At 41.2% G+C, this 288,358-nt stretch overlaps 5 protein-coding genes, 1 long non-coding RNA gene and 2 other non-coding genes across 8 annotated transcripts; 5 read left to right on the forward strand and 3 right to left on the reverse strand.

Moving 5' to 3' along the window:
* Nucleotides 1-3,308: 3,308 nt before the first annotated feature.
* On the forward strand, nucleotides 3,309-235,957 carry LOC117484524 (CD5 antigen-like). The gene is made up of 6 exons (XM_034132956.1): nucleotides 3,309-3,646; nucleotides 199,523-199,555; nucleotides 202,225-202,515; nucleotides 204,027-204,347; nucleotides 204,432-204,728; nucleotides 235,926-235,957. Exons 1-6 carry the CDS (start codon nucleotides 3,355-3,357, stop codon nucleotides 235,940-235,942), a joined length of 1,251 nt encoding a protein of 416 aa, XP_033988847.1. The 5' UTR covers nucleotides 3,309-3,354; the 3' UTR covers nucleotides 235,943-235,957.
* LOC117484526 lies at nucleotides 57,974-58,825 on the forward strand. The gene is made up of 3 exons (XR_004556142.1): nucleotides 57,974-58,030; nucleotides 58,502-58,621; nucleotides 58,754-58,825. It is a non-coding gene; the product is annotated as an uncharacterized LOC117484526 (long non-coding RNA).
* Nucleotides 68,550-85,619, forward strand: LOC117484523 (zinc finger protein 583-like). The gene is made up of 2 exons (XM_034132955.1): nucleotides 68,550-68,812; nucleotides 84,173-85,619. Exons 1-2 carry the CDS (start codon nucleotides 68,551-68,553, stop codon nucleotides 85,366-85,368), a joined length of 1,458 nt encoding a protein of 485 aa, XP_033988846.1. The 5' UTR covers nucleotide 68,550; the 3' UTR covers nucleotides 85,369-85,619.
* On the forward strand, nucleotides 70,316-72,477 carry LOC117484525. Its single transcript, XM_034132958.1, has 3 exons — nucleotides 70,316-70,347; nucleotides 70,529-71,289; nucleotides 71,471-72,477. The coding sequence occupies exons 2-3, from the start codon at nucleotides 70,774-70,776 to the stop codon at nucleotides 71,942-71,944; spliced, it is 990 nt and encodes a 329-aa protein (XP_033988849.1). The 5' UTR covers nucleotides 70,316-70,347; nucleotides 70,529-70,773; the 3' UTR covers nucleotides 71,945-72,477.
* Nucleotides 212,988-217,323, reverse strand: LOC117484522. The gene is made up of 2 exons (XM_034132954.1): nucleotides 213,688-217,323; nucleotides 212,988-213,430 (listed from the first exon to the last, which is right to left on the reverse strand). The coding sequence occupies exon 1, from the start codon at nucleotides 216,528-216,530 to the stop codon at nucleotides 214,029-214,031; it is 2,502 nt and encodes an 833-aa protein (XP_033988845.1). The 5' UTR covers nucleotides 216,531-217,323; the 3' UTR covers nucleotides 212,988-213,430; nucleotides 213,688-214,028.
* A 29,978-nt stretch (nucleotides 235,958-265,935) lies between the features above and the next one.
* trnan-auu lies at nucleotides 265,936-266,009 on the forward strand. Its single transcript has one exon. It is a non-coding gene; the product is annotated as a tRNA-Asn (tRNA).
* A 1,354-nt stretch (nucleotides 266,010-267,363) lies between these two features.
* On the reverse strand, nucleotides 267,364-277,771 carry LOC117484529 (NLR family CARD domain-containing protein 3-like). Its single transcript, XM_034132961.1, has 10 exons — nucleotides 277,758-277,771; nucleotides 277,279-277,434; nucleotides 276,395-276,499; nucleotides 275,495-275,599; nucleotides 274,911-274,954; nucleotides 272,951-274,733; nucleotides 270,214-270,390; nucleotides 269,645-269,818; nucleotides 269,084-269,252; nucleotides 267,364-267,504 (listed from the first exon to the last, which is right to left on the reverse strand). The coding sequence occupies exons 2-10, from the start codon at nucleotides 277,401-277,403 to the stop codon at nucleotides 267,364-267,366; spliced, it is 2,823 nt and encodes a 940-aa protein (XP_033988852.1). The 5' UTR covers nucleotides 277,404-277,434; nucleotides 277,758-277,771.
* Nucleotides 277,772-279,080: 1,309 nt separating this feature from the next.
* trnat-cgu lies at nucleotides 279,081-279,153 on the reverse strand. The gene has a single exon. It is a non-coding gene; the product is annotated as a tRNA-Thr (tRNA).
* Between the last annotated feature and the right edge of the window lie 9,205 nt (nucleotides 279,154-288,358).

Raw genomic sequence — 288,358 nt, forward strand, 5'->3', positions numbered from 1 at the left:
TAGTGGAGAATTTAGAAAAAGAGATAACAGACTTTGGAAAGTGTCTCACAAGCTGATCCGCAGAATAATGCCAGCCTAAAAGAAAAAAGACAGGAGCTTAACTCCTTTATGCACAGCAAGAGCCAAAGGAGCTTTAGTCCGAGCCCGTTTCACCAAACTCCAGGACATAGACGCACCCACTGCCTCTCTTTTTCAGTTTGGAAAAATCAGTGGTAAAGAGAAAACAGATGTTGTGTCTGCGGCTTCCTGAGGGAAAGGTGACCACAGAGCCGGCTGAGATGAGGAAGCATGCAGTGGATTTCTACACGGATTTGTTAAGGGCTGATGAATGTGATGTGGATTCTGCCTGCAGAGCTTCTGCAGGGACCTTCCTCAGCTGAGCTCAGAGGGACAGAACACGCTCAGCTCTGAGCTGACTCATGACGAACTAACTGCTGCGGTGTCTCAGATGGCCGTCAGGAAAGGCTCCTGGAATAGATGGATTATCATCAGACTTTTTTAAGCATTTTTTGGAGTCTTATGGGACAGGACATTTTGGATGTTTTTAAAGAATGTTTTGAAAAGGGGATGCTCCCAGCTTCCTCCAGGCGTGCAGTTCTCTCTCTGCTTCCTAAAAAAGGAGATTTGACCTCTTTAAAAAACTGGAGACCAGTGGCTCTTTTATGTACGGACTACAAAATCCTCTCAAAGGTTTTATCAAACAGACTAAAACTGTTTATTGGTCAATTAATTGTTGTGGATCAATCATACTGTGTGCCAGATAGGTCTATGCTTGATAGTTTGTTTTTAATGAGGGATGTGTTTGACATATGTAAAGTGTATAATATCAATGCTGGCATCATATCTATTGACCAAGAGAAGGCTTTTGATCGTGTCGATCACAATTTTCTCTTTACCACACTGCAGGCTTTTGGTGTTGGGGAGGGGTTCCTGTCCTGGGTAAGGATTCTGTATCACGAAGCGTTTTGTGTAATAAAAGTGGGGGGAGGGTTGAGTGTTCCTGTGCCGGTTGGGAGGGGGATCAGGCAGGGCTGTCCTATCTCAGGTCAGCTTTACAGTATTGCCATTGAGCCTCTTCTCTGCAGGTTGAGGAGCCGACTGAGGGGTCTCTGTCTACCAGAGATGTCTCACAGCCCTCCTGTTGTGTGTCAGCATATGCAGACGATATAGATATAATTATCCAGGACCACACAGATGTACAGGAACTGAAAGAAAAGCCTTGCCCTTTACGAAAAAGCATCTTCAGCAAGGGTCAACTGGGGAAAGAGCGAGGCTGTTTTAGTGGGCCAGTGGAGAGTAGGGGACATTCCTAGTCTTCCTGGCGGCATTCAGGTGGGGTAGACGAGGGATTTAAAGTCTCCTAGGGGTGCAGTTAGAGGACTGACGAATTTCAAAAACAGAACTGGGAGGGAGTGCTTGACAAGGTGGAAGCTAAGTTGTCTAAATGGAAATGGTTGCTACCTCAGCTGTCATACAGGGGAAGAGCTCTGATTGTGAATAATCTCGTTGCCTCTTCTCTTTGGCACAAGCTCATAGTGTTGGGCACCACCACCAGGGCTGGTGAAAGAACTACAGCGGTGCCTTGTAAACTTTTTCTGGTCTGGACAAACACTGGCTGAAGGCTCTTCGGCCCTGTATCTCCCTGTGGCAGGAGGGAGGGCAGGGACTGATAGACATTCAGTCCAGAACAGCTGCTTTCAGACTGCAGACTGCTCAGAGACTGCTGTACGGCAGCGGGCAGCGCTGGTTGGATCCTGCTCGGCTACTCCCTTAGGAAGGCTGGAAGGCTTGGGATGGATTAAACACCTGTTCCTAATCAGGACGACTGAAGCTGACCTGACGGGACTTACATCCCTTCTACAGATCAGTTATTAACGCCTGGCAGACACTAAAGGTCACACGGACCCAGGATCAGAGACCGGGAATGTGGTTGTTCGAGGAGCCACTTCAAAAGAATGACCCTCTTCCCAACTGCAACCTTTCCTCTGTAGCTTTGGGAACAAAGTTTGTTGAGGCTGGCATCACTAAGCTGGGTCATCTAACAAGAACATCAGTTGAAACTCTTTGTAACACCATAAAACATCAGGTCTTCCAGAGTGCTACAGAGGATCGTTGAAGACATCATGCAGTCCCTGTCGCCGCCAGAGAGGGCATTCATTGAGGATCCTGTTAGATTGGAAACTTGGAAAGAGGAAAATGACTATGAGTTTCCCTCACTCACCGTTAGTCCTGCTGTCGGAGAGTGGCAAGAGGAGCGTGGAAAACTTCTCTCGCTAAAAACTCCAATTCTGGGCAGTTTCAGTTCCTGTGGGAAAAAAGCAGCTGTACCAGTGCTGTGTCAAGACTCTTAACATCCGTCTTCTGGCTGAGGTCAAGGAGTCAAGGTGGAACGAGTTTTTTCCCTTCAGACTTTACCCCTAAAGGCAGGTGGAGGGTCCTGTATAAGCGTCCTGTTGAAAACGGATGGCTGACCTCCAGTGGAGGATTATACATGGAGCTTTAGCTACAAACAGACACCGAGCTCACCTTGATCCAAGTGCTGGGGAGGGAGTGCCCTTTTTGCCAGCAGAGTGAAACAGTTGAGCACCTGGTAGTTTCTTGCCACGCGGCTAGCAGGCTTATTTGGGCTACTGAAAGGAGGGGTGGGAAGGGTCTAGGGGAAGTGTTTTCACTTCCACTCTTTGTATATGGGCCTAAATATGTGGCAAAGAAAAGGAGTAACTCTCACTCTGATTAATGCTATCTTTGCAACTGCTAAGCTAGCAATTTGGAGGACCAGGAAGAACCAGATGCTAGGGCAGGGCTGGACAGATGTTGTTCAGAGTGTGAAGGGTTTGGTGGCTGCTCGGCTAAAAATAGAACATGCCTTTTACGGTGTGACTAACAACCTGCCTGCTTTCAGGACTCTTTGGGGGGTCAATCACATTTTATGTACGGCAAGGGAAGATGGTACACTGGAGCTGAATTTTTAAAAAAAATGTGGTTTTCTATGTGTGAGCTATGATATGAAGATTTAAAAAAAAAAAAAAAAAAAAAAAAAAAAAAGTGTCAGAATGTGATGATTTTGGTAAGGGTTTATTTAAAATGACTTAAATAAAGGTTTTTATTAAAGTCAAAAGTCCTCTCTTCTCTCTCCCTCTCTCTCTCTCTCTTCTTCTCTACTCTCTGCTCTCTCTCTCTCTCCTCTACTCTCTCTATCTCTCTCTCTCTCTCTCTCTCTCTCTCTCCTCCTTCTCTCTGCTCCTCTCTCTCTTCTCTCTCTCTCTCTCTCTCTCTCTCTCTCTCTCTCTCTCTCTCTCTCTCTCTCTCTCTCCAGATAAGCTGTTTCAGCCCAACATCTCTGTGTCCTCCTCCATGTACGGGGTCTCCGGGGCCCAGCAGCAGGGGTTCCAGGTGTTCAGAGGCTCCACCTTCACCATCAGTTGCTCCATCCAGCCTCAGTACCCAGGAGGCTCCTTCCTGCTCAGCTACACCTCCATCAACTCAGCAAACAACTACACCCAGCCAGCTGTCAATCACTCTGCCCACTTCCTGTTCCCAGCTGCAGAGCCCGCCCACCAGGGAAGCTACAGCTGTGTTTATCACGTCTCTGCTTTTTCTCAGGACTTCTCCTCTGAGAGCCGTCTGCTCTCCGTCACCGTCACAGGTGAGCTGTTAGAGTTTACTGTAGGACAGAGCGTGATGCTCCCCAGGAGAACGCTGGTGAGGACTGAGTGTTTTACTGTGAGCCCTGAAGCAGTCACACCCTTACATCACATGTAGCTTTCCAGAGCAACGTACAATAAGTGCAATGAACCGTGAAGACATGAATCCAGAACAGACATTCTCCAGTCAGCTGTAGTTTACATTGGAGTATTGCCATGAGTACTGAGTGTTTAACAGATACAGCTAGCAGCTTCTCCCTACAGTCCTACTGTCTGGTATGAACAGGGAAAAGGGTTGGGGTTGAATGAAGATCTTAAGAAGATGTAGTTTATTGTAATATAACTGTAGAGAGGAGTCTCCATGCTGAAGTGGGTTCAGGTCTCTGTGTGTTTGCTGACTCTTGATGTGATGCTGTCCATGTGTTCGATCAGATCCAGAACCTTTTATCATCCGAGCCGTCGTCCTGCCGCTGATTCAGCTGCTGGTGACCATCGGCCTTTACTTCTACTGTAAGGTACGGAAACATGTTGTTGTTGTTCCACTGACTGAATGATAAGGTACGGAAACATGTTGTTGTTCCACCACTGACTGAATGAAACAGTGTGTGTTATTGAACAGGAGTGATGCAGGAAGTCTCACTGTGTGTTGTCATGTCTCTCAAGGCTACCAGGGGGCAGAGGCCGAGCCGACAGGAGGACATCGAGCTGGATTACCTGGGTGTTCCTGCTGAAGAGGAAGGAGCTCAGGGAGCAGAGTAGTAGCTCCAAGGAGCTCCTCTCACACACATGGGTTTATCAGCTCTTAACCTGTTAAGCCCCGAGCCTGTTTTTCAGGTCTCAGGCTCGAAAATGACATTCCCAGAACAAATGACCATATATTCCCTTCTAAAAGGGTTAAATGAATAATCTTTTTTCTCAAAGTAATGATAAACCTGCGAGTTGGATGTAGAAAAGTCAGAATCAATATAGATGTTTTTTATTTTAAAGAAAATCCAGATTTTACATAGTAAAAAACTGTAAATTATTGTGTCCGTCCAACAATTATTTTTTACAGATAGTGAAAACTACCCTTGGATGATGGTAAGGTAGACTAAAAGCTTTAGGAATCCAAAGTACAACATATAATAAGTACCCTGTATCAAGATTGATGCAAAACAAGTGACATTTGACCTTTTAGAGAGGTTTAGCCAAAAACACTCCACCTCTGAGGTGATTTGGGTGGAAATGTTTTTTTTTCATATCTCTGGAACCCATTGGTCGATTTTGATGGTTGACACCTCTTTCTGACCGTTAGAGCCAATATAATCGAAGGGGGAGTCCCCCACACACACTCATTGTGAAACAAAAAGGTGGGGGCTTTGCGCATGTAATTTTGCATTAGAGTGAAGCTACACTCTAGCTCTGACATCTAGAAACGGAATAGCATGGATTATCCGTTGTATTGCTCATGGATTTTTAGAAATCATTTCAAAGGGACACAGACACATTGGATTAACCTATGGATTAACTTCAGCAGCGTTTTTATCGTTTTAATGCCATTAAAGACCACTTTGGAGAGACTACAGAGCCAAGGTAAGAATGTTAGCATTTTTAGCTACCTAGCGTCACCTGTTTTGATGTCTGTTTTTGTTTATAACGTCGCAAATTCGTATAATTCAGTGATAATGAGGGTACCCTTCGATTCTGTGTCACCTCACGATGTGAATCGATGTCATGGATGTGGAGAAAAGATAAATAATAAGGTTTTGTGAGTGATATTCGGTGCAGTAATCTGTTAGCATTTTTCGCTCGTTGCTAATTCATAGGCTCAGTGTTAGCATTGTGGGTTTTCTTTTGAAAAAAAAAAAAATGATCAGTTAGATGAGTTTCTTCCCGTTACATGGATATAAAACATTCATAGTTTATTAAATGAACATGCCCTCAGACACAGTTTCCTGCAAGATGTTGTGGCAGTGCCCCGGTACCGGGGTCTCTCGGGTTTAACAGGTTAATAGCTTTTAACCAACGTTAGAAAAGTATAGCTTTTACTCTGAAAGTCATCAGCAATGTGTGAGTGCCTCATGTTTCCTGACTTCCTGTCAGCTCCAAGCCCATTGGTTCCCACTGAAGATGAAGATCTTTAAAACACATCACAAGTTTGTTTTATTTAGAAAAGTCAATGCAATCTGTGCAGTTTGAAACCACAGACACACCAACCCAGGCCACTCAGGAACAAAGTTGGCCAATTAATGCCATATATTAATGTTCAAATATCCTCTAGAAACAGTGTTACAATACCCAGTGTTTGAATCTAATGTAGTGATTCCTGAGATAACAGGAGGAACGCGTTACAGCGCCACCTAGTGTTGGATGTGTAGACCTCGCGCACAACAAGTTTTTTTATATATTCAATCAACAAATAAGAAAAAGTAAAGTTTTTAAAATGTTACTTTTTTCTCAACAATTCATCTGATCAGCGAGATAGGATATTTGATCCCCTTGTGGTTCACATGGGTCATTTCAGCAGCAGGACCAGATTTAGCTGAACAATATACAAATAGGAATTGAACAAAAGTAAATAGTCCATACACTCTTATTTCAGAAAAATTCAGCTTGATTTTGGTCTGAAAAGATTGTTTGTAAAAAAAAAAAAAGCTTTTTTAGAGAAATCCGATTATATTTGTAATTTTCCAAAATGTATAAGATTTTAACTTTTCTTTAACCTGTTAAGCCCGAGAGACCCCGGTACCGGGGGCACTGCCGCAACATCTTGCAGGAAACAGTGTCTGAGGGCATGTTCATTTAATACACTATGAATGTTTTATATCCATGTAACGGGAAGAAACTCATCTAACTGATCTTTTTTTTTTAAATAAAACCCACAATGCTAACACTGAGCCTCTGAATTAGCAACGAGCGAAAAATGCTAACAGATTACTGCACCGAAATTCACTCACAAAACCTTATTATTTATCTTTTCTGCACATCCATGACATCGTTTCACATCGTGAGGTGACACAGAATCGAATTCAATTATGCGAAATTGCGACGTTATAAACAAAAACAGACATCAAAACATGTGGCGCGAGGTAGCTAACAATGCTAACATGGCTCACCTGTGTCTTTCTCTGGTCAAACGTGGTCTTCAATGGCATTAAAACGATAAAAACGCTGCTGAAATTAATCCACAGGTTAATCCAATGTGTCTGTGTCCCTTTGAAATGATTTCTGATAATCCATTAGCAATAAAACTGTTCCGTTTCGAGATGTCAGAGCTAGAGTGAAGGTTGCTCTGATGCAAAACTACATGCGTGAAGCCCCCACCTTTTTGTTGTAAAATGTTAGTGAGAGGGGAGATTCCCCTTCGATTCTATTGGCTCTAACGGTCAGAAAGAGGTGTCAACCATCAAAATCGACAAAGGGAAGCCAGAGATATGGAAAAAAAAACATTTCCACCCAAATCACCTCAGAGGTGGAGTGTTTTTGGCTAAACCTCTCTAAAAAGGTCAAATGTCACTTGTTTTGCATCAATCTTGATACAGGGTACTTATTATATGTTGTGCTTTGGATTCCTAAAGCTTTTAGTCTACCTTACCATCATCCAAGGGTAGTTTTCACTATAAGTAAAAAAGAATTGTTGGACGGACACTATAATTTACAGTTCTTTACTATGTAAAATCTGAATTTTCTTTAAAATAAAAAAGATCTATATTGTTCTGACTTTTCTACATCCAACTCACAGGTTTATCATTACTTTGAGAAAAAAGATTATTAATTTAACCCTTTTAGAAGGGAAGATATGGTAATTTATTCTGGGAATGTCATTTTCGAGCCTGAGACCTGAAAAACAGGCTCAGGGCTTAACAGGTTAATGTTCTTATTTCACATGTACTGAGCTCAGTTTGTAATCATTTTCAATCATTCAGTATTTTTCTTACTTTATATCAATTTTTTATGGTATTTTTCTGTATTTTGTAGTAATTTAGCTGTTTTGAAGAACTCCACCTATTGGAGAGCATTCTCAAATTCATAAGATGTTGTAATTAAAAATGTACATAATTTGTAGAAGTTTCCTTTTTAAAAAGTAATGTGCTTTGTTATGTGATCAAGAAATGTGCTGGTTTTTGTATTATTGAGGATTGTACTTATTTCACAAGATGATCAATAATATGTAATCATTACTTTTTGGACTTTTATGAAACATTTTAATTTCTTTAGAATTTCACTTTTTTCAAAGAATTCAAATTAGTTTTGTGATTTAGGATTTTCCCAAATTCAAGAGACTAATTATTTCGTACTTAAAATGTTAACATTGTCCGTAAACAAGTGTTGTGATTTTGGAACCGAGAAATGTTTTTGATTCATAAGAATTTTGATTGATTTTGTTTTTTTTTTGCATTTCTGAAGAATTTAGCTTTCGCCAATTAAGGTTTTGAGATGTGGCTTCTTTTAACAAATGTTGTATTTGAAGATTTTCCATGATTTTGCTTAAATCTTGCATCACAAATTCTACTTGATTTTATAATTAACAGTTTTGACCAATTTGGTTTCCATGAGATTACGATGAAGCAATTCGTCTTAAATTCTGAACACAGCAGAATCCTCGAGAAATCATGACGATGTTCAACATCACTGTAATAAATGCTGTCATTTGCTATGTACCAAAAAAATAATAAAACTTCTTTAATAATCCATGAAACTCTGAGAGTGAGCTGATTTCAAAAGTGTTTCTCCTGGTTGGAAAATTATGTGTTTGCTTTGTTTCTGTGTGAGAACTAAACCTCAAGGCTTCAGTTATAACAGGTTAGTATTGAAATCATCTCTGAGTCAAACAGGGCCGGCCCTCGGCATAGGCAGTATAGGCGAATGCTAAGGGCGCATCCATCCATGGGGGGCGCCGGAAATTGGGGGGAAGAAAAAAAATATGAATACTATTAAATGATGCAAAAAATAAAAACAATTATTTGAACATGTAAACTACGCATTCTGGAGAAGAAAATAATATATAATATATATTATGTAATAATAACTAATCTGATCAATACTCAAATCAATAATAGTTATTATTATTACACAGAGTATTGATCAGATTCATTATTATTATTACATAGAGTATTGATCAGATTAGTTATTATTACATAGAGTATTGCTCAGATTAATTATTATCACATAGAGTATTGCTCAGATTAGTTATTATTATTACATAGAGTATTGCTCAGATTAGTTATTATTATTACATAGAGTATTGCTCAGATTAATTATTATTAAATAGAGTATTGCTCAGATTAGTTATTATTACATAGAGTTTTGCTCAGATTAGTTATTATTACAGAGAGTATTGCTCAGATTAGTTATTATTATTACATAGAGTTTTGCTCAGATTAGTTATTATTACATAGAGTATTGCTCAGATTAGTTATTATTACATAGAGTATTGCTCAGATTAGTTATTATTACATAATGTATTGCTCAGATTAATTATTATTACATAGAGTATTGCTCAGATTAGTTATTATTATTACATAGAGTATTGATCAGATTAATTATTATTACATAGAGTATTTCTCAGATTAATTATTATTATTACATAGAGTATTGCTCAGATTAATTATTATTACATAGAGTATTGCTCAGATTAGTTATTATTACATAGAGTATTGCTCAGATTAATTATTATTACATAGAGTATTGATCAGATTAGTTATTATTACATAGAGTATTGCTCAGATTAGTTATTATTTAAACTTTACTCGTCGTATTTTATATTTGAATATTTCGACAGTTTTCCTAAAATGTTGGAATTGTCTCAAATGTCTTTATCTCCATGATATTGTTCTCCTCCTCTCTCAGCAGAAATCTCTTACAGAAACCAAAGCGTCCACATTCCTTCCTCTCTATATGCTGAAGCTTTCTACACACACACCGTTCACACACTCATTTATGAACAATTTATTGCAAAGAATGTGCAGAAAAAAACATCTTTAAATTCAAACATAGCACATACACAAATTATAAAGAAATCCAATTATAAATAAATCAACAGAAACTAAAGTGTGACTCCCAACCTGAACATGACTTCTGGTATATTAACTTTAATAAATAACAATGTAATAAATATGAAACATACAGGTCAATATCACCTTGCTATTGGTAGCTGAACTGTCAACACCCCAAAACATATTCTTAGATAGAAACACCTCATTTTGAGTTATTTAGACTTAATTAACACTTATAGTTTCACGTCTTGTTACATAAGAATAGATCATATCTGTTAAGTGTTATTATGGGAGAATTACTATTCTTGTGGTACTGCTGCCTTATTAGGCCCATATTGAGCATATTAAGACTCATGTACAACAACTTCCGGTAACACTTTATATTAAGGTACACAAATTAACCATCAACTAGTTGTTAATTAACATGCATATTAGCAGTATATTGGCTCTTTATTAGTCATTATACAAGACTTATTAATGCCTTATTCTACATGACCATATTCTACAAGTAATAAGCCATTAGTTGAGAGTTTTTCCTCAATAACCCTCTAATTAGTGCTTATTGATTGCAAGTAAGGAAGTTGTTGTACATGAGTTTGGGTCTTAATATGCTCTGCTCAATATGGGCCTGATAAGGCAGTAGTACCACAAGAATAGTAATTCTCCCATAATATGATCTATTCTTATGTAACAATACATTAAACTACAAGTGTTAATTGTGTCTAAATAACTCAAAATTAGGTATTTATATCTAAGAACATGTTCCCTATTTTAAAGTGAAGTCTTGTTCATAATCAATAAGCTAGTCATTTGACTCGAATTGACCTGAACAGGTTCCCTATTCTAAAGTTGCCTCCTCTTCACACATGATAGCACACAACTACTGAAATTAACCTCAACAGTACATGAACAAAGTAGGCACATGTTGAAATATCTGTTTTATTAATGAACCACTGAAGAGCGGTTCAGACATACAAAACATGTCAAGTTTCTCCAAGGCTGAGAACACATATGCAGCCTGTACTTTTTAATAAAAAAAGATTTTTAACAGATTTTACGTATTTGTGATCATACTGTGTGACCTGCTTGTATGTACTTACACAATAGGTGTACTGTTCTCTCTATGTGTTGTACTGTCTCAGTGTGAACATAGATTAAACAGCCAGCCAAACTCTTTTGAGAGCCAGGGAATGAGCAGCCATGCTCCTTTATTGACTTGCAGTCCACTGACATTCAAACGGAGTGAAACTATACAAAAAGAAGTTACAAGGCACTCAATGATCTCATACATGCAAGGGTAACATACACAGATTAACACATAGGACTGCTAAGTGTAAACAAGGTAAATATAGCTAATGCTAGCTGTGAAATAAGCATGTATACAGGCTAGTAGGCTATGGCTAATGCTAGCGTGTATGCTAACACTAGCGCGAATGCTAACGCATTTTCTCATTGTGTTTAAACATCTCCAAATGTCGTCACATAAACATAATACATGTTACTAATCCTTACAGTGTAAGTGTAAGGCTTACACTTACACTTACAGTCATTGCTTTCTGACAGACTTCACCTTTTTACTCTTCAGGTTGCATAGGGAAAATTAGTAGCAGTCTACTGCCACGCTATTCAGTTCACTTTCTCCTACTTCCTGTACCCGGTTTCCTGTCTAACCTTCAGTACACATTTCACAAAAATATAAATATGCAAATATGAAACATACAGATGGGGCATCTTATTTCGGACGCCAGCATACAGCTTCCTGCCTACTGCCAGCCAGTTACCTGCCTAAGACCTGCCAAAGACCAGTATCCAGGAATGTTAAGCCCTCCCACTATTCTCCAATTTCAGGGTTTAACCAGGAGATGGCGCTATATATTAAATAACTATGGCCAAACTAAGACTTAGTTTTTCACAAGAGAAAATGCAGATATTATATAAAAAACTAAAGTTAAAATCTTGTTTTTAATGCCCCAAGAGCAATAAATCACCAACCCCCCTCTGAGTGAATACCTGTTAACTTAACATCTTTTCACAAGCTTTTTGGAAGAAAAGACTGACCCAAGAGACCTGTAGTTGACTAATTACAGGCCTCAATAAAGTTCTGCCATTGGTTGTGAAAAACAACGGTGGACATAGTGGAAAGTGAAATTGACATTGTCGAAAAACACTTGTTAAAAAAATCCTGAGTGAGGCTTTCATAAATTGCATTTAGCTGACGCTTTTATCCAAAGCAACTTACTATTTGATAAATGATTATTCATAACAAATATGAGTGATGTGTGATTATTATTCATGCTATATACTGATATAGGGCTAAGTAAGCAATCAATCCTGCAAATGAACCCTTAGTTGTTCAATATATTTATTCAGACAATGTGAGTAGAAATACAGAAATTCTGCTCCCACCTAAGGCCAACGTTGCAATATTACAACATTTCCCTAAAAACTTACCAAAACGTAAACATTTTTAAAACTCTTTCATTTCTGCTCCAGAGCAGCTAAATTGGGATTTGATATGTGGGGGGGGGGGGGTTCTGTTAGAAGGTGCGACGGGGGAGGGGGGAGAGACGCTCGTGAATTGTCAACGGGGGGGGGGCCTCTCTGCACGGAGGAGCCACGGAGAAGAGACACACGTTCACTAAGCCGAATCACAGTGATCTGCTATTTTAAAGTAAATTCAACACATATCGACCCTAAATATAGCATATATTAAGAACGAGAAAGTGTTAACATCGTTTTTTGTAAACATATGACAAATGTGCGAGGGTGATGACATCAGAGCATCGTCCTATGGGCTTAGCCCCGGACAGGTACAACAGGTATTCACTCAGAGGGGGGTAGTAACCATTTACATGTCAAAAAGCAACATACAGTAGGCGGGTGGGGGATGGTGAACGTTTACATTTAATTTAAGGGGAGCAGTTACTGAGAAGTATATAATGAGAACTGTACCAATGGTGGCCTATTTAGTTAAAACAAATGAATAACGACTATATATTATAATAAAATAAACACCGGCTGTTGTTATGCCTGCTGTAACGTTAACTTACTCCGTTCTCCGCTTAAGTAATTATGCCGTTACAAGCTCCATAGTTGTATTTATCATCTAAATTTGCCGAAACAAGTTTAATATTCTGAAAGCCAAGACTTTGTTTATTTGAAATCATATGAAAACAAACTGTAACGGACCCTGCCGTGTTATCTTAATATTTCCAGCACAGACCCTTTCATACCGGCAATGCGCGATAGAAACAAGAGGAACTGCGACAGCATAAATATGCGAACACAAACCTACAGACTGCTGGAGAAGAGATATCACAGGGGGGGGGTTGGGACACACACATTCCGATGGCCAATTCGTTTTAAACAAAGAGTAGGCTATATTCAACATAGGGGGGTGGGGGCTGGTGAACGGTATGGTCAATGTTTGTAAACACTGTGACATTTTGACTTTATTTGATCATTTCAGTTAAAAACTAACGTTCATATTTCATATTACTGTTTTGCCTGGCTGGACCTGTAATGTACAGGAAAGGAGTGCACGCTACTAAAGAGACACGCTACCATGGAAACCAAACAATGGTGTTGCTGTATTGAAGTCCGAGTGGAAACAGTCGTATTTGGAGCGTTATGTTAGAATGAAACAGCGAGGTTGTGACTCACAAAAAAAAAGTGTTACTTCACTAACTGTAAGCTTGTCACTCAGAGTAACCTACAGTTAACTTAACTGTTGGAAAAGAAAGATCAGGGGGGGGGGGGGGGGGGGGGGAGAGCTGTGATGGGCCATTAGGAGTGTAAACACACAGCTGAGAGCTGCCGTTTCATTCTGACTGTTTAAAAAACGGTAACAACGGACTATTTTTCTTAGCGGATGCATGTAAATTTAAATCAATACATACAACTATTTTTCAAATCAATAAAAATATTTTGTAAATCCATGAAAGCATTTTAATTAATATTGGGAGTCATGTCGTTACTTTGTTGAGAATGTGGCCATGTAATAAGCGGGATAATTTGCAGCAACTTGGTCATTATGGGGAAAAATAACACCCAGGGATCAAGATCCCTCCGCGACGCGACGCAGAGGGATCAGTAATTTTTAGTGAATTACTGAGTTTAGGCACGTTAATAACATTTTAATGAAGTTGAATACAGTCAACTGTAAATAAAAAGTCATGAAAGAGATAAGGAGGAGAAAAGGTTTAAGGAAGTAAGCAAGGAATACAGAATGTTTCGTTACGTAACTTTGTTGAGAATGTGGCCATGTAATACACGGGAAAAATAACACCCATCCTGATCGTTTCAATGAAGTTGAATACAGAATATTCATATTTGTCAGTGATTTCATGTCAATTCGGCGAACATAAACAATGATGATGATTAAACTATTATTATTATTATTATTTTGTTAAATAACAACATGGTGATGTTTTGTAAATGATTACATGTCTTATTTAGCACAGACTATGATCCTATCCGTGACATATGGATCTTAACAAAGATCCGCTATACATTAGTACCAGACATACTGTACAAGACTCCACACATGACTCCAGTGTGGAACCCCACTGCACCCCCTGGTGGATCAATGATCCATTGCAGCTGGCTTCACAATAATTACATTTATTTATCACGGGGGCGGTATCAAGTCAGACTGGGGGCCGGCCGGCCATCACGGACCGTGCACGAACCAATCACGACCCTCGCGTTTTAAACTGTCCAAAATAAGACGCTCCATCTGTACAGGTCAATATCACCTTGCTGGGTAGCTGAACTGTCAATACCCCAAAACGTATTTTTAGATATAAATACCTAATTTTGAGTTATTTAGACACAATTAAAGGTGGGGTAGGTAATTCACTGCAGAAACACTTTTTGTTATGTTCCATGGAATGCTCTTAACATCCTCATAGCAATGAATACATTAAATGCTTTGACAATAAATACATAAAAAAATGTCATCTGTGGAAGTCGTGGCGCTGTAAAAAGCACGACCAATTATTTTAGCCGGCCCAGCTAAAATAACTGGATGGCCTACCTGCCTGTCAGCCTTCCATCTGTGTACAAACTTATCTCGTGCCCTCATTGGTCATGTGCTCGTTCGTGTGTGTTGGAGGAGGGGCTCTGTGAGGAAGTCTGAAGGAAGGGGCAGATTTTTTTCGGGTGCGTAGTTTCAAATTCTAGCGCACTCGAGCTGGTTTCTCCATTCTTAACTACCCTACCTACCTTTAACACTTATAGTTTCATGTCTTGTTACATAAGAATAGATCATATTTGTTAAGTGTTATAATGGGAGAATTACTATTCTTGTGGTACTACTGCCTTATTAGGCCCATATTGAGCAGAGCATATTAAGACCAAAACTCATATACAACAACTTCCTTACTTGCAATAAATAAGCACTAATTAGAGGGTTATTGAGGAAAAACTCTCAACTAATGGCTTATTACTTGTAGAATATGGTCATGTAGAATAAGGCATTAATAAGTTTTTTATAACGACTAATAAAGAGACAATATACTGCTAATAAGCATGTTAATTAACAACTAGTTGATGGTGAATATGTGTACCTTAATATAAAGTGTTACCGAAAAATTATTTCAACTGTCAAAGAAAATGTGCAGGTTATTTGTTCTACTTTTGTGTAGTTTTGCAGTGAAGTATAGCATTGAGTGAATGCACTGAGTCCCTGTGTTTACCTGCGTTCCCTGCAGCCACCAGCAGGAAGAGCAGCAGCTCAGGACTCATGGTGCCGGGCCAGAGACAGGACCGGGGGACAATCTGCATCAAAACAAGTCATTCAGAATCAGATCAAGATGCATCTCATCGTACATGTTATCACGTCTCTCTCTGAACGCCTGAGTTAAAGTGCGCACTGCTAACATGTACAATCTTGCCAAGTATAGTTGTCTAATTTCTAGTCATAATATGTCGTTACACTTGATATAAGACTTAATAACTTAAGTCCTGTTTTTAGACAAGGCATCTTAAGCATCTTTTTAAGTCAAAGTCTCTTAAAAACATCTTATTTTAGAGGAACATCTCCAGCTAACATCAGGAAACAGAAAGCACGTTATTGCATTTTATAATTGTATTATTAGATATTAATAGGAGGATGTGCAAAACAGACAAACTAATAAGGCTTTATTTAAACATTAAAGAATACTTTAGGTTAAGGTCTTCTTTTGAATAAGAAAAAAGCTTTGGGGGTATAGAAGATGAATATGGAGGGATGAAACCCTCTTTGATGGTCACACATGCAGAGCACACAGCACACACAGTGAAATTTGTATCTACAGATAAATATTAAGCCTGACAAAGTACTGTCTAATATATTGCTTTCCTGCAAAGTTAACTATGTTTAAGCACTTATTTTAACTGATATTATACATATGTATTATACTCTTATAAGATGTATGTAGATAGTATAAGAAATGTGCAGAATATGACAATGTAATGGTGGAGGTACACACATATTGATAGATGTCTTGTAATGCACTGTTGAGGAACCTGCGACCCAAGTTTTTCATTCATTGCATAACTACACCGTAGTTGTGTATAATATGATATGTCAATAAACCTTACAAAATCTTGAAATCTTGAATGGGATGTGCAAAATAGTCATTATATACAGTCTTTAATTAACTATTAGTAGAGAATAACGACGAGTAAAGAATATACTTTATAGGGATCCTATTAATATCTAATAATAAAATTATAAAATGCAATAACGTGCTTTAACCAGTAGGTGTCCCTTTCTATCAGCTGTGCACCGTTATGGCGTAAATACAGCCTATCTACCAATTGGATCAAATATAAAAGTCAGCCGAATTAGTGTTGATACTGCAAGGAGACGTATTGTGTGAAAAGAAATGTAAGATGTTGTTTAATTGCTTATATATTTAAGATCCACGTCAAGTTTTCAGTTTTGGCAGCAGTTCCTGTTTGTCTCGAAGTTTTCTCATCAGGACTCTATAAATAGAGTTAACTACGGCAGATATGTAATATTTAATGCAGCCGAAACGTGTATTACAATGCCGTTATGTGATGACTTTCAAAGAGAAAAGCAAGCACACTCGGAATAATGTATTATATAATTTTTTTTAAATGTTTTCGGATTTCACATCGCATAAACACCAAATCCCAGCGTGCATAGCGGAATATCAGTATGAGAAAAACGGAATCATCTGTCCTTTGACCCTCACATCGTACAAGGAAAAACTTCCAGAGAAAAACCCACAGTTAATATACACACATTCCTTCACATTTACATTTTAATTTACATTAAAGTATTTCGTGAGGCCTTCTAACATGTTTTTAAATATAAATACGGTTGTAGTTGAAGAGTTTGTAAATGAACATGAACCGAAGCTGTTGCCTGTTGCAATATACAGTCTATGGTTGCTACAGAGGATTGTGGGTAATGTAATGTCTTCGGCCATCCAAAACTCATAGTAAACTACTTGTTTCTCAGAATTGAAGGGGAAAACGTGACAAAAGCATTGTACACTAAAACCTATCAATGTTGTGTAATTAACAAGGATAATCTGGTGTTTTTGAGTTGATGAGTAGTGGAGATATCACTGTCAAATCAATCGACAGTAAGGGGAATACTTACTTCCGGGTGTACAATTCTCCGTTATCCAATGGGAATGGACGCTCATATTGCCTTTAACAGCCGCCGACACAAACGAATGCCGTGCTTCCATGAGCGTCAAATCCCGCCGCAGATGGGAATACATTGCAATCAGTTGAAAGCTATTTGCGTCTGTTTATGAAACTGAAGGAGCCTAGGAGCGTCCCAACTGCACGCCTCGGGACCCTGACCAAGCGTCGCTCCTGGACGTTTATGGAGTGAGAGTGTGTTGTACAAACAGAACAGCAGACACATTTTAACACAAATCAAGCAGAACATTTACCTGGTTCTCTTTAATCAGCTCCTCTGCAGACTCTTCCAGAAGCTCCACCAGGCGGGAGGACGGCTTCCGTCAAACTTCAACGTGGTGCTTTTTTAACAGACATGTCAATTATTGTAGCGAACACACATAACTGTATTTACAGAAAGATACTGGAGACAAAGAGCATACCTTAACTTCAATTTAACGCGCTACAGAAGGAGGCACCAACAGTTTAACTTCCCAGTAGTCTCCCTGGATCACCCCTCTGGCCGCATCACAGACTGGCCCACAGAGCAGTGTCCATGGCAGTGAATGTGGCATACCCTTTTTTTAGGAATCTGTTGCCGCTATCTGTCTCAGTGTACACAGGAAATAAAAGCACACATGTGCATCACACACAGTCGAATGCATGTGAGTGAACTGACTGGACTCCCACAGTAAAGGAAAACTCAGTTTGGCGACACACTGCTAACTACCGAGCAGGATTTGAAAATGTAGCGCGAACACCACCAACCAAAAAACTCTTCTGAACTACTAGTGCCCCACTGCCACATGATTTATTCAAAACGGGGAATTTCGCCAACTGTTAACTAATTTGAACCAACTACTAAACATTACATGTTGTGTGTGCCTCGTCCATGACAGCAGGCTAAATTAGCAAACACGCTAACTAGCTAAATTGCTAAGCTGAAACACTGACGTTAGCTAACATTTGTTTGATATCCACATTAAGCGGAAAAGCTAACGGGGATGTACAGAGTTAATGAAGTACAAAAATGTACTTACATGATTCAAAATCCACGAGTATTCATATTAGACGAGGGGCCATGCGCCCTTCTCTTCAACCGGAACCGTCTGCTTTTTTTCAAATGTCTGTGCGCAAACTGACTTCATCGGGGGCGTCGCCCACTTACAGCCCATACACACGGCGACGTGCGTTGACGCTTGGCGGTGGGCGTGTCTTGAGCTTGGGGAGTTTACGCGAGCAACGCAACCAACAACCAATCACATGAATCTCATGTTATTATATAATTACATGTCACACTTTATATGATGAACATTTATGACATTAATGTTTATGGTGCTATTTTACGCAACATTCCATGCTGGCTAAATATACTGTCTATGCCTGCTAGCTGTCCATTCAAACGAAGTACACTGGATATAAACTCCCCAAACAGGCGAAAACCTACCAGTTTCACCCACTGTCTCTGCCACCTCCCTCCATGCCTGGCTCCTCCGGTTTGTATCCCGGTAGGTGAACAGGGACTGAAAGCACCGGGTGATTCCCTACCGCTACGATTATTTTCTCCTCCATTTTTTGGCATATGAGGAAATGAACTGCGGTATGGCTCTCCCAGCATACACGCGGTTTGATTGGCTAGCGCTTGTACTGGCAGATTTGCATAAGCGGGATTTGATTGGCTGACGCCTCCGTCGAAGCTTCAAAAGTAGAACATTGCTCTACTTTTGCAGCGAGCACCGCGAAAAAAGCTACGCTTTGCTCCCACAATGCAATCTCCATTACTTTTTTGTAAAAGTCCTCCTTATCTCCCTTTAGTTTCAAAACTAAAGTCTAGTTTGTTGTTTGCGTCTACCGTCTCTGCGTAGAATAACAGTAGCAACAAGAACCTGTGGGCTCACGTGCACCCCCTTCAGTGCGGCAGAGGTTATGGCTGCCTCCCCTGGTGCTTTTTTCATTGCCGTTGTATGATGAGACCAGCGAGCCTAAATATCATATATACGTGAAATAAGTTATTTAGAGACTATGGATGGCGAGGATAAATGTAATAAAGGGATCTACAAACATTACATTGGTGACCTACAGTGAGATGGTAACAGGCATGCGCTTAGGGCCCGCTTTCCAGCCAGTTTCTGTGGGGTGACGCATTCTGAGCCTCACCTCACCCCACAGTAAGCAAATGAGCCTGGCTTGAGCGCGCTCACAAAATAAGTGCCCGCGCTAAATTAGTGCCCGCGCTCCAGCAAGTTACTGTGGGCTTACGTGAGGCAGAGCTCGTCCCTGCCTCACTTCTTATCGCTCCCATGTAGTTGTAGCGGAGCTCGGCCAATTTGCTGATTTTGACTATAAAAAGCGATTTGAATCATACATAAATCACACTTACAACACAGATCAGTGGAGACATTTTATTATTATTACTATTTAGTTTTTCTTTAGATGTTTTTCTGTTACATTGGAGTATGACAGGTGAGGCTCTGCCTCCCCTGCCTCCCCTGACTGCACGTCGCTGCTGCAAAGAGTATTTTGAAAGACTGCTGGGAACACAATGAGTCACATTTAACAAGTTTTGGATGGATTGGTGATGTTAAAGCAGCAAGTATAAGTTTAAATCAAATACAGTATTGCCCCACAGCTCCAATCTCATTCATTCCACCCTGGTTATTCCCATTGCCAAGTGTAGACCTCAATATACAAAATGAGTTGAAGGAAAAGAAAGAACTACTACCAGTATGTAAGTCCAGAATTATTTTGCAAGATATCACCTCATCTCAACAATCATATCATAGATGGCTCCAACGATCCAGAGACAGGGCGTGCAGGGGCAGCAGTTTATATCCCAGTGAGTAATACACATATAAAGAAAAGGGTAACAGACCATGTGTCAGTTATGACCTGGCTCAAAAGGTCACAACAAAGAGGAGACACACCATATCAACGGTTTAACAAAATATGTTTATTAAAGCAAGTAGTCCAAATTAGCCAAATTAATTAAGTGCAAAACCAAATGAAGCATGAGGTGTGGATGTCAGTGGTATCAGTAGTGTACGTGCAGGGTGAGGATTGCATGGACATGTATGAGTGTGAGAGTGTTGAAGTGCACAAAGTGAAGCAACTGAACATACTCAACCAAAACCGGGTGCCTGTAGGAGAAAGCATAGAGAGAAGCAGAGGGGCTTTAAATACCTGCAGGGCACCAGACCCAGGTGCCCTGAGTTACTGCAATCAATGCGGCTGGATGCAGCACAGCCACACCCTCTCCAGATGACCCCACAGGGGCATCACAATACACCACAGAGTTGTTGGCATTGGTATTGTCATTGAAATGGATAGAGGAGAAAGAAATACATAACAGTGTAATTGTGTCCGACAGCTTTTCAGCATTATCAAGTATACGATCAGGCAGATCTTCATTTAGAACGGACATAATAAATGAAATATTTCTAATTTGATATAAAATGCAAATCAAACTAGTTTCATCTGGGTTCCTGCTCATGTAGGTGTGGAGGGTAATGAACAGGTGGATATTCTGGCCAAACAAACACTCAGAATTAGGAACACAGACATAGAAGTTCCACTTAGCAAAGCGGAGGTTAAAACATTCATACAGAAATATGCACAAACAACATGGCAAGAACATTGGGACATTAATGATACAGGAAGACATTGAATACAATTCAAAGGTATGGGGGATGGAAGGAAGGTGGGGTTTAAAAGAAGGGAAGAAAATGTCATTTCTCGGATGAGAATAGGTCATACAGGTCTCAATCATACATTAATAGGAAAGCATCCAACCGGAAAGTGTACACACTGTAGACAGCCAGAAACTGTTGAACATGTTTTACTGCATTGCAGGAAATATAGTAGAAATGTGCTTTTCCAGACACTGAAGAAAGCAAAATATCATGACTTTTCGCTAGCAGGGCTGTTAGGGAAAACATCAGGCAATATGTATTGTGAAATTATTAAGTTTCTAAGAGAAATGTATACATTTAAAAATAAGTTTTATGAGTTTTATTTTTTTTTTATGTTATTTCCTTTCTTTTTGTTTATTATTTTTTCTGCATAGTCTCTTGTCCACACTCCAGTCCAGTTGGTGGCGGTAATGTACCTACAAGTTGGTTTGCCAACCGCCAATAAACACCAAAGACGAAGAAGAAGAAGTGAAGTTCCCAGCTCTTTCTAACCTGGATCCATGTGGCGTCTCGTCGCTACGGTTCTCTCTCTCTCTCTGTGTTCCTCAGAAAGCGTTTGTGAGCTCCAGCACTACTGATCCATCATCTGTGTGTCTGGATAAACCTCCGAATAGACTCCGTGCTCTTTTTTTCTGGAGCGTTTACCTCGGACTATAGGAGCTAGCTTAGCATGCTAGCTGGAAACACGTTAGCAACACTAGTCAGATTGAGAGTTTGATGAAGAGAGAAACGGTGTGTTTAACGGAGTTTGCAGAAAAAGGTGATCTAGTAAACATGAGTAAAGTCCAAATGCTGCTGTCGTTGAAGAAGCAGCGACTCACTGCTGCTGTTGAAGATATATTTGCTCTGTTTGAAAAAACGATATCAGAGCACGATGAGGAGCTGTCTCTTTCAAAAGAGGAGAACGAGAGACTCCAGAAACTACTGGACGCTGTTTTACAGCCTCAGCTTCGGATACACAGAGCAGGTATGTTCCCTTTACTCTTAATCAACACTTTAAACCAGGGGTGTCCAAACTACGGCCCGGGGGCCAAATGCGGCCCGCTGGCCATTTTGAATTGGCCCTCAGCTAATTCAAAAAGTACAATGAAATATGACCCACAAATTAAACTTGTGCTTTTCTTATATTGTACTTCTTAAATATATATGTACAAATATATTACACAGTAGTATTCATGTGTTAATATTCCCACTTTTAAAATAAATTCAGTCAATTCATGTTGATAACATTTTCTAACAAATCTTAGTTGATACAAAAAAGTAGGGATGCTCCGATCGATCGGCCGCCGATCGATATCGGCCGATACTCACTCTCTGCCGATCGATCGGTGCTCTCTAAAAATGCCGATCGCATGACGTAAAAGACATGACACTTTTCTCTGTGCGCGGCAAAACAAGCTCGCCAAAATGGTTTCACCAGTCTGACAGTATTTGACAATAAAATAGCGGTATGCAACGTGTGTGAAGCAGAAATCCTGCAGCTCCACCCGCTGTGACGGACCAGTGAGAAGTGAAAACACACATTAAGAGTTAGACCTAACACACTTAGCTATTTTATCTACCTCTGGAACAAGCTAAACTAGTTATAAATATATGTATTCTTCACTGTAGGGTCAGTCATTACTGGATCAGTTAGCTGCATGAGACGATACCGACAGGCTGTCAGGAGAGAGAGAGAGAGAGACTAATTTCTCCCGTGTTATTATCCAAAGTTAATGTAAACTTGAAAAATGTACTTCATTTGAATGTAATAATTATGTTGTTTGTGGAAGCGCCAGTGAATGAGCCCCATTAACTGAGTTTTAAACATCACTTTAAATGGAAGATCCCCATAGGCCCCGCCCACTCGTTCGGATCGGCGATCGGTATCGGCCGATACTGATTCTGGCGATTGGCCCCAAAATTGGCGGTCGCAGCATCCCTACAAAAAAGCCTAATAACTTCTTTACATAACAAGCTTGAAATAGACCCTTCATATTTCATCTTATTATAATCACTCTGAGACTTCTGTTTTTAAGGGATGAGCTGCCAACAAGATAAATGAAACCCTATAGAGAGCTGTGATGTAGGCGTTTTTTTGCTTAAAGCATATTCATGTTTCGAGCCTAATTTACCTACATGTTGCTAACTTATAACTTAACTGATGAGGCGATATACCTCACCTTTATGAGTGGCCCAGCCCTTCATATATATTTTTCTGTATGTGGCCCTCGGTGAAAAAAGTTTGGACAGCCCTGCATTAAACTCTTTGGTAACACGTTAAACTATTTGGTAACACTTAAGACTATCAAATATAAAATATTTCTTGTAAATCTCAAAAAACATTAATGTAATCAAATATAAAACCAAAGCTTTTTGCCACTGCCAGGGCATTAACGCTTTATTTAGTTTGTTGTTAGGGATGGGTATCGTTAAGGTTGTAACGGTGCTACTACTTTTGTCGATACTGCTTATCGATCCGGTTCTTTAGCGATACTCTTATCGGTTCTTTTGAGAAAGAAAAAAAAAGGTAAATGAACTAAACAAATTGTAAATAATATGAACTTACAGAACTGTAAAAAATAAACAAAAAACAAGTATTAACTGCAAAAATACAGTAGTACAGAGCAACACAGGTGGGGCATACAGGTATGCTGCAAAAGGCCTAACGGTTCCTCTGGAGGAAGATTAAGGTATACACTCCGTGTGTTGCTGCTAGCATACATAACATACCTGACGTGGAAATGTTACTCGTGGATGGGGCTACAGAGCTACCAGAAAGACAGTCGAAAACGGTGCATTTCTCCGTCTGAATGTGGTGCACTTTTACACGATGTTTAGATAAATTGCTCGTGTTGCCGCCCTTAAATGCTAAACTCTTATTGCACTTTTGGCAACCACCTCAAGACGGGTACAGTTTAACCACACCTTGGAGCGCTTAGTTCTCTCCGCCATCTCCGCCGTGTGTGTGTGTTGCATGCATGTAGCGGCCGCGTGTGTGTGTGTGTTGCATGCATGTAGCAGCTGCGTGTGTGTAAACCGCCCCGCCCCCTCACACACAGACGTGGGAGAGAGAGATCTCGTCTGGATTGGAAAGATCGAAAATACATCGTAGACGCATTTTGTAGTCTTATTGCATATTAGAAACGGAGTTGGAGAAACTAAAACTGCAATATAATGTTTATGTAGCAATAATACATATGACATATCTTTTTGAAATGTCTCCAGTACCGATAAAAAGACCGATAACGTCGGAGCTTAACGGTACCACGGTTTTTAATAATTCCGCCCCGGGGCCCGTTAAATACCGGGGCTCTGTACCCATCCCTATTTGTTATAGAAAACAAGTTAGTCTTCAAGGAAATTCAACTTTGCATTGGTTACACATAACTCTGGTTCTATCAACTCCGCCGCCTGGAACAGATTAAAAATGTCCATGTAAGAGTTTTGGAACTGTTCTCCATGTTTCTGTCCCCGCCACTTATTTTCATGTTTCACGTAGGTTCATGTGAGCACTGCAGCAGTCTAAGGCCCGCCCAAAATGCTCTCATTGGTTGGGACGTGATAATAACACGTTAAGTTGCCCAGCCCTACTATTCATTCATTCATTCTGTTGCTCTGTACAAGAAGAGACAGAGCAGACTCTTTCTGCTGAGAAGACTGAGGTCTTTCGGGGTGCAGGGGGCACTCTTTCACACATTTTATGACTCTGTTTTGGCATCATGACCATTTTCTATGGTGTGGCCTGCTGAGGCAGCAGCATCTCGGCTGCTGACAGGAAGAGACTGAACCGACTGGTAAGGAAGGCCAGCTCTCTCCTGGGGAGTCCTCTGGACACTGTGGAGGTGGTGGGAGACAGGAGAATGGCAGCCAAGCTGTCCTCCCTGCTGGACAATGTGTCCCAGCCCCTCCAGGACACCCTGTCCTCACTGTGCAGCTCCTTCAGCGACAGACTGCTGCACCCCCGGTGTCTCACGGAGAGATACCGCAGGTCCTTCTGTCCTGCAACGGTCAGACTATAGGCAAGGCAAGGCAAGTTTATTTATATAGCACTTTTCTGTACGCGACAATTCAAAGTGCTTTACAAAACAAATTAAAATACTTTTTATGAATAAATACAGTACAAACACATTATATAATGGCATTTTACAACAGGCATTACAAAGCAAAGATAATAAAATAAAATAAATAAACACCACAGGTATACAATACATGTTTAAAAGGCATACTGTAGTTCGAATATGAGCAGCTCAATTAAAAGCAGCGGCAAAGAGATATGTTTTTAGTCTCGATTTAAAAATGGTAAGCGTTTCTGCGGACGTGCATGATTTGGGTTATTTGTTCCAGAGTGTCGGGGCATAATAGCTAAATGCTGCCTCTCCATGTTTTGTTGTTACTCTTGGAACCGATAGCAGACCCGTCCCAGAAGACCTGAGGCACCTTGATGGCTCGTAATTGTGTAGGAGTTCAACAATATACTTTGGTCCTAAACCATGTAATGATTTAAAAACTAGCAATAGTACTTTAAAATCAATTCTTTGGCCCACTGGAAGCCAATGTAAAGATTTCAGAACCGGACTGATGTGATCCACTCTTTTAGTGTTAGTGAGGACAGGTGCAGCAGCGTTCTGAATCAGCTGCAGCTTTCTGATGGATTTTTTTGTCAGCCCTGTGAATACACTATTGCAGTAGTCGAGTCTACTGAAAATAAAAGCATGGACATGCTTTTCTAAGTCCTGTTGTGACATTATTTTTTTAATCCTCGATATATTCTTCAGGTGATAGTATGCCGACCTAATGACTGTTGTAATGTGGCTGTTGAAATTCAGGTCTGAGTCCATCACTACACCTAGATTTCTGGCTTTATTAGTGGTTTTGTAGTCTGCCGACTAAAGCTCTGCGATTACTTTTAATCTGTCCTTCTTTGCTCCAAAAACAATGATCTCAGTTTTTTGTTTGTTCAGTTGGAGAAAGTTCTGAGTCATCCAGTCAGTGATGTGCTCAATGCACTTGCTCAGTGTTCTAATCGGAGACTAGTCTCCTGGTGTGATTTTAAAATAAATCTGGGTGTCGTCTGCATAGATGTGATAGCTTAGATTGCTCTTTTTAATAATTTCAGCCAGAGGTAGCATATAAATATTAAAAAGCAAAGGTCCTAAGATGGAGCCTTGAGGAACCCTGCATGACATATTTGTCAAAGTTGATGTGTAGTTGCCTATTGAGACAACGTTTTTTCTGTCCTTTAAGTAGGTACTAAACCAATTTAGAGCTGTTGTTGAGACTCTCACCCAGTTTTCTAGACGGTCTAGCAATATGTTGTGGTCAACAGTGTCAAATGCAGCGCTGAGATCTAATAATACTAAAACTGATATTCTGCCACTGTCTGTGTTTAAATGAATGTAATTTAAGACCTTTACAAGTGCAGTTTCAGTGCTGTGGTTAGGTCGAAAGCCTGACTGAAACACATCAAAACCGTCATTTAAAAACATGAAATGACTCAACTGTTGAAAAACAACTTTTTCAATCAATTTGCTTAAAAAAGGAAGGTTTGATATTGGCCTGTAATTATTCATTACGGTTGTGTCTAAGTTAAAGTGCCTTTTTTATTTCCTGATTATAGACGCAGAGTCTCTCTTTATATATTTCGAAGTAAACTTGGAGATTTTTTTTTTCGTCCAAAAAAAAAACATTACTTATAGTGAAAACCACCCTGGAATGATGGGTTAGTAGACTAAAAGCTTTAGGAATCCAAACTATAACATATAATAAGTACCCTGTATCAAGATTGATGGAAAACAAGTGACATTTGACCTTTTTAGAGAGATTTAGAAAAATAAACCCACTTCTGGGGTAATTTGGGCTGATTTGCCATATCTCTGGCCACCCTCGGTCGATTTTGATGATTGACACCTTTCTTGAACTGTTAGAGCCAATAGAATCGAGGGGGAGTCCCTAAAGCCACCTACACTTTACCATTGAGGAATGAGAGTGATGCGCACGCAGCTTGCCCAAACCAAAAGCTCTGAAAACTGAAAACTAGGTTATAGCCATAAATATGATGATGGATTATCAGTAATCATTTCAAAGTGACACAGACACATTGGATTAACCTTCAGCACCGTTCTTATGCGATTTAATGCCATTGATCACAACTTTTGATCAGAAAACAGCAAAGGTAAGGCGTATTTGCCGTTTTGGCTACCTAAAGCTAAGTTGTGTGTTGTCTGGTTTATCCTTCGCTGCCTTGAGTTTTGGTCGCACACTGATGATACTTATATCATTGGAATCTGTGGAAGCTTTCATGTGACATCTTGTTTGTGCAGATCCGATGAAGGATAAAATATGTCTACCATGAGTTATGTGCTAAGTGCGTTAGCACTCTTTCGCTTAGTGCTAATTCAGAGGCTTGGCGTTAGACTTGTGTTTTGTTTCGGTAAAAAATGTTCATATCATCAGGTAGCTGAGTTTCTTCCCGTTAAGTGGGTATGACACATTCATAGTTTGTTAAATGTTGAGAAGCCCTCAGACGCTGTTTCTTGCAAGATGTTGCGGGAGCCCCCGCCCCCAGGGGCTCCCGCGCTTAACAGGTTAAATACCAACCAACTATGTGCTATATGTGCAATATATATTTATGCCGTTAATAACTGTGCAATATATACCTGGCTGCTAAATCCTAAGAACTGTTACAGGATGTGTATTTTGTAAATTGTCTAACTTTTTATTATTTTTTCAATTATATTTTTAATTATATCATAACTTTTTGTTTTTACTTTAATACTTTTGACAAATAATCAAGAAACATCATAAATAAAACACTGACAGGGAAAATTGTATTGCAGTATCATTACTTTTACATAAGAAGGTGCTGTACATTTTTCTGTTAATACTTGCGTACTTTTACTTAAATAAGGTTTGAATGCAGGATTTTTATTTGTAACAGAGTATTACCATTCTATAGGCGTAGTGTATCTGTGAACAATGCCAAATACAATTCTTTGTTTACATTGCAGCTAGTGCTAAGCCAGAAGAAAAAAAACGTTTTCATTTTTAATTGGAAGTGGAAGGGGGCTGGGCTACATAAGGTGAATTGAGCCAACACAAATACACAATAGGTGGGACTAAGAAAGATAATATGAAAGTATAAAAACAAAGGTATTAATTAGGGCTGCAAAATGTCTCACATTGTCTGTTTCCTGCAGACGTCCAGCTGCTGGTGGTGGTTCAAGAAGAGGTTCTCCCTGACCAGCAGGAGTTTAGCACCAGCCTGGACCAGGAGGACCCAGAGCCCCCCACACAACAGGAGGAACTCAGGATCAGTCAGGATGGAGAGCAGCTTCAGGAGGGAGAGGAAGCTGATATCACCAAGTCCACTTTCACTCCTGACCCTGTGAAGAGTCAAGATGATAAAGAGAAACCTCAGTCCTCACAGCCTCATCAAAGACAAACTGAACACATGGAAACAGAAGCTGATGGAGATGACTGTCGAGGACCAGAACCAGCCAGGAACTCAGATCCAGAGAGCAGTTTACAACCAAAAACTGGAGACTCTTCTGAACCTGACACTGAAGAGAGTGCTGATTGGAAGGAGACCAGAGAACCTGCTTCAGGCTCAAACTCACTGAAAAATATACAAGAATCTGTCAGTGATTCAAGCCGTAGTGCTGAAAATAAACCATTCAGCTGCTCAGTCTGTAAGAAAGGTTTTGCATATAGAAGAAATATTCAGCGACACATGAGAGTCCACACACGAGAGAAACCAATCAGAAGCTCAGTCTGTAAGAAATCTTTTTCACAGAGTGGAAGTTTAAAGGAACACATGAAAATCCACAAAGGAGAGAAACCCTTTAGCTGCTCATTTTGTACCAAATCTTTTGCATTTAGTGACAGTTTTAAAAAACACATGAGAGTCCACACAGGAGAGAAACCATACAGATGCTCAGTCTGTAAGACACCTTTTTCACAGAGTGGAAGTTTAAAGGAACACATGACAATCCACACAGGAGAGAAAGCACACAGCTGCTCAGTCTGTAAGAAAGCTTTTTCACGGAATAGAAGTTTAAAGGAACACATGAGAGTCCACACAGGAGAGGAAATATACAGCTGCAATGTTTGTGACAGAAGATTTAAATGGTGTAGTGATTTAAAAAGACACAAGTGTGTTGGTCGTCAGTCCTCACAGCTTAATGAAATTCAAACTGAGGATAACGGAGAGGCAGAGCCTCCAATCAGCAGCTCAGCTGAACACATGGAAACAGAAGCTGATGGAGAGGACAATGAATAAGTCTTATGACAGTTCACACATGAGAAAGATCTGTCTGACTGGATTAACATTGTTGCACAACATTCATATAAGACTTAAATGAACTCCATCTGTATCAACATAAGTGGACAATATGTTTAATGTTTTTGTCATACTGATTTTCTGATGTATACGTTCACCACTGACTGTTGATGAACCATTTTATTTTGGATTGAGGGCTCCAAGTTTCCATATAGAGATATAGGATAATTTGATGTATTGTTCTTTATTATTAAATGTTTTGTATCATTGCTATCCTGTAAATGAGCCCTGTTTTACATAAATGTACCTGTTATCTGATTGTTTTTGCTTCTGTAACTGTAAGGGAATACGTTTGCCTATTTTGTATCCTGATGACCTAATGCCGTTACATGTAATACGTTACTCCCTAAGCCTGATTTCACCCACCTGCAACCAATTCGCTAATAATCACAAATGTTCATTTCTTTGACCCCTTGACTCGACTATTTCTTGTTTAATAATCGTTACATGTCCTCAGGACCAAGTTCCCGTGTCCTGCCTTTCACCTGCTGATCACCCACTGCTCATTTAAGGTGGACTGACCTTTACAATGGACCAGCTAGTCTTAGTGTCTTAATGCAAACGTTTTGTAAAGTGATGCTAGACCAAAAACGTGCTGTTGGGTTGTGTGCTCTCTGCAGGACGGTGTCTGTACTCTATTGGGGCGTTCACACCAAGTTCTTTTCCCACAATAGTTCATGTGAACTCAGTTCATGAGAACTCTTTTAGTTCTCATGAACTAAAGCAGATCGCGTTCACACAGCAATAAGTCCCTGAGGGAGGATTAGGCAAATGATGCCGCTGACGTCACTTCTTCTTCTGCTTTGGGTTTACTGGCAGGCCACAAACAACTTCACGGCGTATACTGTCACCCGAAGTCCCCGGCCGGAAGTCCCCGGAGTTGGGGACTGGCTTCAGTAGAAGCTGCTGGGAGTCCCAGCAGCTTCTACTGAAGCCTTCCGAGTAAATCGCCAGAACGCCGACACCTCCTCATCACTCCACCGCTCCCATGTTTTCTTTTGTGTTGCCATAAGTTAGTCTCTCTGCGTTTGTGCGCTGGGCTAATGCTAATCCTAATAATGCTAATGCGAGGATAATAAAATGGCGGCTTCACAAAACCTTTTGGGAGTTTTACGGGGCGTGGTTTGCAATCCGCCCAGCCATCCGTTGTATGCTTTACCTGCTCCAGTAACACAGGTGTAATTCACTGGACAGAGACAAGAGATAGTGGATGGACCCAGAGGAGAACCAGAAGATAGTCCGTATAGAGCCTTCAGGTTCTGAAAATGATCAGGGATAGAGCTAGAAAAAAATCCAAAAACCTGAATAGAGCTAGAAGATAGCCAGAACAAAGCCAAGAAAGACCCAGTAGAAAGACAGGAAGGAGCCACAAGAGTTTGTATTTTTTATTTTCAAGCTCTTCTCTTAAGGTATTAGAACTTCCTATCTCAACATGTATCCTTTTATTCCAATTAAAAAAAACTTACATTTTTGCTGCCAATTATTGAGATTGTTTCACAGCTTTATCTTAAATATTTAGACTTTTTTCTTTACATATAGATTACATAGGATGAACAGCACGATCCACTCTGCTGGATTTTGCCCAAATCTGCTCAAAATGCATGCAAACATCTGGCTTTATCCGTACTCCTGCAGTTGTATTGTTCTGGATTCATAGTGAAGTGTATTGGATGTTCTGCACTGTTATTGTTATGTATTTAATATAAAGTGAAATACCCATAAAAAAAGTCAGAAAAGAAAAGGGACCCACTTGAGGAAAAAGGTTCTGAACCAGTGAGAGTTCTTCATTTGCACATAAAAATGGTAACATATTTAATGTTGTGACCAGATGGTGTCGCCCGCTGCACACATTTAACACTTTGCATTTTATTGATTTATTTCGCCTTTTATACCACACTGCAAGTCTGACATTTATTAATGAGACGACTGGAAGTTAGACTGCAGATTTAAACACTTATAAACACAGCTCAAGTCTTTCACAGCCAGAAATATTTCTCTGTGTCACCTTGTTTATTATCTTGCCTTTTTTTTCACAGCTAGAAATATCCAAGCAGAAAAATCAGTGCCTGTTAAATCAAAGGGAAAACAATCATCTATGACAACATTTGTGAAGCGGATAAGATCAACTCAGCGTACAAGACACATCAATCCTGTGATGTTTGGTCATAATCCAGGCTCTATGTTCACATTGAGAAGGATATCACAGTGTTTGAAGGCCTATGTCGGTAAAAAGCCAGCAGAAGGGTGTATTAGTCTGGGAAATAACTCATAAAGTTGTAAATTAACAAGAAAGAAACTGTGATAGTGTTTGAAGCTTGTTCTCCCCCAGCTCTCCTACGTGATGTCCGGCTGGCGTTACTTCGTCTGCCCGGTGGAGTTCAACAACGACTCCAATCGGTTCCAGGTGGACTGCGAGCTGACGGAGCTTTTCCAGCTGCAGAACTACGCCCTGCCCTCCGTCCTTGAGTCCTTCACAGCATGGGTATGACTCTCCTGACCTTCATCTGTCCTTCCTGTTTTTGGCATCACAAGTCATATAAACATGAATGTAACTATGAAACAATAAAATCGCTATATTGCAAATCCAGTATGCCAAAAAACAAGAGGGATCCATAATATTTGAAGAATAATGTATTTGTGTCGCAACCTTTCAAACACTTTAATTGTGTCAGCTATGTTATTTAGTTTTAATCCTGTGTTACTCATTAAGTAAAGTTAAAATATATCTAAATGTTGTTTCTAGAGTACACATTAACAGAACCGAAGTCCCGTTTAACACCAGGTTTTTATCATACGTTTCAACCTCATTATATTTTTCTCAGCCAGGTTTGATTTTGATACTAAAAGCCTGGGGATGCAAGTCCTATTTTAGCCAAATAACTAGTAACTAGTTTAGTTTGATCAACTCCATAGCCACGTTCACACCGGAGTACTTTTCCCCGTACTTTTCCCGTTTAGTTCCGTTAGTACCCCTTATATCGCGTTCACACCAAAAAGAGTACTTAGTGCCGGGAACTTTTATCCCCATTGTTAGTGCCTGCTGAGCGGTGGTTCTATCCTGGGGGAAAAAAGTGAAAAAGTTCTGATTGGCTGGGCGAATTGCAAACCACGCCCCGTAAAACTCTGAAAAGTTTTTTGAAGCCGCCATTGTATTTGCTGGCATTAGCATTATTAGCATTAGCATTAGCCCCGCGCACCAACGGAGAGAGAATAACTTATGGCAACACAAAAAAAAATGTGTTTGCGGTGGAGTGATGAGGAGGTGTCGGCGTTCTGGCGATTTACTACTTCAAAACAATCCAACTATCCCTTTTAATGTCTGTTGTCTTTGCTCCATGTATATGATATTGATAGCAGCAGTCTGATCACATGTACTGGTGTCTGTTCTTCCAGGATTTTGCCAACACGATCCCGGGTCACGGTGGCATTATGGACCGGTTCGACTGCCAGTACCTCATGGCCACATTTGTTAACGTCTACATTCCCAGCTTCATCAGGTAAACACACAGCTATGGTTTGTTCATATGTTTTATAACCTAATTAGTAATACTGTGACAGTGAAGGAATTCATCATCAAAGATAGTGGTTATTTATTTTATTTCCGACTGTTAGAGAAAGCATTTTATTTCTCGAAGAAAACAAACTATTAGTTGAATCATTAAGTTAGCTAGCTTGCTAATAACCATTAAAGAGTTATCTCTGGACAAAACAGCAATATGAACAATCATACAGCAGTCAGTGTAGCAGAAATGTGGAGTTAAGTATCTAAATGTTATTCTTAAAAAAAGAAAACAGCTTGCGTTTGTGCTATTATCTGTGACTGCTTCACGTAATCCTTTTGGAAATAATTTGCCATTTTAAATATCCATTTTATTGGGTTCTGTCCTCAGAAAAAGCTGTATATTTTTAATCAATTTACTCACTTTTTTGTAACACAACATTTGCTTCATTATGGCAATCAATTTCTAAAAGAGATAATGAATGTATAGACTCTTCGTTTTCCCCCTTTTCCACTGTCACTCCATCATTTCATTAATGTCATTTCATGTCTTAACTTCTTAAAGTATTTATTTATTTACTGTGAGAAAACCTTTTCAAAGGGACTATATTGTACATTTCAGAAGATGTTTAGAAACGGTGTTCTTCAGTATTTTTGGTTAGAGGAATATTGAAATGATTGCCATATAGGAGAGAGTATGGAGATAGCAGCAAAGTCTTTTCCTGTCTTTTCTTCTTGCTGTGACTTCAGTGCAGTTGGGTGTTTTTTAGGCTGTTCCACTGTAACTGTAATTAAAGCATTGTCTCCAGAAATGATATGTTTAGGACTGGTGTCTCAGCATTTATAGATATGTTCTATTTCTATTTTGAAGGTCATTTCCCTGCAGCTCTGTACTGCCATTTCTCTCTCTGGTGGCACAACTGTCCACTGTCCAGTGATTAAGAAGAAAGGGATGGAGATCTGGCAGAAAAGGTGGGAGAAAGACCAGAAAGGCAAAGAGTATCATAAAGTTCAAAACACAATTACAATTAATATTTATAAAGAAAGAAACAGAAGGGAGGAAATCATGATAGCTAGACTCAGACTAAATCACACAGCATTGAATGGTACTCTGTATGTCATGGGGAAAAGTGACAGTGACAAGTGTGGGAGCTGTGGAGTTAAAGAACATGTGGAACATATCTTATTACATTGTGACATCTATAAAGCTGAAAGAGAAAAACTAAAGGATAAAGTGATAGAGGCAGAGAGGGAATGGAGTGTGGTTGGTATTCTGGGAACAGAAGGAGAGGGAGGAAGAGCTACCAGAAAGGCACTGTTTACCTTTCTGAGGGAAACTGGGGTAGGAAACATAATTTAACATTAGGTTAGAATAGATCATGGATGATTGTTTTGTTTATTTTATGTTTTTTGTTTATTTTTTTATTTTTTATTAGATCATAGATACGTCCATGAGTTAAGAAATGTACAGTAGGTGGCGGTATGCACCTTGAAGTTGTTTGCAATCCGCCAAAAACTGAGAGGAGGAGGAGGAGGAGGAGGAGGAGGAGGAGGAGGAGGAGGAGGAGGAGGAGGAGGAGGAGGAGGAGGAGGAGGAGGAGGAGGAGGAGGAGGAGGAGGAGGAGGAGGAGGAGGAGGAGGAGGAGGAGTCTTCACCGGAAGTGAAGTTTCTAAGACCAATACATCATGTATTTTTTAGCTGCCCGGATTATAACAGGCAAAGACTCATTCTGAAAACTGCACTAGAACAACTCAACATCAAGGACATGGATTTCAAGTCAATATACGAAAGTAAATCAAGAAATGAAGCAAACAAGCTGATCTTCAAATTCCTCAAAAGCACTGGTCCGAGGACAAGGATTTAATATGAACATTTAATAAATCAACAGTAGGTGGCGATATATGCTCCAAGTGGAAGCGATTCGCCATTAAAGAAAAGAAGAAGAAGCTGTTTCTAACCTGGATCCATGAGGCGTCTCGTCGCTACGGTTCTCTCTCTCTCTGTGTTCCTGATAAAGTGTGTGTGAGCTCCAGCACTACTGATCCATCATCTGTGTGTCTGGATAAACCTCCGAATGGACTCTGTGCTCTTTTTTTCTGGAGCGTTTACCTCGGACTATAGGAGCTAGCTTAGCATGCTAGCTGGAAACACGTTAGCAACACTAGTCAGATTGAGAGTTTGGTGAAGAGAGAAACGGTGTGTTTAACGGAGTTTGCAGGGAAAGGTGATCTAGTACATATGAGTAAAGTCCAAATGCTGCTGTCGTTGAAGCAGCGACTCACTGCTGCTGTTGAAGAGATATTTGCTCTGTTTGAAAAAACGATAGCGGAGCTCGAGGAGGAGCTGTCTCTTTCCAAAGAGGAGAACGAGAGACTCCAAAAACTACTGGACGCTGTTTTACAGCCTCAGCTTCGGATACACAGAGCAGGTCTGTTCCCTTTACTCTTAACCCTTGTGTGGTGTTCATATTTGTGTTACTCAGCCAGTGTTTGCGGGTCTGGTGGACCTTCAACACAATCAAACTATTTCATGTTAAAAATTCACAACAGATGTTTACTTCATCTCAATTACAAGCAATATAAACAGCATAGCCTATATGGTTAATATTTGCCCTTTTACATTTGTTAGATTACATTGAATTAAAGTGCTTCTTGTTTTTTTGCCTACTGACCAGCTGGTCCTGTGGCTCGTTTTTTTGTTGTAACTTGTAACTTATTACACAGGGCGTTGCCCCTACATTTATGATTGGTTGAGACTAGTTGGGAAGGGCCGCAGTTTAGACTTTGGCTCTCTCTCGTTGGTGCACAGACTTAGACAAAGTGTCTTGGCAACACGATCTTCCAATCAGCATTCGGCCGGCCTGTGAAAGTTCCTCCCTACTCTGTCGCTATCCTAGTAATTTGTTTTTGCTAAAGTTTCTACAGAAAAAGTGGAAAACCTTCATTATACTGGTTCCCAGCTATGTGTGGGAGCAAAGCTCACCCACACGGTCAAGGTCAGAGCCTCAGTAACTCATTGTCCTCTTAGGCGCCGTTTACACGAGGAGAAAACTGCTTGTATCTGCAAAGTTTCGCGTGCATATCAGTAGCGTGGGTTGGTTGGGGGGGGGGGTGGTCAATAACGTAACCAGATGAGTGATTACAGCGCCCGGTATCATTTTACACACATTTGTATCACACAGATGCAGGACTTGCACACGCCTGTTATCTAACCGACAGATCCGCACGCACTCTCCAGCCGAAACTCTCGTTTCATTAATTTAAGCATTTTCTTATTCATTTATGCAGACACACCCCACCCCAAATGCAATACCAGCCGCTCAATGCGCAGTGCAGATTCGGTAATGAATAAAAAAGAAGCATTCATTCACAAAGTAAATCAGGAGACCTTTAAAGTTTTATGTACACATCAAAGTATCAGTAGGCGTGTATGAAACACATGAATTCAAAAACAATTATGTACAGATAGTCCACCTTCTCTTCCCTTCCCTTTCTAACACACGGCAAGTGCAGCAACAGTCCTCGTCTCTGTAATTAGCTCAGTCCGTAGTCCAAAAGTAACTAAAAAATATAAACAATCTCATCTATTCAGGTGAAATCACCAGCCGCCTCTGAAGGGAAGCTAGAGGCGCTGGCTTCCCTTGGCATGGCCCTGACCAATCACAGGTTGGCAGGGGCATCACGTGGGCCTCATCTGATTGGTCAATCCCTCCATTTTTTTCACCAAGGGAAGCCCGATCCGACTGGCCTCCTCTCGCAACAGTGAATGCAATCTACTGTTTCACCATAACATCTAGAGGGGCGCTGTTTGTTTCACTCTTTGTAAAATACTCAATGAGAGTGGGGGAGAGACGGGCCGGCAGCAACACACAGCAAAGGAGAATTATCGAAACAAAACAAAGTGTATTTATTTATTTAAATTATAACTACAATCCGAAAAAACAGGGGAAGCCTGGCTTCCCTTGGCCTCCGGGAGAAAACGCCACTGGTGCGTATAGCCCTATTATTTACACGAGGCCGATAGAAACTGACCCCACAAACGATAACGGGTCCCAAGGTGGATAGATTTGCAAACGAAACGCTCTGTGGGGTCAACCGAGTCCGTGTAATCACCTCTATACGAATATTTCCTGAAAAAATAACGATAGCCCCGCCTCTCCCCACCTCTCCTGCTCACTGCTGTAGCAACTATCAAAAATAGCTGTGTTAATTAAACGCACAAGGGGTTCTTGAATGAAATAATATTATAAAAGGCAAACCAGAATTGTTAACGCCCAATATACTCCTTAAACAAAATAAACAGAGTCAGATTTCATGCATTGATCCATTATATTGACAAAGGAGCGATCTCACCCTGTGTTTGTAGAGAATATCTCTCTTTCTGAGCGCGTCCTCTCCACGGAGACGTGCTTCTTGGTCGGTCGATGCAATATCCACAGATTCGGTTTCTTTCAGTTAACTTCCCCGTTGCATTTATCCATATGCTGAGGAAATTACTATATCCCGCTGAATACCAGCAATCGCCACACACACTTCCTCCTGTCAGTAGCTACTGCTAGTGCTACTGCTACTGACCATGCTACAGATATTAGTGCAAAATCTACAGCTCCTCTACCACAACCATCAGCAACAAGTGGACATGGAGAATTACATGAACTACATGTTGCTAAATACACCGCGGGGCATAAACAGAAGGGTAGCCATGGCAACATTGCTGCGGGGCTGCTCCAGGCTGCTCTTCTTCGCTGCTTTTGGTGTATTTTGGCGGAAGTTACAGCGCCACTTACAGTCCCGGCATATGTACTACAGCGTTTCCAGCGGTCTCGTTTGAACAGACACGTTAAATGAAACGAATGCATGTGAACGGAAGACTTTTTTGAATACGCATACTGTGCATAAACGCAAACGTTCCCGTGTGAAGGAGGCCTTAATGTGTCTTGCACCTGGCTTTGCTACATTAGTATTGCAAGCTAAAAACTCTCATATGACTGTCCCCTTCGTTTCGTATCCAACCCTTTTATAGTCATAACATCTCATAGAGTGGGTGGTCATTGGAAATGTGTTCTGATATATTTTCTTCACAGAAAATGAGCCAAGGCCATTGAGTGTGGGTTTGAAAAAATAATTTATCATATCATTTTTCTTTAGCTAAATAATGAAAACGGGTCCCATAGACCCGAATACCATACAAGGTTAACACTGTAAATCAGGGGTGTCCAATCGGTGTCCAATCGGCCCTCAGCAAATTAAAAAAGTATAATGAAATATGGCCCACAAATGAAACTTGTGCTTTTCTTATATTGTACTTCTTAAATATATATGTACAAATATATTACACAGTAGTATTCATGTGTTAATAAGCCCACTTTTAAAATAAATTCAGTCAATTCATGTTGATAACATTTTCTAACAAATCTTAGTTGATACAAAAAGCCTAATAACTTATTTACATAACAAGCTTGAAATAGACCCTTCATATTTCATCTTATTATAATCACTCTGAGACTTCTGTTTTTAAGGGATGAGCTGCCAACAAGATAAATGAAACCCTATAGAGAGCTGTGATGTAGGCGGTTTTTTTCTTAAAGCATATTAATGTATCGAGCCTAATTTACCTACATGTTGCTAACTTATAACTTAATTTCCGAGGCGATATACCTCACCTCTATGAGTGGCCCTTCGTATATTTTTCTGTATGTGGCCCTCGGTGAAAAAGGTTTGGACAGCCCTGCCTTAAACTCTTTGGTAACACTTCATTTATAGAAGTGCAACCTTAACACCACAGGGGGGCCCCCCAACGTTTTTTTTTTCGAGACTGTGTCTCAGGGCTTCTTAACATTTATGAAACTATTAATCTGTAGCACCAGATTAATGGGAAGAATCTCAGCTAACTGAAGATATGAACCATTTTTACCAAAACAAAACACAAGTCTCATAAGAAGCGTCAAAATGGCCCCTGAGCAAAACAATTCTAACGCACTGCGGCACAGAACTCAAGATAAAGATACCCTTATTACTTATCGTAGCTGCACATACAATATATCCGATTAAAGCTGAGACTCCACAGATTATATAGGTATAGTATCATCACTGAGCGATCCGAACTCGCGACAGGGGAAGCAAACAGACATCACAACACGTACCTTTACGGAGCTTTTACGGCAGATCGTCTCACCGTAGCTGTCAATTAGATCAAAAGACGTGTTCAATGGCATTAAAACGAGAAAGGTTGATCCATGGGTTGATAATGTGACTGTTTGTTTGAAAAAATTATTTATAATCCATAATTTCCATTTTTATGTAAAATTCGGAGCAAATAAGTTAGCTGCTAATGGTAGCCACCAGAGTGTATGCAGCTTCCGGTTTTGGCCACGCGTCACTCTCACTCCTTATTTGTTAAGTGTTGATGTGTGTAGAACTTCCCCTCGATTCCATTGGCTCTAGCGGTTATAGAGAGATTTCATTCATCAAAATCAACCAAGGCTTTTTGGCTAAACCTCTCTAAAAAGGTCAAATTTCACTTGTTTTGCATCAATCTTGATACAGGGTACTTATTATATGTTGTACTTCAGATTCCTAAAGCTTTTAGTCTACCTTACCATCATCCAAGGGTAGTTTTCACTATAAGTAAAAAAGAATTTTTGCACGGACACTATCATTTACAGTTTTTTACTATGTTCAATCTGAATTTTTATGGATTGAACATGAACCAAAGTGCTTGTATTGGCAGATGATCCTGTGCCACTGTGAAATAATGAGGCCTAATTGAAACAATTACAAGTACTGCTTATCGATCCGGTTCTTTAACAGTATTTTAATAGGTTATTTTTGTTGTTTTTTAGGGGAAGAACTAAACAAATTAGAAAGAGAATTCACATTGATTAATTGTATGTATAGTGTGGATTATGGGCTGCTAGCACACATCAAATACCTGCAGTGGTGGTAGTAAGTTGATTTACTCAAGTACTGTACATATATTGAGGTACTTAAGTAATTCCACTTTTGCTTCTTTGTAATTCTGCTCATCTACAGTTCAGAGGTAACTTATATGCTTTTACTACATGTATTTAATACATTTAGTAACTTTACAGATCTGGATTAAAACTTTACAGCTGTCAAGGACTCTTTGTCTTCGTTGGCAAATCTTTTAGCTCAACTTGACTACAAGGAAATAGTGCTACTTGGAGATTTTAACTGGGACTGGTTAACTTCAGTATCAGAGGATTTTAAAAACTTTTGTATCTCTCTGAATGTTACTCAGATTGTTGACAGTCCTACTCGCCCTAACATTAAGTTCCCAAATAAATCCTCCCTAATTGATCTCATTCTAACTAATGTTCCCCATAAATACTCATCTGTGGGAGTATTTACTAATGATCTGAGTGATCACTGTGCTGTAGCCACAATTAGGGACACAAAATTCCAAAAGGGTAAACCTTGCATTATCAGTAAGAGAGACACAAAACATTTTGTGGAGCAGGGTTTTGTTCATGATCTGTTTGGTTTTGATTGGGAAAGAATCGATCTGTGTGCTGATGTTGAAACGGCATGGTCTTATTTTTATCTTGGTTTTATGGAAATTATAGATAGACATGCACCCCTGTGTAAATTTAGAGTGAAGGAACAAGACAATCCTTGGTTTTCTGCTGAATTATCTAGTCTCCTACATGAAAGAAACAAGGCCTGGGCAAAGGCTAGGAAATCAGGCTCAGAGGTAGAATGGCTACACTTTAGGCAGCTAAGAAATAGCTTCACATCACAAATAAAAAGTGCTAAGTCTAAGTATTATCTGTCAGTTACTACAAAGAACCTGAATAATCCTGGAAAATTTTGGAAAGCCATAAAATTGATATCCACCGGTGAAATCCGTAATGCGCTACCTCCTTGCCTTACCACAGCATCTGGCTCTATATCGGACAGGGCCACTATGTTAAATTGCTTTAATAAGCATTTTGTGTCCTGTGGCTCTCTGTTTGATTCTGTGACTAACTCTGCTTCTGTGAACACCACAGTCCGTGACTCTGAAAAACGTGGTTTGGAAAACCCTTTCAGTTTTACTCCTTTTACTGTTGATGTTGTTCGTGAAGCCTTAACCAAGTTAGATCCTAAGAAACCGGCTGGCCCGGACAACGTAGAACCTTTCTTTTTAAAGATAGCTGCAGATTTTATTGCTCCACCTCTTACTTCTGTAAGAGTCGTGAGGAGCTGATAATTTATTCCGGCAAATTACTCAGACCTACTAATTGAGTGCCCGTCACCAGACGCACAGGATAGCCTATACCTCAGATGTAACGTAATGTTCTTCCCTTTTTTAGAAATTATAGTAAACCGAGTGCAATTAAGCTGGGTTTGCACATGTATGTACAAACAGTTGGGGCTTTGTTTACAAACGTGGTTTGTGTTCCAGCTGCCGATCAGCTGCGCGCAGCGTCTCAACGCCACCGCAAATAACAGGTGCATCAACTTCTCTATTTCCCTGATAGTCAAAATCGATCTTATCTGTGTGGCTACGAACATGATTCCACTCTAGGTACATGCCCTGCTCTTAACTCTGCAATAACACTCCATTGATGGGCATGTGTCAGCGCTTCACCTTTCACATTGGTAAACTGCCTTTGTTCCCAATAATCAAGCTCTTCTTTACCTTTTTTTTCTAACAATAATCACTATCAGTAACAAAACGGATGTGTGTTATTTTACGTTTTTAGCAAAAAGAAGTCCCCCAACTGTGCTGTACCCAGAATCACACATTTTTCTTTGCAAAGTAATTCACCTGAATTAGTTTTCATTATAAAGGCCCAAGTAACTGCTTGGTCACCTTTTCGCAAACTACCGTCTGTAAACAGAGTTATTTTGGGAGCAGCGGTTTTCTGTAAGGGTTTCATTGTTTCCCTTTGTAATAAAAGGATAACTTTTTGAATCTCCCTCTTTTCTTAACAACTGGAGCTATGTCTATTTGAAATCTGACTTGGTTAAGAGTTGATTTGTTTATTGGTGAGAGCAAATCTCTGCAAAAAAACTTCCTCATATTGGTGTTCAAGATATTGTTGGGGTCTGATATCTGCTGATAGTTCCCACATAGGTTTTTAAAAAGTACAAACGACAGGTATTTGTGGGTCATCTGACAACCACATTGCCTTCTGACAGTTTAATAGTCCTTATCATATTATCGCTCTGTGCTTGCATGCTAGGACCTATTCTCTTTGCCAGAGCTGCAGCTATTCCTCCTGCATGTTTTAGCTCCATATTAGCAGGGTTCACTAACATGGTTGGTTGATCCAGTTTAAGATTTTCAATATCTGCCATTATTATTTCCAACATTCGTTTTCCCTGAATATCAGGTCTAACAATGTGTTTTCTTCTAGGAGTATTAGATGGGATACTCATAAGTGGCGTTTGTGAGCTATCATCTCCTTAGGGTGGAGGTAGGGTCTCAGACATTATACCACCTGCTTCTTGCTCTCTGTCTAAACCAGGGGTGGGCAAACTTTTTGGCTCGGCGGCCACTATGAGTTTTAAAATTTGACAGACGGGCCGGGCCAGTAGCAGATCGGTGAAAAAATATTTAGCTGTCCACTCCTCATTATACACTCGGCACTCAATGTCGACTTTTCTTTTCTTTGGTCCACTCATTGTTACAGATGCGGGTTCAAAGGTGAATTATTGCGTCATGACGTAACCGTTTACGTGCCTTCTTATGACAACACGCCGTTTTACGTCGCTGATTTTCTCCGCAACACCGCTCACGACAACATAAATAGAGGACTGCGTCGGGTAGTTTTTAATCATACGAAGCCAGATTAAATTAAATAACTACTTCTCCAACCTTATATCTTTCTCCAGAGTGCCGTGGTGCATTGTTTATGAATATGGTTCAGCGTCATTACTGCCCGCTGCAGTGCTGCTCGTCTACCGGAGTTTATTCTCCCGTTAACTCGCGGCAGCGGCCGCTGTAAGGTTTTCACTGTCTGACTGTCACACAAGCAGCTGATATATATCCCCCATCCCCATAAGTGAATGTGTGTCAGTCTGAAAGCTGTTTGGCATCACAACGCTGTTATGAAAGTTTCTCTGGCATTCTACAGGTGATGTTAGCATAGCAACCGAAGCTAATCAGACTTGATCTTGACTACTTGTTGCTATCATATTGTGGCATAAGCCATTTTCTACACCCATATTTTACGTAGTTTTCGTTATGATTTTACTTGTGATGGCCCATGTAGCCCATGTATTGATTCCATCCGATAGCTGCAATAATACAAAACAACAGGAAAACGTCTGCCTCTTCACAATGGTCAATAACAGCGAACGGATGGTTATTACAGTAAGGTAAAATAAACAGAATCACACTAAGCCTGGTTAGTGTTGCCTGACTTTATATAAGTGTTTTTTATAAGTGTGTGGTCGCGTTCTAGTCACTTTGCTCATTGCTACTGCTTGTTACAACTTGTATTCGTCGTACTCGCCATGAACTGTTACGGGCCGTCTCCACAGCAGCGTTAAAAAATCTTGAAACGCTTCTGCCCATTCACTTTGAATGGGGTGACGTCACTTTCCCTCACTTTTCGCCGGAATGCATTGTGGGCAGGCGAGCGGAGATTCTCAGGATTTTCAAGATTCAAAGTTGAACAATGTTCAACTTTTGAAGCTGAGGTGGAAGCGGCAGCCAATCAAATCCCGTGTACGCAAATCTGGCAGTTCAAGCTCTAGCCAATCAAACGGCGTGTATGCTGGGAGAGACATACCGCAGATCATTTCCTCATATTCCAAAAAATGGAGGAGAAATTAGCGGTAGCGAATCAATCACCCGGTGCTTTATGACCAGACCTACCGGGATATAAACCGGAGGAGCCAGGCATGGAGGGAGGTGGCAGAGACAGTGGTATGTTTTCGCCTGTTTTGGGGAGTTTATATCCAGTTTACTTCGGGCTTTTTGGCTTCGTATGTCGCGGGCGGGAGATTCATGTGATTGGTTGATCGCAAAAAAATCCCCAAGTCTCAGATACGCCCACCTCCAAGATTTTTTTAACGCTGCTGTGGAGACGGTCCGTTATTGCTCAGGTTAATCTTGACCCCCTCCAATGTAAGCGTGACGTATTTGGTTCTTGGATCTTGCCAAACACCGGGTTGCCGAGTGGGGCCAGCTGAGAGAATAGACCAGACTCCAGCAAAGGTCAATTGTGTCTGGAGTGCGCCATCTAGTGGGATCAACTGAAATGCCGGGTATTGCAGGAAAAAGGCAAAATGAATGCAGTCTTTACTATAATTTGGACAATTTTGTACCAATATTCGGCGGGCCGGATTGAAAAGCCCAGTGGGCCGTATATGGCCCGCGGGCCTTAGTTTGCCCATGCCTGGTCTAAACGGTAGTCTAACAAACGTAGACTCACGGTACGCCCGTGGGTCTGGGCTAAGCTGACCAGGGGGGGCAGAAGGTCCGGATCTAGCTTCTGTGTATCCCTCCCAATCTGTTGCTGGCTCTGAGTCAGTAAACTGCGTTCTAACTAGGGTTGGGAACCGAAACTCGGTTCCAGATGAGAACCGATAAGAAAATGTCGGGTACCGGGTACCCATACAAAATACACAATTTCGGTTCTGCTTAACGGTTCCTAAACGCGGTAGACCCTGTATTCCACCGGGTCCGTCTGCGCCGCGGTGACCCGGTGGAATACAGCCAGGGTAAGGGCGGACTGGCCATCTGTGTGTTCTGGAGAATCACAGAACGGCCGGTCGTCAGCGGTAATTTTTTAAAACGGCATCATGTAAGTTGCGGCGACAGAGGTCCACAGTTTCCCCGCAGCGAGGCTCCCCCCGCCAGCAGTTCACGTGCTCAGTCACTTCATAACACCAAAGATGGATCGCGGTAAACGCTCTAAAGTGATGCTCCACTACACTAAAAAAGAAAAAGACAAGGCACAGTGTAATGCCTATTTGCCACAGGCATAGCTCAGTTAAAATAAAGCACAGCTATTGTGCAATACATTTGTATTGCATGTATATTTTTTATTTGTAAAAATGTCAGTTAAAGCTTAAAAGAATAAATATATTTTTGTTATCTAAACATTTGACCTCTTTCTTTTACAATTTTGGAATCGAAACGGGGAATCGATAAGAACCGGAATCGATAAGCAGAACCGGAATCGATACATTTCAAACGATACCCATCCCTAGTTCTAACCTCATCCGCCATTTTTTAAGGGTTTAAGTTCACTCTTTTATACACATGCAAGTTCCTAGGCTATTACTCACACTGGAGGATCAGTCCGACTATACCGTCACTTGGTTCTAGGTTACTCTCCTGGATTCAGCTAGTGCATGCGGATACCTCAACTAAGAGGGTTATGTATCGAGCTTCGAGCTTTTCCAACAGCCTAGGTACCCTTTTGACCTATGGTTTATCTTTATTAAATATCCTATTAACTCTTCACCACGTTATGTTTTAACGCAAAAGTTCTAACCGCAGCTCTTTGTCAAGTCCTACCTATACGTTTCAAAGTAATTGGACAGGTACTGAGCAGTGCTCCTACGGCTGACTTCACTAATAACTACTAGCCACCAAACCTGTGCATTAGGGACCACAGGGGCTTCCCAGTTTGGCTAGGGGAAGAAAAGCCTACTTTAGCTTCTTTAACAGACAGCAATATCCGATATAATATAACCCTCAGTTCGGTGCAATAGTATCGACTTTAATTACTACACTTTTAGGTTTAAATATATATTCTAGGATTTGGGTAGGTATTTTAACAAGACTTTCAGCCTGTATTTAGCTGATTGAGACTCATCGACCGTTGTCACTAGGCCGTTTTGGTTCTTGTAGTTTAACTCTATAAAAGTATGACTTCTCACAGAGTCCCATGGTTGGGCGCCATGTAAGAGTCGGGAGGAGCTGATAATTTATTCTGGCAAATTACTCAGACCTACTAATTAACCTAACAGAAGTTATTGAGTCTATGTAAGTTTACTGCTTGGCTCAGATCCACCAACGTCAGCAATATCTCACCTCTATTAACTCTTGAAGAACCTGGTTCAATGAACTGCTGTTTCAATTCAGACGACCCTCTTAATCTGTTTAAGCGATCCTGAAGGATTTTGATATCAGTAAATGAGGTGTGGCCCTACCTAAGTGTGAGTGTGGCAGGGTGCGATCTTACCTTTGAAGCAGGAGAGGAGAGCACAGATGTCTTTTTAAGTTGTCCCAATCCAAAAGGTGGGATCAGTTTATTTGAAGAAAAATATGTCCAAACTTATACAGGGTTTCTACCTTCTCTCGTTACAACATTATAATCCTACAAAACATATCATGCTGTGATCATGTTCTAATATGCAACTCTAATTCACCGTTTTACATTTATTACATTAAATTGTAACTTCAACTGCCCAATTCCGATAGAATTTAGAGGTCTCACCTCATAAAAGACCGGTGTTAATAAAAAGCACATTCAAACTTTCATTCACCAAATCAATTCACATCAATTCCATATCTATATTCCGACAGGTGGCGGGACTAACATTCACAAACACACTCCTATATTCCGACAGATGGCGGTTCCTACTAACATTCACAAACACATACCTATATTCCGCATGAATTCGGAGGAAGATCCTCACAGGTGAAGGGTATTAATACTCACAAACACATATCAATTCATTCCACTCATTCAACCCAGAAATTCAAGAGATATTTACCAAGTTTGAGAGAACCTTACCGAGAGCTTTACCGGGAGAGTATACCCCCCCTCTCTCAATGCTCAAAAACAGGATAGAAAAACCTAAAGACACCTCCTCCATACCCATATTTGTGGAAACTGGGCATGGCCTCTGATGTACAGGACTGGACATGACCAGACATATTCTATGGCTATGGCACAAGACACACCTTCCCATGTTTGTGTAAAAAGGACATGACCCCTACTCTGCAGGACTTGCAAAATATTATTCTCGGCTATGACATAACCACCTCCCTGGGTACTGGTGTGAGGAAAAGAAAAAAATGAAGAAACTGTCCTCTCTCTTATCAGTGACACCCTTAACCATTATAGGCCTTACACTCAACTTAACAAACCACTTGGTTTATACTGTAAATATAGAAAATCATAAAATATGATGCATTTTCATTGTGGGTTATACAATAATATAATTGATTATATTTTATTATAATTAACTTTCGTTTTAAGTATTCAACATACTATGGAGATCTCAACACTTCTCTTTTTAACCTCTCCCTCAGCACAAACACAATTCCAAAAATATGGAAGTCAGCTTATGTCCTGCCTTTACTAAAAGGAGGGGAGGCCACCTTATTAAATAATTATAGACCTATCTCTAAATTGTCAGTTCTGGCCAAGGTTCTTGAAAGCCTAGTGAGTGAACAAGTAAAGGAGTTTTTATGTACAAATGACATCCTGTCTAAACATCAGTCAGGCTTCAGAAAGCAACATAGCACCATCACTGCCACAATGAAAGTAGTGAATGATACGGCGAGTATTTTAGATAATAAGCAGAGTTGTGCAGCTCTATTTGTTGACCTGTCCAAAGCGTTTGATACCGTCGATCAACGCATCTTAAAGCAGAGGCTACTCAGTATTGGCATATCCAGCCAAGCAGTGGGTGGTTTGTGAACTACCTATCTGAAAGGTCCCAATGTGTTCATTTTGATGGGCTGTCTTCTGAGTGGTTAAACATTACAAATGGTGTACCACAAGGTTCTGATTTAGGTCCACTTTTATTCTCCATCTACATCAATAGTTTAGGTGAAAATGTCGATGGAGCAACCTTACATTTCTATGCGGACGATACCGTGATGTACTGTGTTGAATTGCAAGCTGTTTTTAACATTATTCAGATTCAGCTCTCTGAACTAAAGCTTCTTTTAAATGTTGATAAAACCAAGGTAATGCTCTTTTCAAAAGCTAAAAAGACACCAGAGCCTGTTTTAGATATTGTAACCACGCAAGGAATAAAACTTGAAGTGGTTGCCTGTTACAAATACCTTGGTATCTGGCTTGATGATTGTCTCACTTTTAAACTTCATGTCAATAACCTGCTTGTAAAACTGAGGGTTAGGCTAGGTTTCTTCTACAGGAACAAGTCCTGTTTCTCGCTTGAGGCCAGGAAAAGGCTCTGTGACCTTTTTACCTGTGCTGGACTATGGTGATCTGATCTATATGAATGCACCTGCCAATTACCTGGTCAAGTTAGATGCTGTGTATCACAGTGCACTGAGATTTGTGACAAACTGTAAAGTATTAACCCATCACTGTACCCTGTATGCAAGGGCAGGTTTGCCTTCACTAACTGTACTGAGGCTCAGTCACTGGTAAATGTTTATATACAAAGCTATGTTAGGGAAACTTCCATCCTACATCTGCTCCCTGATCTCACGGCAAATTGTAAGTGGCTACTGCCTGAGATCGCATGCTGTGGCTTTATTAAATGTGCCAACTGCTAGGACTGTCTTAGGGAAGATAGCTTTTAGATATGCAGCTCCTCTGTCTTGGAATAGTCTGCAATTGAAATGGAAACTGAGCAATCTGGTGCCACTAAATGTTTTTAAAGCTTGGTTGGATGCTACTCAATCGGATGCTGTTGGTACCTGTTCATGTGGATAGTTAGGGATATATATTTTTTAAATCCTCTGGAGCAGAGAGAGGAGCTGTGGATTATTGTTATTGATTAGTGCATCAGTGTTTCTTAGGGTCAAAAACACTAAACTCGCAACTTAAAATGAAAGCGTTTAGTTTATTTAATAAAAGAGCACATGTTCAATGTGAAAAGTGACAGTAGATATAGATTAGTTGCAATTTGGTTCCACATTTTTTTTTTTTTTTTTAATAAATAATTAAAATGAAAACACCTTGAATTTCAACGGAGCCCAGCGCCCCTCCAAAACAATGGTAGGGGAAACACTGCCTCATCATACTTTGTTGATGTGGGCATTATAGCTGAAAGGCTTGTCGTGGGCTCGTCCACTTGTCTTTTAACCTGTTAAGCCCTGAGCCTGTTTTTCAGGTCTCAGGCCCTTCTAAAAGGGTTAAATTAATAATCTTTTTTCTCAAAGTAATGATAAACCTGTGAGTTGGATGTAGAAAAGTCAGAACAATATAGATGTTTTTTATTTTAAAGAAAATTCAGATTTGACATAGTAAAGAACTGTATATTATAGTGTCCGTCCAAAAATTATTTTTTACTTATAGTGAAAACTACCCTTGGATGATGGGTTAGTAGACTAAAAGCTTTAGGAATCCAAAGTACAACATATAATAAGTACCCTGTATCAAGATTGATGCAAAACAAGTGACATTTTACCTTTTTAGAGAGGTTTAGCCAAAAACACTCCACCTCTGAGGTTATTTGGGTGGAAATGTTTTTTTTTTCATATCTCTGGCCCCCCTTTGTCGATTTTGATGATTGACACCTCTTTCTGACCGTTAGAGCCAATAGAATCGAAGGGGGAGTCCCCCACACACACTCATTGTGAAACAAAAAGGTGGGGGCTTTGCGCATGTAATTTTGCATTAGAGTGAAACTATCTCTAGCTCTGACATCTGGAAACGGAAAAGCAGTTTTAATGCTTATGGATTATCAGAAATCATTTCAAAGTGACACAGACACATTAGATTAACCTATGGATTAACTTCAGCAGCGTTTTTATCGTTTTAATGCCATTGAAGACCACTTTGGAGAGACTACAGAGCCAAGGTAAAAATGTTAGCATTTTTAGCTACCTAGCGCCAAATGTTTTGATGTCTGTTTTTAGGGATGTCCCGATCACCTTTTTTTGCTCCCGATCAGATTCCGATCATTTGATTTTGACAATCTGCCGATACCGATTTTTCCCGATCCGATCTTTATGCAATGCATTAAGAGAAAAAAAAGGTAACAGATAACGGCTGGTCATCCAACGCGATGACTTCAGCTATCTTGGCTGTTATTCTTTTGGCCTTTTCACTGTTCTGGGGCAGCTTCTCTTTCCTTTTAAAAGTCTCTGAAAGTGTCGGTTGTTTCAGTGCCGTTACCTGAGTGGCCGCTGTGTACTCGTCGTGTTGTTGTTGGTGTTTGTTTCTCAGGTGGCGTATTAGATTGGTCGTGTTGAACGTAGCTCTGTTCTTTCCACCACGCGGAACCTCCGCCTTGCAAACATTGCATCTGGCTGTTACACTGCCTTCGCTTTCAATTTTATAATACTTCCAAGCTCCTGACACTCGAGTCACCAGCTGAACCTAGCCTCTTGTTAGCTTACTGCTACTATTAGACACTGCGCCCACTCTGTTGCCAGATTTGAGAGAAATAAGCAACCAGGTCTTTGAAAACAAGCCCAAAAGAAGCAACACATACATGATGTTGTGTAATTTTAAACCAAAACTAAGGCCTCAGGATGACTTTAAGACGTGAACATTTTTGTTTTGTAACATTAAATAAAATAATACAAATATTTTATATATATATATTTTTTTTAATAAAAAATTCCCGATCCCCGATTTTTTTCTCCCGATTCCGATCTTTTGAAAATCACGTGATCGGCTCCGATCCCCGATCACGTGATCGGATCGGGACATCTCTATCTGTTTTTGTTTATAACGTCGCAATTTCGTATAATTCAGTGATAATGAGGGTACCCTTCGATTCTGTGTCACCTCACGATGTCATGGATGTGGAGAAAAGATAAATAATAAGGTTTTGTGAGTGATTTTCGGTGCAGTAATCTGTTAGCATTTTTCGCTCGTTGCTAATTCAGAGGCTCAGTGTTAGCATTGTGGGTTTTCTTAAAAAAAAAAAAAAAAAAGATCAGTTAGATGAGTTTCTTCCCGTTACATGGATATAAAACATTCATAGTTTATTAAATGAACATGCCCTCAGACACTGTTTCCTGCAAGATGTTGCGGCAGTGCCCCGGTACCGGGGTCTCTCGGGCTTAACAGGTTAACTGCCGGTTGTGTTAAAAATGTGTCCATTTGATTGATTTTACGAGCAAACAATGTTTGTTTACAACTTCTTCCCTAGCTTCACGCGAGCCCCACACTGGGAACCACTGGTCTAGCCACCCTCGCAGCTGTGTGTCTGTGTATTCAGCTGGATGTCTGCAGGAGGCACTTAGAGTAAAGTTGTTATATATAATAATACATATAATGGCACTGTTCAAGCGGTAAACACTTAAGAAAGAACATGTCAAGCTATGTGCTGTATCAGAAACAATGCGCGGAGTGTTTTGGGAGTAATATGGTCTGTGTTTAAATTAGCAAGCATGCTAACACTCAGAGCTAATGCTGTACTGGAGAGAATATGTGTAGCATAATGTCCTTGCGGTAAACCCTGCAAGAGAGAAAGGTTTGAGCTCCATACTGTTTCAGAAATAATGCTTGAAGTGGTTGGGAACATAATATGGCATCCAATCACGGCAGCGTTTAGCTGAGTTTCTCCTGTTAGAAAACTCTCTTAGCAGGGGAAAGCTGCATGACGCTACAAAGGGGCGTGGCTAGCAGCAGCCATTCCATTTAAAACTACGGTCACAGAATCAGCCTTTTTGGAACAGGGCTGCAATAGAGGGGTATGAGCAGTATGAGGCATGGCTACAATGGGTGATCTGTTTGGTATTTAAAGCAAAAAACTTCACAGACATGTTTTGTATAGGTATGGCCCTACAATATATTTTTAGTATTACCATTCTATAGGCGTAGTGTAGCTGTGAACGAACCCAAATACAATTCATTGTGTACATTGTTGCTAGTGCTAAACCAGAAGAAAAAACCCTTTTTTAATTTTTACCTGGAAGTGAAAAGGGGCTGGGCTACATAAGCCAACAAAAATACACAATAGGTGGGACTAAGAAAGATAATATTAAAGTATAAAAACAAAGCCATTAATTAGGGCTGCAAAATGTCTCCCATTTTAATGGTGATTTGTAAATGCTAATACTTAACAGTTTTTTCTAACTGCGTGTTTCCCGTTTCCTGCAGATGTCCAGCAGCTGGTAGTGGTTAAAGAAGAGCTTCTCCCTGACCAGCAGGAGTGGAGCACCAGTCTGGACCAGGAGGACCCAGAGCCCCCGCCACACATTAAGCAGGAACAGGAGGAACTCAGGGTCAGTCAGGAGGGAGAGCAGCTTCAGGAGCTGGAGGAGGCTGATATCACCAAGTCCACTTTCACTCCTGACCCTGTGAAGAGTGAAGATGATGAAGAGAAACCTCAGTCCTCACAGCCTCATCAAAGACAAACTGAACACATGGAAACAGAAGCTGATGGAGATGACTGTCGAGGACCAGAACCAGCCAGGAACTCAGATCCAGAGAGCAGTTTACAACCAAAGACTGAGTACGCCACTGGAGACTCTTCTGAACCTGACGCTGAAGACTCTTCTGAACCTGACACTGAAGACAGTGCTGATTGGAAGGAGACCAGAGAACCTGCGTCAGGCTCAAACTCACTGAAAAATAGACAAGAATCTGTCAGTGATTCAAACCGTAGTGCTGTAAAGAAACAATTTGGCTGCTCTGTGTGTACGAAATATTTTAAATATAGAAGCAATGTTCAGAAACACATGATAGTCCACACAGGAGAGAAACCATACAGATGCTCAGTTTGTAAGAAAGCTTTTTCAAAGAATATACATTTAAAGGAACACTTGAGAATCCACACAGGAGAGAAACCACACAGCTGCTCAGTCTGTAAGAAATCTTTTTCACAGAGTGGAAATTTAAGGTCACACATGAGAATCCACACGGGAGAGAAAGCCTTTAGCTGCTCAGTTTGTACCAAATCTTTTGCAATGAATGGAAATTTAAAGGCACACATGAGAGTCCACACAGGAGAGGAAATATACAGCTGCAACGTTTGTGACAAAAGATTTAAATGGCATTGTGATTTCAAAAGACACAAGTGTGTTGGTCGTCAGTCCTCACAGCTTAATGAAATTCAAACTGAGGATGACAGAACGGCAGAGCCTCCAATCAGCAGCTCAGCTGAACACATGGAAACAGAAGCTGATGGAGAGGACAATGAATAAGTCTTATGACAGTTCACACATGGATTAACATTGTTGCACAATATTCATATAAGACATAAATGAACTCCATCTTCATCAACATTAGGGATTGACCTATATGGCTTTTTCAAGGCCGATACCGATACTGATTATTAGTAATGAAGGAGACCGATAACCGATATTTGGAATCGTTATACATTTGCAGTAAAATCAGAAAATCTTGGTGTCAAAATTTAGATTAACACAAACTCCAAGACAACTTCTTTGAAATGCATTTAAGCATATGTTTAATTAACTTTTCAACATCTTAAAACTGGTTTCCTCTCTGTGACCCTGAGTGAAGTAAAAATAAAATAAAAGCTACTAAAACTTGTTCTGAACTTCTGATAATTTGAGTCTCATTTAGTAGTCCCAATTCAGCAGAACCAGATTGTGGTGCAGAGTTGCTCAGTATGCTCTCCAGTGAGACGGCTTCTGTTCTTCTCATAGATTGCAGAGACTTCGCTGAAGACCCGCTCACTTGGAACAGACGAGGGTGATGGGCAAATAAACTTTCTTGCTTGTGTGGCAAGTAGCTTGAAGCGCCCTTCATTTTGTCTCCACCACTGGAGTGGATCCCCCTTACGCCTGACGATCACTGGCTCCTTGAGTCCCAATTCAGCAGAACCAGATTGTGGTGCAGAAAGCAGAATTGCTCAGTATGCTCTCCAGGGAGACGGCTTCTGTTCTTCTCATAGATTGCAGCAGCAGCCTGCTCTTCCTCAAGGCAAGGCAAGGCAAGGCAAGTTTATTTATATAGCACCTTTCAACACAAGGAAATTCAAAGTGCTTTACAAAAATGGAAGACATTAAGAAAATGGCATTTAAAATCAGTCATTAAAAATAAAAGATAATAAAATAAACATTAAAAGGAAAAAATACATGGATAAAAGTTACAGTGCAGTTTAAGATATGAATAGTTCAATTAAAAGCAGCGACAAAAAGACATGTCTTCAGCCTGGATTTAAAAGTAGTAAGAGTTGCAGCGGACCTGCAGGTTTCTGGGAGTTTGTTCCAGATATTTGGAGCATAATAACTGAACGCTGCTTTACCATGTTTAGTTCTGACTCTGGGGACAGAAAGCTGACCAGTCCCTGAAGACCTGAGGGTTCTGGATGGTTCATAATTTAGCAGTAGGTCAGACATGTATTTTGGGCCTAAACCATTCAAAGCTTTATAAACCAGCAACAATATTTTGAAATCTATTCTTTGACACACAGGAAGCCAGTGTAAGGACTTCAGAACAGGAGTGATATCACTGATATCTTCTGCAGCAGCAGGCTCTTCTTGACTGGTAACATCCTCTTTCAGCCACTCTTTGGCCTTGGTCAGTGTAGCGTCAGAGGAGAATACATGATTCTTATAGCGAGGATCTAAGAGACATGCCAGCACCACCATCTTTGTTTCTTCCAGTTTTGAGAAACGTTTCACCGGGCTCTCCCTCATGACTTGCCTGAGTGTTCTGATGCCTTGTGTCGAGGGCCCTTCACCTTGAAATAGCATCTTCAGCACAGTCAGACATGGAATGATGCAGGACGCTGAGTTGTTATGGCTCACCTCTTGTGTCACTTCCTCTATTGGGATGAGAGTTTCCCACTGGTGAGAATTAGGACAGGCAAATCCTCCGTGTTCGCCGGCGTAGATGCTAAGAGCACGCTTTTGCTCCAGTGCTCTTTGCAGAATGTGGAGCGCTGAGTTCCACCTGGTCGGGACAGCCCGGACTAGGTTGTGTTCTGGCAAGCCAAGGTCCTTCTGGATGGCCCTCAAACGCTGCTTTTTTTTTGCTCCACTGTCTCGAAGCACAAGTGCTACACGGCCTTTGCTTATTTTCCAGTCATCAAGCATGCCGAGGAATGTCTCTCCGATATATTCCCCAGTGTGGGATCTATGCATCGCCTTTGTATTCAAAACAACCTGCTTTCTGGTCCATTCATTGTCAATAAAGTGGCATGTTAGGCTCATCAGTGACTCGGTCGATCCAGACCATCAGTCTGTAGTGAAGGAGACTGAGTGGCCAGCATTCTCTGGTTGGATCAGGGCTTTTATCTTCTCTTCAACCTTGTGGTGGTGAACATCATACTTTACGGTGCGGTAATACTTCTATTTTTTCAGCGCATATCGTGGTTCCGCTGCAGCCATGAGGCACTTAAATCCAACATCAGAGACCCCCCCCCCGCACCCCCAACTCTGACTGACTTCCTGTGTAACTGGGAAACTGATAGAATTGGATCATAAAATGGTGGTGTTTTTGCAACTTCAGCACATGTACAGTATGGCTCTGCTGCTCACCGCTGCTGCTTGCTTCTGTCTGTGTATACGTTCTTCGCACCTGCCTGTAATCTGAGAAGGTCCCGCCTCTCTGGCTGGCTGCAGCCCGGAAAATCATGGAAAGAGTCCGTAAAAAGTGTGTATTGACACTTCAGTAATAGCCTATCAGATAGCGCTGTGGGCGGGACATTGCTCGTGAACACAGAGTGGTGACTGCAGCCAGAGAAACTGCCGCATCAGAGCCAAAGTTGTATCGGCAATTGGATAAACAAAATGTCAATACGATAATCGGTCAAATGCGGAATATCGGCCTCGATAATCGGCCAGGCCCTAATCAACATAAGTGGACAATATGTTTAATGTTTTTGTCGTACTGATTTTCTGACGTATACGTTAACCACTGACTGTTGATGAACCATTTTATTTTGGATTGAGGGCTCCAAGTTTCCATATAGAGATATAGGATGATTTGATGTATTGGTCTTTATTTCTAAATGTTTTGTATCATTGCTATCCTGTTAATGAGCCCTGTTTTACATAAATGTACCTGTTATCTGATTGTTTTTGCTTCTGTAACTGTAAGGGAATACATTTGTCTATTTTGTATCCTGATGACCTAATGCCGTTACATGTAATACGTTACTCCCTAAGCCTGATTTCACCCACCTGCAACCGATTCGCTAATAATCACAAATGTTCATTTCTTTGAGCCCTTGACTCGACTATTTCTAATAATCGTTACATCTCCTCAGGACCAAGTTCCCGTGTCCTGCCTTTCACCTGCTGATCACCCACTGCTCATTTAAGGTGGACTGACCTTTACAATGGACCAGCTAGTCTTAGTGTCTTAATGCAAACGTTTTGTAAAGTGATGCTAGACCAAAGACGTGCTGTTGGGTTGTGTGCTCTCTGCAGGACGGTGTCTGTACTCAAAGATTGTTTATGAAATGTACAGAGCGATACGTCTTCTTTCCAGCAGATGGCATACATGTTACATCATCCAGTTCAACTGTCATCCACATATTAATGATTCAAAACAGCAATGTGTGAGATATGGCTAGTAATTGACTGTTTCAACAGAATGTGAAGAGGTTACAGTCTTGAGGCCATGTCCAATATGTTTATGTTTTGTTTGATTAAATCTACTGAAATGAGCATTCAATGACTAAATTATTCTTAATTACTGTCATTACATCATGGGTTTGCATTGCAATATTAGAACGCATAAAACCCAACTTTATTTCTTCCAAGTTGCGGGTGTTCATTGTTTAGAAGTCCGCTGTGTTTCATCCGAGCTTCCATGTCGTGCTCCGATAATGCTGAAAGTATCTGTTGTATGCTTTACCTGCTCCAGTAACACAAGTGTAATTCACTGGACAGAGACAAGAGATAGTGGATGGACCCAGAGGAGAACCAGAAGATAGTCCGTATAGAGCCTTCAGGTTCTGAAAATCATCAGATAGAGCTAGAAAAAAACTCCAAAAACCTGAATAGAGCTAGAAGATAGCCAGAACAAAGCCAAGAGAGACCCAGTAGAAAGACAGGAAGGAGCCAAAAGTAATATTCAAGCTCTTCTCTTAAGGTATTAGAACTTCCTATCTCAACATGTATCCTTTTATTCCAATTAAAAAAAACTTACATTTTTGCTGCCAATTATTGAGATTGTTTCACAGCTTTATCTTAAATATTTAGACTTTTTTCTTTACATATAGATTACATAGGATGAACAGCACGATCCAAATCTGCTCAAAATGCATGCAAACGTCTGGCTTTATCCATACTCCTGCAGTTGTATTGTTCTGGATTCATAGTGAAGTGTATTAGATAATAATAATAATATAATAGGGAGGGATGAAACCCTCTTTAATGGTCACACATGCAGAGCACACAGCACACACAGTGAAATTTGGCCTCTGCTTTTAACCCATCCTAGTACAAGGAGTCTAGTACTAGGAGCAGTGGGCAGCTATTGTACAGCACCCAGCGAGCAATGGGAGTGGGGGGGAAGGGGGGTGTCCGGTGCCTTGCTCAAGGGCACCACGGCAGGGCAGGAGGTGAACTGGGACCTCTCCAAGTAGAAGTCCACACTCCATATTTAGGTCTGGTCGGGGACTTGAACCAGCGACCCTACGGCTCCCAGTCCAAGCCCCTACTGACAGATGTTCTGCACTGTTATTGTTATGTATTTAATATAAAGTGAAATACCCATAAAAAAAGTCAGAAAAGAAAAGAGACCCACTTGAGGAAAAAGGTTCTGAACCAGTGAGAGTTCTTCATTTGCACATAAACATGGTAAAATAATTTAAGTTGTGACCAGATGGTGTCGCCCGCTGCACACATTTAACACTTTGCATTTTATGTATTTATTTCGCCTTTTATACCACACTGCAAGTCTGACATTTATTAATGAGACGACTGGAAGTTAGACTGCAGATTTAAACACTTATAAACACAGCTCAAGTCTTTTACAGCCAGAAATATTTCTCTGTGTCACCTTGTCTATTATCTTGCCTTTTTTTTCAAAGCTAGAAATATTCAAGCAGAAAAATCAGTGCCTGTTAAATCAAAGGGAAAGCAATCATCTAAGACAACATTTGTGAAGCGGATAAGATCAACTCAGCGTATAAGACACATCAATCCTGTGATTTGTGGTCATAATCCAGGCTCTATGTTCACATTGAGAAGGATATCACAGTGTTTGAAGGCCTATGTCGGTTAAAAGCCAGCAGAAGGGTGTATTAGTCTGGGAAATAACTCATAATAAAGTTGTAAATGAACAAGAAAGAAACTGTGATAGTGTTTGAAGCTTGTTCTCCCCCAGCTCTCCTACGTGATGTCCGGCTGGCGTTACTTCGTCTGCCCGGTGGAGTTCAACAACGACTCCAACCGGTTCCAGTTGGACTGCGAGCCGCCGGAGCTTTTCCAGCTGCAGGACTACGCCCTGCCCTCCGTCCTGGAGTCCTTCACCGGATGGGTATGACTGTCCTGACCTTCATCTGTCCTTCCTGTTTTCTGGCATCACAAGTCATATAAACATTCATGTAACTATGAAACAATAAAATCACTTTATTGCAAATCCAGTATGCCAAAAAACAAGAGGGATCTGTCATATTTGTAGAATAATGTATTTGTGTCGCAACCTTTCAAACACTTTAATTGTGTCAGCTATGTTATTTAGTTTTAATCCTGTGTTACTCATTAAGTAAAGTTAAAATATATCTAAATGTTGTTTCTAGAGTACACATTAACAGAACCGAAGTCCCGTTTAACACCAGGTTTTTATCATACGTTTCAACCTCATCATATTTTTCTCAGCCAGGTTTGATTTTGATACTAAAAGCCTGGGGATGCAAGTCCTATTTTAGCCAAATAACTAGTAACTAGTTTAGTTTGATTGAACTGCTGGTCTCTGTTTCAGTCTGACACATGTTCCTTGTCTCCGCAGACCACGGTGCGTCTGTATCCGTTCCAGATCCACAGCATCGCTCTCTCCTCCTTCGCCTCCATCATGGGACCCTTCGGAGGATTCTTCACCAGCGGCTTCAAGAGAGCCTTCAAGATCAAAGTAGGGATTTCTGACACGTTTGTTTACTTCAAAACAATCCAATTATCCCTTTTATTGTCTGCTGTCTTTGCTCCATGTATATTATATTCATAGCAGCAGTCTGATCACATGTACTGGTGTCTGTTCATCCAGGATTTTGCCAACACGCTCCCAGGTCACGGTGGCATTATGGACCGGTTCGACTGCCAGTACCTCATGGCCACATTTGTTAACGTCTACATTGCCAGCTTCATCAGGTAAACACACAGCTATGGTTTGTTCATGTGTTTTATAACCTAATTAGCAATGTACAGTGACAGTGAAGGAATTCATCATCAAAGTTAGTGGTTATTTATTTTATTTCCGACTGTTAGAGAAAGCATTTTATTTCTTGAAGAAAACAAACTGTTGGTTGAACATTAAATTAGCTAGCTTGCTAATCCAGTTAAGCCCTGAGCTTGTTTTTCAGGTTTCAGGCTCGAAAAGGACATGCCCAGAACAAATTACTATAACTTCACTTCTAAAAAGGTTAAATTAATAATATTTTTTCTCAAAGCAAGGTTACATCTGTGAGTTGGATGTAGAAGTGTCAGAATCAATATAGATGTTTCTGTGTCAGAGTAAATTCAGATGGAACATTGTAAAAAAAGGTCAATTCTTACCTCCGCCTACAAAAAACCCATTACTTATAGTGAAAACCACCCTTGAATGATGGGTTAGTAGACTAAAAGCTTTAGGAATCCAAACTACAACATATAATAAGTACCCTGTATCAAGATTGATGCAAAATAAGTGAAATTTGACCTCTTTAGAGAGATTTAGACAAATAAAAATAATATGAAATCTCCGTTTTTTTACATAAAAATGCAATGATGGATTATCAGTAATCCTTTCAAAGTGACAGACACATTGGATCAACCTATGGATTAACCTTCAGCTGCGTTTTTATCATTGTAATGCCATTGAATACGACTATTGATCAGAATAACAGCTAATTTGAGACGATTTCCCGTGAATGTTCCGTAATTCTGACGTCTGTGTTTGCTTCCCCTGTCACGAGTTCTGATCACTCAGTGATGATACTTATACCTAAAGAATCTGTGGAATCTCAGCTTTAATTTGATATCTTGTATTTGCAGTTACGATAAGTAATAAGGGTATTTTTACCTTGAGTTCTGTGGTAAGTGTGTTAGCATTTTTTCGCTCAGGTCTCATTTAGACGCTTCTTGTGAGACTTGTGTTTTGTTTCGGTAAAAATGGTTCATATTGTCAGTTAGCTGAGTTTCTTCCCGTTAAATGGGTATGACACATTAATAGGTTTTTAAATATTAAGAAGCCGTGAGACACAGTTTCGTGAAAAAACACCCCACTGCCCCCTGTACAGGGGGCTCTAGGGCTTAACAGGAAGATGTTTAGAAACGGTGTTCTTCAGTATTTCTGGTCAGAGGAATATTGAAATGATTGCCATATAGGAGAGAGTATGGAGATAGCAGCAAAGTCTTTTCCTGTCTTTTCTTCTTGCTGTGACTTCAGTGCAGTTGGGTGTTTTTTAGGCTGTTGCACTGTAACTGTAATTAAAGCATTGTCTCCAGAAATGATATGTTTAGGACTGGTGTCTCAGCATTTATAGATATGTTCTATTTCTATTTTGAAGGTCATTTCCCTGCAGCTCTGTACTGCCATTTCTCTCTCTGGTGTCACAAGTGTCCACTAGAGAGCGCTGCAGCTCCTGAGATTTAACACTGATGCTGCAGAAAGCTTTCTTACTGCTGTTGAATACATTCCAGTAAGTTCAAACATATTATTAATGCCACTATTCAAAGAAGATCTGTTTGTTTTATGGCACTCGTTAAGCCATTTTAAATCAACACAGTGCCCTCTTCTGAAGGAATGAACGTCCCACATGCTGTTTCCCTTTGTGGACATTTTATTTTGTGCTTATCTGAAGAAGCTGTTTGGTCTCAGTATATTATTCTTAAAACTGTGCAATGGTTTTTTGTTGACATTTTCTCTAGAGAAAATAACTTGTACTCTTTGATGCTGAAATGTGCTTTGCCTTAGTTTCAAGAAAATGAAAGGTATAAAAAACCAAACAATGTGTGTGACGGGCTTCTTCCCTCTTAGTCTTCTTCCCCATTTATAAATAGATATCACGTGCACTTCATGACACCTACTGAACAATTTCATAACAGCTGTTTATATCCTAAAGCAGTGGTGGTGGATAGTAACTAAGTACATTTACTCAGTTACTGAAACATTTTTAGGTCATTTACTTGAGTATTTACTTTTCCTGCTACTTTATACTTATAATCAAGTAATTGTTCATGTATAATTATAGAGCTTTATTGGCCCCTATGGGAAATGTACAAGCTACCCTGCAGTATATAAAGGTACACTTGCTTCCTATTGATCAGAGGCAACATTTGAGCATTAATGGATTAAGATTTATAATTTAAAAAAATAACATACATTTTACAGAATATTAAGTTTTTCAGGTACTTTTACAAATATAAGTATAATTTGACGACTTAAGGACAAAGTATTCAGCACTTTAACTTAAATAAAAATAGTAATACCACGGTGTGTAGAAATGATCAACACAATACAAATAAGTCCAGCATTTCAATGTGATAAACACATGAATGCACCAATGATTATAATAAAAACAAATCATATATATTATTCTGAAATGGGTCGATCTGCATATTGAGTACTTTTACTTTTGGAACTTTAATTATATTTTGATCCCAATACTTTTGTACTTTTACTTCAGTAACATCTTGAAATTACATATAGCCTTACAGTACAAGGTACAGAATATACAGCCCCAGGACAAGACCAGCTATGCTATGCTATGTTTAGACAGTTACCTATGGAAACTATGACAATGGTGCTTTTCAATAAAATCTGGAGAGAAGGAGATATGCCAAGTGTAACGACTGAATGAACACAAGTAGAGGACTCAATAGCACGACTCAGAGACAGAGGCTTAGGATGCAAAAAAGGGTCTTTATAGCCAAGGTTTGGTACACGGGAGATCAGTCAATAAGGCTACCAAAACAGACGAGGAGTAGACAGGGACCGGGTCAGGACACGAAGCTGGGTCAGGTACACGTGGAATCAGATACTAGGAACACTGCTGGAACGCTAGGAATAACAAAGACGAACTGGCACTGAAGGGAATTTGGATGCAGACTAATGGCGCGTTTCCACTACAGCGCGCAGCCCGGTTTAAGAGGGCTGTGAAGTCAGCGGCCCGTTTGTGGTTGCGTTTCCACTTGGCCTAGTACCGGCCGGCTGGTCCTAATTCTCAGTTTTTCTGGCCTCATAAAATCGTGGGGCCAGGGCCAAAGACAACCGGGCTGTGTTTGTGACGTCAACGCTCTCGGCTGCTGATTGGTCGGAGAGAATCGTCACAATCTGCGCGCGAGATAATCCATTTTTACAAACAGCATTTTTGTTAACGGAGGAGCTACAACAATGGCAAAGAAAAGCACACCATGGTCGGTCGAGGAAGTGACGACGTCCATTATATTGCAGATGATAAGGTCCAGCGGGTGCTCGATGGGACAACTCGCAATATCAAAGTCTTTCAGGAGGTCTCTACACAGACACTGGACTCTCCAACGGCGTTACTGGAGTCTGCATGGTACGTTTTTGCTAACGCTGTGTTATTTGCTTGAAAGCTTTGTGTCCCTGCTTTGTGTCCCTGCTTTGTGTCCCTATCTGTTTTAAAGCTCACTTCTAACAAATAAGTCTATTTTATCCTTACATTTATGTTCGACAACCCCGATGGCTAGCTAGGCAGATAGCATTAGCGAGAGCTATTGTTTGCTAACACCATATGTGCCATTGTTTACGTTCAGTTTGTCTTTTCTATAGTTGTTGTTGCTATTTATAGTATTGTGCTGCAGTAGTTTGTGGAATTTACAAGTCATGTTTCTGTTCTAGATGATTACATTGGGACTAGCGAGGAGGAACAGTTCCGAACAACGTCCTCTGCATCAACAGCACAAACCGAGGAGGAGACGATCTGGCCCTGCAGGAACGGCAACTGGCCCAGCAGAATCAATGCCATGTCTTATCTTATTGCTTGTTGATAAATAATTGCACCCACCAGCGATCGCACAGAAAGATGGCATCATCTAGGCGTCCCTCTGCAGTCAGAAATATCATAAACACCATCGTCCACAAAGCACTGTACAGGGGTTTATGGATTTAAGAGAATACTTATCACAGTGAAACCTTTATCATCTGTTGCAATTAAAGCAAATAAGAGAATAAATACTTGGTTAAATAATACATTTTAACTCTTTAGCAGGACAACTCTGCATACTGTTTGAAATTGAGTTTGCTAGCTTGAGGTCCTCCTCTAAAACATAACATTACATAATGGTATTAAGAATACATGATAAATACATGTAGAAAAATTACTCAATTGTAATACCCTCGTTGTGCTAGACTCAAACACATTGCTTATATATTTCAAAGAGAAGAGAACAAAAGAAAACACCTATACAAAGAGAGCGGTGCACAGCGCTTAATATTTACTTGCACTATATTTCTGTTGATCTGGGTTATTGTGTTGCACTGTTGGAGGAGCCTGTGACCTAAGATGTTCATTGTCATAACTACACTAGCTATGTTCGTATGACAAAATAAAAAACCTTGAACCTTGAGGCTGTGTCTTTCAGACAAACCATCATAATCATATTATTTTATGCTGTGGATACTTTAGCCTCCATCCATGTTAACAATTTTTTACACTTGCATTTATGAATATAGTTCTGTTGTGTTTTACACTTTTGTATTTATGTTTATAGTTTGCTTTGATATTTGCTTAATTTATTAGATTATTATTATGGGGGCAGTACTGGTGCTTGAAATTCAAATATTTACTAAATAGTCAATTCTGATAACATTTTTTTGGTTTAAATAATTTGACAAACACATGTATGTGAAAAAGAAAAGATGTATTTATGTTCAATACAATACAATGAATATTTAGGTATTACACGTAGGTTTTCCTCAGGCATCCTGAAGTTCTCCACCCACTGAGTGTGTGAAAGATGGAACAATCACATTCCACCACTCGGTAGCTCGGTCGGTAACTTCTGAAATACACAAACAAAAGCATACATATTTTAATACGTAAAAGTGGTAGCTACAATTAATTAAATACTTGAAATACTTTGGTCGTATAGGGAGAGTGAGCCTAAACACATTGCTAGTTAGCGAACGTTAGCTTACCAAGTAGCATTGTAGTTAGTAGTGATTCGAGTCGTCCTGTAGTCTCTGCGGCGTAGGAGGACTGCCCGAACTCTCGCGTCAGCTTCTTCTATACCTCGTCTTGCTATACGTCGCCTCTTTCGAAACAACTCTTGTCTATTTCTTGTGATAATAAACCACACAGCAAAAAACAAGCAAACGATCGCTTTCACATCTCCATTGTTGTGTCGCATTGAAGATGACGTCACGGCAGTTTTAAGCAGCGTCGCTCCGCCTACACTGTTACTATAGATACTGACCCGGTTCCTAAACTGTAATGGAAACGCGCCACAAAGTGAGCTGGTCCTAACGAGGCCGGGCGCGGCCAAAGGAGGCCGAGCGGGGCCGAGCGAGGCTGTGTAGTGGAAACGCGGCATAAGTAGACAGAGGGAGAGATGATAATGGGGCACAGGTGAGGCTAATTAGGGATGGGAAGCAGGTGGAGTTCAATCAAGGGCAGGAAAGCTGAAACTGAAATGAGAGAAACAAAAATGAAAACAGGAACAATAACAAAAACATCAACATGCTGGCTAGGGCCTTACAGTACCCCCCCCTCTAGGGACGGCACCTGACGTCCCAGGTAGTTCAGGGTGTTGGCGTTGAAAGTCTTGGATGAGGTCCTTACTAACATTACTGGTGGAGACCCATGACCTCTCCTCAGGACCGTAGCCCTCCCAGTCAACCAGGTACTGACGTCCCCGGCCTCTAGGTCGAACTGCCAAGAGGCGTTTCACAGTATATACAGGTCCACCATCAATAAACCGGGGGGTTGGAGGGGGTCTGGAGGTGGGAACCAGTGGACTCACTTTAACCGGTTTGATGCGTGACACATGAAATGTAGGATAGGCCCTCAAGGATCGAGGTAGTCGAAGCCGCACTGCCACTGGATTGATGACCTTGTATACCGGGAAGGGACCCACAAAACGAGGAGCCAGTTTGCGAGACTCCACTCGAAGGGGCAGGTCTCGAGTAGAGAGCCACACACTTTGTCCAGGTTGGTAGGCAGGAGCCGAGATACGTCGGCGATCGGCCATCCTCTTATACGGCTGAACTCCGTAGTAACACCTGGTGGGCCCGGCTCCAGGTGCGATGACATTGGCGAATGAGGGCATGGGCAGATGGAACACTGACCTCCCTCTCCAGGTCGGGGAACAACGGCGGCTGGTATCCATAGGCACACTGAAAAGGTGAGAGACCAGTAGCAGAACTAGGCAAAGTGTTGTGTGCGTACTCCACCCAAATAAGATGCGTGCTCCACGTGGCAGGGTTCTGAGATACCAGGCAGCGTAGACAGGTCTCAAGCTCCTGATTCAGCCGCTCCGTCTGGCCGTTAGACTGCGGATGATGTCCAGAAGAGAGGCTGACTGTGGCACCGATGAGCGAGCAGAAAGCCTTCCAAAACTGTGAGGTAAACTGTGGACCCCGGTCTGACACAACATCCCTAGGGAAACCATGGAGATGGAAAACATGGAACAACACTGCCTCTGCTGTCTCTCTGGCAGATTGCAACTTATGCCGCGTTTCCACTACACGGCCTCGCTCGGCCCCGCTCGGTATGGCTGGGCCTCGTTAGGACTGGCTCACTTTATGGCGCATTTCCATTACAGTTTAGGAACTGGGGTAGTATCTATAGTAACGCAGTGTAGGCGGAGCCGTGACGTGATCTTCAGAGGACCCCAGAAAAACAACACAGCCGTTAGCTGTTAGCACTCAGAGCTCACAGCTCCTCATATATGTTCAGAAACTAGACAAAAGTTAAACAAGTACAAACCACAGGCTGCCTGTGTCATGGTGAATACAGTCGCTGCTTTATTTATGTCTGTATAGGCCGTTGTTGTGAGTGTGGACGGTCGGAGGATATACTGCGTTAGCTTAGCCAATCTCCATTTAGAAAACAAGCATTTTAAAAGGTTTTTCCCCTGCCGTCTGTCTGCAGACTTGACAAAGCATTAATTCATGGTTTTTACTAACCGGTATCAGTATGTTGTTACTTCGGCATCATTTTGAAACGTGTATTACAATTAAATCACGGTCAAATATGTCCATCTTGTTGTAGTTGTTGCCCCCTTGCCAGCGACGCTCTCTCTAGTTTAGCATACTCAGCCCGACTCAGCCTCGTTGTCTCTGGCCCTAGACCCACGATTTTATGAGGCCAGAAAAACTGTGAATTAGGACCCGCCGGAAACGCAACCAAAGACGGGCCGCTGACGTCACAGCCCTCTTAAACCGGGCTGCGGGCTGTAGTGGAAACGCGCCATTAGGCAGCGGGACAAAATGGACCATTTTCGAAAATCTATCCACAATTGTCAAAATAGTGGTGTTACCTTGGGACGGCGGCAACTCTGTGACGAAGTCCAACGAGATGTCAGACCAAGGGCGATGTGGCACTGGAAGCGGGCGCAGAAGACCAGAAGGGGGCTGACGGGAAGTCTTGTTCCGGGCACAGACTGAACAGGCTGCCAAGTACTCCTTGACAGACTTCTCCATGGAGGGCCACCAGAACCGCTGCTTACTGAAGAACATGGTGCGGCAAACGCCAGGATGGCAGGAGAGGAGGGAAGTATGTGCCCAGTGGATGACCTGTGAGAGAAGGGGGTCAGGAATAAACTACCGGTTCTGTGGGCAACCGTCTGGAACCAAAACATTAGCACTCGCCTGCCTGACCCTCTCCTCAATGTGCCATGTGACTGCCCCCACTACACAAGAGGGAGGAATGATTAGCGAGGGAGTGAGAGGAGCTGGATCGGAATCAAACAGGCGAGATAGAGCATCAGCTTTAGCGTTCTTAGAACCTGGACGGTATGACAGAGTGAAGTTGAATCGGGTAAAGAATAGGGCCCACCTGGCTTGCCTGTCGTTGAGGTGTTTTGCAGATCTGATGTACTGAAGGTTCTTATGACCGTCCAGACTAGGAAAGGGTGCTCGGCTCCCTCCAGCCAGTGGCACCACTCCTCCAAAGCCACCTTAATTGCCAACAGCTCCCTGTTACCCACATCATAGTTTCTCTCGGCTGGGGAGAGTTTCCGAGACAGGAAAGCACAGGGGTGGAGCTTGTTGTCTCTCTTCGACCTTTGAGAGATGACTGCCCCAACGCCCACATCTGAAGCGTCAACCTCCACCACAAACTGCTGAAGTGGGTCAGGAAGCGTGAGAATAGGGGCCGAAGTGAAGCTCCTCTTAAGCCTCCGGAAAGCCTGTTCTGCCAGGGGGGACCACTGGAACTTCACCTTGGGGGAGGTTAAAGCATGCAGTGGGGCAGCTACAGAACTATTGAAAGCAGTCTTCCATTCATCCCCCTCCCTTATCCTTACCAAATGATAAGCATTTCGAAGATCAAGTTTAGTAAAGATCTTTGCATCCTGTAATAGTTCAAATGCTGAAGAGATAAGAGGAAGGGGGTACCTGTTCTTTATATTGTTGGTATACATCCCAGACTTTAAAATGTCGATCTCAAAAAGAGTGTCAGATCAACTATTAGTGTACACATCAGAAATGCTGGCTGTAATAATAGGATTACAGTGGGTTGAAGGGGTCAGACCAGATAGGGTGGTGATATGCACAGATTCATTGTCCATATTAAAAAGCATACAGTCAACAACAACTGTCAGAGAAGACATTCTCATAGAACTGAATCATAGCCTGTTAAGACTTCACAGAGGCGGTATAGATCTGCAGTTCTGCAGGCTGCCTGCACATGAGGGGGTGAAAGGGAACGAGTGTGCTGATAAATGAGCAAAAAGTGCACTACAAAAGGAAATCACATTACCAGTTCAACTTGGAAAAGGAGAAGGAAAAGCAGTGATTAAGAAGAAAGGGATGGAGATCTGGCAGAAAAGGTGGGAGAAAGACCAGAAAGGCAAAGAGTATCATAAAGTTCAAAAGACAATCACAATTAATATTTATAAAGAAAGAAACAGAAGGGAGGAAATCATGATAGCTAGACTCAGACTAAATCACACAGCATTGAATGGTACTCTGTATGTCATGGGGAAAAGTGACAGTGACAAGTGTGGGAGCTGTGAAGTTAAAGAACATGTGGAACATATCTTATTACATTGTGACATCTATAAAGCTGAAAGAGAAAAACTAAAGGATAAAGTGATAGAGGCAGAGAGGGAATGGAGTGTGGTTGGTATTCTGGGAACAGAAGGAGAGGGAGTAAGAGCTACCAGAAAGGCACTGTTTACCTTTCTGAGGGAAACTGGGGTAGGAAACATAATTTAACATTAGGTTAGAATAGATCATGGATGATTGTTTTGTTTTATTTATTTTATGTTTTTTTATTTATTTTTGATTAGATCATAGATACGTCCATGAGTTAAGAGATGGAATGATATGATGATTCACACTCATGTACAGTAGGTGGCGGTATGCAACTAAAAGTTAAAGTTGTTTGCAATCCGCCAAAAACTGAGAGAAGAAGAAGAAGGAGGAGGCGTCTTCACCGGAAGTGAAGTTCCCAGCTCTTTCTAACCTGGATCGAGGAGGCGTCTCGTCGCTACGGTTCTCTCTCTCTGTGTTCCCGATAAAGTGTGTGTGGGCTCCAGCACTACTGATCCATCATCTGTGTGTCTGGATAAACCTCTGAATGGACTCTGTGCTCTTTTTTCTGGAGCGTTTACCTCGGACTATAGGAGCTAGCTTAGCATGCTAGCTGGAAACACGTTAGCAACACTAGTCAGATGGAGAGTTTGATGGAGAGAGAAACGGTGTGTTTAACGGAGTCTGCAGGAAAAGGTGATCTAGTAAACATGAGTGAAGTACAAATGCTGCTGTCGTTGAAGAAGCAGCGACTCACTGCTGCTGTTGAAGATATATTTGCTCTGTTTGAAAAAACGATAGCAGAGCACGATGAGGAGCTGTCTCTTTCCAAAGAGGAGAACGAGAGACTCCAGAAACTACTGGACGCTGTGTTACAGCCTCAGCTTCGGATACACAGAGCAGGTCTGTTCCCTTTACTCTTAATTAACACTTTAAACTCTTCAGTAACACTTTATTATCACATTAATAACACTTTAGACTCTTTCATAGCACTTTAGACCAGGGTTTGAGTTATAAACTGAGCTATATGGAGGTCTTTAAAACGAAGCGTGCGCACACACACACACACACAGACACACACACACACACACACACACACACACACACACACACACACACACTCAAAAACACGCACACACAAGGCCGGACTGGGACAATAAGTCAGGCCGGAAATTATACACCCAGCCAGGCCACTACCAGTTTTTCTTTTGTGCCATTTTGCTGGATTTATTTGTGAATATTTACAGCGTTGCTGCCCATAGTGATAGCCCTATTGTTTTAAATCTACTACCCACAAATAATCATATGGACATGGGTTACTATTTAAACATTTAAAAAAATGTATTTAGGAACCTGTCCATGTGATTTTAAGTGGGGGTGGACCTCAAATCCTCTAGGGGGGTCAGGGGGCATGCTCCCCCGGTAAGATTTTTTTTTTTTTTTTTTTTTTGAGTTAAATGCATCAATCTGGTGCACTTTGAGGGGAAAATAAAGAGACTAGATCTATGGAAACACCCATATGAAACAAAACTGTATACATTTCAATAATCCATAAGGACATGGCCATAACCAATAACATACCATATCCAATATGAAAAAACATTGAAACTTGTTTTTTATTTATTTTCGGTTCATTTATAGTTGTGAGTGTGTCTGGGCTCCTGAACCAGCCTCTCCCTCCTCTCCCCCTCTCCCCCTGTGCTTTGAGGCACCAACAAAGACACACACACACACACACATTACATTACATTGCATTTAGCTGACGCTTTAATCCAAAGCGATTTACAATAAGTGCATTCGACCAACACGATACAAACTTGAAGAAAACAGAATCATATAAGTACATCAGGTTTCATAGAGCTAAAACATTTCAAGTGCTACTCAACTGGCTTTAGATAAGCCAGTCCTTTATTAGTATACAAGTTAGACCCTCCAGAAAAAACGCGATTATGCAATCGCATAATCAGCAAAATGGCGCAGATTTTTAAAAGGGCGCATAATCCCCGCATTTTTCCACACAAAGTTGAGGAGGAAAAAAGTTAACTCGTCTTGACGTGAAGTAGTGACGATGATGACGCAACGTCATCAGCTTGCGCATCACAGAAGGTAAACAACACCGTAGAGTGAACGTGTGGAACTCACACGAGAAAGAAAACACCAAGATGAAAAAATCTAATCCATCTCATTTACCGACGAACATTTCTGCTAAAGACCGGGCAAAGCAGTACCCCGATGTCTTGCACGAAAGTGGGGGGAAACTATTTTGCACCCCGTGCAACTGTGTGTTGGAGCATAAGAGAAAATTGACGGTGACGACCCACTTTGATTCATTCAAACATTCGAAAATGCTTTCTGCTGCTGCGGACAAGAAAGCCAAACAACTCACGTTCACCGAGGCATCAACCTCCAAAACCCTTTTGAGGGCTACAAGAAACGAGGTGAGTAGCCTACAAGATTGAAGCTGGTCAGATAACGAATGAATGAGGCGGAGATGTGTGTGGGTGTGTGTGTGTGTTTAATTGAATAGTAAAGGGGTTTAACGTTAGTGGCAGGTTGTGTGTGAGAGAGAATAAATAAGACAGCCCAATATTTAAAAAAAATCTATTCTTTTTTTGGTAGATTTGTGAGACCTGGGTCGTCACCTGCACTGCTGTCAACATTCCACGGTCTAAGAGCGACCATCCTCCAATGAGGAAATTCCTGAATGAAAAAGTAATCAATGGCGGCGCCATTCCAGGATTTCACCAGCTTCAAGAGAAATACTTGGGAGCAGTATATGAGAAGGAAAAAGAAGAGTTGAAGACACTTCTTGCAGGAAAACCTGTTGCTGTGATATTTGATGATACTCCAGATGTAGAGGGGAGATGCGTGCTGAACATCCACTCAAGAAGGATCATTCTGGTCGGATCTTGGCCTACCTTGCAGACACCGTGTTCCTTGAGCAGTGCAATCATTCCACTGTATCTGTGGCTGTCGTGAAGTGCCTACAAGAATACAGCATTCAAAATGAGGATGTGATTTTGTTTGACACAGATAATGCAGCCTACATGAAGAAGGCATTCAAATCTGCTCTGCAGGTGCTGTATCCCAACTCACTGCACATCACGTGCATGGCACACATAATGAACCTCATCGGTAATGCCTTCCGCAAACCTTTTGTTCAGTTGAACAGCTTCATGATGAGTTTCTCCCAGATGTTCTTCAATGCTGGATCACGCAAGAGAAGATATCTCTACTTCATGACAAACAAGCTGCCAAGAAAAAAGGTGACCATGCCTCCAAACCCCTGTGCAACACGGTGGAACTCCTGGTTCTTTGCAGTACAATACCACAGAGAGTACTTTGGACTGTACAAGAAGTTCATCGAGATGGAAACACAGGTAAATAAATGTGTAACTTCACATAACAGTAATTATCCCTTTCTCCACCAATTAGGCCCCTTACACCTACACACACAAACATGAATGTGTTAATTATATCAACGTAAAATGTAGTAACATTTAAGCCTTACTGTATGTTTTACCTAATCACTTTCTTTCTCTTTGTGATTTTCATTCACAGGTGTGTGGCAGAAGTGTACCACAGTCTGTGGAGAGACTCCAGGACATGCTTCAAGACCCAAACCTGGCTCAGTCCCTGAATGTGCAGATCAATATCATGGCTGACAATTGCAAACACATCCTCAATCTACTAGACATCTTCGAGAGCAGACGCCCAGTGACCACAAAGATCTTCAATTATCTGGAGGATCTGCAGATGGTCATTGCTGCCAATAAAGAGATGCAGTATGAGGTATGTGACGAATACTTCAAGGAGTTTGACCTGCCACGCCGCACGAAGACCGAGATCCTCCGCACAGTTGGCGAGGCATACGTCAATGCTGAAGAAAAGCTCACCAAGTACATGTCAGATGGGCAGCCAGCCATAGAGTTTCTCCAGGAGGTCAGGGTGTTTGATCCTCGTCACATCGCATTCCTAGATGACTGTAGAAAGCTACAAGGCCATTCCAGGTTTCACTCACGTGCCAAGACATGAATTTGATTCTTATTTCACAGCCCTGGGTCCAGCAGCACTCAGAGCTGCACTGTCTGGCGTGGTGGATTTGGATGTGTTCTGGGATGGCGTACAGGAGAGACTTCCTGTACTGTCTTCCTTGGCCCACCGATACAAAGATGCTGTCTCCAACTCAGCCGATGCTGAACGAAGCAACAGCATCTACAAGCTGGTGTTGTCCAGCCGAAGGAGATCAACTACCAACCAAAACCTCAAAGCCTTGGTCTTCTTATGCCATAACAAACGGATCCTCAGTGGAGCGTTTGAGAGGGAGGAGAGGGAGAAGGGAAATGTGATAGAGGGGGAGGATATGGATATTGAGGGAGAGGGGATGGAGGATGATGAATGATTGGACAGTGACACAGACTATGCAGTCGTTTTCAAACACAGTGGACTCATTTAATGCAGGAATTAATACAACTTGAGAGTTGTAAGATTGCTCTTGAAAAAATGTTGGTAACCTATGTGTTCATTTTTCATACACTGAACTCTTGTTGATGCATTCAGTAGTTAATACAACTTTAAAGTTGTAAGATTGCACTATTTCTTGTGTGTGTTATTCTAAAAAACCTTACAGTTGTAAGATCATTGCACTGTTTTTGTGCACATAGCTTAACTTTACTACAACCTTACAGTTGTGAGAGATTATTGCACTTTGTTTTGTTTTGTTATTGCATAGCAATACAGTATTGTGTTACCTACGTTTTATAGAACCATTCAATGGTCAAGTTGCCTCATTGAGAGATATGTTATTTTCAAAATCCTGTGATTCTGGCGAGTTGATGTTCAACAGTTACTCAGTTTCTGTCTTTGTCTTTGAAAATATTATTGTAGCATAACAGATGGTCTGTTCTACCTCACTTTTATAAAGCAGGAAGCATTTATTTTATTTTTTGAAAATGTTGTGACTCAGGAATGTTTAAGCCATGCTTAAGTTGAGAAAATAATAAAAAAGAACTAAAACATTACCAGCACTTTCTGTGATGTAGCTTGCTTCTAGTATGCTTGTTTATCATAGGAACTCTTTAAAAGGGCTCCCTTTCATTCAGTAGTAGCCTAGTAACGGTGTGGGAGAAGAATCACCTTTTTTGCGCTTCCCGCATATTTCGCAACTTCCCGCAATTTCACCACATAAAATCACATAAAAACCCTGCATGTTTAATCGCATAATCAAGGATTTTTGCCCGCGTTTTTCTGGAGGGTCTAATAAGGGCTTTGTTAGCAATTCTTTGTTAGTAATTCTATCGCTCGAAGTGGAGTCGAAAGAGATGAGTTGTGCAAGCTATCTGCTGTCCTGATTTCAATGGGGAGCTCATTCCACCATTTTGGAGCCAGGATAGCAAACCCACGTGTTTTTGCTGATATATATATATATATATATACACACACACACACATAGGGATGGGTATTGTCAAGGTTTTAACAGTACTACTACTTTTATCGATACCGCTTATCAATCCGGTCCTTTAACAGTACTTTCATCGGTTCTTTTGGAGAGAAAAAAAAGGTAAACTAACTAAACAAATTGTGAACAAAACTAACATTGCTTTTTATTTCAATTTAAATACATAATATTTCACATCAAAAGAAACAACAATGTTTTAACAAATCATATTAAGTAATCTGATGACAGAATTGTAAACAGAATAGCTGAAACTTTAACAAAATAAATAACTCAGTTACCTCTAATCATTAACCAATGTTTGTATATTTAGTTAACTCCGTGTGTTGCTGCTAGCATACATAATACCTGACGTGGAAAAGTTACTCGTGGAGGGGGCTACAGCGCTACTAGAAAGACAGTCGAACCAGGTGCATTTCTCCGCCTGAATGTGGAGCACTTTTGCTAAATGTTTCGACAAATTGCTTAGATGATAAACTATTTTGGTAACGAGCATTATCCACCTGGAGACGGGTAAAGTTTAACCACACCTCAGAGCGCGTTCTCTCCGCCATCTCCTCCATGTGTGTGTGTTGCTGCATGTAGCAAAAATAATTATAGACGCATTTTGCAGTCTTTTTGCATATTAGAAACGGAGTTGTTCGACACTAAAACTGCAATATAATGTTTGTGTAGCAATAATACATATGACATATTTTGTACATGTCTCCAGTACCGATAAGATAAGAGAGATAAGATGATAAGATGGTACTTTATTGATCCCAATTTGGGAAATTGTTTTTGTTGCAGCAGCATAAAAAAAAGACCGATAACGTTGGAGCTTAACGGTACCACGGTCTTTAATAATTCAGCCCCGGGGCCCGTTTAATACCGGGGCTCGGTACGCAAGCGCGCAGCAGCCCTCTACTTGCTACAAACTTAAATACGAAAAGGTTCAACTACGCACACACACATCATCTCGGCTCGCGCAGCACGCTCACAGGCATAGATTGCGTAATAATGTATTGCGCACCTTGGAGGTGCAGTGCAGGCATATTGTCATTCAAGAGATGCGTAGTTCTTTTGGAAAACATGTTTTTCTTTTAGCCTATTTACCTCGTTAACGTAAGTAATACTCATTACATTGACACATGCATTATTTTTGATTAAAATAATGGTTGTTGGTAATGTATTAGCGACCCCAACAGATGTATGATTTCACTGCATCCGTGAGAGCTCAGCTCCCATTGGCTCCCACATAACTCGAACCCTGCTTTCGACCCTTTATCAGCACTTGCTGTAGATCCTGCAGTAAAAGTACAAACACTATAAAAATACTCAATTACAAGTTAAAGTACTGCATTCATATCTTATTTAAGTAAAAGTATGGAAGTATTATTAGACAAATGTACTTTATTATAATAATTATAATTTATTACGGAAGAGCAAACCTACCAAAATAAATATATTTATAAAAATACATACATTGAATATTATGCCATTTATTTACTGATTTAAATATTACCCATGCATGTAGGCACTAGTTGATTAAATGTGACATAAATTGATCATTTAGTTTTAATGTGCTTCTTTATTCACTTTTTCTTTTTAAATGTGTAAAAAGCAAATAAAAACAACACTTTGGATTCATTCAAATTGCGGGAGAATAATTCATAAAAAAATCAATGAATAAATATGTTCAATAATCAATTAAACACATCTAAAATGTTACTTGATAAAGAATATGGTCATTAAGTAATTAAAACCTTAATATAAATTAATGTAAAATCTCATCAATCAATTATTGCCAACATGTATTTATAATATATTCTGTATATATATATATATATTTTGAGAGAGATATACACTAGTATTAGACAAAGTCAAAAGTTTGGACACATCTTCTCATTTGAAGTTTTTTATTTATTTAAATTGGTTCTACTTTGTAGATGTATACTCAAGACATCAAAACTATAAAAGAACACATATGGAATTATCTAGTAAACAAATCCAGAATATGATTTGTATTTTGCTGGCTACTGCAGAATGCTGTGGTAGCCATGCTGGTTAAGGGTGCCTTGAATTCTGAATAAATCACCAACAGTGACACCAGCAAAGCCCCCCCCCCCACCCTCACACCTCCTCCATGCTTCACGGTGGGAACCACTCATGCAGAAACCATCCACTCACCTTCTCTGCGTCTCACAAAGACACGGAGGTTGGAACCAAAAATCTCTAAATCAGACCGATCAGACCAAAGTACAGATTTCCACTGTCTAATGTCCAATCCTTGTGTTTCTTGGCCCAAACAATTCTCTTCTTCTTGTTGTTCATCTTCAGTAGTGGATCTTTGCAGCAATTGGACCATGAAGGCCTGATTCACGCTGTCTCCTCTGAACAGTGGATGTTAAGATTGTCTGCTCCTTGAGCTCTGTGATCATTTATGTGGGCTCTAATCTGAGGTGCTTTAATTTTTGGCCGTTTCTCTTTACTGGGTTGAGTGGTTCTTGCCATAATATGGATTACAACAGTAGTCAAATAGGGCTTTCCACTGTGCACTAACTCTACCTCTGCACAACACAACTGATGGTCTCAAACACATTAAGAAGGCAAGTCATTCCACACATTGACTCCTGCAAGGCACACGTGTTAATTGAAAACCATTCCCGGTGTCTACCTCATGAAGCTGACTGATGCCCCTTTCACACCAACGCAACTCCGGTTCAAGCTCCGTGCTAGAGCTTTTCTGGTTCAGAACCGGTTCTTCGGTTTAGCGCCGGCTCTTTTCACACCGCTCAGAGCCCGACTGGTGCTGCCACTGCTGCGTCATGACGTCACAGTTTACGTCGCTGAGTTTCTCCCCAACGCCGGAGCTCACCTCACAACAACAACGGGCCGGGGACTGCGTTGCTTTTAATCATACGAAGCCAGATTAAATTAAATAACGACTTCTCCAACCTTATACTTTTCTCCAGAGTGCCGTGGTTCATTGTTTATCAATGTGTTTCAGCGGCATTTACCGACCGCTGCAGTGCTGGCTGCTCTTCAACGGGAGTGTATTCTCCCGTTAGCTCCGGGTTAGCTCACACGGCTCTAAAGTATTCACTGTCTGACTGTCACACAAGCAGCTGATACATATCCCCAGTTCCCCTTAAGTGAATGTGTGTCAGTCTGAATTGACGCTGTTTGGTGTCAGTCTGAATTGACGCTGTTTGGCATCACAACGCTGTTATGAAAGTTTCTCTGGTATAACATGGGTGATGTTAGCATAGCAACCGAAGCTAAACTGACTACTTTCTAAGCAGTTTTCTACAGGCACTTTTTACCGACGTATTTTTCATTATGATTCTACTTGTGATAGTCGGACATGACAACCTGTGCAGCCCATGTATTGATTCCATCCGATAGCTGCTATAATAACAAACAAAACGTCTGCCTGCTCTCCACAATGATCAATAACAGCGAACGGATGGTCAAAGTAAGGTACAAATAAACAGAATCACACGAAGCCTGGTTAGTGTTGCCTGACTTTATAAAGTGTGTTTTTTTTAACAAGTGTGTGGTTGCGTTCTAGTCACTTTGCTCAGCACTACTGCTTGTTATGTTACAACTTTTATTTGCCGTACTCGCCTTAAGTGTTAGCTCAGGTTAATCTCGCCCCCCTCCGACGTAAGCGTGACGTATGCGGTTCTTGCTTCTAGACGGACAACTTTTTGGTGCTCAAAACGAACCGGATTCTGGAGCTATGACGCTGCTCCGCTGCGGTGTGAACAGGAAAACCCGGTGCTTTTCAAGCACCAGCACCGAACCGGCCCTGAAACACCGTTGGTGTGAAAGGGGTATGAGAGAAGCCAAGAGTGTGCTACTCGTGCTAAAGGGGGCTATTTTGAAGAATCTAAAATAAAAATCATATTCTTGATTTTTGTAACACTTTTTTGTTAACTAGATAATTCCATATGTGTTCTTACATAGTTTTGATGTCTTCAGTATTAATCTACAAAGTAGAAACAAATTAAAATAAACAAAAACCTTTGAACCCTGCCTGCCTGTAGCTTTGCCGATATCTGTGTTGATAGGTAATAGATTAAGAGCGGGGAATCAGCTTAGACACAGGAAGTGCTCAAACGTTTGTGTGAGTTTATCAAATTTAGCAGTGATTCCACATCAGCCACAGCTTGTCACAACAAATCTTACTGATAGTGTATTTAACAAACTTAAACTAGCTTTATTAAATGTCAGGTCTTTGGCAGGAAAAACATTTTTAATCAATGATTTTATCACTGAGCACAATCTGGATTTTATGTTTTTAACGGAAACTTGGATTGAACAAAATAACAGTGCAGCTGTTCTTATCGAATCAACCCCTCCCAACTTTAGTTTTATGAGTCAGGAAAGAATGCATAAGAAAGGGGGTGGAGTTGCTATTTTGCAGTGCAATGCAGGAAGACATCTTATGGGAACTTTGCTTCTTTTGAATATGTGGCCCTTCAGCTGAAATGCTCCTCTCGAGCTCTGTTCCCAAATATTTACAGATAATTTAATTCAAAAATAAAAAAATGTATAGATGCCATTTCTCCAACTAAGGTAAAGGAAGTGATTGGCAAGAAAATATCTCCATGGAGAAAGGCCATGACCGTAAAAGAGAAAAAAGAGAGTGTCGAAAAGCTGAACGTAGGTGGCGAAAAACAAATCTCCGGGTTCACTTTGAAATCTATAAAGAGAGACTTGGCCTTTATAATTTGGAATTGAAAAACGCACGACAGTCTTTCTTCTCTGACATCATTACCAAAAACAACGCACATGCTACCGTCGACAGACTAACTAACCCCCCAGTGTCAGTAGCCTCTGAATTTCTATCCAGGGCATGCAATGAATTTGCCTCCTTCTTCACTGACAAAATTCAGAAAATTAGACAAGCAGTCAGTGCCTCTGCATCAGGTACAGCTAATGTGTTGCCCCTTGTCCACCTAATATCAATTCAAACACCATGACACAATTCCATCAGATTAATGATAAAAACCTAGAAGACATTATTCAACTTCTGAAATCCTCCTCCTGCTGCCTTGATATTATTCCAACAGGATTTTTCAAAGATGTTTTTCATTGCATGGCCTCAGATCTACTTCATATAGTAAACAAATCTCTTCACTCAGGTATTTTTCCAGAGGCCCTGAAAACTGCAGTCATTAAACCGCTCTTAAAAAAGCATAATCTAGATGCTTCAGTAATGAACAATTACAGGCCCATATCAAACCTGCCATTTCTAGGTAAAATCATTGAAAAAGTTGTTTTTCAACAGTTGAGTAACTTCTTGCATTTAAATAACTGTTTCGATGTGTTCCAGTCAGGATTTCGTCCAAACCACAGCACTGAGACTGCTCTTGTAAAGGTCTTCAATGACATCCACTTAAACACAGACAGTGGCAAAACTGCAGTGTTAGTATTATTAGATCTCAGTGCTGCGTTTGACACTGTTGACCACAACATATTACTAGACCGACTAGAAAACTGGGTGGGACTTTCGGAAACAGTTCTAAATTGGTTTGAATCCTACTTAAAGGACAGAAAAAACGTTGTTTCTATAGGTAAATACACATCTGAGTTGACAAATATGACATGTGGGGTACCTCAAGGCTCCATCTTGGGGCCTCTTCTCTTTAACATCTACATGCTACCACTGGCTCAGATAATGAAAAACAACAAAATAAGTTACCATAGTTATGCGGATGACACACACTTTTACGTAACAATTTCACCAGGAGGAGACTATACTCCAATTCAAACACTGAGTAAGTGCATTGAACAAATCAATGACTGGATGTGTCAGAACTTTCTCCAATTAAACACAAATAAAACTGAGGTAATGGTTTTTGGAGCCAAGGCAGAACGTATAAAAGTTAGCGCTGAGCTTCAGTCTGCAATGTTCAAAACAACAGATAAAGCCAGAAATCTAGGTGTAGTCATGGACTCTGACCTGAGTTTCAACAGTCACATTAAAACAGTTACTAAATCAGCCTACTATCACCTAAAGAATATATCTAGAATTAAAAGACTAATGTCACAGCAGGATTTGGAAAAACTTGTCCATGCTTTTATCTTCAGTAGACTCGACTACTGTAATGGTGTCTTTACAGGCCTCACTAAAAAATCTATTAGAAAGCTGCAGCTAATTCAGAACGCCGCTGCTCGAGTCCTCACTAACACTAAGAAAGTGGATCACATCACTCCTGTTCTGAAGTCCTTACACTGGCTTCCTGTGTGTCAAATAATTGATTTAAAAAATATTGTTGCTGGTTTATAAAGCTTTGAATGGTTTAGGTCCAAAATACATTTCTGATCTACTGCTAAATTATGAACCATCCAGATCTCTCAGGTCTTCAGGGACTGGTCAGCTTTCCGTCCCCAGAGTCAGGACTAAACATGGTAAAGCAGCGTTCAGTTATTATGCTCCAAATATCTGGAACAAACTCCCAGAAACCTGCAGGTCCGCTGCAACTCTTACTACTTTTAAATCCAGGCTAAAGACTTTTCTTTGTGTCGCTGCTTTTAATTGAACTATTCATATCTTAAACTGAACTGTAACTTTTATCCATGTATTTTTTCTTTTAATGTTTATTTTATTATCTTTTCTTTTTTGAATGACTGATTTTAAATGCCATTTTCTTTTTACATTACATTGCATTTAGCTGACGCTTTTATCCAAAGCGACTTACAATAAGTGCATTCGACCAGGAAGATACAAACTTGAAGAAAACAGAATCATATAAGTACTTCAGGTTTCATAGAGCGAAAGCATTTCCAGTGCTACTCAACTGGCTTTAGATAAGCCAGTCCTTTGTTAGTATATAAGTGCTTTGTTAGAAATTCTTTGTTAGTAATTCTATCGCTCGAAGTGGAGTCGAAAGAGATGAGTTTTCAGTCTGCGCCGGAAGATGTGTAAGATTTCTGCTGTCCTGATTTCAATGGGGAGCTCATTCCACCATTTTGGAGCCAGGATAGCAAACCGACGTGTTTTTGCAGATGGGAACTTGGGTCCCCCTCGCAGTGCTGGTGCAGCGAGCCGTTTGGCTGATGCAGAGCGGAGTGCACGTGCTGGGGTGTACAGTTTAACCATGTCCTGGATGTAGGAAGGGCCAGATCCATTCACAGCATGGTACGCAAGTACCATTGTCTTGAAGTGGATTCTAGCAGTTACCGGAAGCCAGTGAAGTGAGCGGAGGAGCGGCGTGGTGTGGGAAAATGTTGGAAGGTTGAAGACCAGGCGAGCCGCTGCATTCTGGATGAGCTGCATAGGTCGGATGGCACAAACAGGTAGACCAGCCAGGAGGGAGTTGCAGTAGTCTAGGCGTGAGATGACGAGAGCCTGGGCCAGAACCTGCGTCGTTTTCTGGGTCAGGAGGGGACGTATCCTCCTGATGTTGTAAAGCGTGTATCTGCAGCAGCGGGTTGTAGCAGCGATGTTTGCAGTGAAGGACAGTTTGTTATCTAGGGTCACACCCAGATTCCTTGCAGTCTGAGTTGGGGAAACAACAGAGGTGCCGATGTTGATTGTTAGGTCAAGAGTGGGACAATCTTTTCCCGGAAGGAAAAGCAGTTCAGTCTTGTCAAGGTTGAGCTTGAGGTGGTGAGCAGACATCCACTGAGAGATGTCAGCTAGACAAGTAGAGATGCGTGCGACGACCTGGGTCTCTGAGCGGGGAAAGGACAGAATTAATTGGGTGTCGTCAGCGTAGCAGTGGTATGAAAAACCATGCGGGCTAATGACAGATCCGAGCGAGTTTGTGTACAAGGAGAAGAGGAGGGGACCAAGAACAGAGCCCTGAGGGACCCCTGCAGTTAATTGACAAGGGTTGGACTCGGACCCTCTCCAAGTTACCCTGTAGGTACGGTCTTTGAGGTATGAGGTGAGGAGGGAAAGTGCAGAGCCTGAAACACCAAATTCTTGGAGAGTGTGAAGGAGGATCTGATGATTCACCGTGTCGAATGCAGCAGACAGGTCCAAAAGGATGATGACAGAGGAGAGGGAGGCTGCTTTAGCCGTGTGCAGCTCCTCAGAGACAGGGAGGAGGGCAGTTTCTGTGGAGTGACCTGCCTTGAAACCAGACTGGTGCGGATCCAGAAGGTTGTTCTGATGGAGATAACAGGAGAGTTGTTTAAAGACAGCGCGTTCAAGTGTTTTAGACAGGAACGGGAGGAGAGAGACAGGCCTGTAGTTTATAACATCAGATGGGTTGAGAGTGGGTTTCTTTAGGAGAGGGTTTACTCTTGCCTCCTTGAGACTGTTTGGAAAGTGACCAGAAGTTAGAGAAGTGTTGGGTGAGAAACGGTAGAATATCAGGAGCGATAGTCTGAAGGAGGTTTGAGGGGATAGGGTCCAGAGGACAAGTGGTAGGACGGGCAGAGGTAATGAGGGTAAGAACCTCACTTGGAGAGAGAGGGGAAAAGGAGGTTAGTGTGTGGGTGAACGGAGGGTCAGGTGACCCAGCGGTGAGTAAAGGTGAGTCGGAAAAAGAAGAGCGAATATCATCAAGCTTTTTTTCAAAGTAGTTAACAAAGTCGCTTGACAGAAGGGAGGAGGGGGAAGGGGCTTTGGGGGCTTCTAAGAGGGTGGAAAAGATGGAAAATAGTTTTTTGGGGTTAGAATATGAAGAATGGATCTTATCTTGAAAGAAAGTGCTTTTTGCCTGAGAGATCGAAGTCATGGTGTTTGGATTTCCACCGTTTCCGCTCTGCTGCCCGAAGGATGGTTCTATTAGCACGCAGTGCGTCATTTAGCCAGGGAGCAGGAGGGGACTGACGAGCCTGCCGAGATGTGAGAGGACAGAGAGAGTCCAGTGCGGATGAAAGAGTCGAGAGGAGAGTTTCTGCAGCAGAGTTTGGAGGCAGGAGTTGGAACGAGTCACCCCTAGATTCCACCGGGTCCGTCTGCGCCGCGTTTCGGCTGTGCCGCGGTTTTGGTCCGGCCTCCTCCGGCGTCATACCCTACCAGACGCGTTTCAGAAGCATTTCAGAAGCGGAGCGTCTTGCCTGCCGGCTCGCAGTTTTTGTTGATTTGGGCATATTTCCTGGACAGGCTACTTTGTACAGACAAAGTTAATAATAACTGTAATATTCCAGTTATAAACGACATGAATCAAAGATGTGTTGCTGTATTTTAGTGGTAAAAAAATGCATTCATCATCATAATTATTCTATATATATATAATTTACACAGTGCCTGTAAACCGGAGGAGAACGCTGGCATTTCTCCTCCTACTTGAAAGACTACGGAGGGATAGGGTCTGCAAAATTTGTTTGTGTGTATATATATATATATATGCTCTGAACGTTCCACTTCCTGCCTGCCCGACATTACCTTACGGCTGCGTCGCGTCAAAAATAGGATTCATCCTAATTTTAGAGGAGCCCTGCGCCGAGACGCTTCTGGGACGCTTCTGGGACGCTTCTGAGCCGTAACGCGCTGCGTGTGGTGGAATAGCACCCATTGACTAGAGTGGCCGCGATCGCCGTGAGCACCGCGGCGCAGCCGTAACGTGCCGCAGACGGACCCGGTGGAATCTCGGGGTCAGAGGAAGGGAGGGCTGAGAGCACCCATGAGGCAAAGGTAGAGGGGGAGAGGGAACGAAGGTTATGGCGGACAGGTGCAGAATGAGAAGAGATTAGTTTGTTATGTTTGGAAAGGGGAAGAGAGAATGAAATGAAAGAGTGGTCAGATGTGTGAAGTGGGTTTACAGAGAGGTTAGAAGTAGTGCAGTTTCTTGAGAATATGAGATCAAGGACATTGCCAGCTTAATTGTCTTAATGTCTTTCATTTTTTGTAAAGCACTTTGAATTGCCTTGTGTTGAAAGGGGCTATATAAATAAACTTATATACTAATATATGTCATATGGGTCGAAGCCTGCGAGCTAGTTCAGGCAGTCAACTCGAGCACTTATGCTGCATTCATACATAACGCCCCTTGCCACTCTACAACCAACCAAACAGAGTCTCCTTAATATGCCGCTCTATTTAACCTGCCAGATATCTCTCCATGCATTGCTTGCTGCTTGCTGCTGCTGCTGCGTTCGTGCCCTGCTATTGCGTTCACATTGCTACCGCTGCTGTGTTTCATGTTGCTGCTGCTTGCCTGCCCCACCACCACCCCAGCTTCCACCCCAGCTTCCACCTGTAGGCTCGGGGGGTTAGTTATTTAATCATCACTCATCGTGCTATGTATATCTGTGGAGTGATGATGCCCGAGCCTAGACGCCAAACTCAACTATATGCTGCTTCTAATAAACATGTTAAAGAAACACGTGAGTTGTCTGACTTAACTATAATCATTTATGCAAGCGCAACTTTGAACATGTACAGCAGTCAAATGCAACATACAAAATAATCAACAAACATAAACTAAACACTGACAGGGAACATTTTACTGCACCATCATTACTATTACATAAGAAGGTGCCGTAAAATGTTCTGATGATACTTGCATACTTTTACTTAAATAAGGTTTGAATGCAGGATTTAAATTTGTAACAAAGTATTTTCATTCTATACTGTAGGCGTAGTGTATCTGTGAACGATCCCAAATACAATTCATTGTTTACATTGCAGCTAGTGCTAAACCAGAAGAAAAAAACCTTTTTAATTTCTAACTGGAAGTGGAAGGGGGCTGGGCTACATGAGGTGAATTGAGCAAACACAAACAATACACAATAGGTGGGACTAAGAAAGATAATATGAAAGTATTACAAAGGCATTAATTAGGGCTGCAAAATGTCTCTCATTTTAAATGCTAACACTTAACAGTTTTTTCTGACTGTGTGATTCCTGTTTCCTGCAGACCTCCAGCAGCTGGTGGTGGTTAAAGAAGAGCTTCTCCCTGACCAGCAGGAGTGGAGCACCAGTCTGGACCAGGAGGACTCAGAGCCCCCCCCACACATTAAGCAGGAACAGGAGGAACCCAGGATCAGTCAGGAGGGAGAGCAGCTTCAGGAGCTGGAGGAGGCTGATATCACCAAGTCCACTTTCACTCCTGACCCTGTGAAGAGTGAAGATGATGAAGAGAAACCTCAGTCCTCACAGCCTCATCAAAGACAAACTGAACACATGGAAACAGAAGCTGATGGAGATGACTGTCGAGGACCAGAACCAGCCAGGAACTCAGATCCAGAGAGCAGTTTACAACCAAAGACTGAGGACGACACTGGAGACTCTTCTGAACCTGACACTGAACACAGTGCTGATTGGAAGGAGACCAGAGAACCTGCGTCAGGCTCAAACTCACTGCAAAATATACATGAATCTGTCAGTGATTCACGACGTATTGCTGTAAAGAAAGCATTTGGCTGCTCTGTGTGTACGAAATATTTTGCATCGAGTGGAAAATTAGAGCTACACATGAGAATCCACACAGGAGAGAAACCACACAGATGCTCAGTCTGTAAGAAAGCTTTTTCACAGATTGGAAGTGTAAAGCTACACATGAGAGTCCACACAGGAGAGAAACCACACAGCTGCGCAGTCTGTAAGAAAGCTTTTTCACAGAATGGAAATTTAAAGCTACACATGATAATCCACACAGGAGAAAAACCACACAGATGCTCAGTCTGTAAGAAAGCTTTTTCACAGAATACACATTTAAAGGAACACATGAGAATCCACACAGGAGAGAAACCACACAGCTGCTCAGTCTGTAAGAAAGCTTTTTCACAGAATACACATTTAAAGCAACACATGGGAATCCACACAGGAGAGAAACCACACAGATGCTCAGTCTGTAAGAAACCTTTTTCACAGCGTGGAGGTTTAAAGGAACACATGAGAATCCACACAGGAGAGAAACCATTTAGCTGCTCAGTTTGTACCAAATCTTTTAGATGGAGTGTAAGTTTAAAGGAACACATGAGAGTCCACACAGGAGAGGAAATGTACAGCTGCAATGTTTGTGACAAAAGATTTAAATGGCATGGTGATATCAAAAGACACAAGTGTGTTGGTCGTCAGTCCTCACAGCTTAATGAAATTCAAACAGGATGACGGAGAGGCAGAGCCTCCAATCAGCAGCTCAGCTGAACACATGGAAACAGAAGCTGATGGAGGACAATGAATAAGTCTTATGACAGTTCACACATGAGAAAAATCTTTCTTACTGGATTAACATTGTTGCACAACATTCATATAAGACTTAAATGAACTCCATCTTTATCAACATAAGTGGACAATATGTTTAAAGTTTTTGTCATACTGATTTTCTGATGTATACGTTAACCACATAAATGTACCTGTTATCTGATTGTTTTTGCTTCTGTAACTGTAAAGGAATACATTTGCCTATTTTGTATCCTGATGACCTAATGCCGTTACATGTAATACAGATGTAGCAGCTTATTTAGGACAGTTTGAAACGCGAGGGTCGTGGTCGGCCCGTGCACGGCCCGTGAAAGGCCAGTGATGAAGAGCCTGCCCCCAGTCTGACATGAGACCGCCCCCGTGATAAATAAATGTAATTATTGTGAAGCCAGCTGCAATGGATCATTGATCCACCAAGGGGTGCAGTGGGGTTCCACATTGGAGCTCATGTGAAATCAACTTCAATACAGTAAGCTGGATGTACAGTATGTCTGGTACTAATGTATAGCGGATCTTTGTTAAGATCCATATATCACGGATAGGATCAAAGTCTGTGCTAAATAAGACATGTAATCATTTACAAAACATCACCATGTTGTTATTTAACAAAATAATGTTGTTTAGTCGGAAAAAAACGAACGAGAAGAAATGCAGCCGGCTCTCGATTTGTAATCCTAATTTAATCATCTTCACCACGATCATTTATGTTTATGTTCGCCGAATTGACATGAAATCACTGACAAATATGAATATTCTGTATTCAACTTCATTAAAACGTTATTAACGTGCCTAAACTCAGTAATTCACTAAAAATATTTATATTTTAATGGAGCCTTGTCAGGCAGATCAAGATCCGTGTAGCGGAGGGATCTTGATCCCTGGGTGTTATTTTTCCCCACAATAACCAAGTCGCTGCAAATTATCCCGGTTATTATATGGCCACATTCTCAACAAAGTAACGACATGACTCCTAATATTAATTGAAATGCTTTTATGGATTTAGAAAAAAAATGTATTGATTTAAAAAATTGTTGTATGTATTGATTTAAATTGATATGCATCCGCTAAGAAAAATAGTCCGTTGTTACCGTTTTTTAAACAGTCTGAATGCTGTGTGTTTACACACCTAATTGCCCATCAGCCACAGCTCTCTCCCCCCCCCCCCCCCCCCCCCCCCCCCCCCCCCACCCCCCCCCCCCCCCCGGATCTTTCTTCTCCAGCACTCTTCTCTGAGTGACAAGCTTACAGTTAGTGAAGTAACACTTTTTTTTTGTGTGAGTCACGACCTGGCTGTTTCATTCAAACATAACGCTCCAAATGCTACTGTTTCCACTCGGACTTCAATACAGCTACACCATTGTTTGGTTTCCATGGTAGTGCGTCTCTTTATATATACAGTCTATGCATATAGACATATGCGCGCACTCCTTTCCTGTAAATGACAGGTCCAGCTGCTGCATGAGACAGACACTGAAAAGTATTATCATCTGAAATGAATCATTATGTTATTAGTATTAAATACATATAAGTATTTGTACAGCTTGTATTTAGAAATACTCTGTTGTAATTATTGATGCATACATGTGTTCATCCATTCAATGTGGCATCTGCTATAATGGGGTTAATGTATGATATTACTTAATAATACAATACACTATATAATATATGTGACCCGCTCTATCGAAATTAGTCGGAAGTCGCAACGGCTCATTTCAAAATAAACGTGGATTTGTGTAAAAAACAATTTTTTTGGGGTTCGGGTGTTTTGTTTGATTTTAAATAAACAAAGTCTTGGCTTTCAGAATATGAAACTTTTATTTCCAAAATCACACGATAAATACATTTGTGAAGCTTGTAAAGGGAAGATGACAGGCACCTCTCACTCGCAATCTGCTCTTCCGCAGCGCCGCCCCCCTCCCTCCGGCTGAAATTATGAATGTACAGTAAGGCATATAGTAATCATAGATAACACGGCAGGGTCCGTCACAGTTTCTTTTCATCTGATTTCAAATATTAAACTTGTTTCGGCAAATTTAGATGATAAATACAACTATGAAGCTTGTAACGGCATAATTACAAGCGGAGAACGGAGTAATTTAACGTTACAGCAGGCATAACAACAGCCGGTGTTTCTCGTGAGTGTTTTCCCCGGGAAACAAACACAATATACACTTACGCAAAAATGCACAAACACACACACACGTATACACACACACATACACTCGCGAGCTTCCCCCAGACCAGTAATCCAAACGGAAATATTTTCCCTCCGGACTATTTTGATCATTTGCTCCGCTAATAATCAATCAGATCGATGGATTCCAGAGAAGAGGAAACTTTGAAGGCCTTTTTCTCAAAATGATGACTCGGTGACAGTCATTATATAATGTGACATATTTTGCTTAATATTTGGAGTACAAAAACAATCCTGATATCATTAGAAAGCTAGGAATCTCCTATTTCCAACAGTGTATACAACTCAAAATGTGTCACTCATTACTGGATCAGCTGCTGCATGAGACAGACACTGACGCTGTCAGAAGAGAGGGAGGACAAAGAGAGGCCAGGCTCCGTGTATTTTATTATTATATATAGTCGTTATTCATTTGTTTTAAAGCTCAATAAGGAAGATTTAAACTTTAACACACGTTGACCGGCGAAAAACTCTGCCCGGTTCCCTCGGCCCCCACCACGTTGAATAAACAGAAGGCTGCTTTTGTGGAGGAAGTTACAGCGCTACGTACAGGCTCGGCATATGTACTGCAGCTTTTTCCAGCGGTATCCATACATCTCTTAATTTTGCCCTCAAAGTGCACCAGATTGATGCATTTAACTTCAATATAAAGAAAAACATCTTCTGTTGTAACAACAATAACATTATAAATAGTAACATAGCTGAACATGGTATTGCACATTTAGCTTTCAGTGTTACTGACCTGAGATGTTTTTATTACATGAATTAAGGTGACTGAGGCTTTTTAACATAGACTTTTCAGTGTCCCACATTTTGCACAGAACTGTCCCACATTAGGAAATGCAGATTGTCTGAGACAACTTGGCACTAAGAGTAGGCTACTGATATGTCTACCATTTCTTTTATGAGTGTAATATCTGCATTTTCTATTTTGGTTTGATTAGGACACATCCTGGGGATTGTGTTTACAAACATTGACCATACCGTTCACCATCCCCCACCCCCCTACTGTATGTTGATTTTTGACTTTGTTTGCCTACATGTAAATGGGTGGCATTTAGTACCTACCCCCCTCTGAGTGAATACCTGTTGACTTCACATCTTGTCACAAACCTTTTGGAAGACAAGACTGAGGCTATTTTTCATCTGTAGTTATTCCCTGGACAGATTTTAAAAGTCAATCTAAAACACATTTCATTTTAAACAAGTAAATACAATACATTTAAAACATGCAACATACATTACTGGGATACTTAAATAAAACAATTTAAAATACAGAACATTAAAACAAAACAAATAAAACAAAACAAAAGAACATGTTAAATCTCCCAGCCTCACACTTTTTTCGATATCTACAGATCCGGAGCTTTATGAGGTCTCATGTAGCTACATTTGCAGATATACCACAGCATCGGGCACTTGAAGAGATAATTAATGTTAGACCAGGATGTAGAGGAGCAGTGTCAACCCTATACCAGACACTTCTTAGTCAGGAAGTAGTCAGCACAGAAAAGTATAGAACTGAGTGGGAGACAGAATTGGGTATGCCGATCACTGAGGAATTTTGGGAAACATGTCTTAGGAATATTCACCGGTGCTCAGTAAATGTTAGATTAAATCTGATACAATTTAAAGTTCTACATAGGTTGCACTACTCAAAAGTTAAAGTAAACAAGATGTATTCCAGCATATCAGCATTATGTAACAAATGTAAAAATCAAGCTGGCACCCTTACACACCAATTCTGGACATGCCCCAACCTCCACTCATTCTGGACTTCTGTATTTGATTTTTATTCAAAAGCATTTGACAAGCAATTGAAGCCTGATCCCCTTGTGGCCATTCTGGGGTCCACGAGTGACACTGATCTGAACTATGGCAGTGACAAATGGCCGGTGTTTTTGGGTACTGTTTTGGCTAAAAAACTTATTTTGAGGTTATGGAAGTCTGATAGTGTGCCTACATTCGAGATGTGGCTGAGAGAGTTGGGTGAGATCCTCTACCTGGAGAAACTTAGATTCAAGAATGCAGGAAGGGGGAGAGTGTTTGATAAAGCCTGGGCTCCAGTGATGAGACACTTAAGAGGTCTGGGTGAGGATGAAGGTGTGGGATGAATAATGTTAATCCTGTAACTTTTATCTTGTTGTTTTTTTTTGTTTTTTTTTCAATTTGCTATGTACATTTTTTATTTTTCCTGATGTGCTCTCTTGGACTGCCCTCTTGTTTCTGGCATGAATATTGCATTTCTTGTTATCTCGCCCATGGATGTGTTTTAAAACCGCCAACAGCCTAATTGTACTAGTATGTTCTGAATCCGCTGTTTTGTTGTTACTGAAAATGGAAAATATGATTGCTTTGATATATCAATGCGGTTGGTACAACACATTTCTGCAATAAAAATATTCTTAAAAAAAAAAAAAAGAACATGTTAAAACATGTTAAAACACAGGCAGTGGGCTGTAAGGAGCAGAAGATTGGGTCAGTGTTGGCAGAGCGTCTCCCCATCCCATTCAAATTCAAATTCTTGACTGAAAGAGCCTACAGTACATGTAAATGGTTAGCATTGCCTATATGCATTTGAAAATAATTAGTACCCCCCTCTGAGTGACTACGTGTTGAGCAGTGGCGGCTGGTGGAAAATATTTTAGGTGGGGCTGTGGAAATGGTGATCAAACAATACTAGGGGGCATTTTTTTGAGAAAAGACCCCCTAAATTATGACTTCTGGTGATGTTAGAGGGGGGCTTAAAAATATGAGAAGACTGATCAATACCTCCATAACTTCAGTGTGGTTAGCTATGAATCTTCCAAAACGTCCAAACACCTTGTCCTGGACATAGTTTCTACAGCATAAACTGTGCTAACAAGCTGAGATTCCACAGATTCTAGAAATATAAGTATCATCACTGAGCGATCAGAACTCGCGACAGGGGAAGCAAATACAGACATCACACGACGTAGCTTTAGGTAGCAAAACACGGAGATATGCTCACCTTTTGCAGAATAACAATTCTGATCAAAAACGAGAAAAACGCAGCTGAAGGTTAATCCAATGTGTCTGTCACTTTGAAAAAAAATGATTGATGATCCATAATTCCATTTTTATGTAAAAAACTGAGTTTTCATTAGCTGCTAATGGTAGCTTCCAGAGTGTATGACAGCTTCCTGTTTTGTCTCCTTGCATACGAGTCCAAACAACTCACAGACTGCACCGGGCGCTCACGTAGGAGCCCTGTGACCATCAGATTTGACGACGCTGATTGGCTGAAATTATGTTTCGGCGGCATAGTTTAAAGATAGCAACAGTTGGCTTCTGCTGCACTTGCTGCACTCTCGTCTGGGCGCTGTACATAGCACCCAGACGAGAGGGAGTAATGATACACGGGCAAGGCCAGGCAGGAAACATGTGACTTATCAGTAACTTTAGACATCGTAACACAATTTTAAACGAGATTTTATTGTAGATTATACATTTTACTGATACCAATTATATAATATTTACCTTGTTTATTAAAAATAAAAATAAAAAATATATTTTTTAAATATATTTTTTTTTATTATTTTTTATTTTTAATGTGGGAAGAGGAGGGGCGGCGCCCCTAGCGCCCCTATGGGCCGGCCGCCACTGGTGTTGAGTTCACATCTTGACTTTACTTCCTGATTTTTGGAAGACAAGACTGACCCAAGATACCTGTACATAGTGGAAAGTGAAATTGACATTGTCAAATTTAATAAAAATACAAAATAATGTTCACATTTGGGAACCGATTGGAAACATAGGACTCAATCTTTTGCTTCACATTGAGGGGAAGAGGCATTTTCCCATTGGTCCCAGTCCAGTTGGTTCTTTTCACCATTCTCCCATATGTTACAAATGGCTGTCTAGCCCTGTTTGTTTTTTTGACCTTTCAGATGCTGTTGTATAGCCTCTGGAGCAGAAATGAAAGAGTTTTAAAAATGTTTACGTTTTGGTAAGTTTTTAGGGAAATGTTGTAATATTGCAACGTTGGCCTTAGGTGGGAGCAGAATTTCTGTATTTCTACTCACATTGTCTGAATAAATATATTGAACAACTAAGGGTTAATTTGCAGGATTGATTGCTTACTTAGCCCTATATCAGTATATAGCATGAATAATAATCACACATCAGTCATATTTGTTATGAATAATCATTTATCATTTATTAAATAGTAAGTCGCTTTGGATAAAAGCGTCAGCTAAATGCAATTTATGAAAGCCTCACTCAGGATTTTTTTACCAAGTGTTTTTATTGCTCTTGGGGCATTAAAAACAAGATTTTAACTTTAGTTTTTTATATAATATCTGCATTTTCTCTTTTGAAAAACTAAGTCTTAGTTTGGCCATAGTTATTTAATATATAAAGACTATATATTATTGAATTACAAGATTAGATATACTTTATTTGATCTAAAATATTGATGTGTTCAAATGCTCTTCAAAACAAAACTGAAAGTCCATGAAAAGTTGTCTTCCTGTTTTTGTGAAGGAAGCGCCATCTCCTGGTTAAATCCTGAAATTGAAAATCTGGCAACGCCCTCTTGGAAAATAGTGGGAGGGCTTAACATTGCCAGATACTGGTCTTTGGCAGGTCTTAGGCAGGTCTTAGGCAGGTAGCCGGCAGGTAGCAGGCAGGAAGCAGTATGCTGGAGTCTGAAATAAGCTGCTCCATCTGTACGTCACTCCCTAAGCCTGATTTCACCCACCTGCAACCGATTCGCTAATAATCACAAATGTTCATTTCTTTGACCCCTTGACTCGACTATTTCTTGTTTAATAATTGTTACATCTCCTCAGGACCAAGTTCCCGTGTCCTGCCTTTCACCTGCTGATCACCCACTGCTCATTTAAGGTGGACTGACCTTTACAATGGACCAGCTAGTCTTAGTGTCTTAATGCAAACGTTTTGTAAAGTGATGCTAGACCAAAAACGTGCTGTTGGGTTGTGTGCTCTCTGCAGGACGGGGTCTGTACTCAAAGATTGTTTATGAAATGAGAGCTTCACTCTGTTTTTGTTGTCCAAATGACGGCAACAGAGCGATAAGTCTTCTTTCCAGCAGATGGCATAAATGTTACATCATTCAGTTCAACTGTCATCCACATATTAATGATTCAAAACAGCAATGTGTAAGATATGGCTAGTAATTGACTGTTTCAACAGAATGTGAAGAGGTTACAGTCTTGAGGCCATGTCCAATATGTTTATGTTTTGTTTGATTAAATCTACTGAAATGAGCATTCAATGACTAAATTATTCTTAATGACTGTCATTACATCATGGGTTTGCATTGCAATATTAGAACGCATAAAACCCAACTTTATTTCTTCTAAGTTGCGGGTGTTCATTGTTTAGAAGTCCGCTGTGTTTCATCCGAGCTTCCACTTCGTGCTCCGATAATTCTGAAAGTATCCGTTGTATGCTTTACCTGCTCCAGTAACACAAGTGTAATTCACTGGACAGAGACAAGTGGATGGATCCAGAGGAGAACCAGAAGATAGTCCGTAGAGAGCCTTCAGGTTCTGAAAATTATCAGATAGAGCTAGAAAAAACTCCAAAAACCTGAATAGAGCTAGAAGATAGCCAGAACAAAGCCAAGAAAGACCCAGTAGAAAGACAGGAAGGAGCCACAAGAGTTTGTATTTTAAATGTTTTAATATTCAAGCTCTTCTCTTAAGGTATTAGAACTTCCTATCTCAACATGTGTCCTTTTATTCCAATTTTAAAAAACCTTACATTTTTGCTGCCAATTATTGAGATTGTTTCACAGCTTTATCTTAAATATTTAGACTTTTTTCTTTACATATAGATTACATAGGATGAATGCATGCAAACATCTGGCTTTATCCATACTCCTGCAGTTGTATTGTTCTGGATTCATAGGGAAGTGTATTAGATGTTCTGCACTGTTATTGTTAGAGGTAAGAAAGCAGCTAAAACACAGGAGTTTATTTGACTATCTTTGTCAGTTTGGGTCTGTAGATTTCTCCTGAATTCACCAACAGTTAGGATCACATGAAGCCTAATTTGCATATTTAGACATGAAACGTCAGAAAACTTGTAAAAACTTCATTTGAATATGCAAACAAAATAAAACAATAATTTTTAACCTGGATTTACCAAATGTTCACATTTCTATTCTGGAATACTAAATAAATAAAAATAAAAATGCCTAATTTACACATATAAACATAATATTTCATAAAGGTTGTAATACACAAATGAATTGTCTTAATGTCAGTAATGAAGTGAGGAAGTTTTATAGTGATATCTATTAGTTAAATATTTTACCCTATTCACATGTAGTGTCCCTGTCATGAACCTTATATTTATATAAAAGTCCTCACACGAAACCTCTGATATTTCATCGTGCTTCACATATTTCCTGACTGAGGGACTACAGGAGGCCAGAGATCAAAATGTCATGGCACCATAAGTATTACATGTGAATGTGCAGTGAATAAATAGTGTTTTGGAGGTTGAATGACCCCGTAGTGGTTCATGGTGTTGGGTCTTCCTTTGGAAATCGGAGAGGAAGGAGGGATGAGGTTTAGGAGGCCGGTAGATGAGGATGAGGGGCTTTGAAGGCAATGAATTCAAAGGATGATACTGAGGGGAGGGTTGGTTCTGTGATCTGGATGTTCTGATTGTGGATTACAGCAAGGCCACCACCACGGCGGGAGGGGCTGGGTTTAGTGATGTATTTAAAGCCAGGGGGGGATGTTTGGTTGAGGGAGAAGAAGTCATCGGGCTGTTGCCAGGTTTCGGTGAGCAGAAGGAAGTCAAGGGATTTTTCCAAGATTAGTTCATGGAGGATGAGGGCTTTCTTGTTGAGTGATCGGATGTTAAGGAGGGCAATGTTAGTTGAGTGGGAGGGGCGTGGTGTGGTCACAGGCTGAAGAGGTAAGAGGTTGTCCAGGTTGACAGTGTGGGGGGGAATGTGAGATGGGGGGAGGAGCGGAGTGGAGGTGAAAGGAAGTGTGTTATTATCAGTTTTTGGTGGTTGAGGGCAGTGGAATCCACTCCAGGTATTTGGGCCAGCTCTGAGCAGAGGGCAGTGGAATCCACTCCAGGTATTTGGGCCAGTTCTGAGCAGAGGGCAGTGGGATCCACTCCAGGAATTTGGACCAGCTCTGAGCAGAGGGCAGTGGGATCCACTCCAGGTATTTGGGCCAGCTCTGAGCAGAGGGCGGTGGAATCCACTCCAGGTATTTGGGCCAGCTCTGAGCAGAGGGCGGTGGAATCCACTCCAGGTATTTGGACCAGCTCTGAGCAGAGGGCGGTGGAATCCACTCCAGGTATTTGGGCCAGCTCTGAGCAGAGGGCGGTGGAATCCACTCCAGGTTTTCGGTACAGCTGGGATTGTAACGGACCAGTGGTGGGTGTATAGTATGGAGTAATAAGGGCGCTCAGATGGCATGACAGTTGTGGGACATAGCGGTTAGTCGACCAGATAGATGTTATGGATGATTGTCCGGACTGGGAGTAAACAAATCTGCGTTTGGAACCTCTATGGACCAGTGTTAATTTCGTCAACGAAAACTATGACGAAAAATGTTCGTCAACGACCTTTTTTACATGACTAAGACGAGACGATGACGAGCTAAAAATAGATTCTTGATAACGAAAATTTGATGAAATGTATATTTAGTTTTCGTTGACGAGACGAGACGGGACTAAGGTGTTAATGGTGGACTATCGGACATTCAAAATGCAGGGTATTTCCCCCCAAGTATCCGTCTTGTCTGTCAAAATGCATCTTACATTTCTAACTTGCAATATCATTATTTCCGCTCTCTTCACTCCAGAAGAGCGATCTCCCTCTCTCTCAGTGCGGGGGCGGGGCCTAACAGACACGCTGCAGCGGCAGAGATCTGCCGGGGACGGAGCGTTCAGAGAGTATCGAGACACTCTTCAAGACTCGATGTGGACAAAGCTCGTTTGCCATGTTTACGCGTTAGCGCGTTGACACGAGTAGAGTAGTCTGTCCAAACAGCCGGCCAAAAGGCGTCATATTCAGTCGGAGAAATGCACAATTTTCGACTTCCTTAACTCATAGCTCTGTTGCCCCAATTACGAGTAACGTTATCACATCAGGTGTGCAGAGGTGGGAGAAGTACTCAGATCTTGTAGCTAAGTAAAAAAATACCATAGTGTAGGAAGAGTTCCTCAAGTCAAAGTATGATCATCAAAAATATATTTAAAGTAGCGACAGTAAAAGTAGTCATTGTGCAGATTGTTCCATTTCAGAATAATATATATGATATGTTTTATAATGATTGATCATTAAAGTGTTCTCAAAGCTGGTAAAGGTGCAGCGAGTTAGAAGGACTTTGTATACTGCAGGGTAGCTTGTGAATTTACTAAAGTCTGAGTTAACACTTGATTATATTTCACATCATTCATCCAGATCTGTGAAGTAACTAAAGGTATTAAATACATGTAGTGGAGTAGAAGTACATCATTTAACTATGAACTGTAGTGGAGGAGAAGTACACAGTAGCAAAACATTTAAATACTCCAGTAAAGTACAAGTACCTCAACATTTTACTCAAGTACAGTACAATATTTTAACATAATTATATATATTTCATTTATTTCACATTTAAATAAAGCAATTAATTCGGTTAACAATTTGTTAGTTTTTTCCTTTAAAAAATAACAAAAAGTAAATACAAGAATACCGTTAAAGTACCGGATCGATAAGCAGTATTGATAAGACTAGTAGTACCGTAGAAAACCTTAACGATACCCATCCCTAGATATTACACAAGTAAAGTGTTAAGAGAGTGAAATGTTGCTTTACGAATTTCAACACTTGATGCTGTCACCTTGATTACAATGTCAGAAACCTGTATTTGCCTAACTGAATTGGTTTAAAGAGAGAAAACATTTTGACTAAAAGTTGACTAAAATGTAATTTTTCATCGACTAAAAGTAGACTAAAACGTTTTGAGTTTTCGTCAACTAAAACTAGACTAAAACGTTTTGAGTTTTCGTCGACTAAAACTAGACTAAAACTATGAAGGATAGAAATGACTAAAATGTGACTAAAACGAATAACCATTTTCGTCTAAAGACTAAGACTAAGACTAAATCAAAAACAGCTGCCAAAATTAACACTGCTATGGACATACCTCGGTCTGCGTAGAAGCCCGAGGAATTTGATGACAGACAAGCTTAGAGGAAGCGCAGAAAAGTTATTGAGATTAAAAAGTTGGGAGACAGAGTATCGTAACATCGTAGTGCCGCGGTAGGATGCTAGCATTAGCACAGCGCTGGCTTTGGTTGTAGACCAGCGGCGCTGAAAGTGGAGCTGTTGGCAGCCGTCAGACAGGATGAGAGGTCAGTCGCGGGCTGTTCTTTACAGCAGATGGGGGGACCGGCAGGAGCAGGAGGTTTAAAGAACCAGAGTCAGGACCCACGGGGAGGGGCAGGACGAAGAATGGGGCTGGTTATTTGATGGATGGAGCAGCGTTAGCAGGTGGGCTACAATGGCAGGTGTAGCAGGATAAAAAACCAAAGCCTCCGTCAAAAGTGGCAATCGGGTGTAACAAATGTGTCCAGATCAGAACACAAAAGCCACAGAATAGTTAGAAAACTATAGCGGTAAAAAGTGGTCAGAAACTCTTATATTAACACAAAGAAAGACGAGATTTTCGGACAGAGAAGCGGCGAACAGTCAGCGCCAGCGTCCTCTCACGCCGCATTCAGGTTTTATTTATAAAGCACATTTAAAAGCGATTTTTGGTCGAGCTAAAGTGCTGTACATGTAATAAAAACACATTACTACAATCACAATAAAAGACAATAAATTACAACAGATATATATAAAAAATAAAATAAAAAAAAAAACACAAGGAAAAGTCAGCAGTCGTGCTCCGCTCTAACTAGAAAGCCAGAGAGAAGAAGTGTGTTTTTAGTGTAGATTTAAAAACCCTTAGGGTCTGGGCCGACCTCACATGGAGGGGCAGAGTGTTCCAGAGCCTAGGGCCAGCTGCTGCGAAGGCTCGGTGCCCTCGGGTTTTGAGCCTGGTCTTGGGCACTACCAGCAGCAGCTGGTCACTACCAGCAGCAGCTGGTCATTATAACGGCGTGGGGGGGGCGGTGGCAGCGGTTGTGTGTGTCTACAGAATGTCCAGTTGTGATAGACAACTGGTGTTAACGGGGCTGAAGTGTTGTGTAGACTCACATCAATGTTTTAAATGCTCTAAAAAAATACTTAAGAAAAACCCTTTATTTGTACATTTGTCATATCGTGATTTAAAGGGGACCTATCATGCAAAATGCACTTTTGTACGTCTTTTATACATGAATATGTGTCCCCGGTGTTCCAGGGAACTCACCAAGTGTCAGAAAACACAACCCTCTCTATTTTCCTCCATACCCAAATCTCTAAAAAAGGGGCTGCAACGGATCTGATAAAAACTGATCCAGATTTGAACACTTCTATTTCGTCACAGAAGTGGCGCTACGGCTATTGGGCCAACTCTCCACCTATCAGGGGAATGTGGGGTTGGGCCACGGCCGGCCATTGCCGCTCGAAAGCGCTGGAGACGCTGTAGTACATATGTCTGGCCTGTAAGTGGCGCTGTAGTCTGCCACAAAAGCAGCGAAGAAGACTTCCCGCCCATAGTTACCATGGTTACCCTTCTGTTTATTCTCCGCTGTGGCTTTTTTTCTCCCTCCCCGAGGCAAGCGTTTGCTCCCGCTGCTTTAATTCAATGCAATACCTCCCCGTCGAGGCAAGCACTGTAATTCTCTCCGGTTAGTCCACCAGCAGATGACAAACACCCACCTCTCCGCCTCTTCCAAGGAACGAGGGGACCGTGCGGCAGAGTTTCAGTTTCAGTTTCTTTCGCCGGTCAAGATGTCCGTTAAAGTTGAAATCTTCCGGACAAAATTAGAAAAGTGCCGGTCAAAGGTCTTCTTTAGCCGCGTTCACACCGGAGTACTTTTCACCGTACTTTTCGCATTTAGTTCCGTGAGTACCCCTTATGTCGCGTTCACACCAAAAATCGTACTTAATCTCGGGTACTTTTACCCCCATTTTTAGAGCCCGCTGGGAGAGCGTACTTTTCTGTGGGTGAAAAGTGCCCCAAAAGTGCCCCAAAAGTGCCCCAGTGCTGATTGGCTGGGCGAATTGCAAACCACGCCCGTACAACAGTGAAAATGTTGTGTGGAGACGCCATTGTTTTTCCTCGCTACACAAACCCAACGCACCAACGGAGCGTTGGGTTTGTTTTTGAAAGCAGTTATGGCAAGCATCAAGAAATGATGAGGAGGTGTTGGCGCTTCTGGAGATCTACGCCGAGGACGCGACCCAGGGAATGCTACTGAAGCCAGTTCAGTAGCTTTCACTCGACCTGGGAATCGTGCACAGCCGGCTAAAAATAAAGAAACTCAGGACTACAAACGGCGGATTCAGTGGCCAACGATGACTACCACGACGAAAGTAAAATCAACTACATGCACTGGGGTTTTAATCTGCACAATAATGGTCTCAGATGTACTTTTATTTGCTCAGTAGATCAAGCTAGCCATGCTGGGCTGAATAGGCTAACACCGGCCCCGAGCTAGCTACATCTAGCTAGCTAGATATTCTCGGCCGCTATGAAAACGTTTTGACTTGTGAATAACTGTGCAGTGTTTCTGTAATTTGCTTCACTAACTCATGGCACTAATCGTGTGTTTCAGGCGAGGATGGACAACTCTCGGGATTGGAAACAAGCGAGCTTTGCATTCTAGATCACAGCGCTTTGTCGTCCTCCTTACCAGCAACCAAACGCAAAGGTACACACACTGTAACTTTGTCTTGAAAGAACGTTACGCATCGAACTGATGTTCACAATCATGTTTATTTCATAATATTCATCATATTTTATGTTTAACTTGCCTCAACAACATTAAACAAAGTTCAAGCATACATGAAGCACTCTTCAAAAAGGAACAATCCTCCGTGTTTGAACCTCTTAAATCGCTGCATAGCCGATTTATTTGGACTGGATTATCCCAGAGAGGCTAAACATTCTTTATAACACAGTTTCAGATTTGTGAAACCTTTAATTCTATTTGTGAAAATACAAAAAAGGGAGATTTCAGTGCTTTTTTACATGTAGACCACATTAGACCAGGTCCTGATCTAAAACCACGATACCTAGACTCATCAAATCTGGACTGGATTATCCCAGAGAGTCAAAAGATTCTTTATAACACAGTTTCAGATTTGTGAAACCTTAATTATATTTGTAAAAATACAAAAAAGGGAGATTTCAGTGCTTTTTTACATGTAGACTACATTAGACCACATTAGACCAGGTCCTGATCTAAAACCACGATACCTAGACTCATCAAATTTGGACTGGATTATCCCAGAGAGGCTAAAGATTCTTTATAACACAGTTTCAGATTTGTGAAACCTTAATTCTATTTGTGAAAATACCAAAAAAACATTCCTAGTATGTTGTAAAACTACATGGCGACTAAACAGATCTTGTATCTTGCTTATTTTCCCCTCTTAGGAAAGCGGACACGGGATGCGAATTTCTTTGACACCGCCCAGGCGTTGGAGGACCGGCGTGCCGTGGTGAAAGAGTCGATGCACGGGGATCAGATGGTGCTGTTCACCAAGGCCCAGGAAACGGAGGACAAGATGCTCACCAGTTCATTTTATATTATTGTTATTACTGTTATTATATAGTCTTGATACAACTGACACTTTATTTTATATTGATAATGTTAATTTACATGTACAACTTCTATTTTATTTACATTAAAAATGTGAACTTCTATTTACTGTTAAACAGATCCTGTAGCTTGCTTATTTCTCCTGACACTTTATCTTTAGTGACCTGTGTAGCATCCTATACATCACATGTAAGTGATTATTCTGATACCATCATGTTTCATCGGTTATAAACTGGCAAAGCTTTATTTGTCATTTATTTATCATCAATGTTGCAATCTTGTGGAGGAATGGCAGGGGCACATACACAAATATGATAATTTATATAATTTTAAATGTTATTTGACCTAAAACTAAATGTTTTTATGATTGTGCTCTGAGGAGGACATGGGGATTTGCAAACTTTTAATTCCCCCCCCATTTTACACTATGGGCCGAAACTAACATGTATGTTTATGGCAGACGGATGCAGTGGGTCTCAGGAAGATAAATAATAACGGTGGGTTTGCTGCTGAGACTATTTACTGTGCATACAACACACCTGGCACAGTTTATTGTTATTATATTGCCACACTGTACACTATTGTAATGTTGCCTGTCTTGACTGGAAAATAAAAGAGAAACAAAAGCACTGTACAAAAGATTAGCTTTATTGTCAAAATGTTTACAATTTACACGCTGTTCAGATGCCTCATAAAGCTGGGTCGCCGGTAAGGCAGTCCATTCGTCCCTGTACTCATTACTTTCACAAAGGTTATGTAATATGCAACATGCTGCCACCTGGAATGTGATCTTGTAGTCGTTTCTTTTCATCAAGCACCGCAACCTGCCCTTCAGTCTGCCAAAAGCGTTCTCCACCACCACTCGTTTTCGGCTTGTTTTGTTATTGTACGCAAGTTGCTCAGGCTGCATTAACTCAGTTACAAAGCTGTATAACATGAGCACAAACAGCACAACTTCAGTTGACTCCATCTCCATCATGTCTGAGGTCGGAAGGTAAACAACAGACGCCTAATGTACAGCGAGTGGGTGGGCGTCGCAGTATACGCGGGAAGTTTTTCTTCTTCTTCTCTTGTTTTGTAGCGGATTGCAAACAACTTTAAGGTGCATACCGCCACCTACTGTACTCGCCGTGAAGTGGTTTGTGGCCTGCCAGTAAAGCCAAAGCAGAAGAAGAAGAAGTGACGTCAGCGGCTCATTTGCGTAATCTTCCCTCAGGGAAAAGTACTCCGGTGTGAACGCGATCTGTACTAAGTGCCCTGGGGTTAAAAACGCCGGGGCTCTGAGTGCCGGAACTAAGTACAGGAAAGTACTTGGTGTGAACGCGGCTTTTGTTATTTATTGAGCTTTAAAACAAATGAATAACGACTCTATATAATAAAACACGGAGGACGGAGATCTCTTTTTCTCCCCCTCTTCTGACAGCCCAGCAGCTGATCAGAGCACGGCTCACCTCTCCTGCAGGGGGGCGTGGTCAGCAGAATCAGCCCCGTAGACAGCAAACAGCACATAGAGCGAAATGAGGCATGGCTAAAATGCATGATCTGTTTGGTATTTTGAAAACAGAAACGTATAAATATACCTTATATAGGTATGGCCCTACAATATATCATTTAAATATAGCATGATAGGTCCACTTTAATTAAAAAATGTTTTTCAATTCCATTTTAAAATAAAAACAAATATGGTCTTTATTTATAATTGTGATCCAACAAAGGTAAAGGGCAAACATGAACCTTATCAGCTGTTTGTACGGCTTGTAGTTTGGATAAAGGGAACATCTGTTGAGTATGTTTACATCCAATTGTTTGGTTGTGTTCATTTACAAACCTTGTAGCTCAGCGGGACTCCAGACCCCCGAACACCGGCTGAATAACAACGATATGAACGCCATCCAAGGGTTAAAGTGAACTCAGAGAACCAGGAACACTCTCAGGGGGCTCTAGAAGGTACAGCACCCCCCCACTGTAGATACATATGTGCAAAGCGTGTAAATATAGAATGATGCAGCATATTTAACTCATATTCTTAACCTGTATATAGCATGACATGTTGAAGCCTATATGATGATTGTATGTACGTGTCAGAGTCCTGTGCACAGAGTGTGTTTACTGAGGGACTGATTGAGACATCAGAGAGCACAGTTAGCATGTTGCTATCTCTCTGTCAGATCTGTGTGTGTGTGTGTGTGTGTGTGTGTGTGTGTGTGTGTGTGTGTGTGTGTGTGTGTGTTTATGTGTGTGTGTGTGTGTGTGTGTGTGTGTGTGTGGTGTGTGTGTGTGTGTGTGTGTGTGTGTGTGTGTGTGTGTGTGTGTGTGTGTGAGAGAGAGTGACAAGAGCTATATTCAGAGTTCTGCTGCCTTCATGCTGTTGTATGATTGGTGTTTAGCTACGGTATTTAGCATCCACAGCACCTCCGCTTTTAGGGTTGACGTAGACCCAAACATCACCTGGAGGTCCCCCAATGCTGTTGCGGGAGCTGCTGCACTAGCTAACGCTGCACTAGCTAAAGCTGCATTAGCAAAACAAACGCTAATTTTGTTTGCAAAAGGTGCAGCGGGCTTCAAACACGTTCCCCTCCACTGGCACTACATTCGATGTTTTCCCACCAAATACGGTTGAACTTACACTTCCCCATATTTATTTGTAAGTAGATTCGAAGATACCTGAGTTTCTGACTGCCGCTGTTACCGAACAAATTGTGGCCCGAACAACTGGTGATATTCTATTATTTTAGACAGATGTATCAGGGGCGTGGCCTTTGTCGAATAACCAGGAAATACACATTTCGATCGCTTCTTCTGTCGTTTACATTCATCTTTTGGTATATTTGGCTGGATAGGAACACTTTGATGCACATTCAGTACCAGTGTGTGAGATTGTGGTTGCGATGCCGATATCCGGACGCGTACAGCGAGGACTACAAAAAGACACATGAGGTGACTGGGGATGTGTGTTCAAAACATTGCAAGCTTGAATAAATCATTTAAACCATTTATTTTTGCCAGACTTATTACTGAATATCATTCTTAATGTGATACCAAGTCCATCTGAGACCTGTGTATACCTTCAGACAGCCTACAAGTGAAGCACACGTTGTTTACTCACAGTTTGAAAGCAGCGTGGAGAAGTCTTCAGCTGTGGACAGCTCCGCCCAGGATAACTTGTGATACGACTTCTGTGGCTTGTTCTTGTTGTCAATATTATATTTGTATCATATATCGTTATTAATATGATGTCGAGTTGATTTGAGACTCGTTTATACTTTCATACAGTCTGTTAGTGAAACATACAGTATGTCTGAGTTGTTTACACCCATCTCCAACGCAGCGTGGAGAGCTGTGGTTAACTGTGATCCGCTCAGATTAAACTGTGATACGACTTCTGTGACTATTGTTGGAGTAGAATACCTCTGCTACGCGCCGTTCGTTGGATGAGGCTGGATCTCTATTAAATTAAGAAAGGAATTGAAAACACCGGAATCAAAGTTATAACAAATTATCTGAGTTTACTTCTAGTAGGAAACCAAACACATATACAAGTTATACAGAGTACTCGAGTACCCCGGGCTTTTAGATTTGTGATGCGATGCGGATAAATGCATCGGGACCAGACAAACTCATCAAACGAGAAGAAATTGGACTTCAAGTTTGTGATTCGATGCGGACACAGATATCGGAACCAACAAACTCACCAAACCCAAAAGCAATTTTACACACACAAACGTCAGTATTTCTATCTGTCTTTGGGGCGGAGATTTGTCGATTCTTCCTTCCCACTTTTCTCCCAAGCGAATCAGAGAAGCCCTGGGGGGGAGCTGTTTAAACTGACCACCTCCTCCAAGTGTCCTGATTGGCTGGATTCGCTTCTGGCCGGGTTCAATAGTTCTCTCCAGGACTTGAAATTCCAAAGTCCCCTAAGGTCAAAAGTCAATTCTTATCTCCGTCCCGATCTCCCCTCCCTACCTTTTCCAGGGGATCTTTTCTTATTTTACGATGTCTTTAACGACTTAGAAACAGCATCTGGCTCTTAGTGGTGATAAGGATCAATGTTGGTGTGTGAAACACAGAATCTCTAAGTCAGAATAACATTCTTTTTCTAAGTGATTATCAAAACCCGTTCAAACAATATATGTTTACTTCAATACAGTGTAGAATCATATCTTCTTACTTCAATCCCTCTTTTGATCTCACCTCACGAGATCAACATATAGCATTTGAAACATTACCACTGTCAATTTTCTTCTTACTGTGTCTGTCCCAACATTTATATAAACCCATCAGAAGTTGGGATATAGAGCACTTTAAACCTTTAGGAACAGTCCACAACAACAACTTATTATGACAGTGGAGGGAGAATAAAATATGTCTAAAAAGCAGTCCTTGTCAGCTGAGTCATCTTTACTCTTCCCTCAATGGTGGAACTGATGAGTCTTAACACACAATGAGCAGATACAAGGCACACAACAACAACCATATGTCACCAAAATGGCAATAAAAGTAGCCACAGAAATCAGAAAAGACATTATCATACTTTTCCCTCTTTTGGTAACACATAGTTCTGTAGAATAAAAAAATACAAATCCCTTACATTATGGGATATAAAAATAAAGTTGAAAGTTCCTCAAAAAAAAAATGGATTGTTCAGACAAAGTTCCACACCGGCTATATCAACCTGTTTCAGCGGGAAATGGAGTTCCCTGTGCCGTCTTGGTTTGCCATATCTTCGTCCCCCCAGCCCGCTGACGGCGGCTTCTGGGGTGCCTGCTAGAGAGATGTGGCCTGATTGTCCTCCCCCGGCCCGCTGATGGCGGCTTCCGGGTCGATGCTGGAGAGATGTCCTGATCCTCCTCCTCCGGCCCGCTGATGGCGCCTCCTGGGTCGACTGTTGGAGAGATGTCCTGATCCTCCTCCTCCGGTCTGCTGATGGCGCCTCCTGGGTCGACTGCCTTGACGAGAGCCAGATCTGTTCTGATGTCGTCCAGGGTCCTCGCGACGAGGGCCAACTCTGTCCTGATGTCGTCCAGGGTCCCCGCAGGTGTTTTTCCCGACCGCACACTGGCTCCAGTGGTACCAGTTGTCTCCCTTTCCATCTAGGCGAACGGCATGGGAGGTCCCCTCCAACCAGACGTAATCTGCTGTGTTGGCCTTGTGTTTCTCGGGTCCCCCTTTTGACGTCAGCAGCCTGTGTGGAGAAGTCTCATACCAAGCCCTTAAGTTGCTGGAAATATGGTTTTGAAATCATCTCAAAAAATAAAAATCAAAAATCAAAATCAAAAATCAAAATAAAAATCAAAAATAGAACAAAAATAAAAATAAAACAAAAAAAGGAACAAACTAACAAAACAAAAAATAACCAAAGCTAGATTATTTTAAATTTATCAATTTCTCTTAAAAGCAACAAATAAAACAAAACAAAAAATACCATAACTAGTATTTTAAATTGATAAATTTCTCCTCAAAACGTAATAATCTCACATACATATTGTCTGATGTATATCCCATCCTTTTCCCCCTTTTACTGAAATAGAACGCCGTTAACGGTGTTCCTATTTTCAGAAATATCGAGCCTTATACATCAGTTATTTAATATCAGCTATATATTTATTATTACTATTACTTATATATCAGGCATTAAATGTCAGCCTTCTTCCACGATTGACCTCGTCTACATTATCTGACTTATATTGATACGTGTCTGTTTGTATTTATTTAATATACTGGGCAATTATTGATAACCTTTTGAATCTCCCTCTTTTCTTAACAACTTGAGGTATGGCTATTTTGAAATCTGACTTGGTTAAGAGATGATTTGTTTATTGGTGAAAGGAACACTCTTGCCCTCAATGGTGTGGGGGTGGATATTCAGGGAGAGTTCCTTACAATCTCCAGATCTTCCTCTCATTGTAGAGGCCATAAAACCTTTTAATGGGCTCTGTGGTCTGTTCAGATTTAGATTTTCTTCCTCTCCAGAGGTCACGCCTGTCTTTGACCCTGTATGCTGCTTTGAATCTGCAGCACCTCAGGACATAGAAAGTGAGAGATCTCTTCCCAAAAGTGTAAGTTCCCTTTTGAGCAACATAGCTCCACATTTAACACTCCCTGACTTGTTTGTAAAGCGTTCTTTAAGACCTGAATTGAGTCTTCTGTTGTGTAACGGAAAATCCCATTTCCAAAAAGGGTCAGTTTAATAGCCCTTATCATATTACCGCTCTGTGCTTGCATGCTAGGACCTATTGTCTTTGCCAGAGCTGCTGCTACTCATTCTACATGTTTTAGCTCCATATTAGCAGGGTTCACTAACATGGTTGGTTGATCCAGTTTAAGATTTTCAATATCTTCCATTACTATTTCCAACATTCCTTATCCCTGAATATCAGGTCTAACAATGCGTTTTCCTTTAGGAGTATTAGATGGGATACTCATAAGTGGCATTCGTGAGCCATTATCTCCATAGGGTGGAGGTAGGGTCTCAGACATTATACCACCTTCTCGTTGCTCTCTGTCTCTCAAGTATTACACAGATTTGACTTAAAAAAAAATCACACAGAGCTTCTCATACCTTATCATATCACATTCAGGCAAATTTTTATTGTGCGATGTTTATTTCAACAGATAGCGTGACTTCCAGAAGTAAGCTTCTACAATCTCCTCACGGTGATTGCGACTTCAGGTCAAGAGTTAAAAACTCAGTCAACAAAATCTCTTTATCGTCACGTTTAATGAGCCTGATTATCCCCACAACAGTTTTGTGATGAGAGCCGGTCGTTCCAAATAATTAGTTGGAGGTCGCGTCTCTCTCCTCTTCTATCACCCACCATATAACAATTACAGACATTTTATACATTTAAAGCACCACGAAAGGTAACCGCATTAATCAATCTTATCATGATCTGCGGGGAATGTAACCCTTCTTTTATAGCCTTACAGTCTTTAATGAAAGCACTGCAAGGTAACCGTATTCATCAATGTTATATTGACCTACGGGGAATTTAACCCTATTTTGACACCTAAGTAGTCTTTAATTAAAGCGCTTGCAAGGTAACCGCATTAATCAATCTTATCATGATCTGCGGGGAATTTAACCCTCTTTTTCTAGCCTTGCAGCCTTCGTTTTTGCTCTAGATCCAGGACTCAAATACCCTTCTCTAAGCACTATTAATCTAATTTAACTAGAATATGTATTGTATTTCCCACCGTGACTAAGAACACTGAGAACGCTGCTGACAACTCTAAAGTTTTAGTATAATCAATCACAGATTTTTGATAATCAAAACAGGTGTCTGCTCACCTTTTGTATATGGCGCCTTGGTGTAGTTGTCAACAGTATCTCTTTGTCCTCCCCCTGGACTGGATTCTGTCCCCTGGCTGTCGGTGTTCCTTTCTAGAGATCAGCTCACAAACGTCGGGAGTCACCACTTGTTGGAGTAGAATACCTCTGCTACGCGCCGTTCGTTGGATGAGGCTGGATCTCTATTAAATTAAGAAAGGAATTGAAAACACCGGAATCAAAGTTATAACAAATTATCTGAGTTTACTTCTAGTAGGAAACCAAACACATATACAAGTTATACAGAGTACTCGAGTACCCCGGGCTTTTAGATTTGTGATGCGATGCGGATAAATGCATCGGGACCAGACAAACTCATCAAACGAGAAGAAATTGGACTTCAAGTTTGTGATTCGATGCGGACACAGATATCGGAACCAACAAACTCACCAAACCCAAAAGCAATTTTACACACACAAACGTCAGTATTTCTATCTGTCTTTGGGGCGGAGATTTGTCGATTCTTCCTTCCCACTTTTCTCCCAAGCGAATCAGAGAAGCCCTGGGGGGGAGCTGTTTAAACTGACCACCTCCTCCAAGTGTCCTGATTGGCTGGATTCGCTTCTGGCCGGGTTCAATAGTTCTCTCCAGGACTTGAAATTCCAAAGTCCCCTAAGGTCAAAAGTCAATTCTTATCTCCGTCCCGATCTCCCCTCCCTACCTTTTCCAGGGGATCTTTTCTTATTTTACGATGTCTTTAACGACTTAGAAACAGCATCTGGCTCTTAGTGGTGATAAGGATCAATGTTGGTGTGTGAAACACAGAATCTCTAAGTCAGAATAACATTCTTTTTCTAAGTGATTATCAAAACCCGTTCAAACAATATATGTTTACTTCAATACAGTGTAGAATCATATCTTCTTACTTCACTATCAACCAGCGATCATGTTTAATATTAAAGACTACACACATTTATCGATTATCAAAACGGTTTTCTGCACTTTGCTGCACTTATCCAGATAAAATGTGACTGTTTACGTGGTTAACTTTCATTATGCATCGACACCAAATGACGAGGGTACTCACATAGGCTACGTTGAGAACTAGAAACACATATATTCATACTTTTTCACACTGTTGTTAACATGTTTTCGTTTCTAACGTAACGTTTATGCGTTTATCTATGTGGTCTTTGTTCTCATGTGTTTTATCTATTTCTGTGTAAATTGGTAATATTAATATTAATTCCTTGTTATTGTTAAATTTCCATGACAGGTGAAGATAGCTACTACATAACGAAATACATGGCCTGATTTGCATATTTGAACTTAATGTGTGCACTAGAATACATAATACGTGAAATGACCACTTATCACAATGTAGTGTAGGCTGCAGGCTGATAAACTAGGATATCTGATCTCGGTGGGTGGGTCTTAATGATGCTCAGTCAGTATATACTATTTTAAAGCAAATGCCTACTATAATATTTATATTATATGGCTTAAAGTGTACATACATTCGCTCACATTATAAAAGATGGTCGGGTTGAATTGTTCTGACTCTTTCAACAATGTTAATGTGACAAACTAAGCTGTGATGACAGATTACTCGTACGGATCCGTGGCACACTCATAACGTGCATGGCACGAGGGATTTCTGCTATTGGGACTCGGGTTTGAGTCCAGCATGAACTTTTTTGTTATTTTCATGTCGATGGACGGAGTGAATAATATTTTTGAATAGAGGATTCATAATATTGTTTGCTGAGAACAAAATTAACGATCAAGCAGCATTTTAAATTCTAAATATCCCTGCACATGTAGCAATGACATTTCTGCTTCTATCTGCAAAACGAGTAAACAATCACATCTTATCTGGATAAGTGCAGCAAAGTGCAGAATACCGTTTTGATAATCGATAAATGTGTGTAGTCTTTAATATTAAACATGATCGCTGGTTGATAGCCACAGAAGTCGTATCACAGTTTAATCTGAGCGGATCACAGTTAACCACAGCTCTCCACGCTGCGTTGGAGATGGGTGTAAACAACTCAGACATACTGTATGTTTCACTAACAGACTGTATGAAAGTATAAACGAGTCTCAAATCAACTCGACATCATATTAATAACGATATATGATACAAATATAAGATTGACAACAAGAACAAGCCACAGAAGTCGTATCACAAGTTATCCTGGGCGGAGCTGTCCACAGCTGAAGACTTCTCCACGCTGCTTTCAAACTGTGAGTAAACAACGTGTGCTTCACTTGTAGGCTGTCTGAAGGTATACACGGGTCTCAGATGGACTTGGTATCACATTAAGAATGATATTCAGTAATAAGTCTGGCAAAAATAAATGGTTTAAATGATTTATTCAAGCTTGCAATGTTTTGAACACACATCCCCAGTCACCTCATGTGTCTTTTTGTAGTCCTCGCTGTACGCGTCCGGATATCGGCATCGCAACCACAATCTCACACACTGGTACTGAATGTGCATCAAAGTGTTCCTATCCAGCCAAATATACCAAAAGATGAATGTAAACGACAGAAGAAGCGATCGAAATGTGTATTTCCTGGTTATTCGACAAAGGCCACGCCCCTGATACATCTGTCTAAAATAATAGAATATCACCAGTTGTTCGGGCCACAATTTGTTCGGTAACACCGCTAGCTGAAGCTTGGTTGGTTGCTACGTTACTAGCTGGGTGTTCTCCAATAAGGGGTCGGGGGAAACAACGTTAGTGATTACTGGTTCCATGTTGATTTATTTCAATACAAATTGTTGGGGGGAACTGAAAGGCTCTTACCGTACTGGTTACTTTGCAGCCCGGACATTTCCCCCAAAACAAATGTAGACTCTATCGCAACACAGAAGTACCTTTCAAATCCCATCATTTTTAAGACCTTCTAAATCATATTTAAGACCTTTCTTCTTTTTTTTTATCATATTTAAGACTTTTTAAGGCCTTAAATTCTGATTATCAAATGTAAGACTTTTTAAGACCCCGCGGGAACCCTGTCTGCATTTAAAACGTATTTAAGTTAAAGTATGCAAGTATTAACAGAAAAATGTACAGCACCTTCTTATGTAAAAGTAATGATACTGCAATAAAATGTTCCCTGTCAGTGTTTGATTTATGATGTTTCTTGATTATTGTCAATGTTGCATTTTCCTGCTGTACATGTTTAAGGTTGCACTTCTATAAATGATGATAGAAGAGGGAACTCGCAATCTGAATACACCCAAAATGTAATTTTGTATTTGCTTTTTACATTTATTTGATTTTCTTTCTCGCTGTTAGTAGTGCGTGAGGCCATATGTACAGATATGTACATGGGACATGAAAACAGTGCATCTCATATTGACAAAAATAAACCTCGCTAACCGAGTTTTCCAAATCACTCTAAAAATAAGCCGTTGTGATACACCTGTAGACAACATCTGCAGAATCATAAATGATCATTACATTGGGGTCATTAAACCATTATTTCGCCAAGATAAAAAACATTAATGTTTTGGATTTTAGTGTAATTCACAAATGTTCCACCAGATTGTGCCAAACACACACACACCCAGGGGGAAAATATAATATATTAACCCAGCAATAAGTGGGCAAAATATGGGTACATTAGTGTTTAAAGTCGGGGGAACTGTTTTAATTCAACAGGAGAGTGTATTTCAAGTGTTACCCGGTGAGCAGCGCTGCAAACATGGCTACATGAGTGTTAAAATCAGGTCAAACTGTTTTAATTCAGTCATAATTGTCATTTTTAGACGGTGTACATTGGAGTCAACAAACAGACAGAGCTATGGACATAAACCTGTCAGTATAGACAGAACAATGTACATATTAATCATATTTAGTTTATTTAATGTACAATAAACTAAAAACAGCAGAATCACTGCTTTAAGCAGCATATCACACTTCCAGGCAGACATACACACACCCAGGGGGGAACAGATACCACATGTACCCAGGAATAAGCGTCTGAATCATGGGCAAATTAGTGTTTAAAGTCGGGGGAAATGTTTTAATTCAGGAGACAGAGTCATTTAATGAAATCTGGTAGTTCACAATGTGCTATTTCAGCAGAAATAGCAGAATAGCAGAATCTGAACATGTGCCAGAACTACAATGCATGTTGTCATGCAGTCTTAAACTGCTGAATCTGTTTAAATGCAGGCAGCAGAGTCACTGCTGTTAGCAGGGTCTCAGAGACCCAGGACACATCATGAGGACGGCCTAGAGACCTCCAAGAGGTGTCCCTGAAATGGGGACTCTGTTTATTTCACACCTCCAGGACAGAGACCGGGAATATCCCCTCTCTTTGCCCGCTCACAGACCCCCAAAGGACGGACTAATGACCTCCAGCACCAGTCCCTAACAGTGGGACTCTGTTTATTTCACACCTCCAGGACAGAGGCCGAGGAAATGACCTCTCTCTGCCCGCTCACAGAGCCCCGAAGGACGGACTCATGACCTCCAGCACCAGTCCCTAACAGTGGGACTCTGTTTATTTCACACCTCCAGGACAGAGACCGGGAAAATCCCCTCTCTTTGCCCGCTCACAGACCCCCAAAGGACGGCCTAGAGACCTCCAGCACCAGTCCCTAACAGTGGGACTCTGTTTATTTCACACCTCCAGGACAGAGACCGGGAAAATCACCTCTCTCTGCCCACTCACAGACCCCCAAAGGACGGCCTAGAGACCTCCAGCACCAGTCCCTAACAGTGGGACTCTGTTTATTTCACACCTCCAGGACAGAGACCGGGAAAATCCCCTCTCTTTGCCCGCTCACAGACCCCCAAAGGACGGCCTAGAGACCTCCAGCACCAGTCCCTAACAGTGGGACTCTGTTTATTTCACACCTCCAGGACAGAGACCGGGAAAATCACCTCTCTCTGCAGTAAGCATATGTTACTGGCACCACCAACCAGTTGGCCACAGACCCCCAAAGGACGGACTAATGACCTCCAGCACCAGTCCCTAACAGTGGGACTCTGTTTATTTCACACCTCCAGGACAGAGACCGGGAAAATCCCCTCTCTTTGCCCGCTCACAGACCCCCAAAGGACGGCCTAGAGACCTCCAGCACCAGTCCCTAACAGTGGGACTCTGTTTATTTCACACCTCCAGGACAGAGACCGGGAAAATCACCTCTCTCTGCCCACTCACAGACCCCCAAAGGACGGCCTAGAGACCTCCAGCACCAGTCCCTAACAGTGGGACTCTGTTTATTTCACACCTCCAGGACAGAGACCGGGAAAATCCCCTCTCTTTGCCCGCTCACAGACCCCCAAAGGACGGCCTAGAGACCTCCAGCACCAGTCCCTAACAGTGGGACTCTGTTTATTTCACACCTCCAGGACAGAGACCGGGAAAATCACCTCTCTCTGCAGTAAGCATATGTTACTGGCACCACCAACCAGTTGGCCACAGACCCCCAAAGGACGGACTAATGACCTCCAGCACCAGTCCCTAACAGTGGGACTCTGTTTATTTCACACCTCCAGGACAGAGGCCGGGAAAATCCCCTCTCTTTGCCCGCTCACAGACCCCCAAAGGACGGCCTAGAGACCTCCAGCACCAGTCCCTAACAGTGGGACTCTGTTTATTTCACACCTCCAGGACAGAGACCGGGAAAATCACCTCACTCTGCCCGCTCACAGACACCCAAAGGACGGACTAATGACCTCCAGCACCAGTCCCTAACAGTCCCTAACAGTGGGATATATATATGTCCGCTCCAGCAGAAGAATCGAATCCACAGTACAGACGACATACAACCAGACACCAGCCAAGGCCGGACCGGCGGAGGCCCTCCAATGGTGGGTTCGACCCTGAGAAGAATCAAACTCACAGTACAGAAGACGTACCGCCGGGCTGGCAGAAGCCCCCCAATGGTGAGTTTGAGACTCCCCACTTAGAGACAAGCATATGTTACTGGCACCACCAACCAGTTGGCCATTGAAGCCACCGAGCCACCGATCCATTGTCCTTAACCGGCGTAGGCCCTTCGATCGCCGGTTCGACTCTGCCCACTTATAGACAAGCATATGTTACTGGCACCACCAACCAGTTGGCCATTGTGGCCACCAAGCCATTGTCCGTAACCGGCAGAAGCCCTTCGATCGCCGGTTCGACTCTGCCCACTTAGAGACGAGCATATGTTACTGGCACCACCAACCAGTTGGACATTGGAGCAACCGAACCACCGAGCCATTGTAGCCACCAAGCACCAGTCCCCAGCCCCAACTGGGTTTTTTTTCATCTGTTTGTTGACTGCCTGTGAGAAGGTCCTGCTCGGGAGACAGGCACAGAGTTTGTGGCAGATATAACATGGGTATATGCCTTTTACAGCAGGTGCAAGCTCACCTCGGGGTGGGAGAGAAGAGAGAAACAGAGGCTGCAGAAACAGCCAGAGCCCTCCCCACAAACCCACCCCTCTTTTTGTTGTTTTCTTTTTAATTATTATCCACGGATGGATTGGGAAAAGCGGTTATGATCATTCCGCTGACGGCTGGACACTAGCCGTAGAGAACACCCGGGCGGGACCAGGCAGTTCCCCATTTACAGTTAAGCATATGTGGTTTTTACGCAGGATCAAGCTGGTAGCCTGTGATGAAGTAGGGTCGACCCTATATCATGTGAAGCCACCAAGCACCGGCCCCCGGGGGAACCAGGCCTGGAGCAAGGCCAATTGCTGAATGCCGCAGCCGACGAAGGCCGCTATTCAACAGTGCAGGGTTTGAGAAACAATGTTTTCCTGGCGCACCGTGGCGAAGTGGGGAGGTTCCGGCCTTGAACTTCCACCCCGCTGCGGGAACCATAGTAGGACCCCTGAGTCAGACGGTTCGTCTTAGTCTCGCTTCATATCGGTCGGCCCGGGAGGTAAGTGACACGCAGGGTTACCGCACACGCAGCACCACCTCTCGGCCATCAGAGTCGAACCCGCAGTTCGGAGGAACCGACCGCCAGAGCACCGGCACGAGGCCGGGCCGGCGGAGGCCCTCCGATGGCGGGTCACGTTTGCCATTCGATCAGTGAGATGGGAGGAGGAGGAGGAGGAGGAGGAGGAGGAGGAGGAGGAGAAGAACGCAGCAAAAATGGGCAAAATCCGTTAATGTACGGATGAGTGGGGGGTGAAATGGCTCAACACAAGCCTTGGGGGGGCACCCGGGACCGGGCAGTGCCCCAAGTAGAAAGAACCGGGTGAAACGGGCCAAAACAGAAAAAAAATTAAAATAAAAAGAACCAGGCAAAAGTGGTGAAAATGGGAAAAAAGTGTCCGAACATAGTGCTTCATGAGCCCGCAAGAGTCCCCTGTCGACTCCCCTGACATTCCTCCATGGGCAAAATAATCAAACTCAACTTTTGTGAGAACCAGGCAAAAGGGGTCAAAATGAAAAAATGGTGTCCCAAAATAGTGCTTCAAATGCGGGTAGAGTCCCCTGTCGACTGCCCTTGCATTCCTCCAGGGTCACAATGTCAAACTTAAAGTATTTGGAGAACCAGGGAATAGGGTGAAAATGTAAAAAATGTGACCCAAAATAGTGCTTCAAATGCGGGTAGAGTCCCCTGTCGACTGCCCTTGCATTCCTCCAGGGTCACAATGTCAAACTTAAAGTATTTGGAGAACCAGGGAATAGGGTGAAAATGTAAAAAACGTGACCCAAAATAGTGCTTCAAATGCGGGTAGAGTCCCCTGTCGACTGCCCTTGCATTCTTCCAGGGTCACAATGTCAAACTTAAAGTATTTGGAGAACCAGGGAATATCATTGCTTTCCACGGGTGGGGGCGCCTGGCAGGCTGCCTATGAGCACCCAAATTCGGCCTGGATCATCCAGGATTTGTGGGCTAAGCTCCATAAACTGACTAAATCACCCAGAGAGGTCACCTTTATAGCCCAAAAATATATAATACAAATACATTTAAATAGTAAAAGGTGCAATTGTGCTCTGCATTACCTGGAATTTGATTTTCATAGCCCCATGATAGTGATTAAAAATCATTTTCATGGGAAAAAGTGTTGAAACGCCTGATTAAATGATATGCAGGACCCCAGTGAGCTCCAGACTATGTGCATTGTGTTGGGGAACCATATAAATGATAGAATAAATGCATTTAAATGCAAAAATAATGATTTAAAATCATTTTAGGGGGACAATTGTGGAGAGGAGCCTGAAAATGACTCTCCAGCACCCCGGATAACGACCAGTTCATCTGGTTTAAATGTGGTGGTGATAGTGGCATTAACTAGTACCCAGTACTGGGAGAGAACCAGGCTACAGCACATGTCTTTTCAACCCAGGAAAGAGTGCTCAAAACGTGGGTAAAAGTGTGTTAAAAAGTGGGGGAACATGTTTCAAATGACAGCAGACTGCTGCTTGTTGGCAGGCTGACTCAGTTCACTTGTCTCACACACCCAGAGTGTTAAAATCAGGTCAAACTGTTTTAATTCAGTCATAATTGTCATTTTTAGACGGTGTACATTGGAGTCAACAAACAGACAGAGATATGGACATAAACCTGTCAGTATAGACAGAACAATGTACATATTAATCATATTTAATTTATTAAATGTACAATAAACTAAAAACAGCAGAATCACTGCTTTAAGCAGCATATCAAACTCAAAGGCAGACACACACACACCCAGGGGGGAACAGATACCACATGTACCCAGGAAAGAGTGCTCAAAACGTGGGTAAAAGTGTGTTAAAAAGTCGGGGAACATGTTTCAAATGACAGCAGACTGCTGCTTGTTTGCAGGCTGACTCAGTTCACTTTTCTCACACACCCAGAGTGTTAACAACATTTTTACAAATGTTATAAATTAGTCTAGAGCTCGATCTATTGTAATTTGAGTGTTTTACACGTCTGTCCATGGAACGCGAGTTTTGCGCCATTTGAGTGGAGTAAACTGATATGCAGCTGGAGTAACATGTACATTGAGACGCATTGGGACATATCATCGTCACTTTCAATGTTAACCTTGTACATAGGAGGCACAATACGCTTACTCAAGATGAAAAAATAAATGCATACATTTAACAATGAATAAATAATTTAAAAATACATTTATAACGGGGAACATTAAAAAAATATGAATGAAATATTTTCTACATTTATTTTTATTATTACTTTTTGGTCAATATAATTGCATGATAATTCATTTATTAATTCATTTTAATGTATTCACTTGTCTAATTTTCAGCGCCACGGCTTCCAAAGATGAAATATTTGTATATATTTATTGTCAAAGCATTTGATTTATTCATTGCTATCGGGATGTTAAGAGCATTCCATGGAATTTAACAAAAAGTGTTTCTGAAGTGAATTACCTACCCTACCTTTTAATAACAAACTAAATAAAACGTTAATGCCCTGGCAGTGGCAAATAGCTTTGGTTTTATATTTGATTACATTCATGTTTTTTGAGATTTACAAGAAATATTTTAAATGCTACTCTGTAAAGGGAATAGGCCTACTACTGTTAAAAATAACCTTACTGTATGTTTAAAATAAAAGTAAGCAAAACACTACTTCTGAATTCATTATTGAATTGTGTGCATACCAATGCAATTAATCGCAGAAAATCATTTGATTAATCATGATTCAAATGTTTAATCGTTTCGCACTAATAAATAGTCAGAAGTGTTACCAAAGACTTTAACGTGTTACCAAATAGTTTAAAGCAGGGCTGTCCAAACCTTTTTCACCGAGGGCCACATACAGAAAAATATACGAAGGGCTGGGCCACTCATAAAGGTGAGGTATATCACCTCATCAGTTAAGTTATAAGTTAGCAACATGTAGGTAAATTAGGCTCGATACATGAATATGCTTTAAGAAACAAACCGCCTACATCACAGCTCTCTATAGGGTTTCATTTATCTTGTTGGCAGCTCATCCCTTAACACAGAAGTCTCAGAGTGATTATTATAAGATGAAATATGAAGGGTCTATTTCTTAGGCTTTTTTGTATCTAAGATTTGTTGGAAAATGTTATCAACATGAATTGACTGAATTTATTTAAAAAGTGGGCTTGTAAACCTGTTGAGCCCTGAGCCTGTTTTCTGGCCTCAGGCTCGAAAACGACATTCCCAGAACAAATGACTATAACTTCACTTCTAAAAAGGGGTAACTTAATCATCTTTTTTCTCAAAGCAATGATAAACCTGTGAGTTGGATGTAGAAAAGTCAGAAGCAATATATATTTTTTTTATTTGAAAGTAAATTCAGATTGAACATAGTAAAAAAATGTAAATTATAGTGTCCATCCAAAAAAAAAAACATTTCTTACAGTGAAAACCACACTTAAATGAAGGGATAGTAGCTTTACGAATCCAAACTATAACATATAATAAGTACCCTGTATCAAGATTGATGCAAAACAAGTGACATTTTACCTTTTTAGAAAAAGAAACCCACTGGGGTCATTTGGGTGCATTTTCAATATCTCTGGCCCCCCTCGGTCGATTTTGATGATTGACATCTCTTTTTAACCGTTAGAATAGAGGGGAAGTTCCTAAAAATACATCTAACCATCACCCATTGGTGAATGTGTGATGCGTAGCCAGAATGGCAAAAACAGGAAGCTGTCACACACTCTGGTAGCTATCATTAGCATCTAATATGAAAACTCCGTTATTGACATAAATATGAGGATGGATTATCAGTAATCATTTCAAAGTGACACAGACACATTGGATTAACCTTCAACAGCGTTTTAATGCCATTGAACACAACTTTTGATCAGAAAACAGCAACGGTAAGACTTATTTTCCGATTTGGTCCCATAAAGCTACGTTGTTTGTTGTCTGGGTTAGCTTCCCCTGTCGCGAGTTTTGGTTGCTCAGTGATGATACTTATACCTATAGAATCTGTGGAATCTCAGCTTGCTAGCTGATATATGGTTTGTGCAGATCCGCATGTGTTTTTTTAAACTTCCACTCAATGCAAAATATTTGGAACAAACTAAGCAGCTAAAGGGTTTCGCTCCTGTGTGGACTCTCATGTGTTCCTTTAAATTTATATTCTTTGAAAAAGCTTTCATACACACTGGGCAGCTGTGTGGTTTATCTTCAGCACTACGTCGTGGATCACTGACAGATTCATGTCTATTTTTCAGTGAGTTTGAGCCTGATGCAGATTCTCTGGTCTCCTTCCAATCAGCACTGTCTTCAGATTCAGAAGAGTCTACAATGTGAGGTTCAGAAGAGTCTCCAGTGGCGTCCTCAGTCTTTGGATGTAAACTGCTCTCTGGATCTGAGTTCCTGGCTGGTTCTGGTCCTCGACAGTCATCTCCATCAGCTTCTGTTTCCATGTGTTCAGTTTGTCTTTGATGAGGCTGTGAGGACTGAGGTTTCTCTTCATCATCTTCACTCTTCACAGGGTAAGAAGTGAAAGTGGACTTGGTGTTATCAGCCTCCTCCAGCTCCTGAAGCTGCTCTCCCTCCTGACTGACCCTGAGTTCCTCCTGTTCCTGCTTAATGTGTGGGGGGGGCTCTGGGTCCTCCTGGTCCAGACTGGTGCTCCACTCCTGCTGGTCAGGGAGAAGCTCTTCTTTAACCACCACCAACTGCTGGACGTCTGCAGGTAACAGGAAGCACACAGTCAGAAAAAACTGTTAAGTATTAGCATTTACAAATCTAATCACCATTACAATGGGAGACATTTTGCAGCCCTAATTAATGCCTTTGTTTTTATACTTTCACATTATCTTTCTTAGTCCCACCTATTGTGTATTGTTTGTGTTGGCTCAAGTCACCTCATGTAGCCCAGCCCCTTTCCACTTCCAATTAATAATGAAAAAGGGTTTTTTCTTCTGGCGTAGCACTAGCTGCAATGTAAACAATGAGTTGTATTTGGGATCGTTCACAGATACACTACGCCTACAGTATAGAATGAAAATACTTTGTTACAAATTAAAATCCTGCATTCAAACCTTATTTAAGTAAAAGTATGCAAGTATCATCAGAACATTTTACGGCACCTTCTTATGTCATAGTAATGATGGTGCAGTAAAATGTTCCCTGTCAGAGTTTAGTTTATGAGGTTTCTTGATTATTGTGTATGTTGCATTTTACTGCTGTACATGTTCAAAGTTGCGCTTGTATAAATGATTATAGATGAGGGAACCTGCTAAATATTAAAATGTGTGTGTTTTTTATATACAGTACCAGTCAAAAGATTGGACACACCTTCTCATTCAATGGTTTTTGTTTATTTTAATTTGTTTCTACTTTGTAGATTAATACTGAAGACATCAAAACTATGAAAGAACACATATGGAATTATCTAGTTTAAAAAAAAAAGTGTTAAAAAATCAAGAATATAATTTTTATTTTAGATTCTTCAAAGTAGCCCCCTTTTGCCTTGATGACAGCTTTGCACACTCTTGGCTTCTCTCAGTCAGCTTCATGAGGTAGACACCGGGAATGGTTTTCAATGAACACGTGAGCCTTGTCAAGACTCAATGTGTGGAATGACTTGCCTTCTGAATGTGTTTGAGACCATCAGTTGTGTTGAGCAGAGGTAGAGTTAGTGCACAGTGGAAAGCCCTATTTCACTGCTGTTGTAATCCATCATCACTTCAGTGTTCATTTTGGCAGCTATTTTTTATTTAGCCTTTAGACGAAAATGGTTATTAGTTTTAGTCACATTTTAGTCCTTTTTATCCTTCATAGTTTTAGTCGATGAAAAATCATTACATTTTAGTCAACTTTTAGTCAAAATGTTTTCTCTCTTTAAACTAATTCAGTTAGGCAAATACAGGAATCTGAAATTGGAATCAAGGTGACAGCATCAAGTGTTGAAATTCGTAAAGCAACATTTCACTCTCTTAACACTTTACTTGTGTAATATCTAGGGCAGATCTCTGTGTGCCGCTGCAGCGTGTCTGTTAGGCCCCGGCCCCGCACACAGGGAGACACAGGGAGACACAGGGAGATCGCTCTTCTGGAGTGAAGAGAGCGGAAATAATGATATTGCAAGTTAGAAACGTAAGATGCATTTTGACAGACAAGACCCTGCATTTTGTCCGATAGTCCACCATTAACACCTTAGTCTCGTCTCGTCAACGAAAACTAAATTTCGTCATAGTTTTTATTATCAAGAATTTAAAGCATGTAAACACCTTAGTCTCGTGGAGGAGGAGGTGTGATTTATTGAAATAAATAAACAACTTAGAATGAGAAGATGTGTCCAAACGTTTGACTGCGTCTAATACTAGTGTATATCTCTCAAAATATATATTCTGTGTATATATATATATATATATATATATATATATTTTACTGATTGGCAGTCAGTTGTTGATTACATGCAGACGTTGATAAAGCTACAGGCTACTTCAATATATATCACACTAATTCATAAAGCAACTTAGACATTTTGATGTTCCGGACCTTTGCATGGGGAGATTTTCTCTAACTGGACCTCGTTGAATTTTAGTTGAATACCCCTGAACTAGTGCCTCCATGTATCAGGGTTTCCCACACATAGACTTTACTTGGGCGGGCCGCCCAGGTATATTAACGGCCGTCCAAGTATATTTCGCGACCCATTCCTTTTTCTTTTTGTATTAGTCCGCGACCACGACGCCATCTGCGATCGATTAACTTGTAGACAATGATCCCTCACTCTACGCCTCCTGTACCCAGGCCCGGACTGGCCATCGGCCTGTTAAGTGGCCTGCTGGCCTGAGGATTTGTGTGGGTCTGCCTCACACAGGGTGACTGGCTGTCTACATGATGTGACCTGCCGACATGGCCACTGTCATACAGATCATAAATCAAAGCCCTTGATTGTGTGTCATTCAAGCTCGGGATAACTACAGTTCAGGTGAGGTTAAGGACTCTCTGATGCGGCTTTCACACCAGCGCTTTTCCCTTTCTAGCTCCGAGCTAGAGCTTTTCTGGTTCAGCTCCGGTTTCCCTTTTCTGCTCCCGCTTTGTTCACACCACTCAGAGCCGGGATGGTGCTGCCGCTGCTGCGTCATGACGTCATCGTTTACATCGCTGATTTTCTCCCCAACGGAGCTCACAACAACAACAATAACGTGATCGTGTTGCTTTTAATCATACGAAGCCAGATTAAATTAAATAACGACTTCTCCAACCTTATACTTTTCTCCAGAGTGCCGTGGTTCATTGTTTATTAATGTGTTTCAGCGGCATTTACCGACCGCTGCAGTGCTGGCTGCGTCTCACCGGAGTTTATTCTCCCGTTAGCTCCGGGTTAGCTCACACGGCTCTAAAGTATTCACTGTCTGACTGTCACACAAGCAGCTGATACATATCCCCAGTTCCCCTTAAGTGAATGTGTGTCAGTCTGAATTGACGCTGTTTGGCATCACAACGCTGTTATGAAAGTTTCTCTGGTATAACATGGGTGATGTTAGCATAGCAACCGAAGCTAAACTGACTACTTGCTAAGCCGTTTTCTACAGGCACTTTTTACCGGCGTATTTTTCATTATGATTCTACTTGTGATAGTCGGACATGACAACCTGTGCAGCCCATGTATTGATTCCATCCGATAGCTGCTATAATAACAAACAAAACGTCTGCCTGCTCTCCACAATGATCAATAACAGCGAACGGATGGTCAAAGTAAGGTACAAATAAACAGAATCACACGAAGCCTGGTTAGTGTTGCCTGACTTTATAAAGTGTGTTTTTTTTTTATAAGTGTGTGGTTGCCTTCTAGTCACTTTGCTCAGCGCTACTGCTTGTAGGCAGGCATGACGAGACTCTTCAGTCGACCCATGTTCAGGGCAGGTGGGTTTAGTTTCCTGCACGCCTCGACGTAAGAGAGACGTAAGCGACGCCACCTCTTAGCTCCGGAGTCCTGCTTCTAGACCGACAATTTTTTGGAGCTGGAAACGAACTGGATTCCGGAGCTAAGAGGCGGCGCTGCTGCGGTGTGAACAGGAAAAACCGGTACTTTTCAGGCTCCAGCTCCGAGCCGGCGCTGAAAACGCGTTGGTGTGAAAGGGGCATGAGTGTTTAGATAGTGAACTTAGTCTAACTTATCTCAGTGGGTCTCAAACGGTTTGGTCACCATTTATGTAAACACATATTTCCATTTGAGGAGGGAATGATTAGTAAAATATGCATGAAAAAAAAAAAAAGTTAAATAGGTGAAAAAAGGTAAGATACACTTTTAAAACTTGTTGAGAGCTAAAACTAGTCTTTGCTGCTGCCTCAAAGAGGAGCAGGGGGAGAGGAGGGAGAGGAGGGAGACAGGAGAGGCTGATTCAGGAGCCCAGACACACTCACAACTATAAATGAACCAAAAATAAATAAATAAACAAGTTACAGTGTTTTTTCATATTGGATATGGTATGTTATTGGTTATGGCCATTGGCCATGTTCTTATGATTATTGAAATGTATACAGTTTTGTTTCATATAGGTGTTTCCATAGATCTAGTCTCTTTATTTTCCCCTCAAAATGCACCAGATTGATGCATTTAACTCCAAAATTAAAAAACAATTCTTACCGGGGGAGCATGCCCCCTGACCCCCCTAGAGGATTTGAGGTCCACCCCCACTTAAAATCACATGGACAGGTTCCTAAATACATTTAAAAAAAAATGTTTAAATAGTAACCCATGTCCATATGTTTAACATCTTGGTGAATACAAGATCTTTGATTACGGAGATCACGTTAATGACGTAATGCATGTGTGCATGTCACGCGCCAGTTGAATAAAGATGGACACTCGGAATGTCACAAGTAGTCCGCTTCATCTGTTTATGTAGACACTTATATGTCCATAGAACAGAATATTACATGGTGTCAGAGTTAGTTCAGTTATCATCGACCTGACGACGGAAGATGGAGAACACAGGCGTTCCAACACCACGTATGGACTGGGACTCGTCTAATCTGCCGGACGCATGGAGAAAGTTTCGGCAGCATGTGCAGCTAATGTTTTCAGGCCCGCTACATGCTAAAGACGAGGAGGAAAAATGTAGCTATCTACTCCTATGGATTGGGGAAAAAGGCAGAGACGTCTTTAACACATGGACTCTCACAGAAGACCAAAGTAAGGTACTAAAAACGTACTATGACGGTTTTGAAGCTTATGTAACTCCGAAAGCAAATCCCATATTTGCGCGCTATAAATTTCATGAAAAAATCCAAGGAGACAGTGAGAGTTTCGACCAGTTTGTAACGGAGCTAAAATTGCTAAGTAAAGACTGCAACTACCCAAACAGTGAGGAAATGATTAGAGACAGGATTGTCTTTGCTACAAACTCACAAAGAGTGCGTGAAAAACTGCTATGTCACGGTCCAGACTTGACGCTAGAGAAAGCCATTGACATTGCACGTTCACATGAGCTATCACAGCAGCAGCTAAAGACAATGCTAACCCCCGCTGCTAGCCACGACAGTCGCTCTGCTCACGCAGTTAGCAGAAAACCTTTTAGAGCAGACCAAGCATCCCGTGGGCACAAGACGACATGGAATGATCGTAACAGCGCCGTGAGGAGCAAGGAATGTGGAGCATGCGGGAGGGAGCACAGTCGCACTGAGGAATGTCCAGCAAAGGGTCGCCAATGCAGCAAATGCAATAAACCCAACCACTTTGCTAAAGTGTGTAGGTCACAAACACAGCAGCCACAGACGAGATATAATCCCAGAAAATTGCATACCATCTCAAACAGTGCCGAACAGTCACTAGAAGAACCAGAACTCTATATTGATGCTATCATAAAAGAGCATGAAAACACAGATAGAGAACAGGCATATGCAGAAGTAGAAATAGGAAAAGCGAGGCACAAACTGAAGTTTAAAATGGACACTGGTGCTCAGACTAGTATTATACCAGCAGACACATTCCGCGAGATATATGGAAGTGTAATACTAGGCCCCCCATCAAGCAAACTCTCAGATTATGGTGGGCACAGGATAGAAGCAGAAGGAACATGTAGACTGACATGTAAACACGGTGAGAAAACAGCCATGATAGGTTTTGACATAGTCCATACAAATGCTCCACCTCTGTTAGGCTTAAGAGCATGTCTAGATTTAAACCTAGTCAAAATGATACATGTAGTTGATGCAAAGCCGATAACACACACAACCATGATGGAAGAGTTTGCTGATGTGTTTGAAGGCATCGGACTGTTTCCTGGAGAATGCAGTTTCCAACTCAAACCCTCTGTACCACCAGTGGTATGTCCACCTCGTCGCATCCCATATGCTCTGCGTGACCGGCTCAAGAATGAGTTGGACGACATGGAAAAACTGGACGTTATCCAAAAAGTCACAGAGCCAACTGAATGGGTTAATGCACTAGTAGTGTTGGAAAAGCCGAAAACAAATAGGCTGAGAATATGCCTAGACCCCCGCACCCTGAACAAAGCCATCCAAAGACCCCACTATCCACTCCCTACTCTAGATGACGTCACACCAAAACTGGCTGGAGCACAGTATTTCAGTGTACTAGACGCCAGATCTGGATACTGGAATATAAAACTCACACACGACTCATCTATGCTAACCACGTTCAACACGATCTACGGCAGGTACCGTTTCAAGAGACTGCCTTTTGGAATCATATCTGCACAGGATGAGTTCCAGAGGAGAGTGGATGAGGCCTATGAGGGGCTTCCAGGCGTTGCCGCCATCGTAGATGACATCATAGTCTACGGCCGCACCAAAGAGGAGCACGACACCAGCCTGCGTGCCATGCTGGAGAGAACCAGAGAAAAAGGCATAAAGCTGAATCAGATCTGTGTGCCTGAGGTAAGCTATTTTGGGCACAAGCTGACACGAGAAGGCATCCGCCCTGACCCGAACAAGATTAAGGCCATCAAAGAAATGCCTAACCCACAAAGCAAGGCAGAGTTGGAGACCATACTGGGCATGGTCACTTACCTTTCCAGGTTCGCCCCGAGAATGTCAGAGGCAACAGCTCCACTCCGGCAACTGATAAAGGAAAACAGTGAGTTTGTGTGGGACTCAAATCATGATGCAGCCTTCCAACGAGTAAAAGACATCCTAACACAGGAGCCTGGCCCAGTACTCACCTACTTCGATCACACAAAGGATGTGAAGTTACAAGTCGATGCTTCCAAACACGGCTTAGGAGCTGTCCTGCTCCAGGAAGAGAAACCAGTCGCATACGCATCAAAGACACTGACTGAAACTGAAGAGAACTATGCTCAAATCGAAAAGGAGCTATACGCAGTGCTCTTTGGATGTAGGTGGTTTCATCAATACCTGTACGGACGACAGGTGATCGTCGAGTCAGATCATAAGCCACTTGAGTCAATCATGCGTAAGCCCTTAGCAGCTGCACCACCGCGTCTGCAACGCATGATACTGCAGCTACAGAGATATGACATCACTATCGAGCACAAACCAGGAAAACAAATCCCCGTCGCAGACACTCTGTCCAGAAAGCCACTTGCTCCATGAGTGAGGGCATGGACTACCAAATACACACTGTGATCAGCAACGCTCCGGTAAGCGACCGCAAAATGGCAGAGATCAGAGCCGCTACAGCCAAAGATGAGCAGCTCTCAGTGCTGAGACAGGTGATCCAAGCAGGGTGGCCCGAGAAAAACAAAAAATGTCCACCTGCAGTCTCAGAGTATTGGAATCATAGGGATGAGATATCAGAGACAGATGGCATCCTACTGAAAGGAGAGAAAATCATCGTGCCGCACTCACTCAGGGCTGAAATGCTTTCACGCATTCACACGGGACACTTAGGGATGGAAAAGTGCAAACAACGTGCAAGAGATGTGCTGTTCTGGCCAAGGATGGGTAAGCAGATAGAGACACTAGTAGGGACCTGCAGTACCTGCCTTGAGCGACGCAGCTCACTCCCAAAAGAGCCTATGATGTCACACCCAATCCCAGAACAACCTTGGCAGGTAATAGCCACTGATCTGTTCACATGGAACAGTACTGACTATGTGGTTGTAGTTGACTATTATAGTAGGTTCTTTGAGGTAGAAAAAATCACCAGCCTCACCTCCTCAGTAGTCATCCAAAAGCTGAAGGCCATGTTCGCTCGATTTGGAATACCACAGACACTAGTCAGCGATAATGGACCTTGCTACAGTTCACAAGAGTTTAAAACTTTTGCTCATGCATGGGACTTCAAGCATGTCACAAGCAGTCCTCTGTATCCACAGAGCAACGGGCTAGCAGAAAAAAACAGTTCAGTCTGCCAAAGCTCTCATGGACAAAGCACACGCTCAGAGAACTGACCTGTACCTCAGCTTGTTGGAGTATAGAAACACACCAGTGGATGGTTTGAAATCGCCAGCGCAGCTACTCATGAGCAAGCGTCTGCGCTCCATCCTTCCCACCACTGAAAAGCATCTACAACCAGAGCTTGCCTGTCACAGCACCGTTCACAGCAGGAGAAAACAGTGTCAAACAAGACAAAAACAATATTATGACAGGAATGCCAGATCACTGCCTGCACTACCAGTGGGAGCCACGATCCGCTTCCAGCTTCCAACAGGGACATGGAAACCTGCAACAGTAGTCGAGCCAGCAGGTACCCAGAGATCCTACAACATCTGCACGGACGGAGGTCACATGTTTCGGCGCAACAGGCGTCACCTTCTACAAACATGTGAGAGTGACACAGATCAGGAGACTCCATCAGACGAGCAGTTGGAGCCTGAGGACACTGAGACTTTGCAGCAGGACACTGAGAAACAAACAGGCCCCAGAGAGCAATCACACATTGTTTACAATAAGATCACAAGATCAGGCCGCATAGTGAAGCCAAGAGATGTGTTGGACCTGTGAAAAAGAAAAAAGAAAAGAGAAATGCAATACTGACAGTGCACTTTGAGTGAATCTGTTTATAATGCAACACTGACAATGCACTGTGATTTTTGTTTGTTTAGAAATTTAAAAACAGTTTTGTTTCAGAAGCAGTACTACATGCTCTATTAGAATTATTTCTGGGCAACTGTTCAAAAAAGATAAGTTAAACTGCAGAAGTGTTTACTAAATGTTGATGTACCAGCCTTATAATATTCCCTCAGTGATAGAGTAATCACAATTAGTAGATATAGTGCCTTAAGACGCACATTTATTTTAAATGCTTTAAATGCATATGGTTATAATTTGTTATGGGAGCTATACTGTTCTTTTCTAAAGAAGGGGGATGTAACATCTTGGTGAATACAAGATCTTGGATTACAGAGATCACGTTGAGGACGTAATGCATGCGTGCATGTTACGCGCCAGTTGAATAAAGATGGACACTCGGAATGTCACAAGTAGTCCGCTTCATCTGTTTATGTAGACACTTATATGTCCATAGAACAGAATATTACAATATGTTTATTTGTGGGTAGTAGATTTAAACAATAGGGCTATCACTATGGGCAGCAACGCTGTAAATATTGGCAAATAAATCCAGCAAAATGGCACAAAAAAAAACTGGCAGTGGCCTGGCTGGGTGTTTAATTTCCGGCCTGAATTATTGTCTCGGTCCTGCCTGTACCTGTTCGCTCTGTCATCGCGTGAAGGGTCTGCTCACAAGCGACCAACAGAAAGGTTAATGTTAATGTTGTTCACGTCACAAAGCCACGTCACAAAGCCACGTCACCCCTCCCCCCAAAGTATATTTCAGATCTGTGGGAAACTCATATTTAAATCGGTCAATTAAATGGCATATTATTCAATGTATGTATTTTTATAAATATATTTATTTTGGTAGGTTTGCTCTTCCGTAATAAATTATAATTTTTATAATAAAGTACATTTGTCTAATAATACATACTTCCATACTTTTAATTAAATAAGATATGAATGCAGTACTTTAACTTGTAATGGAGTATTTTTACAGTGTGGTGTTTGTACTTTTACTTCCGGATCTACTACCTGCAGCAAGTGCTGATAAAGGGTCTAAAGTGTTATTAATGTGATAATAAAGTGTTACTGAATAGTTAAAGTGTTAATTAAGAGTAAAGGGAACAGACCTGCTCTGTGTATCCGAAGCTGAGGCTGTAAAACAGAGTCCAGTAGTTTCTGGAGTCTCTCGTTCTCCTCTTTGGAAAGAGACAGCTCCACCTCGAGCTCTGCTATCGTTTTTTCAAACAGAGCAAATATATCTTCAGCAGCAGCAGTGAGTCGCTGCTTCTTCAACGACAGCAGCATTTGGACTTTACTCATGTTTACTAGATCACCTTTTCCTGCAAACTCCGTTAAACACACCGTTTCTCTCTCCACCAAACTCTCAATCTGACTAGTGTTGCTAACGTGTTTCCAGCTAGCATGCTAAGCTAGCTCCTATAGTCCGAGGTAAACGCTCCAGAAAAAAGAGCACAGAGTCCATTCGGAGGTTTATCCAGACACACAGATGATGGATCAGTAGTGCTGGAGCTCACACACACTCTATCGGGAACACAGAGAGAGAGAGAGAGAGAGAGAGAGAGAGAGAACCGTAGCGACGAGACGCCTCATGGATCCAGGTTCTTCTTCTTCTTCTTCTCTCAGTTTTTGGCGGATTGCAAACGACTTTAAGATGCATACCGCCACCTACTGTACAAGAGTGTGTATCACCATATCATCATATCACCACTTGTGAATTATACCACTGTATTTACGTTGTTTAAAATTCTTCCAATCAATCCTGTTTCACTCAAATACTTAATAATGGCCTCCCTGGTAGCTCTTACCCCCTCACCTTCTGTCCCCAGTGTCCCCATCAGGCTCCACTCCCTTCCTGCCTCTCTGACCCTGTCTCTTAGTTGTTCCCTCTCTGTTTTGTACATGTTGCAGTGTAATATGATGTGTTCCACATTTTCTTTCACTCCACACCCCCTGCATTCTTCAACTTCGCTTTTTCCCATTATAAACATTGTGTTGTTTAATCCTGTATGATCCAGTCTGAGTCTAGTGATGATGATCTCCTCCCGTCTGTTCCTTTCTGTATAGATCTTTGTTATGACTGATTTCTGTAACTTGTGGCATCTCCTCCCTTTCTGATCTTCCTCCCACCTTTTCTGCCATATTTCCATACCCTTCTTCTTAATTATTGCTTTTCCTTTTCCTTTCCCAAGTGAAACTGGTATTGCTATTTCCTTAAGTAACGCATCTTTTGCTAACTTATCAGCATGCTCATTCCCTTGAACCCCCTCATGTGCAGGCACCCAGCATAACTGCACATCTATTCCCCTCCTCTGAAGTCTCAGTAAGCAATGGTTAAGTTCAATGATTAGATCTTCTCTAACAGTTATTGTGGACTGTATGCTTTCCAAAGCAGATAGTGAGTCTGTGCATATCACCACCCTATCTGACCTCTTCAACCCATTGTAGCCCAATAATTGCTGTGAGTATTTCTGCTGTATAAACTGATAAGTTATTTGACACTCGTTTTGAGATTGATATTTTGAATTCTGGGATATACACGCCTCCCCACGCATTCTTGCTTCTTAGATCCATCTGTGTACATGTTGAGGTAATTGTAATACTTTTCGTTCAGGTACATACTCGCTTTAATTCCCACTTCATTTATTTGCCACTCTTTTTTCCTTTCTATGATACTCACATCTATGTTAGCTTCTGGGGAAAGCCATGGGGGAACACTGCTACATGGGCTTGCTTTGGCAAACGTTATGGTCTCCTCTCCATATGCCCTCGTTCTCTCCTTACTCGTCCAGCCAAACCCACGCCCCTGGAACTTTGTATATTCCCAGCAATCCTGCAGTATTCTGTTTGTGATATTTTCCTCTCCACTTCCTTGTAGCCTGACCCAGTGTGACAGAGCAAGTTTCTCTCTTCTGATATCCAGAGGCGTCTCTCCTGCTTCTATCAGAACTGCATTAGGGGATGAATGTATCGCTCCAATACACAGCCGCAATGCTTTCTATTGTATTCTATCCATTTTTAAAAGCGATGTTTTTGCTGCTGCTCCATACACTATACAACCATAGTCTATTGTGGACCTCATAATTGATCTGTATATGTCTATTAATGCTTGTTTGTCTGCGCCCCAGTTGCATCCAGCTACAGCTCGTAGTAGTGAATACTTTTTTGCATTTTGTTTCCACTTGATTAATATGCATTTTCCATGTATATTTGCTATCAAACCACAGTCCTAGGTATTTGAACTCATTCACCTTTGTCATTGGACGATCATATAGTGTTAGCTGTTGGCCATCAATCCTGCGTTTGTTTGTGAATACCATGTAGCATGACTTGCTTTCTGACATTTTGAATCCCCAATTATATGACCACCTCTCCACTTTTTTAATCGCTCTACCTATATTCTCCATTACGTATGGGGCATTTCTTCCCCTCATCCAAATAGCCCCATCATCTGCGTATAGAGCCGATTGGATGCATGTGTCTAAGCATGTAAATATGTCATTAATCATGATGTTAAACAATATTGGACTGACTGCACTCCCTTGGGGGATACCATTTTCTATTTCAAAATAATTGGAAATATCCCTCCACATAGAGTCATACGCCTTTTCAATGCCAAAGTACACTATTGCCATTGTCTCTTTCATTTTCAGTGTTTTTCCCACATCATTACTCACTCCTTACTAACGCATCTATTGTGGACCGCCCTTTACGAAATCCGCTCTGAAAACTACTCAGCAGCCCTTTCTGCTCCAGCACATGTGAGAGCCTACGGACAATGATCTTTTCCATCCATTTACATAGGTGTGATGTAAGAGCTATTGGTCTGTAGTTACTAGGGTTAGCTGTATCTTTCCCTGGCTTATTGAATGGTAGCACGACTGCTGTTTTCCACAAACTTGGCATATCTCCTTCTCTCCAGATTTTATTGAAAAGACTCAGCACCATTGTCATAGTTTCCATAGGTAACTGTCTAAACATAGCATAACATAGCTGGTCTTGTCCTGGGGCTGTATAACCTGTACCTTGTAAGGCTATTTTGAGTTCTGACATTGTAAATTCCACATCAAGAGCTGACCTATTATCCTGTCTCTTCTCCTTCACGTTTTCATTCTCTGCTAGTAACTGCTGTTTTTGCTGCCTATGAATATCACTGAGATGTTCCCCGCTATGTACTGCTGCAAGTGTCCTTCCTAACATATCTGCCTTCTCTTTATCTGTCACTGCCAGCCTCTCCCCATCAACCAAAGCTGGAATTTTAATGGATTTCCTTTTCCCACTCATCTGCTTAAACATGGACCAGACATCACCTAATTGTACTCCTCTGCCAATGGTAGAAACAAATTCTCTCCATGTTCTCTTTTTTGTGTATTTCATTGTCCTTCGAGCAGCTGCCCCGGGAACTTCACTTCCGGTGCGGTTTGAGAATGTCAAAATAAAAGCGGGAAGGATTAATTCTTTTTGGTTTTAAGATGCGATTGGCATCCGGACGTTGCCTTACCGCCGCCTACTACTGGATACATAATGAACTCACAGGTTTATCATTACTTTGAGAAAAAAGATTATTAATTTAACCCTTTTAGAAGGGAAGATATGATCATTTGTTCTGGGAATGTCATTTTCGAGCCTGAGACCTGAATAACAGGCTCAGGGCTTAACAGGTTAACAGGCTATCATTAAGTTCTATGAGAATGTCTTCTCTGGCAGTTGTTGTTGACTGTATGCTTTTTAATATGGACAATGAATCTGTGCATATCACCACCCTATCTGGTCTGACCTCTTCAACCCACTGTAATCCTATTATTACTGCCAGCCTTTCTGCTGTGTACACTGATAATTGATCAGACGCTCTTTTTGAGATGGATATTTTAAAGTCTGGGATGTATATACCAACTCCAACACACTCTTCCTTGTTCTTAGAACCCTCTGTGTACATGTTGAGGTAATTGTAATACTTTTCGTTCAGGTACATACTCGTTTGAATTCTCACTTCATTTATTTGCCACTCTTTTTTCCTTTCTACGATACTCACATCTATGTTAGCTTCTGGGGAAAGCCATGGGGGAACACTGCTAAATGGGGTTGCTTTGGCAAACTTTATGGTCTCCTCTCCATATGCCCTCGTTCTCTCCTTACTCGTCCAGCCAAACCCACGCCCCTGGAACTTTGTATATTCCCAGCAATCCTGTAGTATTCTGTTTGTGATATTTCCCTCTCCACTTCCTTGTAGCCTGACCCAGTGTGACAGAACAAGTTTCTCTCTTCTGATATCCAGAGGCGTCTCTCCTGCTTCTATCAGAACTGCATTAATAGGGGATGACTTTATCGCTCCAATACCGGACGTTGCCTTACCGCCTACTACTGGATAAATAATAAAACCACCCTTTCCAAAAAAAAATATTATAACTAACAGAAAATACTCATATAGGAACAAGGGAAAATAAATAAACATCATTGAGCTAAACAGGTCGCAGGTACACAAATCAAATATCTGTATAGCAATTACAAATGTTTGGCATATCTGAAGCTAACGTTCTTGCAGGATTTGTGCTGCTCGGAGTTTGCATCCTCGTGGTTGATTGACCTATTGTAAGCTGCAGAGGTGGAATAAGTACTCAGATCTTGTACTTAAGTAAAGTAGAAGTACCAGAGTGTAGGAATACTCTGTTACAGTAAAAGTCCTGCATTCAAGGTTTTATTGAAGTAAAAGTACAAAAGTATTGGCATCAAAATATAATTACATTTCCAAAAGTAAAAGTACTCAATATGCAGATCGACCCATTTCAGAATAATATATATATGTTTTCAAGGTTCAAGGTTCAAGGTTCTTTATTGTCAAACTAACATAGCTACAGATATTATGCAGATAATTATGTCGTTGAAAATCTTAGGTCACAGGCTTCTCCAACAATACAACACAATAATACAGATAAGCAGACAATATTAAAAACAATATTAAGTATATTATATTAAAGTAATACAAAAAAGAAAAATAGTTTAAAAAAAAAAGTGGAATAGTGCAATACGAGTCTAATCATTGATGCATTCATGTGTTTATCACATTAAAATGCTGGACGTATTTGTATTGTGTTGATCATTTCTACACACCGTGGTTTTACTATTTTTATTTAAGTTAAAGTGCTGAATACTTTGTCCTTAAGTCGTCAAATGATACTTATATTTGTAAAAGTAAAAGTACCTGAAAAAAGTAATAACCAGAAAAATGTATATTAAATCATAAAACTTAATCCATTAATGCTCAAATGTTGCCTCTGATCAATAGGAAGCAAGTGTACCTTTATATACTGCAGGGTAGCTTGTACATTTCTCATAGGGGCCAATAAAGCTCTATAATTATACATGAACAATTATTTGATTATAAGTATAAAGCAGCAGGAAAAGTAAATACTCAAGTACATGACCTAAAAATTGTTCAGTAACTGAGTAAATGTACTTAGTTACTATCCACCACCACTGCTTTAGGATATAAACAGCTGTTATGAAATTGTTCAGTAGGTGTCATGAAGTGCACGTGATATCTATTTATAAATGGGGAAGAAGACAAAGAGGGAAGAAGCCCGTCACACACACTGTTTGTTTTTTCATAGCTTTAATTTTCTTGAAACTAAGGCAAAGCACATTTCAGCATCAAAGAGTACAAGTTATTTTCTCTAGACAAAATGTCAACAAAAACCATTGCACAGTTTTAAGAATAATATACTGAAATCCAACAGCTTCTTCAGATATGCACAAAATAAAATGTCCACAAAGGGAAACAGCATGTGGGACGTTCATTCCTTAAGAAGAAGACACTGTGTTGATTTGAAATGGCTTAATGGGTGCCATAAAACAAACAGATCTTCTTTGAATAGTGGCATTAATAATATGTTTGAACTTACTGGAATGTATTCAACAGCAGTAAGAAAGCTTTCTGCAGCATCAGTGTTACATCTCAGGAGCTGCAGCGCTCTCTAGTGGACAGTTGTGACACCAGAGAGAGAAATGGCAGTACAGAGCTGCAGGGAAATGACCTTCAAAATAGAAATAGAACATATCTATAAATGCTGAGACACCAGTCCTAAACATATCATTTCTGGAGACAATGCTTTAATTACAGTTACAGTGGAACAGCCTAAAAAACACCCAACTGCACTGAAGTCACAGCAAGAAGAAAAGACAGGAAAAGACTTTGCTGCTATCTCCATACTCTCTCCTATATGGCAATCATTTCAATATTCCTCTAACCAGAAATACTGAAGAACACCGTTTCTAAACATCTTCTTAAATGTATAATATAGTCCCTTTGAAAAGGTTTTCTCACAGTAAATAAATAAATACTTTAAGAAGTTAAGACATGAAATGACATTAATGAAATGATGGAGTGACAGTGGAAAAGGGGGAAAACGAAGAGTCTATACATTCATTATCTCTTTTAGAAATTGATTGCCATAATGAAGCAAATGTTGTGTTACAAAAAAGTGAGTAAATTGCTTAAAAATATACAGCTTTTTCTGAGGACAGAACCCAATAAAATGGATATTTAAAATGGCAAATTATTTCCAAAAGGATTACATTACATTACATTACATTGTATTTAGCTGACGCTTTTATCCAAAGCGACTTACAATAAGTGCATTCGACCAGGAAGATACAAACTTGAAGAAAACAGAATCATATAAATACATCAGGTTTCATAGAGCCAAAACATTTCAAGTTCTACTCAACTAGCTTTAGATAAGCCAGTCCTTTGTTAGTATATAAGTGCTCTGTTAGTAATTCTATCGCTCGAAGTGGAGTCGAAAGAGATGAGTTTTCAGTCTGCGCCGGAAGATGTGTAAGCTATCTGCTGTCCTGATGTCAATGGGGAGCTCATTCCACCATGTTGGAGCCAGGATAGCAAACCCACGTGTTTTTGCTGATGGGAACTTGGGTCCCCCTCGCAGTGAGGGTGCAGCGAGCCGTTTGGCTGATGCAGAGTGCAGTGCACGCGCTGGGGTGTACAGTTTAACCATGTCCTGGATGTAGGAAGGGCCAGATCCATTCGCAGCATGGTATGCAAGTACCATTGTTTTGAAGTGGATTCTAGCAGTTACTGGAAGCCAGATTACGTGAAGCAGTCACAGATAATAGCACACACGTAAACTATTTTTTTTTGTTTTTTAAGAATAGCATTTAGATACTTAACTCCACATTTCTGCTACACTGACTGCTGTATGATTGTTCATATTGCTGTTTTGTCCTTTACAAATAAACACTGAATTTGTATAGCCAGGGTTACATTTACACGTAAGGTACTTAATTTGGCTTTCACTCACGAGGATAAATGATATATTTTCTGATTGGATGGAAACGAAAGGATGAATCTGCACAGACATGATGGACAACCTGATGTGATTGGATGATTATGGTGACATATAAGAGCCTTTATCTTTATCCAACCAGGACCCACGTACACTGAATACAGATGTTTGTTCCCAAAATAACCCAGAAAGATGTGACCATGTGCTTTTTATTAATTCTACCGTGTTGTGTAATGTTTATTTATACTGTTCATGCTCACTGCTTGTAGCACTTCGGGATTTGAAATCAAATATGAAGTGCTTTATAAATGGAACCCATTATTATTATTACCATTTGTTGATGAACTTAGCAATATTACTTTGTACCAGTTGTTGGCCTTTTTGGAAGTTTGAATCACAAGCCAAAACTGCTTTACCTTTCTTTATCAATATCAACAAAAAGTCATACGGACATCATACGGACATTTTTACCTGGGGCGCTTCCCCTCAACACTAGAACCGCCAAAGGGTCAATTTTACCCGCAGCTGTTTTTTGATTGTATGTACGTTTTTTTCAATAAAATATTCAAGTCTCCCAGTCCGTGACTTTTCCTGAAAGTGTTGTTAAAAATTGATGGCCGGTCTTTTGTTCCCAAAGCCACAGAGGGAGAAGTTGGCGACAGTGCGTGTGAGGCTCCAGAGACGCCGTTGGTATGTTTCTGCGGTGTGTTTTGCGTACTTGTTCTGTTGCCTTATTGTGTGAGAGTGCTGTTGCGCAATCCACGGCTTTTACGCAGCGTGGTTTGTGTGCGCTCCGTTTAGTGCATATTTTAGACAGCGCAGATGCTGTTCAGTGAGGTTTTCTGGGTTGCTTGGTTTCAAGTAGAGAAAGAGACTCTTATTAATTCATTTAAGTTAATGATGTTTTGTAAAATAGCTCACAATTTATCATTTTAATTATAATACCCTGAAAATGGAATGTGACTGAATTATTATTATTGTTAGAAATAAGGCAATGAGGCATACAAAATGTTTGTGATTTTGTTTGCATGTGTGCTAACATTCTTTTGAAGGTTTTCAACCTGATGCAAAGCTGATGAAAATGATTGGAGTTGTCTTTTAAAAATAAAGACAAAAAAGAACAAAATCCGAGTTGTCCAAGCGTTCTCTGTTGCAGGGGTGGATCTACCGGGGTGGCATGGGGTGGCAACTACCACCCTAAAAATAGGCCTTGCCACCCCAGCTGCCACCCCAGTTGGCAGCTTTGTTTTGAAATAAAAGTTGTGGCTCATCGGACATTTATGAGAGAAAATCTCTAATGTCCGAGTGCAAGTGAATGCAGCACAAGACGCGAGCCTTGTAACCCCTCCCCCGGCCCTGGCGCGAGCTTGGAAATATGATTGGCGGCGATTTAATTTGAACGGGGGGACGGCGCAAAACGAGAAGCATTCGGACCCAAGTAGACGGAAGGAATCTACAATGACAGAGAAGAGACTGTCAAGTTTGGCTGTACTCAGCATAAGCCGCGTTCACACCGGAGTACTTTTCACCGTACTTTTCGCGTTTAGTTCCGTTAGTACCCCTTATGTCGCGTTCACACCAAAAAGAGCACTTAATCTCGGGAACTTTTACCCCCATTTTTAGTGCCCGCTGAGAGATCGTACTTTCCTGTGGGAAAAAAGTGCCCCAGTGCTGATTGGCTGGGCGAATTGCAAACCACGCCCCGTACAACTGTGAAATGTTGTGTAGAGCCGCCATTGTTTTTCCTCGCTACAAAAACCCAGCGCACCGATGGAGAGTAGTTTGTTTTTGAAAGCAGTTATGGCAAGCATCAACAAATCATCGGAGCGGTGGAGTGATGAGGAGGTGTCGGCGCTTCTGGAGATCTACGCCGAGGACGCGACCCAGGGAATGCTACTGAAGGCAGTACCCAACCCCAAAAAATTAAAGACTGGAATAACAAAAGTGATAACGACCGGAAGACCAGTAAATAGTACAAGCGCTTGGATGCTTTGCTAGGCCACAGACCTTCATTCTCCGGTACAGCATCGAGCCTTGATTCGGGCAGTATGGTATGGGAGGCCGCTCAAACGGCGGATTCAGAGGGCGACCACGACGAAGGTAAAATCAACTACATGCACTGGGGTTTTAATCTGCACAATAATGGTCTCAGATGTACTTTTATTTGCTCAGTAGATCAAGCTAGCCATGTTAGGCTGAACTGGCTAACACTGGCCCCGAGCTGGCTAATAACATCTAGCTAGCTAGATATTCTCGGCCGCTATGAAAACGTTTTGACTTGTGAATAACTGTGCAGTGTTTCTGTAATTTGCTTCACTAACTCATGGCACTAATCGTGTGTTTCAGGCGAGGAAAATCAACTCTCGGGATTGGAAACAAGCGAGCTTTGCCTTCAAGATCACAGCGCTTGCTCGTCTCCCTTACCAGCAACCAAACGCAAAGGTACACACACTGTAACTTTGTCTTGAAAGAACGTTACGCATCGAACTGATGTTCACAATCATGTTTATTTCCTTCATGGTACAATTATGAAACAGCGTGAAAACGTATTCGCCTAGACCGGCATTTACAAATGTTCGCGCCTTTTTACTCTCTCACAAACATTGTAAACATCCGGGCTGGAGGTCACATGACTTCCGGTAAGAAAACTTGCCTCAACAACATTAAACAAAGTTCAAGCATACATGAAGCACTCTTCAAAAATACAAAACAATAAAGAAGGGCACTTTGAGCGGCAGCTACACACACACACACACTCAGTGTGTGTATATATATATATATATATATATTTTATGCTATTTGACCCTATATTATCTTCTACTATACACCTCCATTGTGTACACTCAGTGTGTGTGTGTATATATATATACACTGTCTTGTCCCGGCCTGCACCCTGTCCAATGTTGACTAGTAAACACATTCCTAGTATGTTTTAAAACTACATGGCGACTAAACAGATCTTGTATCTTGCTTATTTTCCCCTCTTAGGAAAGCGGACACAGGATGCACTTTTCTTTGACACCGTCCAGGCGTTGGAGGACCGGCGTGCCGTGGTGAATGAGTCGATGCACGGAGATCAGATGGTGCTGTTCACCAAGGCCCAGGAAACGGAGGACAAGATGCTCACCATGATGGAGCGCCAGGCAGAAGTGTTCAAGCAGCAGATGGAGCGCCAGCAGCACCAGGATGAAGTGTGGGCGCAGCGCCAGGAGGAAGTGTCGGCGCAGCGCGAGCGGCGCCAGGAGGAAGTGTCGGCGCAGCGCGAGCGGCGCCAGGAGGAAGTGTCAGCGCAGCGCGAGCAGCGCCAGGAGCGGCAGGATGAGCGACAAACTGCTTTTCAGAATGGGTTTCTGGGAGTGCTTTCCCAGCTAGTGAAAGCCAACAGGTCTTCCTCCCTTTAGTTGCCACTGTTAATGTCTGCTGCTGAGCCTATGCCTACACCTGGGACAGTTTATTTTGTATAGTTTTTGTTAATACTGACACACAACACACAACTTTGCACTAAGGTGTGTATGCTGCTGAGACTATCCCTACACCTGGGACAGTTTATTTTATATTGTTATTACTGTTATTATATAGTACAACTGACACTTTAGTGCGTTCTTATCTTTCTTACAGTGCAGACGCTTTTCTGCTTGCTCTTGCCTCTGCTTACTTTTTATGCTGATTTTCCTATTCTTATTCTCTGAAAACTTCGAGCAGCGGCTCCTGGACATTAACTTATCACTGGGACAGTTATTCTTCGTAAATAGACGGAGGGTTTCAGCCATATTTCAACATTTTTACGATGACCTCAGTCTTACAGTAGCGTGGCCTAGCAACAGCTAAAGCCTGGTAGGCTACTGCATGCTATTTAGCTTAAGCTAGTTGGTAGCAAAATGCCTCCGTTCTCTACAGATGACTTCCACAAACTTCTACAGAAGATGGCTGTGTTGGAAATGAAAATGCAACGGTTGGAAGTTAACGTGGAAGTGAATGGACTATGTTGTGGGAATAACACCACTTTACCAGTGTTGCAAAATAATGGAAAAGGGTATGCTAACTCACAGCTAGTTAGCAGCTACAAGGTTTCCAAGGAACAGGAGGGCTGTGTACCGGGTAATAAATCTACAAGTGGTCCTCCCTGGAATTCTCTGGGTGCAAAGCCTAAGAGTAAATCATTTCCATGGGATTTGGGAGGACGAATAACAGGCAGAGCCCAGCACTCTGAAATCTGTGATGCGACCGGCTGGCCTGCATTGTTATCACCCAGGAAGAGTGCCTCTTCAACCCCTATTCATACTAGGAAACAGCCGTGGACAGCTGCTAAAGGGAGAACTACAAACAATCCTCCTAAACCACCAAGTGTGCCAATCCAGAACAGATACGCTCCGCTGACCGAGAACCGGAGATCTCTTTCTGATGACCTGGATAACCTGTCCTCTTCACACAGCAGGGTAAGGACCAATAGCTACTCCAAAAGTAAAAGGCTGGAGGGAAAGCTAACGACTGGGCCTGAAACTCTGATTGTGGGTGACTCTGCTGTAAGAGATGTAAAAGGTCTGTGTAGTAAGAACAACACCAAAGTACTCTGTTTTCCCAAGAATATGGTCTCTGACTTGGCTGAGAAGATCCTGCATATTGGGGCTGAACATCCGACTGTGAAGAATGTGGTACTACATATTGGAACAAATGATGTTGTGAAACAACAGTCAGAAGCGCTGAAAGAAGACTTTAAATGTCTGTTGGAAACTGTCAGCTCTCTAAATGCGGAGGTGTTCATCAGTGGCCCTTTACCGCCAGTCAGAAGAGGAGTGGAGAGATTCAGCAGACTGTTTGCATTGAACATGTGGCTTTCAGCTGCCTGCACTGACCATTCTGTCCATTTTATTGACAATTTTAACTTTTTCTGGGATCGCAGACATCTTTTTAAGGCAGATGGAGTTTGCCTGAACAAGTCAGGAGTGAAATTGTTTATCTCTAACATATTCAACTGCCTGCGTCATCAATCTGTTCCCTCTGCCAAGGTCAAGCGGCAAGAGGAATCAAAACAGGAGAAAGACACAACACATCGCGCAGAAAACCCTGAAGAAGTATCACTGCACCCGCCTGAGGAATGTTCTGATTATGGGAGACCTATGACACAAATGGAGGAGTCTCCACTGCCCGTCACCCCCCCTGTCAACGCCTTTGAGGATACTCTTCATTCATCCCCCAGCTCTCTCTACTCTCCGCTCACCCTTTCACCCTCGCCCTCCCCCCTGGAGTTCGATGACCGCATGAAGGCGATACGCAGGGTTGGCAGCATGTCCTTTACCCCTGCCCCTCAACGACGCCCACCAAAATCACCGAAGACAATAAGGATGCGTGTGTACAAAACGCAACAAACTCTTACTCTTATATGTGCTGGGTCCAGGCTCAAGGGCGTTTGGCACTCTCAACTCTTTCCAGCACATGCCGGGGCCCTTCCTGCCTGTAGCTTTGCCGATATCTGTGTTGATAGGTAATAGATTAAGAGCGGTGGATCAGCTTAGAAACAGGAAGTGCTCAAATGTTTGTGTGAGGTTATCAAATTTAGCAGTGATTCCATGTCAGCCACAGCTTGTCACAAAAATTCTTACTGATAGTGTATTTAACAAACTTAAACTAGCTTTATTAAATGTCAGGTCTTTGGCAGGAAAAACATTTTTAATCAATGATTTTATCACTGAGCACAATCTCGATTTTATGTTTTTAACGGAAACTTGGATTGAACAAAATAACAGTGCAGCTGTTCTTATCGAATCAACCCCTCCCAACTTTAGTTTTATGAGTCAGGAAAGAATGCATAAGAAAGGGGGTGGGGTTGCTATTTTGTTCAATGATTCCATTCAATGCAAGAAGACATCTTATGGGGACTTTGCTTCTTTTGAATATGTGGCCCTTCAGCTGAAATGCTCCTCTCGAGCTCTGTTCCTAAATATCTATAGACCACCCAAATACTGTGCAAGCTTTTTTTGATGACTTTACTGAACTGCTGTCTATAGTGTGTATTGACTTTGACCGTCTAGTCATTGTTGGTGATTTTAACATCCATGTTGACAACCCCCAGGACAGAGGGGCTAAAGAACTGTTTTGTGTTCTTGATAACTATGGACTGACTCAGCATGTGGCGGAGCCCACGCACAATAAGGGGCACACTCTGGACTTAATTATCTCAAAGGGTCTGAATATCTCTAAAGTTGTGGTGACTGATGTTTGCACTCTCTGATCATTCCTGTGTTTTCTTTGAGAGCTCTATTTCTGTTCACAAAAATGTTCAGAAAGAGGTAACCACAAAGCGATATTTAACTGAAAATACTAGGAAAATGTTTACTCATAATTTTTCATCCACACTTGCCCCTGCTAACATCTCAGTAAATGAGCTAGTAGATCATTTTAATTCAAAAATTAAAAATGTTATAGATACCATTGCTCCAACTAAGGTAAAGGAAGTGATTGGCAAGAAAATATCTCCATGGAGAAAGGCCATGACCGTGAGAACAGAAAAAAGAGAGTGTCGAAAAGCTGAACGTAGGTGGCGAAAAACAAATCTCCAGGTTCACTTTGAAATCTATAAAGAGAGACTTGGCCTTTATAATTTGGAATTGAAAAACGCACGACAGTCTTTCTTCTCTGACATCATTACCAAAAACAAAAACAACGCACGTGCCTTGTTTGCTACCGTCGACAGACTAACTAACCCCCCAGTGTCAGTAGCATCTGGATTTCTATCCACCAGGACATGCAATGATTTTGCCTCCTTCTTCACTGACAACATTCAGAAAATTAGACAAGCAGTCAGTGCCTCTGCATCAGGTACAGCAAATGTGTTGTCCCTGTATCCACCTAATATCAATTCAAACACCATGACGCAATTCCATCAGATTAATGATAAAAACTTAGAGGACATTATTCAACTTCTGAAATCCTCCTCCTGCTGCCTAGATATTATTCCAACAGGATTTTTCAAAGATGTTTTTCCTTGCATGGCCTCAGATCTACTTCATATAGTAAACACATCTCTTCACTCAGGTATTTTTCCACAGGCACTGAAAACTGCAGTCATTAAACCGCTCTTAAAAAAGAATAATCTAGATGCTTCAGTAATGAACAATTACAGGCCCATATCAAACCTGCCATTTCTAGGTAAAATCATTGAAAAAGTTGTATTTCAACAGTTGAGTAACTTCTTGCATTTAAATAACTGTTTGGATGTGTTCCAGTCAGGATTTCGTCCAAACCACAGCACTGAGACTGCTCTTGTAAAGGTCTTCAATGACATCCACTTAAACACAGACAGTGGCAGAACTTCAGTGTTAGTATTATTAGATCTCAGTGCTGCGTTTGACACTGTTGACCACAACATATTACTAGACCGACTAGAAAACTGGGTGGGACTTTCGGCAACAGTTCTAAATTGGTTTGAGTCCTACTTAAAGGACAGAAAAAACTTTGTTTCTATAGGTAAATACACATCTGAGTTGACAAATATGACATGTGGGGTACCTCAAGGATCCATCTTGGGGCCTCTTCTCTTTAACATCTACATCCTACCACTAGCTCAGATAATGAAAAACAACAAAATAAGTTACCATAGCTATGCGGATGACACACAAATTTACGTAACAATTTCACCAGGAGATTATGCTCCAATTCAAACACTGAGTAAGTGCATTGAACAAATCAATGACTGGATGTGTCAGAACTTTCTCCAATTAAACAAAGATAAAACTGAGGTAATGGTTTTTGGAGCCAAGGCAGAACGTATAAAAGTTAGCGCTGAGCTTCAGTCTGCAATGTTCAAAACAACAGATAAAGCCAGAAATCTAGGTGTAGTCATGGACTCTGACCTGAGTTTCAACAGTCACATTAAAACAGTTACTAAATCAGCCTACTATCACCTAAAGAATATATCCAGGATTAAAAGACTAATGTCACAGCAGGATTTGGAAAAACTTGTCCATGCTTTTATCTTCAGTAGACTGGACTACTGTAATGGTGTCTTTACAGGTCTCACTAAAACATCTATTAGAAAGCTGCAGCTAATTCAGAACGCCGCTGCTCGAGTCCTCACTAACACTAAGAAAGTGGATCACATCACTCCTGTTCTGAAGTCCTTACACTGGCTTCCTGTGTGTCAAAGAATAGATTTCAAAATATTGTTGCTGGTTTATAAAGCTTTGAATGGTTTAGGCCCAAAATACATTTCTGACCTACTGCTAAATTATGAACCATCCAGAACTCTCAGGTCTTCAGGGACTGGTCAGCTTTCTGTCCCCAGAGTCAGAACTAAACATGGAGAAGCAGCGTTCAGTTATTATGCTCCAAATATCTGGAACAAACTCCCAGAAACCTGCAGGTCCGCTGCAACTCTTACTACTTTTAAATCCAGGCTGAAGACTTTTCTTTTTGCCGCTGCTTTTAATTGAACTATTCATATCTTAAACTGCACTGTAACTTTTATCCATGTTTTTTTTTTCTTTTAATGTTTATTTTATTATCTTTTATTTTTAATGACTGATTTTAAATGCCATTTTCTTAATGTCTTTCATTTTTGTAAAGCACTTTGAATTGCCTTGTGTTGAAAGGTGCTATATAAATAAACTTGCCTTGCCTTTATTTTATATTGACAATGTTTACTGACACTTTATTTACATTTAAAATTGTTCTATTTACTTTTATGTCTTGAGAGTGCAATAAAGAAAACCTACATGGCGATTAAACAGATCCTGTATCTTGCTTATTTCTCCTGACACTTTATCTTTAGTGACCTGTGTAGCATCCTATACATCACATGTAAGTGATTATTCTGATACCATCATGTTTCATCGGTTATAAACTGGCGAAGCTTTATTTGTCATTTATTTATCATCAATGTTGCAACCTTGTGGGGGAATGGCAGGGGCACATACACAAATATGATAATTTATATCATTTTAAATATTATTTGACCTAAACTTTTAATTCCCCCCCCATTTCACACAACACAACATGGAGTCCACTATGGGCCAAAACTAACATGTATGTTTCCATAGTGTTTATGGCAGACGGATGCAGTGGGTCTCAGGAAGATATATATATATATATAATTAAGGTTGGTTTGCTGCTGAGACTACCCCTACACCTGGGACAGTTTATTTTATATTGACAATGTTTACTGACATGTACAACTGACACTTTATTTACATTTAAAATTGTTCTATTTACTGTTATGTCTTGAGAGTGCAATAACTATTACACTATTGTAATATTGCCTGTCTTGACTAGAAAATAAAAGAGAGAAACAAAAGCACTGTACAAAAGATCAGCTTTATTGTCAATGTTTACATTTATTGTTTACAATGTACAATTTACACGCTGTTCAGATGCCTCATAAGGGCTGTGCGTGTGTCTTGCCCCCCAGCCTCGGCAATGGCTGGCGCTGGCCCATCAAGCTGGGTCGCCGGTAAGGCAGTCCATTCGTCCCTGTACTCATCATTACTTTCACAAAGGTTATGTAATATGCAACATGCTGCCACCTGGATTTTGATCTTGTCCATCTTGCAGTCGTTTCTTTTCATCAAGCACCGCCACCTGCCCTTCAGTCTGCCAAAAGCGTTCTCCACCACCACTCGTGCTCGGCTTGTTTTGTGATTGTACACAAGTTGCTCGGGTGTGAGCCTTCCTTGGAAAGGTTTTATCAGCCATCTTTGCAGGGTGTAGGCTGAGTCACCAAGGATATAGTAACCCACATCATGTCCACCAATATTCCTTGTTACATGAGGAAGTAGACCACCCTTATCCACAAAACTACACAGTGATGACATGCCTAACACTCTGCTATCATGCATGCTACCTGGTAAGCCAACAAAAACATTCCAAAAGAGGCCTCTACCATCCACAACACCCTGCAGGACGAGGAGTGCCAGCCTTTGCGGTTGAAATACTCGTTGTGGTATTCCTCTGGTCTCAGAATGGGGATGTGTGATCCATCTACTGCACCTACACACTGTGGCACACCCCATCTGCGCTCAAAAAATAACGCCATCTCCTCTAACTTCTCAGCGTTCGGCCATGGCATGAACTCAGAAAGGAGTATGCTCACAACAGAGGAGCAGAACTCGTGCACACAGTAACACACTGTAGATCTGCCGACTCCAAACAAATGAGAGATGGTCCTGTACTCAGAGTTGGTCGCAAGTTTCCACAGTGCTATGGCGATTTTTTTAGGCACAGGGACACACTCCCGGAAGTTGGTGTCGCTTCTCCCCAACGTTGCTTCCAGGCGACTACAGAGGTATTGGAAAGAGTGCTTGGACATTCGGAAATCTTGGATCCACTGCACATCGGTGTACGTTGGCACCACCTTCTCCCACCAGGCCGATGTTCTATTGTTCACCCAGAGAGAGCGCGGGACACGACGCGTTCCGTAGCATTTGCATATCTGGAACACATACAAAGGCGCAAATTAGCACTACATAACTCCACAAATCCTACATTAGATAGTATTAATAATTTACTTACCATTGCTGTTCTTAGGGCGTGAAAACGCTCATCGTCATCAGCCATCCTACGGTGAAACATGGCAATCATGCATGCTTTCCGTCGTCCAATCCTTTTCTTAAGGCTTTTTAACTGCCTTTGATGCTGAAGCAGCTTTGCGATTATAGCATTCGACGTGTGGCGGCTCCGGATTTGTGTCGGAGGCCTAGTAGGCTCAGGCTCAGGCTCAGGCTCAGGCTCAGGCTCAGGCTCTGGCTCAGGCTCTGGCTCAGGCTGCATTAACTCAGTTACAAAGCTGTATAACATGAGCACAAACAGCACAACTTCAGTCGACTCCATCTCCATCATGTCTGAGGTCGGAAGGTAAACAACAGACGCCTAATGTACAGCGAGTGGGTGGGCGTCGCAGTATACGCGGGAAGTTTTTCTTCTTCTTCTTCTCTTGTTTTGCAGCGGATTGCAAATAACTTTAAGGTGCATACCGCCACCTACTGTACTCGCCGTGAAGTGGTTTGTGGCCTGCCAGTAAAGCCAAAGCAGAAGAAGAAGAAGTGACGTCAGCGGCTCATTTGCGTAATCTTCCCTCAGGGAAAAGTACTCCGGTGTGAACGCGATCTGTACTAAGTGCCCTGGGGTAAAAAGCGCCGGGGCTCTGAGTGCCGGAACTAAGTACAGGAAAGTACTTGGTGTGAACGCGGCTATTGAATCAAAACGCACTAAAGCTGTTTATCTTAATCAGTTTGTGAGGCGTTTTGCTGTAATAGGCATGCCAACTTGATGCTCTGCTCACGGATGAGCATAAACAACTGTTAAGATGATGACCTTGTATGTGTGTATATATATTTTTTCTTTGTGGGGTCTGCCCCCAAAAAGCAGTTTTAAGTCCCGAGAAAGTCAAATAAGACTTAAAACTACACTGCCTAGCCAAAAAAAAGTAACCACTTTGATGTAACTAGGGCAGTAGGTAAGGGCTTTCCACTGGATAATAACTGCAGCGATGTGTTTGAGCTGAATACACGTTTTTTAACCCTAACTGATGCAGTTAGTCACTTCTTTAATGTTTGTTCTTTCTGATGTAAAGTCAAGGTTGTAACTGTTTGCAGTAAAGTCATGGGGCGCTGAACTGTTCCTTTGAATCTTTTGAATTTTGATACATGATATAATTACTTGTCTTTCAAATTTGAAGGAGGGTGAGCAAGCATCTTGAGGAACATTCATCATTAACTCCTCCAAAAACTATAGTTTATTCAATAATAAATGAATATGTGAATTGACAGCTGATAGGAATAATATGATTGTTAATATCATCATATTCATTCAGACAAACATCGATGAGACAGTTCATTAATGTACTTATTGCAGCAGTCTGCATAGATTTGGTTCCCCTGCTGGTCTAAGAGTGAAACAAACTCATTCAGTTATTGTTCAGTTAAAATTCATTAAATGATGTCTGCCACCTTATATATGTATATGTAAGGCTTTACTGATGTGCCACAATAATGTCACCTAATGTTATTGAATTAAAATATTAATATTGTGGCTTTCCAAGTTAACATTGATTGATATGACTGCGATTAAATCAGCATATACTTCTGCCAGGGGATGCCACCCCTCAACATTTCCTGCCACCCCATGAATATTTGTCTAGATCCGCCCCTGGCTCAGAGTCCAATATACATCAAAGTTCAACACAATCACATCCACAGTTACAGCACCAAAGCAATCACCCAGCAGCACTGGCACCAAACAGCAGTGCTCAGAATCCTTTAATTAAAGGTGGGGTAGGTAAGTTTGAGAAACCGGCTCGAGATACACTTTTTGTTATATTCCATGGAATGCTCTTAACATCCCGATAGCAATGAATATCTGAAGTGCTTTGACAAAAAATCCATTAAAAAATATCATCTGTGGAAGCCGTAATACTGTAAAAAGCACGACCAATCATTTTACCCGGCCCGGCTAAAATAACTGGATGGCCTACCTGCCTGTCAGCCTTCCATCTGTGCACAAACTTATCTCGTGCCCTCATTGGTCATGTGCGCGTTTGTGTGTGTTGGAGGAGGGGCTCTATAAGGAAGTGGCAGATTTTCTCCGGTTGTGTATTTTCAAATTATAGCGATCTCGAGCCGGTTTCTCAAACTTACCTACCCCACCTTTAATGTCTTGGAAAGACAAAATGAATTAACATCCATGTTGGTTCAGCAACAGTCTCTTTCTTTTCTGCCTAAAAGAGAAATTCAGATTTTTGATGGCTCTCCGTTTCAATATCAAACATTCATAAGAGCTTTTGAGCACAGCATTGAGGAGAAGACTCACAACCCTAAAGACTGCCTGTATTTTCTCGAACAGTACACCAGGGGGCAGCCTTTGGAGCTTGTCAGAAGCTGTCAGCATATGGCCCTTGACAGAGGATATGCCAAAGCAAAGGCTTTGCTACAGGAACATTTTGGTAATGCACAGAAAATTGTTTCGGCCTACATGGAAAAGGCTCTTTCATGGCAGCCAATAAGAGTAGAAGATGTGCGAGCTCTGCAAGCTTACGGTCTCTTTCTGAGAGGATGCTGCAACGTCATGGAAGAGTTTGAATACATGTGTGAGTTGAACATGCCTAGCAATATGCTAGCCATCATAAAAAAGTTGCCCTACAAATATAGGGACAAATGGAGAACTCTGGCCTATGACTTACAGAAAAGGCAGGGCCGGAGAGCTACTGTACATTCATGGATATTGTTAACTTCATTGAAAGACAGGTGGATATTGTGAGCGATCCTCTGTTTGGAGATATACAGGATACTACACCAGCAGCCAACAAAGATGTGAGGAAAGCTAAGTTTGAACCTCGTTCAAGGATGAGGGGAAGCAGCTTTGCTACTACTATTACGACAGCGGAAAAGAAAGTGGAACCTGAAATAAGAATGAAGGAGAGAGGCTCACTAGGTACAAGTGTTTGCCTGTTTTGTGGAGGTGGACCAACCTGGTCTCACCAGAATGCGTGACTCCACCTTAACACCGCAGTGCGTGGTGGAGTGACAAACTTTGCTACATTTACGTGTCTGCACCATACTTGCCAACCTTGAGACCTCAGAAATCGGGAGCATTTCCAAAACCACCGCGGGGGGGGGGGGGTGCTCGCCGGAGCTGTATTAGATTAACATTAACATGCTTATTGTAGTTGTAAGTGCACTGCTGAGGAAATGAAAGGACTGGGACTGAGCAGAGGGTTGAATTGTCGATTCTGGTTCTGTTTGCTGTGACTATCTTCCTCACCCTCTCAGACTTTCAGTTGCGTCTAAAGAGGTACCAACTCTGGTGAGTTGGTACGCATATCTGGGGTGCGGAGACGAACAAAAAAGCCTCATGGAGGGGTATAAAATAACGTACAGGAAGTCGGCCATTTTGAATTTGGCGTCCTACGCACGAAATCTATCTTCTCCCAGGGACTTTATCCGTACGACTCAAAATTCGTCGGGTAGCGTCTCGAGACATGGGCAATTCAAAGTTATCACGGAAGTTTTTTTCTTTTGCACGGCATAGCCGTGATTTGGCGCCAAAGTTCGCGTTCATACTCAGAACGCCACCAAACTTCACATGATGGTTAACACTGCGGCCCTGAACAGCTCTACGTCAAATGTGATGTTACTTAATATGGCGTTACCATGGCAACGCATCCCTCGCCATAAAACACGGTGTCGCTGTAACTCCAATGGACACGGTCCCATCGTCCCCCGATCTTCACTTTTATATCACCGGTCCATGCCTCAACAGCTCTACGTGAAATCTGAGATCTCACCGTATGCCGTTTCCATGGCAACGCATCCCTCGCCATAAAACACAATGTTGTCTTAAGTCAATGGAAAAGGTTCTAAACTGCACCAGACTTCAGATGATGGCTAATGGTCTGGCCCTCAACAGCTCTACGTGAAATCTGAGATCTCACCGTATGCCGTTTCCATGGCAACGCATCCCTCGCTATGAAACACAGTGTTGTCTTAAGTCAATGGAAAATTATCCAAACTGCATCAGACTTCATATGATGGCTAATGGTCCGGCCCTCAACAGCTCTATGCCAATTATGGGATGTCATCATATGCCGTAGCCATGGCGACAGATCCCTCGCCATGAAACACTGTGTTGTCCTAACTCACTGTGAAAACGTCCAAACGGCACCAGCCATCAGATGATGGCTAATGGTCCGGCCCTCAACAGCTCTACGCCAATTATGGGATGTCATCATATGCCGTTTCCATGGCAACGCATCCCTCGCCAAAAAACACAATGTTGTCTTAAGTCAATGGAAAATGATCCCAACTGCACCAGACTTCAGATGATGGCTACTAGTCCGGCCCTCAACACCTCAATATGACAATAGTGAGTTTTCCTCTAAAGCTGTTGCCATGGCCCTCGCCGTTAAGCACGATATTGCTATAACTCCTGTGTAAATGGTAAAAAAGTGTTCAAACTTTACATGTGTGCTAACGGTACAGCCCTAAAGACATATATGTGTCAGTTTTGAGATTTCGTCAAATGCCGTTGCCATGGTAACAAAATGGTCGCTGTGAAACACAGTTTTCTCATAACTCCAGTTAACATGCTCCAAACGGCCCAGAACTTCACAGGTTTGATAACGATGCAGCCCTCAACACATCTAGGCATATTATGGGGTGTCATCAAATGCCGTTGCCATGGCGACAGATCACTCGCCATCAAACACAATGTTTATGATAACGCTGTAAATCCCATGTACGTTGTCCGATCGGCCTGAAACTTCCCACGTTTGCCAACGGTCGAGTCCTCGAGACACCTAGACACACACCTCGACGTGCGGGCAACAGCCTGCGGAGCGTCGAAGACCCGCTCAACGCTGCTTGCAGCTTTAATTGTATTTGTATTCATAATAATTTTTATCTTTCGTCAGAATGTATTATGGTGCATTAGTTACCAATTTTTGTTCTCAAAAAACAGTGCATTGTGTGTAATACAACTGTGATTTTTATTAAATTAGTTAGTTTTTAAGGAAGGCCAGAGCTTCAGCTGTGTCAAATAGATTGTTCCCTTTAGTTAACGTTATTTAAAAGATAATTATATTCCTATTTGATCATGTCCCCTTTATTGTATTACGGACCCAAAGAGCAATGTGAGCGTCCATTCCCATTGGATAACGGAGGATTTTACACCCGGAAGTAAGTATTCTCCTTACTGTCGATTGATTTTACAGTGATATCTGCACTACTCATCAACTCAAAAACACCAGATTATCCTTGTTAATTACACAACATTGATTGGTTTAAATTGTGTACAATGCTTTTGTAATTTTCCCCTTCGATTCGGAGAAACACATATTTGTTCAGAGTTTAGGATGGCCGAAGACCCTACACTACCCAGAATCCTCAGCTATTGTTCCGCTTTGCCTCAAGCTCTGTGATTGGTTGACCTCCAACTGCATTCCATATGAAAAAAACGTTTCGTAAAAGATAAAATCATACTTTATTCGCAGTGGCGGCTGGTGGAAAATATTTTAGGTGGGGCTGTGGAAATGGTGATCAAACAATACTAGAGGGGTCCGGGGGGATGCTCCCCCGGTAATCTTTTTTGAGAAAAGACCCCTTAAATCATGACTTCTGGTGATGTTAGAGGGGGGAGGGGGAGAAGGACAATTTGAGGCTTAAAAATATGAGAAGACTGATCAATACCTCCATAACTTCAGTGTGGTTAGCTATGAATCTTCCAAAACTTCCAAACACCTTGTCCTGGACATAGTTTCTACAGCATAAACTGTGCAACAGTACAGTAGGCCCACACAAACTGCAGAACACCGGGGCTTTGGGAACACTGATTTAATTCCCATTTAACCTGTTAAGGGACTTTTTTCCCCCGTTTTTTTTCTCACGAAACTGTGTCTCAGGGCTTCTTAAAATGTATTAAACTATTCATGTGTCCTACTCAGAGGAAACGCATCGAACTGATGATATGAACCGAAAATATGTTTACCGAAACAAAACACAAGTCTCACAAGAAGCGTCTCAATGAGCCCTGAGCGAAAAAATGCTAACGCACTCTAGGTATAAATCAATCGATATACTTATCGGATATGCACAAACAAGCTTACAAGCTGAGATTCCACATATTCTAGAAATATAAGTATCATCACTGAGCGATCAGAACTCGCGAGTCGCGACAGGGGAAGCAAATACAGACATCACACGACGTAGCTTTAGGTAGCAAAACATGGAGATATGCTCACCTTTTGCAGAATAACAATTCTGATCAAAAACGAGAAAAACGCAGCTGAAGGTTAATCCATAGGTTAATCCAATGTGTCTGTCACTTTGAAAAATGATTGATGATCCATAATTCCATTTTTATGTCAAAAACGGAGTTTTCATGAGCTGCTAATGGTAGCTTCCAGAGTGTATGACAGCTTCCTGTTTTGTCTCCTTGGATACGAGTCCAAACAACTCACAGACTGCACCGGGCGCTCACGTAGGAGCCCTGTGACCATCATATTTGACGACGCTGATTGGCTGAAATTATGTTTTCGCGGCATAGTTTACACGTTACAGATAGCAACAGTCAGCTGCTAGTGGCTGCTGCTGCACTGGTTGAGGGCTCCTCTCTTAGCGCCCAGATGAGAGAAGGTACACGGGCAAGGCCAGGTAGGAAACATGTGACTTATCAGTAACTTTAGACATCGTAACACAATTTTAAACGAGATTTTATTGTAGATTATACATTTTACTGATACCAATTATATAATATTTACCTTGTTCATTAAAAATAAAAATAAAAATATATATATTTTTTAAAATATATTTTTTATTTTTATTTTTATTTTTATTTTTTAATATGGGAAGAGGTGGGGCGGCGCCCCTAGCGCCCCTATGGACCGGCCGCCACTGTTTATTCAGCAGTGCTTGCTTTACTCTTTGAAAGTCATCACATGAATGCATTGTAATGAATGGTTTGGCTGCATTAAACATTACACATCTGTCGTAGTTCTTTATTTATCTACAGAGATCTGGCCTCAGAATAGACCGGAAACTATTATTTTACCGTTCTGTTTTAATTTCACAATAAAGTTAGTAGTAATAATTTGTTTTGATATTATTGTTTTTTATTAACTACTAGACCGCTGGGTCATGTTAAGACCATCTTTTCTGTGTTGCTGTGGGTTTTTACATCGCTTTTGTGTTACAAATATCAAAACAATAACAGAATATATCCGTCGTAAACTAAACCAGAAACAGCAGTATATTTTATTTTGTTAACACTGTAAACTTGACAGCTTTTTAACCCGCACCTCCTACTGGTTAAAGCACGTTATTACACGTTTAGAGTAATGCAATGCAGGTAGATTGGGTTGCTTTTTATTGACTGTTTTAAAATGCCTTTTTCTTAATGTCTTTCATTTTTGTAAAGCACTTTTGAATGTGTTATATTTGATGAAAACATTTAAATATTAAGAGTACATACTCTTAATATAGTGGGAAAGTGGAAGGTCAATGATATAAATAATATAGAATAGAAAATATCAAGAAGATACTGTAAGTGATCTCTACAATAAAACAGTTTAGTGCCTGATAGGAGGATGTGCAAAACAGACAAACTAATAAGGCTTTATTTAAACATTAAAGAATACTTTAGGTTAAGGTCTTCTTTTAAATAAGAAAAAAGCTTTGGGGGTATCTACAGATATTAAGCCTGACAAAGTACTTAACGTCTAATATATTGCATGGTTTGTTTTGGAACTTGACAATCAACTTTCCTGCAATGTTAACTATGTTGAAGCACTTATTTTAACTGATATTATACATATTAATTATACTCTTATAAGATGTATGTAGATAGTATAAGAAATGTGCAGAATATGTTTAATGGTGGAGGTACACAGATATCGATAGATGTCTTGTAATGCACTGTTGAGGAACCTGTGACCCAAGTTTTTAATACATTGCATAACTTGCATTGCATAAGTTGTGTATATGATGTCAATAAACCTTAGAAAATCTTGAAAGGGATGTGCAAAATAGCCATTATATACAGTTTTTAATTAACTATTAGTAGAGAATAACGAGTAATGAATATGCTTTATAGGGATCTGCAGATAAATATTTAGTCTTCTCAAGCACCCACGACCAAATATCTCGCCTGATTGTTGGCTGAATTCACTGAATTTTACTCAGGTGTAACTAAAGTCTGATTTAAGGGTTGTTTATATTTCACATCATTAATCCACATCTGTAAAGTAACTAAAATAAATGTAGTGGAGTAAAAATATCAGGTTAACCTTAAAGAAAGCCCTCAGGATTATAAAAGACCCCCATCACCCCAGCCACAAACTGTTCTGTCTGCTGCCGTCTGGCAGGCGGTACTCAGGACTAAAACCACCAGACTCAGGGACAGCTTCATCCCACAGGCCAGAAGACTACTAAACACCTGAACTTTGAAACAACATCCATAACATTCATCTGGCTGCTACTTAAAAATTATTAATAGGCAAATGTATTCCCTTTCAGTTACAGAAGCAAAAACAATCAGATAACAGGTACATTTATGTAAAACAGGGCTCATTAACAGGATAGCAATGATACAAAACATTTAGAAATAAAGAACAAAATATCATCCTATATCTCTATATGGAAACTTGGAGCCCTCAATCCAAAATAAAATGTTTCATCAACAGTCAGTGTTGAACGTATACATCAGAAAATCAGTATGACAAAAACATTAAACATATTGTCCACTTATGTTGATAAAGATGGAGTTCATTTAAGTCTTACATGAATGTTGTGCAACAATGTTAATCCAGTCAGACAGATTTTTCTCATGTGTGAACTGTCATAAGACTTATTCATTGTCCTCCATCAGCTTCTGTTTCCATGTGTTCAGCTGAGCTGCTGTTTGGAGGCTCTGCCTCTCCGTTATCCTCAGTTTGAATTTCATTAAGCTGTGAGGACTGACGACCAACACACTTGTGTCTTTTGAAATAATTACGCCATTTAAATCTTTTGTCACAAACATTGCAGCTGTATATTTCCTCTCCTGTGTGGACTCTCATGTGTGTCTTTAAATTTCCACTCTGTGAAAAAGCTTTCTTACAGACTGAGCAGCTGTGTGCTTTCTCTCCTGTGTGGATTCGCATGTGTTTTTTTAAATGTTCACACAATGCAAAATATTTGGTACAAACTGAGCAGCTAAAGGGTTTCTCTCCTGTGTGGATTGCCATGTGTCTCTTTAAATCTGTATTCTGTGAAAAAGCTTTCTTACAGACTGAGCAGCTGTGTGGTTTCTCTCCTGTGTGGATTCTCATGTGTCTATTTAAATCTATATTCTGTGTAAAAGCTTTCTTACAGACTGAGCAGCTGTGTGGTTTCTCTCCTGTGTGGATTCTCATGTGTCTATGTAAATGTCCACTCCGTAAAAAAGCTTTCTCACAAACTGAGCAGCTAAATGGTTTCTCTCCTGTGTGGATTCTCATGTGTGCCTTTAAATTTATATTCTGTGAAAAAGCTTTTTCACAAACTGAGCAGCTAAATGGTTTCTCTCCTGTGTGGATTCTCATGTGTTCCTTTAAATGTCCACTCCGTAAAAAAGCTTTCTCACAAACTGAGCAGTTGAATGGTTTCTCTCCTGTGTGGATTATCATGTGTGCCTTTACATTTCTACTATGTCTAAAAGCTTTCTTACAGACTAAGCAGCTGAATGGTTTATTTTCAGCACTACGGTTTGAATCACTGACAGATTCATGTCTATTTTTCAGTGAGTTTGAGCCTGATGCAGGTTCTCTGGTCTTTTTCCAATCAGCACTGTCTTCAGTGTCAGGTTCAGAAGAGTCTCCAGTGTCAGGTTCAGAAGAGTCTCCAGTGTCAGGTTCAGAACAGTCTCCAGTGTCGTCCTCAGTCTTTGGTTGTAAACTGCTCTCTGGATCTGAGTTCCTGGCTGGTTCTGGTCCTCGACAGTCATCTCCATCAGCTTCTGTTTCCATGTGTTCAGTTTGTCTTTGATGAGGCTGTGAGGACTGAGGTTTCTCTTTATCATCTTCACTCTTCACAGGGTCAGGAGTGGAAGTGGACTTGGTGATATCAGCCTCCTCCAGCTCCTGAAGCTGCTCTCCCTCCTGACTGATCCTGAGTTCCTCCTGTTCCTGCTTAATGTGTGGGGGGGGCTCTGGGTCCGCCTGGTCCAGACTGTTGCTCCACTCCTGCTGGTCAGGGAGAAGCTCTTCTTTAACCACCACCAGCAGCTGGACATCTGCAGGTAACAGGAAGCACACAGTCAGAAAAAACTGTTAAGTGTTAGCATTTAAAAATCTAATCACCATTACAATGGGAGACATTTTGCAGCCCTAATTAATGCCTTTGTTTTTATACTTTCATATTATCTTTCTTAGTCCCACCTGTTGTGTATTTGTGTTGTCTCAATTCACCTCATGTAGCCCAACCCCTTTCCACTTACAGTTAGAAATGAAAAAGGGTTTTTTCTTCTGGCTTAGCACTAGCTGCAATGTAAACAATGAATTGTATTTGGCATCGTTCACAGATACACTACGCCTATAGAATGGTAATACTCTGTTACAAATTAAAATCCTGCATTCAAACCTTATTTAAGTAAAAGTACGCAAGTATTAACAGAAAAATGTACAGCACCTTCTTATGTAAAAGTAATGATACTGCAATAACATTTTCCCTGTCAGTGTTTTATTTATGATGTTTCTTGATTATTTGTCAAAAGTATTAAAGTAAAAACAAAAAGTTATGATATAATAAATAATATAATAAAACAAATAATAAAAAGTTAGACAATTTACAAAATACATCCTGTAACAGTTCTTAGGATTTAGCAGCCAGGTATATATTGCACAGTTATTAACGTCATAAATATATATTGCACATATAGCACATAGTTGGTTGGTATTTAACCTGTTAAGCGCGGGAGCCCCTGGGGGCGGGGGCTCCCGCAACATCTTGCAAGAAACAGCATCTGAGGGCTTCTCAACATTTAACAAACTATGAATGTTTCATACCCACTTAACGGGAAGAAACTCAGCTACCTGATGATATGAACCATTTTTACCGAAACAAAAACACAAGTCTAACGCCAAGCCTCTGAAATAGTACTAAGCGAAAGAGTGCTAACGCACTTAGCACATAACTCATGGTAGACATATTTTATACTTCATCAGATCTGCACAAACAAGATGTCACATGAAAGCTTCCAAAGATTCCAATGATATAAGTATCATCAGTGTGCGACCAAAACTCAGGGCAGCGAAGGATAAACCAGACAACACACAACTTAGCTTTAGGTAGCCAAAACGGCAAATAAGCCTTACCTTTGCTGTTTTCTGATCAAAAGTTGTGTTTAATGGCCTCAAAACGCATATAAACGCAGCTGAAGGTTAATCCAATGTGTCTGTGTCACTTTGAAATGATTACTGATCACTCGGCATGAGAGGACGCTGGCGCTGACTGTTCGCCGCTTCTCTGTCCGAAAATCTCGTCTTTCTTTGTGTTAATATAAGAGTTTCTGACCACTTTTTACCGCTATAGTTTTCTAACTATTCTATGGCTTTTGTGTTCTGATCTGGACACATTTGTTACACCCGATTGCCACTTTTGACAGAGGCTTTGGTTTTCTACCCTGCTACACCTGCCATTGTAGCCCACCTGCTAACGCTGCTCCATCCATCAAATAACCAGCCCCATTCTTCGTCCTGCCCCTCCCCGTGGGTCCTGACTCTGGTTCTTTAAACCTCCCGCTCCTGCCGGTCCCCCCATCTGCTGTAAAGAACAGCCCGCGACTGACCTCTCATCCTGTCTGACGGCTGCCAACAGCTCCACTTTCGGCGCCGCTGGTCTACAACCATAGCCAGCGCTGTGCTAACGCTAGCATCCTACCGCGGCACTACGATGTTACGATACTCTGTCTCCCAACTTTTTAATCTCAATAACTTTTCTGCGCTTCCTCTAAGCTTGTCTGTCATCAAATGCCTCGGGCTTCTACGCAGACCGAGGTATGTCCATAGAAGTTCAAAACGCAGATTTGTTTACTCCCAGTCCGGACAATCATCCATAACATCTATCTGGTCGACTAACCGCTATGTCCCACAACTGTCATGTCATCTGAGCGCCCTTATTATATTATACACCCACCACTGGTCCGTTACAATCCCAGCTGTACCGAAAACCTAGAGTGGATCCCACTGCCCTCTGCTCAGAGCTGGTCCAAATTCCTGGAGTGGATTCCACTGCCCTCAACCACCAAAAACTGATAACACACTTCCTTCCACCTCCACTCCGCTCCTCCCCCCATCTCACGTTCCCCCCCGCACTGTCAACCTGGACAACCTCTTACCTCTTCAGCCTGTGACCACACCACGCCCCTCCCACTCAACTAACATTGCCCTCCTTAACATCCGATCACTCAACAAGAAAGCCCTCATCCTCCATGAACTCATCTTGGAAAAATCCCTTGATTTCCTTCTGCTCACCGAAACCTGGCAACAGCCCGATGACTTATTCTCCCTCAACCAAACATCCCCCCCTAGCTTTAAATACATCACTAAGCCCCGCCCCTGGAGAGGGGGCGGGGCTTATATCCATGTAAATACTGTGGTGGAAACCAACTACGACAAAATTAACCTATTTTACCGTGATTTAATTGTAATAACCGTTTCAAAATGATGCCGAAGTAACTAAATACTGATAACGGTTAGTAAAAACCATGCTTTGACAAGTGTGCAGAAAAACTTTTAAAATGCGTGTTTTTTTAATGGAGCAGTGGCGTAGCCAGGAATTATTGTGTGGGTGGGCCTGGAGAAATGTAGGTGGGCAAGGGGGAGACTTATTAAGCGTGGGGTATGAGCTGAAACTTCAATTAATGCATTAATTAAACATAAGCATAAGCCTAAACAAGCAGTGAAAACAAAAACATAGGCACGGCGGCCTCAGAATGTAAAACTGACATCCACATGACTGGCTCGGCGGCCACAGGTTGTTTATCCTTGACAGTCGCACAGTGGGCACACACTGAGAGTCTTTTCATATTCAGCAAATGTGTACACGCTTCACTGCAGACCTCAAGAAGAAATAAGACTTTCAATCACTTACGGCAAAACTTACTTTACTTACTAATTTACTCACGGTAAAAAAATGCACTCCCTATTCCATTGTCATGAAGGTGGAATCGCACTATATCCAGAATAAGTTTTATTGGATCCAGGCTAGAAACATGTTTATTTCTGCTGTAAAGTTGGGCATTTTAACATGGGGGTCTATGGGAATTGCTCCTTTCTGCATCCATCCCCTGTCGGGGTAGATGAACTGCAGTTGTGGCACTTCCTTCTGGGCTTGTCAGCGCTGATTGGCTGTGGGTGGGCCAGACGTGCATGTGGGTGGGCCCAAGCCCACCCGGGCCCACCCACAGCTACGCCACTGGAATGGAGTGATCTCCATTCGATCAGATCAGGCTAAACTAACCTGTATCTGCTCCGTCCAAACTCACAACAACGTCCTAAAGACAGAATTAAAGCAGCGACTGTATTCACCATGACACAGACAGTCTGTGGTTTGTACACGTTTAACTTTTGTCTAGTTTCTGAACAGATACGAGGACACACACACACACACACACACACACACACACACACACACACACACACACACACACACACACACACACACACACACACACACACACACACACACACACACACACACACACACACACACACACACACACACACACACACACACACACACACACACACACACACACACACACACACACACACACACACACACACACACACACACACACACACACACACACACACACACACACACACACACACACACACACACACACACACAGCTTGTTCATACAGTTGAATGTTTGAGCTTCACTGTGCACTGCTGAATGATGTATGTGCAGAGTTTGACCCTTGAAGGCTGTTTCTTCTGCTCTGAAATTGAATATATTTGTTACATATTAAAGGTTGGGAAGGTAACTTTGGAGAAACCAGCTTGAGTGTGCTAGAATTTGAAAATACACAGCCGAAAAAAATCTGCCACTTCCTCACAGAGCCCCTCCTCCAACACACACGAACGCGCACATGACCAATGAGGGCACGAGATAAGTTTGTGCACAGATGGAAGGCTGACAGGCAGGTAGGCCATCCAATCATTTTAGCCGGGCCGGCTAAAATGATTGGTCGTGCTTTTTACAGTACTACGGCTTCCACAGATGATATTTTTTTATGGATTTTTTGTCAAAGCACTTCAGATATTCATTGCTATCGGGATGTTAAGAGCATTCCATGGAATATAACAAAAAGTGTATCTCGAGCCGGTTTCTCAAACTTACCTACCCCACCTTTAATTAAAGGATTCTGAGCACTGCTGTTTGGTGCCAGTTACCTACCCTACCTTTAACCTGTTCCACTCTGAGCCTGTTTTTCAGGTCTCAGGCTCGAAAATGACATTCCCAGAACAAATGACCATATCTTCCCTTCTAAAAGGGTTAAATTAATAATCTTTTCTCAAAGTAATGATAAACCTGTGAGTTGGATGTAGAAGTGTCAGAATCAATATAAATGTTTTTTATTTTAAAGAAAATTTAGATTTTACATAGTAAAAAACTGTAAATTATAGTGTCCGTCCAAAAATTATTTTTTACAGATAGTGAAAACTACCCTTGGATGATGGGTTAGTAGACTAAAAGCTTTAGGAATCCAAAGTACAACATATAATAAGTACCCTGTATCAAGATTGATGCAAAACAAGTGAAATTTGACCTTTTTAGAGAGATTTAGCCAAAAACTGGGCCATCTGGGGTCATTTGGGTGGATTTGACCTATCTCTGGCCCCCCTTGCTCGATCTGGTTGGTTGACATACCCTTGTGACCGTTAGAGCCAATAAAATCGAAGGAGGATACCTACATAGACACACATTGTAAAGAAAAAATGTTGCCGCTTCGCGTGTGGAAAGCGAAACTAAACTGGAGGAATGTCTCCTTCTGGAGTTTGGAAACTAAAACGCAGTTGTATTGCTTATGGATTATCAGAAATAATTTCAAAGAAGGCACAGACACATAGGATGAACCTATGGATTAACTGCAGCATCGTTTTTTTATCGTTTTAATGCCATTGAAGACCACTTTTGACCAAGGTAAGCCATATTTATATGTTTAGCTTCTTGGCTCCACATGTGATGATGTACGCTTTCGTTGATAGCGTCGCGAATGTTTATCACTGAGTGTTGAGGTGGGCACCGTTAGATTCAGTGTCTCCAGGATACCAAAAAATAGTGTTTGGTTGTGCATCTAGGATAAGTAATAAGGGAGTTCTGAGTGAGTTTATGTGCCTTTGTCGGTCCCGTTTTTTCGATCGAGGCTAATTCAGAGGCTGAGTGCTAGCATTGTGGGTTTTTTTTGAAAAAAAAAATTAAAAAGATCAGTTAGCTGAGTTTCTTCCCGTTACATGGATATAACACATTCATAGTTTTATTCAATATTAAGATTCCTTAGACGTTGTTTCCTGCAAATGACGCGTTTATCCGCCCGGTACCGGGGGGAAGGCGTGAAACAGGTTAACAGAATTTTAGATTTTTTTATTTGATTTTGGATTTGTGAATGGGAGAAGTAGTAGATGGAAAAAATACCAAACACTAATTATTCAAAGTAGAGTATTTAATTGTATATGCGGTAATACTAAGGCCTATATGATGATATAATGTTTGACATTATTGATATTAGTGATTTGTTTTCCATGTCATTCGTGTGTTTTTCTTATCAGAAAGTGAAGTTATTTATTTGTAAGCTCCAAATCCAAATGTTTCCCTCAATGGCCTTTGTGCCCTGGCATGTGGCCTTTGCGCCCTGAAAAAATGTGTGACACCAAAGGCCAAATGGCCTTGCCCCTAAAATGACGAAAACCCAAGCCTGGTCCTCACCTACAAAGCACTCCACCATCTGGCCCCCCCTTATCTCACAAACCTTCTCACTCCTTATCAACCCCCCACGGTCCCTCAGATCCACCGCAGCCGGACTCCTATCCATTCCCACATCCACACTCTGCAGCTTTGGGGACAGAGCCTTCTCAGTGGCAGCTCCTAGGCTCTGGAATTCCCTCCCCCAAGATCTTCGTGACTCTGAGAGTCTCTCACAGTCTTTCAGTCCCGCCTCAAAACACATCTTTTCAACTCTGTCTACCCATAAGCCCCCCCCCCCCCCCCCTCTCAATCAACTTCCTCTTGACTGCCTTTTTTTGTTTATTTTATTTTACTATATTTACTTGTTTGCTGTTCTTGTTTGTCTACCCTCCCTCATACTGTAAAGCGTATTTGAGTTGTGAAAAGCGCTATATAAATAAAATGTATTATTATTATTACTGATAATCCATCATCATATTTATGGCTAACCTAGTTTTCAGTTTTCAGAGCGTAACCTAGCTTTTGGTTTGGGCAAGCTGCGTGCGCATCACTCTCATTCCTCAATGGTAACGTGTAGGTGGCTTTAGGAACCCCCTCTCGATTCTATTGGCTCTAACGGTTCAAGAAAGGTGTCAATCATCAAAATCGACCGAGGGGGGCCAGAGATATGGCAAATCAGCCCAAATTACCCCAGAAGTTTTTTTTTTTTTTCTAAATCTCTCTAAAAAGGTCAAATTTCACTTGTTTTGCATCAATCTTGATACAGGGTACTTATATGTTATAGTTTGGATTCCTAAAGCTTTTAGTCTACTAACCCATCATTTTTTTTTGGACGGACACTATAATTTTCCTTTTTTTTTTTTTTACTATTTTCAATCTGAATTTACTTTAAAATAAAAAACATCTATATTGATTCTGACTTTTCTACATCCAACTCACAGGTTTATCATTGCTTTGAGAAAAAAGATGATTAATTCACCCCTTTTAGAAGTGAAGGTATAGTCATTTGTTCTGGGCATGTCATTTTCGAGCCTGAGACCTGAAAAACAGGCTCAGGGCTTAACAGGTTAACAGCAAGGGGTGTTGTAGTCTGTGTTGTTGTGTGTGTGTTGGGGGGGGGGGGTTCTACTAGGGGCTGTGCTGGTTGTATAGTCTGACCGCTGCAGGACAGAAGGACCTGCGGTATCTCTCCGTGAGACAGCGGGGGTGCAGCAGTCTGTCGCTGAAGGAGCTGCACAGTGAGGACAGGGTGTCCTGGAGGGGCTGGGACACATTGTCCAGCAGGGAGGACAGCTTGGCTGCCATTCTCCTGTCTCCCACCACCTCCACAGTGTCCAGAGGACTCCCCAGGACAGAGCTGGCCTTCCTTACCAGTCTGTTCAGTCTCTTCCTGTCATAGAAAATGGCTGAGATAACAGAGTCATAAAATGTGTGAAAAAGTGCCCCCTGCACCCCGAAAGACCTCAGTCTCCTCAGCAGAATGAGTCTGCTCTGTCTCTTCTTGTACAGAGCAACAGAATGAATGAATGAATAGTAGGGCTGGGCAAGTTAACGTGTTATTATCACGTCCCAACCAATGAGAGCATTTTGGGTGGGCCTTAGACTGCTGCAGTGCTCACATGAACCTACGTGAAACATGAAAATAAGTGGCGGGGACAGAAACATGGAGAACGGTACAAAACTCTTACATGGACATTTTTAATCTGTTCCAGGCGGCGGAGTTGATAGAACCAGAGTTAAGTGTAACCAATGCAAAGTTGAATTTCCTTATCACTGGACTCGGAGGCTAACTTGTTTTCTATAACAAATAGGGATGGGTACAGAGCCCCGGTATTTAACGGGCCCCAGGGCGGAATTATTAAAGACCGTGGTACCGTTAAGCTCCGACGTTATCGGTCTTTTTATCAGTACTGGAGACATTAAAAATATATGTCATATGTATTACTGCTACATAAACATTATATTGCAGTTTTAGTTTCGCCAACTCCGTTTCTAATATGCAATAAGACTACAAAATGCGTCTGATGTATTTTCAATCTTTCCAATCCAGACGAGATCTCTCTCTCCCACGTCTGTGTGTGAGGGGGCGGGGCGGTTTACACACACGCGGCCGCTACATGCATGCAACACACACACACACACGCGGCCGCTACATGCATGCAACACACACACACGGCGGAGATGGCAGAGAGAACTAAGCGCTCCAAGGTGTGGTTAAACTTTACCCGTCTTGAGGTGGACAATGCTTGTTGCCAAAAGTGCAATAAGAGTTTAGCATTTAAGGTCGGCAACACGAGCAATTTATCTAAACATCTTGTAAAAGTGCACCACATTCAGACGGAGAAATGCACCGTTTTCGACTGTCTTTCTGGTAGCTCTGTAGCCCCATCCACGAGTAACGTTTCCACGTCAGGTATATGATGTATGCTAGCAGCAACATACGGATACCTTATATACCTTAATCTTCCTCCAGAAGAACCGTTAGGCCTTTTGCAGCATACCTGTATGCCCCACCTGTGTTGCTTTGTACTACTGTATTTTTGCAGTAAATACTTTTTTTATTTTTACAGTTCATTATTTACAATTTGTTTAGTTCATTAACTTTTTATTCTCAAAAGAACCGATAAGAGTATCGTTAAAGGACCGGATCGATAAGCGGTATCGATAAAAGCAGTAGTACCGTTAAAACCTTAACGATACCCATCCATAATAACAAACTAAATAAAATGTGGCAGTGGCAAATAGCTTTGGTTTTATTTTTGATTACATTAATGTTTTTTGAGATTTACAAGAAATATTTTAAATGTTACTCTGTAAAGGGAATAGGCCTACTACTGTTAAAAATAACCTTATTTGTTTAAAGTGGACCTATCATGCTATATTTGAACAATATATTGTAGGGCCAAACCTATATAAAGTATATAAATATAGTTTTTTTTTCAAAATACCAAACAGATCCTGCATTTTAGCCAAGCCTCATTTCGCTCTATTTGATCTTTCCAGCCCTGTTTTTGCAGGGGCTGATTCTGTGACGTAGCTTTAATGCAAATGAGCTGCAGCTGACCACGCCCCCCTGCAGGAGAGGGGAGCGTGCTTTGAGATCAGCTGCTGGGCTGTCAGAAGAGGGGGAGAAAAGGAGATCTCCGTCCTCCGTGTTTTATTATATAGAGTCGTTATTCATTTGTTTTAAAGCTCAATAAATAACAAAGAAGACGTTTGACCGGCACTTTTCTAATTTTGTCCGGAAGATTTCAACTTTAACCGACATGTTGACCGGCGAAAAAAAATCGAACTCTGCCGCACGGTCCCCTCGTTCCTTGGAAGAGGCGGAGAGGTGGGTGTTTGTCATCTGCTGGTGGACTAACCGGAGAGAATTACAGTGCTTGCCTCGACGGGGAGGGATTGCATTGAATTACAGCAGCAGGAGCAAACGCTTGCCTCGGGGAGGGAGAAAAAAAGCCACAGCGGAGAATAAACAGAAGGGCAACCATGGTAACTATGGGCGGGAAGTCTTCTTCGCTGCTTTTGTGGCAGACTACAGCGCCACTTACAGGCCTGGCATATGTACTACAGCGTCTCCAGCACTTTCGAGCGGCAATGGCCAGCCGTGGCCCAACCCCACATTCCCCTGATAGGTGGAGAGTTGGCCATATAGGCGGAGCTCCTCGTTCCTGACGTCAGAGAATTTTCAAATCTGGATCAGTTTTTATCAGATCCGTTGCAGCCCCGTTTTTAGAGATTTGGGTATGGAGGAAAAGAGAGAGGGTTGTGTTTTCTGAAACTTGGTGAGTTCCCTGACACACCGGGGACACATATTCATGTATAAAAGTCGTACAAAAGTGCATTTTGCATGATAGGTCCCCTTTAAAATAAAAGTAAGCAATACTACTTCTGAATTCATTATTGAATTGCGTGCATAACAATGCAATTAATGGCAGAAAATCATTTGATTAATCATGATTAAAATGTTTAATCGTTGCCCAGCAATAATAAAAAGTGTTACCAAAGACTTTAACGTGTTACCAAAGAGTTTAAAGCAGGGGTGTCCAAACTTTTTTCACCGAGGGCCACATACAGAAAAATATACGAAGGGCCACTCATAGAGGTGAGGTATATCGCCTCATCAGTTAAGTTATAAGTTAGCAACATGTAGGTAAATTATGCTCGATACATGAATATGCTTTAAGAAAAAAAACGCCTACATCACAGCTCTCTATAGGGTTTCATTTATCTCGTTGGCATCTCATCCCTTAAAAACAGAAGTCTCAGAGTGATTATAATAAGATGAAATATGAAGGGTCTATTTCAAGCTTGTTATGTAAATAAGTTATTAGGCTTTTTTGTATCAGCTGTAGAGCCGATGAAAGGGAGTCAGAGGCGGTGTGTTCAGTATGGAACTCCACACAACTAAGATTTGTTCGAAATTGTTATCAACATGAATTGACTGAATTTATTTTTAAAAGTGGGCTAATTAACACATTAATACTACTGTGTAATATATGTGTACATATATATTTAAGAAGTACAATATAAGAAAAGCACAAGTTTCATTTGTGGGCCATATTTCATTATACTTTTTGAATTAGCTGAGGGCCGATTCAAAATTGCCAGCGGGCCGCATTTGGCCCCCGGGCCGTACTTTGGACACCCCTGGTTTAAAGTGTTGATTAAGAGTATAGGGAACAGACCTGCTCTGTGTATCCGAAGCTGAGGCTGTAAAACAGCGTCCAGTAGTTTCTGGAGTCTCTCGTTCTCCTCTTTGGAAAGAGACAGCTCCTCCTCGAGCTCTGCTATCGTTTTTTCAAACAGAGCAAATATCTCTTCAGCAGCAGCAGTGAGTCGCTGCTTCTTCAACGACAGCAGCATTTTGACTTTACTCATGTTTACTAGATCACCTTTCCCTGCAAACTCCGTTAAACACACCGTTTCTCTCTTCATCAAACTCTCAATCTGACTAGTGTTGCTAACGTGTTTCCAGCTAGCATGCTAAGCTAGCTCCTATAGTCCGAGGTAAACGCTCCAGAAAAAAGAGCACAGAGTCCATTCGGAGGTTTATCCAGACACACAGATGATGGATCAGTAGTGCTGGAGCTCACACACACTTTATCAGGAACACAGAGAGAGAGAACCGTAGCGACGAGACGCCTCATGGATCCAGGTTAGAAAAAGCTTCTTCTTCTCTTTTTTAATGGCGGATCGCAAACAGCTTTTAGTTGAATACCGCCACCTACTGTACATGAGTGTGTATTATCATGTATTTCCATCTTTAATAAAACAAAATAGCGAAAAATTAGAAACCATAAATAAAACAAAACAAAACAATCATCTATGATCTTTCCTAACCTAAAGTTACATTATTTTTAATAACCCAGTTTCCCTCAGAAAGGTAAACAGTGCCTTTCTGGTAGCTCTTACTCCCTCTCCTTCTGTTCCCAGAATACCAACCACACTCCATTCCCTCTCTGCCTCTATCACTTTATCCTTTAGTTTTTCTCTTTCAGCTTTATAGATGTCAGATTAGTTATTATTATTACATAGAGTATTGTTCAGATTAATTATTATTACATATAGTATTACTCAGATTAATTATTATTACATATAGTATTACTCAGATTAATTATTATTACATAGAGTATTGCTCAGATTAGTTATTATTACATAGAGTATTGCTCAGATTAGTTATTATTTAAACTTTACTCGTCGTATTTTATATTTCATTATTTCGACAGTTTTCCTAAAATGTTGGAATTGTCTCAAATGTCTTTATCTCCATGATATTGTTCTCCTCCTCTCTCAGCAGAAATCTCTTACAGAAACCAAAGCATCCACATTCCTTCCTCTCTATATTCTGAAGCTTTCTACACACACACCGTTCACACACTCATTTATCAACAAGTTATTGCAAAATGTGCAGAAAAAAACATCTTTGAATTCAAACATAGCACATACACAAATTATAAAGAAATCCAATTATAAATAAATCAACAGAAACTAAAGTGTGACTCCCAACCTGATCATGACTTCTGGTATATTAACTTTAATAAATAACAATGTAATAAATATGAAACATACAGGTCAATATCACCTTGCTATTGGTAGCTGAACTGTCAACACCCCAAAACATATTCTTAGATAGAAACACCTCATTTTGAGTTATTTAGACTTAATTAACACTTATAGTTTCACGTCTTGTTACATAAGAATAGATCATATCTGTTAAGTGTTATTATGGGAGAATTACTATTCTTGTGGTACTGCTGCCTTATTAGGCCCATATTGAGCAGATTAAGACTCATGTACAACAACTTCCTTACTTACAATCAATCAGCACTAATGAGAGGGTTATTGAGGAAAACCTCTCAACTAATGGCTTATTACTACTACTACTAGAATATGGTCATGTAGAATAAGGCATTAATAAGTGTTTTAAAATGACTAATAAAGAGCCAATATACTGCTAATATGCATGTTAATTAACAACTAGTTGATGGTGAATATGTGTACCTTAAAGGTGGGGTAGGTACATTTGAGAAACCAGCTCGAGTGCGCTAGAATTTGAAAATACACAACCGGAGAAAATCTGCCACTTCCTTACAGAGCCCCTCCTCCAACACACACGAATGCGCACATGACCAATGAGGGGACGAGATAAGTTTGTGCACAGATGGAAGGCTGACAGGCAGGTAGGCCATCCAATCATTTTAGCCGACCGGCTAAAATGATTGGTCGTGCTTTTTACAGTACTACAGCTTCCACAGATGACATTTTTTTATGGATTTTTTGTCAAAGCACTTCAGATATTCATTGCTATCGGGATGTTAAGAGCATTCCATGGAATATAACAAAAAGTGTATCTCGAGCCGGTTTCTCAAACTTACCTACCCCACCTTTAATATAAAGTGTTAGCAAACAATTATTTCAACTATCAACAAAAATGTGCAGGTTATTTGTTCTACTTTTGAGTAGTTTAGCAGTGAAGTGTAGCATTGAGTGAATGCACTGAGTCCCTGTGTTTACCTGCGCTCCCTGCAGCCACCAGCAGGAGGAGCAGCAGCTCAGGACTCATGGTGCCGGGTCAGAGACAGGACCGGGGGACAATCTGCATCAAAACAAGTCATTCAGAATCAGATCAAGATGCATCTCATCGTACATGTTATCACGTCTCTCTCTGAACGCCTGAGTTAAAGTGTGCACTGCTAACATGTACAATCTTGCCAAGTATAGTTGTCTAATTTCTATCAGAATATGTCGTTACACTTGATATAAGACTTAATAACTGAAGTCTTGTTTTTAGACAAGGCATCTTAAGCATCTTTTTAAGTCAAAGTCTCTTAAAAACATCTTATTTCAGAGGAACATCTCCAGCTAACATCAGGAAACAGAAAGCGTCTGAGCATTTCTGGCTTTCTTTGTTACAGATTCCCTGATTCTGGTCAAATATAGTTCAAAATAAGTTTCCCCAGCTAAACACAAGATGTCATTTATCTAATTATCCCATCTTTACTTCAAGAAATCTCACCAAGCCATTTTGTTCTTGTTCTATTGGCAGGTTTGTTCACTTATTAAAAGAGAAAACACCTTGTTTTTATTATATATTGACTTGTTTTTGGAGCTGCATCTTTTACAGTGTGTCTGCACTTTCTGACATGATTCTGTTCATATTCTGGTATTATTTGTATTGTCGTTTCTGAATGTTCTTTTTGTGTACTATTGAAAATAAACAATACCAATGAAAACTAATCCAAGCAGCACATAGTAAACTAAAAAAGAAATCAGCCAGCCAACCATCTGTGGACCTTTTGTAGGTTGAACTATCGATGTGATGGATTTAGTAGAGAGAATAATGAAAGCCCTTTCTTGCAATGTAAACAAAAGTGGAAAATAATGTGTATATTCAAACCAAATGTAAATGCTTCTTCCCGTGCTACGCCCTTTTACAATTTGAAAATGTTACTTTTTTCCTCAACGGAGCTAACATTCAGACAAACCAACCTGTAAACATCACCTCCTTTGTGGAGGTAACATTACTTTGAATTATTATATATCTCCTTTAATATCTTTATCCCTCGCAGACCAAAAACCAGCAGCTCCACACAGTTCCAACAACTGGAAACACCAGGCAACCACATCGGTCTGAGTGATATTACACGTTTGCACAAAGACTTGTTAAGCATTTAATTTGTGTTGAATGCAAATAGAGTTGGACTGAGGGACTCCATTATAGCACAGACAGGAAACCCTTCCCTCTCTGTGTGATTATTTCATCTTCTCTCCTTTTGTTCTCCTCTTTAAAACACTCCTCTTCACACACACACACACACACACACACACACACACACACACACACACACACACACACACACACACACACACCCCTCAATAATATCTCCCCTGCACCTTTGCTTAAACACGCACACACACTGTTTTGCCCTAAAGAGGTCATTTTGGACGGCCTCGTCTCAGCCGTCTCTTTCAAGACTGCAACACAACTCATGAAAGCATTCAATGCAGTAACTCATGGAATATAAGAGTTTCTCTCATTGGTTTTAAACATGTAAATAGATTTTGAGTAACAGAGTGACAGCAGGCCCTTACGCAAAGAAAATATATTTCCCCATATATTAACTGTCAATATATTGCATTATTTTGTTTTCTGATTTACTGGTTAATTGAAAAGATTTAATAAAGGAAATCTTGCTGTTGGCTACACCAAGTGATACTGATTAATAATCAACATGAAAAACATATTTATTCATATCTACAAAATATATTGAAGATATATAGAATAATATATTGTGTTAATATATTACAATATATATATATATTGAATAATATATATATATAGAATAATATATTGTGTTAATATATTACAATATATATATATATTGAATAATATATTGTGATAATATATTGTAATATATGTGATAATACATCAGTAATTGCCGCTTTCCATATATTGAGTAATATATGTAAATATATATAATATATTGGTTGTGTATATATGTGAACATACATTTACTATATATTAACATTTATATGGGGACATGTACTATATATATTCACAAATATATGGGGACATGTATGCGCTATATATTCAGATTTATATGGGGACATGTATGTAGAATATATTCACAATTATATGGGGACATGTACTATATATATTCACAATTATATGGGGACATGTATGCGCTATATATTCACAATTATATGGGGACATGTATGCACTATATATATATTCAGATTTATAAAAGACCATGTACGTACCATATATTCTGAACATGAGTGCAATATATGTTCACAATGAGGAAAAATGCATGTTCTGATAAAAAAAATCTTTCATTTAATTTCAAACCTTTATTTATGCAGGTGAATCTCATTGAGATCATTGATCTCTTTTTCAAGGGTGACCTGCTGCAAGTAGGTTCCACATGAATACATATAAACATAACAGAAAAACAAAAAAGGACATCATACAGCATATTTACAGTGACTACAGTTTACATAGCTAGTAACATTTACAGGTTCCAACAGTTTCCGATTGGATAGCATCTATCCTTGCTTTAAAAACATTTAGTGGAACCAAATTGCTCAGACTGTTCCAAGTTAGCGGAGCTGCGCATCTAAATGCTATCTTCCCTAAGACAGTCCTAGCAGTTGGCACATTTAATAAAATCACAACATTCGATCTCAGGCAGTAGCCACTTACAATTCGCCGTGAGATCAGGGAGCAGATGTAGGAAGGAAGTTTCCCTAACATGGCTTTGTATATAAAAATGTACCAGTGACTGAGCCTCCGTACAGTTAGTGAAGGCAAACCTGCCCTTGCATACAGGGTACAGTGATGGGTTAATACTTTACAGTTTGTCACAAATCTCAGTGCACTGTGATAGGCGGCATCTAACTTGACCAGGCAATTGGCAGGTGCATTCATATAGATCAGATCACCATAGTCCAGTACAGGTAAAAAGGTCACAGTGACTAGCCTTTTTCTGGCCTCAAGTGAGAAACAGGACTTGTTCCTGGAAAAGAAACCTAGCCTAACCCTCAGTTTTTTAAGCAGGTTATTGACATGAAGTTTAAAAGTGAGACAATCATCAAGCCAGATACCAAGGTATTTGTAACGGGTAACCACTTCAAGTTTTATTCCTTGTGTAATTACAATATCTAAAACAGGCTCTGGTGTCTTTTTTAGTTTTTGAAAAGAGCATTACCTTGGTTTTATCAACATTTAAAAGAAGCTTAAGCGCTAAGAGCTGAGTCTGAATAATGAGAAGCTTAATTTGTTTGTTTCTATCAATGTGTAACAGTTATCAAAATACTCATTAAAAGAAGGACAAGGAACGAATAAAAGAAAAGGCCTATAAACAACACATTATGTAATGACTCAAGAACATTTTAATGTAATTATGTAATAAAACCCACATTTTGTAATAATCTGCTGCATTCTGTAACATCCTGAACGCAATATAAAATACATTTCCCTGCATTTTGTAATAAATTATTACATTTTGCAATGGTTATTACAAAATGCGTGAGTTGCCCTTTTAAAAAACTGTAATATTCATTATGTAACCATAACCAAACTGTAAATATATCCCAAAATTGATGTTGATATACATGTTGGCTAATGAATATGGTAACACTTGATCTAGTTTTGGCCAATGAAAGATATTCTACTGAAGTATTTTTAAATTATGAGTAAGGATGATTCATGGTTGAATAAATAAATAAACAGTTGTAATGTTATTGTTTGCAACTCATTTTGTAATAACCACAGCAATATGTAATAATATATTTCAAAATGTGGCGACATGTATTACATATTTGCATTGAACTTGTTTACTACATAATGGGCAAATTATTACAAAAGGAGGTGTTATTACATAATGAAGGGAAAATGTATTACATTTTGTAAAGGTATAGTTAATAAATGATGCATTGTTATTTCATACAGGGCCAAAAAAACAGTCTTGTACCCTATTTGATCGTCAATCTTGTTTTTTTCGTGCCTTTACTCACAAATTCTTGTGTTAATGGATGTTCTTATATCTGATGTCTTGGTCCCTGGATGGTGGTTTACTACAGCATCTGTGGAACAGAACAATTACAAATAATTAGAAGTTCACAAAAGACAGCAGGAATTATAACAATATCCATAATATCTATATTAAAGCATGGGCTGGCTTGGTGAATAATGTGGGAATACAAATAGTGGAAGAATAGGCTTTGTACATTTTCGTCTGAGTGTGGCGCTACTGGTTGGTATATTTTATGGAATTTGGACCAAGCATCTGCATCTGTGACAGTTCTGTTTAAAACTTTTTTAAATGTAATTGCATTTATCTTTAAAGGTGGGGTAGGTAAGTTTGAGAAACCGGCTCGAGATACACTTTTTGTTATATTCCATGGAATGCTCTTAACATCCCGATAGCAATGAATATCTGAAGTGCTTTGACAAAAAATCCATAAAAAAAATATCATCTGTGGAAGCCGTGGTACTGTAAAAAGCACGACCAATCATTTTAGCCAGCCCGGCTGAAATGACTGGATGGCCTACCTGCCTGTCAGCCTTCCATCTGTGCACAAACTTATCTCGTGCCCTCATTGGTCATGTGCGCGTTCGTGTGTGTTGGAGGAGGGGCTCTGTAAGGAAGTGGCAGATTTTTTCCGGCTGTGTATTTTCAAATTCTAGCACACTCGAGCTGGTTTCTCCAAAATTACCTACCCCACCTTTAAAAGACTACTTTTATTGAATGAGAGTTTTACCTAGCACAATGAGCCTGGGGTGGTGGGAAGGGAGAACTGGGCCTCGGCATCGGCAGGAGTGGTAGTCGCCTATGAGTATTAGAATTTAGATTAACAAAGGCATAGAAAAACCCTGAAATATGTACTGACACAAAGCTACAACCCTCGATTTTGTAAGTAGTAGTAGTAAATACATACGTATATACAATATACAACAATACGCATAATGCAATTAGCAGTACCAGTAATAAAATAACTGAATAAATAGTAGTAGAACCTTTATTTAGCCAGGAAAATCAATTAAGAACAAATTCTTATTACAATGATGACCTGACAGGAGGCAAAAGGCGTCCTGAGGGGATGGGGTTTGGAGGAAAAAAATAAAAAGACAGACTCCGGGCACTACAGAACCCAGGAGACAACACAATGACACAGAGCAGAGATGACAGGCATAGCAGTTAAACATATAAAATCTCTAAAACAATATTGCTGTGGTTCAATCTGTCATTAAAATAATATAGAACATTCATCCATTCAATCATTCATTCCTTCATGGCAAGGATAACTAAGCTGAATAGTGAATAAAGTGATATGTGAAAAGTAAAATGACAGTGAAATTAAATTACAGTGCGTTCCTCACCACTGCGATCTGGCTCCTCTGTCCTCGTGTCTTTTGGGTCTGATTCCTCACTACTGATGTCTGCCTCTGCATGGGCCCTCTCTCCTTATTTATTCTGTCTCAGTCACCACTGCTATCTGGCTCCTCTGTCCTCTTGACTTGTGGTTCTGCAGGCTTAGTTCGACCTATGAATTTCAACAATGCTCCTGTAAAATATATAGATATATAGTATTATGGGTCAACATTAAAATAACATACACTGGAGAGCAAAATGTGAAATGCCATTGACTGTAGGCTACATATTATCCACACAATTGTCAGCAGGGGCAATAACAACTAAAATGGGAACTAACTTGAATGCATTAGTCCACAACACATAGCCTAACGTAGAGTAGAGAATGAATGAATGGTTTCTGCAAAATACACAGAAATAGAAATAAGGTTCAAATTACAATAACTAACCAGACGATGGTTATTAATAATAAGCAACAGCAATACTAATTGTTGCTAAAACACATTAGACACGTTGCAAACACACGGCTAATAAAAGCTAAGTTAGCATCTCATCCACACACTATCATAGCTTAACTTAGCTAACTAGCTAGCATTAGCTCAATTCCTGAACAACATAGAAACTAAAAACGGGACATCAAGACTCATTAACACACTGACTGAGCAGGACACTATGCATACAATCTTATAACATTACCAACACTAAAGATCTGCATATATGCTCACATTCTTCACGAACGCATTCTCTCTGTGACGATGGTAGTTATGCATGTGACGATGCGCAATAATGTCCTGAACGCACATGTGTAACCAGCTCGAAGACCCGTAGCTGAACTACTTTAGCTGTCCCTAAATGTGCCTGACTAAAACACGAACGATATAATGCAGATCAAGGAGAACAAGGGGAATTTACAAGACATAGACTAACTGTGGTTACATTACTTAACTAGCTGATCATCGTCACCAGTCAGAAAATGTCCGTTAGCCGTGGGGCTAGTTTTCGCTATGTTAAACTCCATTGACTTATGCTAAAATGTTAGCGATCTAAAGGTCCGCTATTTTTGGCTGTTTTGGGTCGACTTCAGTTGACTGTAACATCGAAAATCTTCGAAATTGAATGTTCACAAAGCTGCGGACCGGTTATACACTCATACACGAGGGAACTAACATAGCTAATTTAACTAACGTTAGCTAATGTAGCTGGTGTAGTGCCGAGAGACGGGACATACGGATTAAGCAACTAGACTACTTGTAGTGTACATGCAGAATTATTTCAATTTAAAATAGTTTTAAATGCTCACACACATACCTGACTCTGGTGCTGTATTTTCCTCTCGTTTCTTTTTAATTTTCCGTTTCGAAGCACCTGATGAATGCTTTCTCTTTGACACTCAGCGACAGAATCAACAGACAGAGGCAGCAACGCAGATTTGAATCTGCCAATCAGATCAATCTATTGCTGGAGAGGGGGGGGGGGCTCCCCGAAATCAGCCGGAAGTGGCGCATTCGAATACTGTTTGGGCTGTCTGCCGTGGATGGGCTGCGTTCCACTCCAAATAGCCGGTCGGCCGTAATATATGCATAGATATATATGCGTGCATATATGCATATATATATATTTATATATATATATATATATATGAATATATATATGCGTGCATATATGCACGCATATATGAATATATATATGCGTGCATATATGCATATATATATATGCGTGCATATATGTGTGTGTCTATATATATTTATAAACTGTATATTATTTTCCATCATTCAATGGACAATTTGTACTTTTTTTATATGTAGGCTACCATCAAACATATGTTCATATATAAAGTGGGTAACTATACAAAACGAAGTGAGATAACTGTTTATGAATATCTGTTCAATTTTATGTAAACTCATGAAAGATAAATGAGTGTTTCAATAAAACTATTACATATAAATGTATAGTGCAGTTTTTGTTTTCATTGCAATATATTTTTTTTATATGTATCAATATATAGCCATACATGGTCCATGCATATATTGCAATATATTTAAAAATATAAGGACTACTTTCCCATATATGGAAATGTATGATCCAATATATTGTATTATATTTACCAATATATTACAATATATTTTTGTTTCATAAGGGGGGACTGATCTCCCCCCCCCCCTTCACTTCCTGGTGACAGCTGAGATCTGACAGAGAGATAGCAACATGCTAACTGTGCTCTCTGATGTCTCAATCAGTCCCTCAGTAAAGACACACTGTTCACAGGACTCTGACACGTACATACAATCATCATATAGGCTTCAACATGTCATGCTATATACAGGTTAAGAATAGCAGTTAAATATGCTGCATCATTCTATATTTACACGCTTTGCACATATGTATCTACAGTGGGGGGGTGCTGTACCTTCTAGAGCCCCCTGAGAGTGTTCCTGTTTCTCTGAGTTCACTTTAACGATGTGTGTGTGTGTGTGTGTGTGTGTGTGTGTGTGTGTGTGTGTGTGTGTGTGTGTGTGTGTGTGTGTGTGTGTGTGTGTGTGTGTGTGTGTGTGTGTGTGTGTGTGTGTGTGTGTGTGTGTGTGTGTGTGTGTGTGTGTGTGTGTGTTGAAAAGCAGCAGGTCTGAACAGAGACTCAGGAATGTAGAGAAAATAACTCGTGGTGAAATGATAAGGCGGTTAAAGTGTAAAATGCATCAGAAGAAAAACAGTTTGTATATCAGCATTTCTGTATTAATACTCATACATCAATATTGTGATAAATATGTCATATATTGTAGTACAATGTGCATGTTTTGACTTATTTTAAGCATTTTAATTACACATTTGAACTTTATGTTGTTATGTTTATACAACACTTTTATTCCATTTTTATTTTCCCTTTATTGAACATTTTATTTTTTATTTTCAATTATTTATTAGGATTTTTCTCTTTTTTGCACATTCATACTTTCACTTCTTAGGTTTATATATACATATATATATATATATATATATATATATATATTTATATTTTATTTCATATATTATTGGACATTTTACTTTAACTTCCTATATTTGTATAAATGCTTTTAAAAACGTATTATCTATCATTCATTCAACGCTAAATTTGGAGCAACAAATGTTCCCCCAGGATATGAAAATATTGTGATTCACTTCTCGTCTTTTCCTTTCACGATAATCGCCAAATAAAAAATATAAATTAAATAACTGTTAAACTTCAGTGCAAAATGAACGCAGACGCCATCACTCCATACAACCCGAACATCTTTAGGAGAGTTGAAAGATGTTTCTGCACGTCGGCCAATTATCCGTCAGAACCACAACGTGAAGGGGTCGAGTTCAGACGGAGGAGAAATGTTGGTGTGGTTTGAACAACATCGACAGGTATCAACACGCCTCAGATCAGAGCATCAAGTGCTCAGATATTGTACTTGAGTAAAAGTAGAAGTACTCAGATCTTGCACTTGAGTAAAAGTAGAAGTACTCAGATCTTGTACTTGAGTAAAAGTAGAAGTACCAGAGTGTAGGAATACTCTGTTTCAGTAAAAGTCCTGCATTCAAAATGTTCCTCAAGTAAAAGTAGAAAAGTATTCTCATCAAAATATAGTTAAAGTAGCGACAGTAAAAGTAGTGATTGTGCAGATTGGTCCATTTCAGAATAATATATATGATATGTTTTATAATGATTGATCATGAAAGTGTTCTCAAAGCTGGTAAAGGTGCAGCTAGTTTGAATGACTTTGTATACTGCAGGGTAGCTTGTGGATTTACTCCAGGTGGAACTAAAGTCTGATTTAACACTTGATTATATTTCACATCATTCATCCACATCTGTGAAGTAACTAAAGGCATTAAATACATGTAGTGGAGTACAAGTACACCAGTTACCTCTGAACTGTAGTGGAGTAGAAGTACACAGTAGTATAAAATGGAAATACTCAAGTAAAGTACACGTACCCCAACATTGTACTTAAGTTCAGTACTTGAGTAAATGTACTTAGTTACTTTACACCACTACCTTAAATCTTTTCATATTTGCGAGAGAAGCGAATATGTTTTGAATTCAAATGAAATCCTACGTCCTACTCTCGTAGTCTCATTTCTCCAGATCACATTTTTGCCGTGTGCATGCTGAATCATGTTTTGCTCCGAAATAGATATCACAAAAACAACGCAGAGTAAAGGTTACACAAACACTAAAGGGGAACCTGCACTAACAGAACTCAAATAAGTCCATGTATCTCTCTAACAGTGATGGTGTTGCACAACATCCTACTTAATAGACCTAAGATTTAGTAAGATTTTGTGCAACACCGTCACTCTTAAATAGGAGAGTTAAATGGACTTATTAACCTCATTTTGCAAGGTCTTACAAATAATTGAACTGGAGTTTTGTTACTGCAAGATCCCCAAAAGTCAAAGTTTGTTGTTGTTTTTTACCATTTCTATTTATTCGGATCTATGTGAGCGGATAACTTACGCTTCATCTAACTTTGTTTTTGTCAGTATTTAATCTTGTCTTAATGTACATGATTTAATTTCATATTCTGTTTTTGTACATATCATATTCTATTTACATGTATATAGACTTTTTGAACTATGTTGTATTATACATGTTGCATTGTTGGAGGAGCTCAGGCCAGAAGAACTGTAGCTTATGAGCATATGACAATAAAACCTTTGAATCTTTGAATCTTATGAACTGGATCATTGTTGATGTAGTTAATTAAAACCAAACAAAAGCAGCAAGGCCATATGGAAAACAGATTTATATTCCCGTACCTCCACAGTGCCGCGGTCACATTGCTCCCCCGCCTCCACAAAGCCGTTCCCACAGACGCCCGGGGTCACCAGGGATTTGTAGTCCGGTTTGTCCAGCAGGCAGCCGGGGCTTCGGCCCGTCAGATATTTCTCATAGAAGTTGGTGCTGCAGCCGCTGAAAGTGCGAGGCACATTGTAGCTGAGGGAACAAGGAACAATATATTTGGGCTATAAAGGAACTACAGCACGGTCACATGACTTCACGTCACCACCGCTAAGCTAAAGGTGGCTAATGTTGGGCTATAAAGGAACTACAGGAAGGTCACATGACTTCACGTCACCACCGCTAAGCTAAAGGCTGCTAATGTTGGGCTATAAAGGAACTACAGCACGGTCACATGACTTCACGTCACCACCGCTAAGCTAAAGGTGGCTAATGTTGGGCTATAAAGGAACTACAGCACGGTCACATGACTTTACGTCACCACCGCTAAGCTAAAGGTGGCTAATGTTGGGCTATAAAGGAACTACAGGAAGGTCACATGACTTCACGTCACCACTGCTAAGCTAAATGCAGCTAATGTTGGGCTATAAAGGAACTACAGCACGGTCACATGACTTCACATCACCACCGCTAAGCTAAAGGTGGCTAATGTTGGGCTATAAAGGAACTACAGGAAGGTCACATGACTTCACGTCACCACCGCTAAGCTAAAGGTGGCTAATGTTGGGCTATAAAGGAACTACAGGAAGGTCACATGACTTCACGTCACCACCGCTAAGCTAAAGGTGGCTAATGTTGGGCTATAAAGGAACTACAGGAAGGTCACATGACTTCACGTCACCACCGCTAAGCTAAAGGTGGCTAATGTTGGGCTATAAAGGAACTACAGCACGGTCACATGACTTCACGTCACCACCGCTAAGCTAAAGGCTGCTAATGTTGGGCTATAAAGGAACTACAGCACGGTCACATGACTTCACGTCACCACCGCTAAGCTAAAGGTGGCTAATGTTGGGCTATAAAGGAACTACAGCACGGTCACATGACTTCACGTCACCACCGCTAAGCTAAAGGTGGCTAATGTTGGGCTATAAAGGAACTACAGGAAGGTCACATGACTTCACGTCACCACCGCTAAGCTAAAGGTGGCTAATGTTGGGCTATAAAGGAACTACAGCACGGTCATATGACTTCACGTCACCACCGCTAAGCTAAAGGTGGCTAATGTTGGGCTATAAAGGAACTACAGCACGGTCACATGACTTCACGTCACCACCGCTAAGCTAAAGGCTGCTAATGTTGGGCTATAAAGGAACTATAAGATATATCAATTATCTCTAGCACATGACACTCGTAAACAAGATGTCTCTGCGGACGTAAACAACAACGTGACGTCGGAGCTCCGTAAAAACAAAGCTGTCTCTGCGTCTACGCTCTGTTTGATACTCACATTTCTGGAGGAATTATACCGTTTTTGACGAACAGAAATATTGTTTTTTGGTATCACCTTAACATTTTATGGGGAAAATCTGCATTTTGGTTTGAGCAGGCAGCGCTCCTGTTACCCGGTGCAGGCAAAACCCTAGTATTAATGTGGTTTAGTGTCTCAAATGCTTTCTAATAAGCCCCTCATTTTGAGTTTGAAATGACACAACAAAGCTCTGGAGAAGTTTTTTAACGTGATTTCCCCACAGTCAAAAACATATGATCCAACACCAATCATCAAAATGTATCCAGTGGTTAAAATGATGTGGAAAAATACTGATTCCACGAAATGGCGGCTATCTTGGAAAATGGTCCCTCTATTTTTAAATAAATGGCCCCCGAGGGATGACCATGGACCTTTCGTATCACTTTTGAAAGATGACGGCTATCTGCAGCACTACATTTTTGGTTTACATTCATAACTGTGATGTTGAGATTTGTTTTTTACGGCTTGATTGGGCGAGCCGCACCGAGGAGCTCCTGAACGCCACACTGATTGGAACAGGTGGCCACCGAGCCGCTCGCTAACGCAGCTCGTGGGTTGGGCTCAGAGACCAAACATTTCAGTGATTTCTGCAGTTTCTGGTAACTTCTAATAACGATATAACATTACTTTGTGTGGCTAAAGACGGGTATTCAATGTAAATACGATTGGATATATCGTCAAAGGCTAGCCGACAGACCGACAGACAGAGGCCTGAATCCTACACACTACTGAAACCACAATCAGGTCATCTACGATCTGCGGAGGCCTGCTCCGACCTGTAGAGTACGGCTGTACTGAGGAGGATTTTATCCCGGAGACATCGCGGTGAGACGGAGTGGCTCCACACTTCGGGCTGGGGCCTGCTTCCACCGGGCGTGTGCTGCTGTGCGGAGGAGGATTTGCCGCGGCTGGGGCCTGCTTTCCACCTGTCCTGGTTCTGCTGTTGCGGAGGCCTGCTCCCACCTGTCGTGTGCTGCAGTGTCGTGTGCTGCTTTGCTGAGGAGACCTTTTACCCCGGGGATACCACGGAGAGACCGGAGCGCTTCCACGCTGCTGCTTTCGCCTGTCCTTTGCTGCTGTGAGGAGGAGGATTTTTGCCCCAGGAACATCACGGATACTGTGTGCTGGTCTGGGAAAATGGCCCATATCGTGATTCTGCTGTGCCTGTTAACTGTTCTGGACTATAAGAAGATCTCTAGTCATCCTGAGAAGTTTACTGGATTCAGGTCTGTTCTGCCACCCGCAGTGGGCATCCCCTGCAAAGGGTCGGATGTGTTACACAAACAGTTACCGGTTGCCTTGTCGCAGACAATCTGCTCGACAAAATATGTTTGTCTTTTTTGTTTGCCTGCGATGATGGTACTTCAGGACTGCTTCTTAAACTCTAATCAAACTCTCGCAGACTTTTCCGGTGATTCTAAAGTAGATGACAATGTATGTGTGTCGTTTAAGAGGAAAAGATGCCTGTTTTTGTTGTTGTTATTACTGTCAGGAAATGTTCAACCTAACCCTGGTCCGCTCAGTAGTAGTAGTCAGATCGCTACTCCTGCTGATTTTAAAGCTAGGTCTGGGTTGGGTTTCATCCACTTGAATGTGCGCAGTCTGTTAGGTAAACTAGATTTTGTCCGCATTTGGGCGAGCTCGACTGACGCTGACGTCATTGTGTTATCAGAAACATGGCTAAATAAAACTATTTTGGCCTCTGACATATCCTTAAATGGTTATAATGTGTATCGTACCGACCGGCCTAATAAAGGTGGTGGCGTTGCCATTTATGTTAAGAATAAGTTCAGTGTAACCACATTGGTTTCCAAATCTGTCAGTAAGCAATTCGAATTTTTAGCCTTAAATATAGAAGTGGCAAAGGGGCAACAAGTCATGGTGGTAGGCTGTTACAGACCCCCCTCAGCTGTCAAGGACTCCTTGTCTTCACTAGCAAAACTTTTATCGCAACTAGACTACAAGGAAATAGTGCTACTTGGAGATTTTAACTGGGACTGGTTAACTTCAGTATCAGAGGATTTTAAAAACCTTTGTATCTCTCTGAATGTTACTCAGATTGTTGACAGTCCTACTCGCCCTAACATTAAGTACCCTATTAAATCATCCCTAATTGATCTCATTCTAACTAATGTTCCCTATAAATACCCATCTGTGGGAGTATTTGCAAATGATGTGAGTGACCACTATGCTGTAGCCACAATTAGGGACACTAAGGTCCAAAAGGTTAAACCTCGTATTATTATTAAGAGACACATAAAACATTTTGTGGAGCAGGGTTTTGTTCATGATCTGTTTGGGTTTGATTGGGGAAAAATCGATCTGTGTGCTGATGTTGAAACTGCATGGTCTTATTTTTATCTTGGTTTTATGGAAATTATAGATAGACATGCACCCCTACGTACTTTTAGAGTAAAGGGACGAGACAACCCTTGGTTTTCTGCTGAACTGTCCAGTCTCCTGCATGAGAGAAACAAGGCCTGGGCAAAGGCTAGGAAATCAGGCTCAGAGGTAGAATGGCTGCGTTTTAGGCATGCCCGGCGCCGTGGGAGGGCCAGGGAGGGCCAGGCCCTCCCATTTGACATTCCTGCCCTCCCCCAATAAACAAGTTTTTTATTATTTATCAATTTCTTTTTTTTAAAAGATCTTTATTTTTTTAATTATAAATAAACTGTGAACGTTTATGCTACGATGTATGTGATGTCAGATAGTAACTACAAAAAAAAATCGCAGGCTACGTCAAATAAATTCATGTGTCTGTTGTGATTTGTGATTCGTCCACATTTAGACCAATCACAGCGTCACACTCTGCCGCCTATTCTGGATTTGTTTATTGTTTATTGTGCATTCTGTAGACTCCCATTTCTGTTTGAATTACAAAATGGACATCAGAAATTGGCTTAAAAGGTCTAAGGATTTATTAAAACGAAATAGCGATGAAAGAACTGCAGCCGATGGTGCTGCTGGCGACCCTGCACCTGCCGTTGCAGCAGCACGCCTTAATGTCACAAGCTTGACCTCGGCAAACCCCGGGGTTGAGTTAGCGAGCCCAATCCTTGACTCATCAAGGCGGCCGCCACCAACGCTGTCCTCCGAGGCACAGCTCCTTGTGCCCCTACCATCACCACCTGCGTTGCCACACCCTGTACCACACCCGCCAGCATCCTCCTCCTCCGTGCCGGTGCCTCCCACTACAGATGCTATCTTGCAGCACATCAACAGGTACTATTGGTACGCTCAAAGACCAACAGCCCCAGATGATCTTGGGGTTAATAAACCCAACCAGGTGAAACTGGATCGTTATTCAGGGAGATTGTTTTCAGGAAAGAAGCGCACTTTTGCCACTGCATGGTACAACAACAGACCATAGGTGCGTTCACACCGGAGTACTTTGGTGTACTTTTCCCACAATAGTTCATCAGAACTACGATATATTTGCGTTCACACCAAAAAGTCCCAGGAACTAAAGTAGCTCAACTTAGTTCTTCAGACCGGCTTTTCAGGCCCTGCTACAGAGCAGGGTCTCTCGTGGGAGAAAGTAGTTCCTACGTCTGATTGGCTGTGCGGAATGCAAACCACGCCCCGTACAACTCCAGAAAAGTTGTATAAAGCAGCCATTTTACTTGCACGCATTAAAATCTCAGCGTAGCAACGAGATATTTTTTGGAAAAACCAGCAGTTATGACAACATCGAAGAGATCAGTGGAGCGATGGACCGATGATGATGTTTCGGCGCTTCTAGATATCTACGCGGACGACGCGATCCAGGCACTTCAGCTCAAGGCAGTGTCCAACGCGAAAATGTACGAGCGCATTTCGCAGGAGTTAGCGGCCATCGGGATCATTCACGGCGCAAAATCATGCCGGGACAAGATTAAGAAGCTGAAGCAGGACTTCAAAAAGATAAAGGACCACAACAACAAGAGTGGTAACGGTCGGAAAACCAGCAAGTGGTATGATCGTTTGAACGCTTTGCTTGGCCACAGACCGTCATTCCGCGGCACCACGGAGACCATCGACTCGAGCACCGCGGCGTGGGAGGATGCAATGGCGGGGGAATTGTCCACGACGACGACGAATTAGGTAAAATATACTACATGCACTGCACTGTTTTAATCTGCACAATAATGGTCACATATGTACTTCTAAGGCTCGGTAGATCGAGCTAGCCATGCTCGGCTGAATTGGCTAACAGCTAGCTAGCTAATCTCGGCCGCTATCTCATTTGCTTCACTAACTCATGGCACTAATCGAATGTATACTACATGCACTTTACTGTTTTAATCTGCACAATACTGGTCTCAGATGTACTTTTATTTGCTCGGTAGATTGAGTTAGCAAGCTAGGTTGAATTGGGTAACACTGTTAGCAGGCCACAACATAGCTAGCTAATAACAGCTAGCTAGCTCACTAGCTATTCTTCCGCTATAAAAACGTTTTGACTTGTGAATAAGTGTGCCATGTTCTGTAATTTGCTTCACTAACTCATGGCACTAATCGTGTGTTTCAGGCAACGTGGTGTTTCCCCTGGAAATCAGTGAGATTTCCCCTCCGGAAATCCACGGTAGTGCCTCCTCATCTCCCGTTCCAACAACCAAACGCAAAGGTACATATAAACACACTGTAACTACTCTGGCCTTGAAAGAAGGTTACGCATCGAACTGATGTCCACTAATCACGTTTATTTATTTCTTGGTACAATCATGAAACACCGTGAACATACATGTTTACACTTTTCGCGCCCTTTTCACTCTCTCACAAACGTAAACATCCGGGGCTAGAGGTCACATGACTTCCGGTAAGAAAGCTCTTAATCATTTTTTTACCAAATAAAATTCTAGCAAGCACAAAACAATAAATAAGGGCACTTTGAGCGTCAGCTATTTGATCCTATCTTATATTAGCTAGTAAACACATTCCTAGTAAGTTGTAAAACTACTTATTTCTCCTATTAGGAAAGAGGACACGGGATGACCGCTTCCTGGACACCATCACGGCGATGGATGACCGGCGTGCCTTGGCCAGCACGGAAAATGAGGACCGGCATGCCATGGCCAACAAGAAGATGCACGACGAACGGCTGCTGCATGAACACAAGGCCCAGGAATCGCAGGACCAGCTCTTAAAGGTGATGGCTGACTCGGCGGCGCGCCAGGTGGAGGTGGCGGCGCGCCAGGTGGAGGTGGCGGCGCTCCAGGTGGAGCAACAAAATAGCTTTCAGGCTGGGCTTCTGGGAGTGCTAAGCGAGCTGGTTAAATCCAACAGGCCTCCAATTAAAAAGAGAAAAAAAAATTGTCGTCGTTAGTCAACTATAGAATGACTTGTTGGGAGGCGTGTGGCGCAGTGGCTGAGTGCGTTGGTGTTCGGATCAGGGGAGCACAGGTTCAAACCCCACTGCAGTCAGCATGTCGTTGTGTCCCTGGGCAAGACACTTCACCCCAAATTGCCTACATCTGGGACAGTCAATTTTGTATTATTGTAATATATATATATATATATATATATATATATATATATATATGCCACTGTTATTAATAGTGACACCTAACTTTGCACTAAGGTGTGTCTGATGCTGAGTCTATCCCCACATCTGGGACAGTCAATTTTGTATTAAAGTACATATATATATGCCACTGTTATTAATAGTGACACCTAACTTTGCACTAAAGTGTGTCTGCTGCTGAGCCTATTATTGTTATTTTATATATATATATTGCCACTGTTATTATATTGTTTTGATACTACTGACACTTATTGATCTGCTGCTGATAAATAAAAGAGAACCTACATGGCGATTAAACAGAAAATGTATCTTGCTTATTTCTCCTGACACTTTATCTTTATGGTGACCTGTGTAGCATCCTATACATCACATGTAAGTGATTATTCTGATACCATCATGACACCATGAAACTGGCGAAGCTTTATTTATAGTGTCCCACCCCATACATGTGGCTTTGAAAAAGATCATTCCATTGTATTTCAAAATGGCGTCCATCAACAAAAACACTATTTAAATAAATGGTTAAGTTTGTAATTAACAGTGTTGTGAGTTCAATATTTTAATTAATTATAGTAAGGGAACATAGGAGTTTGTGAACTGAGTTCCTCTCAGGAGGATATATAATAAAGGTGTTAACTGGTGAGCCTATTTACTGTGCAATACTACAGACATGTTAGTGGTATTATTTCTTATCAAACTCTTTCCTATGGTCAGACCAATCAGAAGTCATTTAAACTTAATTTGAGATTGTTTCTCAATTGATTTTCCAGAATATGCACCACCTAGGCATAGACTTTATATCACAAATGAATGACATGTACTACAGTAATTGATTATATTGATATTGCCTACTCAGATATAGATGTGTATAAAATGAAATCAATTCAAAGTTTCTTGCTGCTTTTAATGCAATTCATGGCTGCAGGGCACACGTCCAAAATCCTTATTCTACAATCATTTAATCAAGACACTTGTGTATATTTTACTTTAATTTGTAATAAACTAAAAATATGAATGGTTGTCATCATTGCTCAGTATTACTTAGCTATTTTAAAGTACTTAAATACTATTATAAATATTGAAAAGTCATGACTGAAGTGCATTGTTCTGCTGACAGTATTTCTACTCAGTATTTCACCTGTATGGTGCGGTTCTGGGCGACAACACACAGTGAAGATGATCTGCTGCACGTACGTAGTTCTTCAGGTGTGTATGCTTAACATGTATGTATTTATCACAGTAAAGATGGTATCCAAAAGTTTTTTTAAGAGCCTTCAACCTCATCCCATTGTCTTTAACACACATTCAACATAATAATATACTCATTAATATACAAATATACAGTATGAGTACTGTTTTGATACTGACATTTTATCTAAGGTGTGTATGCACTATTGTAATTTTGTCTGTTGACTGGGGTAAATAAAAGAGAGAACCAAAAGTACAAAAGATCAGCTTTATTGTCAATTTACATGTTCAGATGCGTCATAAGAGCTGTGCGCGTGTCTTGCCCCCCAGCCTCAACAATGTCTGGCGCTGGCCCATCAAGCTGGGTCGCCGGTAAGGCAGTCCATTCCTCCCTGTACTCATCACCACGACGCTCACATAGGTTATGCAATACGCAACATGCTGCCACCTGGATTTTGATGTTGTCCATGTTGCAGTCGTTTCGCTTCATCAAGCACCGCCATCTGCCCTTCAGTCTGCCAAAAGCGTTCTCCACCACCACTCGTGCTTGGCTTGTTTTGCGGTTGTACACATGTTGCTGGGGTGTGAGCCTTCCTTGGAAAGGTTTCATCAGCCATCTTTGCAGGGGGTAGGCTGAGTCACCAAGGATATAGTAACCCACATCATGTCCACCAATATTCTTTGTTACATGAGGAAGTAGACCACCTCTATCCACACAACTAACCAGTGATGACAAGCTGAACACTCTGCTATCATGCATGCTACCTGGTAAGCCAACAAAAACACTCCAAAAGAGGCCTCTACCATCCACAACACCCTGCAGGATGACAGAGTGCCAGCCTTTGCGGTTGAAATACTCGTTGTGGTATTCCTCTGGTCTCAGAATAGGGATGTGTGATCCATCTACTGCACCTACACACTGTGGCACACCCCATCTGCCCTCAAAATATAACGCCATCTCCTCTAACTTCTCAGCGTTCGGCCATGGCATGAACTCAGGAAGGAGTAGGCTCACAACAGCGGAACAGAACTCCTGCACACAGCAACACACCGTAGATCTGCCGACTCCAAACAAATGAGAGATGGTCCTGTACTCAGAGTTGGTCGCAAGTTTCCACAGTGCTATGGCGATTTTTTTAAGCACGGGTACACACTCCCGGTAGTTGGTGTTGCGTCTCCCCAACGTTGCTTCCAGGCGCATACAGAGCAGTTGAAAAGAGCACTTGGCCATTCGGAAATCTTTGATCCACTGCTCATCGGTGTACGTTGGCACCACCTTTTCCCACCAGGCCGACGTTCTATTGTTCACCCAGAGAAAGCGCGGGACACGACGCGTTCCATAGTATTCGCATATCTGGAACACATACAAAGACACAAATTAGCCCTACATAACTCCATAAAATCCTACATTAGATAGTATTAATGTGATTTACTGAACGTACCATTGCTGTTCTTTGGGCGTGATAACGGTCATCCTCCTCAGCTGTCCTACGACGAAACATGTCCAGAGCGTGTGCTTGTCGCCGTCCAGTCCTTTTGTTAAGGCTTCTTAAACGCCTTCGCCTCCGAATCAGCATTGCTATTGCATTTGAATGGTCGTGTATTTGTGGCTGAGTTATTGGCTTAAATAACTCAGTTACGAAGCTGTGTAACACGAGCACCAAAACCACAACTTCAGTCAACTCCATAGCGTGTCTGACTAAGGTAAACAGAAGCATACAGCGGAAGCGGAAGTAATTTTTTTTTTTTTTTCTTCTTCTCTCGGTTTTTTGGCGGATTGCAACTTTAAGGTGCATACCGCCACCTACTGTACTCGCCGTGAAGTTGTTTGCAGCCTGCCAGGAAAAGCTAAGCAGAAGAAGAAGAAGTGACGTCAGCGGCTCATTTGCCTAATCCACCCCCAGGAACTCATTTTGGTGTGAACGCGATCTGCTTTAGTTCATCAGAACTAAAAGAACTCTCATGAACTACAGTTCTCAGGAACTACTGTGGGAAAAGTACTTGGTGTGAACGCGCCTCATGGCTTGAATATTCGCTAAAAGCAGACGCAGCCTTTTGTTTCCCCTGTAGACAGTTTAAAGTAAATACGTCTTCATCTGATGCGGCTTTTACTGTCAAAGGTTTTTGCGACTAGAAACCCGCATTACAGACTGATAAAGGACTGCTAAGACATGCTGCATTGTGAGAATGAACGTGCATATATATTTACTTGTGTGTGCGAGCGTGACACGCATTGCAGACCGCAAGTTAACCGCAAGTTTACCTTGACTTTCTAATGCTTCTAATGCCTTTTTTGCCGAGGTTCAAGGTATTGGCTGCAGACAAACAGTGCCATTTCTCCCACTAGTTCAAGCCACCATACTGTATGTATGTATTGAATGTGTGTGTGTATACAGGGGCGCCGTTTGCCGACAGGCAAGGCAGGCAAGTGCTTGGACCAGAAGGGGGCCCCCAAAGAAGGTAGATTAAAGGGGACCTATCATGCAAAATGCACTTTTGTACGTCTTTTATACATGAATATGTGTCCCCGGTGTTCCAGGGAACTCACCAAGTGTCAGAAAACACAACCCTCTCTATTTTCAAATCTCTAAAAAAGGGGCTGCAACGGATCTGATAAAAACTGATCCAGATTTGAACACTGTCCTGACGTCAGGACGGTGGCGCTACGGCTATTGGGCCAACTCCACCAATCAGGAGGAGACAGTCACGGCATTGCCGTTCGAAAGCGCTGGAGACGCTGTAGTTACAATGTACAAAATAATCTAAATAAATCAAAACCTTCGAATGAGAAGCTGTGTCCAAACTTTTGACTGGTACGGTGTGTGTGTGTGTGTGTGTGTGTGTGTGTGTGTGTGTGTGTGTGTGTGTGTGTGTGTGTGTGTGTGTGTGTGTGTGTGTGTGTGTGTGTGTGTGTGTGTGTGTGTGTTGTAAATTCCTGCTTTTTTTACTTATTGCACCATAATTCTTTCTCAATGTTCTTCCACAGAACTGATAAAAAACACTCACACCCATACACATGAATTCAGTATCATTTTCCGTGGAATATGCCTCCTCCCATGTACGATTGCACAATGACCCACAGCATCTCTGTTGACCTGAGGTCAGTACAACAGACTTCATCACACCAGTTGACTTCTTACTGCCTATCATTCACTGTCAACCAACTCCCTCTCAGAGGTGACCACGATTCACTCCACAGCATGTCCGAGTCAGGCAATGGGCTCTTCCTATCGCTGTTTGAGTATACGCTGCACAAAGATGCAGAGTTGGCCTTGCTGTTTGATATATATTGTGCCGCAGGCCCGCAGCACATGACGGTTTTGTGTGCCCTCCCTTTAGATTTGTTCTGGCGCCGGGTCTGGTTTTAGGCAGCTAAGAAATAGCTTCACTTCACATGTCAAAAGTGCTAAGTCGAAGGACTATTTGTCAGTTACTACAGAAAACCTAAATAATCCTAGGAAATTTTGGAAAGCCATAAAATCGCTATCCACCGGTGAGATCCGTTATGAGCTACCTCTGTGCCTTACCACAACATCTGGCTCTATATCGGACAGGGCTTCTATGTTAAATTGTTTTAATGAGCATTTTGTGTCCTGCGGTTCTATGTTTGTTTCTGTGACTAACTCTGCTTCTGTGAACACCACAGTCTGTGACTCTGAACAATGTGGTCTGGAAAACCCTTTCAGTTTTACTCCTTTACTGTAAATGTTGTTCATGAAGCATTATCTAAGTTAGATCCTAAGAAACCGGCTGGCCCGGACAACGTAGAACCTTTCTTTTTAAAGATAGCTGCAGATTTTATTGCTCCACCTCTCACTTCTCTTTTTAACCTCTCCCTCAGCACGAACACAATTCCAAAAGTATGGAAGTCAGCGTATGTCCTGCCACTACTAAAAGGAGGGGAGGCAACTATTTTAAATAACTATAGGCCAATCTCTTAATGGTCAGTTCTGGCTAAGGTTCTTGAACGCCTAGTGAGTGAACAGGTAAAGGTGTTTTTATGTAACAATGACATTCTGTCTAAACATCAGTCAGGTTTCAGAAAGCAACATAGCACCATCACTGCCACAATGAAAGTAGTGAATGACATTACAAGTATTTTAGATAATAAGCAGAGCTGTGCAGCTCTATTTATTGACCTTTCCAAAGCGTTTGACACCGTCGATCATCGCATCTTAAAGCAGAGGCTACTCAGTATTGGCTTATCCAGCCATGCAGTGGGGTGGTTTGTGAACTACCTCTCTGAAAGGTCCCAATGTGTTCACTTTGATGGGCTGTCTTCTGAGTGGTTGAACATTGCTAATGGTGTTCCTCAAGGTTCTGTTTTAGGTCCACTTTTATTCTCCATCTACATCAATAGTTTAGGTGAAAATGTGGATGAAGCTACTTTGCATTTTTATGCGGATGACACCGTGATGTACTGTGCAGGTCCCTCCATTAAGGAGGCGGTTGTTAAATTACAGGCTGTTTTTAACATTATTCAGACTCAGCTCTCTGAACTAAAGCTTCTTTTAAATGTTGAGAAAACCAAGGTAATGCTCTTTTCTAAAGCTAAAAAGACTCCAGAGACTGCTTTGGATATTGTGACTATGCAAGGACAAGTACTCCAAGTGGTTAGCTGTTATAAATACCTTGGTATCTGGCTTGATGATTGTCTTACTTTTAAACTTCAGGTCACTAATCTGCTTAAAAGCTGAGGGTTAGACTAGGTTTCTTTTTCAGAAACAAGTCCTGTTTCTCTTTTGAAGCCAGGAAAAGGCTAGTCACTGTGACCTTTTGACCTGTGCTCGACTATGGTGATTTGATCTATATGAATGCACCTGCCCATTGCCTGGAAAGGTTAGATGCCGCCTATCACAGTGCTCTGAGATTTGTTACTAACTGTAAAGTACTTACTCATCACTGTACCCTGTATGCCAAGGCAGGTCTGCCTTCACTTACTGTTCGGAGGCTCAGTCATTGGTACATATTCATCTACAAAGCCATGCTGGGTAAACTACCGACTTATATATGCTCTTTGATCTCACGGAGAGTGGCAAGTAGCTATTGCCTGAGATCCCAGGATGTGTTTTTATTACATGTGCCAAGTGCTAGGACTGTTTTAGGTACTAAAGCTTTTATGTGCGCTGCTCCTCTGGCTTGGAACACCATGCAAAAAACATTGAAACTGAGCATTTTGATTCCCTTGCATCGTTTTAAAGCACGGCTGGATGAAATGTTATTGGATACCTGTCACTGTAAATAGGTTGCTAATGTATACCCCTGTAATTATGTTGTGATGTCCTTTTTGTTTTCTGTTGTTTTTATGTGTAACGTCTCCCTTGAAAAAGAGATCGTTGATCTCAATGGGATTTTTAAACCTGGTTAAATAAAGGCTACAAACAAACAAACAAAGAGAATTATAAAAAAAAGATGTACTAAAGCACAACCACCAATGATTACAATGTTTGTGAAATACAAAAAAGATATTACAGCAAGAAAATAAGACCTTGTTGAACACTTTCGTGTGTCTGCTGACAGTGAATGATAGGCAGTAAGAAGTCAACTGGTGTGATGAAGTCTGTTGTACTGACCTCAGGTCAACAGAGATGCTGTGGGTCATTGTGCAATCGTACATGGGAGGAGGCATATTCCACGGAAAATGATACTGAATTCATGTGTATGGGTGTGAGTGTTTTTTATCAGGTCTGTGGAAGAACATTGAGAAAGAATTATGGTGCAATAAGTAAAAAAAGCAGGAATTTACAACACACACACACACACACACACACACACACACACACACACACACACACACACACACACACACACACACACACACACACACATACCCACCCACACACACACATACCCACCCACACACACACACACACACACACACACACACACACACACACACACACACACACATACCCACCCACACACACACACACACACACACACACCGCTGCAGACTCTCTGCACGGAGCGGAGCCCGGGGGGGGGGGGGGGGTGGCTGCAGGCTGCAACTCTGATCAGAGCAGAGACACACGTTCACCAAGCCGAAAAAACGATATCCGGTTTCAGATCAAAAGTGAAGTCAACACGTTAGAGAGCAGCTGAAGACTTCCCTTTGTATAAAGCTCTCTCAGAGAGCGAGAGAGAGAGAGACAGAAGAGAGACATGGATCACCTGCTGCTGCTGATGATGCTACTGGTCTGTAGCTCAGGTAGGAATACACTTTATCATTTATTATATTCAAATATCTTTGTGATCTGTCAAGAAAAAACTACTCATAAACACTGACAGCAAGATACACACACATACACACACACACACACACACACACACACACACACACACACACACACACACACACACACACACACACACACACACACACACACACACACTATACCAGGTCATATTAAAACAGGTACGGGTCAGTTAGTTAACGGCTGCAGTTAGTGATAGGGGAGTGAGGCGTTCAGGTGACAGCAGAAGGTGGGAACTGGCAGCATCCTCCGTGGTTCCTCCTAATGTAATTGTTTCTGTAGAACAGGGGTACTCAAACTTTTGTATTAAAGGTCCAGTTGTGAACTTTATACAAGGTCACTGGTCCGGATCAATGCCAGTAAAGTCCCCCCCGGCCCCGAGCGGAGAAACGAAACTGAAATTTTGAAGCAGTTTCTTGGCGCTCTATGCATGGGGCCCCCTTGAGGGGGTTTCCCGACATGTCGTTGCAGTAAATTAAAGGGTGTTTCATGTTGTCGTTGCTGTGGACCTTCTTAATCTACCTTCTTTGGGGGCCCCCTTCTGGTCCAAGCACTTGCCTGCCTTGCCTGTCAGTAAACGGCGCCCCTGTATACACCATAGACTGTATATATAAATGGACGTAGGGTCCGTGACGTCACCCATAGGATTCTGCAGAGTTGCCGAGAAGCCCTTAGTAGGCGGAGTCGGCAACTAACGGCTCGACAGTGGCGTCAGAGTCTAACTCCCGCCTGCTACATCCTGATCCAAATAAGGGCAAAGAGGCGGAGCCGTGGCGGAGACGAGGCGGGACAGGGCGGGACCTTCTGCCAACGGCCGTCAAGTTCCAGACCTAGCTCAGGCTAAGAAGCTAAGCTAACATGCTCACAGTATTAAGCTAACAACCCAGCTTCCGGTCACTGCTCCTCGTTCCCGGCGTTCTGAAGGTAAGATCCCCTGTAACTTTACAAAACTTGTCCTTTTGATTTAAATGTTCTTGAACCTACACTATACAATTGTTTTTTAAGTGCTTCACCGTTTTTCAGATATAAATGTCATTTGTAACAACTTTGTAAACTAACAGAGATATGGCCAGTGTTGCGTGAATTAGCCTATGGAATTAGCCATAAACTGTGGCCTATACAGTATGTAAAGGAATTAGCGTATTGTGAATTAAACAAAGCTTTTCCCTATGATTTAACTGTTCTTGATATTACACTATACAAGTTTAAAAACGCTTGTCCATGATTCAAATATAAACAGTGTAATATGCATGGGCTAACAAATGCAAAATTTGCATATTTATACTTTTTGACCATCAATTGTATATACATTTAATCCAACGTTACTGTTTCAACAGCGCTGTGAGAGTATAAATTAAATATGACTGTAGAAAAAGAAAGGCGCTTTTATATTGATTAAACCATTTTTATTTCTTTCAGCATTAAGAAAAAAAGATGGCAACCTCCTCCACAACCTGTAAGTTGATGGTCCTGGCTTACTTTACATGACTTCAGATGGTTACTATATATATATACGTCAGGTGTGATTTCATATGTTATGTTGTATGTTATTGTCAAAGGAACAAAATGAGCAACCCTTTATACTTAATTTGATATTCCTCATTATCTGAAGCATTTGTTACTCTCATTTATTTTCCTCCCATAGTGACTGTATGGATAATCGGAGACAGCTATGTCCGGCGTGGAGCCCAGAGAGCTACAGAGACCATCGGCAGCAACCTTGGCCTCGACCTTCGCGCCTGCTGGTTCGGTTGGGGTGGACTGCGCTGGAGAGGTCTCCTCCCCTTCTTTTCCAACTCCCTGCGAGGAAGAGCAGCCCCGGATGTCCTCCTCATCCACTGTGGCGGCAACGACTTGGGGGATGTGCCCAGTGTTCACTTGGTGAATCAGATGAAGGAGGACCTGCACCAGCTTCACCATCGGCACCCTGGCATGAAGATCATGCTCTCCCAGATCAACCAGAGGTGCCGATGGAGGGCTGGTGCAAATCCTGTCAAAATTGACAAGGCCCGGAAGTTTGTTAACAGTGTTATGGCTTTTGTTCATAGCCTAAATGGTGCCATTGTTGACCACTCCAACATTAGACATGACAGTCCTGGGCTTTTTTTGCGAGATAGAGTTCATTTCACCCCTAGGGGAAATGATATTTTTTTAAAGTCACTAGCCAATTGCCTGAAAGACCATCTCCAAAGACTGTGAACTGCTAAAATGTCAGTATCACTGTTTTTGGATTTGGCCTTTAGAGTATGTTTTCTAAGGCCCTTGCTAAGCCCAGACTGTCATGGCTAATGTTGAGTTAGATATTACATCTGTAGCCATAACACTGTTAACATGGCTGCTCTTCCTCTTTTTAAATTTGTTATTATGTTTTTTGTTATTTTATTTGTTAAAATAATTCTGTAAATATTTAAAATAAATCACATTCATATTTTCACTTCTTTTGTCTACTGCTTACTGAAAATGTTAGCTATCACATCCAAATCTGACTATCAAATGAAAGGATAAGCTAACCATACAATACAGAAAACATTACACATTAAGGCTCAAATCTTTTCCCAAGCCGTAGCAGTCTGAAAAGAGTCCCAAGTTTAAAAACACAAAATCTTGACAATGAATACTACCTTGTCATTTATCAGTGACAATGCAAACACCAAGAAGGTCTCCCCTAATCCCATGTATTTTGGCATCAAATATGTCATAAGCATACCATAGAATGTAATTATGAAATGCAATACCCACAATCCCTACAGGGTCGTAACATCACAGAAAATAATACCTTTTAGAGAGTTTCTAAATTGTTCAGTATGCAGATAATTATTTGTTTTACAATAGAAACATTTTTCTCAATAAATGTTCCCACATGTTGTGAGCATCAACTTTAAATCTTTTGTCAACAAATAAAAAACATCTTAATTTCCTTTACGACAACATTTTGTTTATAACACCACTACATTAACAATAAGCATAGGAAAATTATAAATGTATAATTTAAGATTGTGCTTTTACTCTATATTTAATCCGATCTATTTCACATTGAAAATGTACGACTTAAGTACACTAGAAAATAAATTAAAGATGTGCAACAACTGTATCAGTAATTAAAATGATATAACTTATGTACAGGGTTGGGAGGGCTACTTGCCAAAAACGCAACCAGTAACTTAATGTGAGTATCAAGATATAAAAGTAATGTACTGTAACCTGATAACTTTATTTTTCTTTTGGATTACCTCAAAATCAAATGCAATGCAAATAAACACAGGAGAGAAGAAATATTAATATGATTTTTTTACTTAAATGTATAATATACATAAAGCTGACTCAGGCAGTAGGTGTATAGATTCACAATTAAAGTATTAGCCTACAGAACAGTACCGCTTCCAGAGAAGAGAGAACATCTGATCATTTTACAACAAACACTATATGCTCTTTTCAGGTTTTGAATAAGATTGTAATCCTGAGTTTCCCTATTATTAAAAAAAGTCAAACTAATCCGATTACATCTTTTCCTATGTAACTAAGGATTACACTTTCCTTTTTTTCTATACGATCTTGATTCGTGTTGGATGTAATCCATTACTACCGTCCTAAGCCAATAAAAGTCATAACATTTGGAAAATTGTCTCAAGTTATAAATTATGCCTTCAATCTCTTTCACGTGGGGAAGACATCACATTGGCCGAGGCGTTGCAACTTCCCTCAAGCGTCCTACATGAAAGAAAGATCACATGTTAAAAATGTGTGCACAGACTATTCAGTATGACCCGTCTTAGTTTAAAGCCCACTCACCACGACAAGGTCAATCAGCAATTTTATATGTTCAAATGTCTACTGTGAAGGATATCATAAATCCTTAATGCAATCGAATGTAAAACAAAAAAGTTATGATTGATGAAAGTAGTAAATCGGTCAGATTTGACCCGAAGACAACAGGAGGGTTAATGCCATATTCACTTAATAACGCATGAACAATTTTTACAAATATTTCTATATAGTCTGTGTTGGTAAATGTCATCTAGGTTGCACATTTCCTGCTGAAATACATGCATACCAAGTTACTGCGTGGCACTTTGGTTTTGATAAAACAGTGTAGTTCCACTATATAAACGTTACATTCATAATCAAACGAGACAATCTGCAAGATAATGAGCTATTTGTTGTTATTTGTAATGCTTGTCATTCACACGTTAATAAAATAAAATAAGTACCGATACATAGCAGAACAATTGTGGCGATGTTCAGCTTAATAAGCCTTGTTCAACATAATTTATTTAGCTAATACTCCAGCGGGCTGCAGGCGAACCAAGTCTGCGTTTCGCTGCATTCCTTGATCTCCAGTTATAATGCCGGACTCCGCCGCCGGCCGAAGCTAACGGAGCCGCCGGGACGCGCTAGCGAGCTAGCCCCCTGCGGCTCCGTTAGCTTCGGCCGGCGTGGACTCCGGCGGCCACCACTGGGATAATTGGGTCCCCTTTTAACATTTGCTCCCGTTTAGCATTATGGGCGTCACAGCCATATACTATAAAAGGCTGAATCATAAACTAAACTGTATATATATATACACATGTATAAAGGGTTACGTCCTTAGCTGGCTAATAAGCTACATAATAAGCTACATAACAAGCTAAACTAACAAGCACACAAACACCTGCTAACGGGATTAACATGTATAATATTATCATTTTACTCACCGAAAAAAGCTGAGAGTAGACTTCTTGGAAGGTCTGTTAGTACATTCAAGCGCACAGCACGACATTTTAATTGTCTGGTATTTGTAACAATATTCCCTAAAAGGCACAATCACCACGAACACGGCTAAAGGGTCAAGTACAGTAACTACAACTAACTAACGTTGTAGCCTAGCAGAGTGGACAAATTGCTGTTAGCTGACAGTGAGGCACGTACCTGTCCATCAAAGTGACCACGCCCTAATTTATGCAAAAACTTTAAGACCTAATATAAATAAAAGGGTCGCGTTAGAAAACAATTCACTCACAGATTCATAATCACGAAGGTGGAATCTAACTATATACATAATAAAATGTATTTGAGCCAGGGCTACAAACGTTTTTTTTCTGCTGTGAAATTGGGCATTTTAACATTGGGGTCTATGGAAATTGCTCCTTTCTGCAGTCATCGCCTATCGCCCAATATATGAACTGCAGTTTGTGGCACTTCCGTATTGGCGTCCCGGCTCTTCCCCAGAGTTTGCCGCTTGGTATACACACACACATTCAATACATACATACAGTATGTCAAGGTAAACTTGCGGTTAACTTGCGGTCTGCTATGTGTGTCACGCTCGCGCACACAAGTAAATATATATGCACGTTCGTTTATCACAACGCGTCAGACACAAGACGCGCGTACATGATGATGTACATTCATTTATCAGAATCTGAATTTTTTTTTTTTTTTTTTTTTTATAATTTTTTTTTTTTTTTATAATGGGAAACAGGGTTCGGTCCTGATTGATTTGCAGTTCGGTCCGGATCTGGACCTTGGTCCGGAGTTTGAGAAGCCCTGCTGTAGAACATGTGTCAGTGTGATGATGGTGCTCCATGACTCATTTGAACTGAAGGAGCATATTCTCTAAAGTGAACTGTTGCTTTAACTCTGAATATGTGACTTCTCTGTATGAACGTGTTATTCTCAGCTTTAGTAAACTGGTGAAATGACTCCAGAGTGAGTTCACTGACGTGTTCCTGAGATGATAGAAAACTCTGTTTACCTTATCTTCTGATTTCTCCTCAGGACTCCAGGCTGAAGGAGAACACAACTCAACAGGTAAAGTGCTCAGTTTATTCACCCTGTTACTCTTTAAGTGATTACAGTCTGTAAACAACCTTTATCATAAAGCATGATGTAGTTTAAAGACTTCACCACTAACTGATCCTAGTTTCATCATTTATGATTCTACCATGTTTGTGAAACCAGGATATACTTCAGAGGTAAACAACAAACCATCATCACCTTTTCATCACCACCACTTTTCATGATTATACTTTATAAATACCATCAGATCATCACATTGAAAAGGAATCTAAATAAAAAGAATAAAATAAATCAAGATACTCTGCACTTTTCACGGCACAATGTCAGCAGGTCAGGTCCACAGCATTTCTGGAGCCCTCTCTCATCTGTGGCCCGTCTGGTCAGCTGCTGCAAAAGATTAGTTTGGAGACACAGAAGTCCTAGATTTCTTAGCCGGAGGAGGAGAGGTCGACCCTTCCTCAAGCTCCCTAGGACTAATGTCAAAATAATCTTCTAAATGTTCTGTAACATACCAGCGAGGTGGTTCCCTGTTATCCCCGCGGAGTCTCAGTGAGAGACCCGTCCTAGATGCTGGCAACAAATGATCAGATAACTCTTCTCTCTGATATGAGCGTCCATCACCAACCAACCACTCAACAGAACGTCTATAAAGGGGCTGAAACATTGCAATAGTAAATATCACACATTTTCTTAAAGATATTGTTACATCTACTTGGTTTTAAATTCATGACTACCAACCAGGAGTTGGATAAACACCAGATACAAAAGGAGTTGGTCAACATCTCCAAAGTGAGCAAACCTATTCTCATGACTTTTAGCAGTTAAAACCCTTCTAACATGATTCTACTTATTGAACTGCTCCCTGATAGGAAGAAACTAATAACACAACTGAACTCTCCTTTCTGCTCAAAATGGATAAATCAATAAACGACTCAGCGTTGGCCGATTGATAAGGCCATTTAGCCAGTTTCTAATAAGTACAATGGGGATAGCTAAGATCAAAGTCACAAATCCCCCATTCTTTAACGACTTTGGGGTAATCACAAATAAATAAAAGAATAGTCCAAATGATTCGAATCAGGATCTCTTGCATTGACTGGGATGAAGCATTCTCAGAGGTAAAGCTCTGTCTCTCCATTACGTACTGTCACTGTCTCAGGTCCAGAGAGTAGTGAGAGTATGTAAAGGCGGGGGTGCTGATCTCTATCTCGGAGCTGCATGTCAAACCACATCAACATCCGGTGCTTAGCCTGCAGCAAGGAGGAGAGGCAAAAGAGGAGGAATCTCCCTCTCAGCAGTTTGGAACATTTTCTTTATAATTGTTTTCTTAAGCAGCTTTTATGGATAAAGGTTTTTAGCAAAGTTGTGAGAGGAGGAATCATGTTGATCTACCGAAGCCAACCTCTCCATCTCCCCTGAACAACAGGACTCTCCCTCCCTAAATGTCTTCCTTTGTTTAACTCTCTTGTTTTGTTAACCCATGACCCAAAAAGAAACATGTACATTTTAAGATTAGCCTTAGTAGTTTAAGGGCCAGCCAAATCATCTTAAAGGTGAATTTGATCAGGAACAAACATAATGTTGTGATGTAAAGTAGTGCAGTCCAAATCTGAACAAAACACCTGAAACTATCGCCACAGCTAGAATAATAAGAAAAGCCAAAAGTCCCCACTCAGCTTTATTGAAAGCATAGAACATGTTTAGCCGTAAATCATTCACAAATGTCTTCTTAGTTTGACCAAAAACAGAATGCATTGGATCCTATATTGAACTAGCAGACAAAACTGCTCTGAACAGAAAAAGTCAGATGGGACTCGCAGGTCCTTCATTTCTCCCCATCCCACGTGCAATGACTTTGTCCCTTTTTACTGGAGATTTGTAATAAGATGCAAATGTAATCTTAAGTCAAATCGGTAACACTTTACAATAAGGTACACAAAATGTGCTTAGTTACTGCTTAGTTACTGAGGAACTACTAGATAGTTAATGGTTAGTTAATGAGTAGTTCCTCAGTGACTGCGATGGATGGTTAGTTAGTTACTGGTAAACAGACTGGGGGTACTGTATTAATGCAGTACCCCCAGTCTGTTTACCAGTAACTAACCATCAGTTCCTCAATCGCAGTCCCTGAGGAACTACTCATTAACTAACCATTAACTATCTAGTAGTTCCTCAGTAACTAAGCAGTAACTAAGCACATTTTGTGTACCTTATTGTAAAGTGTTACCCTCAAATCTACTATACGTCAGTAAGTAAAATGTACTTACAAAAACTGAGTGTGACAGTAAAGTTGACTTAAGTGCCTTTAGTAACAAACACTTCTTAACTGTAAGTAGAAGCTACTTGAAATATACGTTGTTACATGTACTTAGGTTTTCTGAGTGCGTTTTCTTACCTGGATTTTCCTAAATCTTACTCCCCGTTTCTGTCAGTGTAACCTGGAACTCCTTTTGTTGGATACATGTGATGTAGTAGTATTATAAAACCATATACTCCAGTAAAGTAATTCAAACCTGTACTTACAGTACTTGAGTATATGTACTTTATTACTTCCCACCATGGTTTATAGAGAGCTGGAGTTAATGATCTGATTATCACTCGGAAGTATTAATAGTATAAAAGATTAATTATTAAAATATGCTGATATCAATGAAGGACACGACTCTCTTGTTTCTCTTCAGAGCCTGGTGTTAGGCTGGTGGGAGGAGAGAGTCGCTGTGCAGGAGACCTGGAGCTGGAACATGAGGGAGAATGGAGACCAGTGGAGGGCTACTCTCTCTGGACCCTGAAGACAGCAGGAGTCGTCTGCAGAGATCTCGACTGTGGCTCTGCTGTTTCTGTGGGACATAGAGAGGGGTCCTCAGAGAGACCTGTGTGGTTCATCAAATCCTACTGTGTTGAGTCTGGATCTGCTCTGAGGGAGTGTGCAGTATCAAGTTCCTCTAAACACATCCTGAATGTCACCTGCTCAGGTAAGCCCATCAGTGACATCATCTGTGACATCATCAGTGACATCATCTGTGACATCATCTGTGACATCATCAGTGACATCATCTGTGACATCATCTGTGACATCATCTGTGACATCATCAGTGACATCATCAGTGACATCATCAATTACATTTTAATTTTTAATTTTCACTATTTAAAAATACCCAAATAAGAAATGATGAACAGTGTATGAAGCAGCCGGGCGTAGTGGGTGGGCTACTGGCTCTATAGGCCCACCCACTCATTCATCAACATTCACTGGGAGAAAATATAGTTTACCAGATTTTTATTTTTGATTATCAAAATGAATAATTCATAAATAAAATAATAGCAAAAATAAGTTTCCCTTTAAAAAATGCATACAATTAGAAGCAACATGTATTAACGTAATCAGGCTTCTGTTGTGTGAGAAGTTCTATCCAATCACAACAGGCCAAGGTAAAATGGCCTGTTGTGATTGGCCTACATAGCTCACATAGTCGAAGCGCGGCGCCAACACAACGTAGGACGTCCCACAGACCCCGCAGAGGAAGGAGGAAAATATAGCACTCGTTTACAGAGTCACAAGAATCCATGTTCAGAGTTTTCAAAAGAGTGAGAGGGGAGAGGCCAGAACCATCACCCTCACAGCAGGGGCCGTCTAGAGGCCAGAACCATCACCCTCACAGCAGGGGCCGTCTAGAGGCCAGAGCCATCATCCTCACAGCAGGGGCCGTCTAGAGGCCAGAACCATCATCCTCACAGCAGGGGCCGTCTAGAGGCCAGAACCATCATCCTCACAGCAGGGGCCGTCTAGAGGCCAGAACCATCATCCTCACAGCAGGGGCCGTCTAGAGGCCAGAACCATCATCCTCACAGCAGGGGCCGTCTCACTCCAGATTCTGCCTCTCTGTGCTTTCTGTGTCCCTAAAATGTATCAATGTAATGTGAACCAAAAGAAATGAACAAGCAGTGTTACATTTCATTTCACTCCTTGCAGCCTGGAGCACGGCTGATATGAAGAGTCATGAAACCCACCGGGTTATTTGGAGCCTCCACCTCTAGAATGATACAATTCACCATTTAATGGAAAACACGAGATCAATAAACAAACAGCAGCTTGAATTCAATGATGACGACATATTTAAGAACAAGGTGTTTACAAACATCAATCAGATAACACATGTGAAACACACATGTAAGAGTAAAGAATGAAACCTTTTGAAAGTGTGTGTGTGAGAGCAGAGGTGGAGCTGAGCAGAAGGAGCAGAGGGTCTGCAGAGGAGGATGCTTTGTTGAAGACACAGGGGAAGGGTTCACTAATGGAGACCACTTGCTAGAGGGTATCAGATGTAGATGTGAGGGTACCTGCAGTCTGTGTTCTTATAAACATGTGTTCTGTTGTTCATCATCAACTCATGTTGGAACTGAGTCCAGTTTGAATCTCTGAAATATAGTTTCATCTCTTTGATGGTGTGTCTTTGACCTCTGTTTGACCTTCTGTCCTCTGCAGACTCTGTCAGGCTGCTGGGGGGGACTGGTCTGTGCTCAGGCAGACTGGAGGTGAACTCTGACCCGTCTAACCCGTCTAACCCGTCCTGGTCCTCAGTGTGTGAGGCTGACTTTGACCAGCAGGATGCTCAGGTGGTCTGCCGGCAGCTGGGCTGTGGGGCTCCTTCAGTCCTCCAGGGGGCGCTCTATGGAGAAGGGGAGGCTCCAATGTGGACCAAAGAGTTCCAGTGTGGAGGCCATGAGTCTGCTCTCCTGGACTGTAGCTCAGCCTCAGAGAGAAACACCTGCTCACCTGGCACAGCTGTTAGCCTCACCTGCTCAGGTAGAGAAGAGCTGTGATTGGTTCATTCTGTTCTCATCAAACTCACTTTATTCTCTCTCTGATCTCTCTCTTGTTTCTCTCCAGAGCCTGGTGGTGTTCAGCTGGTGGGAGGAGAGAGTCGCTGTGCAGGAGACCTGGAGGTGGAACATCAGGGAGAATGGAGACCAGTGGAGGGCCGCTACTCTCTCTGGACCCTGAAGACAGCAGGAGTCGCCTGCAGAGAGCTCGACTGTGGCTCTGCTGTTTCTGTGGGAGAGAGAGAGGAGTCCTCAGTGAGATCAGTGTGGTGGATCAGATCTCTCTGTGTTGAGTCTGGATCTCCTCTGAGGGAGTGTGTAGCATCATCTTCCTCTCTCCACTTCCTGACTCTCACCTGCTCAGGTAAGCCCATCAGGGACATTGTTTATGACATCATGTCCTCTGTCTCTTTGTTAGTCTCTCTCTCTCTCTCTGACAAAGAGACTATCCCTCTCTGCTACCTGGACTGTCACAGACTGAAAGCTCTTTGTAATGTCTTCAAAGCGGTGTCTTCAGACTGAGAGGAGGTTTTCACAGAGACTGTTTTTATTGTTGCTGCTGGGGCAGCTCTCTCTCTCTCTCTCTCTCTCTCTCTCTCTCTCTCTCTCTCTCTCTCTCCTCCTCTCTTCTCTCTCTCTCTCTCTCTCTCTCTCTCTCTCTCTCTCTCTCTCTGGGGCAGGCAAACATGTGGATCTCCAAAAGCAGGAGCAACAGAGTAAACAGTACAGCAGCTCAGCAACTCACTAACATGTGTTTCTCTTGGTGAAAGCAAGAGGGAGTTAGATTTTAGATTTCACTCTCTGATGAGAAACAGCCAGTCTCTACGGCCAGGCTGTGGTCACTGAGTCTGTACATTGTTAATGTCTTCCTCAGTTTGGGATCAGTCACGGCGGTCAGATAGTTTGCCACCGTGTACTGTCTGTTTAGAGCCAAATAGCATTGAAGTTTGTTTTGGGTTTTCGTGGTACATGTCCAATAGTTGATGTAATTTTCTTTTGCTTTAGCTATCATTTGGTTGGGCCAGATTGTGTGAGGGCTGTCCTGAGGCCTTGTCCTGTTAGAGGAGGTGAGCCTCAGGACCAGCTGGTTGAGGCCTTGTGCTGTTAGAGGAGGTGAGCCTCAGGACCAGCTGGATGAGGCCTTGTCCTGTTAGAGGAGGTGAGCCTCAGGACCAGCTGGATGAGGCCTTGTCCTGTTAGAGGAGGTGAGCCTCAGGACCAGCTGGTTGAGGCCTTGTGCTGTTAGAGGAGGTGAGCCTCAGCACCAGCTGGATGAGGCCTTGTCCTGTTAGAGGAGGTGAGCCTCAGGACCAGCTGGTTGAGGCCTTGTCCTGTTAGAGGAGGTGAGCCTCAGGACCAGCTGGTTGAGGCCTTGTCCCGTTAGAGGAGGTGAGCCTCAGGACCAGCTGGATGAGGCCTTGTGCTGTTAGAGGAGGTGAGCCTCAGCACCAGCTGGATGAGGCCTTGTCCTGTTAGAGGAGGTGAGCCTCAGGACCAGCTGGTTGAGGCCTTGTCCTGTTAGAGGAGGTGAGCCTCAGGACCAGCTGGTTGAGGCCTTGTCCTGTTAGAGGAGGTGAGCCTCAGGACCAGCTGGTTGAGGCCTTGTCCTGTTAGAGGAGGTGAGCCTCAGGACCAGCTGGTTGAGGCCTTGTCCTGTTAGAGGAGGTGAGCCTCAGGACCAGCTGGTTGAGGCCTTGTCCTGTTAGAGGAGGTGAGCCTCAGGACCAGCTGGATGAGGCCTTGTCCTGTTAGAGGAGGTGAGCCTCAGGACCAGCTGGTTGAGGGGACTCCTCTCTATGTTCTCCTCTTGGCAATGGAGGGCTTTGTAATGGTAGGAGTTGGGATCACTGGTTTTTAGGTGGTTGTAGAATTTGACTGCTCTTTTTTGTATCCTAATTAAAAGGGGGAATTGGCCTAGCTCAGCTCGGCATCCATTGTTGGGGGTGTTCCTGTGGACTCTCAGGATGCTCTTGCATATCTCCGCATGTAGGGTTTCTATTGGGTGTTTGTCCCATTTATCAAAGTCTTGATTTCCAAGAGGACCCCACACTTTGCTACCATACAGTATGATTGGTTCTATTATTGAATTGAATATTTTGAGCTAGATTCTAACAGGTATATCTATATTTGAAGACTTTTTGATAGCATAGAAAGCCTTTCTTCCTTTGTCTCTGAGATCATTAATGGCCAGATTGAAATGTCCTGTTGAAGTAATTTTGAGTCCCAAAAATGTGTAGCTGTGTTTGTGTTCTATGTCAGTGGAGCCCAGTAAGAAGCGGTGTGGGTTCCCCTGACCCCTGGGTCGTTTCTGGAAAACCATAATCCTGGTCTTTTCCAGATGAACTGTCAGGGCCCAGGTCTGACAGAAGGTCTCCAGATGAACTGTCAGGGCCCAGGTCTGACAGAAGGTCTCCAGATGAACTGTCAGGGCCCAGTTCTGACAGAAGCTTTGCAGATGATCCATTTGCTGTTGTAATGCATCCTTAGATGGAGCTAGCAATATTAGATCATCTGCAAACAGGATTCATTTAATTTGTGTGTCAGAGAGGGTGAGTCCAGGGATATCGGATTGTTCTAATGATTTAGCCAATTGATCAATATAAATGTTAAATAGGGTGGGGCTGAGACTGCAGCCCTGTTTCACCCCTCTACTTTGGGGGAAGACATCTGTTTCCATATTGACCATTTTCACAGCACATTTATTATTTGTATACATTGTTTTAATGATATCATATGTTTTCCCCCCTACACCGTTTTCAATCAACTTCAGGAACAGACCGTTATGCCAAATTGAGTCGAATGCTTTTTTGAAATCTACAAAACAAGAGAAAATCTTCTTATTTTGGTGGACATGTTTATGAATGAGGGTGTGGAGGGTATATATATGGTCTGTAGTCCGATGGTGTAAATCCAATCTGACTCTTGCTCAGGACATTATGTTCACTGAGGAAGTCTTGCAGTCGGCTGTTTAGGATGCTGCAGAATAACTTCCCCAGGTTGCTGCTGACACATATGCCTCGGTAATTGTTTGGGTCAAATTTATTTCCATTTTTAAATATTGGTGTGATGATTCCTTTGCTCCAGATGTCAGGGAAATGTCCAATGCTCAGAACCAGGTTGAATAGTTTCAACATGGCAGTGTTGAACTTATGGCTGCTAAATTTCAGCATTTCATTTAAAATGCCATCAGGACCGCTGGCCTTCCTTGGTTGTAGGGCCTGGGTTTTAGCCAGGAGCTCTTCCTCAGTAATGTTATAGTCTAAAGCAGGGGTTTTCAAAGTGTGGGAAGGTGAGCCTCCCCTCAGAGAAAATAAGAACAGCCGCGCCCCCCCTCCCAATTATTATTGCTATTATTATTATTATTGTTGTTGTTGCTATATGCAGGGGTATTCAATTGCATTTCAAAGAGGTCCAGTAAGAGAACATGTCATTAAATGCTCTGTTTTCGCTGTCTACCTTCCACCATTTGAAATGACTCCGACTGTTTCTCTCTTCTTGTCTCGTCTCTGTGTGTGTGTTTGAATCTATCGTGCTGACTCACTGACTGCACTGATTTGATTGGTTGAGTAGCGTCACCTCCCTAAAACATTAAACAATAACTTTTTAAAACCTTTTTATCTTTATGTTTTGAACATATTGTATAAAACTCCCCCACTACTTGGACTATTCCTTGCACCCCTCTAGAATAAGCCCGAATGGTCTCAACCATATTGCATCAGTAACGTGCACTTTGTTGTTATAACAAGATCGCAAGGATACCGCGATAGCGGTAGCGATCGGACAATTGAGTGTTGTTCAGTTTGTGTGTTGTGGAACATGCGTGTGCGTGCATGAAAATATACCACACACCCAATTACAATTGCATGTTCAATTCATTACCCTGGAAGTTAATAAAGTTGTTGAAGTTGGAACAGCCTGTGGACAGCCGTTCTTCCTTGCATGTCAATCGCCGACACCTTCTTATGGCCCTGACACACCAGGCAGTCACCAGAGAACTCGCCGACACCCGACACAGACAGTTCCATCGACGAGTTCTCCTGCGTCTTGGCCGTGTGTCGCACTGGAAATCACCGCAAAGACTTCAGCCGAGCACGTACGAACTGCGCATGCGTGAGTGGCAATAACTCTCCTTACCAGCAGGCGGTGGTAGTGTGTATTCGTCATTCAAAATAGGCAACAACCGGAAGACAGAGAAGAAGAACAGACTGATATAAACAAACAAATAGCATGTGCGTTCCATTTTCACTCTCGTCCATCGAAAACATGTTTTAGAATATAAAAATACATGCATGATGAAATGAGCACATAAAGTGCAGACATACTATAAAATCACAGTTAATAGACCTGCATCTGATGATCGCAGTGTTCTGGCGGGTGTGTAGTTTATTGAGTCAGCAATGTAATAATGGCCACTTCTTGCTAAATTTACGATGAGATGAAAAACCGGACTTGACCAAACAAATCACGGAGCTCTCAGCAGAGGACAGCCGGGGACGCTCCCGCCGATATCAGAGATGTCCCTGCTATGTGTGGGAGGTAAGAGAGGACATTTAAGGGCTATGTTTGATGTCTTTAAGTATCACCTGCTGGGGTTTAGCTGCTGTCCTGTGCCTTAAATTGTTTGTTTACGTCCCTCACTTCCGTTTCGCTTCTCATTTGCTAGCTGAACAGCTGATCAGAGTGGTTTCTTGGCCCGATAGCTTGTGTCCGACACCCGGCCGATTCAACATGTTGAATCGGCCGGGTGTCGACCGTGAAAGGCCAAATAAGGCGTGTCACGGCCGAGGGTTCGGGACACACCAAATTGACTTTGGGCGACAAGGAACCCGTTGTCGCCAAACAACGCAAGACGGCCGATATCGGCCTGGTGTGTAGGGGCCTTTACAGAGGACAGGCAAATCTAGCTGCAGCACGACCCGTATATTTTCGCACACCGTGTTCTCAACACATATTTTTTTAACATTTTTAACATTTTCAACATCGTGGATACATCCTTATATGCTCCCGGCAACACACTGAACGTCAACTTTGCCTCCTTATTACACTCACCCCTACTTTAGTGGGAACAATGAGAATAAACGCAGATCATACTCTGGCTGCAGCCTTGACCGGCACTTGCTTTTGATCAAAGTCAATGCGGAAAACCCGCACTCACACAGGTAGGTGGAGGTGAAGGGAATGAGCACTTTTACAGCCTTTTTGGCGAGGTGGGGGGACTCGGTCTCCACAGACAGCCAAAAGTAGGCAAGTGTCACTTAACTCATCTTTTTCTCGTTATTTTTTGTCTCATGCTGTGCCTCCCCTGAAGCTCTCTGGCGCCCCCCAGGGGAGGCGCGCCTCACACTTTGAAAACCGCTGCTATAGACTATTGCAGTGTTTCTCAAAGTGGGGGGCGCAGAGGCATGACAGGGGGGGGCGCAAGAGACCAGGAGGAAAAACTGTTATGACAAAAAAATAAAAAAATTATTGATTCGAAAATAATATGCTACAGTACAGTACAAGTATGTCTGGGTCTCTGTGTTTCATTCAAGCTCGGCTCTGTGTGTGTGTGGAACGAGCCATTTTGTGTGCATGCGCGAGAGAGAGAGAGCGCACCGGTACCGCAGATCGTTGTTGTTAGCTTCTGGTGCTAGCGAGCTACGCTAACGGGTATAAGGAGCTTTTTCAACAACAAGGTGGAGGAGAGTCCTACATTTAGTCTAAGTTATCTCAGTGGGTCTCAAACGGTATGGTCACGGTTGATGTAAACAATTATTTCCAAGGCACACGTTTATATGATCATTATAGGAATAAATGAAAAACATGTATGATTGAGTGATTTGTAAAATATCCAAAAAGACAAAGAAAATCTGCTTACAGTTCTGTTTCATATGGGTGTTGAGAGATGTATCCATAGATCTCTTCATTTTGCTCTCAAAATGCACAAGATTGATGCATTTAACTTCAATATTTTTTTTAAATCTTTCCGGAGGGAGATTTTAATTGGAAACCCTAAATGTTTGAGCACCCTCTATGAAACGTCAAGCTACCCCACAGCACCCCCAAAAGAAAATCTCTGGTGCCGGCATTGAGCCTGCAACGCCGTTTTGAAGAAATGTGCAGTGCAAAACAGGCTCATTGCAGCCACCTATGATAAGACACACTTTTCTGCCAAATATCAGAATTTTCTTTCTTTTCATTTTTTTGCACAGATTACAAAGTGGCAAAGTATTATAACTTATTGTTATAGCAAAGGGATTGCACAATTGTATTTATTTTTTGAGCACACAGACTTATGGAGCATTGTTTTATTATCACTGTTCTAGCAAAGTGATTTTTTTGAAAGGAATGCTCACGTTCATATTGATGTATTTTAATAAATGTTATCTTGGCCCATTACGTGACTATTTGTGTTGGGGGGGCCCGACTATTTTTTTTCTTCAAAGGGGGGGCCTGACAGAAAAAGTTTGAGAACCACTGGACTATTGGTTCCTGAAAACTGAATGATATAGTTTCATTGGCTCTATATAAAACCATATATCAGGCTTTGATACACCATACATGTTATTAGTATAATAATAACAAATGCCTCGATTAGACTCCTTTGTTTACTTCTGTAACACAGAGACATCATCATGTATGGAAGGGAAATCTATTGAATGTTGACCAATCACAACAGAGCCAGCCAGCTAACCAATCGGAGCAAACTGGGCTCTGGTTTCAGACTGAGGGTGAAAAGAGGTGCTGCAGCACGTAACATATACGTATGAGAAACAAAAAGAGCTTTTTGAAGCATTTGAGTATTATAGTAAGCTTTGACCTCAACTTTAGTTTAACAGCTTAGAAGATTGGCTTCAAACAAGCCTCAACCCAGGGCCGATGTTTGCCAAAGCTCTTTCTTTCAGTGTTTTCATTGCCATATGTGGTTTGTCATGTCTAAATGTTGACACACCTGAAACCCTTGTACCAGTTTCAGTTATTATTACCCATGTAGTTTGTGTATAGCCTAACGTTCTGTTTTTTATTTCGACATTATTATTTACACTCAGCTACCATAAAGTGCTGAACAAAACATGTAAGCATCATAAACATGTGTTTGCTACAGATTTTATATTCTGCAATATTTTATCCAATGGAGAAATCCCATTGATTTTTGGCGAGGGACCCCTGGCGATGCTTACTTCAACACGTTCTCACTCCCAACTCGTCCTATATTGACGTTGTGTAAGGATTCCTTGGTGTTACTTTCAAACACACTGAGAGACCCTTTCGCGTCGATTTTGAACTATCAGGGAGGTCCCATAGTAACACGTTCTCACTCCAAACTCGTCCTATATTGACGTTATCACCGCACCTCTATTTAAAGAGTAATATGTTTCAGTGACAGTTAGGTCTTTAGCATGTGTTAACCACAGACCTCTTTTCACTAACCAACAGGTTCAAAAATGTCTACTTATTTCCAGGCTTTAAGGACTCATTCCTGCACCACTCTATAGGCTAGCCCAGGGGTTTTCAAAGTGTGGGAAGGTGAGCCTCCCCTCAGAGAACATAAGAACAGCCGCGCCCCCCCTCCCAATTATTATTGCTATTATTATTATTATTATTATCATTGTTGTTGTTGCTATAATGCAGGGGTATTCAATTGCATTTCAAAGAGGTCCAGTAAGATAAAATGAAGACTGTTTCTCTCCTCTTGTCTCGTCTCTGTGTGTGTGTTTGAATCTATCGTGCTGGCTCACTGACTGCACCGATTTGATTGGCTGAGTAGCGTCACCTCCTTAAAACATTAAACAATAACTTTTTTAAACCTTTTTATCTTTATGTTTTAAACATATTGTATACAACTCCCCCACTACTTGGACTATTCCTTGCACCCTTCTAGAATAAGCCCGAATGGTCTCAACCATATTGCATCAGTAACGTGCACTTTGTTGTTATCGTTATAACAAGATCGCAAGGACACTGGTAGCGATCGGACAATTGAGTGTTGTTCAGTTTGTGTGTTGTGGAACATGCGTGTCCGTGCATGAAAATATACCACACACCCAATTACAATAGCATGTTCAATTCACTACCCTGGAAGTTAATAAAGTTGTTAAAGTTGGAACAGCCTGTGGACAGCCGTTCTTCCTTGCATGTCAGTCGCCGACACCTTCTTACAGAGGACAGGCAAATCTAGCCGCAGCTCGACCCGTATATTTTCGCACGCCGTGTTCTCAACACATATATATATTTTTTTTTTAACATTTTCAACATCGTGGATAAATCCTTATATGTTCCCGGCAACACACTGAACGTCAATTTTGCCTCCTTATTACACTCACCCCTACTTTAGTGGGAACAATGAGTCTGCGTCTTTGATGCACACAGGAGTAAACGCAGATCATACTCGGCACTTGATTTTGATCAAAGTCCATGCGGACAACCCGCACTCACACAGGTGGGTGGAGGTGAAGGGAATGAGCACTTTTACAGCCTTTTTGGCGAGGTGGGGGAACTCGGTCTCCACAGACAGCCAAAAGTGGGCAAGTGTCACTTTTCTCATCTTTTCTCGTTATTTTTTATCTCACGCTGCGCCTCCCCTGAAGCTCTCTGGCGCCCCCCAGGGGAGGCGCGCCTCACACTTTGAAAACCGCTGGTCTAAAGGGTTCTGGTTGTCTTTAACGACTGATTCTAGAATGTGTAGTTTGTTGAGGAGATCATTTTGGGCCGAATTCAGTGTAACGCTACTATACAGGTTTTCAAAGTGTGTTTTCCAAATGTCCCCATTTTGAATAGCCAGTTCTTCCTTGTGTGGTTTGCTGAAAGAGTGCCATCTCTTCCAGAAATGATTTGAGTCAATGGACTCTTCAATGATTTCAAGTTGGTGCTGCGCATGTTGCTCCCTTTTAGTTCTGAGTGTTCTTCTGTATAGTTTCAGTGTTTCCCAATATTGGAGGCGAAGCTCAGGATTGTCAGTGTACTGTTCTCGTTTCAATGTATGGATATTGAAACTTAACAGCCAGCTAAACTCTCCTCAGCATCATTCCTCCAAGGAACAGGCAGGTGTTGTATTTGGCAGGGATTTTAATGATAAGAAGTGTGAAACTGAAACAAAATACATTTCTCCATAAGTACACATAAAACAATGATATGTTCTTAACATTTACAGAATAAATGTACTTTTTACAAGAACAGGTTATTGCAGGTAAATATGCAATTCAACATTACACAGCATTACGTAACACACTATAACACAGCAACAAGTTCTTACACAAATAATAATTATCCTTACTACAAAATTATATTACCACAAATAATATCAAACACTTGTAGCTAAGATAATAATTAGTAACTTGACTTACTGATAATGCCACGTTTTGGGCTTAGAACGAAGGATGGATGGGGATTCTGCAGTGAGTGCTCCCATTACATGCTTATTGCATTAGTGTCCATGTGTAAAAGGACTTCCTGGAACTTAAGGAAGTGGTCATAGCCACAAAGGAAGTGCCATCTCTTTCAAAGTACATTTCAAAATAAAAGCTGCCTTCTAACTGCTAATACATTCCTATTTGTGTTCCATGACACTCCCCGTCTGGCGTCATTAATGATGCCACATTTAGCTACTTCCTCTCTTCTCTTTCCTGTTACTCCCCAGAAGCCAGGAGAAGCACAAGGTCCGAGATAGGCCTTGTGTATGTCTCTTTTAGGTTGGTGAGAAGACACTTTTAATGATTATATGCTCTGCTTTTTTGATCTCAGCAATAGTGGGACCTGTTGGGCAGATATGCCGTCCCCTGCAGCTGGGGTTGTCTGATTGTTTGCTGAAACCTTGTGCAATGTGACAGAGACGAGCTGTGCTCTTCGTTAGAGAACTCCACGATGAGAACCGTTCAAAACGTTTTGTGCCAAGCTCCTTTACTGAGACGTTGGTGGAACAAGCCGTAACTATTGGACGGATCTCTACATCTGAATCTGGATCGACCACTTCGAACTGAGGATTGTTGTCAGATGTAGAGTTCTCAGGCTCCAGGAGAAACGATGGTCCAGACAGCCAGTTGACACTTTGCAGTTGACCTGCAGAAACAGACCGTGTCCCATGATCTGCAGGATTGTTGTCAGTGGCAACATACTTCCACTGACTTGGGCAAGTTGACTGTCTTATACGTTGCACCCTGTTGTGCACATACACATAGAACCTTCGTGAGTCATTGCAGATATATCCTAAGACAACTTTGCTATCAGTATATAATGTCACTTTGTCCAGCTTCTGCCCTATTTCTTCTTTGACAAACTCTGCAACCTCTACTGCCAGTACTGCTGCACAGAGTTCTAGTCTGGGAATAGTTGGTTCTGATGAAGGTGCAAGTTGATAGTCGTTCTCAGTTCTCTGGAAGACTGTCTGGCCGAAACGTTCCTCTGCTTCACGATTCTTTGGATTTAGCATATGAGACCAGTCTGGAGTGACCTGTGGGCAGCCCAGGTTGAAGTTCTCCTTGACTCTGACTAGACTCTCACAGGGTGTCAAATGGCTTGGTCGACCATTCTCAAGGATACAGGTTTTCAGAGTGCTGACCTCTTTTTTCTTGTGTGCACCACCAAGGCACACATCACCTACAATGACCCATCCAAGATCCAGTTTTTGTGCATACGGAGCATCATAAGGACCATTAAACTGTTTCCGGACTTTGTGGACTTGTAGAATGTCCCGTCCCAGGAGTAACAGGATATCTGCATTGTCATCAAGTGCTGGTAGTTCATTAGCTATGGCCCGCATGTGGCTGTGGTGATATGCGGCTTCAGGAGTAGGAATTTCTTCTCTATTGTTCGGCAGCTGATTGCACTCTGTAAGAGTTGGGAGAGGGATGCTTGTCTTTCCGTCGAGTGACTCCACAATGAACCCTTGAGCTCTTTTACCGGATACATCAACAACCCCTGCACAGGTTCTTAAGACATATGGTGCTGGCATTCCCTGAACGTTAAACACATCAAAGAATTCCGTCCTGGCTAATGAGACATTACTTTGGTCATCCAAAATGGCATACATTCTCTTACTTTCTTCACGACGATCACATGGGTATACATTTATCAGACATATCTTAGAACATGACTTTCTACTGAAACTGTCTCCACAGACTTGTGTGCACATTGGTTGTGCGACTTGGTTAGATAAGTGCGCGAAGGAAGTTACCTGCTCCCCGCCATGTTCTTTATAGGGACCTGATGGCTTTGGTAGGTGTGGAGCACGACCTGGATGAAGTGCTGTTAAATGTCTCTCACTTTCACACTCTGCACATTTTACCACTATTTCGCAGTTCTTGGCCTGATGAGAAGTTGAGGCACAACAGCGAAAACATATGCCATTTTCTTTAAGTAATTTCTTCCTATCCTCAAGAAGCATGGCTCTGAAACTCTTGCATTTCCCAAGTGCGTGAGGTTTCTTGTGTATGGGGCATATTTTTCCAGGATCTTCTGATGATGTCTCTGCATTGTTGGCAATTTCGATGGACACACTGGTTTTATGCACTGTGACAGGGTATTTGCAAATGGGCTTTCCTACTGGTCTTTCCTTTATCAAAGGTGTAGTAGAGACTGTGGTATTGAAGCTGGGGTCGTTCCTACTCTTGGCCTCACGTTGTATGAACTGAGAAAAAATGGAGAAAGGTGGAAAGGCTACTCCATGTTCTTCTTTGTATCTGGAACCTACAGACATCCACTTTTCCTGCAGATGAAAGGGCAGCTTGTCTACAATAGGACCCACACCTCTTGCTGTGTCCAAGAATGTCAAGCCAGGTAGGTATCCATCCTCTTTGGCTGCTTGTAGTTCAAAGAGCAGGTCACCAAGCTCACGGAGCTTGTGGTTCTCTTTATTAGAAATCCTTGGAAAGTTTTCTATTTTAGAAAACAGAGCACTCTCGATGGCTTCAGGTGAGCCGTAACTTTCCTCCAGCCTTGACCAAATCATTTTAAGGCCGACCAATGGGTGTCTGACATTGACTGATTTGAGTCGACGTGCTTGTTTGCTTGACTCTGGCCCCAACCATTTTATGAGTAAGTCAAGTTGTTCATGAGCAGAAAGATCCAGACCCTCCACAGAGCTGTTGAACGTTGACTTCCACCCGAGGTAATTTTCCGGCTGATCATCAAATTTTGTCAATCCGCCTAGCACCAGCTGGCTTTTGGCTAGAAATTTGGCAAGTTCTGACATTTATTTTCTTTGATCTGGGTAATAATGAGAATATGAGCGGTTTTGATTGAGAGCTTGTTCATTATCATGAAATGGTGTAACAGTCTGATGCTGGTCTCCATAAAAACTGCCCTGAAGTTGGTCCTGGTGGTGTGATTTAGAATGCTGTTGGTTGCTTTGCTGTAAGCCAAGATGCTCTCTGCTGAAAGGGTTTGCGTCAGGATGCTCATGATGAACCTGATACGGGCTGAACTTATGCTCTAGAGAACGTGTGTCAGACTGTAGCCCCATATGACGTGAGTCGGACTGTAGTCCCTGTTGACATGAATCAGACTGCTGCTCTAGAAGACGTGAGTCAGACTGTAGTCCCTGTTGACGTGGGTCAGACTGTTGCTCTAGACGACGTGAGTCAGACTGCTGTTCTAGAAGACGTGAGTCAGACTGCTGCTGTAGATGACATGAGTCAGACTGCTGCTCTAGAAGACGTGAATCAGACTGTAGTCCCTGTTGACGTGAGTCAGACTGTAGTCCCTGTTGACGTGGGTCAGACTGTTGCTCTAGACGACGTGAGTCAGACTGCTGTTCTAGAAGACGTGAGTCAGACTGTTGTTCTAGACGACGTGAGTCAGACTGTTGCTCTAGACGACGTGAGTCAGACTGCTGTTCTAGAAGACGTGAGTCAGACTGCTGTTCTAGAAGACGTGAGTCAGACTGTAGTCCCTGTTGACGTGAGTCAGACTGTTGCTCTAGACGACGTGAGTCAGACTGCTGTTCTAGAAGACGTGAGTCAGACTGTAGTCCCTGTTGACGTGAGTCAGACTGGTGCTCTAGACGACAAGAGTCAGACTGCTGTTCTAGAAGACGTGAGTCAGACTGTAGTCCCTGTTGACGTGAGTCAGACTGTTGCTCTAGACGACGTGAGTCAGACTGCTGTTCTAGAAGACGTGAGTCAGACTGTAGTCCCTGTTGACGTGAGTCAGACTGTTGCTCTAGACGACGTGAGTCAGACTGCTGCTCTAGAAGACGTGAGTCAGACTGTTGCTCTAGACGACGTGAGTCAGACTGCTGCTCTAGACGACGTGAGTCAGACTGCTGCTCTAGACGACGTGAGTCAGACTGCTGTTCTAGACGACGTGAGTCAGACTGTAGTCCCTGTTGACGTGAGTCAGACTGTTGCTCTAGACGACGTGAGTCAGACTGCTGCTCTAGAAGACGTGGGTCAGACTGTTGCTCTAGACCAGTGGTTCTCAACTGGTTAGGCCTCGGGACCCACTTTTTACTTGGTCAATACATCGCGACCCAACATTTTGAAGCACTCAAATCTATTCAACAAAAAATCGTGCTGTAATATATACGCTTTTCAGAATACAATATTAATAAAAGTGAAGTACAGTGCATATATCCCTTCACAGAACTAAAGTATGCTTTTAAACAAGGTTTAATGAGATGATGGAATCAAAGCTGAACTATATAAAAAGGCACACATGCTGAAAACCCAACCCCAGCAGGGGGGTCTGGGGGGATTCTCCCCCAGGAGATTTTTAGAAATACTAACATAAACTACGCATTCTGGTACACTCTGAGAAGAAAATAAATAAATCTATTACTACCGGACATATTAATAATATTTTATGCCATTGTTTGTTTTTCACTTAGTTCTGACATCTTGCTGCGAGAAGAGGAGATAGTCTGTGTGATTTACTTTAAATTGTGGGTAAGGGTAGATAGCTCCCATTGTTCTGTGACCTGTCAATCATCAAACCGGGGGTCATATTTCATTATGTGTTCATTTTTATCTGAAGTTGTACCCATAGATGTATAAAGAATAGTTCTACCTCAGTTATTCTCCGTGGGGACTTCCGCCAACAATCTTGATTCTGATTGGCCAGAAGACTCGAAAAAAACATCAGCAGAGATGTTTTATTGAGAAGATGATCACTACGTGACAGAAGTTTTCAAAACCATTTATGGTCTCCGGTACTTCCAGTCCAACGCCTACTGAATAGAGTGGCGAAGTCCCTCCCACTTACTTCCGGGGTATGGGACCTTATTCCGGAAAAGTTATGCATTGAAGTCAATGGGGAGAGAAAACTTATCTTTCGATCCCGTTTGAATTGTGCCATGAATTACACATATGATGTTTGTCAATCTTAAAAAATCATTTCCATGTCAAAAAAGTCACAGTTTGTCGTAAAACTGTTGAAATATAAGACTATGAAAAATACGTAACTAGAAAGACTACAAATCCCAGAGTCGCGTAAGTGATGTCACAATTGTTTACCTCCACCATTCAGATACCTAAGATCAGCGCAATATAGATATAATCTATCTATATGGCGCTGGCTAAGATAAGATAACTTTAACAAGATGCCTGTGTGCTTAGTACCAGGTTGTTATTATACCAGCAATGGGTCTTGCTCGTTCTTTTGCTTCCCGTCTGATGAAACGACCAGGAGTGGCTTGATCAAGTTAGCTACCTAGCTAGTAGCTAGCACGTTAGTTAGCATTACAGCCTTGTCATTTTTATTAGCCTTAACATGAAGTAACATTAAGTAACCCAAAATGTTAAACAGTAAGAGTAGTAGTCATATTTCGTGAACCCTTTGAATAGTACTGTCACCGGTGTGATCATTCTATAATACACCATTTAATTCCGGGGGAGAAATGCTAACGCTAACGTTAGCATCGGCGATCTTTTCTACTTCATGCTATCTGCACAAATGGTTGACATTAAACATTAAAACGACCAGGCAGTTCAGAGAGAATCAAAGGAAGGCAGGCTTTGCATGACATTCTTCAGGACGTGTTTCATTGTGGTGATAGTCAATCGTTTGTTGACAAGACAGTAGTGACGGCCATCTTGGTGACGTGTGTGGTTGACCAGAGATGTAGTTCATTGAGCCTTTCACACAAACAAATGTGTTACTTCACAGTTTTACGACACATTTTAATTTTTTTGACTTGCAAAATTATCTTTTAAATTGACAAACATCATATGTGTAATTCGTGGCACAATTCAAACGGGATCGAAAGATAATCTTTCTCTCTCCATTGACTTCAATGCATAACTTTTCCGAAATAAGGTCCCATGGGGCTCAACCGGAAGGGGAGGGACTTCGCCACTCTATGCACAGCGTTAGAAAATCGGTCCTTCAAAATAAAAGTTTGCATTTTTTCCCAAAAAAAAAAAAAAAAAAATTGCAATTTTTTTTTCAACTTTTTTTTCTTCACTCACACATCCGCGACCCACTTGAAACGGGTCCGCGACCCACTTTTGGGTCGCGACCCACCAGTTGAGAACCACTGCTCTAGACGACGTGAGTCAGACTGCTGCTCTAGACGACGTGAGTCAGACTGTTGCTCTAGACGACGTGAGTCAGACTGTAGTCCCTGTTGACTTGAGTCAGACTGCTGCTCTAGACGACGTGAGTCAGACTGCTGTTCTAGAAGACGTGAGTCAGACTGTAGTCCCTGTTGACGTGGGTCAGACTGTTGCTCTAGACGACGTGAGTCAGACTGCTGTTCTAGAAGACGTGAGTCAGACTGTTGCTCTAGACGACGTGAGTCAGACTGCTGTTCTAGAAGACGTGAGTCAGACTGTAGTCCCTGTTGACGTGGGTCAGACTGTTGCTCTAGACGACGTGAGTCAGACTCATGCTTGACTGTTGGGTTAACATTTATAGTTGTGTGTTGAGCTATATATTCACTGACTTTCTGATGTGAACTTATCTGAGGAGTCAAGGACTCTATCTCTTCCACACTACTTCGGGAGCCTAACTCAGCAGCAGCAGCTTCCATGACCAGTGCTTTAGCGAGTGCTGACTCTGCTTCTTTCTCATGCTGAAGAGCATCCATTCTCACTTCGATACGAGCTTTCTCAATTTTTATATCCATTTCTCGTTGTGAAAAGGCTGCCCTAGCCTGAGCGTGAGGATTTAGCAAGGCGGGCGGATTTACTACTGTGGGATACATGAGAACGTGTTTTAAGACTTTCCTTGTCCGATGTTGATTTCAACTCATCCTCCATGATGTTGAATTACAATAACTTGTTGTAAGCAGTATGTGTCTGGGCTGTATGACTTTGGATATGCAGCAAGCAGAGCATCATACTCACATAAATCCACATCTATATCCAGTTCTTCTGTAATGTAGCTATCATTTCACTGTACTGTTCTCGTTTCAATGTATGGATATTGAAACTTAACAGCCAGCTAAACTCTCCTCAGCATCATTCCTCCAAGGAACAGGCAGGTGTTGTATTTGGCAGGGATTTTAATGGTAAGAAGTGTGAAACTGAAACAAAATACATTTCTCCATAAGTACACATAAAACAATGATATGTTCTTAACATTTACAGAATAAATGTACTTTTTACAAGAACAGGTTATTGCAGGTAAATATGCAATTCAACATTACACAGCATTACGTAACACACTATAACACAGCAACAAGTTCTTACACAAATAATAATTATCCTTACTACAAAATTATATTACCACAAATAATATCAAACACTTGTAGCTAAGATAATAATTAGTAACTTGACTTACTGATAATGCCACGTTTTGGGCTTAGAACGAAGGATGGATGGGGATTCTGCAGTGAGTGCTCCCATTACATGCTTATTGCATTAGTGTCTCTAGCCTCGTCTCAATACCCCTCCTCGACTCCTCCTTTCCCTCACTCGCGTCCCTTCCTTGCGTCTTAGCTCCGCCTCCGTAAGATGCGAGCTAGAGACACGAGGAGGTGACGCGAGGACAGAGGAGTCCTCAGGTATTAATTGGGATGTCCTCGTTCACTCAAACGTCACTCTTAAACGACGTCTGTTAATGATGACATGTGCACAGCTGTATCCCCTCTCATCGGGCTTAACTGAATAACCCTTTAGAACCGGCCCATTTATTGTTAAATATGTATTTAAATGATGAATCTGTCTCTTTTTAGTCAAGGAATTCAATGAATGATGGTTGGTCCTGCTTTTGTGTTCCGTTTTGGTGTAAAATGTACATTTCAATAAAATTATAATTATAATAATGTGAAAGCTTTTACTCTGAAAATGTGTGTCCTGTAGATCCCCACATTCACCACAAACCCACATTCAGGACTGTGAATTTTAAATAATTTAACTCCTGAATATCTTAACACAAAACAAAACAAATAATTTGTATTTATCAAGATCTAGCCATTTATGAAATAGCTTTCTTAATAACTATGTTTTAGTGACGTTCAAGATCATTAAACATGACTTAAATTGTTAGTATAACCTTAACACATAATAATTCCCACGGAGCTGTGAGCACTTATACATTTATGTGACGCTTTTCCACTCATTCTTCCAGTTCTCCGTTTTCCTGTGTTGAAATCGACCAGCTGTGAAGGTGGGGGCGGGGCTTTTATACGCGAGTAGTGAAAACACTTCCGCGTAGTCTGCTCTCGTGTATCCTCCCTTTCGTCTCCTCCCGCGCCCCTCCTCCCTCACCCCTCCTCGACTCCGTGTGCATTTCAGCTATTGGGACGTCCTTCAAAATGGCGTGTCTTGATCGATTTCCGGGTCAAGTCCCGGAGGAGGGGAAGAGAGGAGTCGAGGAGGGGTATTGGGATGAGGCTCATGTGTAAAAGGACTTCCTGGAACTTAAGGAAGTGGTCATAGCCACAAAGGAAGTGCCATCTCTTTCAAAGTACATTTCAAAATAAAAGCTGCCTTCTAACTGCTAATACATTCCTATTTGTGTTCCATGACAGTCAGGTTGTCTGTGTTTTTGATTTGATAAACTTCTGAGGGTTTTTCTCAGATGTCTGCAGTCTGTATCAAACCACTTTTCATTGGCTGACTTTTTTGATTTATGATATTGTGGTTTTTTCAGATTGGATAAATCTGCCACATTGTCAAAGATGCTGTTAATGTCCCATACAGCCTGATTCAGGCCATCATTACTGTGGGGATATGGGGTGGATAGAAAATGGTCTAATTGGGATTGAATTGTTTGATGTCTGATTGCTTTCTGGTAGTCGTCCTTGCTATTGTTTGTCCATCTACAGATGGGGCATCTTATTTCGGACGCCAGCATACAGCTTCCTGCCTACTACCAGCCAGTTACCTGCCTAAGACCTGCCAAAGACCAGTATGTGGGAATGTTAAGCCCTCCCACTATTTTCCAATTTCAGGGTTTAACCAGGAGATGGCGCTATATATTAAATAACTATGGCCAAACTAAGACTTAGTTTTTCACAAGAGAACATGCAGATATTATATAAAAAACTAAAGTTAAAATCTTGTTTTTAATGCCCCAAGAGCAATAAATCACGACCCCCCTCTGAGTGAATACCTGTTAACTTAACATCTTGTCACAAGCTTTTTGGAAGCATGTATGCCTAATTAATGTCTGGGACATGGATAACTAATGCCACACGAACAACACAATATATTTGGCTGTCCTTCATAGATTAAAACCAATTACATTATGAAGGGTTGGACATCTAATCCTGTTGGATATGTTCTATCCAGATATATACCCCAAAACAGCATTCATTTATCAAAACATACATTGTTTCCTTGGTATGTTGAAGGTAAGTGCACGCTGACATGCATGAGACAGTAATGTGATACATTTGGTGTCCCTTTGTCCAAGAAAAGCAACAAAGCAACCGACTAACATCAGAGCAGAGATAAAATAGAGCCTGAAAACACCCAGGTAATCATCAAGGAACCTATTTTAAAAAAAAAGAAAATCTTAGAATAATGCTGACTGTTTTGAATGGCAAATGTTGTCAGCCATCATGACTGCATCTCCTCTGAGAGATAGACATTGGGTCGCAGGAACAGCACCTAAGGCTATGATTATGACACATTTTAAATAAATAATGAAGCAGGAGGCAAGATTGACTGCTGTTATACTGACAACCTTAATCCCAACTGAACAGTATTTAACATCAGTTAAGTTTTCAGCTTATGGTTGTTACCCAGTAGTGGCTGGTGGCGAGTTATACTGTATGCATAATGAACACAAAGTGAATCTCTTGAGTTGTTGTTGTTGTTGCTATATTCATGCATTCCATGCTTCAGAGTTATCGGCCAGATCAAAAAAGTGTATTTCTTAATAAACTAAATAGGCCACCATTGGTAGCAGTTCTCATTATATACTTCTCAGTAACTGCTCCCCTTAAATTAAATGTATTCTGTAGATAAATGTAAACGTTCACCATCCCCCACCCGCCTACTGTATGTTGCTTTTTGACATGTAAATGGATAACTACCCCCCTCTGAGTGAATACCTGTTGTACCTGTCTGGGGCTAAGCCCATAGGACGATGCTCTGATGTCATCACCCTCGCACATTTGTCATATTTTTACAAAAAACGATGTTAACACTTTCTCGTTCTTAATATATGCTATATTTAGGGTCGATATGTGTTGAATTTACTTTAAAATAGCAGATCACTGTGATTCGGCTTAGTGAACGTGTGTCTCTTCTCCGCGGCTCCTCCGTGCAGAGAGGCCCCCCCCCCCGTTTAAAGGGAACAATAGCTGTAAATCGATGCACATTTTAAATGCTCTTAGCTGAAGCTGTTAACAACAATCAGTGACAGTCTAGCTTTATTAAAATATACTGTAGGCATGTTTGTTTGCGTGCCATCTGTGCAGCAAAGGCAACAAGTGGTAAATACAGCATGTCTCATTTTGAGCAAACATCACATCGGGTAATATTTAATCCTGAATGTGCTATCACGATCTCTTGTAGGAGCGCGTTGCGACTCTGAGCGTTAGGGAAACCCATCATCTTGATAAAACATGAACTTTTCTTGTTATCATTTTTATTGTGTTAACAATTAAGTTAACAGGTATTCACTCAGAGGGGGGGTCGGTGAACCGGGCAGAGTTTTTCGCCGGTCAACGTGTGTGAAAGTTAAAATCTTCCTTATTGAGCTTTAAAACAAATGAATAACGACTATATATTATAATAAAATAAACACTGGCTGTTGTTATGCCTGCTGTAACGTTAACTTACTGCGTTCTCCGCTTAAGTAATTATGCCGTTACAAGCTTCATAGTTGTATTTATCATCTAAATTTGCCGAAACAAGTTTAATATTCTGAAAGCCAAGACTTTGTTTAGAGGTCTCCGTTATGAAAGGACTTTCTCAGATTGGAAGAGAATCAAAAAGTGAAAGGAGTGAAAAAAAGTAATTATTTTGCAATTTATGTTATTGTTTTGTTAAAAATGTAAGGAAGAGTGTCTAAAATATCTGGGGAATGTTACACATTATTGATACTTTGAACATGTTATTATTTAATTTCGTACGGCAACCCAACTAGGACATTTGACACAGTGGCTTTTGGCAAAGCACACAAAGAAAACAAAAAAAACCGAGAGAGATGAGTTATTACATTATTGTTATTACAACGTGACTTCACCCATTATTTAACAACTATTTCAATTGGGTTCTTTTATTTGGGGTTAAGTACATTGTCAGAATAAGTGAGAAATGGATTTAACTTCTGTTAGACAGCTATCATACTGAATACATATGTATGCAAAAATGTATGGCATTAATATCCTAATAAGACTCACCTAATTAACTAACAACTACAGTGGCGAGCCGTGAGCTTTATACCTAGGCCCTCTGACCCCCACCCCTTCCTTCGAAAAAAAAGACGTTATTACGTCACAGCGTATACTTCAGCGGAATATCAAAACAACGGCCCAGGGTGCAAAACGCATCAATGACAGCGACCCTCTACCACACAAAACAACACCTGTGAACCCAATTTGTGTTCTTTGACATTGAAAATGATATTGCATTGTGTTTGTTACTTTCATTGCAGTTGTATGTCTTAAGTGTAATTTGGCATGCTTTTATTTTGAAGGCGAGTTCACGCTGTTGACAGGAAGTTGTTGTTGCTATGGAAACAAGACAAGTTTCACAGCGGGCGGAACTCGTCATAAAGTCCGCGATAATAAAACCCACCCATTTAGAGGGAAGATATGATTGGTCAATTGTACTGTCATTTGACATTACTCTCTCGTTCAGTTACTATAGCGGGCCCTCTGTGAATCGCAGAGAGGGCCAGACGAGCTTCTTTCATGTAACCCTTCACATTCAACAGAGACTGAACAGGAATGTCAGTTACTATAGCGGGCCCTCCGCTATAGTAACTGACATTCAAACAGAGACTGAACAGGCAGATTCGAAGGATTTATTTCTTTGGAAATGTTATTTTATTAAATCAAGTTTTTTTTCGGTAAAACTAATGAAAAATATAACAAAAATATATTTAAAAAAATATATATTTAAAAAAAATATATATTTTTTTAATGTTTTTAAATATTATTTTTTGGAATATCTTAGGCCCTCACAGAGGGCCCTGACGGCTCGCCACTGAACAACTAATAATTAACTCACCTAACTCACCTAATAAGATCATAAGACTCGCGCATGCGCAATGCATATTCGCATATTGACCAGCCGTCTAGACGGTCTAGACGGTCTAGACGTCAAGTGTCCTAGTTGGGTTGCCGTACGGAGTTGTGCAATATGGCGGACCATCTCGCACATGCGCATAACATGCGCACATGCATAACATCTCGCACATGCGCATAACAACATGGTGATGTTTTGTAAATGATTACATGTCTTATTTAGCACAGACTATGATCCAGACTATGATCCTATCCGTGACATATGGATCTTAACAAAGATCCGCTATACATTAGTACCAGACATACTGTACATTGTGATGATTGACATTATTCACCCACGGATCTATGGGTTGGGGTATTGTTCCGCACGAACATTTTAGTGAACCAGACCAGCTGTTTCCGCCGGGTCTTCGCTTCCCCGGGCATGAAGTTGTTTACATGTGTGTTCAGATGCTAAATAAAAGTTTAGCTTGTACTTTTGATACCCCGCCTCCGACTCCCGTCTCTCGGCACCACAACATCCAGTTTACTGTATTTCACATGAGCGATGTCGAACATTGAAAAGTCCTTATAAAATCTCTGTTATTAGATCAGTACTTTTCTTATATGACTATTATTGACTTGAACACTGAGAATGTATTTATTAACTTTAGACATTTGAAATATTTGAAATCAGATGAAAACAAACTGTAACGGACCCTGCCGTGTTATCTATGATTAATATGCCTTACTGTACATTCATAATTTCAAAACATTCAAAAGCATTAAATAAAAAGTCATGAAAGAGATAAGGAGGAGAAAAGGTTTAAGGAAGTAAGCAAGGAATACAGAATGTTTCGTTATAATTTGCAGCGACTTGGTCATTGTGGGGAAAAATAACACCCATCCTGATCGTTTCAATGAAGTTGAATACAGAATATTCATATTTGTCAGTGATTTCATGTCAATTCGGCGAACATAAACATCAATGATGATGATTAAATTAGGATTAAAAATCGGGAGAGCCGGCTCGTTCGTTTTTTTCGACTAAACAACATTATTTTGTTAAATAACAACATGGTGATGTTTTGTAAATGATTACATGTCTTATTTAGCACAGACTATGATCCTATCCGTGACATATGGATCTTAACAAAGATCCGCTATACATTAATACCAGACATACTGTACATCCAGTTTGTCGAAGACTCCACACATGACTCCAGTGTGGAACCCCACTGCACCCCCTGGTGGATCAATGATCCATTGCAGCTGGCTTCACAATAATTACATTTATTTATCATGGGGGCGGTATCAAGTCAGACTGGGGGCCGGCCGGCCATCACGGAACGTGCACGAACCGATCACGACCCTCGCGTTTTAAACTGTCCAAAATAAGACGCTCCATCTGTATGTGGTTGTTTTGTATAGTTCAGTTTACCGGGTTCTGCTGCGTGAGGGTCTGTTACTGTCTTTTTAATGTAGAGTGTAATTTTACTATGATCAGATAAGGGTGTTAGGGGGCTGACTGTGAATGTCCTCAGACAGAAGGGGTCGAGGTCTGTGATGCTATAATCTACTGAGCTATTGCCAAAAAGAGAGCTGTGTGTGTAGTGACCAAAGGAGTCCCCTCGAAGCCGACCGTTAACAATGTACAGGCCCTGCGTTCGGCACAGCTGCAGTAGTTGCTGCCCGCTTTTGTTGACAGTTTTGTCAAAGTTGTTCCTGTGGGGATGTGAAGGGAGGGGAATGCTGATTTGGCCAGGTATATGTTTGTCTCCCTGTGGGCTAATATAATCTGGTTCTATACCTGTCCCGGCATTAAGGTCCCCACAGATCAGTACACTTCCCTGGGCCTGGTACTGATTGATCTCATCTTCAAGAATGGAGAAACTATTTTCACTATAATAAGGTGATTCTGATGGGGGGATATATGCTGTACACATGAATATGTCTTTATCCATGGCGACCACCTCTCTTTTTATTTTGAGCCAAATAGAAAATTCGCCTTTTTGGATTAATTCTATTGAGTGTACAAGTGTTTCCTTGTACCAAATCAGCATTCCTCCTGAATCCCTGCCCTGGGTTACTCCTTTGAGTTTGGTGGATGGGAACACTATCTCTCTATAGCCTAAGGGACAACCAGTGGAAATGTCTCCTCTACTCCAGGTCTCCTGTAAAACAATCACATCTGCATCTCCTAACTCTTTGGTGAAGTCTGGGGTCCTGCTCTTCAGGCCAAAAGCAGAGGACCTCAGACCCTGGACATTCCAACATGAAATAATAAATGGTTTCGATTGCATTTAACTTAAAACAGAGAAAGATTCAGAGCATTCAACATTAAAATGAGATAAACTCCCAAATCTCTGGTTGTCAATAAATAGGTTGATTTAAGAACACATTAGATATATGGGATTTCAATATACGATAGATTTAACAATTTTACATAACAGTAAGATTTTACATGCTGTTTTTTTTTTTTTTTTGGTCTACTGTATGCAAGCAAGAAAACAAACAATGACTACTGATTGTCTACTGTGGTACCTGACCTATCAGGTGTGAGCAGAGCAGGCTGAGCATCTGCTGGATGTCTCTCAGCTCGTCGTGTGGGGGGGTGTGGGTGGGTTCAGGGACATGGGTGGTGGTGGTAAGGGTTGGGCCTGCTGTTCTCTTCACTGCCTGAGCATAACTCAGTGGGTCAGGGTGTAGCTCCCGTCGCTGTGGTTGGGGTAGGACCCCTGGGGACGGGAGTGGTTCTGGCCTTGCTTGAGGGTAATCATAGCTGCCCTGGTGGGATCTTAGTGGGGCATGATGTGGAAGAAGATGAGGATGATCTTGTCTCCATGGGTGTTGTCTGGGTGGTGGTCCAGTGGGGTGCCTTTCTGGTCTAAGGGGGTTTTGGGCCGGGCTGCTCCTTCTGCGGGGTGTGGATTGGTCTCTGTTGAGAGCGACGTCTTTCAGTGTCCGGGCGAAGATGGGGACTGTGTTTTTATACAGATGGACGTGGTCGTATAGACAGTTGATATCCAGGGTGGGGTGGTGGGCCAGGTGGACGTTGGGCCTCAGGATACAGTCTCTGGACATGTAGCTGTTCATTCTGTGGATGGTGTCGGGGTGGAGGTCTTTCCTTGGTAGCAGGGTTGACATGACCACTCTGCTGTTGGGGAAGGTGGTGGAGGCTTTCTCTATCACTCCTTTGAGTGACTCTGACACTCTCTCTTGCTGGCTCCTCAGGTCGTTGGAGCCAGTGTGGATGATGATGTGGCTTGGGGATCCCAGCTGCTCCTCTGACAGCAGGTCCATGGCATGTTGGGTGTTTGGACACCAGATTTTAGCCACTGTGTGGGTGGGGAAACGTTTATTTTCATCAATGAATTTGCCATTGGAGTCGATGAGGATGACAATGTCTGGCTTCCCTCTCTGCTGTGCTGGTCTGGAAGGATGAGGGGTGGTGTTAGTCTGTGGGCTAGGGGTGGTGTTCATCTGTGTGATGGGGGGAGATCTGGGAGTTGGGTTAGCATGTGGGCTAGAGATGGAGCTGGGGGTAGAGGGTGGCTGCTGAGTTGGAGGGTTCTGGCTGCTCTCAATGGGGGTCACAGGGTTCTGGTTGTGGTCTGGGTGTGAGTCCAGCTGCTCTTTCAGGGCCTGTGCAACTCTCTCTGTCTCCTGAAGCTCCTCAGATAGAGTAGTCAGTTCTCTCCTGTAGCTCTGTCTCTCTTCTCTCAGCTCCCTCACCTCCTCTGTCAGAGCGGTCAGCCATGCCATGTGACTCTCTCTGTCCTGCTGCAGCTCTCGAACCTCAGTCCTCACGGTGGACAGCTCTCTCCTGTGGCTGTCTCTGTCCTGCCTCAGCTTGGTGAGCTCTGTGCTGATGGTAGAGTCTTGCTGGACCGTGGTGTCCTGGGTTGGCTGTTGGCTGATCAGCTCTCGCAACTGTACGAGCTCTCTCTCCAACTCTGTGAACTTCACCTTCAGGTCAGTGATGGTGTGGTTCAGCGGGGGGTCCTGGGCCTGTTCTGGGCCGGCGGGTTCCCTCTCCTCAGGGTCAGCAGTGGGGCAGCCAGAAGTGGGGGTGGTGTCTGTCTCTGGCAGGGTGTGGTTGTTCTCAGTGAGGGCAGATTTCTCCTGTTGGGCCCGTTCCTTTATAAGGAGAAAGTCCAGCTCAAATTGTGTGAGGTTCCCCTACACCATGACAGTCCCGTTCTTGTACATGTTGACTGTTGTCATGACAGTGTCTGGGTCTTCTACCTCTTTAATTTTTAGTTTCCAGCCATTGCAGATCCCCTCTTTCTTCACAGAAGGGTAGTGGGCACTTATGGCACCGTGTCATGCTATTGGCTGGTCTGTGAGGAAGATCAGATTGCTGACTTGTACTCTTGTACAGGTCAGCAAAGAGCGTCTCTGGTCTATCCTTCAACTGTTTTAATTTGTATGCCTTCCTGGCACTATCATTTTTGACCTCTTGTGGGTATACAAGAGGAACAGCCTCTGTACAGGCTGTGGTTGAAGCCATGGGGCTCTGCTGCTGCTGAACTGCTGCTGTTGTTACTCCTGAATTCCTCTGCTTAGCTTGGTGTTAGTTAGCTAGCAGGACAGTTAGGCTAACCGTCAGTTAGGCTAACCGTCAGTTAGGCTAACCGTCAGTTTGGCAGTTGGTCGGCAGTTGGTTACATTCTCTGCTGGGTTCTTCAGTTGAACAGTGTTGTTAAGCTAGCAGGACAGTTAGGCTAACCGTCAGTTTGGCAGTTGGTTGGCAGTTGGTTGGCAGTTGAACCGTATTTTCCCAAGTTTCTTGCCGTATCTCTTTCTTTTTTGTTTCCAGGTAGGTCAATCCGTTCAACAGGTGTTTCTTCTTATAATTTTGTCAGAAAAGTTTAAGTTTATCTCATTTTAAAAATAGAAAAGTTGAAATCTTCAGGAGCTCATGATGATGCTGCTGTTCCATCAAATGCTCTCTCTCTCTCTCTGTCTCTCTCTCTCTCTCTCTCTCTCTCTCTCTCTCTCTCTCTCTCTCTCTCTCTCTCTCTCTCTCTCTCTCTCTCTCTCTCTCTCTCTCAATTCAATTCAATAAGCTTTATTGGCATGAATGTCAGGTGAACAATATTGCCAAAGCGTCAAGGATAATACAATTCAATAGTGATAGGATAAAAAAAAAAAGAAAAAATACAAATACAATTCATTCATTAAACAATTTACAACAATATATTATTACAAAACTGCAAGTATCAAATGTAAAAAGAAAGAAAGAAAAGAGACCCATGAAGTAGAGGAGTAATCAGAGTGAGCTGTGAGGAACAGCTGTTATGTGTTGTTGCTGTCTCTTAGGCTGTGACCAGCTCATCCAGCTGGGCTCAGGACCAGCTGGATGAGCTGGTCCTGTTAGAGGAGGTGAGCCTCAGGACCAGCTGGTTGAGGCCTTTTCCTGTTAGAGGAGGTGAGCCTCAGGACCAGCTGGTTGAGGCCTTGTCCTGTTAGAGGAGGTGAGCCTCAGCAACCCTGTCTCCTAAAAATGACGTTCCCACAGAACTAAACTGCATTCTCAATTACGTTTAGCTAGAAACATATTTTCTCCCACGTTACGTTTGTTATGAACGTATCTCAAATACGTTTATTTTCTACATAAGTTCTAGAAACATATTTTCTCCCATGTTACGTTTGTTATGAACGTATCTCAAATACGTTTATTTTCTACATAAGTTCTAGAAACATATTTTCTCCCACGTTACGTTTGTTATGAACGTATCTCAAATACGTTTATTTTCTACATATCTTTGCCATTTATTGTCTTGCTTATAATAATGATAATAGTCATTTATAAATATCATTTTAGAGCACACATTTGAAATCGACGATCGGGCTCGATATCCTATGGTTAAATTAAAATCAGTAGGCGAGGCTGTAATTTCGCCAGCTGCGAGGCAGAAAATAATAGTTTTAACGTGCCAAAAAGCTGCTGTGTCGTTTATTGCACCTCAAACACCTCAAACTTCCTCTAAGGACAGCAGAAGAGCTCTGTGGCTTCAGGCTTGATCGCCGTTCAAATGACAGCGTTGGTTTCCCCAAAAGTGGGCGGAGCTGTAAAGTAACGTAGATTTTACTCTCATCTATTATTAAAAACCATTCTATTTATTCTAACGTAGATTACATGCCAGTGTTTTATCTTTTTATTAAGCGATTTGTTTCTGTTGTTTAACTGGGAATGTTTTCACATTGAACCGGAAGTACGTTACTTTACTTTGTGTTCTTCGTCCCTTTTACGTTCCAGACAATGCATGGCTCATCGTAACAGACTGAACAGCGACCCCAGGTGTGTCTACATTGGAATTACATCTTCATTACTGAAGGAAAAATACTTTACCTAGTGTTTGTTAACTGGGTTTTTAATGCAGTTGGCTTTTCTTAATGGTTACAATATTGCTATGAGTTATATCTGAAGCAAATTATGTTTCTGAAGATGTGTAGTCAATTCCACCCTTCAATGTAGCATAAATGTGAACTCTCATTACAGGAACAATACCGGAAACAGACGTAGGAAAGATCCTCAGCTCGCTGATTGGATGTTTTAGCCGCAATGCACGTTGGGATATGGTGTTTATGCGATGTGAAATCCGAAAACATAAAAAAAAAAATAATAATACTTTATTCCGAGTGTTCTTGCTTTTCTCTTTGGAGGTCATCACATAACGGCATTGTAATACACGGTTCGGCTGCATTAAATATTACATATCTGCCGTAGTTCTGTATTTATAGAGCCCTGATGAGAAGACTTCTGGACAAACAGGAAGCACTGCCACCGAAACTGAATACGTGACGTGGATCATAAATATATCAACAATTAAACAACATCTTACATTTCTCTTCACAAAATACGTATCCTTGCAGTATCAATACTAATTCGGCTGACTTTTACATTTGATCCAATTGGTAGATAGGTTATATTTACACCCTAACGGTGCACAGCTGATAGAAAAGGACTTGTCGTTTTTAAAGATATTACTGATTTTCTTTGAATATAAGAATGTAAATACTGAGTTGAGAGAATAGTCAGGGGATTTGGGTGATGGGAGACACATCTATGAAATCACAATTTCAATAGCTTACCATTAAATGACGGATATACCTTTCTGTCTGTGATGTTTTACAAATCAGATATTAGAAGTAAAACATGTGAAATAATATAGCAATATCCTGTACAATTATGTGAAAACATGAATAAAACTACACATCTTCAGATGTTATCCATACATAAGTGTCCTACACTAATAATACAAAGTTATTATTAGTATACTGTGTGTACCTTGTGTGCACCGCCTAGTGGTTAAAGCACGTTATTGAATTATTTTTGTTGAATAATGTTATTTTTGTTGAATAATGTTATTTAATGAATAAAATATTTTTCATAGGGGGAAAGTAGAAGGTCATTGATAGAAATATAGAATATGAAAAATCAAGAAGATACTGTAAGTGATCTCTACAATAAAACAGTTTAGTGCCTGATGTACAAAGATATTAATATGAGGATGTGCAAAACAGACAAACTAATTAACCTTTATTAACACATTAAAGAATACTTTAGGTTAAGGTCTTCTTTCAAATAAGAAAAAAGCTTTGGGAGTATCTATCTACAGATAAATATTAAGCCTGACAAAGTACTTAACGTCTAATATATTGCTTTCCTGCAATGTTAACTGTGTTGAAGCACTTATTTTAACTGATATTATACACATTAATTATACTCTTATGTATGTAGATAGTATAAGAAATGTGCAGAATTTGAGTTTAATGGTGGAGGTATACACACATATTGATAGATGTCTTGTAATGCACTGTTGAGAAACCTGTGACCCAAGTTTTTCATTAATTGCATAACTTCAACATAGTTGTGTATATGATATGTCAATAAACCTTAGAAAATCTTGAAAGGGATATGCAAAATAGCTATTATATACAGTTTTTAATGAACTATTAGTAGAGAATAACGAGTAATGAATATACTTTATAGAGATCTGCAGATAAATGTTTAGTCTTCTCAAGCACCAACTAATATCTCTCCTGATTGTTGCCACTTGACAATCACCTTTCCCTGAATTTTACTCAGGTGTAACTAAAGTCTGCTTTAAGAGTTGTTTATATTTCACATCATTAATCAGAATCTGCAAAGTAACTAAAATAAATGTAGTGGAGTAAAAATACCACGTTAACCTCTGAATTGTAGTGGAGTAGAATTGCAAAGTAACAATGAGCTGGCATGTGGGTATATATTAATGCTTCCCATTATGGACACAAGCGATTTTCACCCATTTATTAATTACATGTTTTACATTTGTACACACCAATTTGTTTCCTATCCCCTAAACCTCCAGGGCTGTACACAGTTTAATACTGTCAACTTCTAATTTTGGGAAAAACGAAAACGTCTTTTAAAACTACAATTCCCAGTAGAGACGTGCCATAGAACATGTTGCGAAACACAATAGCCAGCATATGTAGTTCTGGGGGGGCGTTCGAGTCCAGTTTTGGAAAGTCTGCCGTGGTTTTGTTCCATTTCAAAGAGCTGTTTGGCGCTCGGCGTAACCTTGGCGCACTGCCACTCCAACATCCAATCCCAGAGCTTGAAGATTAATCACGGGGTTTGTCAACGGGACTGTAGTCCCAAACGATAGCTGGGGATTATGGGTAGTGTAGTGTCTTCGGCCATCCTAAACTCTGAATTTTTTTTCGGATATCATATCGCATTAACACCATATCCCGACGTGCATTGCGGCTAAAACATCCAATCAGCGAGCTGAGGATCTTTCCTACGTCACTTTACAGCCCCGCCCACTTTTGGGGAAACCAGCTGTCATTTGAACGGCGATCAAGCCTGAAGCCACAGAGCTCTTCTGTTGTATACTGTCCTTTCTTCTTAGAGGAAGTACAGAAACACGTAACTCTGGATTTGTTTTAATGTTTGAGGTGCAATAAACGACACAGCAGCTTTTTGGCTTGTTAAAGCTATTATTTTCTGCCTCGCAGCTGGCAAAATTACAGCCTCGCCTACTGATTTTAATTTAACCATAGGATATCGAGCCCGATCGTCGATTTCAAATGTGTGCTCTAAAATGATATTTATAAATGACTATTATCATTATTATAAGCAAGACAATAAATGGCAAAGATATGTAGAAAATAAACGTATTTGAGATACGTTCATAACAAACGTGACGTGGGAGAAAATATGTTTCTAGAAGATATGTAGAAAATAAACTTATTTGAGATACGTTCAAAACCAACGTAACGTGGGAGAAAATATGTTTCTAGCTAAACGTAATTGAGAATGCAGTTTAGTTCTGTGGGAACGTAATTTGTAGGAGACAGGGTTGCACCAGCTGGTTGAGGGGTCTCCTCTCTATGTTCTCCTCTTGGCAATGGAGGGCTTTGTAATGGTAGGAGTTGGGATCACTGGTTTTTAGGTGGTTGTAGAATTTGACTGCTCTTTTTTGTATCCTAATTAAAAGGGGGAATTGGCCTAGCTCAGCTCGGCATCCATTGTTGGGGGTGTTCCTGTGGACTCTCAGGATGCTCTTGCATATCTCCGCATGTAGGGTTTCTATTGGGTGTTTGTCCCATTTATCAAAGTCTTGATTTCCAAGGGGACCCTACACTTCGCTACCATACAGTATGATTGGTTCTATTATTGAATTGAATATTTTGAGCTAGATTCTAACAGGTATATCTATATTTGAAGACTTTTTGATAGCATAGAAAGCCTTTCTTCCTTTGTCTCTGAGATCATTAATGGCCAGATTGAAATTTCCTGTTGAAGTAATTTTGAGTCCCAAATATGTGTCGCTGTGTTAGTGTTTCACTGCATCTCTCTCTCTCTCTCTCTCTCTCTCTCTCTCTCTCTCTCTCTCTCTCTCTCTCTCTCTCTCTCGCTCACTCTCTCTCTCTCTCTCTCTCTCTCTCTCTCTCTCTCTCTCTCTCTCTCTCTCTCTCTCTCTCTCTCTCTCTCTCTCTCTCTCTCAATTCAATTCAAAGGAGCTTTATTGGCATGAAAGTTAAACGAAACAAATGTTGCGAAAGCATCAAAATAAAAATAAAAATTAACAACATTAACATACATTTCAAATGTTTACATATTATTGATATATATATATATACAGTGATACAATTACACTTCAACACATGCGTGTGTGTGTGTGTGTGTGTGTGTGTGTGTGTGTGTGTGTGTGTGTGTGTGTGTGCGTGCGTGCGTGCGTGCGTGCGTGCGTGCGTGCGTGCGTGCGTGAGATTAAGTACCTGATAAGAGAGTGATTTATGACCCTCATAAACCTTAGCCCCGCCTCCAAATCCCTTTGATGTGGCACCTGTCACTCTGACATCTGACCTTTGACCCTCTTATCTTTTATGACTTGTATGTTTATTGTTTTATTGCCCCTCATAAAGGATGTTGCTCAATAGGGGGGGTGATAAGATTTTATTGCCCCTTTGATGTGAAACCTGTTGGAGGCTGGTGCCCCACGAGGACGCATACGGGAAAACGCATACACAAACGCAATCGCAATCGCAAAAAAGGCTTCCGTCCACACGCAATCGACACCGGATAGTGTCTGTTCACACGAGACAGCTCCGTTTAGATCCAACCACTGGAAAAAGCTGCAGTACATATGCCGAGCCTGTACGTGGCGCTGTAACTTCCTCCACAAAAGCAGCGAAGAAGAATGGTTGTCATGGTTGCCCTTCTGTTTATTCTCCGTGGTGGGGGCCGAGGGAACCGGGCAGAGTTTTTCGCCGGTCAACGTGTGTTAAAGTTTAAATCTTCTGGACAAAATTATAAAAGTGCCGGTCAAAGGTCTTCTTTGTTATTTATTGAGCTTTAAAACAAATGAATAACGACTCTATATAATGATATATAATCATAAAATATACGGAGCCTCTCTTTTTCCTCTCTTCTGACAGCGTCAGTGTCTGTCTCATGCAGCAGCTGATCCAGTAATGAGTGACCCGACAGTAAAAATAAACATATTTATAACTAGTTTAGGTAGTTTGAGAGGTCATTAAAATAGCTAAGGGTGATGATCTGACTTGAAGTGTGTGTTTAGCTGCATCACAGCGGGAGGAGCTGCGTGTCTCCGTCCTGTCAGATTAGACTTCACTCGCGTTTATGTCCATATCGAGATAAAGATAAATAATCTGAATTCAGTGTGCAGTGTACTTTTGCGGGGGTGAGCAGCAGAGGTGGGGAGAGGCAGGGCTATTGCGTCATCATTATCACAAAATGATCGTATAGAGGCAATCACACGGAGCCGTTGGACCCCCCCAGAGCGCTCCGTTCCCAGATCTATCCACCTTTGGACCCGTTATCGTTTGCGGGGTCCGTTTCTATCGTTTCGTTACGGCCTCGTGTGGCAAAAAGGGCTATACGCAAGAGAAATATGCGGATACAACCCGTTTTCGTCTTAGTAGGTCATTATTTGTCAATGATAAATCCAGATATAGTTAATGCTGATAGTATGACTTGTTTAGCTGTTTTTTATTGTTGTATAGCCCCTCATAAGGATATTGCTCAATAGGGGGTGATAAGACTATGACCCCTTTGATGTTTTACCTGTTGTAGTGTCCCCCTAGGAAGCTATTATAGTCATTGATGATAGTATGACTTGTTTCGGTCACCTGTTGGGGTCGTAATGCCCTCTATAAGGTAATGTTCTTTAATAAGGGGTAAATATTACTTAGTGACTCTTTTATGGTAATATAAGGTCATATGACATTTAAGTGGGTCTTTTGAAGTTGTATAGGTAGGTAATAATAATTTGTTCCTTTGGTGTTAATATGGGGTTAAAAATGTAATCTTTGCTAGTTTATTTAACCTCTTAAGCCCTGAGCCTGTTTTTCAGGTCTCAGGCTCGAAAATGACATTCCCAGAACAAATGACCATATCTTCCCTTCTAAAAGGGTTAAATGAATAATGTTTATTCTCAAAGTAATGATAAACCTGTGAGTTGGATGTAGAAAAGTCAGAATCAATATAGATGTTTTTTATTTTAAAGAAAATTCAGATTTTACATAGTAAAAAACTGTAAATTATAGTGTCCGTCCAAAAATTATTTTTTACTTATAGTGAAAACTACCCTTGGATGATGGGTTAGTAGACTAAAAGCTTTAGGAATCCAAAGTACAACATATAATAAGTACCCTGTATCAAGATTGATGCAAAACAAGTGAAATTTGACTTAGAGATTTAGCCAAAAAAACCCACTTCTGGGGTCATTTGGGTGGATTTGACCTATCTCTGGCCCCCCTTGCTCGATTTTGATGAATGAAATCTCTTTATAACCGCTAGAGCCAATGGAATCGAGGGAAAGTTATATACACACCAAAACGTTAACAAATAAGGAGTGAGAGTGACGCGTTACCAAAACCGGAAGCTGCATACACTCTGGTGGCTACCATTATCAACCTATGGATCAACAGTTGTAGATTTTTTTTTTTTCGTTTTAATGCCATTGAACACGTCTTTTCACCTAATTGACAGCTACGGTGAGACGATCTGCCGTAAAAGCTCCGTAAAGGTACGTGTTGTGATGTCTGTGTTTGCTTCCCCTGTCGCAAGTTCGGATCGCTCAGTGATGATACTATACGTAAATAATCAGTGGAGTCTCAGCTTTAATAGGCTATATTGTATGTGCAGCTACGATAAGTAATAAGGGTATCTTTATCTTGAATTGTGTGCCGCAGTGCGTTAGAATCTTTTCGCTCAGGGGTCATTTAGACCCTTCTTATGAGACTTGTGTTTTGTTTTGGTAAAAATGGTTAATATCTTCAGTTAGCTGAGATTCTTCCCGTTAATCAGGTGCTACACATTAATAGTTTCATAAATGTTAAGAAGCCCTGAGACATTATCTCGAAAACAAAACGGTGGCAGGGGTCCAATGGGGGGACCGCCGTGCTTAAGAGGTTAAAAAGAAGAAATCATTTATCCCCCTTCTTTTTTTTCTTCCTCCACCCATAATGTCCCTCCCACCCTGCACCTACGTCAGAGCCCTAACCCTCACACACACACACACACACACACACACACACACACACACACACACACACACACACACACACACACACACACACACACACACACACACACACACACACACACACACACACACACACACACAGACCCCAATGTTATATGTTGTTAGAAAACACCCGTGACCACCAGAACATAAAAACAAAACATTTTGGTCACTGTCAGTCATCAGTTCCAAGATTCAAGGAGTTCGATATGTCCAGACATATCCAAGATGCCCGACCGCAAATACTTAAAGAAAATAAGTCATGATACCTGGATATACCATACTATTACTTTTTGTTTTTGTTGTTGACACAATCGAAAATATTATAATGACTGAGTGGAGTCCCTGAATATTCCAACAGCTTATATGAAATTAACGCACCTCTTTTTCAAAAACAAAATGAACCTGTACAGTGAGACACATTTATAAAAAAAAACAATGTACTATTTTCACTAATATTACTATTGTACTGATTACTACTACTATTGTCTGTCTCTCTCTCTCTCTCTCTCTCTCTCTCTCTCTCTCTCTCTCTCTCTCTCTCTCTCTCTCTCTCTCTCTCTCTCTCTCTCTCTCTCTCTCTCTCTCTCTCTCTAGATAAGCTGTTTCAGCCCAACATCTCTGTGTCCTCCTCCATGTACGGGGTCTCCGGGCCCCAGCAGCAGGGGTTCCAGGTGTTCAGAGGCTCCACCTTCACCATCAGTTGCTCCATCCAGCCTCAGTACCCAGGAGGCTCCTTCCTGCTCAGCTCCTCCACTCACAACTACACCCAGCCAGCTGTCAATCACTCTGCCCACTTCCTGTTCCTGGCTGCAGAGCCCGCCCACCAGGGAAGCTACAGCTGTGTTTATCACGTCTCTGCTTTTTCTCTGGACTTCTCTTCTGAGAGCCGTCTGCTCTCCGTCACCGTCACAGGTGAGCTGTTAGAGTTTACTGTAGGACAGAGCGTGATGCTCCCCAGGAGAACGCTGGTGAGGACTGAGTGTTTTACTGTGAGCCCTGAAGCAGTCACACCCTTACATCACATGTAGCTTTCCAGAGCAACGTACAATAAGTGCAATGAACCGTGAAGACATGAATCCAGAACACACATTCTCCAGTCAGCTGTAGTTTACATTGGAGTATTGCCATGAGTACTGAGTGTTTAACAGATACAGCTAGCAGCTTCTCCCTACAGTCCTACTGTCTGGTATGAACAGGGAAAAGGGTTGGGGTTGAATGAAGATCTTCAGAAGATGTAGTTTATTGTAATATAACTGTAGAGAGGAGTCTCCATGCTGAAGTGGGTTAACTCTTCTGGACTATGAGAAGATCTCTAGTCATCCTGAGAAGCCTACTGGATTCAGGTCTGTTCTGCCACCCGCAGTAGGCATCCCCTGCAAAGGGTCGGATGTGTTACACAAACAGTTACCGGTTACCTTGTCGCAGACAATTTGCTCGACAAAATATGTTTGTCTTTTTTGTTTGCCTGCGATGATGGTACTTCAGGACTGCTTCTTAAACTCTAATCAAACTCTCGCAGACTTTTCCGGTGATTCTAAAGTAGATGACAATGTGTGTGTGTCGATTAAGAGGAAAAGATGCCTGTTTTTTTTTTTGTTATTACTGTCAGGAAATGTCCAACCTAACCCTGGTCCGCCCAGTAGTAGTAGTCAGATCGCTACTCCTGCTGATTTTAAAGATAGATCTGGGTTGGGTTTCATCCACTTGAATGTGCTCAGTCTGTTAGGTAAACTAGATTTTGTCCGCATTTGGGCAAGCTCGACTGACGCTGACGTCATTGTGTTATCAGAAACATGGCTAAATAAAACTATTTTGGCCTCTGACATATCCTTAAATGGTTATAATGTGTATCGTACCGACCGGCCTAATAAAGGTGGTGGCGTTGCCATTTATGTTAAGAATAAGTTCAGTGTAACCACATTGGTTTCCAAATCTGTCAGTAAGCAATTCGAATTTTTAGCCTTAAATATAGAAGTGGCAAAGGGGCAACAAGTCATGGTGGTGGGGTGTTACAGACCCCCCTCAGCTGTCAAGGACTCCTTGTCTTCACTAGCAAAACTTTTATCGCAACTAGACTACAAGGAAATAGTGCTACTTGGAGATTTTAACTGGGACTGGTTAACTTCAGTATCAGAGGATTTTAAAAACCTTTGTATCTCTCTGAATGTTACTCAGATTGTTGACAGTCCTACTCGCCCTAACGTTAAGTCCCCTAATAAATCCTCCCTAATTGATCTCATTCTAACTAATGTTCCCTATAAATACCCATCTGTGGGAGTATTTGCAAATGATGTGAGTGACCACTGTGTTGTAGCCACAATTAGGGACACTAAGGTCCAAAAGGTTAAACCCCGTATTATTATTAAGAGACACATAAAACATTTTGTGGAGCAGGGTTTTGTTCATGATCTGTTTGGGTTTGATTGGGGAAAAATCGATCTGTGTGCTGATGTTGAAACTGCATGGTCTTATTTTTATCTTGGTTTTATGGAAATTATAGATAGACATGCACCCCTACGTACTTTTAGAGTAAAGGGAGGAGACAATCCTTGGTTTTCTGCTGAACTGTCCAGTCTCCTACATGAGAGAAACAAGGCCTAGGCAAAGGCTAGGAAATCAGGCTCAGAGGTAGAATGGCTGCGTTTTAGGCAGCTAAGAAATAGCTTCACTTCACATGTCAAAAGTGCTAAGTCGAAGTACTATTTGTCAGTTACTACAGAAAACCTAAATAATCCTAGGAAATTTTGGAAAGCCATAAAATCGCTATCCGCCGGTGAGATCCGAAATGAGCTACCTCCGTGCATTACCACAACATCTGGCTCTATATCGGACAGGGCTACTATGTTAAATTGTTTTAATGAGCATTTTGTGTCCTGCGGTTCTATGTTTGATTCTGTGACTAACTCTGCTTCTGTGAACACCACAGTCGGTGACTCTGAACAATGTGGTCTGGAAAACCCTTTCAGTTTTACTCCTTTTACTGTAAATGTTGTTCGTGAAGCATTATCTAAGTTAGATCCTAAGAAACCGGCTGGCCCGGACAACGTAGAACCTTTCTTTTTAAAGATAGCTGCAGATTTTATTGCTCCACCTCTCACTACTCTTTTTAACCTCTCCCTCAGCACAAACACAATTCCTAAAGTATGGAAGTCAGCGTATGTCCTGCCACTACTAAAAGGAGGGGAGGCAACTGTTTTAAATAACTATAGGCCAATCTCGAAATTGTCAGTTCTGGCTAAGGTTCTTGAACGCCTAGTGAGTGAACAGGTAAAGGTGTTTTTATGTAACAATGACATTCTGTCTAAACATCAGTCAGGTTTCAGAAAGCAACATAGCACCATCACTGCCACAATGAAAGTAGTGAATGACATTACAAGTATTTTAGATAATAAGCAGAGCTGTGCAGCTCTATTTATTGACCTTTCCAAAGCGTTTGACACCGTCGATCATCGCATCTTAAAGCAGAGGCTACTCAGTATTGGCTTATCCAGCCATGCAGTGGGGTGGTTTGTGAACTACCTCTCTGAAAGGTCCCAATGTGTTCACTTTGATGGGATGTCTTCTGAGTGGTTGAACATTGCTAATGGTGTTCCTCAAGGTTCTGTTTTAGGTCCACTTTTATTCTCCATCTACATCAATAGTTTAGGTGAAAATGTGGATGAAGCTACTTTACATTTTTATGCGAATGATACCGTGATGTACTGTGCAGGTCCCTCCATTAAGGAGGCGGTTGTTAAATTACAGGCTGTTTTTAACATTATTCAGACTCAGCTCTCTGAACTAAAGCTTCTTTTAAATGTTGAGAAAACCAAGGTAATGCTCTTTTCTAAAGCTAAAAAGACTCCAGAGACTGCTTTGGATATTGTGACTATGCAAGGACAAGTACTCCAAGTGGTTAGCTGTTATAAATACCTTGGTATCTGGCTTGATGATTGTCTTACTTTTAAACTTCAGGTCACTAATCTGCTTAAAAAGCTGAGGGTTAGACTAGGTTTCTTTTTCAGAAACAAGTCCTGTTTCTCTTTTGAAGCCAGGAAAAGGCTAGTCACTGTGACCTTTTGACCTGTGCTAGACTATGGTGATTTGATCTATATGAATGCACCTGCCCATTGCCTGGAAAGGTTAGATGCCGCCTATCACAGTGCTCTGAGATTTGTTACTAACTGTAAAGTACTTACTCATCACTGTACCCTGTATGCCAAGGCAGGTCTGCCTTCACTTACTGGTCGGAGGCTCAGTCATTGGTACATATTCATATATAAAGCCATGCTGGGTAAACTACCGACTTATATATGCTCTTTGATCTCACGGAGAGTGGCAAGTAGCTATTGCCTGAGATCACAGGATGTGTTTTTATTACATGTGCCAAGTGCTAGGACTGTTTTAGGTACTAAAGCTTTTATGTGCGCTGCTCCTCTGGCTTGGAACACCATGCAAAAAACATTGAAACTGAGCATTTTGATTCCCTTGCATCGTTTTAAAGCACGGCTGGATGAAATGTTATTGGATACCTGTCACTGTAAATAGGTTGCTAATGTATACCCCTGTAATTATGTTGTGATGTCCTTTTGTTTTCTGTTTGTTTTTATATGTGTAACTAATGTACCGCAGGTCTCCCTTGAAAAAGAGATCGTTGATCTCAATGGGATTTTTTAACCTGGTTAAATAAAGGCTACAAACAAACAAACAATAGTCTTCTGGCCTGTGGGATGAAGCTGTCCCTGAGTCTGGTGGTTTTAGTCCGGATGCTGCGGTACCGCCTGCCAGACTGCAGCAGACAGAACAGTTTGTGGCTGGGGTGATGGGGGTCTTTTATAATCCTGAGGGCTTTCTTTAAGGTTAACCTGGTATTTTTACTCCACTACATTTATTTTAGTTACTTTACAGATTTGGATTAATGATGTGAAATATAAACAACCCTTAAATCAGACTTTAGTTACACCTGAGTAAAATTCAGTGAAGGTGATTGTCAAGTGCCAACAATCAGGCGAGATATTTGATAGTGGGAGCTTGAGAAGGCTAAATATTTATCTGCAGATCTCTATAAAGCATATTCATGACTCGTTATTCTCTACTAATAGTTAATTAAAAACTGTATATAATAGCTATTTTGCACATCCCTTTCAAGATTTCAAGATTTTCTAAGGTTTATTGACATATCATATACACAACTACGGTGTCGTTATGCAATGAATGAAAAACTTGGGTCACAGGTTCATCAACAGTGCATTACAAGACATCTATCAATATCTGTGTAAAAGAAGACCTTAACCTAAAGTATTCTTTAATGTTTAAATAAAGCCTTATTAGTTTGTCTGTTTTGCACATCCTCCTATCAGGCACTAAACTGTTTTATTGTAGAGATCACTTACAGTATCTTCTTGATATTTTCTTTTTTTTTACAAGTATTTTTATTTCATTATAGTGTACAATAATCGATGCCATTTCATTTATATTGTAATATCACAGTACACTCACTACACTCCCCCCTCCCTCCCTCCACCCACACATACCCGCACAGGCAAAACCAAAAAATGCTTATCAATATAACTTAAACAACAGAGCCATGAAAATAAACATAAAAAGGAAAAGGAAAAAATAGAACCAAAAAATAAATAAAATAAAAAATCAAATAAAAACCAAACAAGTAAAACAAACAAATAATTATACAATACAAATAATTATACAATACAGTGACAATGTAGACAATGACAACACCATAACACGTATTTCCGGCCGTCTGGACAAATAGCCACAGAATGCACCATTCCATCACTGGTCATATCTCAGATATGTTTTCCAAATAAGAAAACAATGGCAACCACAGAGCTTGAAAAATATGTCCACGATTATATTTTTCCAATGTCATTTTCTCAGAGGTAAAAAAATGTGTTATCTGATCAATGAAAAGTTTAAATGTTGGGGGACGTTCATTCTTCCAGAATAAAAGTATACATTTCTTGGCAAAATATGTTATTGTGATTAGTATTCTGTAATGTTTTGGGTTCAGTTTAAAGTTTGGCATGTCATTTAACAGGAAAAAACATGGATTTAGGCTAATTTCGATGTCTAAAACGGCTTTTGTGAGAGCATGAATCGAATCCCAGAAATGTTTCAAGAGATCACAATCCCAAAACAGATGCATAAATGTTCCTTCTTTTATTTTACATCTCGGACATTTTGGAGAGTTTTCTTTGGAAATGTTATGCATCTTTATGGATGTGAGGTAAAGTTTGTTGATACATTTAAAGTTTGCTTCTTTGATTTTATTGCTTGTGAATGGAAAATGTGTTCTTTCACAAATATTCAGCCAAGTAGTTTCATCTATCTGTATCCCTAAGTCCTTTTCCCAGATCTTTTTTAAAGTTAGAAATGATGACTGAGCTCTTTTAGAAAAAACTGCATTAAATTCACTAATGTTACCTTTGATCGTGCTCGATGACATCAATATCTCCTCCTCTTCTAACAATCCCCATCTCAATTTATTGCTTTTAATAATTGATTGGATCACGTTCCTAATTTGCAGGTATCTGAAAAAATCCTTATTTGAAATGTCATATTCTGCTCTTAAATCATTAAATGATTTCATTGTTATATCTTTGTGAAACAAATGTTTCAATTGCTTTATACCTGATTTCGTCCATTTGTTTATATCGATTGACAACAAATATTTGCTAAGATCAGGATTGTTCAAAATAGGAGAAAAGATGGAAATACCAGAGTTAACTTGAACTTTTTTTGTACAGTCCCTTCAGGCTAAAAGTGTATTGACCACTGTAAAACATTTGTCCATATTTTTCACCTTATTGAAATCTTTAACAAATATAAGAGTTTCCACTGGCAACGGGTCAAAGACATTGGCTTCGATCTGAACCCATGGTGAATCCTTTCTTCCCAGAGACCATGATAGTACATTTCTTAATTGAGCTGACCAGAAGTAGTGTTGAAAGTTGGGAAGACCAAGTCCCCCCATAGTTTCTGGTTTCATAAGAGTAATTAACTTGATTCTTGGTTTTTTATTACACCAGATACATTTTGAGATATGTCTATTGAGAGATTTAAAATAGTCAGCGGATAAATAGCATGGTAACATTTGAAAAAGAAAATTACATCTCGGTAGAATATTCATTTTTATGACATTGATTCTTCCTAGCAGTGATATTGGCAATGTGGACCATTTAGATAAATCCTGTTTGATTTTGTCAATGAGCGGATTGTAATTCTCTTTAAACAGATTATCCAGGTGTGGTGTTATATTTATTCCTAAGTATTTAAAGCCACCTGGTGACAAATTAAAAGAACAAGACTTTTCCAGATTTGCTGTTGGCGTCATATGTAAGAAACAAGCATTAGATTTCTTCAAATAAATTTTATATCCTGAGTATCTTCCAAATTGCTCTATCGTGTCGTGCAGATGTGGTACTGAATTTTCTGGGTCTGTTAAGTAAAGAATGATATCGTCAGCATACAGAGAAATGTTGTGTTCATCGTTAATCTTCACTCCTTTAATACCCATGTTGTCTCGCACACATGACGCCAGTGGTTCAATTACAATAGCAAAAAGCTAAGGCGACAGTGGACATCCCTGTCTTGTCCCCCTTGTTAGTGGAAAAAAATCTGAGGAACTGCAGTTAGTGATAACCGCTGCTTTAGGATTTTTATAAATTGATTTGACCCACTCTATGAACCGAGAGCCCATATTTAATCTGTTCAAGATAGCAAAAAGAAAATTCCACTCTACCCTGTCAAAAGCCTTCTCTGCATCTAAAGAAAGAAGCAGAGAAGGCCTCTGACAGGTGTCCAAATGGTTTATAATATTCAAAAGTCTCCTTATATTATCAGAAGAATATCTGCCCTTGACAAAACCTGTTTGATCAGGACTAATTAGTTTAGGTAAAATAATTTCCAGTCGTTTTGCTAATAATTTGGTGATAATCTTATAATCATGATTACAGTATCTTCTTGATATTTTCTATTCTATATTATTTATATCATTGACCTTCCACTTTCCCACTATATTAAGAGTATGTACTCTTAATATTTAAATGTTTTCATCAAATATAACACATTCAAAAGTGCTTTACAAAAATGAAAGACATTAAGAAAAAGGCATTTTAAAACAGTCATTAAAAAGCAACACAATCTACCTGCATTGCAATTACTCTAAACGTGTAATAAAGTGCTTTAACCAGTAGGAGGTGCGGGTTAAAAAGCTGTCAAGTTTACAGTGTTAACAAAATAAAATATATTGCTGTTTCTGGTTTAGTTTACGACGGATATATTCTGTTATTGTTTTGATATTTGTAACACAAAAGCGATGTAAAAACCCACAGCAACACAGAAAAGATGGTTTTAACATGACTCAGCGGTCTAGTAGTTAATAAAAAACAATAATATCAAAACAAATTATTACTACTAACTTTATTGTGAAATTAAAACAGAACGGTAAAAGAATAGTTTCCGGTCTATTCTGAGGCCCGATCTCTGTAGATAAATAAAGAACTACGACAGATGTGTAATATTTAACCTGTTAAGCACCAAGCCTGTTTTTCATGTTTTAGGCTCGAAAATGACATGCCCAAAACAAATGACTACAACTTAACTTCTAAAACGGTTATATGAATAATTTCTTTTATCAAAGCAACGTTACATCTGTGAGTTGGATGTAGAAGTGTCAGAATCAATATAGATGTTTTTTATTTTAAAGAAAATTCAGATTTTACATAGTAAAAAACTGTAAATTATAGTGTCCGTCCAAAAATTCTTTTTTACAGATAGTGAAAACTACCCTTGGATGATGGGTTAGTAGACTAAAAGCTTTAGGAATCCAAAGTACAACATATAATAAGTACCCTGTATCAAGATTGATGCAAAACAAGTGACATTTGACCTTTTTAGAGAGGTTTAGCCAAAACCACTCCACCTCTGAGGTGATTTGGGTGAAAATGTTTTTTTTTCCATATCTCTGGCCCCCCTTGGTCGATTTTGATGGTTGACACCTCTTTCTGACCGTTAGAGCCAATAGAATCGAAGGGGGAGTCCCTCCCACACACACGTTGTGAAGAGAAAAGGTGGGGGCTGCGCGCATGTAATTTAGCATCAGAGTGGACCTATCTCTAGCTCTGGCATTTGGAAACGAAAAAGCAGTTTTATTGCTTATGGATTATCAGAAATAATTTCAAAGAGGACACAGACACATTGGATTAACCTATGGATTAACTGCAGCATCGTTTTTTATCGGTTTAATGTCATTGAAGACCAGTTTTGACCAAGGTAAGCCATGTTAGCGTTTCTAGCTACCTAGCTCCACATGTTATGATGTACGCTTTTGTTTATAGCATCGCAAATGTTTATCACTGAGTGTTGAGGTGGGCACCAAACGATTCTGTGTCTCCAGCTGATGCAAAACGAGGGGTTGGCTGTGCATCTAGGATAAGTAATAAGGGAGTTAGAGTGAGTTTAGGTGCAGAGATAGGTTACATTTTTTCGCTCGTGGCTAATTCAGAGGCTGAGTGTTAGCATTGTGGGTTTTTTTTGGAAAAAAAAATTAAAAAGATCAGTTAGCTGAGTTTCTTCCCGTTACATGGATATAAAACATTCATAGTTTATTAAATATTAAGATTCCTTAGACGTTGTTTCCTGCAATGACGCGTTTATCCGCCCGGTACCGGGGGGGCCGTGCGTAACAGGTTAATGCAGCCAAACCATTCATTACAATGCATTCATGTGATGACTTTCAAAGAGTAAAGCAAGCACTGCTGAATAAAGTATGATTTTATCTTTTACGAAACGTTTTTTTTTTTCATATGGAATGCAGTTGGAGGTCAACCAATCACAGAGCTTGAGGCAAAGCGGAACAATAGCTGAGGATTCTGGGTAGTGTCTTCGGCCATCCTAAACTCTGAACACATATTTGTTTCTCCGAATCGAAGGGGAAAATTACAAAAGCATTGTACACAATTTAAACCAATCAATGTTGTGTAATTAACAAGGATAATCTGGTGTTTTTGAGTTGATGAGTAGTGCAGATATCACTGTCAAATCAATCGACAGTAAGGAGAATACTGACTTAAGGGTGTAAAATCGAAAAAAAGGCACGAAAAATACAAATGATTATGAATACAAATAAAATAAAAGAAGCCTCCCGTGAGTTAAGCTATATAGCAGGGTTGCCAACTCTCACGCATCTGGCGTGTGACACACACTTTCACTCTCAATCTCACGCTCTCACGCTGCCCAAACTATTCTCACGCCAAAAACAAGAATACCGAAGACTAGAAACGGTTTTGAAAACTTTTGTCACGTAGTGATCGTCTTCTCAATAGAACATCTATGATAATGTCTTCTGGCCAATCAGAATCACGATAACCGCGTGGTGTTGTTGCAGGAAGTCCCGACGGAGAATACTTTTGCGGTAGTACATCTCTATACATCGATACAACATTACGTGTTGATAGAAATCAACACGTAATGAAATAAGACCCCACGGTTTGATGATTGATAGGTGTGTGGGCTGTCTTTCATTTTGACACACAGAACAATGGGGGCTATCCACCCTTATCCACAATGTAAAGTAATTCACACAGCCTCTTCCCTCTTCTCTCTGAGGAGCAGCAGGTTCAGCTTTCAGAACAAAGTCACAAAAAACTAAAATGGCATTCATTTTTTTAAATATGTCGTGTAGTAATAGATTTATTTATTTTTCTTCTCAAGAGAGTACCAGAATGTGTATTTTATGTTAGTATTTCAAAAAATCTCCTGGGGGAGAAGCCCCCCAGACCCCCCTGCAGGAGTTGGGTTTTCAGCATGTCAACTCTTTCACCTGTGGGGAAATTGCAGGATTGGCTCCAGGTCACCCTTTTTATTTACTACAAGACAAATGTGCCTTTTTATTTCATACAGTTCAATTTGGATTGAGACAGGGAAATCATCTAAACCTCACGCGTGGCGTTTCACTGTCGGGGGGAGCGTGTATGTAATTACATTGCAAATACTGACTTGAGCCCCACCACTATGGGTTAGCCCTACCAGAGATTACCCAACAAAAATACTCTGGAGCCGCAACTGCCGACCCGTATTGCGCATGCGCAGATCTAAGGTCCAGTAGAAATGATAAAAAAGTAAAAGTCTGCTGCTTATTGTTCTACTAGGCCAAAATAGAGTCAAAGAGTATATGAGAGTGAGAGTGTGTTAATTCATATATTTGGCAGTTTGGAGTAAGTCTGTAGATTTGTTTGTGTGTGTGTGTTTCATGTATAGGCCTCTCACGATAATTAATTTTGTTGGATACATTTTCCCGGAAATGATTGCGATAAACGATAATATTGTCGGCACCGTTGTATGACCATTTTAGACCACTGACATAATGATAATATATAATAATAATTCAAGTACATCCTTTCAAACTGCTAGTCACATCCTCATGTAAATGGCAATTTATCGAGGTCAGAAAAGTTATCGAGTTCATTTTTATTTATCGTACGATAAGTCAATTAATTGCTTATCGCGACAGGCACACAATAAAACAGTGGAAACAAACATGTTTGACTTTCATTAGTGAATGAAACTGTGTGCCCTTTATAGTCTGTGTCCATTATTGTGTATATATTGTATATATATCCTATATATATGCTAAGGTCCCGCTGCTGACACGATAGCAGTCATTTCGTGCGCATATGTGTAATTAAACCGAATGAAACCCATGATATCAAAATCTCACTCCAGCCAGGTACCCAAAGTTGGCAACCCTGTATAAAGTAGATTTTAAAAACGTTTTATAGAATAAAAGCTCACTGCGGGACGTTGTAGAAATGCGTGTGTGCACCACGACAAAGGAGCCTCATTCACTTTACATTTGGGTTGTTTGCGTGGTGCAGACACGTAAATGTAGCAAAGTTTGTGACTCCACCACGCACTGCGGTGTTAAGGAGTCGTGGTGGAGTCACGCATTCTGGTGAGACCAGGTTGGTTGTTCCACCACTGACTGAATGATGAGGTACTGAAACATGTTGTTGTTCCACTGACTGAATGATGAGGTACTGAAACATGTTGTTGTTCCACCACTGACTGAATGATGAGGGACTGAAACATGTTGTTGTTCCACTGACTGAATGATAAGGTACTGAAACATGTTGTTGTTCCACCACTGACTGAATGATGAGATACTGAAACATGTAGTTGTTCCACTGACTGAATGATGAGGTACTGAAACATGTTGTTGTTCCACTGACTGAATGATAAGGTACTGAAACATGTTGTTGTTCCACCACTGACTGAATGATAAGGTACTGAAACATGTTGTTGTTCCACCACTGACTGAATGATGAGATACTGAAACATGTAGTTGTTCCACTGACTGAATGATGAGGTACTGAAACATGTTGTTGTTCCACTGACTGAATGATAAGGTACTGAAACATGTTGTTGTTCCACCACTGACTGAATGATAAGGTACTGAAACATGTTGTTGTTCCACCACTGACTGAATGATAAGGTACTGAAACATGTTGTTGTTCCACCACTGACTGAATGATGAGATACTGAAACATGTTGTTGTTCCACTGACTGAATGATGAGGGACTGAAACATGTTGTTGTTCCACTGACTGAATGAAACAGTGTGTGTTATTGAACAGGAGTGATGCAGGAAGTCTCACTGTGTGCTGTCATGTCTCTCCAGGCCACCAGGGGGCGGAGGCCGAGCCGACAGGAGGACATTGAGCTGGATTATGATGACCTGGGTGTTGCTGCTGAAGAGGAAGGAGCTCAGGGAGCAGAGTAGCAGCTCCAAGGAGCTCCTCTCACACACATGGGTTTATCAGCTCTTAGAGCTTTTAACCAACGTTAGAAAATATAGCTTTTACTCTGAAAGTCACCAGCAATGTGTTAGTGCCTCATGTTTCCTGACTTCCTGTCAGCTCCAAGCCCATCGGTTCCCACTGAAGATGAAGATCTTTAAAACACATCTCAAGTTAGTTTTATTATGAAAAGTCAATGCAGTCGGTGCAGTTTGAAACCACAGACACACCAACCCAGGCCGCTCAGGAACTAAGTTGGCCAATTAATGCCATATATTAATGTTCAAATATCCTCTAGAAACAGTGTTACAATACCCAGTGTTTGAATCTAATGTAGTGATTCCTGAGATAACAGGAGGAACGCGTTACAGCGCCACCTAGTGTTGGATTTGTAGACCTCGAGCACAACAAGGTTTTTTTTTTATATTCAATCAACAAATGAGACAAAGTACAGTTTTTAAAATGTTACGTTTTTCACAACAATTCATCTGATCAGCGATATAGGATATTTGATCCCCTTGTGGGTCACATGGGTCATTTCAGCAGCAGGACCAGATTTAGCTGATCAATATACAAATAGGAATTGAACAAAAGTGAATAGTCCAAAGACTTCTTATTTCAAAACAATGCTGATGTTTTATTGAAAAATGTTCTTCTTCTTCAGAAGAATGTAGCTTGATTTTGGTCTGAAGAGATTGTTTGTAAAAAAATAAGCTTTTTTAGAGAAATCCGATTATATTTGTAATTTGCCAAAATGTATAAGATAGTAACTTTTCTTTAATGTTCTTATTTCACATGTACTGAGCTCAGTTTGTAATCATTTTCAATCATTCAGGATTTTTCTTACGTTATATCATTTTTGATGGTATTGTCTGTATGTTGTAGTAATTCAGCTGTTTTGAAGAACTCCACCTTTTGGAGAGCATTCCCAAATTCATAAGATATTAAATACTAACATATTGTAATTAAAAATGTACATCATTTTGTAGAAGTTTCCTTTTTAAAAGGTAATGTGCTTTGTTATGTGATCAAGATGTGCTTGTTTTTGTATTATTGAGGATTGAACTTATTTCACAAGATGATCAATAATATGTAATCATTACTTTTTGGACTTTTATGAAACATTTTAATTTCTTTAGAATTTCACTTTTTTTTCAAAGAATTCAGATTATTTTTGTGATTTAGGTTTTTCCCAAATTCAGGAGACTAATTATTTCGTACTTAAAATGTTAACATTGTCCGTAATCAAGTGTTGTGATTTTGGAACCGAGAAATGTTTTTGCTTCATAAGAATTTTGATTGATTTTGCATTTCTGAAGAATTTAGCTTTCGCCAATTAAGGTTTTTAGATGTGGCTTTTTTTAACAAATGTTGTATTTGAAGATTTTTCATGATTTTGCTTAAATCTTGCATCACAAATTATACTTGATTTTATAATGAAGAGTTTTGACCAATTTCGTTTCCATGAGGTTACGATGAAGCAAATCGTCTTAAATTCTGAACACAGCAGAATCCTCCAGAAACCATGACGATGTTCAACATCACTGTAATAAATGCTGTCATTTGCTATGTACCAAAAAAATAATAAAACTTCTTTAATAATCCATGAAACTCTGAGAGTGAGCTGATTTCAAAAGTGTTTCTCCTGGTTGGAAAATGATGTGTTTGCTTTGTTTCTGTGTGAGAACTAAACCTCAAGGCTTTAGTTATAACAGGTTAGTATTGAAGTAATCTCTGAGTCAAACAAACGTTTATGATTCTTACACGTTTAGTTCAGCAGGATAATCTCCACATACTAACACCACTTTAGGATTTCTGAAGTAGAAAACTAATGTTGGGCTATAAAGGCACTACAGCACGGTCACATGACTTCACGTCACCACCGCTAAGCTAAAGGCGGCTAATGTTGGGCTATAAAGGAACTGCAGCACGGTCACATGACTTCATGTCATGTCACGTTCTCGGGATCCCGTCTGGCGTTTGGAGGTCCACGGATCCTCCAAAAAATCTCTAAGAGACGCAAGGCCAAGAATCCAGCCTGTGCTCCAGCAGCTCCAGTTCTGGCCCCAGTTCCGGCTCCAGTTCTGGCTCCAGTTCTGGCCCCAGTTCTGGCCCACGCAGTCATGGTTCCAGCTCCAGTACCGGCCCCAGCAGCCATGGTTCCGGCTCCAGTACCGGCCCCAGCAGCCATGTTTCCGGCTCCAGTACCGGCCCCAGCAGTCATGGTTCCGGCTCCAGTTCCGGCCCCAACATCCATGTTTCCGGCTCCAGTACCGGCCCCAGCAGCCATGGTTCCGGCTCCAGTTCCGGCCCCAGCAGCCATGTTTCTGGCTCCAGTTTCGGCTCCAGTACTGGCTCCCCGGCCGACGCCAGCCCCCCGTGTCCTGTCGGCGTACCGGCCGACTCCAGCTCCTCGTCTCCTGTTGGCTCTCCGGCCGACGCCAGCCCCCCGTGTCCTGTCGGCGTACCGGCCGACTCAAGTCCCTTCTTCATCGAGGGTCTGCCGACTCGGGGGTGCCGCCGCGCAGTGCAGGCAGCTCTGCTGATTTCTCCTCCCTGTGTAGGCTGATAACAGACCGTTGGGATCGCGGCGAAATTCTCTCTGCAGACCCATTCTCACAGCGTTTATCAACCTTTTTCTTACTCAATATCAAGCCACACTTATTGTTTTTACTTCGGCTGTGAGTTTGTGTGTGCTCAAGAATATCAATTATTTATCCAAATTCTGGCTTAATTTCAAAATTCTCAGTTTTCTTTCAAAATCCTCTCTTTTTTTTCAAAATCCTCACTCTTTTCATTTTTTTTCAAAAGTCTGACTTGATTTCTAAATTCTCTATCACTTTTTTTTTCAAAAACATTTTCTAAAACCTTTTCTGGGACTCATGTTTGACCTGTTTATCAGTTTTATAATTTCTACTCCCTTTTTGGAGCATAGCAATATCATATTATTTAAAGAGGCCCTATTCTACTAGAAACATGTCACAGTAGATCAACCTGAACTTGAGCTGAATAAGACCTATCTGATTTGGTATACTTGCCTTTGTTACCTCAATTATCCAATTTTCAATGTACATTTTCTGCATTGTTTGGATATTTGTCGTCAGAAATATCCTTAAACTTTAAACCTGTTTAAGTTAACCTTTACTATCAGTCCATTGCAACCGATCCAGCATCCCCTTTAACCTCCACATTGATGTCAAGTTAATCAAAATCAGCGCACCAGGAGTAGAACTATGGCCACCTTCTGGTTAAAAGTGCTTATTGTGCAAATTGCCCAACATATGCAAGTTAGCATCCGGCAGTTTCTATGTGCTGGGGACTGAAGTAAGAAGATATGATTCTACACTGTATTGAAGTAAACATATATTGTTTGAACGGGTTTTGATAATCACTTAGAAAAAGAATGTTATTCTCACTTTTAAACTCACTGATCCAGAGATTCTGTGTTTCACACACCAACATTGGCTGTTATCATCTCTAAGAGCCAGATGCTGTTTCTAAGTCGTTAAAGACATCGTAAAATAAGAAAAGATCCCCTGGAAAAGGTAGGGAGGGGAGATCGGGACGGAGATAACATTGACTTTTGACCTAGTGTGGTTTGGGGTCTCACTCTGTTCGAAACTCTGATTGACCTCGGCCAGAAGCGAATCCAGCCAATCAGGACACTTGGAGGAGGTGGTCAGTTTAAACAGCTCCTCCCCAGGGGTTCTTTGATTCGCTTGGGAGAAAAGTGGGAAGGAAGAATCGACAAATCTCCGCCCCAAAGACAGATAGAAATACTGATGATTTTGAGTGTAAAATGCTTCTGGTCTGTTGAAAGCTGGTGCTAGAAGACGGTAAACCGCATCACAAACCTGGAGTCCATACTTCTCGTTTTCTGAAAGCTGGTCTGTCTACCTGTAAAACCGCATCATCAGTACTCGAGTACTCTGTATAACTTGTATATGTGTTTGGTTTCCTACTAGAAGTAAACTCAGATAATTTGTTATAACTTTGATTCCGGTGTTTTCAATTCCTTTCTTAATTTAATAGAGATCCAGCCTCATCCAACGAACGGCGCGTAGCAGAGGTATTCTACTCCTACAAGTGGTGACTCCCGACGTTTGTGAGCTGATCCCTAGAAAGGAACACCGATAGCCGGGGGACAGAATCCAGTCCAGGGGGAGGACACAGAGATACTGGTGACAACTAAGACCATGGCAATATACAAGAGGTGAGCAGACACCTGTTTTAACTATCAAATATCTGTGATTGATTATACCAAAAAATTTAGAGTTGTCAGCAGCGTTCTCAGTGTTCTTAGTCACGGTGGGAAATACAATACATATTCTAGTTAAATTAGATTATTAGTGCTTAGAGTCGGGTAGTTCAGTCCTTACCTAAGGCACAAAAGTGCTCATAAGAGGCGGGTATTCAGTCCCGTCCTATGACCCACTAACAACGAACGCTGTAACGCTGTAAAAGATGTATGGGGTAAATTCCCCGCAAGTCAAAATAACATTGATTAATGCGGTTAGCTTGCAGTGCGTCAATTAAAGACTGCAAAAGGTGTAAAAAAGGGTTGCATTCCCCGCAGATCATGATAAGATTGATTAATGCGGTTACCTTTCGTGGTGCTTTAAATGTATAAAATGTCTGTAATTGTTATATGGTGGGTGATAGAGGAGGAGAGAGACGCGACCTCCAACTAATTATTTGGAACGACCGTATCTCATCACAAAACTGTTGTGGGGATAATCAGGCTCATTAAACGTGACGATAAAGAGATTTTGTTGACTGAGTTTTTAACTCTTGACCTGAAGTCGCAATCACCGTGAGGAGATTGTAGAAGCCTACTTCTGGAAGTCACGCTATCTGTTGAAATAAACATCGCACAATAAAAATTTGCCTGAATGTGATATGATAAGGTATGAGAAGCTCTGTGTGATTTTTTAAAGTCAAATCTGTGTAATACTTGAGAGACAGAGAGCAACGAGAAGGTGGTATAATGTCTGAGACCCTACCTCCACCCTAAGGAGATAAGGACTCACAAATGCCACTTATGAGTATCCCATCTAATACTCCTAAAGGAAAACACATTGTTAGACCTGATATTCAGGGATAAGGAATGTTGGAAATAGTAATGGAAGATATTGAAAAATCTTAAACTGGATCAACCAACCATGTTAGTGAACCCTGCTAATATGGAGCTAATACATGTAGAAAGACTAGCAGCAGCTCTGGCAAAGACAATAGGTCCTAGCATGCAAGCACAGAGCGGTAATATGATAAGGGCTATTAAACTGACCCTTTTTGGAAATGGGATTTTCCGTTACATAACGGAAGACTCGATTCAGGCCTTAAAGAACGCTTTACAAACAAGTCAGGGAGTGTTAAATGTGTTGCTATGTTGCTCAAAAGGGAACTTACACTTTTGGGAAGAGATCTATCACTTTCTCTGTCTTGAGGTGCTGCAGACTCAAAGCAGCATACAGGGTCAGAGACAGGCGTGACCTCTGGAGAGGAAGAAAATCTAAATCTGAACAGACCACAGAGCCCATTAAAAGGTTTTATGGCCTCTACAATGAGAGGAAGATCTGGAGATTGTAAGGAACTCTCCCTAAATATCCACCCCCACCCAATCACGAGGGCAAGAGTGGGCCTCTCACCAATAAACGAATCATCTCTTAACCAAGTCAGATTTCAAAATAGCCATACCTCAAGTGGTTAAGAAAAGAGGGAGATTCAGAAAGTTATCAATAATTGCCCAGTATATTAAATAAATACAAACAGACACGTATCAATATAAGTCAGATAATGTAGACGAGGTCAATCGTGGAAGAAGGCTGACATTTAATGCCTGATATATAAGTAATAGTAATAATAAATATATAGCTGATATTAAATAACTGATGTATAAGCCTCGATATTTCTGAAAATAGGAACACCGTTAACGGCGTTCTATTTCAGTAAAAGGGGGAAAAGGATAGGATATACATCAGACAATATGTATGTGAGATTATTACGTTTTTAGGAGAAATTTATCAATTTAAAATACTAGTTATGGTATTTTTTGTTTTGTTTTATTTGTTGCTTTTAAGAGAAATTGATACATTTAAAATAATCTAGCTTTGGTTATTTTTTGTTTTGTTAGTTTGTTCCTTTTATTTTTATTTTTGTTCTATTTTTGATTTTGATTTTGATTTTTGATTTTGATTTTTGATTTTTATTTTTTGAGATGATTTCAAAACCATATTTCCAGCAACTTAAGGGCTTGGTATGAGACTTCTCCACACAGGCTGCTGACGTTAAAAGGGGGACCCGAGAAACACAAGGCCAACACAGCAGATTATGTCTGGTTGGAGGGGACCTCTCATGCCGTTCGCCTAGATGGAAAGGGAGACAACTGGTACCACTGGAGCCAGTCTGCGGTCGGGAAAAACACCTGCGAGGACCCTGGACGACATCAGGACAGAGTTGGCCCTCGTCGCGAGGACCCTGGACGACATCAGAACAGATCTGGCTCTCGTCAAGGCAGTCGACCCAGGAGGCGCCATCAGCAGACCGGAGGAGGAGGATCAGGACATCTCTCCAACAGTCGACCCAGGAGGCGCCATCAGCGGGCCGGAGGAGGAGGATCAGGACATCTCTCCAACAGTCGACCCAGGAGGCGACATCAGCAGTCCGGAGGAGGAGGATCGGGAGGACATCTCTCCAACAGTCGACCCGGAAGCCGCCATCAGCGGGCCGGGGGAGGACAATCAGGCCACATCTTTCTAGCAGGCACCCCAGAAGCCGCCGTCAGCGGGCTGGGGGGACGAAGATATGGCAAACCAAGACGGCACAGGGAACTCCATTTCCCGCTGAAACAGGTTGATATAGCCGGTGTGGAACTTTGTCTGAACAATCCATTTTTTTTTGAGGAACTTTCAACTTTATTTTTATATCCCATAATGTAAGGGATTTGTATTTTTTATTCTACAGAACTATGTGTTACCAAAAGAGGGAAAAGTATGATAATGTCTTTTCTAATTTCTGTGGCTACTTTTATTGCCATTTTAGTGACATATGGTTGTTGTTGTGTGCCTTGTATCTGCTCATTGTGTGTTAAGACTCATCAGTTCCACCATTGAGGGAAGAGTAAAGATGACTCAGCTGACAAGGACTTTGCTTTTTAGACATATTTTATTCTCCCTCCACTGTCATAATAAGTTGTTGTTGTGGACTGTTCCTAAAGGTTTAAAGTGCTCTATATCCCAACTTCTGATGGGTTTATATAAATGTTGGGACAGACACAGTAAGAAGAAAATTGACAGTGGTAATGTTTCAAATGCTATATGTTGATCTCGTGAGGTGAGATCAAAAGAGGGATTGAAGTAAGAAGATATGATTCTACACTGTATTGAAGTAAACATATATTGTTTGAACGGGTTTTGATAATCACTTAGAAAAAGAATGTTATTCTCACTTTTAAACTCACTGATCCAGAGATTCTGTGTTTCACACACCAACATTGGCTGTTATCATCTCTAAGAGCCAGATGCTGTTTCTAAGTCGTTAAAGACATCGTAAAATAAGAAAAGATCCCCTGGAAAAGGTAGGGAGGGGAGATCGGGACGGAGATAACATTGACTTTTGACCTAGTGTGGTTTGGGGTCTCACTCTGTTCGAAACTCTGATTGACCTCGGCCAGAAGCGAATCCAGCCAATCAGGACACTTGGAGGAGGTGGTCAGTTTAAACAGCTCCTCCCCAGGGGTTCTTTGATTCGCTTGGGAGAAAAGTGGGAAGGAAGAATCGACAAATCTCCGCCCCAAAGACAGATAGAAATACTGATGATTTTGAGTGTAAAATGCTTCTGGTCTGTTGAAAGCTGGTGCTAGAAGACGGTAAACCGCATCACAAACCTGGAGTCCACACTGTTAGCCCGGAGTTCATATATAATTAAATAATGAATTACAAATTACTGACATTATTTAAGTTTGATTGCATTACTATCAAATGTAAGCATATACTACTTGCTGACTACCAAATGTAAGCATATAATACTGACATGTGTTAGTTAAGCAATGTGTCAATCATTTTAAGTTAAGTAGCTTTACATTATCAAGTTTTAGTCATGTTCACAATGCATGATGGGAAAGATTAGGATCTTTTAATGTGCCGCGGCCACGTTTTTCTCAATTGCAATTTCTCAGTTGGCAACCCCACTTGAACGCCGGACTTGCACCTGACTCTACTGAATCTGGTGAGTGCCATTTAGCCAGAGCCATATAATAGATATATAATATAATTCTATCTATATGGCGCTGCATTTAGCTAACACGGCTTGGTTGAATTCTCGTACTTTTGGGTGTCACAGCCACAGGAAGTATCAACTGGCGGGAACACGGTGTGGGCTTCTCTCGCATTGTTTAAGTACTTGTTAGAGGAAAATAAAATGTTAACAGACTTTGACAGTTACAGGTAAACTCGATCAATGCTGCCGTTTATTTTCTGAATTACAATTCCATTCGTTGGTGCGGCGTGGAACGGACTTTTTATTTTGGCGGAAGCATTACGATCATTTTTAAGTCAATGAAATCATTTAAAAATCGATATTATGAATAATTTGTTTGTTTTTTTAGTATGTAGCCGTGTAATAAGTGGTATAATGTGCTGCTAGGTGGTCATTAGGCGGGGAACAATCCCCACAGTGTGATCATGGAGCCCGCGGAGGGATCTAGATTTGAATAGCGACCATTAAGTTTTCAGTTGATTTACGTCACTTAACTGCAGCACTTCTACGCTACTGCAGTCAGGCAATGTGTGTTTCCCTCGCTTTTGTTAACTTTTACTGAGCGATAGTAGGCTATGGTGCAGATAGATTTAAACGGATAGTGCTTTTTCACTTGTTCGTGTGCACTGAAAGACGTAGATTTTTTTTTTTCACCCAGTTGCTGTTTTTGTCACCTTTCTTTTAGTCGTGTGAGTCGGACACCACCCCACCGCTGGACGCTAGAACCCTGCCACGGGCTGTCTAGGGAGAGGAGGGTGGCGCTTGGACGGCTGCTTTGTGCTACATCTGGTGAGACGCCATTTAGCTAACATTAGCGACCACATTACGTTTTCAGATGTTGTTGATTAACGTCCCTTAAAGGTGGGGTATGTCATTTATTTCAGAAACACTTATTGTTATATTCCATGGAATGCTCTTAACATCCCGATAGCAATGCATATGAAATGCGTTGACAATAAATACATACAAAATGTTCATCTGTGGAAGCCGTATCGCTGTAAAAAGCACGACCAATCATTTTAGCCGGCCCGGCTAAAATAGCTGGATGGCCTGAGAGGGGTCTGCCTGCAGGCCTCCACTTTCAGGACACCTCCACTCTCACGGAGGTGATGAGTCCGCTCACCATGCACTTTGGGTCGGCCTTGGTCAAGCCCTTTTAAACCCCCCATCCTGGTTCTCGTAAAGTTGACTTAGCCATTTTCGCTCAAATTACACCATGGAGGAATGTAACAGGGAGTTGACAGGGGACTCTGCCCCGCCTCACGAGTGCCTATTTTCACTTTTCCCCGGTTTTTATTAATTTTTTTAATTTTTTGGCTATTTCACCCGGTTCCTTCTAACGGGGACATAGCCCGGTCTCGGGTGTCCCCCCACAGCCTGTGTCAAGCCGCCGCCGCCCCCCCCACTCCCCCCCCACTCATCCATATATTAACTGATTTTGACAATTCTTGTTGCATTTTTCTCCTCTTACTGATCGAATGGCAAACGCGACCCACCATCGGAGGTCATCCACCGGCCCGGCCTAGTGCCGGTGCTATGGCGGTCGGTTCCTCCGAACTGCGGGTTCGACTCTGATGGCCGGGAGGGTGTGCTGCGTTGGGGTGGGGGACTTCCCCCACTCTGCGTGTCTCTTCCTTCCCGGGCCGGCCGATATGAAGCGTGACCAAGACGCACCGTCTGACTCGGGGGTCCCACCACGGGTCCCGCAGCGGGGTGGAGGTTCCCGGCTGGAACCTCCCCACCTCCGCCGCGGTGCACCCGGCAAACACGGTTGTTTCTCGAACCCTCCACTGTTGTCTAGCGGGTGTAACAAAAATACAAGATGTCGTTATTTATATATATATATATAATAAGTGTCAGTGCGATTTTATTTTGTATTAGCGTGCAAAATGTCCTGTTCGGAAAGTGGTGCTGTACTGAGAGTAAACAATACAAGGTGTCCCTATTTTTATATATACATATATACATGTAATAAGTGTCAGTACTGCGTCGGGTCGATGATCGTGTTGCTTTTAATCATACGAAGCCAGATTAAATTAAATAACGACTTCTCCAACCTTATACTTTTCTCCAGAGTGCCGTGGTTCATTGTTTATTAATGTGTTTCAGTGTTTCACCCCCTGCATTTTTTTCACTTGAGGGGGATTGTTTAGTGTGCACCGAAACACGTTGTTTTTAGTCAGTTTTAATGCTTTTTTTGTTTTCACCCAGGAGCTGTTGTCGGCTTTCTTGGTCGTGTGAATCGGACACCACCCCACATTCAAAGCTGGACTAGAACCCTGCCCCTGTCTCAAGCTTCCAACGGAGGGAGAGGAGGGTGATGCTGTTGCATTTTGTTGTTGTTGTTGCATGTTTGCACTGTTTGACCTATTAAGCTTGTTAGCATTTCCATTTGTGTTTTATTCTATAAACTACTGACAACATCTCTCCCAAACTCCAAACAAAACAAAGAAGTCATTTAGAGCATTTATTTGCAGAAAATTACAACTGGTCAGAATAACAGAGAAAATGCTGTGTTTTCAAACCTCAAATAATGCAAATAAAACAAGTTCCTATTCATTATTAAACAACACAATGCTAATGTTTGAACTTAGGGAGAGTTCAGAAATCAATATTTGGTGGAATAACCCAGATTGTTCAATAACAGCTTTCAATGCGTCTTGGTTGCTCGCCACCAGTCTGTCACATTGTTGCTGGGTGACTTTATGTCTCTCCTGGCACACAAACTCAAGCAGCTCGGCTTTCTTTGATGGCTTGTGACCATCCATCTTCCTCTGGATTCCACATCCAGAGGTTTTCAGTGGGGTTCCAACTGTTCCATGACAGGGTCTTGATCTGGTCTTCCTCCATTCACACCTGAATTGAGCTGAGGGTGGGTTTATCCAGCAGGACAATGCTCCATGCCCCACAGCCAGGTCAATCCAGATGTGATCCAGAGGAATATGAATGGTCACAAGCCATCACACAAAGCCGAGCTGCTTGAGTTTTTGTGCCAGGAGTGGCTTAATAAGTGACCCAACAGCAATGTGAAAGGTGGTGCAGAGCAGCCAAGACGCATGAAAGCTGTGATTGAAAATCTGGGTTATTCCACCAATTATTGATTCCTGAGCTCTTCCTATGTTAAAACATTAGTATTGTGTTGTTGAAAAATGAATTTTAAATTGTTTTCTTTGCACTATTCGAGGTCTGAAAACATTCCATCTTTTTTGGTTACTTTGAACATTTGGTATTTTTTGTAAATAAACGCTCTAAATGAGAATATTTGGAGTTTGGGATAAATGTTGTCAGTCATTAATTTATAGAATAAAACACAAATGTTAATCCAGTTTTTTTTTTTTAAACGAGAGAAACTGATCATTTTACAGAGGTCTCTTAATTTTTACAGAGCTCTACATATCTTTATATATATATATATATATATATATATATATATATATATATAGAAAAATTGCTATACTTTCATGTTTCAATGTTCTCAGGAAAATGTATGGTACAATATTTTTGTCAGTTTGTATAGGAAGCTAAATTTCATTGTATCCAAATGAAACACTCAAGTTTTAATAAAAGGTAAAACTTTATTTTTGTGTCTTTTTCTTTTTTGTAGTTGAATAAAAAATATAAATACGAAATGTAACCACTTTCAACTAAAAATTCTAAGTTAAATAATTGGGCAAAGCAATTGATATTACACAATATTTTAAGTAAAATCAACTTCACATGAAGTGCATTGTACTTCAAATAACAATTCCAGTCCTTGAATAATTTAAGTGAAATTCACTCAAGTTTTCCAAATGCGTTACTTAAAAAAATAGAAAGTGGTTGACTTAAAAATGTAAGTAAAATCAACTTGACATGAAGTGGATTGTACTTCAAATAACAATTCAAGTCCTTGATAAATGTAAGTTTAATTGACTCAAGTTTTCATAATGCTTTACTTTAATTATTGAGGGCAACCACTTTCCTCTATTTTTTTAAGTTGATTCAACTTATCCGGGCTTACAGTGCATACTTCTCGTTTTCTGAAAGCTGGTCTGTCTACCTGTAAAACCGCATCATCAGGCCTGAAGCCCGGAGTACTCGAGTACTCTGTATAACTTGTATATGTGTTTGGTTTCCTACTAGAAGTAAACTCAGATAATTTGTTATAACTTTGATTCCGGTGTTTTCAATTCCTTTCTTAATTTAATAGAGATCCAGCCTCATCCAACGAACGGCGCGTAGCAGAGGTATTCTACTCCAACAGGACCCGTACTATACATTTCTAAAATTCAACTTTGGGGTTCTCAACATTTCCAGGTTCACAGAGCTGGCAACTAGACTAAACCAGTAGATAAAGAGAGCCACAGAGCTGATCAATCCCCTGCTCCCAATTTCCACCTCAAAGAAACCCACTCAGCCCGGTTCCCACTGATCACTGCGCTCCTGCAGATTCAAACATCACGGTCTGTAACTCCAGTTCCATCTGAGCTGTGTGAGCAATCGCTGGTGTTTGAACGCAGAGGAAATGAAGTGAGAGGTCAGGAGGATATAAATCAGCTGTTTGCATGCTGACAGAGCCATTAGCAGCCAGTAGGAATCATGCTAACTCTCATGCTAACTCATATTGGCTTGTCACACATAGCATGTCTCCGATAATGAGGTGAAACATGTCTTTGGAGGCCTAACCTGAGCTCTGTAGCGTAAAGCTGCGCCTCAGCTGCACTGAACAACTAGCATGCATTCTATTTCAATGTAAACACTGCTATATTTGACTATATTTTTGTAATGTTAATGTTATTAGCTAGAATTGCCTTTCTAAATGTGTTTACATTATAATTGTAAGGCAATTTTAAGGCAAACTATTCCATTAATTACACTTACCTGGAGTTTTACTTTAAACAAATGTTACTTTGGGACTCAATAAATACCAAAAACCTTTCGTTAACATCCATAAATGATTAAATTACCTCTATTTATTGTTTTTATACATCCTTCTATGCCTTTTGTGTTATCATTAGCCAATATAAATGTCTATTACTCCATATATTAGAATCAGACCGTGGCAGTGTTTCCATTTCTCTGTTGGGATTACAAAGGAAGCCTGAACAGTGAGCTGTTGCCATGTGGCGCCCTCTAGTGCTGCATGAGGTTCAGTGCACCAGTAAAGCAGCAGGGGTCATCCAGTTCACAGCTTTTCTTAATGGTTTTGGCTCATTAATGGAAACAGGGATTTCTAAACCGAAGGTGCATTCATCATAACAGCATATCATGTACAGCACAACCACAGCTTTCCCTCAAAAGCACATAACCTACCTTATAGAATAGAATGGGAGGGATGAAACCCTCTGTAATGGTCACACATGCAGAGCACACAGCACACAGTGACATTTGGCCTCTGCTTTTAACCCACCCGAGTACCAGGAGTCTAGTACCAGGAGTCTAGAACCAGGAGTCTAGCACCAGGAGTCTAGTACCAGGAGTCTAGTACCAGGAGTCTAGCACCAGGAGTCTAGCACCAGGAGTCTAGCACCAGGAGTCTAGCACCAGGAGTCTAGTACCAGGAGCAGTGGGCAGCTATTGTACAGCGCCCGGGGAGCAATGGGAGTGAGGGGGGAAGGGGGGAAGGGGGGTGTCCGGTGCCTTGCTCAAGGGCACCACAGCAGGGCAGGAGGTGAACTGGGACCTCTCTTATGTGACTTAATGTCTGTCTGGCTATAGATTTCAGGATGAGTTATTCTGGATGGAGGCAGTCTATATAGTAGAGAATAGAGAGTTAGGATTATTATTGTTCGAGTTATGTTACTGTATTCTGCATTCTTAGTAAAAAGCACAGAACTGAATCATGAACGGCTTCTAATAGTGTGATTGTCTCTGAACCCGTTTTACTTACACCCATGTTCACTAACCTGATGTGTTTTTGCTACAAGGAGCAGCTCTTGTAAAAGGCGCTGTGGCTTAGCTGGTCAAAGCACCCGTCTATTAAACAGAAGGTCCTGGGTTCAAATCCCAGCAGAACCGGACCTCAGAACTGTAGATCCCAAGTTCTTGATGTACTCCACTGACAGAGTAGGACACTAGGACAGACTCACTGCTGGATAGCTCAGTGTTTAGAGCTGGCCGCCCATACGCTGAATGGCTGCCAAAGACGCTTGTTCAATTCCCAAGAGGAACATTTCAGGCGATGCCATCCCCTCTAAAAGAGCAATCTCTCCCACTGAGCTTTTGCTCCTTCATGTCCTTTGGTTTGGCGCCTGGCCGACGCGCTCACACATCACACAGAGAGATATTGTTTGTTTCAGTACATTTATTTCCACATTATCCTTTACATGTCTGTTCTTCACTGTTCTCTTCTTTTAACACAAATAAAAGTGTCTTACCAGACGATGATGGAGACAGTTACGTCACATCAAATAAAACAACTTCAACTTATAATTTCTCTGAAGTGCAGCGGTCTAAAAACCGTATGGCTTCACAACCAAAATGAACCCAGAGTATCGTGAGCTGGACTCTTTTGTACCAGCTGAGGCAATCACAGCGTCAATCAGCTGTTTCCTTTAACGCATGTGAGGATCACAATTAATTTACATTAATTAACAACCTTTTCCATTCCATAACCAACATTCAATATTTTATGCATAATTAAACGATTAAATAATCAAAATAGTAAATCAATGTTTTGGCTCCTATACCCTCTATCTCCCCCCTTCAACGATGTGTCTCCAATAAAGACATTATCTGGCAAAACAGATCTATAAAAACAAACTAGTAAGTCCTTTATCCGCTCCTATTTATTTGTTCTAAAGTGATGTGGCAGCACTTCTGTATCTTAGCCAATTACCTTTTCTTCCATTTCCATATTTACCAAATGTAAGGAAATGCATATTTTTGTTTTTTAACGAGAGAACACAGCTGTTAAACAGTGAAGTCATTTATACATTTCTACAAGAACACATTTCCTAAAGAGCGAGCAGCCTGCAGTGAGTTACATTCGCGTTATAAAGGAGAACATGAAAACTCTTTCCTGTACGAGGCGTCTCCACATCAGCAGGACATCTAAAGCATGTCCACTGCAGGAACTCTGCTGACCCAGGGTCAGTTCTTCAACTACACACAGACCCCCCTCAACAGTAAACTGAGTCCTCTTTCTGCACAGATATTCATGCATTTCATTTGAAAGACATCACATCTTAAAGGTTACAACAATATCTGATCTCATAAAGACTACATGCACACAAGCCTTACAGTTTCAATGACACCAGGCAGAGCTCCTTTTAGAAGAGTTAGACATCAATGGGAACATTTGATTGGACATTAATTAACCCGGGGTGATAAACACAAACTAGTCACATTTCTTCTCTTTCTGACTTAGTCCTCAAAGACTTTCAGAGCGTCTCCAAGAGAACCCCCTTGCTTTGATTACAGGGAGAACGTCTTCCCCCCCAAACTCAGGATTATGGGATGTCACCGGACCCTTGTTGAGATGGACACGGGTCAACAGGTAACCCTCTGGGACCTGGAAGAGAAACAGGGAAAAACGTTGGTTATAAAACCAACAGCAGATTGTAGACAGGCTTTTTCAACTGATAGAGGAGAGTATTTGTTCCACTGGATCAATACTATCTGATCTGCTCTCACCTCTCTGTACTGAATATACAGACAGCGGTGTGAAGTAACTAAGTACATATACTCAAGTACTTTACTAAAGGACAACTTTAATATATTTGCCTCAATATTTAAATGTTTTGATACTGTGTACTTCTACTCCACTACAGTTCAGAGGTAAACGGTGTACTTGTACTCCACTACATGTATTTAATCCCTTTAGTTACTTCACAGATGTGGATGAATGATGTGAAATATAATCAAGTGTTAAATCAGACTTTAGTTCCACCTGGACCAATCTGCACAATGACTACTTTTACTGTCGCTACTTTAACTATATTTTGATGAGAATACTTTTCTACTTTTACTTGAGGAACATTTTGAATGCAGGACTTTTACTGAAACAGAGTATTCCTACACTCTGGTACTTCTACTTTTACTCAAGTACAAGATCTGAGTACTTCTACTTTTACTCAAGTACAAGATCTGAGTACTTCTACTTTTACTCAAGTGCAAGATCTGAGTACTTCTACTTTCACTCAAGTGCAAGATCTGAGTACTTCTACTTTTACTCAAGTGCTAGACCTGAGTACTTCTACTTTCACTCAAGAACAAGATCTGAGTACTTCTACTTTTACTCAAGTGCAAGATCTGAGTACTTCTCCCACCTCTGAATAACATGTGTTATTATTTGAAACTGTGTACATTACAATATATGCAAAAACAACTTCTCCCACCTCCAGAAAAACAATAACCAATAATTACATTTATTCACTGATGAAACTTCAATAAAAAAACTTCACACGGTACGACCTCTCACCTTTCTGTCTTCACTTCCTGTTCTGGAGTCACCAGGAGAAAGATAAAGAATAATGATAATATTTACAACATGAACAAAGAGAAACAGCAGCCAAAATGATGAAGAGAGAAAAACAAGAGTGTTGTTTTCCTCTGAGGTCATGCTCCATGAAAGAGTTTCATATCTTGATGAATGGAGGATATTCAGTACTCACAGGTCTTCTGGATCTTGGCTCTGATCGTCTCATCTCAGATCCTGTAGGGATGAACACAATCCAACAGTTATAGATCAAGTCTGAAATAAGTGTTTGTTCTTTGAGTTAGTCAGCTTCAGAGTCCTGACTGATCTCATGCTTTACATCCCATCATATCTTCTCTGCAAACACTACGACTGACTGCCACAGCTCTCAGCTGCATCACAGGAAGTAACCAGTCATTAGTCTAGAAACTAAAAAAAAACAGACTACCTTTTCCACTCTTCTGTAAAATCCCTTATGTCTGGTGGAAAGTTGATTACTCATTAAAGTTTGTCTTTGCATGTTGAGCTGGCCTTCTATAGTTGATGGAAGAATGAAAGAGCCTGCAGTCAGTGGGTAACATCACTGATCTGTTGTGATTCCCCAGTGAGAGAAACACCTCCCTGTGTTTCATACAATACTGCTGAACCAGCAGAGACCCCTTACTGACCTGAGGGTCTCCAGTCTGCAGTCTGGACTCTCCAGAAGATCTCTCAGCAGCTTCACTGCTGAATCCTGCAGAGCGTTGTCACTCAGGTCCAGATCTCTCAGATGGGAGGGGTTGGACTTCAGAGCTGAGGCCAGAGCAGAACAGCTGATCTCTGACAAACTGCAGCCCTCCAGTCTGAATAAAGAAAACATGATGAGGATGAAACTCCATTTATAATCCAGTAAGATGTTAATCAACATTGAAATGAATGGTAACAGAAAAATATATCTTCTTCAGAAAGTAAACTTTATCATGTAAAACTAATATTACTTCAGATGACCTTTATTCAGACGTTATCGTTTACTAAATATTAAATACATAGATTTACTTTTTACAACTAACATGCATTAAGTTTCTTTAGGAAACAGTCAACAAATCTGTCTGCAGTTCTTCATTTAGGACCTAAAAATGAAAATATTAATAAAAGGACATTTACTACTTTATGGATGCAAGTTAAGAATGTACATAAATTAGGTTCAATAACAAACATATTATCTCCAGCAGTAACAGAGAGTCAGTGAACTGACCTGAGAGTCTCCAGTCTGCAGTCTGGAGTCTCCAGAAGAGCTCTCAGCAGCTTCACTCCTGAATCCTTCAGATCGTTGTTACTCAGGTCCAGATCTCTCAGATGGGAGGGGTTGGACGTCAGAGCTGAGATCAGAGCAGAACAGCTGATCTCCGACAAGCTGCAGTTCCTCAGACTGAATAAAGAAAACATGATGTCACTTTAGAAAACAATGTTCCTGTTTGAAATAACTCCAGGTTTAATAATCTGATCAGAGTTAAACAGGGTTTTAATCTCAGAGATGATGTAGAAACAATCCACTGATAATGTGGAACTCTAACTTTGATCAGATCTTTAACAACTCCTTCATCTCCCTCACAGCTCATCAGTACTGACAGCATCTCCACTAACTCATGGAGCACAGACTGAGTCTGTGGAAGCTCAAACACTCTCCCTCACACATTCACCTACTCTTTGTTATTCTGATAAATATTCGACCATTTTCCAAAAATTGAAAAAATAATTAGATAATATATTTGTTATTCAGAAAATCATAAATACAAACAGATGAAGTTCAGTCAGTGAACTGACCTGAGAGCCTCCAGTCTGCAGTTTGGACTCTTTAGTCCAGAACTCAGCAGCTTCACTCCTGAATCCTTCAGATTGTAGTTCTGAGTCAGGTCCAGCTCTCTCAGATGGGAGGGGTCAGACTTCAGAGCTAAGGCCACGACTTCATAGTGAGTCTCTGACAGTCTACAGTGAGTAAGTCTGTAATAACACATATATTACAACATGTGTTAAAAAAGAGGAAACATTATATTAATGTCAAACATTTGATGAAAAAATATGACATATGTTCTGATTGACATTTGCTGTTAGTCCATTTAATATTACATATAATAATATATTATAATATAGTTTAATATGTGTTATCAGTAGGGATGGGTATCGAGAACCGGTACTAAGTCAGTACCGGTAGCCGATTGGACGGTATCGGTATACCGTTAAGCCGCTGGACAAACCGTGCTGCTATCGGTATATGAATTAAGCTACTTCCTTAGTTTAAACAATTCTGGTTTGTTGGGAACACTCATCCCGTGTAACGTACCGGTTTGAGTACCCCTCTGATTGGCCACTGTGAATGCCACTCGTCATCTCTCCTAACAGTGCTCTTATTATTGTGAGACTCCCGGGGGCAGACTCAACATCTTGCAAGAAACAGCGTCTCAAGGCTTCTTAACATTTAACAACCTATTAATGATGCATACCCACTTAACGGGAAGAAACTCAGCTAACAGACGATATTAACCATTTTTACCTACACGGAACAGAAGTCCAACACCAAGTCTAAATCAAAACTTACTGAACTAGCAGCCAGGAAAGAGCAAGAAAACAACTTGCTACTTTACGTAGCCATGATGATAATTATGTCTTACCTTTGCTGTTTTGTGATCAAAAGTTGTGTTCAAGGGCATACAAACGCTGCTGAAGGTTAATCCAATGTCTCTGTGTAACTTTGAAATGATTACTGATAATCCATTATTACAATTATAAATAATAAACGCAATAAACGGATTATAATGGTTAGCCGACCGGAGCTTCCGGTTTAGGAGGTGTGCATGCAACGTCTCGTTTTAACTGACCAATGATCATGTTTACATGGATTTATGAACTGTAGTGATGTGACGTTCGCGAACGATACAATTCTTTTGAACGGCTCTTTGGTACGAACGAAGGGAACCGAGTCGTACTTGGTGAGAGACGTTCTTTTTATCGTTGGTTCACTGGCCTATACCCCAGGCTCAACAAGCTCATGGCGGAAAGGCTTTGCATTGTGGCAACGTCAGTTCCATCAGAGAGAATATTCTCCAAGACTGGACAAATCATCTCAGAGAGGAGAAATCGCAATAAGCCCTCAAAAGTGAGGGAACTTGCTTTCCTGAATACAAATTTGCCAGTTAAAAAACGTCTCTTTTGAACGGCTCTTTTGAACGTCTCTTTTGAACGTCTCTTTTGAACGGCTCTTTTGAACGGCTCTCGGAAAGGAACGGAGCCATAAGATCCGGCTCCCTTGAAAGAGCCCTAATTCCCATCACTAATGAACTGCCCCTAATAACCGCCCCACACTGTCAAACACACTCATACCTTCTTGGTATGACATTGAACAAGTTACATTAAATAATGAATACAAATAAATTACAATAAAATGACTGTTTAATCTTCACATCTTGTAATCATGTCTATCATTTTGAGCACCAAATTATTGAAAAGTATCGATAAGAGTATCGAAAAATACCGGTATCGATAAGCAGTATCGGTATCAGTATCGATAAAATCCTAACGATACCCATCCCTAGTTATCAGTGTGATCTGATCACATGTCTGTGCTCCTGCTGTCAGTGCCTCTTACCAACAGAAACAGACATGAAATAAATCTTGACAATATTAGAGATGTACATATTTAAATGTTAATTAATATGTGGATGTGAATGATGGATGAAGGATGTTTTGGCTTCTCTGAGCATCTGAAAATGTATTGCGCACACAAACACAATTAACAAACCAATAAAGTTTCAATATTTTCAACTGAATACCATCAGATGTTCCCAGTATATCAGCATTAAGACATTACTCTGTTATTGGTGGGAAATGATATAGATCTTATTTTAAACTCTAATACATTTTGCTAAAAACATGTGTGTTTAATGATAAAGAAACTACTAGACAGTAATAAGTGCTTTCTCTGATAACTGTAACGGCCCGTCCACACAGCGGCGTGCGTTGAAGCTTGCCGGCCTGCGTGTCTGAAACTCGACCAACAACCAATCACATGAATCTCCCGCCCCTGACACACAAGCAGCGGTTTGATTGGCTAGAGCTTGTACTGGCATATGATTGGATTGGCTGACGCTTCTGCCGAGGCTTCAAAAGTTGAACATTGCTCAACTTTTGCAGCGAGCCACGCCAGCAAAGCTCCGCTTCGCTTCCCACAATGCAGTTCGGCGAAAAGTGACGTCACCCCATTCAAAGTGAATGGTGAAGCTTTCAACGCACGCCGCTGTGTGGACGGGCCGTAAGTCCTGCTGTGTGGTGTGATCACATGCTGAGAAACCTCTAAAGTCCTTCATGTGTTTGACATGTCGCCTCCATCACTCAATATGAAGAGAGAAACGGTTCAATTGAACTATTATTATAAATAAATAGAAGAACAGCGTTTATTTTATTTTGCTCTCTCAGTATTTAAACAGCAGAAATGTTATAGTGTTTATTTGACTAATTTAACTTCTGATCCACATTAGTTCATAAAGTTAATCACATCTGGACTTACTTGGCCTTCCTGCAGTTCCTCACAGCTGGAATCAGTCTCCGTCGTCCCTCCTGTGATGTTTTGTACTGATTCAGGTCAAACTCATCCAGAACCTCCTCTGACATCTGCAGCATGTAGGCCAGAGCAGAACAGTGGATCACAGAGAGTTCCTTCTCTGATCTGTTCCCTGACTTCAGGAACTCTGTGATCTCCTGATGTACTGAGTGGTCCTTCATCTCTGTCAGACAGTGGAAGATGTTGATGCTCCTGTCCGGAGAGATTTCATCACTTCTCATCTCCTTCAGGTTGCTGATGGCTTTCTCGATGGTTTCTGGACGGTTGTCTGTGCGACCCAGCAGGCCTCCTAACAGTCTCTGGTTGGACTCCAGAGAGAGGCCGTGGAGAAAGCGGACAAACAGGTCCAGGTGGCCATTTTCACTTTGGAGGGATTTCTCCATGGCTCCCTTTAGGAAGACATCCAGGGATGGGTAATCCTGACCCCCCTGCAGGAAGTCCTTCAGTACCTCTGTGTCTCTGTTGGAGTAACAGTGCAACATGTAGACTGCAGCCAGAAACTCCTGAATGCTCAGATGAACAAAGCAGTAGACTGTTTTATGGAAGACCACACTCTCTCTTTTGAAGATCTGTGTACAAACTCCTGAGTGCACCAAGGCCTCTGTGACATCAAGACCACAGCGCTGCAGGTCTTCTTGGTAGAACATGATGTCTCCTTTCTCCAGATGTTCAAACGCCAGCCTCCCCAGCTTCAGAAGAAGCTCCCTGTCAGCCTCCGTCAGCTGCTGTGGACTCGTCTCATGTCCCTCTTCATACTTCTGCTTCTTCCTCTTGGTCTGGACCAGCAGGAAGTGTGAGTACATGTCAGTGAGGGTCTTGGGCAGCTCTCCTCTCTGGTCTGTAGTCAACATGTGGTCCAGAACTGCAGCAGTGATCCAGCAGAAGACTGGGATCAGACACATGATGTGGAGGCTCCTGGAGCTCTTGATGTGAGAGATGATTCTGCTGGACAGGTCTTCATCACTCCATCTCCTCCTGAAGTACTCCTCCTTCTGGGCGTCAGTGAAGCCTCGTACTTCTGTTACCCTGTCCACACACTCAGGAGGGATCTGATTGGCCGCTGCGGGTCTGGAAGTTATCCAGACGAGAGCTGAGGGAAGCAGCTCCCCCCTGATGAGGTTTGTCAGCAGCACGTTGACTGAGGACTTCTGTGAGACATCAGACACAACCTCATTGTTTCTGAAGTCCAGAGAAAGTCTGCTTTCATCCAGGCCGTCAAAGATGAGCAGCACTTTGCAGACAGCCAGCTGCTCTGCTGTGACCTTCTGTAAGGTTGGATGGAAAACATGGAGCAGCCTGAGAAGACTGTACTGCTCACCTTTGATCAGGTTCAGCTCCCTGAAGGAGAGCGGGATCACCAGACTGACATCTTGGTTTTCCAAACCCTCGGCCCAGTCCAGAGTGAACTTCTGCACTGAGAAGGTTTTTCCAACTCCAGCGACACCGTTGGTCAGGACCGCTCTGATGAGAGTCTGTTGGTCAGGTGAGGCTTTAAAGATGTCCTGGCACTTGATTGGAGTGTCATGGAGGGTCTTCTTCTTGGAAGCTGTCTCCAGCTGCCTCACCTCATGTTGGGTATTAACCTCTTCACTCTGGCCTTGTGTGATGTAGAGCTCAGTGAAGATCCTGTTGAGGAGGGTTTCACTTTCATCAGTTCCTTCAGTCACACGTTCACATCTCCTCCTCAGACTGAGCCTATGTTCATCTAAAACCTCCTGCAGACCACTATCTGCTGGAAGAGAAGGGAACAGGAGAGAATCAGGAACATGCTCTGAGAATCTAATTAAAAAACAGAGTTTAAATGTTTTATAAACAGCTTACTGTCTATGCTCTACAACAGTATACCTATTCAAAAACAAATGAACCAGGAAGAGGAATAAGACGCTGCATGTGTTCGGCCTCTTACCTCGTACAGTTGTGGTCTGACTGGCAGGACTTCTCCTCTTCCCTCTGTGGAGATGAACACATCCTTTATAGCACTTTACATTCGTGGAGCTGATTCTCACCAACGGGCAGAGCGTCACAAACTTCACACTCAAGATTAAATGTTTCTCGCTGCACGAATACGCCCGTGACATGAATTTCACTTCTTCACTTCATTCTTGTTGCCAGGCAAAGATCTGGGTCTTTGCGTTGACTCTACATGTGATCTCAAAGAACTCTGTTATATCTGCTAATGCTAAACACAACCAGCTCACCAGGTATTTACTTTTAATAATAAACATCTTAAAAATACCTTAACATGCCAAGGTAGTAAATAATGTTTTGGACGATATACTTTGTTTTTAGTTAGTATTCATCAACATTTTCTACTGTAAATAATGACACTATAATTGCATATTGAAATATCCTTAAATAACGTTAGCTTGCTGTACTCTAATGCCTTTTTCCTAAACTGCTCACATGATATCATTAAAGAACAGTTTAATATATCAGGTTATATAAAACGGAATCCTCTTCAGGTCAGTTACAGTAGAAACAGACTCTTACTTAGTGTCTGAGGGTCCAGGTTCTTTACTGAAGTTTATAGGGTTCATCATAGACCGGTCACTCTTCAGAGACAGACAGCTGGAGACTGGAGACTGCGCTCTCTGTCTGTGGAAACAACACGTTTTAAACATCATTAGTTCATCTAAAGAGCAGCTTTTGATTTCTGTCTGTTTGCCTGAGTAAATATTTTTAAAGTTGTTCTGAACTTTCTATTTTTGCATCATGCTTGTGGGTTTCTGTTGTTACAATTCATTTGAGAGAGAAATGTTTCACATGTTTGTATTTTATTTGCTGAGGCTCACCTAACACTAAGTCTGACATGTCGAGACTTCTTTCTTGGGACACATTTGACAGGATTTGAACATGGAGGAGTTTGATCATTCACTAATGTGAGAAGACAGTACTAACAAACATGGTGGACAGCCTACATTCATTCATGTGCATCAGAAACAGAATGAAGAAGGGAGGGTTGGGTCAGTTCATCCATTTTGCACCAAAATCCCCAAGAAGAAAAACTACTAACATAAGAAAAAAAAAAAAAAATACTTTAGCATGTAATGACAATCACATTACATTACTTACATTATTTCATAACATTATGTTCTTTGTTTCTTACAAAGGACTACTGTGGAGGTTGATGTAGTGTTGCCCATCTCCACCTGAACAACAGTTAATCAGCTTCTCCCGCTCATGAAGCTTAGTCCAACATGTAGAGCGTGAGAATGATTTCACTAGTAGATTATTTACTATCTCTGATGATGCCAAGGATCAAGAGTTCAATCTTACTTTATTACTGTACTCTACTGAGTTTCTTCACATCAATCATTAAACAACAGTTCAGATGATCAGATACCAACAAACTGAATCCTCTTCAGGTCAGTCTACAGTAGAAACTCTTACTTTGTGTCTGAGGGTCCAGGTTCATCACTGAAGAGTGGAGGAAAGTCTTTAGACCGGTCACTCTTCAGAGACAGCCAGCTGGAGACTGGAGACTCTGCTCTCTGTCTGTGGAAACAACACGTTTTAAACATCATTAGTTCATTCAAAGAGTAGCTTTTGACTTCTGTCTGTTTGCCCGAGTAAATTGTTCTGAACTTTCTATTTTTGCATCATGCTTGTGGGTTTCTGTTGTTACAATTCATTTGAGAGAGAAATGTTTCACATGTTTGTATTTTATTTGCTGAGGCTCACCTAACACTAAGTCTGACATGTCGAGACTTCTTTCTTGGGACACATTTGACAGGATTTGAACATGGAGGAGTTTGATCATTCACTAATGTGAGAAGACAGTACTAACAAACATGGTGGACAGCCTACATTCATTCATGTGCATCAGAAACAGAATGAAGAAGAAGGGAGGGTTGGGTCAGTTCATCCATTTTGCACCAAAATCCCAGAGAAGAAAAACTACTAACATACGAAAAAATAATAAAATACTTTAGCATGTAATGACAATCACATAGTACATTATTTCATAACATTGTGTTCTTTGTTTCTTACAAAGGACTACTGTGGAGGTTGATGTAGTGTTGCCCATCTCCACCTGAACAACAGTTAATCAGCTTCTCCCGCTCATGAAGCTTAGTCCAACATGTAGAGTGTGAGAATGATTTCACTAGTAGATTATTTACTATCTCTGATGATGCCAAGGATCAAGAGTTCAATCAAACTTTATTACTGTACTCTACTGAGTTTCTTCACTTCAATCATTAAACAACAGTTCAGATGATCAGATACCAACAAACTGAATCCTCTTCAGGTCAGTCTACAGTAGAAACTCTTACTTTGTGTCTGAGGGTCCAGGTTCATCACTGAAGAGTGGAGGAAAGTCTTTAGACCGGTCACTCTTCAGAGACAGACCGCTGGAGACTGGAGATGTGTCCTCTCCCTCATCTTTTAAATCACTCATCTTCTTCAGTCTGAGTGATAAACCATTAACCCTAGAGACACACACACACAGTACACACACATTATAACACACTTGTTTCAATCGAAACCATAATAATAATAAACTTGGTTAAAATACATGAAATCAGTCAGACTTCAAACAGGCCGCTCTCCATTCTGACTGTGCTGGGCTGTCACATGTTATGTAACTCTGATGAATCAGAAAAACATTTAATACAAAATGCTTACAACACTTTCAGAAGTCTCCTTGGACTCTAGGACGCTGATTTTTAACCCATAACTTATGTTCTTACATCTAGTTTAACAGAGTAAATATTGAATATGTTAAAAAGCAGATCCTGGTGTTAACACTCACCCTGTTGTCCTCCTGCTCCGTCCAGGTGTAAAATGGCGTCTGGAAGTCTGTCTTCATACTTCACTTTAACACCCTCACCTGTCTGCAGCTCCTCCCCTTGTTTTATGATAAGCCTTATCAGCTGAACAGGTACACATGCAGGGATTATTATCAATAAGATAGAAATAGATATGCAGCTAAAAACAAGCTCAACAAAGTTATTGAAATAAAAATATGAATACCACAATACTACAGTTTAGAATTTGAGCACCTCAACACTTTATAACCGCTCTAAACAATGCGCAATGTGTGGTTTGTTGTCGTAGATTGCGTTGTTGCTGTTGAGTTGTTGGTATTGCATTTGTATTGGATCATTATAGAGAGCAAGCCAGGAAGAAAGATAGGTCGTTCTGTCTCGGGAAACACTTCAACATGTGGAGAAGTTGTGAAGAAAAAAGACAATCGCCAGCATCCAAAGAAACGTTTGAAAGTGTAATGAATGGATAGTGGATCGAGCCGGTGGCCCACGTCTGGCATCGTCCTCCGTGAGACTGGTTGGAATCCTGGGCTGGATGAACTTTGAATCAATGCCCGCTTTTCATCTTTAAACATGACTGACCTTCTCCGGCCAAGAAATGTGCTTAGAAAAACAAAACATAAAAAGAATAATGTACCTCAATAGAGATCTTTGCGTGTTCCCTTGATTTGCCCATCACTACCGCTCTGCTCTACAGACACCGTCAGAGCAACCCAAAATCACTTGTGGCCAGAGGTTTATATCTGTTAAGCCCCTCCCCATAGGCCAATCAACTAATTATAAACTTAATTATTGTTATTCTTACTACCTACAAATGTATTCAAAATGTATTTCAAACTAATTCAACACAGTAAATCAAATAGGTCAACATCTTCTACTTTTTCTGACCACAGAAGCCTTAAACAATTACACTTTTAATATTTAGAAGATATTGTCCCTCGTGCCCATGCACTACATGGTACGGTCCAATCGAGCACAGGTGTTCCACTGATTGAGCCCCTACTTAAGGTGCAGTTTTCTGTTGCTCTGTTTGGAACTTCACAACTTTGAATGAGAGGGTGAGCAGGTTCCTTTGGCACAGCATTGTTACGTTAAGTATGATTTAAAATAAAGCTGTCTGAACCAAATAATGACTTGGGTTTTATTTTACCAATGTCCAGCAAAAATGTCAAATTACAAGTTATTAATGTGTTTCCCTGAGTGTGCCTTTTACTATGCCCCTATGCCAGCTGTGACGAAGAGGTCTTTGTCACACAAACACCAAATCAGTGCTCAAATAGAGAGGAATGAACATCTCTGAAAGAATGAGGCGCTGCTTGGATTTGAACCCAGGACCTCCTGTTTACGAGACAGGCGCTTTAACCTCTAAGCGACAGCGCCTTGTTCTTCTTCTTTGTAGAACTATTTTATTTTTCCCTTGGTGTATTATCAGTCCAGCTATGTTCAATGTGGAGGAAACTTCTGTGTAGTAATGCATTGGGAGTCACCGACTCAGGAAAGAGACACGGTGAGAGTTGGAGCTTTGATGTCAAACACTGATGGGTTTATTCAGAGTATTCGGCCGGAGGATTCACATCACAAGTCAAAGAGTCAGAGGTTCTGACTACACGGTAGAGTTGCCACGTCAATTCTGAAGAGCCTCTCTCTATGCTAGACCTTTTAACTGGTTCACAGAGAGAAATCAACATCTCTGAAGGAGTAGACTAAACACTGAATTTGTGTCTGACACTCATGGCCTCAAGGATTTCACATCCTAGAGCCCACAAACACCGATAAAGAAGTGCCTCAGCGTTCTCACAACAATTACCCTTCGTGCCAGACAAGTTGACCGGTCACACACTGGTGACAACAACACATATGGCACCAAGGCCTTTCCTTACAGGAGATAACAGACGTCAGAGTAAAAGGTTAGATATCTAGAAGAATTATTCCTTAACAGTTCCTCTCTTTTTATCATTTTTGATAACCTTAAAACATTAGTCTAATAATTCTGGTCAATACTTAAATCAATAGGCGTCTTCAGATTCGAGTGTGGTCTCACCTTACATTCAATTACATCACAAAGTAGAGTAAGATTGAAACATTCAATCACAATGATTGATACAGGCAATCATAATAGGAAAAATTATCTCTCATCAGTGTTTGGAGCATCTTTTGTCAATAAGTACAATAATGAACACACATAAAAACACAGATACATAATAGCAAAATATTTGTTTTAAACTAATATCTTTTATCATTTAAACCATTAGTTAATGTCATTTATCAAACTATAAAATCAAAACCAGAAACAGCTTAAAGATTTGCTTTAAGGCAATCACTAGTCAAAAGCATTTAAAACGTAGGATCATAAGAGATCCAGCTAAGGCATAACATTCACAGTGGTGATTTGATCAATCTGTAATCCACAAAGTTGCAGTGTCCTCAATTTTAGGATTACTTTACGTTTACTTCATTACGCTTTAGTCAAGAGTAAGGCACTTAGTCTTAGAAAAATCAATACATTCATTTTAGTCAAGTACATTGTTCAAAATCTGAAAAGGAAAAGTTAGGCAAATATTCAAAGACTTTTGTAAAAACCGGGAAAGGAAGGATTAAACATTCTTAAAACTTTAATTCATACATTTGTAAATGCTACAACTGATCTGTACCAAATTAAGTCTATCAATTATTCTTATTAGCCATACTTACCTGATCATCTACTTATGGTACTTGGAAAGGGTTCTTCTGTGTTTATCTAATGTTGAATATGGAATATCAATTTCTTTAAATTATACTTCTCTAATTTGAGGATCAAATATGCTACATAATTGTTATATTAATTATTATAAATATTTGTTTTGGGCCAAAACTGAAATGAATCCAGTACTTGAAACATCATTTTAGGTCTGTCTGTTCATGGACAATACATTAAAGAGTAGTGTTGTTAAGCCTGATTGCTGGATGATTAAGGATATTAACATTATCTGTTATAATATTAGAAATACCTTATTATTCAATACCTTATAATCTGAGAATATTTATTTATTAATTTTGTTTAGTGTGAAAGTGTAATCTGATCTGACAAAATATATTTATCACCACTATTTAACACATGTCTGGTCATTGGAAATATAAAAAACAATCATTAATTGTACATCTTTAAACATCTGGACATTCAATTCAAAGTTCATCTTTGTACGAGAGCTGGAAGAACATGTCCGTCAGGCTTCCTGACTCGTTCTCCTCCTCCCTTTATGACACAGAGTGTCTGGTGTGTAAAGGCATCCTGATACTGTAGATTAGCACTGAGGTGCTGATTGGCTCAAACTCTTCTTCATCAGAGCGCCATATTTCAACCCCCCAATTGCTCTGCTTTTGTGTGGCTCATTCAGTGAGCACTGTAGCTGACCCCCCAGTGAGACGGAGGCTCATCTGCCGGTATTCCTTCTGCTATCTGCTTGAGTACAACTGCGTATTCCTGATGCATCCAGGTGTCCCCCCCGTGATGGGAGAGGTTAGGAAGACATCAAACTCCTCCAAGAAACATGGAACATTGTATTATAGAAACCTCTGAAGCCCTCGCTCGTCCTGCAGGGTTGTCTGCTAGAGCCCACCGAGCAGAAAGATGAAGAGAAGAACCCCCTCTTATCAGAAAGGTGAAGAGAAGCATCCCATCTCGAACGACCTTGTGCTTCCTTGCACGTGGCTGGGGGTGCTCTCTGCACGCGGAGAGTGTGACCATCTCTCTCTGACCCTTGGCCTTGAGAGCTGTCCTAGTTATTGGGTTAACACCTGATAGGGATGTTTTTCTGAGTGAAGACAACTCAAAGTAATGGATTAGCACATTATCATTTAATTACAAAAATAGGCCCCTCAGAATTATTTGGGAGCCTTCCTGACACATGCACATTATCATTTTGAAGGTTTGTGTTAGTCATTGAACATGCAAGAATCATATACTCATCAGTCCATAGCAGAGACATGTTATTGTAAGTTAAAGGTGAGCTTGTCCCTGTGGATATAACCCCTTCTCAATGATTCTAAATGTATATTAATTCACCATTTACCTTTTGATAAAATATTAGTTTATCAGAAATATAATAAATTACTCAATATAATTGACTCTTCCCTCCCTTTTCTTACATATCGTACATATGAAATAATAACTTAGGAGTCTATTTAAGCATGGTATAGTTTATAATCTATTAATCGTAGTACTCAGTATCACCTGTGTGCAGCTTACAAAAAACCATTGTGAGAAACATATATTATGCAGGAAATTGATACATTTGTTGAAAAACAAAGCATATCTGATTTGGGAGGAAAAGTTTCATCCCTTTAACATCTGAGTTATTACTGAAGGCATAGCATGAATGATATTGGGTGGCTGAGGGTGTCCTTACTGAGAAATGTCAAACAAAATCAAAACCTTACATTTGAAAACGGGTTTGCATTCCTCCACTGAAGGTGACGTTATCATTGGAAACAATAAAAGCTAATTGTTTTGATGTAGAATCTATATATTGAATCGTTAGAGCAGAACAGAATGGTTGTATTGTAGCCTGAGTTTTGTGCAGCCTTTAGTTTTACCAGGTGGAAACATTGTCTATATAATGTGAATACATGTAGAACTAGACATTAAGAGACCCCTGACATTAGGCCTATTTGAACAATAGTAGGGGCTTTTACCAGCTCGCCCACTTACAGGCATCCTCTGCATAGCAGTATGAATAGCCTTAAAAACAACCCACTCTGCGGTAACGAGAGTCATGTATCTGAACCAAATGCCCTAAGTGAAGCCGTTAGTCTCATCTGACTGACCCAAGGGTTGGTGCTGGTGTGACAGGGAGGCTTCCAAGTGTTCATAGCAGATGTCATGCTTTCAGTTCATGGCTCAGTGGGGGGGAGCAGACCCATGTGAGACAGTATCAACAGCTGTAATGTTCAGTTTGAGGAGTGTCATTCTCTCTGGGAGCAGAAAATGGTGTCCATTCAGACCAGACCATTAATGTCATGTAGAGCAGCCATAGCATCTCTGTGACTGCACTCAGCCGGACTGCAGCAGGGCAGAACTGGGTGACTTTTAGTGAAGCCGTCCAAGGCCATAGACAAAATGGAACCACGTACTAACAAAAGGGACACAAGGTCATCAATGTCTCTCTTTACCTTTGGCCTAATTGTAAAACAAATTAGTGGAAGAAATGTGGAACACTAATCCATCATCATGTGACATTTAGAGTTAATTTAAATAATTACTTATGGGTTGAAGTCAAATTAACATTAACATTAGAACTAAAGTCAGTCAAAATTGGACGTGCACGGATCAGAATCTAATCAATAGACCATTTTCCCAGCTCTGTAATGAAAAGGATATCAAGATTAGGTACATTACAGGAGTGTTAAAACATCCAAACATGCACACTTATCTTATTCTAGTAGAGATTAGAGGACAGGTCTAATGTTGTGAACAAAATGATCAAGTCAAAGTTATTTTATTTATTTTATCTTATGTACCACATTTAATTTAATAATTAATCTTAAATTACTAATAACTTTAAAGAAGGCAACAATTTACAATGTGGATAAGGTGACTACTTATCCAAAGTGTGTGTGTGTGTGTGTGTGTGTGGGTGTGTGAACAGCTTGTCTGCCCAAGGTTAAAACATTTGGGACAGCAGTGAGAATGTTATGAGAAACAATTTGTTGCTTAGACTGAACTCGAAAGAAGCTGAGATTAGAACATTTGAAATAAATCAAAACACTTGTACATTAATTAAATACATTTGACATTTAGCTTGAGCTGGGTTCAATACTTTCTTTATGGTATTTAAATTGGGCTCAAGTAGAACCTTTACATGGATTTGGCTTGCAACACAAAGTGATACCGATCTCTGTCTGTTATGATTTGAAAGTCTCATGATTTAAAGTGTAGGGCTGTGAAGGAGAGGCCCTTGGAAAACAACCTCTACTTCTTTGTTAACTGTAATTACTTATTGTAAAGAGATTGCAACATTATACTTTTTAAAGAATTGCTCAATTAATTTAACACATTTATTATGCACACTGTAATGAAAACGTCAACAAATATATTGATCCTGGCTTAACCAGCGACCTTTACTCTTTTGTTCATAAGCTCGGTTTCAGAAAACTTGTCAGTAGTTTAACAACTATTAGAATTGTAGTAATGTCTATGGAGACCAATTGGTTGATACGAGAAATCATTTGAAGCAGTTTAATAAAGAATGTTAAACTATATTTAAAACTGTAATTAAACTTCAACTTATATTAATTATCTGAATCCAGTGGCCAGTTGGAATAGATAATCAACAAAGTTTCCATTTTGCAGCAACAGCGCAAAAGGTTTCAACAATAATTTGTATTATGTCCGAATCTAGTTCTGTCTTATCAGCTTTGTTTCGGAATGTGTTCAATACATTACGTTTTTTTTTCATTATTACCATACAATACATAGATTTAAGAATAAATGAAACAAATAATACAAATAATACAATATTGACCTAAAACAGCAGACAGATTTTGCCACCCTGACCTCCTCAGGCAGGTCTTTACGACCAGCAGTGATGCCTCTGAGGGTCTCGGGGTGCAGGACGGGGCATAGGGTTTATAAAAGGTCACAAACATATCTTAACATACCAGCAATACAATTTAAGAATGTATTCTTAAAAGTAATATAATCTTATTTTCTTCTTACACCTACAGCGCACACCCTGAACAGTGTGCTTCTTGTTTACATTTCCTCTGCACACTCAGATGCAGGACATAAAACACTCTTTTGCTATTTATTTTCATTTTGCAGCACATCTATACTACCAGCATTTTGCAAAACACTATATATTATTTATCTTTCTCAAGTCATTTACTTTTGGTGAGTTAACTAAAGCTTAGTTTATTTTACCCTGGCTATGGACTGATTCATTATTAGTTGTTACAAAACATGCACAAGACGGCGGTTAGTACAAACCAATATAGACCCCCCGATACAAACAATCAGACTAACAAACATGATGAACTCGTAATAAACACCAGTGCATCAGCAACAGCTCATCCAGCTCAATTTAGTCCGAATTCAAGAGGTTTCAGACAGGGTAGGGAATTATCTCTCAGTAGTGTACCTTGACTCGCACTCCCACCCTTGTATACAAGTCTTAGATCGGTGCCTGGCAGCTGTCCAAGAGCAATAACTAGCTTATCCTCTTGCGACCCCACTACTACTGTTCTAGTGGTGCTATGCCCCCCCCGATCAGGAGCACATAGACTTTTTTTCCCGCTACCCTTTCTATCCAAAAACTGCAGTTAACTGTAGTCCTACTCGACCAGCCTATACACAGGCTATCGTGTTCATCCCAACGATGAAACACAGTTTTGTTCTACACTTGCATGCCACTGCCCACCCATGATCAATTAGCCTATGATTTTATGTATGCACCGTCACCAGCTCCTCCAGCAATGTAGGGAGCTGTGTCGCATCAGGTAATGCACGCACCTCGCACCTGCCAGCTCGTAAACGGCCACAAGCCACGAGAGTGCTTTTAAACCGTCTCTTTTTTTTAATAGAGACGGCGGTGGTGTGACAAAAGCTGTGATTTTCTCCCTCTGAGTTCACTTCACCAGCCCATGCAGATACGGGGAGGTATTTTGCATCCCTGCGACTGCCTGTGCGGAACACATGCCCCGAGCAGCAAAACGGCTGCCTGTACGGCACACATGTCCCGAGCAGCACACACAGAGGACACACACACCCGGAGCCGCAGCTGGAGCCGTGTTTTTTTTAGAGGCGATAGGGGTAATATCTCTGGCTGCTTATGTTAACTGCTAGTATTGGCCGCTGAAACCCCCAGAATTTCGGCGATTTGTTCATTACAAATCTCTATTTTGCTTTCACACAGAAGTTCCACTTTACAGATGCCCTCATTAAGGTATCTTTAAACATCTCTGCGACTGCCTGTACGGCACACATGCCCCGAGCAGCAAAACATCTCTGCTACTGCCTGTACGGCACACATGTCCCGAGCAGCACACACAGAGGAAATCAGCCAGGTCAGCGTCCCTGGATGATCCCCTGGGGTTACTAGCCCCAAATGTTCATTAACCAAAACGAAACACAGCCGCTCAGCTTCACAGATAATTTTAGGATACCGTCAATCACAGATTCTGGTAAGGCAATGTCCAAATGTAGATTTGAAATCACACTTACCAGTCTCTGAAGATCTGTTGGTATCCTGCCGACAACGCCAATTTGTGGAGGAAACTTCTGTGTAGCAATGCATGGAGTCACCGACTCAGGAAGGAGACACGGTGAGAGTTGGAGCTTTGATGTCAAACACTGATGGGTTTATTCAGAGTATTCGGCCGGAGGATTCACATCACAAATCAAAGAGTCAGAGGTTCTGACTACACGGTAGAGTTGCCACGTCAATTCTGAAGAACCTCTCTCTATGCTAGACCTTTTAACTGGTTCACAGAGAGAAATCAACATCTCTGAAGGAGTAGACTAAACACTGAATTTGTGTCCGACGCTCATGGCCTCAAGGATTTCACATCCTAGAGCCCACAAACACCGATAAAGAAGTGCCTCAGTGTTCCCACAACAATTACCCTTCGTGCCAGACAAGTTGACCGGTCACACACTGGTGACAACAACACATATGGCACCAAGGCCTTTCCTTAAAGGAGATAACACATGTCAGAGTAAAAGGTTAGATATCTAGAAGAATTATTCCTTAACATTCAACATTCTAATAAATACCTCTTAATATTACACCATTATCCCAGTTGGTGTTGTGAGTGAGGCGCTGCTGGGATTTGAACCCAGGATCTCATGTGAACCAGACAGGCTCTTTAAACAAGAAGTGAGATCGCCTGTTGAAGATGGGCAGCATACAGCACCTGGCCTTACACCCTCGCAGTGACATGACTAATCCTAAAGAAACCCCACAATGAAAGGGGAAAACGGGAGAAACCAGGAACAAACTCAATTCTTGCAAATATTTCAATAATGCACAGATAAAGATTTATGTAAGATCTGCATCGCTCTCTTGTCTTGTTGCCAAACTACCAGAAGATGGTGCTGCTGTGCAACATTAATGATGTCTTTATACACACACACACACACACACACACACACACACACACACACACACACACACACACACGCACGCACAGTATGAACACTCCTTATTGTGCCTCATTGTTCATGCAAACACTTGATAAGGAAGAAGTGAAGTACCAAAGAGCGAGCCCTTTGAGGTGGGGATGGATAGTCCCAGGACTCATCGTTTATTCATCATCATGGATGAGGTTGAAGCACCGGCCCGGGGTCCCGAGTGTCCGAGGGATTGATGGCATGTTTAACTGTGGGCTATTGATGTGTTGAACATGCAGAGCTGGTGGTTTCCTCTCCTCTGTGCACTGTCTCCTCCCCAGAGGACCATTGATCCTGAACAACAAGCCCTTCTGCGGCCGACTGTTAATCATCTGATCACCTCCAGAGATCTATGGAAACACATCAAGGAGGTCAAAGTAGATTAATTAGATCACGGATTTTAACGAAGAAGTGTTGGATTGCATTTGTTACAGAACAATAAAGATAAGAGACGGTTTCACTGATAACTGTGTCACGTCTTCTTTAAAGCTAATCAATCAACATGTTTATAGCAGAGGATGAAGCCACAGCACGTCTTCTCTCATGGATTCAAACTGAACACTAAGATGCCACTATGTGCTAAACACAGGACTCTCAAAGAGTACAGGTAGGTCCCTCTAAGAGGCACATAGCTGCCAGTAGGTCATTGGTTCAGAGGCAAACTTAAAGCCGTGCAAGATTAATATCTGTGTCATTTACTAAGAATGCTGCTGCCATGAAAAGTAAATCCTTTTGCATTTCAGTTTGTAGCAAAACACAAACCCTTAATCAGTCTGCATAGATCATTTTATCCTTCTAGAAGCAGTGAGACGCTGATGTCTGCTTCGGCTCTCTGGCAGCTCGTCCTCTTGCTCAAACCTCAATAAAGACAACTGAAGGTCCGTGCTGCTGATATGGAGCGATCAGCCCTCTGGATTCTCAGAGTTCTTCCTCTGAGGTTATAATGAGGCTAGCGGAGGATTTGCTGAGTGCTTTTCATTGTTTTTGCTTCCTGTCCCGTGGCCCTGGCAGAGATGTAATCCTCTTCTCCTTCCTGTCTGTTCTGTCTAAGGTGAGGATAAGTGCACGAGATGATTTCACCTCACCACTATCTCCTCTCGCAGCAACAACACCACCACAAGAACAGAAAGGAAAACACTATGAATACGCCTCTTTGTTACGGTTCTGAAGGAGTTGAAATGAGGTGGAGAAGTGCATCATGTCCTCGTGTTTCATCAAAGTCAGAGTGTGTCAGATTGTGATAGACAGCTGGAAAACTGAACAAATGAACAGATTCAATCCATTCAATAAATCACAGAACATGACACCAGTTCAAATCAAGATCATCTGTGTCCTACGATTTATTTATTAGTTTTTTCTATCAAGACTTTTTCATTTACTCTTACCACAAACATCAACTCATCACAAATGAACAAATCATGCACGCCATGAAAGGAGAAA

This window comes from Trematomus bernacchii, unplaced genomic scaffold (genome assembly GCF_902827165.1).
Source record: "Trematomus bernacchii unplaced genomic scaffold, fTreBer1.1, whole genome shotgun sequence".
Taxonomy (NCBI): domain Eukaryota; kingdom Metazoa; phylum Chordata; class Actinopteri; order Perciformes; family Nototheniidae; genus Trematomus; species Trematomus bernacchii.

Coding starts and splice junctions, on each gene's coding strand:
- LOC117484524 (XM_034132956.1), top strand. CDS start 3,355: ATGTACGGGGTCTCCGGGGCCCAGCAGCAGGGGTTCCAGGTGTTCAGA. Junction 202,516..204,026: donor CCTGAATGTCACCTGCTCAG/GTAAGCCCATCA, acceptor TGTCCTCTGCAG/ACTCTGTCAGGCTGCTGGGG. Junction 204,348..204,431: donor TGTTAGCCTCACCTGCTCAG/GTAGAGAAGAGC, acceptor GTTTCTCTCCAG/AGCCTGGTGGTGTTCAGCTG.
- LOC117484523 (XM_034132955.1), top strand. CDS start 68,551: ATGGAGAGTTTGATGGAGAGAGAAACGGTGTGTTTAACGGAGTCTGCA. Junction 68,813..84,172: donor GCTTCGGATACACAGAGCAG/GTCTGTTCCCTT, acceptor TGTTTCCTGCAG/ACCTCCAGCAGCTGGTGGTG.
- LOC117484525 (XM_034132958.1), top strand. CDS start 70,774: ATGCGTGCTGAACATCCACTCAAGAAGGATCATTCTGGTCGGATCTTG. Junction 71,290..71,470: donor TCATCGAGATGGAAACACAG/GTAAATAAATGT, acceptor TTTCATTCACAG/GTGTGTGGCAGAAGTGTACC.
- LOC117484522 (XM_034132954.1), bottom strand. CDS start 216,530: ATGTCAGAACTTGCCAAATTTCTAGCCAAAAGCCAGCTGGTGCTAGGC.
- LOC117484529 (XM_034132961.1), bottom strand. CDS start 277,403: ATGAGTGATTTAAAAGATGAGGGAGAGGACACATCTCCAGTCTCCAGC. Junction 274,955..275,494: donor CCTGGACCCTCAGACACTAA/GTAAGAGTCTGT, acceptor TCATCTCCACAG/AGGGAAGAGGAGAAGTCCTG. Junction 274,734..274,910: donor TCAGACCACAACTGTACGAG/GTAAGAGGCCGA, acceptor CTCTTCCAGCAG/ATAGTGGTCTGCAGGAGGTT.